This window comes from Mirounga angustirostris, unplaced genomic scaffold (assembly GCF_029215605.1).
Source record: "Mirounga angustirostris isolate CCGP_5_RB_7025 unplaced genomic scaffold, mMirAng1.0.hap1 SCAF_11, whole genome shotgun sequence".
Taxonomy (NCBI): Eukaryota; Metazoa; Chordata; class Mammalia; order Carnivora; family Phocidae; genus Mirounga; species Mirounga angustirostris.
In genome coordinates, this window is record NW_026991719.1 from 111,245,706 (window position 1) to 111,528,458 (window position 282,753).

General features: G+C 44.2%; 3 protein-coding genes, 2 long non-coding RNA genes and 1 pseudogene across 8 annotated transcripts; 2 read left to right on the top strand and 4 right to left on the bottom strand.

Moving 5' to 3' along the window:
- Positions 1-77,842: 77,842 nt before the first annotated feature.
- LOC135362038 (uncharacterized) lies at positions 77,843-79,030 on the bottom strand. Its single transcript, XR_010406326.1, has 3 exons — positions 78,918-79,030; positions 78,449-78,542; positions 77,843-78,076 (listed from the first exon to the last, which is right to left on the bottom strand). It is a non-coding gene; the product is annotated as an uncharacterized LOC135362038 (long non-coding RNA).
- A 22,665-nt stretch (positions 79,031-101,695) lies between these two features.
- On the bottom strand, positions 101,696-104,258 carry LOC135361883 (cancer/testis antigen family 45 member A8-like). The gene is made up of 4 exons (XM_064573627.1): positions 104,084-104,258; positions 102,325-102,441; positions 101,845-101,939; positions 101,696-101,710 (listed from the first exon to the last, which is right to left on the bottom strand). The coding sequence occupies exons 1-4, from the start codon at positions 104,256-104,258 to the stop codon at positions 101,696-101,698; spliced, it is 402 nt and encodes a 133-aa protein (XP_064429697.1).
- A 17,699-nt stretch (positions 104,259-121,957) lies between these two features.
- Positions 121,958-141,228, bottom strand: LOC135362039 (uncharacterized). The gene is made up of 4 exons (XR_010406327.1): positions 141,019-141,228; positions 131,933-132,072; positions 128,894-128,924; positions 121,958-124,312 (listed from the first exon to the last, which is right to left on the bottom strand). It is a non-coding gene; the product is annotated as an uncharacterized LOC135362039 (long non-coding RNA).
- Positions 124,429-125,243, top strand: LOC123842631 (alpha-1,6-mannosyl-glycoprotein 2-beta-N-acetylglucosaminyltransferase-like; annotated as a pseudogene).
- Positions 141,229-148,229: 7,001 nt separating the features above from the next.
- Positions 148,230-159,625, bottom strand: MMGT1 (membrane magnesium transporter 1). 3 transcript variants are annotated; one of them, XR_010406267.1, is made up of 5 exons: positions 159,295-159,620; positions 155,197-155,249; positions 153,093-153,196; positions 151,272-151,489; positions 148,230-150,084 (listed from the first exon to the last, which is right to left on the bottom strand). XR_010406267.1 is itself a non-coding variant. In XM_045883000.3 (4 exons), exons 1-4 carry the CDS (start codon positions 159,371-159,373, stop codon positions 151,330-151,332), a joined length of 396 nt encoding a protein of 131 aa, XP_045738956.1. In that variant the 5' UTR covers positions 159,374-159,618; the 3' UTR covers positions 148,230-151,329. The 3 variants fall into 3 exon arrangements, 2 of the variants coding, with proteins under 2 accessions (XP_045738956.1, XP_064430689.1); XM_045883000.3 differs by having other exon boundaries at positions 148,230-151,489; positions 159,295-159,618; XM_064574619.1 differs by lacking the exon at positions 155,197-155,249 and having other exon boundaries at positions 148,230-151,489; positions 153,093-153,192; positions 159,295-159,625.
- A 9,954-nt stretch (positions 159,626-169,579) lies between these two features.
- SLC9A6 (solute carrier family 9 member A6) lies at positions 169,580-221,504 on the top strand. 2 transcript variants are annotated; one of them, XM_045883061.3, is made up of 17 exons: positions 169,580-169,937; positions 179,708-179,907; positions 181,297-181,374; positions 181,885-181,961; positions 182,269-182,381; positions 185,328-185,433; positions 189,048-189,189; positions 191,097-191,202; positions 191,494-191,582; positions 194,378-194,491; positions 198,834-198,945; positions 199,848-200,001; positions 204,101-204,190; positions 205,376-205,406; positions 207,653-207,732; positions 213,840-213,945; positions 218,792-221,504. In XM_045883061.3, the coding sequence occupies exons 1-17, from the start codon at positions 169,601-169,603 to the stop codon at positions 219,062-219,064; spliced, it is 2,208 nt and encodes a 735-aa protein (XP_045739017.2). In that variant the 5' UTR covers positions 169,580-169,600; the 3' UTR covers positions 219,065-221,504. The 2 variants fall into 2 exon arrangements, with proteins under 2 accessions (XP_045739017.2, XP_045738968.1); XM_045883012.2 differs by lacking the exon at positions 204,101-204,190.
- The last annotated feature ends 61,249 nt before the right edge of the window (positions 221,505-282,753 follow it).

Below are 282,753 nucleotides of genomic sequence, written 5' to 3' on the forward strand. Positions count from 1 at the left end.
GAACCAGCTCAGTCTCCTCAGCCTGGGCTGAGAGGAGAGCTTGGTGCACTGGAGGAATCCTGGTCTCTGGAATGTGGAAAACCATTCTTTGGTTTGCAGGGGACCAGGCAGCCGACATCTGCTAGCCATGAGGCAGGTATGACATGGAAGTCTGAAGTGTCTTTTCTTGGCCCAGACCAGATGAGCTTTGCTCCATTGTGTGAATTGTCCGAAGCAGAAACATCTGTGAAATCATTCTCTCGTGCTTTGTGCAGAATAAGAGTTACTGCCAAATCCTCTTAATACCTGCAGCCGCTGGAAAGAGAAGAGTATTGCTTCCACTCCCCAATCTCAAGTCAGTTGTTTGCTGCCTTGGTTTTCTGGGAAACACAATAACCTGGAACTGCTCCCACAGGGCCCTTGCATGCCCAAGTTTATGGTGAAAAATGATCAGAAAGGCGGAAGCATCGCCATGTTCTTATAGTCCTTTTATCTGCCTTCATTTGGCAAAATGGTTCTTGGGTGCTCTCTGTGCACCAGGCTCTGCGTCACATGCCAACCAGACAGAAAGCTGCCTCCAGGCTGCTCCTCTTGCAGCACGTCTGTGGAACTTCGGAGCCCTGGGACGGTCATGGGGCTTGGGGAACCTTCGCCCTCCGTCGTGGCTCTGTTCTCTCTGCAGTGAGCAAATCAAGAAAATATATCCTACCTGGAGCCATGGCAACCAAGGTGCTGACCACATCAGATCTCAGCTTAGCCACCAGAGGTGTTCTCAGAACTGGGAAGGACTTAGAATGCATAAGTGTGCCCAGGACCCAGGGACCTGCCATCTACCAGGCCCAAGCTTGCTAGCCTGGGAACCCTGGGGGCGGGGGGGGGTGGTCAGCAATGGCAGGGCCGTTTCCTAAGTAGACAGCTAAGTACCCAAGAAGCAGACTTGCTGGGAGAGTCCAATCCAGTTGGTGGCCTTGGCCAGTCCTTTCAAAAAAAGAGGGAAGAGAAGGTGACATATAAAGAGCAGGTTTAGGTCTCTTATGGAAAAATACATGCAAGGTTTTGTAGACTCTAGGTTTCATAGGGCCCTGAGTGCTGGGCAGGGAAACTGAGTCAGAAGGGCAGTGACATGGGCCTGGACCAAAGAGTCTTTAGGGACTGCTGCAATCATAAGCCACTGTGCGTCAGGGAGCAGGTCTGGCAGCAAGACCCACCCCAGGCTGCAGATGCTGGAGAAATTGGAAGGGATCATGGGCCTCTGCCCTAGCCAGGCCTGGCTCCAGAATGGGCAGGGGGCACACTGTGGGTAGAGGCCAAACAGACAAACATACCCTTGAACCATTCAGCCAGGAAGGACTGACAAGTGCAATCACGGAAGGGGCAGTTGAGAAGGTCCGTGCACGTGTCCAACACACTCGGGACCCGCACCTCTGCCCCCATCCCTGCGCTGCAGCCCCCGCGGCCCCCTGCTTCCCGGCACACGGCAGCCCGCGCCCCTTCGGGGCCTTTGCCGCTGGACTGCCCGCTGCCTCAAGTCCCCTCCCCACGTCTCGTCACCCTTCCCCTCTCTCCTTAAATGCCGCCTCCTCAGAGAGGCGCTGTGTCACCCCATGTAAAGTAAGGCCCCCAGTAGTTCTCCGTCCGCCCCTTGCCTGGCAGAGCGCTGAGACGTGCGGACAACGGGTCCGGCCGCCGGTTCCGCGGGGGTTCTGCGTGGGGAGGCACCGCCACCTGCCGCCCGCGCTCCCTCCCCTCTCGTCCTCACTCCTGGAACCCTGACTTTGTCTTGGGTGGCCATGTGTCCTTCAATAAATATGCCCCTCCTCAGACTCCTTTCCAGTGAGGGATGGCCCTTTGACACAGTTCTGGAAAAGGAGATGTCAGCTGAGAATGTCCAAGGCAACCTTTGCATTCAGAGACTCATCTGCCTATTTCCACCGAGGAGTCTGGATGCCTGGGAGCGGAAAGCCCGAATCCCCCGCGGGCCGGTCATATTACAGCCTGAGGCTCAGAGAAAATGTGCGCCCCTATGTACATGTTTTATGAAATTATATCACAATTCTTTTTTCCCATAACATCAAAGTTGTTGAAAAGATATTGAAAGGTTGAAAATTAGATGTACATAAACTCACATTATTTTCAATTTAAATATTTTTTGTACTCGAAACAGAATTGATTATAATTTTACTTTCTGACTTTCATGTAAACACTCATTAATCATATTTTCAAAATATACTTCTTTGCCCATCTCATTTTTTAAAAGTAGGTTCCACACCCATCTCATTTTTGATGAGAGAATTGCCACGTGAGACAAGTTTTGCCAAGTGATGATCTATAATGATTTTTAAAAGATTTTATTTTTTTATTTATTTGAGAGAGAGAGCATGAGCAGGGGGGAGGGGCAGAGGGAGAGGGAGATGCAGGCTCCCTGCTCAGCAGGGAGCCTGACGCTGGACTTGATCCCAGGACCCTAAGATCATGACCTGAGCTGAAGGCAGATGCTTAGCTGACTGAGCCACCCAGGCTCCCCTCTAACAATTTTTATTAAACTTCTGCTGACTGAAAGATCTTTTGCAGGATGCTGCAGTCACTGGTATTGTTCAGTACAAATCTAAAGGTTACTTCTATATTTGCCTAAGAGTGCACAAAGGAAAATCTGTGACTCGGTTTTACAAGATCCAAACATGATTCTGATGTGTTACAAAGTATAGATCCTGTCTCTGCTTTATTTTATTTTATTTTATTTTATTTTATTTTATTCTATTCTATTCTATTTTATTTTATTTTAATGTTATGTTAGTCACCATACAATGCATCATTAGTTTTTGATGTGGTGATCCACGATCCATTGTTTGCGTTTAACACCCAGTGCTCCATGCAGTACGTGCCCTCCTTAATACACATCACCGGGCTAAACCATCCCCCTCCCCCCTCCCCTGTAAAACCCTGTTTGTTTCTCAGAGTCCATAGTCTCTCATGGTTCATCTCTCCCTCCAATTCCCCCCCCCCTTTTCCCTTCCTTCTCCTAATGTCCTCCATGCTACTCCTTATGTTCCACAAATAAATGAAACCATATGATAATTGACTTTCTCTGCTTGACTTATTTCACTTAGCATAATCTCCTCCAGTCCCATCCATGTTTGTGCAAAAGTTGGGTATTCATCCTTTCTGATGGCTGAGTAATATTTCATTGTATATATTGACCACATCTTTATCCGTTCATCTGTTGAAGGGCATCTCAGCTCTTTCCACAGTTTGGCTATTGTGGACATTGCTGCTATGAACATTGGGGTGCCTATGGCTCTTCTTTTCACTACATCTGTGTCTTTGGGGTAAATACCCAGGAGTGCGATTGCTGGGTCATAGGCTGGTTCAACTTTTAATTTTCTGAGGCACCTCCACACTGTTTTCCAAAATGGCTGTACCAACTTGCATTCCCACCAACAGTGTAAGAGGGTTCCCCTTTCTCCACAACCTCTCCAACATTTGTTGTTTCTTTCGCTGTCCATTTTTTAAATTTTATTATGTTATGTTAGTCACCATACAATATATCATTAGTTTTTGATGTGGTGATGGGTATTAAGGAGGGCACGTACTGCATGGAGCACTGGGTGTTATATGAAAACAATGGATCGTGGATCTCCCTGTCCATTTTTGCCACTTTAACTGGGGTAAGGTGGTATCTCAATGTGGTTTTGATTTGAATTTCCCTGATGGCTAATGATGATGAACATTTTTTCAAGTGTCTGTTAGCCATTTGTATGTCTTCCTCAGAGAAGTGTCTTTTCATATCTTCTGCCCACTTTTTGACTTGATTATTTGTTTTTGGGGTGTTGGGTTTGAGAAGTTCTTTATAGATCTTGGATACCAACTCTTTATCTGTAGTGTCATTTGCAAATATCTTCTCCCATTCTGTGGGTTGCCTCTTTGTTTTGTTGACTGTTTCCTTTGCTGTGCAGAAGCTTTTTATCTTGATGAAGTCCCAAAAGTTCATTTTTGCTTTTGTTTCACTAGCCTTTGGAGATGTATCTTGAAAGAAGTTGCTGTGGGCGATGTCAAAGAGGTTACTGCCTATGTTCTCCCCTAGGATTTTGATGGATTCCTGTCTCACATTGAGGTCTTTCATCCATTTTGAGTTTATCTTTGTGAATGGTGTTAGAGAATGGTCGAGTTTCATTCTTCTGCATGTGGCTGTCCAATTGTCCCAGCACCATTTATTGAAGAGACTGTCTTTTTTCCATTGCATATTTTTTCCTGCTTTGTTGAAGATTAGTTGACCATAGAGTTGAGGGTCCATATCTGGGTTCTCTATTCTGTTCCATTGGTCTATATGTCTGTTTTTGTGCCAGTACCATGCTGTCTTGGTGATCACAGCTTTGTAATACAGCTTGAAATCGGGCAACGTGATGCCCCCAGCTTCGTTTTTCTTTTTCAACATTTCCTTGGCAATTTGGGGTCTTTTCTTATTCCATACAAATTTTAGGATTGTTTGTTCCAGAACTTTGAAAAAAGTCATTGGAATTTTGATCAGGATGGCATTGAAGGTATAGATTGCTATGGGTAGCATAGACATTTTAACAATGTTTATTCTTCCGATCCATGAGCACGGAATGTTTTTCAATCTTTTTGTGTCTTCTTCAATTTCTTTCATGAGTGTTCTGTAGTTCCTAGAGTATAGATCCTTTACCTCTTTGGTTAGGTTTATTCTGAGGTATCTTATGGGTTTTGGTGCTATTGTAAATGGTATCTTTTCTCTAATTTCTCTTTCTACAGTTGTATTGTTAGTGTATAAGACAGCAACTGATTTCTGTGCATTGATTTTGTATCCTGCCACATTACTGAGTTGCTGTATGAGTTCTAGTAATTTGGGGGTGGAGTCTTTTGGATTTCCCACATAAAGTATCATGTCATCTGCGAAAAGAGAGAGTTTGCTTCTTTGCCAATTTGAATACGTTTTATTTCTTTTTGTTGTCTGATTGCTGTTGCTAGGACTTCTAGTACTATGATGAACAATAGTGGTGAGAGTGGGCATCCTTGACGTGTTCCTGATCTTAAAGGAAAGGCTCTCAGCTTTTCCCCATTGAGGATGATACTCGCTGTGGGTTTTTCATAGATGGATTTTATGAACTTGAGGAATGTTCCCTCTATCCCTATACTCTGAAGAGTTTTAATCAGGAAAGGATGTTGTATTTTGTCAAATGCTTTTTCTGCATCAATTGGGAGGAACATAAGGTTCTTCTCTCCTCTTATTAATTTGTTCTATCACACTGATTGATTTGTGAATGTTGAACCACCCTTGCATCCCGCGGATAAATCCCACTTGGTTGTGGTGGATGATCCTTTTAATGTATTGTTGGATCCTATTAGCTAGGATTTTGTTGAGGATTTTGGAAGCCATATTCATCAGGGATATCGGTCTGAAATTCTCCTTTTTGATGGGGTCTTTGCCTGGTTTGGGGATTAAGGTAATGCTGGCCTCATAGAATGAGTTTGGAAGTTTTCCTTCTGTTTCTATTTTTTGGAACAGCTTCAGGAGAATAGGTATTATTTCTTCTTTGAATGTTTGGTAGAATTCCCCAGGGAATCCATCAGGCCCTGGACTCTTGTTTTTTGGGAGGTTTTTGATCACTGCTTTAATCGCGTTACTGGTTATTGGCCTATTCAGGTTGTCAATTTCTTCCTGTTTCAGTCTTGGCAGTTTATAGGTTTCCCGGAAGGCATCATTTCATCCAGATTGCTCAGTGTATTGGCATATACTTGTTGACAATAATTTCTAATAATTGTTTCTATTTCCTTGGTGTTAGTCATGATCTCTCCCCTTTCATTCATAATTTTATTAATTTGGGTCCATCCATAATTTTATTAATTTTATTAATTTGGGTCTAAATTTGTAATTTGGGTCATTCATAATTTTATTAATTTGGTCACCTTTGTCTTTTCTTTTGGATAAGTCTGGCCAGTGGTTTATCGATCTTATTAATTCTTTCAAAGTACCAGCTTCTAGTTTCGTTGATCTGATCTACTGTGTTTCTGGTTTCTAATTAATTGATCTCTGCTCTAATCTTAATTATTTCTCTTCTAGTGCGTGGCTTAGGCATCATTTGTTGCTTTTTCTCTACTTCTTTAAGGTGTAGAGTTAGTTGGTGAATTCGGGATTTTTCTATTTTTTTGAGTGAGGCTTGGATGGCTATGTGTTTTCCCCTTAGGACAGCCTTTGCAGTATCCCATAGGTTTTGACCAATGTGTTTTCATTCTCATTGGTTGCCATGAATTGTTTAAGTTCTTCTTTCATTTCCTGGTTGATCGATTCTTGAACAGAGTGGTCTTTAGCTTCCAAGTGTTTGAATTTCTGCCAAATTTTTTCTTGTGATTGAGTTCCAGTTTTAAAGCATTATGGTCTGAGAATATGCAGGGAATAATCTCAGTCGTTTGGTATCGGTTGAGACCTGATATGTGACCCAGTATGTGGTCTATTCTGGAGAAAGTTCCATGTGTGCTCGAGAAGAATGAGTATTCTGTTGTTTTAGGGTGCAATGTTCTGTATATATCTATGAGGTCCATCTGGTCCAGTGTGTCATTCAAAGCTCTTGTTTCTTTGTTGATTTTCTGCTTAGATGATCTGTCCGTTGCTGAAAGTGGAGTATTGAGGTCTCCTACAATTAACGTATTGTTATCAATATGACTCTTTATTTTGGTTAACAGTTGGCTTATGTCGATGGCTGCTCCCATGTTGGGGGCATAGATATTTACAATTGTTAAATCTTCTTGTTAGATAGACCGTTTAAGAATGATCTAGTGTCCTTCTGTTTCTCTAACTACAGACTTTAGTTTAAAATCTAATTTGTCTGATATAAGAATTGGTACCCCAGCTTTCTTTTGAGGTCCGCTGGCATGGAAGATGGATCTCCATCCCTTCACTTTCAGTCTGGATGTATCTTTAGGTTCAAAATGAGTCTCTTGTAGGCAGCATATGGATGGGTCCTGTCTTTTTATCCAATCTGCAACCCTGTGCCGTTTTATGGGAGCATTTAGGCCGTTCACATTGAAAGTGAGTATTGAAAGATATGAATTTATTGTCATCATGTTGCTTATGAAGACCTTGTTTTTGTAGATTGTCCCTGTAAATTTCTGTTGTATATCACTCTTGGGGTCTTTCTCCTTTTATAGGACCCCCCCCTTAATATTTCTTGCAGGGCCGGCTTAATGGTCATATATTCTTTCAGTTTCTGCTGGTCTTGGAAGCTCTGCATCTCTCCATCTGTTCTAAATGACAGCCTTGCTGGATAAAGTATTCTTGGCTCCATGTTTTTCTCGTTTAGTACCCTGAATATGTCTTGCCAGGCCTTTCTGGCTTGCCAGGTCTCTGTGGACAGGTCTGATGTTATTCTGATGTTCCTCCCTCTGTACGTAAGGAATCTCTTCCCCCTAACCGCCTTTAAGATGGTTTCCTTGGTTCTAAGATTTGCAAGTTTTACTATTACATGCCGGGGTGTTGGCCTGTTTTCCTTGATCTTGGGAGGGGTCCTCTCTGCCTCTAGGATGCGAATGTTTGTTTAATTCCCCAGATTAGGGAAGTTCTCAGCTATGATTTGCTCAAATACATCTTCTAGTCCTCTCTCTCTCTCCACTCCCTCCGGGATTCCAATTATTCTGACATTGGAACGCTTCATGGTGTCACTTATTTCTCTGATTCTATTTTCATGGATTCTGAGTTGTTTTTCCCTGGCCTCCTCCTTTCCCTTTTTATCTATTATATTGTCTTCCAGGTCGCTTATTTGTTCTTCTGTCTCAGTTACCCTAGCTGTTAGATTATCTAGATTGGATTGGATCTCACTGATAGCATTTTTAAGTTCTGCCCAATTCAGCTTTCATTTCCGCCCTTAGAGACTCTATGTTGCCATTAATTGATTTCTCCATTCTAGCCATTGTCTTCACAATTGCTAGCCTGAATTCCATCTCTGACATCTTGGTATCTGCATCCATTTGTAAATCTGCTGCATAAGTCACGATCTCTGAGTCTTTTCTATTTTGGGGGCTCCTCCTCCTAGTCATTCTGTTGATGGGTGTTTGAGGGAATGTATAGAGTCTAAATTATTGACCAGACCCCAAGCAGGATGCACCTGTTTTCTTGGGACTTTAGGGTTGCTGGCCTCTTGTTTTCCCAGCCTGTCTTCTGAGGGAGGGGCCTGCCGCGCTGTTACTCAGGCAACCCTGTTTGGGCGGAGTTGCCCTGCACCCCTGTGGCAGGGGATGGGCTCAGTGGGAATCAGTCTTTGGGGCTTTTGTTCTCTGGCGCCTTTCCCTGGCGGCTTTCCACGTCTTTTCCACGAGTCAGAGCAGAAGAGACCATTTCCAACCCTCTGCCTCAGAGCAGAGAGACCTCAGTCTGTTCTTCAGTGAGCCCTCCAGGCCACACTGTCTCCGTTTCTGTCCGTGCTGCTATAAACTGCAGCGTCCTGGGTTGTGCGCCCCTCTGCGATGCCCCCAGTCCTGCCTCCAGGTCAGGGCACGTCTCTGCCCTTTGTGCTTCTAAAACCGCCAGCCACTCCCAGTTCGCATGTTCACGTGACACCGCCGGTCTGGTTTTCCACCCTGGGGGCTGCCCGAAAGTCCTTTCCTGATGCTACCTGTCTGCGAGTCTGTGCCCGTCCGCAGTGCGTGAGGCTGTCACTCACCGGCGGTGTAGGATCCCCATGGCCAGGCACCCTCCCGCCTCCATTTATCCTCCGATATCTGCCCGCAGAATCACGGCTCTCCGCTTTGTACCTCAAAACCAACCGCCTGCGATATTCTGTTTGTAGAGATCCAGATCTTCTTACGTCTCAGGCTGGTTTCGTGGGTGCTCAGAGTGGTCTGGTAGATATCCAGCTCAATTCCGGGGACCAACGGAAATAGGGTCCCCTATTCCTCTGCCATCTTTTCTCCCCTCCTGTCTCTGCTTTAAACTAATTATTTCAGATTAAATTTCTACAGAGTTTATATCGTCAGCACATTTATGAACCACATCAGTGGCTTTTTAAAATAAATCAGATGTAGCTATCAAAACTAACATTTCCCTGGTTAAAATTTTCAAATCTGGTTTTTGTTTAATTTGTTTTATCTTCATTACTAATGTAAAATTGGGGGCACTATAAGATTTTTACTTTGTATTTGAGTTGTACTTTTCACAAAATAATATTCTTATCTGGTAGTCTTTACATTTATAACTTCTATATTTTTTATTCTACACTTTCAAATTCAGGAAATATATCCAGCTCTCTTGCTAAAACTTCACATTCATCAAACATACATTCAAAGTTACATTCTTTTTTATTTTTGTAAGCAAGGAGAGTCTTGCTTTTTATATATATAATCATGGGTTTTTACTGTAAACTTTTATTTTTTCCACTTGGTACAAAATATTATCACACAAAGAGAAGTTGCATACAAATCTGTGATGTATTTGTGACAAGATGTTTTTGACTTGCCATAATACATTATGTCATTTTATATTATGTCTTTAGTATTTGATAAACATCTTTCATTTGTTGCAATGGCGTGTTGATTGCGCTTCGTCTTGATGCACAGTATGTCTCCATATATACTTTAATATAGTTTTTTGAACCGACGCAAAACTTCCCTCTACTCACTGAATTCACACACCAAAAAAATGAGCCTAATAAGGCAGAAATGTGGCATAATTATTTTTGCAGAAATTATGGCAAGTCTACACTCTTGTATACACCTACCCTAGTTACTCCATTATCATATCCCTGGCTAGAAGTATTTGTATGCCAGCATCATCTTCTTCTAATTTATTAACAATTTTATAACCTAGACTATACCCAGCTTTCTTCTTTTCCTTTCAAGGAAGTCAATAAAACTTTCCTATATTGTTGTAACATTAGTGTTAGTGCAAATATAATTAATAATCTGAAACATATGTTCATGGTTGGTCAAATCTGGCATGCAGTCAAAAACTGAGCAAACATTTTTTCTTGTTTGGTTCCCAAAAGTATGTCAGATTTTTTTTTTTAAAGATTTTTTATTTATTTATTTGAGACAGAGAGAATGAGAGAGAGAGAGCACATGAGAGGGGGAGGGTCAGAGGCAGAAGCAGGCTCCCTGCCGAGCAGGGAGCCCGATGCAGGACTTGATCCCGGGACTCCAGGATCATGACCTGAGCCGAAGGCAGTCGCTTAACCAACTGAGCCACCCAGGCGCCCAAAAGTATGTCAGATTTAACATGATTTACTAAAAGCATGAAATATTTGTTTTGAATTTTCTAAGACTGATAAGACATATAACCCTTTGTATGAGTAGTTTTATGATTAGCTACAACATTATAAAGATCTATAAATTCAAATAAATTTAGATATATTAAATCATTTGGATTTACAATCATTTCTTGTCATATTTTAAGAGGTAAATTATTTTTACACAAATGTATAAATGTCTAATATCACTCCAAAATATCTCACCATTGTTATTCTCTGACTCTATCTCCTTCTGCAAACTGTCATCAATTAAAGTATGAGTTTGAATATATACATATAGTATATATTATATACATACACTATATATACACACTCTTCCATACTGGAAAAACATCATTATGGAACATGGAGTTCTCATGGCTCAATCTTCTGTTCAGTTCTTCAGTTCTTTGAAAACTTTTTTATAGTTGTAGATATCCAGAGCTGTCTTATTACCGCTAAAAAGTATGCATGGAAAAATCAGATAAAGACAAGTGTTCCTTATAATAAGTGATGTAGTCACAATTAATCAACTCACCGATAGATTATTTGCTTATACACCAGTTTTATCTAAAATATTCAGTTATTGGAGGGGAGGAGAGAAGAAAATAAAATAAAATATTCAATTATCATGTGATGTTGATTCTCTAAAATCTGCACATTGTTCTTGGCCCACTCCATATCATAGTAAAATCATTTTTGTTTTATTGGAAATTAGCAGCCATGATGAGTTTTTATTATTTTGTTTTAAATGACACCTTCTTACTCTCTAGCTCACACTCATGTTGAGTAGTTTCTGAAATATCTAATATTTCCCTTTGTTTTTTTCTCACAATTCAAAGATTCTTTAGTTTGCTCTGGAGTTTGTTTTTTTTTTTTTTAAGTTTTTACTTAAATTCCAGTTAGTTAACATACAGTATAAAATTAATTTCAGGTGTACAATATAGTGATTCAACACTTCCATACAACACCCAGTGCTCATCACAAGTGTCCTCCTTCATCCCCATCCCCTGTTTCCCCCATCCCCCCACCCAACTCCCCTTTGGTAACCATCAATTTGTTCTCTATAGTTAAGAGTCTGTTCTTTTGTTTGTCTCTTTTATTTCCCTTGCTCTTTTGTTTTGTTTCTTAAATTCACATATGAGTGTGGGCGCCTGGGTGACTCAGTTGGTTAAGCAACTGCCTTCGGCTCAGGTCATGATCCTGGAGTCCCGGGATCGAGTCCCGCATCGGGCTCCCTGCTCGGCAGGGAGTCTGCTTCTCCCTCTGACCCTCCTCCCTCTCGTGCTCTCTGTATCTCATTCTCTCGGTCTCAAATAAATAAATAAAATCTTTAAAAAAAAATTCACATATGAGTGAAATCATACAGTATTTGACTTTCTCTGACTGATTTATTTTGCTTAGCATAATACTCTCCAGCTCCATCCACATCACTGCAAATAGCAAGATTTCATTCTTTCTTATGCCTGAGTAATATTCCATTATATATATAAATAATTATTAATTAATAGAAAATATATATTGTATATAATATATTAATTAATATATAATATAATAAATATATAATTTATATATAACATAAAAATATTTTATGTGTGTGTATATATATATGTATATATATATACATACCCCATCTTTTTCTATTCATCGATTGATGGATACTTGGGCTGTTTCCATAGTTTGGCTATTGTAGATAATGCTGCTATAAACAATGGGATGCATGTATCCCTTAGAACTACCCTACGATCCAGCAATTGCTCTACTAGGTATTTACCCAAAGAATACAGAAGTGCTCTGGATTTGATGGTAACTGTGTTCTAATAAGATCAGTGATAGGAATTCATTCATTTTCAGTAGCTGGAATTTTTTTTTCTAGTCAAATTCATAACCGACTGACTCCCGTAATTTTGATGTTTTCAAGTGCACTTTACTTCTTTCCCTGAGAATTGCACCACTTACTTTTTGATGCCTTATTTTTATAAAATAATTAGGTATAATTTACAAATATATTTTTTAAATTAATATAATCCATTTAGAGTAAATGTGGGATATAACACACACTTATGTAATTTATATTAATTACCTATAAACTTCTGAATTAAAATATTAATCATTTAGGTGTACCTAAGAATTTGTATGAAATATAAAAATACTTACAAGCAGCAGAAAATTACACACTAGGTTTCCACACAACTATGATGAAAACACTACTGAAAAATAAATTTCTAGGGGTGCTTGTGTGGCTAGGTCAGTTAAGTGTCTTCCTTTGACTCAGGTCATGATCTCAGGGTCCTGGGATAGAGTCCCCATGTTGGGCTCCCTGCTCAGTGGGGAGTCTGCTTCTCCCTCTCCCTCTGCCCCTCCCCCTGAATTGTGTCCCCGCTCTCTCTCTCAAATAAGTAAATAAAATCTTTAAAAAATAAAATTTATATGTAAAAAAACAAAGAAAAATAAATTTCTGAAACGATGAAGTGGGATTTATTCCTGGAATGCAAGGATGATAAAGCACACAAAATCAATGCCAACATGGGAGATAGGATGATGCATGCAAATGAAGCTGTTCTTCCTTCTCTTCTTGGGCAGTTATTCTCAGTTTTTTTTTATGTTCCACTGTATTGCTAAGGTTTCTTCAGTTTCTTCAGTGGACTCCTCAGCTCTCCCAGAGAAGTTTTTGTTCAGTGCTAGCTATCTAACTGTTGATCTTTGCTGGGGACATCACCAGTTTGGTGTCGTCGCCTCTCTGTCTACAATGGATATTACGCAGCCTTAAAAAGGAAAAGATGTTCTGGTACATGCCACAACATGATGAACTTCGAGGACATCATGCAGAGTGGAATAAGCTTCTCCCCAAAAAACAAATGATGTATAATTCCACTTACTTGAGGTATCTAAACTAGTCAAAATCATACAAAGTAGAAAAGTGGTTATCAAGTGCTGGGGGAAAGGGGTGAGAGAATTTGTATTTAGTGGGTATAGAGTTTCAGTGTTGCAGATGAAAAGGTTCTAGATACTGGTTGTACAACAATGTAAATACTTATCACTACTGAACTGTACACTTAAAAATGGTTACATGGTAAATTTAAAGCTATATAATTTTTGCCACATTGAGAGTATATGATAGGCTGAAGCAGGTTCAGATGACACCTAGGCCTTCCCTCTCTTAGGCACTCCTGTCATGGACGGCAAATGAGTAGAGAATGCTCTGGGTCTGGGGCCACATGATAAATAGGGACCAACATCAGACTGTGGGCCAGGGGCAGCCAGAGTCTGTGGAGTCCGGGGGCAGCGCTGGAAGAGAGGAAAGAACTTGACTTCAAGCCAGACCAGGCTCTGTGTGATTGGTCCAGGTCCGCCCTTATTTGCTCATGACCTGGGGCTATGTACCTAACCTCTTTGTGTTTCCACATCCCCTCCTGCAAACCAAGGCCCCTGACAGCATCAACCTCCCAAGCTGGTCGTGAGGATTAAAAATAACTCGTTCATTATTTGCTAGAAACCATCTAAGTGGCAGCTGCTTATCTAGGTGTGAAAGAACAGTGAACTCGACACTCTTCTCATGGCTCTTCCATTCCAGTTGGGAGAGAACAACACTAGACAAGCAGAACGACTGTCAGATGATGTAAGTGCACTAAAAAAAAGTTGAAGTCAGGTGAAGAGAAAGAACACAGGTAGATGGTGCTTTGAATTTGGTGATCGCAGAAGGCCTCTGTGAAGGGGAGACATCTAACCTAAATCAGCGGAAAGGGCCTTGTGTTGTGAGCGGTTTCTGCAGACCATCCTTTCTCTCAAGGTGAGAGCAGAAGAAAAACCATGAGTTTTACTTAAGTCTTCATGGAGGTTCCAGCTCATGCCTGTGGGTTTCGGCCTGAGTGTGATCTTTTCTTCCTGAATGTCTGAGCTGCTCTGGTGTCTGACGAGGAGACACCAACCTCACAGACTGTTCAATGAGTTCCAACTTTGCATAAGGCCATTTCCTTATGACAAATCCATGAAACACACACATATGTATACGCACACACACACACACACAAATATACTGAGAGAGTTTCTAGAAAACAGAGAACAAATATAAGGATGACTTCTGTGGAATTGTTCTGAGTTCTGGAGTTCCTTCTTTAATCTGATTAGATTTAAAGCCAGTAGGCTCTGGAAATCAGCATGGAGTTTCCTCAGAATGTTAAAAATAGACCTGCCCCACAATCCAGCGATTGCACTTTAGGTATTTACCCAAAGGTTACAAAAATACATATTCTAAGGGGTACATGCACCCTGATGTTTATAGCAGCATTATCAACAATAGCCAAACTAAGGAAAAAGTCCAAATGTCCATCAATAGATGAGTGGATAAATAGGAGGTTCTCTCTCTTTCTCTCTCTCTCTCTATATATATATACACACACACGTATGTGTACATATATACACACACATATATAATGGAATATTACTCAACCATGAAAAAGAATGAAATCTTACCATTTGCAACAATGTGGACAGATCTGGAGTGTATTATGCTAAGTGAAAAAAATACCATATGATTTCACTCATATGTACAATTTAGGAAACTAAACAGATGGACATGTGCAAAGGAGAAAAAAGAGGAGTTGGGAGGCAAACCATAAGAGACTCTTAATGATAAAGAACAAACTGAGGGTTGATGGAACTTCTTGCAATGAGCACTGGATGTTATGTGTAAGTGATGAATCACTAAGTTCTACTACTGAAACCAATATTACTCTATATGTTAGCGAAAGAGAATTTATTTTTTTATTTTTTTTGTAGTTTTTAATTTTATTATATTATGTTAGTCACCATACAATACATCATTAGTTTTTTGATGTAGTGATCCACGATCCATTGTTTGCGTATAACACCCAGTGCTCCATGCAGTACGTGCCCTCCTTAATACCCATCACCGGGCTAAACCATCCCCCCTCCCCTCTAGAACCCTGTTTGTTTCTCAAGTCTATAGTCTCTCATGGTTCATCTCTCCCTCCAATTGCCCCCCCAATTTTTCCCTTCCTTCTCCTAATGTCCTCCATGTTATTCCTTATGTTCCACAAATAAATGAAACCATATGATAATTGACGTGAAAGAGAATTTAAATAAACATTTGGAAGAAAAAACAAAACAAAACCAAAAAATTTTAAAAAGACAAGAAAGTGGCTTGTTATAAAGAGGTGGAGGTAGATAATCAGATTATAAAAGGTAACATTAGGGAAGTGAAATGCAATACTTATAGTGCTATGATTTGAGAGAAAATGAACTAATAATACTCCTACAGCATCCACTATTTGATTTCCTAAAAAATTGTAATTGTTCTTGTTTTTATTTTTTTTCTGTTTTCATTGTTGTACTTGTATTGCTTCCGATTTCTTTTTTTTAAGTTTTATTTTTTTATTTAATTATGTTATGTTAGTCACCATACAATACATCATTAGTTTTTGATGTGGTGATACACGATCCATTGTTTTCATATAACACTCAGTGCTCCATGCAGTACGTGCCCTCCTTAATACCCATCACTGGGCTAACCCATCCCCCCACCCCCCTCCCCTCTAAAACCCTGTTTATTTCTCAGAGTCCATAGTCTCTCATGGTTCATCTCTCCCTCTGATTCCCCCCTTTCATTTTTCCCTTCCTTCTCCTAATGTCCTCCATGCTATTACTTATGATCCACAAATAAGTGAAACCATAGGATAATTGACTTTCTCTGCTTGACTTATTTCACTTAGCATAATCTCCTCCAGTCCCATCCATGTTGATGGGAAAGTTGGGTATTCATCTTTTCTGATGGCTGAGTAATATTCCATTGTATAGATGGACCACATCTTCTTTATCCATTCATCTGTTGAAGGGCATCTCGGCTCTTTCCACAGTTTGGCTATTGCAGACATTGCTGCTCTGAACATTGGGGTGCATATGACCCTTCTTTTCACTACATCTGTGTCTTTGGGGTCAATACCCAGGAGTGCAATAGAGCTACCCTATGACCCAGCAATTGTTCCTGTTTTTAAATGTTATTAAAATTTAAATAACTCAAGTGAAACAAAAAAAGTATTATCTCTGAACATGTAGGAAAAAAATAAAACCTTTAGTGACATTTATTCCAGTTTTTAATGGATACTGGTAGTCCATTACAAGCAGCAAATAAGTGTCTCAAATTATCACATTTGGGTATCTATAATGAAGTCCCTATAAAAAGCAAAGGAACAAGTGAGCAAGTAGATGCTACCTGTGAATATTTTTGTCAAAATAAGGGGTATAACAGAGATCAATGATTGCTTTGAAATCTGCTGGAGAACTAAAGGATGAAGTATGTGCAGGTCCTGAAAGTCCCACCTCAAGGTCCACATAAGGATCTGAAAGCTTCAATGAACTGGGTCCAGTTATCTCTTGTAGCTTCAGGGTCAAGATGTGGGCAAACCTTAGGCAAAGTCTAATCCTGTGACTGGCTGGATTGCCACACAGTGTGAATGCTCAAATTCTCAAGATCTCTGGCCTTCAGGTTAGGGCACTGATAAGTAATGGTTGGGATCCTGAAACCCAGAGTGGGACCTAGATGCAGACTCTGATGAAACTGGGTAACTTGAACCCCTAAAAGATAATTTGCCAGGGGCGCTTGGGTGGCTCAGTCGTTAAGCGTCTGCCCTCGGCTCAGGTCATGGTCCCAGGGTCCTGGGATCGAGCCCCGCATCGGGCTCTCTGCTCCGCGGGAAGCCTGCTTCTCCCTCTCCCACTCCCCCTGCTTGTTTCCTCTCTCGCTGTGTCTCTCTGTCAAATAAATAAATAAAATCTTTAAAAAATAAAAAAAATAATAAAAAAATAAAAAAAATAAAAGATAATTTGCCAGTAGAAGCAAACCTTCCTCCTGTCTGAGGAGGTTATTTCCTCTTTGCCTGAAGAATCGGTGATGGTCTTGCCTGAAGTAGCAGCCTTGCAGGGTCCCGCTGATCTGCCCCAGAAGTTACACCCACTGTCCTCCCTTTCCTTCCAAATCCCTTAACAAGTCTCATATTCCCACAGGCCAAATAGTATAAAGCAAAGTGTGACATTTGCAGAGATACAAAAGTCACCAAAAATCTCCATCATTTTAAAATCCATATACACAAAATACTGGGGGATTTGCATGAAAGTAGTTCTTTACAGTGAGGTATGGAGGTAGAAGGAAAATAGAGTTGAATCACACACCACATTTATTGATGTAGGCTTATTAAGCCCAGACTCTGGATGAAATGTTTTTGCTTCAGGGTTAGGGAAGCTCGTTTGCTTGTTGCTGCCTTAGTTTGTTCAGGCTGCTCTAAGAAAACTAGACTGGGTGGCATAAGCAAGTCCATTGGGAAGTCCAAGATCAAAGCATCAGCAGGTTTGGTGTCTGGCGAGGGCCCGTTTCTTGGGTCACAGACTGTCATCTTTCTTGCTGTGTCCTCACATGTTGGTAGGGGCAAGGGAACTCTCTGGGTTCCCTTTCATAAGGGCACTAATGCCATTTATGAGGTCTCCACCCTGCTGACCTCATCATTTCCCAAAAGTCCCACATTCCAATACTATGGAATCAGCCATTAGGATTTCAACATGAATTTGTTGGGGGGACCCATATAAACATTTAGTCTGCTACCCTTGGTTTACTGGAAAAGTCCCGAAGGACTTAAGGAGAAATGCAAGAGCTTTCCTGATGTACTACAAAGGAAGAAATCCAAAGGCTTAAGGAGATTGGAACATTAGAGTGAATTTATCATATAAGATGGTGTTCACTCACTTCGGGAGGTCCAGAGGATACTTTCACCAAGTCTGTGGTAAATTGCTTTCTAAGGGGAGCCCAGACATCTGTGAGGAGCTCTGGGGTGGCATTTCTCTTCTCTGTTGGTCAGAAATCTGTGGGCTTGCCCCCGAGGAAAGACCATGCTACACTGTCAAGTATTTATGCTGTTAATCATTACCGCAACCTTCCCCCAATGGACCTGTGGCCAATTAGTAGGATAATAAAGCATGGTAGAAAGTCAGTAGTCCAAATTCTAAGAGATGATTTGACACTGGCTCTGAACTGACACCAATATTTGGGAACTAAAACTTCATGGGTTACAGAAATGGCTCATGGAAATCATGGAATCAGTGTGGTTTTACCTCATGCCCATCTCAGTGATTGGTCCCTGAATCCACTGTCTGGTTGTTAATTTCCTTCGATTCACAGTGTATAAATAGAATATTCAGAAGATGATAGAATTTCCATGTTGGCTCTCTGACCTGTCAAATGAAAGCTACTATGGTAGGAAAGGCCAAGTAGAAGCCACTAGAACTACCTACCTATAAAGATAGGAAACCAAACACAACACTTCATCCTGGAGGGAATGGACTGGTTGTGGCAGCATCGAGATTTGAAAGGTGCAGGTTGTGATTCTAGGACATCCCTTGCAACTTACCTATATGTCCTATACAGAAACAGACAGATCTTGGAGAATGACAGGCAATTATAATAATCCTCACCACATGACTATTCCAATTACAGCTGCTTGCCTACATGTGCTTTTGTTGTTTTAGCATTCAAACCTCTGCCAAGGCACCTGGTGTACAGTATTGACGGGGAAAATGCTTTTTCCCCTATCAGTAAATATCACCAGAGTTTGGCTTCAGTTTGAAAGGCCAGCAATAAGTCACTTCTTACCTCAGGGGCTGATTGTAACATAGAACTCATTGTCGTGTGGCACCATCAACAAGTGACCTGAAAACCTGCAATTTGGGGTGGGGCCCAGAACAAGAGAAAGTTCTCTGATCTGCATCTATGGCCTCATATACGTTCCCAGTGACCAGATGACTGGAAAAGAAAGAACATCATGCTTGATTTCCAGTTCTTACTTCCCAATATGCAGGCCCAACATATTTTAGACTTCTATTCCTGCATATCGATCAACACACATTTAGCAGCTTCGAACAAGACAAATATATTCTCAAACAGTTCTGTAGGTGAAAAGTCCAGGCAGGCTTGACTGGGTCTTCTCTTCGTGATTGGGTCACACAGAATTGAAGTCAAGGAGTTGACCATGCTGGGTCATTAACTGGAGATTCATGGAGAGAAACTACTTCCAAGCCCTTTCAGGTTATTGGAAAATCTAGTTTCTTAAGGTTGTAGGACTGAGGTCCCCATTTCCTTTCTGTCTCTCAGCCACTCTGAGCTCCGAGGACCACCCCCATACCTCCCTAGGTGCACCCCTCCATTTTCCAAGCAGTAATGATGCATCATGGTCACGGAAGCAGGGATGCAGATTATGCATGGACCGTAAACAGGAACTTCCACTCAGCAAGACTGATCCTGTTGCAGATACTGCTGACTGCTCCATGGGCCAGCAGCACAGACCAACACTGAGCACCTGATAGGGCACCACGCCCCCAAGTGGTCAGTCAGCTAACTGCCAGTTGGCAGACCGATGATTTTGGTCTCCTTCAAAAATAATTGGGGAGAGGGCAGCTCTTTGTACATGAACCCACCTTTATTCTGGGGAGGGATTTTCTTTCTCACCCATGGTACTTTTTAGAACACCATGTGTGGACTTAGAAAACGTCTTCCCAACATCATGGAATTCCACACTGCATCACTTATAAACACGGAACATCTTTCCCAGGTAATATGCTCATGACTCTCACTGCTATTATGTTTCCCATCATCCTGAACTGTGGAATGATCTTCTGATGTCTCAGTTATGGTTCTACCATGGTGTGCCAGTGCCTTGTTGGATGGGGTCAACATAAACTCTGAAGTGGAATGTTTTATTGTAGGGTCAGACAGATGGAACTGTTTCTGTAAGAGACACGACTCATGTCTTCAGCAATTAAAGGGTAACAGCATGAGGACCTTCTCTCATTACTGCTGTTTCTGTATCCAGTAGCAAAATTTTCTTTCCCTTCCCCACAATGTTAGGATCAGCAAATGGAGAAATGTTTTCAACCACACTACTTTCCTGAAATGCAAATTGAGACTGCCCAAATGACCACGTTAGATGCTCATCCTCTCAATCAGTGAGCAAAAATGCCTCTGTGGTATAGAGACATGAAATGCGACTATCCAAGGAAGCTGGATTGCCACTACACGTGGCCTAAGATGGAGTATGTGTGAAATATCTAGAGCTCTTCTTGGTATTCCCAAGTTTCTCTGATTAGTTAATGGGAAATTACAACAACACAATGCAGGCAGAACACCTAATGGTCCAGACCCTCCAGGAATTAAGGTGTGAGTCATCCCCTCAGGACAAGCACCAGAATCAGCTGAGGGGTTGCCCCAGAAAAAGGGAATAAGAAATGGGTAGACAGTGCCCGGTCATAACTGCCAGCTAGACGCAGCACCATGCCAATGAAATTAAAACTGTAATAGTATTTACTTGATGACTTAATACTATCCCCAAACTCAGTGGAAAAAGCACAAAAACACCAAATTAGCCATTCAAACAAAATGCTAAGGGCAAAAGCCCAGCTTTTACTAAGAGAAACTTATAACAGGAAAGTTGCAATGCATTTTCTTAGCCGCAAGAAGACAATTCCTAACTAACTCATGCTAGGAGGCATCAATAGTATCTGGTCGCACTCCAGGACAGCCAACTGGTTCTGCTTTCTCATTGATCATTGCGATAACGGGATTATAAGTTTGGGGAGCCACCACCTCTGTTGAGAAACTGGTCATATTCTATTTTCTCTAGTACCTTCTCAAGGTGACTTATTAAGGCTTCTCTTTTAAATCTGAAAATAAAGAGACAAGTCATTAACCAAAAGACACCCAAAGAACCTTTGATGCAGGAGGCTCTGTAGAAAATGCAAAGAGAAGCTCGATTTACAGGAGTACAGAAAACACATCTGCATGGTAAGGGACCATCCATTAATACAAAGAGTGCCAGTTCAGGGTCAAGGCCCACCTCAAACTCTGGTGTGAACAGAGGGTTCCTTGAGCTTAGAAGAAGGAGAGACTCTGATAATACCGATCTAGATAACTGGGGACGACATGAACTCTGAGTGAGGACCAGGGTTTGAGAAACGCCAGGCAGGGCCCGACCCCCCACCCCCCACCCACCCAGCAGGGCACTGGGCCCCCGCTGTGAAACATACCGGACAGTTCCTCCCACTCACCTTGCCGCTTCCTTCATGGCATATACAACAAATTTTTTCTGCACTCCTGGAGGTCCTTGCACTCCTTCAAGCAATTTTAAGATTTTCTCATATTCTGAAGATATTTAGAAAAAAACCTTCAGTATTACTAAAGTACAAAGAGGAGTTAGAACTCAGTGTTGGAGTCTCAGCGATCATTCAAGGGCTAGAATGTTAACAGAGTACCTGTGTTTTCCATGCTTACATTCAGACATCCGAACATATCCACCAGTGGAATCTGGTACACAACCACCAATGAAGAAACACAAAAGAACAATAACAACATAAAAGATTTACTGGGGCATTTCAGTCAAACTAAAGAGGAACCATTCTAATTGTGAAAACCCAATTTTGGCAAAGGAGGAGCCTCAAGAGGTCAGTTGAATCTAGTCTGGATCATAGAACGGGAAAGACTTCCCGGGGTTTCATGGACAGAAATGGTTATTCTACTTACTTCCTTCAAAATATCGAATTTCCTTCTGTAACTGCACTTTTATTCCCATATTGATTTCCACTGGTATCGGCAGTTTATCGGGCACATCTCCCGACATTGCGGTGACCTCGGGGTCATCTGCAGAGAGACAGCTGGGAATGAGTCCTCCCACCAGCGCATGATGACCAGGTTTGTGAATGAATCGGCGCCCCCTTGCTGACACTGGCTAGGTCATGACACAAAGAATCCACCTGACTGTGTGGAACACCATCTCCTGCCATATTCGTAAGGTCTGGAGGAACAGGTTTGGACCAGAAGCCATCAGGTGGGGATCGACCACTTTCCGTCCCCTCCCCGTGGATACCGTGAAGCACAGGTGCATCTGGAAACCTAATCGAATATGGACTTGCAATGACGTGCATTTCAGCAACCCCACACGTACATCCATGGACTGCGCAGTCTCTAAATTTTCATTTCCAGGCAGGAGAATGTACCAGCTAGATGTATCAGATCTGAAATTTGACCCCAGGAAAAAAGTGCAACAAAGAATCTCTTCTATTCTTGTCACTACGCACCCACACAGAAACAGACTTGGACAGTGTAACCAATTAGCAAACATTCACAGAGCCCTGGCACTCATGATTTAATGTTCCCTTGATCCCGTCTACAAGGGGAAAAGCTGACCGTGTCACTTGATGTCAGGATGCCTGATATTGGCACTCCATCACTAGAAATCCCAGTCACTAAATGATCTTCCTCATCTGGCTTTTCTCTCAGAAAATGCATTTTTTTCCTTCAAGTTTGACACGTCTACTTCATTCATCCAGGCCTGGGGATCAGGAGTGAACCAGACAGAAGAAACCCTTTCCTTTTGGAATGCATAACCTCCTGTGGACGTCAGAGAGTACATGCACAATGAGCAAAGGGAATGAAACAGTTTGTGTTGGGAAGGAAGGAAGTCAGCAGGGACGTGAGCGAGAGCAGGAGGCGAAGCGTCCATGATGCGGGGTCGGGCGGGGCCCCCTGAGGAGGTGAGCCCTGGGCAGAGCCAGGAACAGGAGACGGAGGCGGCCTGTGCACACGCAGAGGAGGAGGTCCAGCTGCCGGGAGGGCCGTGCAGGGTCCCTAGGAGGGGACGAGCCGGGGCCGAGGAGCAAAGGACAGAGGCAGAGAGAGCAAGCAGGACACGGAGAGGACGCATGTAGGAAAGGATGACAGGGTCAGGCCGTGCAGGGCGTGGGGACCAGCGTCGGGAGCTCAGACTCTGTTCTGAGTGCTCAGGGGAGTTGATGATGGGTTTCAGGATAGGCAGGTAATGATCTGATATCTGTGTGGACGTGGTCACTCTGGGTGCACGGCAACAAATGGGCTACACAGGGTCAAGTGGGAAGGCAGGATGCGAGCTCAGAAGCTAGTGGGGCAGCTTGCTGAGTGCTGAGGCAGTGTGGGATGAGGGACAGTGTAACAGTGGGACTCAGGAACGATGACAGTGTTAAGAGGAGAGAAGGAAGATCAGAAAGGAGAACGGAGGCAAATTCAATGAGGAGAAGGAAACGAGTAGAGTGCGGAGCTTGGGAAGCCAGAAATGTTTCCAGGAAGGACAGAGTGAACACCTGGTCCAGTGTGGCTGAGAAATTAGTGGCAGCCGCACCCAAAGCCGGTGACCTTGATAGGAACTGATCCCGAGGCACGGAGGAGCCAGAGGCCTGGCTGCCCTGGGTCGGGTCAGGGAGGGGAGGACAGGCATCCTCACCATCTTCCCTGGACATGGCTGAGCCCCCGGGCTGGGATACTCCGTCTCCTTCCTCTCTCACTGATGGCAGCGTCATGCTCAGCCTTTTCTTAAATGGAGGTGGAGTGATGGATTTTCCAGGACGTTTCACTTGGCCTTGGGGCCCAGCAGCGGGCTCCTCTGCGTTATCACTCATCACTTCCTGAGGAGCATCAAGAAACACGTTCCATTAATGACAAAAATGCAAGCGTTCCGAAACAGGATGGAGGTTTCTCAGAAAGTTAGAAAGAGAACTACGTTATGAAGCAGCATTTGCAGTACGAGGCATTTACCCAAAGAATACAAAACTACTGATTTGAAGGGGTACATGCACCCCGATGTTTATGGCAGCAGCATCTACAAAAGCCGAACTCTGGGAAGAGTCCAAAAGTCCACCGACTGATAAGCGGAAAAAGAAGACGCGGTGTACATACACAGTGGAATATTACTCGGCCGCCAGAGACAATGACATCTTTTTTTTTTTTTTTAGAGACAATGACATCTTGCCTCGCGCAACGACGCGGGTGCAGCTAGAGAACAGAATGCTAAGCGCGGCAAGTCAGCCAGAGGAAGGCCAACAGCGAACGATTTCCCTCATATGTGGAATTTAAGAAACAAACAGATGAGCATGGGGGGACAAAAGAAGGGCAAACCGGGAAACAGACTCCAGACTCCAGAGAACAGAGGGATACTGGAGGGGAGGTGGGCATGGGGACGGGTTCAGTGTGTGACAGGGAGGAAGGAGGGCACGTGTGTGATGAGCACCGGGTGTCGCATGGCCGTGTGCGATCGCTGAATTCTACACCCCACACTAAGAGTACACTTATGGTAACTACCTGGAGCTGAAATACAACCTTGAAAAACAATGCAACTGGATATCATTAGAACAGTGTCAAGAACATCACGGGGCCCCTGGCTGGCTCAGTCAGTGGATGGTGGGACTGTTGATCTTGGAGTTGTGAGTCTGAACCCTAGTTGAGTGTAGAGATTTCTTAAGAATAAAAAATCTTTAAAAAACAAAAAGCATCACAGCCCGTAGGGCAAAAATGACAACAGGTGGGCTGAACCAGTACACGTAAACATAAAGCTCATGGACAGAAATCAAAGGCTTCAGGAAATGGAGAGAAATACATACCTTGTGGATTGGAAGAGTCGTTATTAAGTCATTATTGTCATTTCTGCCCAGAATAAATATTTCTTCATATTTAAAGTGTAAGCAATTTTATTTAAAACTCAGAAAACCCATCCTGTGACTTTGGTGGGAAATACGCGAGCTGATAGTAAACAGTATATGGATATCAAAGGGCCCAGAAGAGCTGCGACCGTCTCTAAGCAAAAGCACCAAGTTGGAAGACGCACACTGCCGGGCGGCAGACGGACCGCACATGAGGAGCAACGACAACTCTGTGCTGGTGGAGCAGGGCTGGGCGGATACTCCAGTGGGACAAGGTAGAAAGTCGAGACATAAATCTGGGACCAGCAGGTGCTAGCTTACTGACACTGGGGCCTGCAAACCTTTGAGGTGCATTCAGTAAGTCCACCTGCTCCCTATGGGCAAATTCACCTCGGCTCTGACCCCCTTCCCGTCCATACAACATTGATCTCTGATGACTAGGAGATCTAGAAGGAAACTTAGGCTATTACCATCATGGCTTGAGAGTAGGCAAAGGTTTTGAAAAGAATAAAAGCACTGACCATGAGGAACAGATTGATTAGACTTAAACTGAGAGATTCTGTTCATCAAAAGACACTGTTAAGAGAGTGACTTGTGGGTCGCCTGGGTGGCTCAATTGGTTAAGCGGTTGCCTTCGGCTCTGGTCATGATCCCAAGGTCCTGGGATGGAGCCCAGCACTGGGCTCCCTGTTCAGTGAGGAGTCTGCTTCTCCATCTGCCCCTCTCAAATAAATTAATAAAATCTTAAAAAGAGAGGGAGAGAGAGTGACATGGGGCGCCTGGGTGGCTCAGGTGGTTAAGCATTTCACTTTTGATTTCTGCTCAGGTCATGATCTCACAGTGGTATTGTGGATTGAGCCCCCACATTGGGCTCATGCTGGGTGGGAAGCCTGCTCAGGATTCTCTCTCTCCCTCTCCCCCTCCCCCTCCCTCCCATGCTGGCGTGCCCACATTCTCTCTCCCTTAGCAAGACAAATAGAGGGACAAAACAAAACAGATCAGCAGAAGACAGAGAAAAGGATATATTTAAATATATACGTAAATGTAAATATATGTTGAACCAGAAATCAATTTTAAAAATACAAATGCCTCAGTAAAATGTGGGTAAAAGGACAGGAAAAGCTCTGCCTAAGAGACATACATGAATGGCCAATGAACCACATTAATCAGCACAAAATGCACATTTAGACATAATGAGAGGCTCCTGCAGACCCACCAGCGTGACGGAGATTAAAGACTGCCCATAGGGCACGTGTTTGGGAGTACAGGATGCTACCAAGTCTCATATATTGTCAGCCCCAGATTCCCACCTCGATGACCAAGATCACAGTTCCAAGGTTAGACGCAGGACCCCTGCAAGACTGAGATACAAAAATCATTGAAAATGACTCCACGCCAGGCCGAGACAGCATCCGGGTAAGAACAAACCACCCCAAAGTGCCTGAGAGCACCCAACTAAGACTTCACCCCAAAGGCTGAGACAGACCACACTAGGGAGAATCCACCCCTGAGGCAGAGCTCCAGAGCCCCCCAAATGCTCCCCAGCCATGGCTGAGACAGGGGAGCCAAGGACGAGTAGCCCCCTTACATAAGGGCGATGAGGTGCCCAACATCCCTCCTCCCTAGGGCTGAGAGAGAGCACTCGAGGCAGAATCCCCCTTCTGGGCAGGGAGGCACCTTCCGAGGAAGAGTCTCAGCTCCCCAGACCTCGGAGGGAGGGCCAAGAAAGAGCCCAAACCCCCAGGGCTGAGAAGGTGATGCTCTCTCCCCGCCACCACTCAGACAGAGCCCCCCAGGGACAGCTTCACAAAAGTCTTAAGGCATCCGAGGAACAGCACCCCCATCGGAGGGGACAGAGCCCCATGACTGTCTCCCCAGGACTAAGCGTCCCCACCGCGGACCAGCAGACCAGCAGGCAAGCCCGGCCCCACCAGGGCTGAGGCACAGCCCCCAAGGGAAAGTGCCCCCTCGTGCTGAGCTAAAGCCCAAGGAGAGGCTCTCACAGGCTGAGGTCGAAGCCCTCAGCGAGACGAATCCAGGGGCTGAGGGATGCACCCCAGGAAACCTCCCCCTCGCAGAGCTTGGGTGGAGCGCCGGGAAGCACTCCCTGCCCCCCACTTCGGACTGAGGTCATCACCCAAGGACGCGTCCCCCCCACCCGTGCTGACAGAATTACACAAGGAAAGCGCCTCACAGAACTCAGACACCACCGAGGACAGCCTCTTCCCCAACATGGCGGAGAGAAGCTGCCCGAAAATGCCTCCCCCTGGGCTGAGACCGGAACCCAACCAAGTGTCTCCACAGAGCTGAGCTGGGGTAGATCCCCCAGGACGACACCGCAGCCAAGGGAGAGGCAGCTCCGGGGCGCAGAGAGAGCCCCCGGGGAAAAGAACCCACACTCCCAGCGGTAAAACCCTGACCTCGCTCCAGGAGCCTCGAAGCAGCTCCCACAATGGCAGTGAAGGCGTGGTGTCTCTCAGGTGGAACTTTCTAGAAAGGTGGCCCCCCCACCCCCGCTCCCCCGGAAGCTCTGGATATACGCCCCCGAAGGATTCTGGGAGTGCTGTGCACACGGAAGTGTCCGGCCAGAAGACTCTGGTCTATGATTAGTGCCCCAGGGAGGTGCCAGGGAAGCTGCGGGACTTGGGGTGCTGCCGGCCACACCGCCCTGCGGCAGCCTGGTCCCCGAGAAGCTGTGTGCGGTGCGGAGCCTGGTGCGGGAGAAGCCTCATGCCCCCCAGGAGCCTGCGGGGTCAGCCGCCCAGAACCAGGAAGCGAGTCCTCTCCCGCCACGGCTCAGGCGCCCCCTACAGGCCGAACTCGGTCACACGAGCCGCAGGAAAACACCTTTCTAGGAACCAGAATTTTTTTACTCCTAGGTGAAAGGGTTGAGTTGGAAGCTGAGAGTGGATAAATCAAAAACTGGCCCCGTGTTTTAACAGAAACGCAGGAGGATTCTTTCATCATCATAACCCCTGGAAAACTCAAGAGCATTTGGTAAAAATTTGTCTACACAAATGTCCTTTGCAGGTTATTCTTGGAAGAGAAACATAGGAAGTGTTTCTTGCACATAAAAGGAAAGCAAGACAGGATTGCCCACCGTCATCCCTTCTATTCAACCCTCCCTACAGGGGTCCTGCCTGGCACCTTAAGATGGGGAACGGGGCTGTGCCCACAGAGCGAGCTCCAGACTGTTCGGTGATGGACGAGCCCCAGGAGTGGTGCTTTTCAGGGAGTCACCAGGCACGTCCAACGGCGCCAACTGGCTGGCAAGAGAGAGTTGTGGGGAGCTGCAATCGGTTTAGTCCCCTCCCGCGGCTGACAGGTGGCGGTGTTCGGAGCTACTGTGCCCGTGAGGTCCTTGGTTTCAGGGCCACCACGGAGCTGAGGAGAGGGCGGAGGGAACAGTGCTGGTCACAACAGCCCAAAGCTCACTGTCCCTGCTGGGATGGAGCCGTCTCTCCTGACGGAACGCCCTTCCGGTTGTTGCCAGGCTTGGGTTGTTTGCACGGTCCCGAAACCCTTTACTGGGACAGGGTTTGCCCGTGTTCTCACCGCTCGTGTGCTGGAGTGGATTTTCACAGGCCCTTCGCCCACCAACCCACAAGCGCCTCCTCCTACGGGCTACACATTAGACTAAGTGTCACTCCGGTGTATCCGACTGTAAATCATTTCGACTGTTTCCCTTCTTGTGGGGAAGGAAACGAGGATCGGCAGGGCCTGCGTATTGTGAAAACTCCCTGTAAACGAGGCCCCCATGGCCACTCAAAGTCAGGGTTCCAGGAGTGAGGACGAGAGGGGAGGGAGCGCGGGCGGCAGGTGGCGGTCCCTCCCCACGCAGAACCCCCGCGGAACCGGCGGCCGGACCCGTTGTCCGCACGTCTCAGCGCTCTGCCAGGCAAGGGGCGGAAGGAGAACTACTGGGGGCCTTACTTTACATGGGGTGACACAGCGCCTCTCTGAGGAGGCGGCATTTAAGGAGAGAGGGGAAGGGTGACGAGACGTGGGGAGGGGACTTGAGGCAGCGGGCAGTCCAGCGGCAAAGGCCCCGAAGGGGCGCGGGCTGCCGTGTGCCGGGAAGCAGGGGGCCGCGGGGGCTGCAGCGCAGGGATGGGGGCAGAGGTGCGGGTCCCGAGTGTGTTGGACACATGCACGGACCTTCTCAACTGCCCCTTCCGTGATTGCACTTGTCAGTCCTTCCTGGCTGAATGGTTAACTTGTTTAAAATTGTTTAAACTGTTTGAAACACTTTCAAGGCAAGTTTGTACAGCCCACTGGTGAGTACATAAACAACTTTTTTTTTTTTAAGATTTTATTTATTTATTCATGAGAGACAGAGAGAGAGAGAGAGGCAGAGGGAGAAGCAGGCTCCCAAGGAGCAGGGAGCCCGATGCGGGACTCGATCCCAGGACCCTGGGATCATGACCTGAGCCGAAGGCAGACGCTTAACCATCTGAGCCACCCAGGCGCCCTGCATAAACAACTTTTTCTAGAAGCCTTATGTGCTGGTCTTGAGCCATGGCGGGAATCTTGACGGACCTGGAGATGAAAGGGGGTCTTGCCATGCACTTTAAGAAACGTAGTAAAGCATAACGTCACCAAATTGGAGTCAAGGCGGCCAGTAGGGGGAGCTCTCACGCGCCACCCCCGGTTATCCATTGCGGAGCCATAGGAGGAATGAGCCTTGCAAGTCGGAACTTCCTCAGCTGCTCCTTGACTAGCCCAGCAGGAGGAGGAAGATTTCCCTCGTCCCCCAGCAGCAGCCCAGGCCATGAGGGACAGTCACAGCTCAGCCAATGAGAAGCCGCTATACTTTCAAATCCCAGTTTACTGCAGTGGACTTTTTGTGTAGAACAGCCTTCCCAATGCCCACTCTCCTCTAATAAAGGAGCCTTCTTCTCCTTTGCTCGCTAGACCTGCTGAGGGTTCTGCTGTAGCTTGTGTTTCCTGGACGGCAATTCTCTGCTATTCCCAGATAAATGCGTTTTGTTGGCAAAATAACTGACAGGTTTTTTTTTTTTTTTAGTTTATTTATTTATTTGAGAGAGAGAGAGAGAGCACGAGCAGGGAGAGGGGCAGATGGGTAGGGAGATGCAGACTCCCCAGTGAGGGTGGGGCAAACTCAGCTCAATCCCAGGACCATGAGATCATGACCTGAGGCAAAGTCATGTGCTTAACTGACTGAGCCACCTCGGTGCCCCGACAGTTTTATTTGTAAGGTTCACGATGTCTTCACTTGGGAACGCAAAGTCCTGGCACTTGTTAGTCTTTAGATCTCAGTTTGGTGAGGAATCCAGGTTCCCGTTTGTGAGGCAGGGGCGTGGCGCTGCACTGTCCTCAAGGAGCACAGGCCGTGGAGTGAGGGACACCCGGTTTCACTCTGGCTCCAGCTCCCAGCCAGCTGTCTGACCTGGAGCAAGGACAGGCTCTCTGGGGGCTCCGTGTCCTCAGGTGGTAAGGGGAAGTCGTGACCTCTGCCTCATATGGTGGCTGTGGGGTTGAGGTGAGCAGGGCGGTAAGAAGCCAAAGCCCACCCTGGCACATTTGAGGTGCTCTGGAAAGGTCTGCTCAGGCTTGGTGCTGCCTGTAGGAGACGGCCACGGCCCAGTACCTCGGGGAGGCTACAGGCTCTGGGCCAGAGGGAAGTGCATGATGGGTCATTCACTGACGGTCAGTGATCTCATTTGGGGAACACACAGAGAGCAGAGTCCCCCTCTGGGCCAGGGATTCGCGGAGGGACAGAAGCTTAGCCCTGACAGGGTAGCTCTTCCGGGGAGTCCTCAGGGCTGAGGAGCTGAGGCAGAGGCTGAGGCCGATGAGCGCTAGGCCCTCCCTCCCCTGGCAGCTCCTGTCAGGGAGGGAGAGCGAGCAGACGATGTTCCAGATCCAGGGTCAGATGCCAAATAAGGACCAAGGGCAGGCTGTGGACCGGGGGCAGCCAGAGTCTGTGGAGTCCGGGGGCAGCGCTGGAAGAGAGGAAAGAACTTGACTTCAAGCCAGACTGGCTCGGAGGGCTTGGTCCAGGTCCGCCCTTCTTTGCTCATCACCTGGGGCTATGTACCTAACCTCTTTGTGTTTCCACATCCCCTCCTGCAAACCGAGGCTCCTGAGAGCATCAACCTCCCAGACTGCTTGTGAGGATTAGAAATAATTCATTTGGTATTTGGTAGAAACTAAGTGGCAGCTGCTTGTCTAGGTGGGAAAGATCAGTGAACTGGACACTCTTCTCATGGATCTTCCATGACCCACTAGAGAAGCCAAGTAACTGTCAGATAGTGGTAAGTACTTTGCACAGAGATGAAATGGATGGAGAGATGCAAAAGGGTGGACAGTAGTTTTAATGGGGGTGGTCAGGGAAGGCCTCCCTGAGCAGGAGACATCTACCGTGAATCAGGAGAAAGGGCCTTGGCAGTCAGCCCTTTCAGAAGAGCCCTGGCCTCTACAGAACACCCTCTTCCCCAAGGTGGGAGGAAAATGAACAGGCATGGGCTTCAGTAGGTCTTTGTGGGGCATAAGGTTTATGTGTGTGGCTTCCAGCCTGCTCCTGATCTCCTGTTCCTGAATTCCTGCTCTGCTCCAGCATCAGATGAGGATGCGGTCCTACAGAGACTGCCAAATGAGCAAGGACCATTGCAGGGAATCCTTTCCCTGTAACAAATCCACACTCGCACACACATCAACACGCGTGCACATGGACACATACAGACACGTGTCCATATGTCTCCTACTGGGTCTCCTCCTGGGGCTGAGCCCTGTCTGATACAGATTTGATACTGAGAGTGGTTCCAGAAAACCAGAATCTGAAACATGAGATCTGTGAGTTGTTTCCGGGTTTCTGTAACGCTTCTCTAATCTGATTTACTGAAAGGCGTTGTTGACCCATTTTCCAGTGGTAAATGGCACTAGCTCATGGCAAGAAATGACAAAGGAATTTCTCAAATGATCACACATAGAGAAGGTGAGGATTAGAAATAATTCATTTCCGGGTTTCTGTAACGCTTCTCTAATCTGATTTACTGAAAGGCGTTGTTGACCCATTTTCCCACCTAGAAGCCCATGCCTGTTCATTGTCCTCCCACCTTGGGGAAGAGGGTGTTCTGTAGAGGCCAGGGCCCTTCTGAAAGTGAAGGTCAAGGGTCTGGGTGACCAATTGTGTGGTAGCAGTGAGCGTTGTGGTCAAAATGAGGAGTATAATGCAGATGAGTGGTTGTGTCTAAACGTGCTGAAGAACTTGGGAGACAAAATGTACATGCTCAGGTCCTTAAAGTCCCAGCTCAAGGTGCACAGAAAGGACCTGAAATAATCTGTGATTTCCTCGAAAACAAAGCATTCTCTCCCGTAGCCTAAGGGCTGAGACTTGGGGAAACCCAATAGAAAATCTCAACCTACAAGTGGCTGAAACAAAACACACATCCTATGCCAACTTCACATGGCCTTTCCGTTACTGTGACGGCACCAACTGGGAAGGAATGGGATCCTGGAACTTAATAGTGGGTCATACGTGGAGACTCTGGTGAAACTGGGTCTCCTGAACCCCAAAATTCTGTGAAATGACTTTGCAAAGAAAAACATAGTTGCCACTCCTGTCTGAAGGGGTTATTTCACCTTTGTCTGCAGACATTGATGGTCTCACCTCAGGTAAGTGCCATGGAAGGCACTGCTGAACCTGCTCCCAAACTACACGCACCTCCTCTCAGTCATTCAAAACTCTCTAGCTACACGCAAGTTCGCACATGCCCCAAAAGTGAGGTACAAAATGTGACCCATGAAGAGTGGCAATATTCACCAAAAGATCTACATGATTTTCTCAAATATGTGTGCGTAACAGCATGGAGAATTTGTGTGGAAATTTTTTTAAGAGTGGTGTGTGAAGGTAGAAGGAAAATAATTGTGAATGAGATCAGATTTATGTATATGGGATCATGTACATAAAGGGAGGATATGGATTCAAAGTTTTCATTCTCAGAGTTAGAGATGCCTCTCATAGTTTTCTTGGTTGGTTGACTGAAAGAAGTCCAAAGATGGCCTATTGAAAATTAAGGAGAAATGCCAAAAACTACCTTGGTGGACTGCAGAGGAAGATATCGTTAAGCAGACTAGAGCGTTAGAGTGAGTTCATCACACAGAAGTGCTCACCTGGTTTGGGAGGTCCAGAAGACATGACATTCATCAAGGCTGTGGTACGATATTTTTTAAGGGGAGCCCAGGCATCTGTAAAGAGTTCTGTGTGGCTCCTCTCTTCTCTGTTGGTCAGAAATTACTGTGGGCTTGCCCTTGGGGAAGGACCATGCTACACTGCCAAATATTGATGCTGTTAATTGTTATCCGAACCTTCCCCCAAGGGACCTGTGGCCAAGTACTAGCATGAGAGTTTCCGGTGGAAAGCTTCGATAGTAATCAGAATTCTTGAAGATTACTCAATACTGGATGGGGATGACACTAATTCCAGGAGACAAAAGCATCACTGTGGTCTACCAGGCACAGAGAGGAACAACGGAGGTCAGGTCATTAATGGACTTTTACCTCAGTACAGTCTCTCAGTGGTCTCAGATTTTCCCCTAATCCACCCAGTGGTGAGAGGTGGCCCCATCAAGAATTTGGAAGATGCATGGTGGCAATTCTGAACATGTCCCTTTCTTCTTAACCTATTTGAGCTGTGCAGAACTTATAGATCTTGGCGAATGACAGCCAACTATAAACTTAGTTGGTTGTTCACTTCTATTACAATGGCTGTTTCACTTGTGGCTCCACTGCGTTAGCCATCAACAAATTCCTGGGCATCTGGTGTATCTATTTGGTTGAGCAAATGCTTTTTTTCTCTTTGAGGAAATATTGCCAGAAAGAGTTTGCCTTCAGGTGGAAAGGGCACCATCACTTCCTACCTCAGGCCTATATCAACTCTCAGAGCTAATGTCAGAAACTGTTCCTCAGGGACCTTGATCACCTTTCCCTGACAACGGAAACCACACTAACCCTTTCATTGATAACATTATTCTGACTGAGATGTAGAACCTCATGGACACATTGGCAACACACTTGAAAGACAATGTAGGAAATAATTCCCACGTGAAATCAAAAGCATTGCAACTTAGTGAAATGTTTAGAGATTTAGTAGTCTGGGGCAGGACAAGATTGTGCTTCTACAGTGAACAGCAAGTCGACAAATCTCAACTTCCTTACCATGAAAAAAGAGACACAGCAAGGAGTTGGCTGGCGTGGTGCTGGTGATAACACATATGTTTATGGTTTTCTGGTATTATGACCCCCTGGCAAGTGACCTGAGAACCGGCTCGCTTGGAGTGGGGCCCAGAGGAAGACAGTTCTCTGACCCTACAACCTATGGCCTCATGGGGAGCTCCCTGTGACCACTTGACTGGAAAAGAAAAAGCATCATGCCTGGTTTTCAGTTGGGACATTCCAATACGCAGGCACTTATCCATATTAGTTTTCTAATAGCGCATAACAAGTTACCCCATATCTAGCAGTGTGAAATGACACAAATGTATGATCAAAGAGTTCCATAGGTCAGAAGTACAGGCAGGCTCGATTGGGTTCTCTGCTTAAGGTCTCACGCAATTGAACTCAAGGTGTTGGCCATGCTGGGTCATTAACTGGAGATTCAGAGACAAACCACTTCCAAGCCCTTCCATGTAATTGGCATGTCTGGTTTCGTAAGGTTGTAGGGCTGAGGTCGCCGTTTCCTTTCTGTCTCTCGGCCACTCTGAGCTCCGGGGACCACCCCCATACCTCCCTAGGTGCACCCCTCCATTTTCCAAGCAGTAATGATGCATCATGGTCACGGAAGCAGGGATGCAGATCATGCATGGACCAGAAACAGGAACTTCCACTCAGCAAGACTGATCCTGTTGCAGATACTGCCGACTGCTCCATGGGCCAGCAGCACAGACCAACACTGAGCACCTGATAGGGCACCACGCCCCCAAGTGGTCAGTGAGCTAACTGCCAGTTGGCAGACTGATCATTTTGGTCTCTTTGCGTCGGGGAAAGCTAGCTCTTTGTATTCCAATAGACACTGATTCTGGATATGGACCTTCCTCCCCACCCATAGATATTTGAGAAATATTCTCTGTTGGTCAGAAATTACCGTGGGCTTGCCCTTGGGGAAGGACCATGCTACACTGCCAAATATTTATGCTGTTAATTGTTATCCGAACCTTCCCCCAAGGGACCTGTGGCCAAGTACTAGCATGAGAGTTTCTGGTGGAAAGCTTCAATAGTAATCAGAATTCTTGAAGATTACTCAATACTGGATGGGGATGACACTAATTCCAGGAGACGAAAGCATCACTGTGGTCTACCAGGCACAGAGAGGAACAACATTCTAAATCCAACATTCATGGATTTAGACAATGCCTTATCCACTGTCATGGTATTCCACACAGCATCACTTATAAACAAGGAAATTGCTTCTCAGGGTTCATGCTTATGGAATTCAGTAGATTTATTATCTTCCTCATCATCCTGAAGTGACAGTTCCAAAAAAGTCCTGGAATGGACTTTTAAAGCCACGGTTATGGTTCTACCTTGGCAGAAGGACCTTGAGGGGCCGGGGTAATATAATTTAGAGGATGTCAGTCCTCTACCTCACTGGCCAGTATAAGGAGCTGTCTCTCCCACAGCCACGATTCACATCTTCATTAATGAAGGGGTGGCAATGTGAGGGCCGCTTCTCACTATTACTCTTATGTATCCAGCATTCAAATTTTGCTTCTCGTCCCCACAATTTCAGGCTTCCCTGCACTGGAGGTCTTTTTCCAAAGAAGAAATGCTTTCCGCAGGAGCCCTAACAATGACTCCACTGAAGTGGAAATAGACTCTGCCAAGGGTTCAGGCTGGAGTGCTCCTCTCCCTCAGTCATCAGGCCAACATGGCGCTCCTGCCCAGTGTGGGGAGATGGAACCTGACTGGTAAGGACGCACGGCTGCAATGACACAAGACCCTGAGGAGGACTATGTCCACGATGTTCGGGTTTTTCTCAGCACTCTCATGTTGGTGATTAAAGTCAAAGGAAAATTATAACAACCCAGTTCAGGCAGGACGTCTAACGGTCGGGTCCATCGGTAATTAAGCTGTGAGTCATTCCCTTAGGCCAAGCCATATGACCAGCTGAGGGGCTGTCTCAGGCAAAAGGAAAAGAAATGGAGAATGTATAGGGTGCTGGCTGGCTCATCAGTGGAGCACGTGACTCTGGATCTTGTGGTTGTGAGTTTAGGCCCCATGTTGGGTGTAGAGATTACTTAAAATATAAAATTTTTTTAAAAATGGCTAGTGTAGAGGACAGTATAAATACCAGCTACAAGTCTGTGACCTGCTGAGGAGCTGGGATATAGTGTAAACTGATGACTTAACGGCATTCCTGCTCTTCAGGGGGAAAACAAACAAACAAACAACAAATTATGCTTTTAAATGCATTGCTAAAGCAAACTTTACTAACAGAAATTTATAACATTAAAGTACCAATGCTTTTTCTTAGCCTCAAGAAGACAATTTTCTTAACTACCATGTGCTAGAAGGCATCAACAATATCCGGTGCCATTCTAGGATAGCAAACTGGTTCATGTTACACACTGATAACTTGATAACAGAATTATAAGTTTGTGGTGTGATTATCTTTCTTGAGAAAGTGGTCAGATTCTAATTTTTATAGTGCTTTCTGCCAGTGCCTTATTAAGTCTTGTTTTTTAAATCTGAAAATTAAGAGACAATTCTGAGAAACAAACAGCGTTTTAGAGGGGAGGGGGGAGGGGGGATTGGTTAGCCCGGTGATGGGTATTAAGGAGGGCACGTACTGCATGGAGCACTGGGTGTTATACGAAAACAATGGATCGTGGATCACCACCTCAAAAACTAATGATGTATTTTATGGTGACTAACATAACATAATAAAATTTTTAAAAAAGAGTAAAAAAAATAGAGAGAGAATTCATTAACCAAAAGACACCCAAAGAACCCATAATGTGGGAGACTCTGTGGGGATAGAAAAGGGAACTTACAGTCTACAAGGGAGTAGAAAATGGACCATTGGTAAGGGACAATCCAGCAAATACAAAGAGTGTCAGTTCAGGGTCAAGGCCTACCTCAAACTCTGGTGTGAACAGAAGTGTCCTTGAACTTGGAAGAGTGAGTGAGACTCAGATAATATCAATCTAAATAACAACAGAGACAACATGAAATCTGAGGAGGGCTAGGGTTTGAGAAATACCAGGCAGGGCCCGACCCCACCCCTCACCTATCACCATACTGGGCCCCACTCTGCTACAGAGTTTCTCTCTATACCCACCTTGCTGTTTCCTTGATGGATAATAAAACAAAAATTTCCCCACAATTCTACAGATCTTTCCATTCCTTTAAGCAATTTGAAGACTCTTTCATATCCTGGAGATATTTAGAAAAAAAAAGCCTTCAGTATTTCTGAAGTACAAAAAGGAAGTATAACTCAATCTTGGTGTCTCAGCAATCATGCAAGGGCTAGAATATTACAGAGTACCTGAGTTTTCCATGGTTACATTCAGATCCCAGAGCAGATCCACCAATGGAACTCTGGTACACAATAACCATTAAGAAATACAAAAGAAAAACAACAGAAAAAAGTTTACTGGAACAATTCAGTCAAAATAAAGAAGAACCATCCTAAATTATGTGAAAACACAATTCTGGCAAAAGATGAGCCTCTGAGGACCATTGAATCTAGTCTAAATAATAGTATGGGAAAGACTTCCTGTGGTTTCACTGATTAAAAATTCTTATCCTATTTACTTTGTCTAAATTGTCGAATTTCCTTCTTTAATTGGTGTTTCATTTCAGCACTGATTTCCACTGGTATCAGTAGTTTATCGGGTACATCTCCCGACACATACATTGCTGTGACCTTGGGGTCATCTGCAGAGAGACAGCTGGGAATGATTCCTCCCACCAGTGCATCACTACCTGGTTTGCGAATGAATCAGCGCCCCCTTGCTGACACTGGCTAAGTCATGACACAAAGAATCCACCTGACTGTGTGGAATACCATCTCCTGCCATATTCATAAGCTCTGGAGATCAGAATTTAACCAGAAGCCATCAGGTGGGGACCGACCACTTTCCGTCCCCTCCCCATCGGTACTGTGAAGGACAGGTGCATCTGGAAACCTAATTGAATGTGGAGCTGCAATGATGTGCATTTCAACAACCCCACATGCACATCCAGGTGCTCTATAGTCTCTAAAATTCTCATTTCATAGCCAGAAAACATACCAGCTAGATGTATCAGGCCTGAAAATTTGACCTCAGGAAAAATAATACAACAAAGAAGCCTCTTCTCTTCTTGTCACTATGCATACACACAGAAACAGACTTGGACAGTATAATTAATTAGTAAACATTCACAGAGCCCTGGCACTCATGATTTAATGTTCCCTTGATCCTGTCTACAAGGAGAAAAGCTGAACATGTCATTTGATGTCAGGATGCCTGATATTGACACTCCATCACTAGAAATCCTAGTCAGTAAATGATCTTCCTCATCTGGCTTTTCTGTCTCAGGAGATCAATTTTTTTCTACACCAAGTCTGACACCTCTACTGCATTTACTCATCCTCCTTTGGGCCAGGCACGTGCCAAAAACTGAGAGATTGGCAGGAAACCAGACAGACAGAATGGACAAAGACAATCCATAACCTTATGGAACTTACATCCTCATGGGGAAAGCAGACGGTACATGTAAAAAAGGCAAAGGTAATAAGACAGTTTGACTTTGTGTTAGGAAGGAAGGAAGTCAGCAGGGATGTAAGCAAGAGCAGGAGGGGAAGCCTCCATGATTCATGGTCGGGTGGGGCCCCATGAGGAGATGACCCCTGGGCAGAGTCAGGAGCAGGAGGCGGAGTCAGCCTGTGCACACGCAGAGGAGGAGGTCCAGCTGCTGAGAGGACCGTGCAGGACCCCTAGGATGGGACGAGCTGGGGCCATGGAGCAAAGGACAGAGGCAGAGAGAGCAAGAAGGACACAGAGAGTACACGTGATGGCACGAGAGGATGCCAAGGCCAGGTCGTGCAGGGTGTGGAGACCAGCATTGGAAGCTCAGATTGTTCTGAGTGTGGGGAGTTGATGGCAGGTTTCAGGATATATATGTAATGAACTGATTTCTGTGTGGACATGGTCACTCTGGGTGCATGGCAACAAATAGGCTACACAGGAAAAGCAGGATGGGAGCTCAGAAGCTAGTGGAGCAGCTTGTTGGGTGATGAGGCAGTGTGGAATGAGGGACAGTGTAATGATAGGACTCAGGAATGATGACAGTGTGAAGAGGATAGAAAGAAGAGTAGAAAGAAGAATGAAGGTATATCCAATAAGGCGAAGGACATGAGTAGAGTGTAGAGTTTGGGAAGCCAGGAATGTTTCCAGGAAGGACAGAGTGAACACCTGGTCCAGTGTGGCTGAGAAATTAATGACAGGATCACCCATAGCTGGTGACCTTGATAGGAACTACTGTGGCATGGAGGAGCCAGAGGCCTGGCTGCCCTGGGTCGGGTCAGGGAGGGGAGGACAGGCATCCTCACCATCTTCCCTGGACATAGCTGAGCCCCCAGGCTGGGATGCTCCGTCTCCTTCCTGTTCCACTGACAGCAGCGCCATGCTCAGCATTGTCTTAGACATTGGAGGACTCATGGGTTCTCCATCACGTTTCATTTGGTTTTCAGGCCCAATATCAGACTCTTCCACTTTATCACTCATCACTTCCTAAGGAGCATTAAGAAAGAAGTTCCATTAATGACCAATATATAACCATGCCCAAACTGCATTCCACATCTGTATATGCAACATCTCTCAGGGGCCAAGGTTTACCATGCCCCACAAACACTCTGTTCTCAGTCAACCTAGTGTAATTTTGGTAGAGTCTAATGGGAAAATGGAGGAAGCTAATATACCAGTGTAGTCCAAAGGCAAATATTCTACATGATGAATCGGATGGCTTGCAGAGGGGAGATAGTACAAGATGATGGTGGAGTAGGAGACCTTAGTTTCATGTAGTCCAAGGAATTCTGCTAAATAACTGTCATATCATTCTGAACACCTGTGAACTCAACCAGAGATCTAAGAAAAGGATAGCTGCAAGTCTATAAATAGATAAGCGACCACTTTCTGCAAAGAAGGTGGTGCTACGTGAATCCCAGGCAATCTATGGGAAGATAAACCACAGGGGGAGGGAGCCTCCATCAGTTGGCACAAGAAATTAATATAGCAACAGAGAACAAAATCAGAACTTTTAGAAGTCTGTTCCATTGGAGGATATCCCTGCCTGCATGGCACTCAGGTGGTGAAGTGGGGCAGAACCCTAGGTGGTACAATGTGGTCTCAGGATCCTCAGGGTCACAGGATGACTGCGGGAGCCTGACTGCAGCTGAGTTCCCAGGCACTGGAATGGGGAATCCAGCTGCAATCAGCGAGCCCAGGCGTGGGCATTCAGATCTGGGTTGCCATATACAGTGAACCAGCACCCTTGGGTAATTGATCCCCAAGCATAGGCCCATCGAGTGGCAAAATCAGGACAGGACTCTCCTCCATCCCGCCTGGAGGAATGGCACAGTTACACCCTGCAGGAGTCTGTAGGGTTTGGAGACTCACAATGGGGTCGTGTGCCTAAGATAGAAACACTTGGTCACAGGTTGGGTGGGCAAGGAGTGCAGATGGAAACCAGGGAGACAGGAGTGATTGACTGCTTTTCCCTGAGGGCACGCTGAGGAGTGGGGCTCCGTGCACTCAGCTCTGGGGATGGAGATTGGGTGGCTGCCATTTTCATTCCCATCCTCCAAAACTGTGAGAAAAATCTTCAGGGAACAAAAGCCACATAGAGCAAAACAGAGCCACTTACTTAGGCTGTCCCCCAGGCAAGAGTGGTGCAATTCCACTTGGGGCAAAGATACTTGAGAACCAGTGCAACAGGCCCCTCCCACAGAAGATCAGCTAGAACATCAACTAAGACCAAGTTCACCTATCATATAGAACTGCAAAACTCGAGCACTAGGGGAAAATAGGATATAGAATTCATGTTTTATTCCACAAGATCCTTTAATCTTTCAACTTTAATATTTTTTCTCTTTCCTCTTTCAACGAATTTCTTATTTTAATGACTTTTTTATATTTTATTTTAATTTTTTATAAATTTTATTTTATTATGTTAGTCACCATACAGTACATAGATGTAGTGAAAAGAAGGGCCATATGCACCCCAATGTTCCTAGCAGCAATGTCCACAATAGCCAAACTGTGGAAAGAGCCAAGATGCCCTTCAACAGATGAATGGATAAAGAAGATGTGGTTCATATATACAATGGAATATTCTTCAGCCATCAGAAATGATGAATACCCAACTTTCACATTAACAACTCTTTTTTAAAAATATTTTTTTAATTTTCATTTTTATAGTTATATTGTATCCTTTCATCATGTTTAATTTTCTTTATATATACTTTGCTTTCATTACAATTTTAGGATCTGGTTTTCTAACAAGCAGACCAAATACACACAGGATCCAACGTATAGCTCTATTCTGTTCACCTGTCTGTTTATATTCTCTCTCTCTCTCTCTTTCTTTTCTTTCTTTCTTTTTTTTTTTTTTCAGTTTCAGGACTCTTCGGATGTGTTTAGAGTATATTTCTCTGGGGTCGTTGTTCCCATTTTAGTATTTTGTTCTCTCGTTCATCTATTTTTCTCTAGACAGAGTGACAAGATGGAAAAAGTCACCTCAAAAAAGAGAACAAGAGGCAGTACTGACTGCCAAGGACCTAATCAGTATGGACATATGTAAGAGGTTGAAACTAGAGTTCAGAATAATGATTATAAAGATAGTAGCTGTGCTTGGAAAAAGCATAGAAGGCACTAGAGAATTCCTTTCTGGAGAAATAAAAGAACTAAACTTGAACTATGTCAAAATCAAAAAGACTATGAATGAGATGCTATAACAAATGGAGGCTCTAACAGCTAGGATAAATGAGACAGAAGAGAGAATTAGTGTTATAGAAGACAAAATGATGGAGAATAATGAAGCTGAGAAAAAGAGAGATAAACAGCTACTGGATCATGAGGGGAGAATTTGAGAGATAAGTGATACCATAAAGTGAAACAATATTAGAATAATTGGGATCCCAGAAGAAGACAAAAAAGAGGGGGGCTGAAGGTATACTGGAGCCAATCATAGTGGAGAACTTCCCTAATCTGAGGAAAGAAACAGGCATTCAAGTCCAGGAGACACAGAAAACCCCCCTCAAAATCAATAAAAATAAGCAAACACCCCAACATATAGTAGTGAAACTTGCAAATCTCAGAGACAAAGAGAAAATCCTGAAAGCAGCCTGGGACAAGAGGTCTGTAACCTACAAGGGTAGAAACAGTTGAACGGCATCAGACCTATCCACAAAGACCCGGTAAACCAGAAAGGAATGGCATGATATATTCAGGGTGCTAAATGAGAAAAATACGCAGCCAAGAATACTTTATCCAGCTAGGATGTCATTCAAAAGAGAAAGAGAGATAAAAAGCTTTCAGGACAAACAGCAACTAAAAGAATTTGTGATCACTAAGAGACAGAAGAGAGAATTAGTGTTATAGATCACTAAGCCAGCCCTGCAAGAAATATTAAAAGGGATCCTTTAAGCAAAGAGAGAACCGAAATGGAGCATAGACCAGAAAGGAATAGAGACAATATACAGAAAGTGTGACTTTACAGGTAATACAATGGCACTAAATTCGTATCTTTCAATAATTACTCTGAATGTAAATGGGCTAAATACTCCAATCAAAAGACACAGGGTATCAGACTGGATAAAAAAAAGCAAGACCCATTGATATGCTGTCTGCAAGAGACTCATTTTAGACCCAAAGACACCTCCAGATTGAAAGTGAAGGGGGTGGAAATGATTGATCATGCTAATGGACATCACAAGAAAGCTGGGGTGGCAATCCTTCTGTCAGACAAGTTAGATTTTAAACCAAAGACTGTAATAAATCATGAGGCAGGACACTATCATAATTAAAGGGTCTATCCAAAAAGAAGATCTCACAATTGTAAATACGTATGCTCCTAAGATGGGAGCAGCCAATTATATAAACCAATTAATAACAAAATTAGAGAAACACACTGATAATAATCCAATAATAGTGGGGGACATTGACACCCCCTCACTGCAATGGACAGATCACTAAGCAGAAGATCAACAAGGAAACAAGGGCTTTGAATGACACACTGGGCCAGATGGACTTCACAGATATATTCAGAGATATATTCAGAGCTTTCCATCTTAAAGCATCAGAATACACATTCTTCTTGAGTGCACATGGAACATTCTCCAGAATACTGGGTCCCAAATCACGTTTCCACTGGTACCAAAAGCTTGAGATCATTCCGTACATATTTTTGGAACAAAATTCTTTCAAACTGGAACTCAATCACAAGAAGAAATTTGGAAAGAACTCAAATACATGGAGGCTAAAGAGCGTCCTACTAAAGAATGGATGAGTCAACCAGGAAATTAAAATAATTCATGGAAACAAATGAATATGAAAACACAACTGTTCAAATCCTTTGGAATGTAGCAAAAGCACCTTTGAGGGAGTATATAGCATTATAATCCTTTCTCAAGAAACAAGAAAGGTCTCAAATACACAACCTAACCTTTCGCCTAATTGAGCTGGAGAAAGAACACCAAAGAAAACCTAAAGTCAGCAGGAGAAGAGAATTAATAAAGATTACAGCAGAAATCAATGAAATACAAACCAAAAGAACAGTAAAACAGAACGACAAAACTAGGAGTTTGTTCTTTGAAGGAATTAATAAAAATTGATAAAGCCCTGACCAACTTATCAAAAAGAAAAGAAAGACACCCAAATAAATAAAATCATGAATGAAAGAGGAGAGATCACAAGCAACACCGAAGAAATACAAACAATTTTAAGAACATATTATGAGCAACTGTATGCCAACAAATTAGGCAATCAGGAAGAAATGGTTGCATTTCAAGAGATGTTAAACGACCAGAACTGAAAGAGGAAGAAATAGAAAATCTGAACAGACCCATCAGCAGCAAGGAAATTGAAGCAGTAATAAAAAATCTCCCAACAAACAAAAGTCCAGGGACAGTTGGCTTCCCAGGGGAATGCTACCGAACATTTAAAGAAGAATTAACACCTATTCTTCTGAAGCTGTTTCAAAAAAATAGAAATGGAAGGAAAACTTCCAAACTCTTTCTATGAGGCCAGCATTACCTTGATCCCAAAACCAGACAAAGACCCCACCAAAAAGAATTGCTGGCCAATATCCCTGATGAACATGGATGCAAAAAGTCTCACCAAGATACTAGCCAATAGGATCGAACAGTACATTAAAAGGATTATTCACCACGACCAAGTGGGATTTATCCCTGGGGTGCAAGGGTGGTTCAACATCAGCAAATCAATCAATGTGGTACACCACATTAATAAAAGAAAGGACAAGAATCATAGGAGCCTCTCAATAGATGCAGAAAAATCATTGGACAAAGTACAGCATCCTTTCTTGATTAAAACTTCACAGTGTAGGGAGAGAAGGAACATACCTCAATATCATAAAAGCATATATGAAAAGCCCACAATGAATATCATTCTCAATGGGGAAAAACTGAGAGCTTAACCTCTGAGGTCAGGGACATGGCAGGGATGTGCACTCTCACCACAGCTGTTCAACATAGTACTAAAAGTGCTAGCCTCAGCAATCAGAAAACAAACAGAAATAAAAGACATCCATATAGGCAAAGAAGAAGCCAAACTCTCACTCTTCACAGATAACATGATACTCTATGTGGAAAACCCAAAGACTCAACCCCCAAATTGCTAGAACTCATACAGGAATCCAGCAATGTGGCAGGATATAAAATCAATGCACAGAAGTCAGTTGCATTTCTGTACACTATCAATGAGACAGAAGAAAGAGAAATTAAGGAGTCGGTCCCATTTACAATTACCCCCAATACCATAAGATACGTAGGAATACCCCTAACCAAAGAGGCAAAGGATCTGTACTCACAAAACTATAGAACACTCATGAACGATATTGAGGAAGACACAAAGAAATGGAAAAATGTTCCATGTTCATGGAGTGAAAGAACAAATATTGTTAAAAAGTCTATGCTACCTGGAGCACTGTATACATTCAATGAAATGCTTATCAAAATATCATCAACTTCTTTCACAGATCTGGAACCAATAATCCTAAAATTTGAATGGAACCAGAAAAGACCCCAAATAGCCAAAGGAATGTTGAAAAAGACAACCAAAGGTGGCAGCCTCACAATACCAGACTTCAAGCTCTATTACAAAGCTGTCATCATCAAGACAGTATGGTACTGGCACAAAAACAGACACATAGATCAACGGAACAGAATAGAGAACCTAGAAAAGGACCCTCAACTCTATGGTCAGCTAATCTTTGACAAAACAGGAAAGAACATTCAATGGAAAAAGGACAGTCTCTTCAACAAATGGTGTTGGGAAAGTTGGACAGTCACATCCAGAAGAATGATACTGGACCATTTCCTTACACCAGACACAAAAACAAACCCAAAATGGATGAAAAACCTAAATGTGAGAGAGGAATCCTTCAAAATTCTAGAGGAGAATACAGGCAGCAACCTCTGTGACCTCGGCCACACTAAGTTCTTACTAGACACTTCTCCAAAGGGAAGGAAACAAAGGCAAAAATGAACTATTGGGACTTCATCAAGATAAAAAGCTTTTGCACAGCAAACGAAACAGTCAACAAAACCAAAAGACAACTGACAGGGTGGGAGAAGATATTAGCAAATGTCCTATCATATAAAGCGTTAGTATCCAAAGTCTATAAAGAACTTACCAACTCAGCACCCAAAGAACAAATAATTCAATCAAGAAGTGAGCAGAAGACATGAACAGACACTTCTCCAAAGAACAGATACAGATGGCCAACAGACACATGAAAAAATGCTCCACATCACCTGGCATCATGGAACTACAGATCAAAACCTCAATGAGATACCACCTCACACCAGTCAGAATGGCTAAATTTAACAAGACAGGAAAGGACAGGTGTTGGTAAGGATGCACAGAAAGGGGAACCCTCTTACAGTGTTGAGGGGAATGCAAGCTGGTGCAGCCACTATGGAAAACAGTATGAAGGTTCCTCAAAATTCAAAATAGAGCTACCCTATGACCCAGCCATTGCACTACTGGGTATTTAAAATGTAGTGATCTGAATGGGCACCTGCACCCCTATGTTTATAGCAGCAATGTCCACAACAGCCAAACTATGGAAAGAGCCCAGATGTCCATCAACAGATGAATGGATAAAGAAGATGTGATACACACACACACACACACACACACAATGGAATACTACTCAGCCATCAAAAAAAATGAAATCTTCCATTTGCAATGGAATTAGAGGGTATTATGCTAAGCAAAATAAGTAAATCAGAGAAAGACAATTATCATATTATCTCACTCATATGTGGAATTTAAGTAACAAAACAGAGGATCATAGGGTAAGAGAAGAAAAATAAAACAAGACAAAATCAGAGAGGGAGACAAATTATAAGAGACTTAATCATAGGAAACAAACTGAGGGTTGCTGGAGGGGAGGGCATAACTGAATGATGGACATTAAGGAGGGCACTTGATGCAATAAGCACTGGGTATTATATAAAACTGATGAATCATTGACCTCTACCTCTGAAATTAATAATACATTATACATTAATTCATTGAATTTAAATTTTTAAAAAAGATTGCTTGCAGAATGTGAACCCCTCAGCCAGAACTGAATAAACACATGATTAGATCTATGAAGAAGAATAAACCATTATGTCAACACTTTGGGGGAAATACTCTGTTTCCTTTCCTGATTTGATTTAAATGCAACATTTTCAGTACCTACCTAGTCTTCACAGAAGGCCCCCTGTAGAGTGTGGGGGGAGAGGAATTGGAAATCTTTCATCTATTCGCTTCCAATGGCAAGGAGTTCAAATATGTCAGTCTAGGAGTCATGTGATGGGCACTTTTCAATGTTGCTCATAGATCAAATGGGACGTATTTTTATGACAGACTAGCTGAAAGGTCTTCTCCTCCAAGGATAACCCCCACATTTGCCCCACCATATTGGAATCACCTGGAATACCTATAAATACATTTTCTGAACCATGGACAGTTCCCATTAAGTAGGAGTGCAAAACAGGGAAATGATTTTCATGGAGCATTTCCTAACAGCCAGGTTCTCTCTTAAATGCTTTCCCTGTATTGACTTAATTAGTATTTCACAGAGGTATAATAGTGGCAAAAACTCACTGAGAAGATGTGGGGTCCAAAGGGATCCACAAGCCCAAAGATTCCCAGGATCAGTGGGAGGGTTTGGCTGGACAAGTGCTTCTCCCGGGTCACTCACAGGCACCCTTCAATATCTGTTCATGAAAATCCCTTTGGTGGGAACAGACCATCTCATGAAAGTGTCGAGATGAGGAGGGGGTGGTCAGCATCGAGGGTGGCCAGAACAAGAACTGAAGGTCACTGAAATTCCTGACATGAGGCCTCATGTGCTATGGTCAACTATGTTCCAAAGGAACCTAAGAAACAGGAATGACTCGGGAAGAAGCATTTCAGTCTGCTCAGTTCTACTTCTCTCACCCTGCAATTGATATGTTTGTCTATCAATGGATCTCTTCTAAGGCGGTGAGTGTGAATCCTTTCTTCTGAGAACTACCATTTCCCAAAAACTACTTTGGACATTCTAACTACAAAATGTTCATTACATTTAACTTTAAATACAAAATTTTAATTGCATTTGGGTTTTTTTTGTTGTTGTTTTTAAAAAAATTTTATTATGGTATGTTAGTCACCATACAATACATCATTAGTTTTTGATGTGGTGATCCACGATCCATTGTTTTCATATGACACCCAGTGCTCCATGCAGTACGTGCCCTCCTTAATACCCATCACCGGGCTAACCACTCCCCCCTCCCCCCTCCTCTCTAAAACCCTGTTTGTTTTAATTGCATTTGAACCAAAAATGTTGACAATCAGGGCCTGGACTAAAGTGGCCATGTTGAGGGTTGAGCAGCCCGGGAGGCTGATCTGTGCTCAACCTGACTCCAGCCCAACCCAGGAACCACCCCTCCTTGGTTTTCCCAGCACTCCTGCCTGGCATCTTCTATTGTGTTAGCTGAGATAAAATAGAGACACTGATAGAAAAAGAAAGCTTACCAAAATTTAACTAGACAAGAAAGAGAAAATCTGAGAAGTCCTATATCTGGTAAAACTGTGAACAAAAAATTAAAAACCTACTCTCCAGAAGGCTTCCCTGGTGAGTTCTCCAAATATTTAGGGGGAAATAACATTAGTGTGACACAAACTCTAGGACTAGTTCCCGACTCATTTTACAATGCCAGTATAAACCTGACATCATCTCACAAGGACATGAGAAGAAAGGAAATTACAGGCCCGGATTTCTTTCCTAAAAATAGAAACAAAAATTCTAAACAGAAGACTAAAAAACAAAAAACGCAAATAGACAAAAAAGAGAGAATTCATGTCATGATGTCATGTATTCCATGAAGGCAACATTGGGTTCACATTTGAAAATCAGTTCATGTGAAGCATATTTAGAAAAAAAAACCCAAAAAATTCCATTATTTATTTTATAGGTGGGTCCAAGTTCAAGAGCTACTCATGATTACAAATTATTAGCAGGTTAGGGGCTCCTGGGTGCCTCAGTCTGTTAAGTGTCTGCCTTTTGGCTTAGGTCAGGATCCCAGGGTCCTGGGATGGAGCCCCACATCAAACTCTCTGCTCACTGGGGAGTTCTGCTTCTCCCTCTCCCTCTGCCCCTCCCCTCACTCCTGTTCTCTCTCCTTCTCTCTCTCTCTCTCACTCTCTCTCTTTCTCACAAATAAATAAATAAAATCTTTTTTTTAATTGTCAGCAGGTTAGAATAGAAGTCAGTTTCCTTAACTAATAGAGAGTATCCATCCCAAAAAATCCTATAACAAACATTACACTGAATGGTGATATACCAAACACTTTCTACCTACATTGGCAGCCAAGACAAGATGTCCACTATCTATTCAAGAATATATGGAAGTCATAAAAAGTGCAACAGTGCCAGGAAAATATATTAAGTATAAATTTTGGAAAGGAGGAAGCAAAAATGTTATTCGCAGGTGGCATTTTTTGTACACAGAATATCCAAAAGGATATAAAACAATTAGAGTTAATAAGTGAACAATAGCCAAGTTACTGGATGTAGGAGCAAGAACCAAAAACCACATCTATTTCTGTGGAATAATGAAAATACTTAGAAAAAGAAATTCAAAATACCATTGAAAAGAGTGTTAAGAACATCAAAACCCAGAGAGTAAACCTAAAGCAATGTGTGCTGGAGCATGACACATAAAAAAGAAAACCTCGGGCGCCTGGGTGGCTCAGTTGGTTAAGCGACTGCCTTCGGCTCAGGTCATGATCCTGGAGTCCCAGGATCGAGTCCCGCATCGGGCTTCCTGCTCGGCAGGGAGTCTGCTTCTCCCTCTGACCCTCCCCCCTCTCGTGCTCTCTCTATCTCATTCTCTCTCAAATAAATGAATAAAATCTTAAAAAAAAAAAAACTCAAAAAAAAAAAAAAAAAGAAAAGCTCGCTGAGAGAGGCTAAAGGCCTCAGTAATGGGCAGACAGAAATTTTGCATGGATTGCAAGACTCATTATTAAGTCATTATTGTCATTTCTGCCCAGAATAATTATTGCATCATACTTAAATGTAAGTAATTTTTTAATTTAAAATTTAAAAATCTCCCCATGTTAATATTGGGGGAAATTCATGAGCTGATACTAAAGAGTATGCTGATATCAAAGGGCCTAGGATAGCTGAGACCACCTTTAAGCAAAAGCACCAAGTTGGAAGACACAAACTGCCAGGCGTACTGCAAAGAAGGAGCAATGACAACTCTGCGGTGTTGGAGCAAGTGTGGGCAGATACTCCAGTGCACCAGGACAGAAAGTCTAGACATAAATCTGGGAACAGCAGGTGCTAGATTTGCTGACACCGGGGCCTGCAAACCTTTGTGGTCCATTCAGTAAGTCCACCTGCTCCATACAAGGGAATACATTTCAGCTCTGACCTCCTTCCTGTTCATACAACATTGATCTCCAATGACTAGGAGATCTAGAAGGAAACATAGGATATTACCTTCATGGTTTTAAAAGGTAAAGCTTTTCAAAAGTATAAAAGCACTGACCATGAAGAATAGATTGATTAACTAGACTTAATTAAACTGAGAATTTCAGTGCATCAAAAAGATACTATTAAGGGACATAGGGTGCCTGGGTGACTCCTTCAGTTAAGCACCTGACTCTTGATTTTGGCTCAAGTCATGATCTCAGGGTGGTGAGATCGAGCCCCACACTGGGCTCCAAGCTGGGCTCTAAGCTGGGCAGGAAACCTGCTTATGATTTTCTCTCTCCCTCTCCCTCTGCCCCTGCATGCTGCTTCAGTGCATTCCTTCTCTCTCTCTCTTTCTCAAAAAAAAAAAAAAAAGAGAGAGAGAGAGTGACAAAACAAAACAGATCAGCAGAAGACACACAAAATTATATATATATATTTGCTTCTGTTTCACTAGCCTTTGGAGATGTATCTTGAAAGAAGTTGCTGTGGGTGATGTCAAAGAGGTTACTGCCTATGTTCTCCTCTAGGATTTTGATGGATTCCTGTCTCACATTGAGGTCTTTCATCCGTTTTGAGTTTATCTTTGTGTATGGTGTTAGAGAATGGTCAAGTTTCATTCTTCTGCATGTGGCTGTCCCCTTTTCCCAGCACCATTTATTGAAGAGACTTTCTTTTTTCCATTGCATATTTTTTCCTGCTTTGTCGAAGATTATTTGACCATAAAGTTGAGGGTCCATATCTAGGTTCTCTATTCTGTTCCATTGGTCTATATGTCTGTTTTTGTGCCAGTACCATACTGTCTTGGTGATCACTGCTTTGTAATATAGCTTGAAATCGGGCAACGTGATGCCCCAAGCTTTGTTTTTCTTTTTCAATATTTCCTTGGTGATTTGGGGTCTTTTCTGATTCCATACAAATTTTAGGATTGTTTGTTCCAGCACTTTGAAAAATGTCATTGGAATTTTGATCGGGATGGCATTGAAGGTATAGATTGCTGTGCATAGCATAGACATTTTAGCAATGTTAATTCTTCTGATCCATGAGCATAGAATGTTTTTCCATCTTTTTGTGTCTTCTTCAATTTCTTTCATGAATGTTCTGTAGACTTTTGCGACTTATTCAAGATAAAAATCTGCACAGCAAAGGAAAGAATCAACAAAATGCTAAAAACACTTCTGTGTCATCTTTCTCTTATAAAATTAAAAAAAAACAAATGTTACATGCTTCTAGGAAAACATGTTAAATCTGCCTTATTGTTGAAAATAAAGGAAGCAAAATGTGTATGTTCTTGTCTCTTGATTGTACACCAGATGTGACTCTTCTGACCAAATTTCTGATTATTATGTATGTTCACACTAACAATAATATCACATCAGTAAATAGTTTTATTGACTTTGTTGAAATGAATAGAAAAAGCTGAATATAGCCTAGTGGATAAAAATTTTCATACATTGTAAGACAATGACATTGACATTAAAATGCACAAGCCAGGGACACGATAATGGACTGAGTATGACAGGACATAAAAGTGTACATAGAGGCCATTACGTCTGCAAAAATGATTGTGCCAAATTTGTATCTTGATAGGTTCATTTTTGATGACAACAACTGGCTGAGGAATATTCTCTGTTAGAAAACTATATTTAAGCACAAATGGAGACATAATAAGGCATCAGACAAAATGCAATCAAGATACTATTGCACACAAATTAGAGACTTCCACATAAATTTTGTAACATTTATTTATTTATTTGAGAGTGAGAGAGGAAGAGAGTGCATGCATGCTAGCAGGCATGGGGAGGCACAGAAAGAGAGAGAGAGACAAAATCTCAAGCAGACTCCCTTCTGAGTCCAGAGCCCATCACGGGGCTCCATCTCATGACCCTGAGATCGTAACCTGAGTCAAAATCAGGAGTCGGGCTCTCAACCAACTGAGCTGCCCAAGTACCCTGAGACTTGTACAAATTTTTAAAAGGTATGATATCAAATAACATAAAGACATTATATCAAAGCAAAAGCATATCGTGAAATGGACTGCAATTTCCTATGTAACTCTATAGGTGGGATGATATTATGAACAAAGCAGAGGAAGTTAATAAAGCTCTAAACCATAAACCATAACTGTATATAAAACCATTTGCTTAAAAGAAGGTCTATTCCCTTGCTTACATGAATGAATGAAAGTAACTTTGAAAGTGTTTTTAATGACTGTGTAGCCATAGCAAAGATGGGAATATATTTCTTGAGTATCCAGTGAAGGGAAGAGAAGTATAGAACTTAGAAATGCACAAATCACCACATGAGAGATTCAATTTTTAAGGGGGGAGTACATATCAAATAGAAATTAGGGAGTTACAAATGTACTAATTTCACATTTGAAATGGAGATATTTCAGATTAAATTAAGTGTCTTCAAGTCTTGGAATTTTTAATGAGAAAAATGTTACTCTGTATGACTACATCCGATTTACAAAAAGAATCCACTGATGTGATTCATAAATGTGCTAACAATATAAATTCTGTAGAAATTTAATTGATAGAAATTAGTTTAAAGCAGAGACAATATTTAGACTTTGTAATACATAAGAATTTTGTTTGGATCTTATAAATCTGAGTCACACATTTTCTTTTGTCTACTCTTGTCCAAATGTAGGAGTAGCTTTGAGATTTTAATTGAACAACACCAACCAGAGCAGCATCCTGCAAAAGCACTCTCAGTAAGCTGAAGTTAAACACAAGTCATTAAAGACCATCAATCGGCAAGAGAGGTTGGCACATATGGCAATCTGCTCATCAAAAAGGACATTGGCAAAGAAGTATAGTTTGAAAATATGATTGATGAGTTTGCTACCACAAAAGCCAGGAAATCGAATTATAATAAATTCTATTTGGGAACAAACATATTCAAATTGAAAATAATATTGTGGAGGGAAGAAAAAGATGGTGGAGGAGTACAGGACTCTATTCCAACTGGCCCCTGGAATTGAGCTGGATATCTACCAGACCACTCTGAGCACCCATGAAATCAACCTGAGATGTAAGAAGATCTGGATCTCTACAAACAGAATATCACAGGTGGTTGGTTTTGAGGTACGAAGTGGGGAGCCGTGATTCCGTGGGCAGATATCAGAGGATAGGCAGCGGGAGGGTGCCTGGACGTGGGGAACCTACACCATGGGTGAGCGATAGCGTCCCATGCTGGGGACGGGGCACAGACTCGCAGACAGGTAGAAGCAGGGAAAGAACTTTAGGGTAGCCCCCAGAACGGAAACCCAGAGCAGCGGGGTCATGCGTGGGAACTGGGAGCGGCTGGCAGTATTAGAAGCACAAAGCGCAGAAATGTGCCCCGACCTGGAGGCAGGACTGGGAACACTGCAGAGGGGCGCACAACCCAGGATGCTGCAGTTATAGCAGCACGGACAGAAACGGAGACAGTGTGGCCTGCAGAGCTCACTGAAGAACAGACTGCGGTCTCTCTGCTCTGAGGCAGAGGGTTGGAAATGGTCTCTTCTGCTCTGACTCACGGAAGAGATGCGGAAAGCCGCCAGGGAAAGCCGCCAGAGAACAAAAGCCCCCCAAAACTGGTTTCACTGAGCCCATCCCCTGCCCCAGGGGGGCAGGGCAACTCTGCCCAAACAGGTTTGCCTGAGTAACAACGTGGCAGGTCCCTCCCCCAGAAGACAGGCTGGGAAAACAAGAGGCCAGCAACCCTAAGGTACCTAGAAAACAGGTGCATCTTGCTTGGGTTCTGGTCAATAATTTGGACTCTATACAATCCCTCAACCACCCATCAACAGAATGACTAGGAGGAGGAACCCCCAAAATAGGAAAGACTCAGAGATTATGATTTATGCTGCAGATTTACAAATGGATGCAGATATAACCAAGATGTCAGAGATGGAATTCAGGCTAGCTATTGTGAAGACAATAGCCAGAATGGAGAAATCAATTAATGGCAACATAGAGTCTCTAAGGGCAGAAATGAAAGCTGAATTGGGCAGAACTTAAAAATGCTATTGATGAGATCCAATCTAATCTAGATAATCTAACATCTAGGGTAAGTGAGGCAGAAGAACGAATTAGTGACCTGGAAGACACTTTCATAGATAAAAAGGGAAAAGAGGAGGCCAGGGAAAAACAACTTAGAATCCATGAAAATAGAATCAGAGAAATAAGTGACACCATGAAACGTTCCAATGTCAGGATAATTGGAATCCCGGAGGGAGTGGAGAGAGAGAGAGGACTAGGAGATATATTTGAGCAAATCGTAGCTGAGAACTTCCCTAATCTGGGGAATGAAACAAACCCTTGTGTCCTAGAAGCAGAAAGGACCCCTCCCAAAATCAAGGAAAACAGGCCAACACCTTGGCATGTAATAGTAAAACTTGCAAATCTTAGAACCAAGGAAACCATCTTAAGGGCATTTAGGGGGAAGAGATTCCTTACATACAGAGGGAGGAACATCAGAATAACGTCAGACCTATCCACAGAGACCTGGCAAGCCAGAAAGGTCTGGCAAGACATATTCAGGGTACTAAATGAGAAGAACATGCAGCCAAGAATACTTTATCCGGCAAGGCTGTCATTTAGAATGGGTGGAGAGATGCAGAGCTTTCAAGACTGGCAGACACTGAAAGAATCTGTGACCACTAAGCTGGCCCTATAAGAAATATTAAGGGGGGTTCCATAAAAGGAGAAAGACCCCAAGAGTGATATACAACAGAAGTTTACAGGGACTATCTATAAAAACAATGTCTTCAGAGACAACATGATGGCAATTAATTCATATCTTTCAATAATCACTCTCAACGTGAATGGCCTAAATGCTCCCATAAAACGGCACAGGGTTGCAGATTGGATAAAAAGTCAGAACCCATCCATATGCTGTCTACAAGAGACTCATTTTGAACCTAAAGATGCATCCAGACTGAAAGTGAAGGGATGGAGATCTATCTTCCATGCCAGCGGACCTCAAAAGAAAGCTGGGTACCAATTCTTATATCAGACAAATTAGATTTTAAACTGAAGTCTGTAATTAGAGACACAGAAGGACACTATATCATTCTTAAACGGTCTATCCAACAAGAAGATTTAACAATTGTAAATATCTATGCCGCCAACATGGGAGCAGCCATTGACATAAGCCAACTGTTAACCAAAATAAAGAGTCATATTGATAACAATACGTTAATTGTAGGAGACCTCAATATTCCACTCTCAGCAACGGACAGATCATCTAAGCAGAAAATCAACAAAGAAACAAGAGCTTTGAATGATACACTGGACCAGATGGACCTCATAGATATTTACAGAACATTCCACCCTAAAACAACAGAATACTCATTCTTCTCGAGCACACATGGAACTTTCCCAAGAATAGACCACATACTGGGTCACAAATCAGGTCTCAACCGATACCAAAAGATTGAGATTATTCCCTGCATATTCTTAGACCATAATGCTTTAAAACTGGAACTCAATCACAAGAAAAAAATTGGCAGAAATTCAAACACTTGGAAGCTAAAGACCACTCTGCTCAAGAATGTTTGGGTCAACCAGGAAATGAAAGAAGAACTTAAACAATTCATGGCAACCAATGAGAATGAAAACACATTGGTCCAAAACCTATGGGATACTGCAAAGGCAGTCCTAAGGGGGAAATACATAACCATCCAAGCCTCACTCAAAAAAATAGAAAAATCCTGAATTCACCAACTAACTCCACACTTTAAAGAAGTAGAGAAAAAGCAACAAACGATGCCTAAGCCATGCATTAGAAGAGAAATAATTAAGACTAGAGCAGAGATCAATGAATTAGAAACCAGAAACACAGTAGATCAGATTAACAAAACTAGAAGTTGGTTCTTTGAAAGAATTAATAAGATCGATAAACCACTGGCCAGACTTATCCAAAAGAAAAGACAAAGGACCCAAATTAATAAAGTTATGAATGAAAGGGGAGAGATCACGACTAACACCAAGGAAATAGAAACAATTATTAGAAATCATTATCAACAACTATATGCCAATACACTGAGCAATCTGGATGAAATGGAGGCCTTCCTGGAAACCTATAAACTGCCAAGACTGAAACAGGAAGAAATTGACAACTTGAATAGGCCAGTAACAAGATCAAAGCAGTGATCAAAAACCTCCCAAAAAACAAGAGTCCAGGGCCTGATGGATTCCCTGGGGAATTCTACCAAACATTCAAAGAAGAAATAAAACCTATTCTGCTGAAGCTGTTTCAAAAAATAGGAACAGAAGGAAAACTTCCAAACTTATTCTATGAGGCCAGCATTACTTTAATCCCCAAACCAGGCAATGACCCCATCAAAAAGAAGAATTTCAGACCAATATTCCTGATGAATATGGATTCCAAAATCCTCAACAAATCCTAGCTAATAGGATCCAACAATACATTAAAAGGATCATCCACCACGACCAAGTGGGATTTATCCGCGGGATGCAAGGGTGGTTCAACATTCGCAAATCAATGTGATAGAACACATTAATAGGAGGAGGGAGAAGAACCATATGGTCCTCTCAATTGATGCAGAACAAGCATTTGACAAAATACAGCATCCTTTCCTGATTAAAACTCTTCAGAGTATAGGGATAGAGGGAACATTTCTCATGTTCATAAAATTCATCTATGAAAAACCCACAGCAAATATCATCCTCAATGGGGAAAAGCTGAGAGCCTTTCCCTTAAGATCAGGAACACATCAAGGATGCCCACTCTCATCACTATTGTTCAACATAGTACTAGAAGTCCTAGCAACAGCAATCAGACAACAAAAAGAAATAAAACGTATTCAAATTGGCAAAGAAGAAATCAAACTCTCTCTCTTCACTGATGACATGATACTTTATGTGGAAAACCCAAAAGACTCCACCCCCAAATTACTAGAACTCATCCAGCAATTCAGTAATGTGGCAGGATACAAAGTCAATGCACAGAAATCAGTTTCTTTCTTATACACTAACAATGCCAGTGTAGAAAGAGAAATTAGAGTTTCCATTCCACATACAATAGCACCAAAAACCATAAGATACCTCAGAATAAACCTAACCAAAGAGGTAAAGGATCTATACTCTAGGAACTACAGAACACTCATGAAAGAAATTGAAGAATACACAAAATATGGAAAAACATTCCATGCTCATGGATCGGAAGAATAAACATTGTTAAAATGTCTATGCTACCCAGAGCAATCTATACCTTCAATGCCATCCCGATCAAAATTCCAGTGACATTTTTCAAAGTGCTGGAATAAACAATCCTAAAATTTGTATGGAATCAGAAAAGACCCCGAATCACCAAGGAAATGTTGAAAAAGAAAAACGAAGCTGGGGGCATCACGTTGCCCGATTTCAAGCTGTATTACAAAGCTGTGATCACCAAGACAGCATGGTACTGGCACAAAAACAGACACATAGACCAATGGAACAGAATAGAGAACCCAGATATGGACCCTCAACTCTATGGTCAACTAATCTTTGACAAAGCAGGAAAAAATATACAATGGAATAAAGAAAGTCTCTTCAATAAATGGTGCTGGGAAAAGGGGACAGCCACATGCAGAAGAATGAAACTCGACCATTCTCTAACACCATACACAAAGATAAACTCAAAATGGATGAAAGACCTCAATGTGAGACAGGAATCCATCAAAATCCTAGAGAAGAACATAGGCAGTAACCTCTTCAACATCACCCACAGCGACTTCTTTCAAGATTCATCTCCAAAGGCTAGTGAAACAAAAGCAAAAATGAACTTTTGGGACTTCATCAAGATAAAAAGCTTCTGCACAGCAAAGGAAACAGTCAACAAAACAAAGAGACAACCCACAGAATGGGAGAAGATATTTGCAAATGACACTACAGATAAAGGGCTGGTATCCAGGATCTATAAAGAACTTCTCAAACTCAACACCCAAAAAACAAATAATCACATCAAAAAGTGGGCAGGAGACATGAAAAGACACTTCTCTGAAGAAGACATACAAATGGCTATCAGACACATGAAAAGATGTTCATCATCATTAGCCATCAGGGAAATTCAAATCAAAACCACATTGAGACACCACCTTACACCAGTTAGAATGGCAAAAATGGACAGGGCAAGAAACAACAAATGTTGGAGAGGTTGTGAAGAAAGGGGAACCCTCTTACACTGTTGGTGGGAATGCAAGTTGGTACAGCCACTTTGGAAAACAGTGTGGAGGTGCCTCAGAAATTTAAAAATAGAGCTACCCTATGACCCAGCAATTGCACTCCTGGGTATTTACCCTACAGACACAGATGTAGTGAAAAGAAGGGCCATATGCACCCCAATGTTCAGAGCAGCAATGTCCGCAATAGCCAAACTGTGGAAAGAGCCGAGATGCCTTTCAACAGATGAATGGATAAAGAAGATGTGGTCCATATCTACAATGGAATATTACTCAGCCATCAGAAAGGAGGAATACCCAACTTTGACATCAACATGGATGGGACTGGAGGAGATTATGCTAAGTGAAATAAGTCAAGCAGAGAGTCAATTATCATATGGTTTCACTTACTTGTGGAACATAAGGAATAGCATGGAGGACATTAGGAGAAAGAAGGGTAAAATGAAGGGGGGGAAATCGGATGGAGAGATGAACCATGAGAGACTATGGGCTCTGAGAAACAAACAGGGTTTTAGAGGGGAGGGGGGATGGGGGATGGGTTAGCCCGGTGATGGGTATTAAGGAGGGCACATACTGCATGGAGCACTGGGTGTTATACGAAAACAGTGGATCATGGATCACCACATCAAAAACTAATTATGTAATGTATGGTGACTAACATAACATAATAAACTTAGAAAAAAAATTTTTTTTTAAATAATATTGTGAGTTAAGGTACACCTACTTTTCAATTTTACAATATCTTTTTGATGACTTTTGAAAATATATTTTTATTTACTTATTTTAATTCCAATATAATTAACATAGTGTTATATTACTTCCATGTGTACAATATAGTGATTCAACGATTCTGTACATTACTCAGTGCTCAACATGATAACAGGACTCTTAATCCCCTTCACCTATTTCACGCCCCCTTCCCTTTTGGTAACCACCAGGTTGTTCTCTACCCTTAAGAGTCTGTTTTTGGTTTGTCTCTTTTTTCTTTGTTCATTTGTTTTGTGTCTTAAATTGTACATATGAGGGAAATCATGTTATTTGTCTTTTTTTGACAAATGGATAGAGAAGATGTGGTTTATACAACCGAGGGTCTTACTTTATTTTTTTTTTAAGATTTTATTTATTTATTTGAGAGAGAGAATGAGAGAGAAAGAGAGAGCATGAGAAGGGGGAGGGTCAGAGGGAGAAGCAGACTCCCTGCTGAGCAGGGAGTCCGATGCGGGACTCGATCCGGGGACTCCAGGATCATGACCTGAGCCAAAGGCAGTGCCTTAACCAACTGAGCCACCCAGACACCCACCGAGGGTCTTACTTTAGATGGAGTGACAGAACGCCTCTCTGACGAGGTGGCATTTAAGGAGAGAGAGGAAGGGTGACAAGACTTCAGAAGGGCAGTTGAGGCAACTGGAAGTCCAGCTGCAAAGGTCCCTGAATGGGCACAGGCTGCCATGTGTAGGGAAGCAGGAGTCCAGGGTGGCTGCAGAGGCAGGGATGGAGGCAGAGGTGGGGGTCCGGAGTGTGCTTGGACACATGCAGGTCTCTTCTCAACTGCCCCTCCTGTGATTGCACTTGTCAGTCCTTCCTGGCTGAATGGTTCAAGGGCATGGTTAAAACAGTTTAAACATGGGTCTGTGCAGCCCACTGCTGCCCACATAAAGGACTTTTGCTAGGAGGTGATAACTCTATTCCTCTTTTTATGTTTCCTGACCATCACTTTCAGTGATTACATGAAATGGATAATGAATTCGTGGGAAGTCGACTTGAAGCCGATCATCAGGTATAAGTGGAGGCCTGTTGCACATCCAAGGGCACAATAATGTGGGACCCTGATTTTTTTATCTTTGTAGATGATCTATTTGTTATGTGAAAGCTCTTTCCTGAACCATCAAGGTAAGTTGTCATGGAAGCAGGGTGGGGAGATTAGCATCCCAGGGTTAATCTCACCACCCCCTCATCAAGGCTCCTAAAAACATTCTCTGGCTCCAGAGGCCCTGCTGCTGTCTGTCCCCAATCAGTGAGAGTTGGCTTTACCACTTACTGAGAGGGCTACCTTGCCTGTGCCTACACCTGCCTTGGTTTGAATCTCCTCACAAGAGAAGGGCTGAATCATCTCTACTCCACAGATCTTAAGCAGGAGTGGAAGAGGTTGGACATTCTGAGTATGTTCAGGGTCTGGACTCAGTGGCACCCAGAAATTTGTGGGTTCACGCTGAAGGTGATGAGGAATGATTGCTGGGCTCCTCAATGCTGTGTGACTACTACATGGAGAGGAACTCTGGGGAACCCGGAGTACAAGGGAGACACTCTTAATGCATAGAGAGCTACACTGACATACTCTTTGGGCGGGGGGGTGGGGGGGTGGGGGTGGAACACCATCCCAAAGGTGATGTTGGCTTTAACTTTCATCAGACTCTCTACTGTTAATGTGAACTGGTTTTTGGTCAGTTCCTTTGAGGGGAGACTTTGTTGTTCTAGGAGCAGGCTGTCAGAAATAAGGCCATCCTTTCTTCCTTGATCCACTCCATGTTGCAGAAATTGTCTGCCTAGGAGCACTCAGCCTTCTGTGCTGGTCTCTTGAACATGGGAGGCCTCATGCTGTCCTGGAGATTATAGGCAGTCTTGTCATGCATGTGATGAAAATTAATATAGGGAAATTTCACTAAGTTGGGTTCAAGAGTCTGGAAGGTGTGCTCTCACGTCCAACTATCTGTGGCCAACTATGAATCCAAAAGGAAGAGAAGAAGCTTGAAAGGCCATACTAATTGAGCTACTGCTTTACTACCCTAGCAGGAGGAAGACAGATTTTCCTCCTCGCCCCAACAGCAACCCAGCCAATGAGGGACAGGCACAGCCCTTCGATTAAAGGATAGTCAGAGCTCAGCCAATGAAAGACAGTCATAGCTCAGGCAATGAGGGACAGACAGGCAAGCTCAGCCAGTAGGGAAAGTCAAACTCAGGACATGAGGGACAGTCACAGCTCAGCCAATGAGGGACAGTCACAATTCAGCCAATGATGGACAGTCAGAGTCCAGGCAATGAGGGACATTCACAGCTTATACAATGAGAGAGAGTCATAGTTCAGCCAATGAGAGACCATCACAGCTCAGCCAATGACATAGAGTCACTGCTCAGTCAATGAGGGACAGTCATAGCTTAGCCATTGAGAGAGAGTCACAGGTCAGTGTATGAGGGATAGTCACAGCCCATCCAGAAACAGTCAAGCTAGCCAAAAATAGTCACAACTCAAGGAATGAGGGAGAGTCTCAGCCCAGACAATGAGGGACAGCCACACCCAAGCCAATGAAGAACTGTCAACTCAGCCAATGAGGGACAGCCACAGCTCAGCCAATGACAAATAGTCATAATCCTGCCAATGATGGACAGTCACAGCTCAGCCAATTAGGGACAGTTACAGTTTAGCCACTGAGGGACAGTCATAGCTTAGGCATTGAGGGACAGTCACAGTTCAGCCAATGAGGGAAACTCAAAGCTTAGCCATTTAGGGATAATCACAGCTCAGCCAATGAGGGCGAGTCACAGCAGAGCCAATGAGAGACAGTCATAGTCAAGCTAATGAGAGACAGGCACAGCCCATCATTAAGGGATAGTCACATCTCAGCCAATGACGTACAGTCACAGCTCAGTCAATGAAGAAAAGTTACAGTTTACCAATGATGGACAGTCACAACTCAGCCAATGAGGGACAGTCACACTCAGCCAACTGAGGGACACTCAGAATTCAGCCAATAAGGCACAGTGAGAGCATAGCCAATGAAGGACATTCAGAGCTTACACAGTGAGAGAGTGTCATAGCCCAGCCAATGAGAGGCTGTCACAGCTCAGCCAATAATGGACAGTTACAGTGCAGCCAAAGAGGGACTGTCAAGCTCAGTCAATGAGCTACAGTCACACCTCAGCCAATGAGGAACAGTAATAATTAAGACAATGACAGACAGTCAGAGTCCAAACAATGAGGGACATTCAGCTCAGCAATGATAAAGAGTCATAGCCCAGCCAATGAGAGACTGTCACATCTCAGGAAATGATGGAAAGTCACACCACAGGCAATGCTGGACAGTCAAAGCTTGGGCATGGAGGGACAGTCACAGCTCAGCCAATGAGGGAAAGTTAGAGCTTAAACAATGGAAGAAAGTCATAGCCCAGACAACGAGAGGCTATCACAGCTCAGCCAATGATGGACAGTCACAGCTCAGCCAATGATGGACAGTCAGAGCTCAGCCAATGAGAGACTGTCACATCTCAGACAATGATGGACAGTTACAGCTCAGCCAACAAGGGAAAGTCACAAATTAGCCAATGAGGGAAAGTCACAGCTCAGCCAATGAGGGACAGTCAAGCTCACCAATGATGGACAGTCACAGCTCAGCCAATGAGGTACAGTTACAATTCAGCCAAGGAAGGACAGTCACAGCACAGCCAATGAGATATAATCACAGTGCAGTCAATGAGGGAAAGCCAGACCTAACCAACGAGGGACAATCTGCTTAGCCAATGAGGGACAGTCACAGCTCAGCCAATGAGGTACAGTCATAGCCAGCTAATGAGGGAGAGTGAGAGCCAAGACAATGAAGAACAGGCACAGCCTATCCATTAAGGGATTGTCATGCTCAGCAAATTAGGGACAGTCACAGTCCAGCCAATGAGGGACATTCACAGCTTAGCCAATGAGCGATAGTCACAGGCCAGCCAATGACAGACAGTCAAGCCCAGCCAATGAGGGACAGTCACAATTCAGACAATGACAGACAGTCAGAGCACAGCCAGTGGAGGAAATTCACAGCTCAGCCACTGAGGGATAGTCATAGCTCAACCAATATGGACCATCACAATCCAGCTAATGAGGGACAGTCACAGATCAGCCAATAAGGTACAGTCACTATTCAGCCAATGAGGGACAGTCACAGCCCAGCCAATGAGGGACATTCACAGATTAGACAATGAAAGACAATCAGAACCCAGCTTTTGAGAGACTCTTCAGATCAGCCAATGTCCAGTCCCAGTTCAGCCAATGAGGGACAGTCAAAGATTTCCAATGATGGACAGTCACAGTCCAGACAATGAGGGAAAGTCAATCTCAGACAATGAGGGACAGTCACAGTTCAGCCAATGAGGGACACTCACAGCCCAACCTATGAAGGATATTCACAGCTTCGCCAATGAGAGAGTCATAGCCCAGACAATGAGAGACTGTCACAGCTCAGCAAATAATGGACAGTCACAGTTCAATTAGGGACAGTCACAGCTCAGCAATGATGGACAGTCACAGCCCAGCCAATGAGGAGAGTCAAGCTCAGCCAATGATGGACATTCACAGTTCAACCAATGAGGGATTGTCATAACTTAGCCATTGAGGGACAATCTTACCTCAGATATTTAGGGAAGGTCAAAGCTTAGCCAATGAGGGAGAGTCAGAGCCAAGCCAATCAGAGACAGGCAGGGTCAATCCGTTAAGAAATAGTCACAGTTCAGCCAATGAAGGACAGTCACAGCCCAGCCAATGAGCAGTACTCAAGCTCAGCCATAGAGGGACAGTTACAGCCCAGCCAAACAGGGACAGTCACAGCCCAGCCAAAGAGAGACAGTCACAGCTCAGCCAAATGGGACAGTCACAGACCAGTCAATGAGGGACACTCATAATCAGACAAAGAGGAACAGTTATATCTCAGCCAATGAGTGACAGTCACAGCCTAGACATGTGGGTCATTCACAGCTTAGACAATGGCCATTAGTCACAGCCCAGCCAATGAGGGACAGTCACAGCCAAACCAATGAGGGAGACACACAGCCCAGCAAATGACGGACAGTCAAGTTCAGGCAAAGAGAGACAGTCACAACTCAGCCAATGAGGGGCAGTTACAATTCAACAAAGGATGGGCAGAGACCAACCAATGAGGGAAATTCACGGGTTAGCCAATGAGAGAGAGTCATAACCCCGACAATGAGAGACTGTCACAGCTCAGCCAATTAGGGAGAGTCACAGCCAAGCCATCAGGGAAAGGCACAGGCCTTCCATTAAAGAATAGTCATTCTCAGTCAATGAGGGATAGTCACTGCTCAGCAATGAGGGACAGTCACAGCCCAGTCAATCAGGGACAGTCAAGCTCAGCCAATGAGGGACAGTCACAGCTCAGTCAATGAGGGACACTCACAATTCAGCCAATGAAGGACAGTCAAGCCCAGCTATGAAGATCATTCAGAGCTTAGAAAATGGGAGATTCATAGTTCAGCCAATGAGAAACTGTCACTGCTCAACCAATTATGAACAACCACAGGTCAGCCAATGAGGTAAAGCCACAGTTTACCAATGAGGGATACTCCCATCTCAGCCAATTAGGGACAGTCAATCTTGGCCAATGAGGGACAGTAACAATTCAGGTAATGACAGACAGTGAGAGCCCAGCAAATGGGGAACATTCATGGTTTAGACAATGAGAGAGAGTCATAGCCCAGGATCTGAAAGACCATCACAGCTAAGCCAACGATGGACAGTGACATCTCAGCCAGTGAGGGATAGTCAAGCTTAGCCAATGAGGGATAGTCAAAGCTCAGATAATGAGCTCAGCCAAAGAGGGACAGTCACAATTCCAGCCAATGAGGGAAAGTCAAGCACAGGCAATGAGGGACAGTCACACCTCAGACAATGAGGGACAGTCACAGATTAATCAATGAGGGACAGTCACAGTCCAACCAATGATGGACAGTCACAATAGAGCCAATGATGGACAGTCAGAGCCCTGCCAATGTGGGACATTCACAGATTAGACAATGAGAGAGTTATAACCCAGCCAAGGAGAGAGTGTCACAGCTAGTCCATGATGGACAGTCACAGCTCAGACAATGAGGGACAGTTATAACTTACCCAATGTGGGACAATCAAGATCAGACAATGAGGTACAGTCACAGCTCAGCCAATGAGGGACAGCCACAATACAGCCAATGATGGATGGTCAGAGTCCTACCAATGAGGGACATTCACAGTTAGACAAAGAGAGAGAGTCATAGCCCAGGCAATGAGAGAATGTCACAGCTCAACCAATGAGGGACAGTCACAGCTCAGCCATGAAGGACAGTCACAATTCAGGCAATGACGGACAGTGAGAGCCCAGCAAATGAGGGACATTCACAGTTTCAATAATGAGCGAGAGTCATAGACCAGGCAATGAGGCACAGTCACACCCAAACCAATGAGGGACAGTCACAAATTAGCCAATGAGGGACATTCACAGTCAAACCAATGAGATACAGTCACAGCCAGGCCAATGAGGGACAGCCATACTCATGCCAATGGGTGACATTCATGCTCAACCAATGAGACAGTCACATCTCAACCAATGAGGGAGAGTAACAGTTTTGCCAATAAGGGAGAGTCACAACCAAGCCATTAGGGAAAGCACAGGCCTTCCATTAAAGAATAGTCATTCTCAGTCAATGAGGGATAGTCACTGCTCAGCAATGAGTGATAGTCACAGCCCAGTCAATCAGGGACAGTCAAGCTCAGCCAATGAGGGACAGTCACAGCTCAGACAATGAGGGACACTCACAATTCAGCCAATGACGGACAGTAAGGCCAGCCAATGAGGGTCAATCAGAGCTTACACAATGGGAGAGTCATAGTTCAGCCAATGAGAGACTGCATCAGCTCAACTAATGATGAACAGTCACAGGTCAGCCAATGAGGTAAAGTCAGAGATTACCAATGAGGGACACTCCCATCTCAGCCAATGAGAGACAGACAAGTTCGGCAAAAGAGGTACAGTCACAGCTCAGCCAATGAGGGAGTGTCGCAATTCAGCTAGTGATAAACAGTGAGAGTCCAGCAAATGAGGGACATTCATGGCTTAGACAATGAGAGAGAGTCATAACCCAACCAATGAGATAACATCACAGCTAAGCCAATGATGGACAATCACATCTCAGACAGTGAGAGATAGTCACAACTCAGCCAGTGAGGGACTGTCACTGCTCATCCAATGAGGAGGGACAGTCACATCCCAGCCAATGAGGGACAGTCATGCTCAGCCAATGAAGGAGAGTCACAGCTCAGCCAAAGAGGGACAGTCACAATTCAGCCAATGACAGACAGTCAAGCACAGCCAATGAGGGGCATTCATAGCTCAGCAATGAGGGAAAGGTACAACCCAGCCAATGAGGGACAGTCACAGCTTACACAATTAAAGAGAGTCATTGCCCAGCCAAAGAGACTGTCACAGCTCTGCCAATTATGGTCAGTCACAGCTTAGCAAATGAGGGACAGTCACAGCCAAGCCAATAAGGGACAGTCAAACTCTGCCAATAAGGGACAGTCACAGTTCAGCCATTGGGGGACAGTCACAGCCTTGCCAATAAGGGAGAGTCACAGCCAAGCCATAAGGGAAAGGCACAGGCCTTCCATTAAAGAATAGTCATGCTCATCCAATGAGGGACAGTCAAGCTCAGACAATGAGGGACACTCACAGTTCAGCCAATGACGGACAGTGAGAGCTCAGCCAATGAGGGACATGCACAGGTTACACAATGAGAGAGAGTCACAGCCAAGTGAATGAGAGACTGTCACAGCTCAGTCAATGATGTAGTCACAGCTTAGCCAATGAGGGACAGCACAGCTTAGCCAATGAGGAAGAGTCATAGCCCAGCCAATGAAAGACAGTTACAGCTCAATGAGAGACAGTCATAGCCAAGCCTTTGAGAGACTGTCACAGATCAGCCAATGACGGCCAGTCACAGCTGCGCCAATGAGGGAGAGGAAGAGATTTCTAGTGGGGGAGTCACTGTACAGACAATGAGGGAAGGTCAAGCTCTGACAGTGAGGGACAGTCACAGCTCAGCCAATGGGGGACAGTCACAGCTCAACCAATGATGAACACTCACAATTCAGCAAAGGACAGACAGTCAAGTCCAGCCAATAAGGGACATTCAAGCTTAGACAATGGGAGAGTGTCATAGCCCAGCCAATGAGATTGTGACAGCTCAAACAATGATGGACAGTCACAGCTGAGCTGATGAGATAAAGTCACAAATTATCAATTAAGGACAGTCACATCTCAGCCAATGAGGGACAGTCAAACTCGGCCAGTGAGGTATAGACACAGCTGAGCCAATAAAGGACAGTCACAATTCAGCTAATGGCGGACAGTTAGAGCCCAGCAAATGAGGGACATTCACGGCTTACACAATGAGTTAGAGTCATAGCCCAGGCAATGAGAGACCATCATAGTTAAGCCAATGTTAGACAATCACATTTCAGGCTGTGAGGGATAGTTACCGTTCAGCCGATGATGGACTGTCACAGCTCAGCCAATGAGGGACAATGAAACTCAGCCAATGACGGACCGTCGCATCTCAGCCAATGAGTACAGTTGCAAATTTGTAATTGAGGGACAGTTACAGCTCAGCCAATGAGACAGTCAAAGCTCAGGCAATGATGGAAATTAACATCTCAGCCATTGAGGGATAGTCAAAGCTCAGCCAATGAGGGACTGTCACAATTCAGCAAATGAAGGACAGTCAAGCTCAGCCAATGAGGGACAGTCACAGATTAACCAATGAGGGACAGTCACAGTCGAGCCAAAGAGGGAAAGTCACAGCCCAACAAATGAGGTACAGTGAAGTTCAGGCAAAGAGGGACAATCACAATTCACCAAGGAGGGACAGTCATGATACAGCCAATTAAGGGCAGTTGGAGCACTTTCAATGAGGGACATTCATAGCTTAGATGATGACAGAGAGTCATACCCCAGCCAGGGAGAGACTGTCACAGTTCAATGGTGAAAAGTCACAGCTCAACCAATGAGGGACATTCAAAACCCAGCATATGAGGGACATTCACAGCTCTGCCAATCAGAGAGAGTGATAGAGAAGCCAAGGAAAGACTGTCACAGTTCAGCCAATGTTGGACAGTCACAACTCAGCCAATGAAGGACAGTGACAGCTCTACCAATGATGGACAGTCACAGCCTGTCAATGAGAGATAGATACAAACCAGCCAATGAGGGACAGCCACACCCAAGCTAATGAGGGACAATGAGAGACTGTCACAGCTCAGCCAATGAGGGACAGTCATAGCTCAGCCAATGAGGGACTGTACAGCTCAGCTAATGAGGAACACTCATGGATTACTTTTGAGGGACAGTCACAGCACAAGCAATGAGGGACAGTCACAGAGAAACCAATGAAGGAGAGGGCACAGCCCAGCTATTAAGGGATAGTCACAGCTCACCAAATGAGGGACACTCACAGCCCAGCCAATGAGGGATATTGCAACTCAATCATTGAGGGACCATCCCAGCCCAGCCATAGGGACAGGCACATCCAAGTCAATAAGGGACTGTACAGAGCAGTCAATGAGGGCAAGTCCTGCTCAGCCTCTGAGGGACAGTCACAGCTCAGCCAATCAAGGACAGTCACAATTCGCCAAATAATGCAATAAAGGATAATCATAACACAGCCAAGGAAAGAGAGTCACAGTCAAGCCAATGAGGGGCAGGCACAGCCCATTTGTTAAGGGATAGTCACAGCCCAGCCAATGAGAGATAGTCACAACCCAGACAATGAAGAACACTCAAGCTCAGCCTAAAAGTTACAGGTGCAGCTCACCAAGTGATAAACAGTCACAGCTCAGCCAATGAGGGACACTCGCAGCTTAGCCAATGAGATTGAGTCAGAGCCCAGCCAATGAGAGACTGACATGACTCACAATGATGGACAGTCATAGCTCAGCCAATAAGGGACACTCACAGTGCAGCCAATGAGGGACAGCCAAGGCTAACCACTGAGGGACAGTCAAGTCAGCCACTGAGGGAAAGTCATAGTCAAGCCAATCACATCTTACACAATGAGAGAGTGTCGTAGCCCAGGCAATGAGAGAATGTCACAGCTCAGCCAATGAGAGGCAGTCACAGCTAACCAATGAGGTACAGTCACAATTCAGCCAATGACAGTGAGAAACCAGCCAATGAGGGATGGTCACAGCTTCGACAATGAGAGAGAATCATAGCCCAGCCATTGAGAGACCGTCACTCTCAATCAATGATGGACATTCACATCTCAGCCAGTGGTGGATAGTCAGAGCTCAGCCAATGAAGGATAGCCAACCATAGCCAATGAGGGACAGTCACAGCCCAGCCACTGAGGGTCAGTCTTGTTCAGCCAAGGACGCACAGTCAGAGCCCAGGCAATAATGGAGAGTCACCTCCAAGGCAATGAAGGACAGGCACAGCTCATCAGTTAAGGGATAATCACAGCTTAGCCTATGAGGGACAGTCACACTGCAGCCAATGGTGGAGAGTTAGAGCCCAGCCAAGGAGGGACATTCCCAGCTGAGTCAATGAGAGAGAGTCATAGACCAGTAAGCAGAGACTGTCACAGCTCAGCCAATCATGGAGAATCAAGATCGGCCAGTGAGGGACAACCATAGCTTGGCCATTGACAGACAGTTACTGTGCAGCCAAGAGGCACAGTGACAGCTCAGACAATATGGGACAATCATAGCTTAGCCATTGAGAGGCAGTCACAGCTCAGCATAGGAGGGCCAGACAAGCCCATCAGGGAATACTGAAGCTCCAACAAAGAGGGACAGTTACAGCTCGGCCAATGAGGGATGGTCACAGCCCAGCCAATGAGGGACGCTCACACTTCAACCAATGAGGGATAGTCATAGTTTAGCCATTGGCGGACAGTGAGAGCTGAGACAATGAGGGCTAGTCACAGCTCAGCCAATGAGATTGAGTCACAGCCCAGCCAATGAGAGACGACTAGGCTCACGCAATGATGCACAGTCATAGCTCAGCCAATGAGGGACAGTCACAGTTCAGCCAATGAGCGACACTCATGGCTAACCAGTGAGGGACAGTCAACTCAGCCAATGAGGAACAGTCACAGCCCAGCAAATGAGGTATAGTCACAGCCCAGCAAATGAGGGACAGTCAAGTTCAGGCACAGAGGGACAGTCACAGCTCAGCCAATGAAGGGCAGTCACAACTCATCCAAGGATGGACAGTCAGAGCCCAGCAAATGAGGGACATTCACAGCTTGGGCTATGAGGGACAGTCCTAGCTTAGCCAATGAGGGACAGTCACGGCCAAACCAATGAGGGAGTGGCACAGCTCGGCAAATGAGGGACCGTCCTGTTCAGGCAAGGAGGGAAAATGACACCTCAGCCAATGCGGACAGTTACAATTTAGGGAAAGACCGACAGTCAGCGCCGAGCCAACGAGGGACATTCCCAGGTTAGGCAATGAGAGTTGTTCAGAGCCCAGAAAGAGAGACTGTCACATCTCAGGCTTGATGGTCAGTCACAGCTCAGGCAATGAGGGACAGTCATAGCTTAGCTAACGAGATAGAGACACAGCCTGGACAATGAGAACCAGTGCCAGCTTAGCCAATGATGGACAGTCACGGGCTACCAAAGAGGGAAAGTGACAGCTCAGCCAATGAGGGACAGTCACAGCTCAAACAATGATGGAGGGTCACGATTCAGCCAATGACGGAGAGTCAAGCTCAGCCAATGAGGGACACTTACAGATTAGCCAAAGAGGGGCAGTCACATTCCAGCCAGTGAGGGACAGTCATGGCTAAGTATGGAAGGACAGTCAACTCAGCCAATGAGGGACATTCACAGCCCAGCCAATGAGGGACAGTGAATTTCAGTCAATGACAGACTGTCACAGCTCAGCCAACGAGGGACAGTTGCAATTCAGCCAATGAGGGACAGTCATAGCCAAGCCGATGAGGGACACTCACAGCTTACAAAATGATTGAGTTCATAGCCCAGGCAATGAGATACTCTCACAGCTCAGCCAATGACATACAGTCACAGCACTTCAAATGATGGACACTCACAGATTCGCCAATGAGGGACAGTCATGTCCAGCCAATGAGGCACAGTCAAACTCAGCCAATGAGGGACAGCCACTGTGCAGCCAGTGAGGGACAGTCATGGCTAACCATTGAGGGACACTCACAGCCCAACAAATGAGGGACAGTCAAGTTCAGCCAATGAGAGACTGTCACAGCTCAGCCAACAAGGGACAGTTGCCACTTGGGAACACAAAGTCCTGGCACCTGTTAGTCTTTAGATCTCAATTTGGTAAGGAATCCAGGTTCCCGTTTGTGAAACAGGGACGTGGTGCTGCACTGTTCTCAAGAGCACAGGCCATGCCAACAGACACATGAAAAAGTGCTCAACATTGCTCGGCAGCAAGGAAATCCAAATCAAAACCTCAATGAGATACCACCGCACACCAGTCAGAATGGCTAAAATTAACAAGTCAAGAAACGACAGATGTTGGTGGGGATGCGGAGAAAGGGGAACCCTCCTACACTGTCGGTGGGAATGGAAGCTGGTGCAGCCACTCTGGAAAACAGTGTGGAGGGTCCTCAAAAAGTTGAAAATAGAGCTACTCTATGACCCAGCAATTGCACTACTGGGTATTTACCCCAAAGATACAAATGTAGTGATCTGAAGGGGCACGTGCACCCCGATGTTTATAGCAGCAATGTCCACAATAGCCAAACTATGGAAAGAGCCAAGATGTCCATCGACAGATGAATGGATAAAGAAGACGTGGTATATATATACAATGGAATATTATGCAGCCATCAAAAAGAATGAAATCTTGCCATTTGCAACGATGTGGATGGAACTGGAGGGTGTTATGCTGAGGGAAATAAGTCAATCAGAGAAAGACATGTATCATATGACCTCACTGATATGAGGAATTCTTAATCTCAGGAAACAAACTGAGGGTTGCTGGAGTGGGGGGTGGGGTGGGAGGGATGGGGTGACTGGGCGATAGACACTGGGGAGGGTATGTGCTCTGGTAAGCGCTGTGAATTGTGCAAGACTGTTGAATCTCAGATCTGTACCTCTGAAACAAATAATGCAATATATGTTAAGAAAAAAAAAAAGAAGATAGCAGGAGGGGAAGAATGAAGGGGGGGAAATCGGAGGGGTAGACGAACCATGAGAGATGATGGACTCTGAAAAACAAACTGAGGGTTCTAGAGGGGAGGGGGGTGGGAGGATGGGTTAGCCTGGTGATGGGTATTAAAGAGGGCACGTTCTGCATGGAACACTGGGTGTTATGCACAAACAACGAATCATGGCACACTACATCAAAAACTAATGATGTAATGTATGGTGATTAACATAACAATAAAAAATGGGAAAAAAAACAAAAAGCACAGGCCATGGAGTGAGGGACACCCAGTTTCACTCTGGCTCCAGCTCCCAGCCAGCTGTCTGACCTGGAGCAAGGACAGGCTCTCTGGGGGCTCCGTGTCCTCAGGTGGTAAGGGGAAGTCGTGACCTCTGCCTCATATGGTGGCTGTGGGGTTGAGGTGAGCAGGGCGGTAAGAAGCCAAAGCCCACCCTGGCACATTTGAGGTGCTCTGGAAAGTTCTGCTCAGGCTTGGTGCTGCCTGTAGGAGACGGCCACGGCCCAGTACCTCGGGGAGGCTACAGGCTCTGGGCCAGAGGGAAGTGCATGATGGGTCATTCACTGACGGTCAGTGATCTCATTTGGGGAACACACAGAGAGCAGAGTCCCCTCTGGGCCAGGGATTCGCGGAGGGACAGAAGCTTAGCCCTGACAGGGTAGCTTTTCCTGGGAGTCCTCAGGGCTGAGGAGCTGAGGCAGAGGCTGAGGCCGATGAGCGCTAGGCCCTCCCTCCCCTGGCAGCTCCTGTCAGGGAGGGAGAGCGAGCAGACAATGTTCCAGATCCAGGGTCAGATGCCAAATAAGGACCAAGGGCAGGCTGTGGACCGGGGGCAGCCAGAGTCTGTGGAGTCCGGGGGCAGCGCTGGAAGAGAGGAAAGAACTTGACTTCAAGCCAGACCAGGCTCTGTGTGATTGGTCCAGGTCCGCCCTTATTTGCTCATGACCTGGGGCTATGTACCTAACCTCTTTGTGTTTCCACATCCCCTCCTGCAAACCAAGGCTCCTGAGAGCATCAACCTCCCAGACTGCTTGTGAGGATTAGAAATAATTCTTTCAGTATTTGCTAGAAACCATCTAAGTGGCAGCTGCTTATCTAGCTGTGAAAGATCAGTGAACTGGACACACTTCTCATGGATCTTCCATGAGACACTAGACAAGCAGAGCAATTGTCAGGTAGTGGTAAGTACTCTGCAGAAAGTAGCAATGGGATGGAGAGATGCGAAGGGGTGGACAATAGTTTTAATGGGGTGGTCAGGGAAGGCCTCCCCGAGAAGGAGACATCTAACATAAATCAGAGTAAAGGGCCGTGGAAGTTAGCCCTTTCAGAAGGGCCCTGACCTCTACAGCACACCCCCTTCCCCAAGGTGGGAGGAAAATGAACAGGCATGGGCTTCATTAAGTCTTTCTAGGGCATGAGGCTCATGTCTGTGGCTTCCAGCCTGCTCCTGATTGCTTGTTGGTCAGTGATCTCATTTGGGGAACACACAGAGAGCAGACTCCCCTATGTGCTAGGGATTCCTGTTGCAGATACTTCTGACTTCTCCATCTATCAACAACACACACCAACACTGAACACCTGATATGGCACCATACTCCCAAGTGGTCAGTCAACTAACTACCAGTTGGCAGACTGATTATTGTGTTCACCATTCATTAGGGAAAGGTAGCTCTTCGCACTCCAATAGATATTGATTCTGGATATGGATCTTCCTTCCCACCCATAGATAGTTGATAAAACCCACATTCATGGATTTAGAAAATGCCTTATCCACTGTCATGGTATTCCACACAACATCACTTACAAACAAGGAAATTGCTTCTCAGGGCACATGCGTATGAAATTCAGTAGGTTTATTATCTCCTCATCCTGAAGTGACAGTTCCAAAAAAGTCCTGGAATGGTCTTTTAAAGCCACAATTATTGTTCTAACTTGGCAGCTCCTGCCCAGTGTGGGGAGATGGAACCTGACTGGTAAGGACACAGGGTTGCAATGACACAAGACCCTGAGGAGGACTATGTCCACGATGTTCGGGTTCTTCTCAGCACTCTCATGTTGGTGATTAAAGTCAAAGGAAAATTATAACAACCCAGTTCAGGCAGGATGTCTAACGGTCGGTCCATCGGTAATTAAGCTGTGAGTCATCCCCTCAGGCCAAGCCATACGACCAGCTGACGGGCTGTCTCAGGCAAAAGGAAAAGAAATGGAGAATGTATAGGGTGCTGGCTGGCTCAGTCAGGGGAGCACGTGACTCTTAATCTCTGGGATGTGAATTCCAGCCCCATGTTGGGTGTAGAGATTATTTAAAATATAAAATTTTTTAAAAAGAAATGGCTAGTGTAGAAGACACTATAAATACCAGCTACAGGCCTGTGACCTGCTGAGGAGCTAGGATATATTGTAAACCGATGGCTTAAGGGCATTTCCCCACCTTGGGGGGAAAACAAACAAACAAAAATTATCCCTATAAATGCATAGATAAAGCAAATTTTACTAAAAGACATTTATAACATTAAAGTTCCAATGCTTTTTCTTAGCCTCAAGAAGACAATTTTCTTAACTAACATGTGCTAGAAGGCATCAACAATATCTGGTGCCATTCTAGGATTAAACTGGTTCAGGTTACACATTGGTAACTTGATGACGGAATTATAAGTTTGGGGTGTGATTATCTTTCTTGACAAGGTGGTAAGATTCTAATTTTTATACTGCTTTCTGTAGGTGCCTTATTAAGTCTTGTCTTTTAAATCTGAAAATAAAGAGAGAAGTCACCAACCAAAAGACACCCAAAGAGCCCATAATGTGGGAGGCTCTGTGGGGGATAGAAAAGGGAGCTTACAATCTACAAGAGAGTAGAAAATGGACTATTGTGGTAAGGGACAATCCAGCAAATACAAAGAGTGTCAGTTCAGGGTCAAGGCCTACCTCAAACTCCAGCGTGAACAGAAGTCTCCTTGAATTTGGAAGAGTGACTGAGACTCAGATAATATCAATCTAAACAACAAGAGAGACAACATGAAATCTGAGGAGGACCAGGGTTTGAGAAATGCCAGGCAGGGCCCAACACCACCTCTCACCCAGCTCCACACTGGGCCCCACTGTGCTACAGAGTTTCTCTCTATACCCACCTTGCTGTTTCCTAGACAGAAAATAAAACAAAAGTTTTCCCAAAATCTAGAGATCCTTCCACTCCTTCAAGCAATTTGAAGACTCTTTCATATTCTGGAGATATTTAGTAAAAAAAACTTCAGTATTTCTAAAGTACAAAGAGGAGGTAGAACTCAATCTTGGTGTCGCAGCAATCATGCAAGGGCTAGAATGTTACAGAGTACCTGTGTTTTCCATGGTTACATTCAGATACCTGAGCAGATCCACCAATGGAACTCTGGTACACAATAACCAATTAAGAAATACAAAAGAAAACAACAGAAAAAGGTTTACTGGGATATTTTAGTCAAAATAAAAAGGAACCCAGAACAATCTATACTTTCAATGCCATCCCGATCGAAATATCAATGGCAGTTTTCAATGTGCTGGAACAAACAATACTAAAGTTTATATGGAATCAGAAAAGACCCCAAATTGCCAAGGAAATGTTGAAAAAGAAAAACAAAGCTTGGGGCATCACATTGCCTGATTTCAAGCTATATTACAAACCAGTGATCACCAAGAAAGCATGGTACTGGCACAAAAACAGACACACAGATCAATGGAACAGAATAGAGAACCCAGATATGGACCCTCAACTCTATGGTCAACTAATCTTCGACAAAGCAGGAAAAAATATGCAATGGAAAAAAGAAAGTCTCTTTAATAAATGGTGCTGGGAAAATTGGACAGCTATATACAGAAGAATGAAACTCGACTATTGTTTTACACCATACACAAAGATAAACTCAAAATGAATGAAAGACCTCAATTTGAGACAAGAATCCATCAAAATCCTAGAGAACATAAGCAGTAACCTCTTCGACATCACCCACAGCAACTTCTTTCAAGATACATCTCCAAAGGCTAGTAAAGCAAAAGCAAAAATGAACTTTTGGGACTTCATCAAGATAAAAAGCTTCTGCACAGCAAAGGAAACAGTCAAAACAAAGAGGCAACCCACAGAATGGGAGAAGATATTTACAAATGACACTACAGACAAAGCACTGATATCCAAGGTCTATAAAGAGCTTCTCAAACTCAACACCCAAAAAGCAAATAATCAAGTCAAAAAATGGGCGGAAGACATGAACAGACACTTCTCCAAAGAAGATATACAAATGGTTAACAGACACATGAAAAAATGTTCATCATCATTAGCCATCAGGGAAACTCAAATCAAAACCATGTTGAGATACCACCTTACACCAGTTAGAATGGCAAAAATTGACAAGACAAGAAACAACAAATGTTGGAGAGGTTGTGGAGAAAGGGGAACCCTCTTACACTGTTGGTGGGAATGCAAGGTGGTACAGCCACTTTGGAAAACAGTGTGGAGGTGCCTCAAAAAATTAAAAGTAGAGCTACCCTATGACCCAGCAATTGCACTACTGGGTATTGACCCCAAAGACACAGATGTAGTGAAAAGAAGGGCCATATGCACCCCAATGTTCATAGCAGCAATGTCCGCAATAGCCAAACTGTGGAAAGAGCCGAGATGCCCTTCAATAGATGAATGGATAAAGAATATGTGGTCTATATATACAATGGAATATTACTCAGCCATCAGAAAAGATACCCAACTTTTGCACAAACATGGATGGGACTGGAGGAGATTATGCTAAGTGAAATAAGTCAAGCAGAGAAAGTCAATTATCATATGGTTTCACTTATTTGTGGAACATAAGGAATAGCATGGAGGACATTAGGAGAAGGAAGGGAAAAATGAAGGGGGGGAATCGAAGCGGAAGACGAACCATGAGAGACTATGGACTCTGGGAAACAAACAGGGTTTTAGAGGGGAGGGGGGTGAGGGGATGGGTTAGAACAGTCATGGGTGGGGCGCCTGGGTGGCTCAGTTGGTTAAGCGACTGCCTTCGGCTCAAGTCATGATCCTGGAGTCTCAGGATCGAGTCCCGCATTGGGCTCCCTGCTCAGCAGGGAGTCTGCTTCTCCCTCTGACCTCCCCCCTTCATGTGCTCTCTCTCTCTCATTCTCGCTCTCTCAAATAAATAAATAAATAAAATCTTCCAAAAAAAAAAGAACACTGATGGGTATTAAGGAGGGCACGTACTGCATGGAGCACTGGGTGTTATACGCAAACAATGAATCATGGAACACTATATCAAAAACTAATGATGTGATGTATGGTGACTAACATAACATAATAAAAAAATGAAAACAAACAAAAAGAAGAGGAACCATGCTAAATAAATAAATAAATGAATAAATAAATAAATAAATAAAGATGTATAATTAAAAAAATAAAGCTCTTCTAGGAACTCCCATGTTTCTGAATAGTTAATGGGAAATTACAACAACACAATGCAGGCAGAACACCTAATGGTCCAGACCCTCCAGGAATTAAGGTGTGAGTCATCCCATCAGGACAAGCACCAGAATCAGCTGAGGGGTTGCCCTAGAAAAAGGGAATAAGAACTGGGTAGACAGTGCTGGGTCATAATAGCCAATGAGACACAGAATACACAAAAGAAACAAAAACTGTAATAGTATTTACTTGATGACTTAATAATATCCCCAAACTCAGTGGTGAACACACACAAAAACACCAAATTAGTCATTCAAACAAAATGCGTATGGCAAAAGCCCAGCTTTTACTAAGAGAAACTTATAACAGGAAAGTTGCAATGCATTTTCTTAGCTGCAAGAAGACAATTCCTAACTAACTCATGCTGGGAGGCATCAATAGTATCTGGTCGCACTCCAGGACAGCCAACTGGTTCTGCTTTCTCGTTGATCATTGCGATACCAGGATTATAATTTGGGGGAGCCATCATCTTTGTTGAGAAACTGGTCACGTTCTAGTTTACCTCGTACCTTCCCAAGGTGACTTATTAAGTCTTGTCTTTTAAATCTGAAAATAAAGAGACAAGTCATTAACCAAAAGATACCGAAAGAACTTATGATGCAGGAGGCTCTGTAGAAAATGCAAAGAGAAGCTCAATTTACAGAACAGAAAACACATCTGTGTGGTAAGGGACAATCCATTAATACAAAGAGTGCCAGTTCAGGGTCAAGGCCCACCTCAAACTCTGGTGTGAACAGAGGGTTCCTTGAGCTGGGAAGGAGAGACTCAGATATATTGATCTAAATAACTGGGGACGACATGAATTCTGAGTGAGGACCAGGGTTTAAGAAACGCCAGGCAGGGTCTGACCCCCACCCCCCCACCCAGCAGCGCACTGGGCCCCGCTGTGAAACATACTGGACAGTTCCTCCCACTCACCTTGCCGCTTCCTTCATGGCATATGCAACAAATTTTTTCTGCACTTCTGGAGGTCCTTGCACTCCTTCAAGCAATTTTAAGATTTTCTCATATTCTGAAGATATTTAGGGAAAAAAAACCTTCAGTATTTCTAAAATACAAAGAGGGGTTTGAACTCAATCTTGGAGTCTCAGCGATCATTCAGTGGCTAGAACGTTACAAAGTACCTGTGCTTTCCATGCTTACATTCAGATATCAGAACATATCCACCAGTGGAATCTGGTACACAATAACCAATTAAGAAATACAAAAGAACAAGAAAAAAAGGTTCACTGATACATTTCAGTCAAATTAAAGAGGAACCATTCGAACTCTGAAAACCCAATTCTGGCAAAGGATAAGCCTCAAGAGGTCAGTTGAATCTAATCGGATTCATAGAATGGGAAGGACTTCCTGTGGTTTTGTGGACAGATATTCTTATTCTACTTACTTCCAAACTGTCGAATTTCTTTCTTCAATTGCTCTTTTATTTCCATATTGATTTCCACTGGTATCGGCAGTTTATCGGGCACATCTCCCGACATTGCGGTGACCTTGGGGTCATCTGCAGAGAGACAGCTGGGAATGAGTCCTCCCACCAGTGCATGATGACCAGGTTTGTGAATGAATCGGCGCCCCCTTGCTGACGCTGGCTAAGTCATGACACAAAGAATCCACCTGACTGTGTGGAACACCATCTCCTGCCATATTCATAAGGTCTGGAGGAACAGGTTTGGACCAGAAGCCATCAGGTGGGGATCGACCACTTTCTGTCCCCTCCCGGTGGATACCGTGAAGCACAGGTGCATCTGGAAACCTAATTGAACCTGGACTTGCAATGACGTGCATTTCAACAACCCCACACGTACATCCATGGACTGCGCAGTCTCTAAATTTTCATTTCGTAGCAGGAGAATGTACCAGCTAGATGTATCAGATCTGAAATTTGACCCCAGGAAAAAAGTGCAAGAAAGAATCTCTTCTATTCTTGTCACTACGCACCCACACAGAAACAGACTTGGACAGTGTAACCAATTAGCAAACATTCACAGAGCCCTGGCACTCATGATTTAATGTTCCCTTGATCCCGTCTACAAGGGGAAAAGGTGAACGTGTCACTTGATGTCAGGATGCCTGATATTGGCACTCCATCACTAGAAATCCCAGTCACTAAATGATCTTCCTCATCTGGCTTTTCTCTCAGAAAATGCATATTTTTCCTTCAAGTTTGACACGTCTACTTCATTCATCCAGGCCTGGGGATCAGGAGTGAACCAGACAGAAGAAACCCTTTCCTTTTGGAATGCATAACCTCCTGTGGACGTCAGAGAGTACATGCACAATGAGCAAAGGGAATGAAACAGTTTGTGTTGGGAAGGAAGGAAGTCAGCAGGGACGTGAGCGAGAGCAGGAGGCGAAGCGTCCATGATGCGGGGTCGGGCGGGGCCCCCCTGAGGAGGTGAGCCATGGGCAGAGCCAGGAACAGGAGATGGAGGCGGCCTGTGCACACGCAGAGGAGGAGGTCCAGCTGCCGGGAGGGCCGTGCAGGGTCCCTAGGAGGGGACGAGCCGGGGCCGAGGAGCAAAGGACAGAGGCAGAGAGAGCAAGCAGGACACGGAGAGGACGCATGTAGGAAAGGATGACAGGGTCAGGCCGTGCAGGGCGTGGGGACCAGCGTCGGGAGCTCAGACTCTGTTCTGAGTGCTCAGGGGAGTTGATGATGGGTTTCAGGATAGGCAGGTAATGATCTGATATCTGTGTGGACGTGGTCACTCTGGGTGCACGGCAACAAATGGGCTACACAGGGTCAAGTGGGAAGGCAGGATGCGAGCTCAGAAGCTAGTGGGGCAGCTTGCTGAGTGCTGAGGCAGTGTGGGATGAGGGACAGTGTAACAGTGGGACTCAGGAACGATGACAGTGTTAAGAGGAGAGAAGGAAGATCAGAAAGGAGAACGGAGGCAAATTCAATGAGGAGAAGGAAACGAGTAGAGTGCAGAGCTTGGGAAGCCAGAAATGTTTCCAGGAAGGACAGAGTGAACACCTGGTCCAGTGTGGCTGAGAAATTAATGGCAGCCTCACCCAAAGCTGGTGACCTTGATAGGAACTGATTCCGAGGTGTGGAGGAGCCAGAGGCCTGGCTGCCCTGGGTCGGGTCAGGGAGGGGAGGACAGGCATCCTCACCATCTTCCCTGGACATGGCTGAGCCCCCGGGCTGGGATACTCCGTCTCCTTCCTCTCTCACTGGTGGCAGCAGCATGCTCAGCCTTTTCTTAAACGGAAGCAGAATGATGGATTTTCCAGGACGTTTCACTTGGCCTTCGGGCCCAGCAGCGGGCTCCTCTGCGTTATCACTCATCACTTCCTGAGGAGCATCAAGAAACACGTTCCATTAATGACAAAAATGCAAGCGTTCCGGAACAAGATGGAGGTTTCTCAGAAAGTTAGAAAGAGAACTACGTTATGAAGCAGCATTTGCAGTACGAGGCATTTACCCAAAGAATACAAAACTACTGATTTGAAGGGGTACATGCACCCCGATGTTTATGGCAGCAGCATCTACAAAAGCCGAACTCTGGGAAGAGTCCAAAAGTCCACCGACTGATAAGCGGAAAAAGAAGACGCGGTGTACATACACAGTGGAATATTACTCGGCCGCCAGAGACAATGACATCTTTTTTTTTTTTTTTTAGAGACAATGACATCTTGCCTCGCGCAACGACGCGGGTGCAGCTAGAGAACAGAATGCTAAGCGCGGCAAGTCAGCCAGAGGAAGGCCAACAGCGAACGATTTCCCTCATATGTGGAATTTAAGAAACAAACAGATGAGCATGGGGGGACAAAAGAAGGGCAAACCGGGAAACAGACTCCAGACTCCAGAGAACAGAGGGATACTGGAGGGGAGGTGGGCATGGGGACGGGTTCAGTGTGTGACAGGGAGGAAGGAGGGCACGTGTGTGATGAGCACCGGGTGTCGCATGGCCGTGTGCGATCGCTGAATTCTACACCCCACACTAAGAGTACACTTATGGTAACTACCTGGAGCTGAAATACAACCTTGAAAAACAATGCAAGCATCCCACCCGTCGGGCCTGGCGCTCGCAGCCTTGTACAGGGCCCTCTTCCACAACGGGTCCGGGGCGCTCCGCCAGGCGCGTCCTCGGCGTGCAGGCGGCTCGTTGGCGAGCTCCCTGGCTACGCCCACAGCTGGAGCGCTTCCTCTGCCGGTTAGGAGAGGCCACGCTGTAGAAAGGCCTTTGCATCTGGGGCCCATTCTGTCACCGGACACCAGAGGAGCTGCAGAAGCCCAAGGCGGGAAAGACACATAAAGACAGTGCTTGTACGGGAAGGGACTCCCCTTGTGCAAGAATCGCACTCGTGGCCTGACCTGTTCACGCTAATGTGGCCACAGCGCCGGGGAACTTGACCTGGTTGTGCATCCCGAACAGGCTGGTCAGGGAAGGCAGCACTGTCAGGGGAGAGGAGATGGGCTGGGAGCGGGACCCCCGGAGCAGGACCCCACCTTCTCCCTTCTAACGATGGTGCGTGCTCCCGTCCAGGTACGGTGGGTGCTCCTGTCTGAGTACGGTGCGTGCTCCCGTCCGGGTACGGTGCCTTCTCCAGTCCAGGTACGGTGCATCTCAGCAGGACAGTGGGGTCCCAGAGGGCATGGAGCTGTTTCCCCTCCCTCAACAGCTAGGAAGAAACACACCCATCCTAGTGACACATCCCTTGGCAAATTCCGGAAGATCACGCCTCTCCAGCCCCCATGGGGCTTGGTGTCCTGAGCAGCAAAGCACAGTGATCCACCTGGAGAGTCAGGACAATGGCTGTGTCCTGAGACTTCCATAGCTTTATGATGCTGGGTGTCTCGGCAGGGGTCCCCAGTTGCGGGATGAGCTAACAGACAGGCCCTACTTCGCGGTCCTCCAAATGTATTAACCTAAAGCTAGGACAGTTCTGAAGTCCACCAGACCAAGGTGGTTTCACTGTTGGCAATTTCATCTGCTGCTTTCATCTCCCAATCTCCTGTTCTACCTTCCTGCTGCCCACAGGTCTCCAGGGGTTGGGAACCTCCACTCCTGTCATGTTCCTTTGCCCAGTTCCTAGACGGTGACCCCGATCACTGTCTATCTGACGAGGGTATGGGTACGCGGTACTCGGCTTCTCCGAGCCCCTCATGACGGCGGTCTCGGTTTGCCCAGTGCGGGAGAGCTGGGATCAGGAGGCATGTGCTGTCTGCACAAACCGGGCCACATGGAGAACCCTCCGTGGGAGCCAGCGGGTCCGTGCAACCACTTGCCCCCGCCTCACCCGTCGGGAACTCGGGCAGATGGACCCAGATCCCACTGGCAGCTGCCTGGGGCACGGTTTGGGACGCACAGGGCAGGCTGTTGCCGCATTAACCAAGTCGCTGATTGTCCGGTCCCGTCGTGCCCGGTGCTGCGCTGTGGTCAGCCTGCCCACGCTCGCCACCTGCTGGATGTGCGGGAGGGGCGGGGGCTAGGGCTCCGCGAGGGCATCGCTTCCTCACGGCCGGGAGTCTCAGCGCCTCGGGAGCCAGAGTGTGGGAAACGGCACAGCCTGGCTGGCGGGCGGTCCCCAATGTCTCCCCACATGTCCTGACCTCACGAGGGCTTATTCGGGATCACCCACCTCAGCTTCCCAGTGTCCCCGCCCTAGCGTCCATCGCTGCGGATCAGGCCAACTGTCACTGCCTAGGGCTCTGGGCCCCTTGCCAAGCAGCCTTCAGCCCGGATCCCACCGCCACGGGATCCCCAGGTGCAGGCGATGCCCTGGCCCGAGGCTGGGATGGGCCCCTATGTCAGTGAGCTCAGGAGCATAGGAGCAATCATCCAGCACTTTCCCCAGCTGGGGGTCCCCCGGCCTGGGGCCGTGCTATTAGGATTTACTTTGTTTCAGGGGTCAGAGGGCACGGGGCGCAGTCCCTGTCCTCATCCATCACCAGCGCCTCCTCCTCTTGACTCCCGAGTCCTCCCTCTTAGCGGCTGTCAGGCTCCGTCCCAGCACGTAGACCAGAATCCGAGGGCAGCCAGTGGCCCGTAACCTTGCAAACAGGCACCTAAAGTCTCCAAGGTGCCATCTTGCTGGCCCGCCTTCTCCCCCCCCCCCCCAGGCCCGAGCAGCGGTGCACCCCACATGCCCTTCTCTCCCCGCAGCTCTTCTTCCACCCTGCTTTCCGAGCCGCGGCCTGTCGTCGGGCACCGGTGGCGGCCCATCTGTCCCCAGCAGAGGCCAGCCTGCCCCGCAGCCACGGGCTTCCCGTCTCTGTCGGGGGGACCCGCCGCAGCTCCCCCCACGAGCGCATCAGACCACCTGGGGCTGTCGGGGTGTCCCCGAGCATCTGGCGGACGTCCGCACTTCCCCACACACAGCCTTGGGGCCAAGCCTGGGACGCACCAAGGATGCCTCCTTCTCCAGCCCCACATCTCTGCTCTCCTGGCCTCTGGCGCCTGCGAGCTCCCTGCAGAGCATCTCCGTGAAATCAGCCCCTGGCCCCTTACAGGGTAGACAAGGACAGACCACGAAAGAGGCAGGCCACTCCACGTGGGTCCTGGCAGGTTTAAGAAGCAAGGAACATACATACCAGGCTGGTCTTGGGCGGCCCCACGAGGAGGTCTGTGCACAACCGGCCAGGACCCTAGAAGTTTATATAGTCGCCTACATGGGCTTCGTCCCAGGCACCGCCCAGATGGGCCCAACAGCACTCCCTCTGAAGCTGGGATCTTGTAACAGCTCCTAGGACGGAGAGGAACTTACATTCAAGGACAGGGGAAGGGAGGAGGGGATTCCGATGGCCCGAGCCACCGTGGGGTCAACAGGAGGTCACATTCTCTTAAGAACTCCTCCAACAAAAGCAGAATTCTGACAAAAACTAGGGACAAGGTAAAGAAGGGTCGATGTGGGGCTCAGGAGCAATCGGGAGGCACAAAGATTCCCATGATGGGTGGCTGGCCTGGCGTCGGGTGCCTTCTCCCGGCTCACTAGCCCTCAGCCGGCGGTATCATCCGTCATCAAAATGCCTTTACTTGGCAGAGGAACATCTCACCAAAGCAATGAGACGAGGAAGGGGCAGGTGACGTTAAGAGTGGCCAGAAGGAGCTCGGATGGGCACTGAAATCCGTGGCCTGAGCCCCCAACTGAGCCCCCAACTGCTGTGTTCCCCACATTCGCAAGCAACCATGAAGCAGGAGTGACTAGTAGAAAAGCAGTACGGTCGGCTTGCGGGTACTTCCTTCACCCCACGACTGACATGCTTCTTTATCTGTCTCTGTCTTGTGACCTTACTGGGTGTGAATCCACTTTTTCTGAGAACTATCATCCCCTGCAAACTCCCTTAGTAACGTTTTAGCTGCAAAAGTTTAATGCATTTCACTTTACACGCAAAATTTTCATTGCATTAGAACCAGAACTGTTGAAGATCGGGGCCTGGACTGATGTGAGCACATGAGGGTTGACCAGCACGGGAGGCTGATCGGTCCTCAAAGCCGAGTCCAGTCCAGCCCAGGGGCCGCCCCTCCTGTAGTTTCTCAGGCTTCCCGCCGGGCACCCTCCATGGTACCTGCCTGCAGAGGTGCAGAAAGAGCCCTTCTCCCGCTCACAGCTGCTCCGCAGCCTCTCAAGTGTTAAACGTGGAGTCTGGGCACTCTGGGGAGCATTGGCAAACGGACGTTTTTCACACTAAGATCCAAATCCAATAAGAACGTTGCCTTTTTCCGAGGAGACGCCAGGCTTTGGGCATACTGAATGGGAAGAGTGGTTGGTGCCGGCTGGTACAATTTCTGCTGATTTCCAAATGTATCCTGTGTTTGCTCCTTTCCTTGCCACAGTGAACGCTGTTTTGCATAAGGCGCTTTCAATCACAGGAGCAGAAACCTCTCCTGTCTTGGCTAAAATGATACAAGAAGCCAACACCTAAGTGCAGATTAGCATCAAATGAGCTGAATCCTGTATCAATAACATGACGGAGGGTCTGGTGCCTTCCCCAGGTTCCTTTCCGCTTTTTTAAAGCCACTTCATCCCAGTTCTGGCTCCTCCTCATGATTGCCAAGTGGCTGCCAGGGCTCCTCAGTTACGTGCTACTCAAGTCCTGTGTAGCAGGAGAATGCGGTTACATCTTTGCCTAGGGCTCCCCCAAGAAGTCCTAAGCTTTGCTGGGGCGCAATCCTTTCGTGCGCATGTCCACCTCCACCAATCAGTTTGCTCGACGGGGCATCAATCAGAATGTGCCAGTTGCTCGGCTCAGGCCCCAGATAGCAGATGCGTAGATTGAAAGATTCCACCCTCAACAGACTTGATCATGGCCTCACATAGAATCCTGTACTCAAGAATCAGAATATAATTTCTTCTCAAGCAGGCAAACACTGGCAACCCTGTCAATAAAACCCCAATCCTTAGTTTCCTGCAGACGAAGTTCTCTGAACACACGAAATTAAAGAAGTACTTCTTCGCAACACAACCAAAGGTCCTCCAAACTTTGATAACATACTTCTAAGTCAATACTTACTACCGAACTCTAGGAAAACTCGCAGGACCGAATCTGTGTGCCGCACGTAATGGTGAACAAAGAGGAGAACTTACGGGTTTATATTCTGTTAGAAAAGAAACATTGCTGCAAATGAATGAGGTCCGTCCCTGGAAGAACGTGCAAAAAGACCACAATAAATCCCAGGAAAGCAGAGTGAGACCTATGCCGTGTTCTGACACTCATGTTTCCCCACAAGCATGTGTTGAAATCCAACCCCCCCGGGAAGCTGGTATTGGGAGGCATCCGGGTCCTTTGGCAGGTGCTGAGGTCCAGACGGTGGGCCACTCCCGAACTGGATTAGTGCTCCGGAAAGGAGGCTGCAGAGAGACCCCGAGCCCTCCCCCAGGGCAGAATGAGGGCACCTGACTCTGAACTAGGCCTCGGACCTTCTCTAGATCGTCCTGGTGCCGGCAGCCTGGTCCTGGTTTCCCGGCCTCCACAGCCCAGGGCAACACATTTCTGTCCCTGTCACCTTCCCACTTGCGGACATGTTGCTATGGCAGCCTGAACAGACTAAGGAGGCTCCCTGGCACGATTATCGAGGACAATTTAGCCACAGATAAACAATACCAGCAACCAAGCAGGAGACCGAGCCCTGCATCCGGAAGGGAGTTCTGTGAAAGACAGCGGGAACACCCAGAATAACTTTATAGCAAATTTGGAAACTGCATGAAATAGACACTTTTCTAGAACAATGCAACATTCCAAAACTCATCAAGAAGAAACAGAAAATCTGAATGCTCCTGATTGTGGTAAAACGTTTTTCGTACCGAATGAGAAGCCTTCTAAGCCTGAGGGCTTTCCTGAGGAGTCCCTTAAACATTCAGGAGGGAAACATTACCAGTCTTTCACAAACTCTTTCAGAACAGAGGAGAAAAGGTGTGAGTTCCCTACTCATTTTTTGAGTCCAATATAAACATGTTACCAGCACCTACCAAAAACACTGGAAGAAAGGACAACCAAAGACCCGGATTTCTCTCCTGCATATAGACACACAACTCCTAAAAATAATTGGTTCGCAAACGAATTTGAACAGGACACAAAAATCCAAAGGGCATGTGGTTGTTGGGTGTATTGCTGGAAGGAAGACTGGCTTCACCCTGGAAAATCCATCAGTGTAATGTGCTACATGAACAGCAAAAACCAAGGGAAAGTCACAGGGCCATTGTAATCAACGGGCTGAAGTTGGATACCTGTTCACAGTAAAAAGCATCAGCAACGTCGGATGAAAGGCAACTTCTTTAACCTAAGAAAGGCTATCTCCCCCCTCCCAAAAAAATGTACACAAGTGCTATATTTAATGGTGACATTGCCAACCCTTTTTTCTTGAGTTTTAAATAAGACAAGGGTGTCCACTGTGTTTTCAAGAACAGACTGGAGGAACTGCAAACGGACAGTAAAATATAATAAGTCTTCGTTTTGAAAAGGAAGAAGTGAGGTTACATTGTTCACAGTTGCATGTTTTTGTACATAGATATTCAAAAAGATGTAAAATACTGAGCATTAGTAAGTGTACAATAGTCAAGCAACTGGATATCATTAGAACAGTGTCAAGAACATCACGGGGCCCCTGACTGGCTCAGTCAGTGGATGGTGGGACTGTTGATCTTGGAGTTGTGAGTCTGAACCCTAGTTGGGTGTAGAGATTACTTAAGAATAAAAAATCTTTAAAAAACGAAAAGCATCACAGCCCGTAGAGCAAACCTGACAACAGGTGGGCTGAACCAGTACACGTAAACATAAAGCTCATGGACAGAAATCAAAGGCTTCAGGAAATGGAGAGAAATACATACCTTGTGGATTGGAAGAGTCGTTATTTAGTCATTATTGTCATTTCTGCCCAGAATAAATATTTCTTCATATTTAAAGTGTAAGCAATTTTATTTAAAACTCAGAAAACCCATCCTGTGACTTTGGTGGGAAATACGCGAGCTGATAGTAAACAGTATATGGATATCAAAGGGCCCAGAAGAGCTGCGACCGTCTCTAAGCAAAAGCACCAAGTTGGAAGACGCACACTGCCGGGCGGCAGACGGACCGCACATGAGGAGCAACGACAACTCTGTGCTGGTGGAGCAGGGCTGGGCGGATACTCCAGTGGGACAAGATAGAAAGTCGAGACATAAATCTGGGAACAGCAGGTGCTAGCTTACTGACACTGGGGCCTGCAAACCTTTGAGGTGCATTCAGTAAGTCCACCTGCTCCCTATGGGCAAATTCACCTCGGCTCTGACCCCCTTCCCGTCCATACAACATTGATCTCTGATGACTAGGAGATCTAGAAGGAAACTTAGGCTATTACCATCATGGCTTGAGAGTAGGCAAAGGTTTTGAAAAGAATAAAAGCACTGACCATGAGGAACAGATTGATTAGACTTAAACTGAGAGATTCTGTTCATCAAAAGACACTGTTAAGAGAGTGACTTGTGGGTCGCCTGGGTGGCTCAATTGGTTAAGCGGTTGCCTTCGGCTCTGGTCATGATCCCAAGGTCCTGGGATGGAGCCCAGCACTGGGCTCCCTGTTCAGTGAGGAGTCTGCTTCTCCATCTGCCCCTCTCAAATAAATTAATAAAATCTTAAAAAGAGAGGGAGAGAGAGTGACATGGGGCGCCTGGGTGGCTCAGGTGGTTAAGCATTTCACTTTTGATTTCTGCTCAGGTCATGATCTCACAGTGGTATTGTGGATTGAGCCCCCACATTGGGCTCATGCTGGGTGGGAAGCCTGCTCAGGATTCTCTCTCTCCCTCTCCCCCTCCCCCTCCCTCCCATGCTGGCGTGCCCACATTCTCTCTCCCTTAGCAAGAGAAATAGAGGGACAAAACAAAACATCAGCAGAAGACAGAGAAAAGGATATATTTAAATATATACGTAAATGTAAATATATGTTGAACCAGAAATCAATTTTAAAAATACAAATGCCTCAGTAAAATGTGGGTAAAAGGACAGGAAAAGCTCTGCCTAAAACACATACATGAATGGCCAATGAACCACATTAATCAGCACAAAATGCACATTTAGACATAATGAGAGGCTCCTGCAGACCCACCAGCGTGACGGAGATTAAAGACTGCCGATAGGGCACGTGTTTGGGAGTACAGGATGCTACCAAGTCTCATATATTGTCAGCCCCAGATTCCCACCTCGATGACCAAGATCACAGTTCCAAGGTTAGACGCAGGACCCCTGCAAGACTGAGATACAAAAATCATTGAAAATGACTCCACGCCAGGCCGAGACAGAGCATCCGGGTAAGAACAAACCACCCCAAAGTGCCTGAGAGCACCCAACTAAGACTTCACCCCAAAGGCTGAGACAGACCACACTAGGGAGAATCCACCCCTGAGGCAGAGCTCCAGAGCCCCCCAAATGCTCCCCAGCCATGGCTGAGACAGGGGAGCCAAGGACGAGTAGCCCCCTTACATAAGGGCGATGAGGTGCCCAACATCCCTCCTCCCTAGGGCTGAGAGAGAGCACTCGAGGCAGAATCCCCCTTCTGGGCAGGGAGGCACCTTCCGAGGAAGAGTCTCAGCTCCCCAGACCTCGGAGGGAGGGCCAAGAAAGAGCCCAAACCCCCAGGGCTGAGAAGGTGATGCTCTCTCCCCGCCACCACTCAGACAGAGCCCCCCAGGGACAGCTTCACAAAAGTCTTAAGGCATCCGAGGAACAGCACCCCCATCGGAGGGGACAGAGCCCCATGACTGTCTCCCCAGGACTAAGCGTCCCCACCGCGGACCAGCAGACCAGCAGGCAAGCCCGGCCCCACCAGGGCTGAGGCACAGCCCCCAAGGGAAAGTGCCCCCTCGTGCTGAGCTAAAGCCCAAGGAGAGGCTCTCACAGGCTGAGGTCGAAGCCCTCAGCGAGACGAATCCAGGGGCTGAGGGATGCACCCCAGGAAACCTCCCCCTCGCAGAGCTTGGGTGGAGCGCCGGGAAGCACTCCCTGCCCCCCACGGCCCCCAAAACCCTGAACCCTCGCTGCCCCCAAACCTCCCACCCCCGCCTTAGGACTCAGGTAGCATCCAAAGGCGGGTCCATTCGCCAGCGCTGTGAGAATTACACAAGGAAAGCGCCTCACAGAACTCAGACACCACCGAGGACAGCCTCTTCCCCAACATGGCGGAGAGAAGCTGCCCGAAAATGCCTCCCCCTGGGCTGAGACCGGAACCCAACCAAGTGTCTCCACAGAGCTGAGCTGGGGTAGATCCCCCAGGACGACACCGCAGCCAAGGGAGAGGCAGCTCCGGGGCGCAGAGAGAGCCCCCGGGGAAAAGAACCCACACTCCCAGCGGTAAAACCCTGACCTCGCTCCAGGAGCCTCGAAGCAGCTCCCACAATGGCAGTGAAGGCGTGGTGTCTCTCAGGTGGAACTTTCTAGAAAGGTGGCCCCCCCACCCCCGCTCCCCCGGAAGCTCTGGATATACGCCCCCGAAGGATTCTGGGAGTGCTGTGCACACGGAAGTGTCCGGCCAGAAGACTCTGGTCTATGATTAGTGCCCCAGGGAGGTGCCAGGGAAGCTGCGGGACTTGGGGTGCTGCCGGCCACACCGCCCTGCGGCAGCCTGGTCCCCGAGAAGCTGTGTGCGGTGCGGAGCCTGGTGCGGGAGAAGCCTCATGCCCCCCAGGAGCCTGCGGGGTCAGCCGCCCAGAACCAGGAAGCGAGTCCTCTCCCGCCACGGCTCAGGCGCCCCCTACAGGCCGAACTCGGTCACACACACCACAGGAAAAAACATTTCTAAGAGACAGATTATTTTTTTAAATACCAACAAAAGGGTTGAGTTTAAGCTGAGAGTTGATGAATCAAAAACTGACCCACTGTTTTAACAGAAAAAGAGGAGGAATATTTGATGATCATAATTCTGAGGAAAAATTAAAAGCATTTGGTAAAAATTTGTCTACCCAAATCTACTTTGCAGGTTATTCTTGGGGGAGAAACATAGGAAGTGTTTCTTGCACATAAAATGAAAGCAAGACAGGATTGCCCACCGTCATCCCTTCTATTCAACCCTCCCTACAGGGGTCCTTCCTGGCACCTTAAGATGGGGAACGGGGCTGTGCCCACAGAGCGAGCTCCAGACTGTTCGGTGATGGACGAGCCCCAGGAGTGGTGCTTTTCAGGGAGTCACCAGGCACGTCCAACGGCGCCAACTGGCTGGCAAGAGAGAGTTGTGGGGAGCTGCAATCGGTTTAGTCCCCTCCCGCGGCTGACAGGTGGCGGTGTTCGGAGCTACTGTGCCCGTGAGGTCCTTGGTTTCAGGGCCACCACGGAGCTGAGGAGAGGGCGGAGGGAACAGTGCTGGTCACAACAGCCCAAAGCTCACTGTCCCTGCTGGGATGGAGCCGTCTCTCCTGACGGAACGCCCTTCCGGTTGTTGCCAGGCTTGGGTTGTTTGCACGGTCCCGAAACCCTTTACTGGGACAGGGTTTGCCCGTGTTCTCACCGCTCGTGTGCTGGAGTGGATTTTCACAGGCCCTTCGCCCACCAACCCACAAGCGCCTCCTCCTACGGGCTACACATTAGACTAAGTGTCACTCCGGTGTATCCGACTGTAAATCATTTCGACTGTTTCCCTTCTTGTTGGGGAAGGAAACGAGGATCGGCAGGGCCTGCGTATTGTGAAAACTCCCTGTAAACCAAGCCTCCTGAATTGATTCTCTAGCCAACTGGTTCTGTGAAATGCACTTGAAGACATGGGTACAGATTCAGAGTGTACTGGTTTTTAGTTTTGTGTAACATATTACCCAAACCCAGTGTTTTCAAAAGTTCCCCCAAACATGGTGGCTGAAACAATACCCATTTCTTCCTTCTTCTCTCACAGTTCTGAAATCCTGAATTCTGGATAGTCTTGACTGGGTCTCTGCTTCAGGACTTAAAAAGCTGACATCACAATTGTGAAGCCAAGTTGTCCTGTGGAAGGTTTGGGGTGACACTGGCCTCCACACTCGGTCAGGATTGTCGGCAAAACCCAGTTTCCTGCCACGTGGGAGTATCGTCCTTGGTTTTTTGACAGCTGTGAGTTGCACGCCACTCTCACCTCTCAGATCCTGCCATCAGGTCCACCTTGTGTGGTCCTGTCATCTTCAAGGAGATACACAGACCACATTGTCCCCATGCAAAACTATTCGTTCTTGCAAATATTTAGTTTCATACAGGACGGTTGGCAAAAGGTGATTAAAGTAGAGAACAAAGCAGTTGAATATTTTGGAATGAATTTGGTGGTTGATGTGTTTGTGCACAAAATAATTGACCTCTTAAAAGATCCCAGGAGAGGGCGCCTGGGTGGCTCAGTCGTTAAGCGTCTGCCTTCAGCTCAGGTCATGATCTCAAGGTCCTGGGATCAAGCCCTGCATCGGGCATCAAATATTCCTCCTCTTTTTCTGTTAAAACAGTGGGTCAGTTTGTTCCCTCTCTCGCTGTCTCTCTCTCTGTCAAATAAATAAATAAAATCTTCAAAAATAAAAAAGATCCCAGGAGATGATTGAAAGTCCAAATGCTTTCATATTTTACAATTGAATTGAAATCATAGGTCATTATAACATTGAGGGTCATATTTCTATTGTATACTGTTGATATATCTGCTAAATTACCTGATTATAAAAACACTTGTGTCATCTTTCTCTTTTAAATTAGAAACAAATATTTCATGCTTCTAGGAAAATATGTTAAATGTGGCATATTGTTGAGAATGAAAGAAGAAAATGTGTGTTCTTGCCTCTTGATTGTACACCAGATGTGACTCATCCCGATCAAAATTTCTGATTATTATGTATTTTCACACTAAAGATAATGTCACAACAGTAAAGAGTTTTATTGACTTGGTTAAAATGAAAAGAAGCTGACCACAGGAGCGCCTGGGTGGCTCAGTCAGTTGGGCATCTGCCTTCGGCTCAGGTCATGATCCTAGGGTCTTGGGATCCAGCCCCAAAGACAGGTTCCCTGCTCAGCGGGGAGTCTGCTTCTCCCTCTTCCTCTGCTGCTCCCCCTGTTTGTGTTCGCTCTTTCTGTCTCTCTCTCTGTCAAATAAATAAATAAAATCTTTAAAAAAAAAAAAAAGCTGACCACAGCCTAGTGGATAAAATTTTCATACATTGTAAGACAATGACATTGACATTAAAATGCACAGGCCAGGGACACAATAAGGGACCGAGTATGACAGGTACATACAAGTGTACATGGAGGCCATTATGCCTGCAGAAATGATTGTGCCAAATTTGTATCTTGATGGGCTCCTTTTTTGACGACAACAGCTGGACGAGGAATATTCTTTATGTCTTTTAGAAAACTATATTTAAGTATAAATGGAGACGTGATAAAGCATCAGACCGAATGCACTCAAGATACTATTGCACACAAATTAGAGACTTCCACAAAAATTTTGTAACATTTATTTATTTATTTATTTGAGAGAGAGAGTGCGTGCACACTAGCAGGGCATGGGGAGGCACAGAGAGAGAGAGACAAAATATAAAGCAGACCCCTTACTCAGTGCAGAGCCCACCACGGGGCTCCATCTCATGACCCTGAGATCATAACCTGAACCAAAACCAGGAGTTGGGCACTCAACAAACTGAGCCACCCAGGCGCCCTGAGACTTGCACAAAATTTTAAAAGGCATGATATCAAATGACATAAAGACATTGCAAGTTGGTACAACCACTTTGGAAAACAGTGTGGAGGTGCCTCAAAAATTTAAAAATAGAGCTACCCTATGACCCAGCAATTGCGCTCCTGGGTATTTACCCCAAAGACACAGATGTAGTGAAAAGAAGGGCCATATGCACCCCAATGTTCATAGCAGCAATGTCCGCAATAGCCAAACTGTGGAAAGAGCCGAGATGCCCTTCAACCGATGAATGGATAAAGAAGATGTGGTCCATATATACAATGGAATATTACTAAGCCATCAGAAAGGACGAATACCCAACTTTTGTACCCAACATGGATGGGACTGGAGGAGATTATGCTAAGTGAAATAAGTCAAGCAGAGAAAGTCAATTATCATATGGTTTCACTTATTTATGGAACATAAGGAACAGTATGGAGGACATTAGGAGAAGGAAGGGAAAAATGGGGGGGGGGAACTGGAGGGAGAGCTGAACCATGAGAGACTATGGACTCTGAGAAACAAACTGAGGGTTTTAGAGGGGAGGGGGGATGGGTTAGCCTGGTGATGGGTATTAAGGAGGGCACGTACTGCATGGAGCACTGGGTGGTATACGAAAACAATGGATCGTGGATCAGTACATCAAAAACCAATGATGTATTGTATGGTGACTAACATAACATAATAAAACTTTTTTAAAAAAGACATTATACCAAAGCAGAAGCATTTCGTGAAATGGACTACAATTTCTTATAACTTATATAAGTGGGATGATATTAAGAACAAAGCAGAGGAAGGTAATAAAGCTCTACAACCATAAACCACGAATGTCTATAAAGCCATTTGCTTAAACACCTTGCTTACACAAATGAAAGAAAGTAACTTTGCAAGTGTCGTTGATGACTGTGCATTCCCATAGCAAAGATGGGAATATATTTCTTGAGTATCCAGTGAAGAAGGGAAGAAAAGCATAGAACTTAGAAATGCACAGATCACTAGACGAGAGTGTCAATTATTAAGGGGGAGAGTACATACCAAGTAGAAATTAGGGAGTTACAAATATACTGATTTCACATTTGAAATGGAGATATTTCAAATTAAATGAAGTGTCTTCAAGGCTTGGAATTTTTAATGAGAAAAATGTTACTCTGTATGACTATATCCGATTTACAAAAAGAATCTACTGATGTGATTTATAAATGTGCTGACAATATAAGTTCTGTAGAAATTTCATTGATAGCAATTAGTTTAAAGCAGAGACAATATCTAGACTTTGTAACACATCAGAATCGTGTATGGATCTTATAAATCTGATTCATGAATTTTCCTTTCCCCACTGTTGTCAAAATGTAGAAGTAGCCTTGAGATTTTTATTGAACAACACCAATTACAGCAGCATCCTGCAAAAACGCTCTCAGTAAGCGGAAGCTAAATACAAATCATTAGAGATCATCAATTGGCAAGAGAGGTTGGCACACAAGGCAGTTTGCTCATCAAAAAGGACATTGGCACAGAAGTATAGTTTGAAAATATGATTGATGAGTTTGCTACCGGGAAAACCAGAAAGTCAAATTATAATAAATATTATTTGGGTACAAAAATATTCAAATTAAAAATAATATTGTGGGTTAAGGTACACCTACTTTTCAATTTTACAGTATCTTTTTGATGACTTTTGAAAATATATTTTTACTCATTTTAATTCCAATGTAATTACCATAGTGTTATATTAGTTCCAGGTATACAGTATAGTGATTCAACGATTCTGTACATTACTCAGTGCTCAACATGGTTAAGTGTGCTCTTCATCCCCTTCACCTATTTCACCCCCCCCCTTTTGGTAACCACCAAATTGTTCTCTACCCTTAAGAGTCTGTTTTGGTTTGTCTCTTTTTTCTTTGTTCATTTGTTTTGTGTCTTAAATTGTACATATGAGGGAAATCATATGTTATTTCTCTTTCTCTGCCAAATGAACAAAGAAGAGGTGGTACATACTACTGAGGGTCTTACTTTACATGGGGTGACACAGCGCCTCTCTGAGGAGGCGGCATTTAAGGAGAGAGGGGAAGGGTGACGAGACGTGGGGAGGGGACTTGAGGCAGCGGGCAGTCCAGCGGCAAAGGCCCCGAAGGGGCGCGGGCTGCCGTGTGCCGGGAAGCAGGGGGCCGCGGGGGCTGCAGCGCAGGGATGGGGGCAGAGGTGCGGGTCCCGAGTGTGTCGGACACGTGCACGGACCTTCTCAACTGCCCCTTCCGTGATTGCACTTGTCAGTCCTTCCTGGCTGAATGGTTTAAGGTCATGGTTAAAACAGTTTGAACACGGGTCTGTGCAGCCCACTGCTGCCCACATAAAGGACTTTTGCTAGAAGGGGATAACTCTATTTCCCTTTTTATGCTCCCTGACCATCACTTTTAGCGATTACGTGAATTGGATAAAGAACTTGTGGAAAGTCGACCGAAGCAGATCATCAGGTATAAGTCCAGACCTGCTGCACATCCAAGGGCACAATAATGTGGGACCCTGATTTTTGATCTTCGGAGATGATCTACTTGTTATGTGAAAGCTCCTTCCTGAACCAGCAGGGTAAGTTGTCATGGAGGCAGGGCCGGGAGATTAGCACCTGGGGTTAATTTCATCCCCCTCATCAAGGCTCCTAAAATCATTCTCTGGCTCCAGAGGCCCTGCTGCTTGTCTGTCCCTAATCAGTAAGAGTTGGCTTTACCACTTACTGAGAGGGCCACCTTGCCTGTGCCCTCCCCCGCCTTGGCCTGAATCTCCTCACAACAGAAGCGCTGAATTATCTCTACTCCACGGATCCTGTGGAGGAGTGGAAGAGGTCGGACATTCCCAGTGTGTTCAGGGCCTGGACACAGCGGCACCCAGAAATTTGTGGGTTCATGCTGAGGGTGATGAGGAGTGATCGCTGGGCTCCTTAAGGCCATGTGACTGCTACATGCGGACGGACTCTGGGGAACCCGGAGCACAAGGGAGACCCTCTCAATGCACAGAGAGCTACGACACAGGCTGACATGCACTTGGGGGGCAAGAACACCATCCCTAGCTTTTAGCAGACTTTCTTCCTTGATCTACTCCATGTTGCAGAAATTTTCTGCAGCCCCTGGGAGCTCCTGTCAGGGAGGGAGAGTGAGCAGACAATGTTCCAGATCCAGGGTCAGATGACAAATAGGGACCAACATCAGACTGTGGGCCAGGGGCAGCCAGAGTCTGTGGAGTCCGGGGACAGCACTGGAAGAGAGGAAAGAACTTGACTTCAAGCCAGACCAGGCTCTGTGTGATTGGTCCAGGTCCGCCCTTATTTGCTCATGACCTGGGGCTATGTACCCAACCTCTTTGTGTTTCCACATCCCCTCCTGCAAACTGAGGCTCCTGACAGCTTCAACCTCCCAGGCTGGTTGTGAGGATTAGAAATAATTTATTCGGGCGCCTGGGTGGCTCAGTTGGTTAAGCGACTGCCTTCGGCTCAGGTCATGATCCTGGAGTCCCGGGATCGAGCCCTGCATCGGGCTCCCTGCTCGGTGGGGAGTCTGCTTCTCCCTCTCCTGCTCCCCCCTCTTGTGCTCTTTCTCTCTCTCACAAATAAATAAATAAAATCTTAAAAAAAAAAGAAAAGAAATAATTTATTCAGTATTTGGTGGAAACTAAGTGGCAGCTGCTTATCTAGATGTGAAAGAACAGTGAACTGGACACACTTCTCTCATGGATCTTCCATGAGACATTAGACAAGCCAAGTAACTGTCAGATAGTGGTAAGTACTTTGCACAGAGATGAAATGGATGGAGAGATGCAAAAGGGTGGACAGTAGTTTTAACGGAGTGGTCAGGGAAGGCCTCCCTGAGGAGGAGACATCTTACATGAATCAGAGTGAAGGGCCTTGGCAGTTAGTCCTTTCAGGAGGGCCCTGGCCTCTACAGAATGCTCTCTTCCCCAAGGTGGGAGGACAATGAACAAGCATGGGCTTCGGTAGGTCTTTGTGGGGCATAAGGTTTATGTCTGTGGCTTCCAGCCTGCTCCTGATCTCTCTTGTTCCTGAATTCCTGCCCTGCTCCAGCACCAAATGTGGATGTGGTCCGACAGAGACTGCCGAATGAGCAAGGACCATTGCATGAAATCCTTTCCCTGTAACAAATCCAGAATACATGACATTCACCAAGACTCTGGTAACTATTTTCTAGGGGGAGCCCAGGGATCTATCAAGAGCTCTGTGTGGCTCTTCTCTTCTGTCAGTCAGAAATTACTGTGGGCTTGCCCTTGAGGAAGGACCATGCTACACTGCCAAATATTTATTGTTATCCCACCCTTCCTCTGACAGACCTGTGGCCAAGTACCTGCATGACAGTGCACAGTGGAAAGGTTAGATAGGAATCAGAATCCTTGATGATTACTCAATACTGGATCAGAACGACACTAATTCCAGGAGACCCAAAGCATCACTGTGGTCCACCAGGCACAGAGAGGGACAATGGAAGTCAGGTCATTAATGGAATTTTACCTCAGTACAGTCTCTCAGTGGTCTCAGGTTTTCCCCTAATCCACCCAGTGGTGAGAGGTGGCCCCATCAAGAATTTGGAAGATGGGGGGCGCCTGGGTGGCTCAGTTGTTAAGCGTCTGCCTTCAGCTCAGGTCATGATCCCAGGGTCCTGGGATCCAGCCCCGCATCGGGCTCCCTGCTCTGCGGGAAGCCTGCTTCTCCCTCCTCCACTCGCCCTGCTTGTGTTCCCTCTCTCACTCTCTCTCTCTCCGTCAAATAAATAAATAAAATCTTAAAAAAAAAAAGAATTTGGAAGATGCATGGTGGTAATTCTGAACATGTCCCTTTCATCTTACCTGTTTGAGCTGTGCAGAACTTATAGATCTTGGCGAATGACAGCCAACTATAAACTTAGTTGGTTGTTCACTCTATTACAATGGCTGTTTCACTTGTGGCTCCATTGCGTTAGCCATCAACAAATTCCTGGGCATCTGGTGTATCTATTTGGTTGAGCAAATGCTTTTTTTCTCCTTGAGGAAATATCGCCAGAAAGAGTTTGCCTTCAGGTGGAAAGGGCACCATCACTTCCTACCTCAGGCCTATATCAACTCTCTGAGCTAATGTCAGAAACTGTTCCTCAGGGACCTTGATCACCTTTCCCTGACAACGGAAACCACACTAACCCTTTCATTGATAACATTATTCTGACTGAGATGTAGAACCTCATGGACACATTGGCAACACACTTGAAAGACAATGTAGGAAATAATTCCCACGTGAAATCAAAAGCATTGCAACTTAGTGAAATGTTTAGAGATTTAGTAGTCTGGGGCAGGACAAGATTGTGCTTCTACAGTGAACAGCAAGTCGACAAATCTCAACTTCCTTACCATGAAAAAAGAGACACAGCAAGGAGTTGGCTGGCGTGGTGCTGGTGATAACACATATATTTATGGTTTTCTGGTATTATGACCCCCTGGCAAGTGACCTGAGAACCGGCTCGCTTGGAGTGGGGCCCAGAGGAAGACAGTTCTCTGACCCTACAACCTATGGCCTCATGGGGAGCTCCCTGTGACCACTTGACTGGAAAAGAAAAAGCATCATGCCTGGTTTTCAGTTGGGACATTCCAATATGCAGGCACTTATCCATATTAGTTTTCTAATAGTGCATAACAAGGTACCCCATATCTAGCAGTGTGAAATGACACAAATGTATGATCAAAGAGTTCCATAGGTCAGAAGTACAGGCAGGCTCGATTGGGTTCTCTGCTTAAGGTCTCACGCAATTGAACTCAAGGTGTTGGCCATGCTGGGTCATTAACTGGAGATTCAGAGACAAACCACTTCCAAGCCCTTCCATGTAATTGGCATGTCTGGTTTCGTAAGGTTGTAGGACTGAGGTCGCCGTTTCCTTGCTGTATCTCGGCTGAGGCACTCTGAGCTCCTAGGACCACCCCCATACCTCCCTAGGTGCACCCCTCCATTTTCCAAGCAGTAATGATGCATCATGGTCACGGAAGCAGGGATGCAGATCATGCATGGACCAGAAACAGGAACTTCCACTCAGCAAGACTGATCCTGTTGCAGATACTGCCGACTGCTCCATGGGCCAGCAGCACAGACCAACACTGAGCACCTGATAGGGCACCACGCCCCCAAGTGGTCAGTCAGCTAACTGCCAGTTGGCAGACGGATCATTTTGGTCTCTGCATCGGGGAAAGCTAGCTCTTTGTATTCCAATAGACACTGATTCTGGATATGGACCTTCCTCCCCACCCATAGATATTTGAGAAAACCAACATTCATGGATTTAGACAATGCCTTATCCACTGTCATTCCACACAGCATCACTTATAAACAAGGAAATTGCTTCTCAGGGTTCTCAGGGTTCATGCTTATGGAATTCAGTAGATTTATTATCTTCCTCATCATCCTGAAGTGACAGTTCCAAAAAAGTCCTGGAATGGACTTTTAAAGCCACGGTTATGGTTCTACCTTGGCAGAAGGACCTTGAGGGGCCGGGGTAATATAATTTAGAGGATGTCAGTCCTCTACCTCATTGGCCAGTATAAGGAGCTGTCTCTCCCATAGCCACGATTCACATCTTCATTAATGAAGGGGTGGCAATGTGAGGGCCGCTTCTCACTATTACTCTTATGTAGCCAGCATTCAATTTTTGCTTCTCGTCCCCACAATTTCAGGCTTCCCTGCACTGGAGGTCTTTTTCCAAAGAAGAAATGCTTTCCGCAGGAGCCCTAACAATGACTCCACTGAAGTGGAAATAGACTCTGTCAAGGGTACAGGCTGGAGTGCTCCTCTCCCTCAGTCATCAGGCCAACATGGCGCTCCTGCCCAGTGTGGGGAGATGGAACCTGACTGGTAAGGACGCATGGCTGCAATGACGCAAGACCCTGAGGAGGACTATGTTCACGATGTTCGGGTTTTTCTCAGCACTCTCATGCTGGTGATTAAAGTCAAAGGAAAATTATAACAACCCAGTTCAGGCAGGACGTCTAACGGTCGGGTCCATCGGTAATTAAGCTGTGAGTCATTCCCTCAGGCCAAGCCATATGACCAGCTGAGGGGCTGTCTCAGGCAAAAGGAAAAGAAATGGAGAATGTATAGGATGCTGGCTCGCTCAGTCAGGGGAGCACGTGACCCTTGATCTCGGGGTTGTGAGTATGAACTCCACATTGGGTGTAGAGATTACAAAAAATATAAAATTTTAAAAAAGAAATTGCTAATGTAGAAGATGCTAGAAATACCAGCTACAGGCCTGTGACCTGCTGAGGAGCTAGGATATAGTGTAAACCGATGATTTAATGGCATTCCCACACTCCAGGGGGAAAACAAACAAACAACAAATTATCCTTTTCAATGCACTGATAAAGCAAACTTAGTAACATAAATTTATAACAATAAAGTTCCAATGCATTTTCTTAGCCTCAAGAAGACAATTTTTAACTAACATGGGCTATGAGGCATCAACAATATCCACTTCCATTATAGGACAGCAAACTGGTTCTGGTTACATATTGATAACTTGATGACAGAATTATAAGTTTGTGGTGTGATTATCTTTGTTGAGAAGGTGGTCAGATTCTAATTTTTCTACTGCCTTCTCCAGGTGCCTTATTAAGTCTTATCTTTTATATCTGAAAATAAAGAGAGAAGTCATTAACCAAAAGACACCCAAAGAACCCATAATGTGGGGGTTTCTGTGGGGAATAGAAAGGGAGCTTACAACCTACATGGGAATAGAAAATGGACCATTGTGGTCAGGAACAATCCAGCAAATACAAAGAGTGTCAGTTCAGGGTCAACACCTACCTCCAACTATGGTGTGAACAGAAGTCTCCTTGAGGGCGCCTGGGTGGCTCAGTCGTTGAGCGTCTGCCTTCGGCTCAGGTCATGATCCCAGGGTCCTGGGATCGAGCCCCGCGTCGGGCTCCCTGCTCCGCGGGAAGCCTGCTTCTCCCACTCCCCCTGCTTGTGTTCCCTCTCTCGCTGTGTCTCTCTCTGTCAAATAAATGAATAAAATCTTTAAAAAAAAAAAAAAAGAAGTCTCCTTGAACTTGGAAAAGTGAGTGAGACTCAGATAATATCAATCTAAATAACAACAGAGACAACATGAAATCTGACCGACGACCAGGGTTTGAGAAATGCTAGGCAGGGCCCGACCCCACCCCTCACCCAGCACCACCCTGGCCCTGCTGTGCTACTGAGTTTCTCTCTATACCCACCTTGCTGTTTTCTTGACGGACAATAACACAAACTTTTTCCCACAATTCTCGAGGTCCTTGCACTCCTTCAAGCAATTTGAAGATTCTTTCATATTCTGGAGATATTTAGAGAAAAAACCTTCAGTATTTCTAAAGTATAAAGAGGAGGTAGAACTCAATCTTGGTGTCTCAGCAATCATTCAAGAGCTAGAACGTTATAGAGTACCTCTGTTTTTCATGGTTACATTCAGATACTGGAGCAGATCCACCAATGGAACTCTGGTACACAAGAACCAGTTAAGAAATACAAAAGAAAAACAACAACAACAAAAAAGGTTTACTGGGACATTTCAGTCAAAATAAAGAGGAACCATCCTAAATTATGTGAAAACCCAATTCTAGCAAAGGGTGAGCCTCAAGAAGTCAGTTGAATCTAATCTGATTCATAGAATGGGAAAGACTTCCTGTGGTTTCACTGATAAAAATTCTTATCCTACTTACTTTGTGCATATCGTCGAATTTCCCTCCTTAATTGATGTTTCATTTCAGCACTGATTTCCACTGGTATTGGCAGTTTATCGGGCACATCTCCCGACATCGCGGTGACCTTGGGGTCATCTGCAGAGAGACAGCTGGGAATGATTCCTCCCACCAGTGCATGACGACCAGGTTTGTGAATGAATCGGCCCCCCCTTGCTGACACTGGCTAAGTCATGACACAAAGAATCCACCTGACTGTGTGGAACACCATCTCCTGCCATATTCATAAGGTCTGGAGGAACAGATTTTGACCAGAAGCCATCAGGTGGGGATCAACCAATTTCCCTTTTCTCCCTGTGGATACTGTGAAGCACATTGAATGTGGAGCTGCAATGACGTGCATTTCAACAACCCCACACTCACATCCATGTGTTCCACAGTCTCTAATATTTCATTTCATAGCAGGAAAATATACCAGATAGATGTATAAGACCTGAAAATTTGATCTCAGAAAAATCATGTAAGAGGCCTCTTCTATTCTTGTCAGTATGCATACACACAGAAACAGACTTGGACAGTATAATTAATTAGCAAACATTCACAGAGCCCTGGCACTCATGATTTAATGTTCCCTTGATCCCGTCTACAAGGGGAAAAGCTGAACGTGTCACTTGATGTCAGGATGCCTGATATTGGCACTCCATCATTAGAAATCCCAGTCACTAAATGATCTTCCTCATCTGGCTTTTCTGTCTCAGGAGATCAATTTTTTTCTACACCAAGTCTGACACCTCTACTGCATTTACTCATCCTCCTTTGGGCCAGGCATGTGCCAAAAACTGAGAGATTGGCAGGAAACCAGATAGACAGAACATACAAAAACAATCCCTAACCTTATGGAACTTATATCCTCATGGGGGAGGCAGATGGTACATGTAAAAAAACAAAGGGATCAACACAGTTGACTTTGTGTTAGGAAGGAAGGAAGTCAGCAGGGATATGAACAAGAGCAGGAGGGGAAGCCTCCATGCTGCATGGTCGGGCAGGGAGTTCTGAGGAGGTGAGCCCTGGGCAGAGCCAGGAGCAGGAGACAGAGGTGGCCTGTGCACATGCAGAGGAGGAGGTCCAGCTGCCGGGAGGACTATGCAGGGCCCCTAGGAGGGGACGAGCCGGGGCCGAGGAGCAAAGGACAGAGGCAGAGAGAGCAAGCAGGACACGGAGAGGACACATGTAGGAAAGGATGACAGGGTCAGGCCGTGCAGGGCGTGGAGACCAGCATCGGGAGCTCAGATTGTTCTGAGTGCTCGGGGGACTTGATGACGGGTTTTAGGATATGCACATAATGATCTGATATCTGTGTGGACGTGGTCACTCTGGGTGCACGGGAACAAATGGGCTACACAGGGTCAAGTGGGAAAGCAGGATGTGAGCTCAGAAGCTAGTGGGGCAGCTTGCTGAGTGCTGAGGCAGTGTGGGATGAGGGACAGTGTAACAGTGGGACTCAGGAACGATGACAGTGTTAAGAGGAGAGAAGGAAGATCAGAAAGGAGAACGGAGGCAAATTCAATGAGGAGAAGGAAACGAGTAGAGTGCAGAGCTTGGGAAGCCAGAAATGTTTCCAGGAAGGACAGAGTGAACACCTGGTCCAGTGTGGCTGAGAAATTAATGGCAGCCTCACCCAAAGCCAGTGCCCTTGATAGGAACTGATCCCGAGGCATGGAGGAGCCAGAGGCCTGGCTGCCCTGGGTCGGGTCAGGGAGGGGAGGACAGGCATCCTCACCATCTTCCAAGGACATATCTGAGCCCCCGGGCTGGGATGCTCCGTCTCCTTCCTGTTCCACTGACAGCAGCGCCATGCTCAGCTTTCTCTTAGGTGGAGGAAGACTCATGGGTTGTCCATGACGTTTCATTTGGTTTTCAGGCCCAACAGCGGACTCCTCTGCTTTATCACTCATCACTTCCTAAGAGCATCAAGAAACAAGTTCCATTAATGACAAAAATGCAATCATGACCAAACTGCATTCCACATTTGTATATGCAACATGCACCTGCATCATTAATATGAGTTTTCTCTGGGGTGAAGGTTTACCATGCCCCACAAACACTCTGTTCTCAGTCAACCCAGCCCAATTTCTGTGCTGTCTATGGGGAAAATGGAGGAAGCTAATATTCCAATGCGGTCCAAAGGCAAATACTGTACATGATGAGTCAGATTGCTTGCAGAGGGGAGATAGTCCAAGATAGTGGGAGAGTAGACCTTAGTTTCATGTAGTCCATGGAATTCAGCTAGATAGCTGTCATATCATTCTGAACACCTGTGAACTCAACCAGAGATCTAAGAAAAGGATAGCTGCAACTCTACAAATAGAAAAGTGACCACTTTCTGCAAGGTAGGAGGTGCTAAGTGAATCCTAGGCAATCTATGGGAAGATAGTCCATGGGAGGAGGGAGCCTCCATCAGCTGGAACAGGAACGTAATACAGCAGAGGAGAACAAATCAGAACTTTTAGAAGTCTGCTTCAGTGGGGGACATCCCTGCCTGCAAGGCACACAGGTGGTGAAGCGGGGCAGAACACTAGTTGGGAAAGTGTGGTCTCAGGGTCCTCAGGGTCACAGGAAGACCAGGGCTGCCTGACGGCAGCAGAGTTCCCAGGCATCGGAGTGGGGAATCCGGCTGCAATCAGCAAGCCCAGGAGTGAGCTCTCAGCTCAGGGTTGCTATATACCATGAACTGGGGCACAGTCAGGCAAGTGCTCCCAGAGTAGGGGCCCAGTGAGTGGCAGAACCACGACAGTAACCCCCATCATTCCCCAGGGGAGGAACAGCCCAGGTACACCATGCAGGAGTCTGCAGGGTTTGGAGACTCAAAATGGGGTCACGTGCCTGAGATAGAAACAATCGGTCATAGGCTGGTGAGCACAGAGTTCGGCCAGAGACCAGAGAGAGAGGAGTGATTGACTGCTTTTCCCTGAGGGCACACTGAGGAGTGGGGCCCCGTGCTCTCGGCTCGGGGGGATGGAGATTGGGAGGCCTCCATTTTCATTCTCATCCTCTAAAGCTGTGCGGAAAGCCTTCAAGGAACAAAAGCCTCATAGATCAATCCGGAGCAGCTTACGTAGCCTGGACCCCCTGCATGGGTGGTGCAATTCTACCCAGAGCAAAGACACCTGAGAATCAGCGCAACAGGCCCCTTCCCCAGAACATCAGCAAGAACATCAGCAAGAACATCAGCTAAGACTGAGTTTACCCATCACAAGGTACTAGTGGAAAATAGGATATAGAATTCATGATTTTTTTTCCCCAGGATTCTTTAGTCTTTCAATTTTCATTTTTTTCTCCTTCCATTTTCCAACAATTTCTTATTTTATCAACTCTTTTTGTAAAATCTTTTTTAATTTTCATTTTTACAGTTACATTCTATTCTTTCGTTGTATTTAATTTTATTTGTGTATGTATATGTACATATAGGTTTTTCTTTCTTTACAGTATTGGGAATGCAGTTTTTTCTTTTTTTTTTAAGATTTATTTATTTATTTGAGAGAGCAAGAATGAGAGAGAGTACATGAGGGGGGGGGGGTCAGAGGGAGAAGCAGGCTCCTCGCTGAGCAGGGAGCCCGATGCAGGACTCGATCCCGGGACTCCAGGATCATGATCTGAGCCGAAGGCAGTTGCTTAACCAACTGAGCCACCCAGGCGCCCAGGAATGCAGTTTTTTCTAACAGACCGAAATATATCCAGAATCTAGTGTATGGCTCTGTTCTCTTCACCTGTCTGATCATATTCTCTTTGTGTTTTCTTTTTCGTCCTTTTTTTTTTGTTACTGTCTTTTTTAGTTTTCATCTTCATAGCTACATTATATCCTTTAAATGCATTTTATTTTTGTATGTATATATTTTTCTTTCTTTACAATTTTGAGATGTAGTTTCTTCTAACAAACCAACCAAAATACACTCAGGATATAGTTCTGTTCACCTGTCTGTTTATATTCCTTCATTTTTATTGTCTTTTAATGTTCACTTGTATAGTTACATTCTATCTTTTCCTTGTATTAAATTTTATACTTGTACATATATAAGTTTTTCTATCTTTATAATATTGAGATTTAGTTTTCTAACAAACAGACCAAAACACACACAGGATCCAGTGTATTGCTCTGTTCTGTTCACCTTTCTGATTATATTCTCTCTCTTTTTTTATCTTTGTTTTTGGTTTCAGGTCTCTTCTGATATGTGTAGTGTATATTTCACTGGGGTCATTGTTGCCATTTTAGTATTTTGTTGTCTGTTCATCTATTCTTCTCTGGACAGAATGACAAGACAGAAAAACTCACCTCAAAAGAGAGACCAAGGAGGGGAGAAAAGATGGCAGAGGAGTAGGGGACCCTAGTTCAACTGGTCCCCAGAATTGAGCTGGATATCTACCAGACCACTCTGAGCACCCACGAAACCAGCCTGAGATGTAAGAAGATCTGGATCTCTACAAACAGAATATCGCGGACGGTTGGTTTTGAGGTACTAAGCGGAGAGCCGTGATCCTGCAGGCAGATAATCGGAGGATAAATGGAGGCGGGAGGGTGCCTGGCCGTGGGGATCCTACACCGCCGGTGAGTGACAGCCTCGCGCGCTGCGGACGGGGCGCAGACTCGCAGACCGGTAGCGTCGGGAAAGGACTTTAGGGCAGCCCCCGGGGTGGAAACCTGGAGCTGCGGGACGTGCACGCAACTGGGAGCGGCTGGTGGTTTTAGAAGCACAAAGGGCAGAGACGAGCCCCGACCTGGAGGCAGGACTGGGGGCGCTGCGGAGGGGCGCACAACCCAGGCTGCTGCAATTTATAGCAGCACGGACAGAAACGGAGACAGTGTGGCCTGGAGGGCTCACTGAAGAACAGACTGCGGTCTCTCTGCTCTGAGGCAGAGGGGTCGAAATGGTCTCTTCTGCTCTGACTCATGGAAGAGACGCAGAAAGCCACCAGGGAAAGCCGTCAGAGAACAAAAGCCCCAAAAACTGATTCCCGCTGAGCCTATCCCCCGCTACAGGGGGGCAGGGCAACTCCGCCCAAACAGGGTTGCCTGAGTAACAGCGCGGCAGGCCCCTCCCGCAGAAGACAGGCTGGGAAAACAAGAGGCCAGCAACCCTAAGGTCCCAAGAAAACAGGCACATCTTGCTTGGGGTCTGGTCAATAATTTAGACTCTATACATTCCCTCAAACACCCATCAACAGAATAACTAGGAGGAGGAGCCCCCAAAACAGAAAAGACTCAGAGATTATGACTTATGCTGCAGATTTACAAATGGACGCAGATATAACCAAGATGTCAGAGATGGAATTCAGGCTAGCAATTGTGAAGACAACGGCTAGAATGGAGAAATCAATTAATGGCAACATAGAGTCTCTAAGGGCAGAAATGAAAGCTGAATTGGCAGAACATAAAAATGCTATCAATGAGATCCAATCCAATCTAGATAATCTAACAGCTAGGGTAACTGAGGCAGAAGAACAAATAAGCGGCCTGGAAGACAATATAATAGATAAAAAGGGAAAGGAGGAGGCCAGGGAAAAACAACTCAGAATCCATGAAAATAGAATCAGAGAAATAAGTGACACCATGAAGCGTTCCAATGTCAGGATAATTGGAATCCCAGAGGGAGTGGAGAGAGAGAGAGGACTAGAAGACGTATTTGAGCAAATCGTAGCTGAGAACTTCCCTAATCTGGGGAATGAAACAAACATTCACGTCCTAGAGGCAGAGAGGACCCCTCCTAAGATCAAGGAAAACAGGCCAACACCCTGGCATGTAATAGTAAAACTTGCAAATCTTAGAACCAAGGACACCATCTTAAGGGCATTTAGGGGGAAGAGATTCCTTACGTACAGAGGGAGGAACATCAGAATACGTCAGACCTGTCCACAGAGACCTGGCAAGCCAGAAAGGTCTGGCAAGACATATTCAGGGTACTAAATGAGAAGAACATGCAGCCAAGAATACTTTATCTGGCAAGGCTGTCATTTAGAATGGATGGAGAGATGCAGAGCTTCCACGACTGGCAGACACTGAAAGAATATGTGACCACGAAGCCGGCCCTGCATGAAATATTAAGGGGGGTTCTATAAAAGGAGAAAGACCCCAAGAGTGACATACAACAGAAATTTACAGGGACAATCTATAAAAACAATGTCTTCACAGGCAACATGATGACAAGTAATTCATATCTTTTGATAATCACTCTCAGCGTGAATGGCCTAAATGCTCCCATAAAACGGCACAGGGTTGCAGATTGGATAAAAAGACAGGACCCATCCATATGCTGTCTACAAGAGACTCATTTTGAACCTAAAGATACATCCAGACTGAAAGTGAAGGGATGGAGATTCATCTTCCATGCCAGTGGACCTCAAAAGAAACCTGCAGTAGCAATTTTTTTTTTTTAAGATTTTATTTATTTATTTGACAGAGAGACAGCGAGAGAGGGAACACAAGCGGGGGGTAGAGGCAGAGGGAGAAGCAGGCTTCCCGCAGAGCAGGGAGCCCGATGCAGGACTCGATCCCAGGACCCTGGGATCATGACCTGAGCCGAAGGCAGACGCTTAACAACTGAGCCACCCAGGCGCCCCTGTAGTAGCAATTCTTATATCAGACAAATTAGATTTTAAACTAAAGTCTGTAATTAGAGACACAGAAGGACACTATATCATTCTTAAAGGGTCTATCCAACAAGAAGATCTAACAATTGTAAATATCTATGCCCACAACATGGGAGCAGCCATCTACATAAGCCAACTGTTAACCAAAATAAAGAGTCATATTGATAACAATACATTAATTGTAGGAGACCTCAATACTCCACTCTCTGCAATGGACAGATCATCTAAGCAGAAAATCAACAAGGAAACAAGAGCTTTGAATGATACACTGGACCAGATAGACCTCACAGATATTTACAGAACATTCCACCCTAAAACAACAGAATACTCATTCTTCTCGAGCGCACATGGAACTTTCTCCAGAATAGACCACATACTGGGTCACAAATCAGGTCTCAACCAATACCAAATGACTGAGATTATTCCTTGCATATTCTCAGACCATAATGCTTTAAAACTGGAACTCAATCACAAGAAAAAATTTGGCAGAAATTCAAACACTTGGAAGCTAAAGACCACTCTGCTCAAGAATGTTTGGGTCAACCAGGAAATCAAAGAAGAACTTAAACAATTCATGGAAATCAATGAGAATGAAAACACATCGGTCCAAAACCTATGGGATACTACAAAGGCTGTCCTAAGGGGGAAATACATAGCCATCCAAGCCTCACTCAAAAAAATAGAAAAATCCCAAATTCACCACCTAACTCTACACCTTAAAGAAGTAGAGAAAAAGCAACAAACGATGCCTAAGCCATGCATTAGAAGAGAAATAATTAAAATTAGAGCAGAAATCGATGAATTAGAAACCAGAAACACAGTAGATCAGATCAACGAAACTAGCAGTTGGTTCTTTGAAAGAATTAATAAGATCGATAAACCACTGGCCAGACTTACCCAAAAGAAAAGACAAAGGACCCGAATTAATAAAATTATGAATGAAAGGGGAGAGATCACGACTAACACCAAGGAAATAGAAACAATTATTAGAAATCATTATCAACAACTATATGCCAATACACTGAGCAATCTGGATGAAATGGAGGCCTTCCTGGAAACCTACAAGTTGCCAGGACTGAAACAGGAAGAAATTGACAACTTGAATAGGCCAATAACCAGTAACGTGATTAAAGCAGTGATCAAAAACCTCCCAAAAAACAAGAGTCCAGGGCCTGATGGATTCCCTGGGGAATTCTACCAAACATTCAAAGAAGAAATAATACCTATTCTCCTGAAGCTGTTCCAAAAAATAGAAACAGAAGGAAAACTTCCAAACTCATTCTATGAGGCCAGCATTACCTTAATCCCCAAACCAGGCAAAGACCCCATCAAAAAGGAGAATTTCAGACCGATATCCCTGATGAATATGGCTTCCAAAATCCTCAACAAAATCCTAGCTAATAGGATCCAACAATACATTAAAAGGATCATCCACCACAACCAAGTGGGATTTATCCGCGGGATGCAAGGGTGGTTCAACATTCGCAAATCAATCAGTGTGATAGAACACATTAATAGGAGGAGAGAGAAGAACCATATGGTCCTCTCAATTGATGCAGAAAAAGCATTTGACAAAATACAACATCCTTTCCTGAATAAAACTCTTCAGAGTATAGGGATAGAGGGAACATTCCTCAAGTTCATAAAATCCATCTATGAAAAACCCACAGCGAATATCATCCTCAGTGGGGAAAAGCTGAGAGCCTTTCCCTTAAGATCAGGAACACGTCAAGGATACCCACTCTCGCCACTGTTGTTCAACATAGTACTAGAAGTCCTAGCAACAGCAATCGGACAACAAAAAGAAATAAAAGGTATTCAAATTGGCAAAGGAGAAGTCAAACTCTCACTTTTTGCAGATGACATGATACTTTATGTGGAAAACCCAAAAGACTCCACCCCCAAATTACTAGAACTCATCCAGCAATTCAGTAATGTGGCAGGATACAAAATTAATACACAGAAATCAGTTGCTTTCTTATACACTAACAATGCAACTGTAGAAAGAGAAATTAGAGAAACGATTCCATTTACAATAGCACCAAAAACCATAAGATACCTCGGAATAAACCTAATCAAAGAGGTAAAGGATCTATACTCTAGGAACTGCAGAACACTCATGAAAGAAATTGAAGAAGACACAAAAAGATGGAAAAATATTCCATGCTCATGGATCGGAAGAATAAACATTGTTAAACTGTCTATGCTACCCAGAGCAATCTATACCTTCAATGCCATCCTGATCAAAATTCCAATGACATTTTTCAAAGTGCTGGAACAAACAATCCTAAAATTTGCATGGAATCAGAAAAGACCCCGAATCGCCAAGGAGATGTTGAAAAAGAAAAACAAAGCTGGGGGCATCACGTTGCCCGATTTCAAGCTATATTACAAAGCTGTGATCACCAAGACAGCATGGTACTGGCACAAAAACAGACATATAGACCAATGGAACAGAATAGAGAACCCAGATATGGACCCTCAACTCTATGGTCAACTAATCTTCGACAAAGCAGGAAAAAATATGCAATGGAAAAAAGACAGTCTCTTCAATAAATGGTGCTGGGACAATTGGACAGCCACATGCAGAAGAATGAAACTCGACCATTCTCTAACACCATTCACAAAGATAAACTCAAAGTGAATGAAAGACCTCAATGTGAGACAGGAATCCATCAAAATCCTAGGGGAGAACATAGGCAGTAACCTCTTGGACATCGCCCACAGCAACTTCTTTCAAGATACATCTCCAAAAGCTAGTAAAACAAAAGCAAAAATGAACTTTTGGGACTTCATCAAGATAAAAAGCTTCTGCCCAGCAAAGGAAACAGTCAACAAAACAAAGAGGCAACCCACAGAATGGGAGAAGATATTTGGAAATGATACTACAGATAAAGGGCTGGTATCCAGGATCTATGAAGAACTTCTCAAACTCAACACACAAAAAACAAATAATCAAGTCAAAAAGTGGGCAGAAGATATGAAAAGACACTTCTCTGAAGATGACATACAAATGGCTATCAGACACATGAAAAAGTATTCATCATCATTAGCCATCAGGGAAATTCAATCAAAACCACATTGAGATACCACCTTACACCAGTTAGAATGGCAAAACTTGACAAGGCAAGAAACAACAAATGTTGAAGAGGTTGTGGAGAAAGGGGAACCCTCTTACACTGTTGGTGGGAATGCAAGTTGGTACAGCCACTTTGGAAAACAGTGTGGAGGTTCCTCAAACAGTTAAAAATAGAGCTACCCTATGACCCAGCAATCGCACTTCTGGGTATTTACCCCAAAGACACAGATGTAGTGAAAAGAAGGGCCACATGCACCCCAATGTTCAGAGCAGCAATGTCCACAACAGCCAAACTGTGGAAAGAGCTGAGATGCCCTTCAACAGATGAATGGATAAAGAAGATGTGGTCCATATATACAATGGAATATTACTCAGCCATCAGAAAGGATGAATACCCAACTTTTGCACAAACATGGATGGGACTGGAGGAGATTATGCTAAGTGAAATAAGTCAAGCAGAGAAAGTCAATTATCATATGGTTTCACTTATTTGTGGAACATAAGGAATAGCATGGAGGACATTAGGAGAAGGAAGGGAAAAATGAGGGGGCGGGCAATTGGAGGGAGAGATGAACAATGAGAGACTATGGACTCTGAGAGACAAACAGGGTTCTAGAGGGGAGAGGGGAGGGGAATTGGTTAGCCCGGTGATGGGTATTAAGGAGGGCACGTACTGCATGGAGCACTGGGTGTTATATGAAAACAATGGATCGTGGATCACCACATCAAAAACTGATGACGTATTGTATGGTGACTAACATAACATAATAAAATTTTTTAAAAAGTGAACAATAGCCAAGTTACTGGATGTAGGAGCAAGAACCAAATACCACATCTATTTCTATGGAATAACAATAATTAGAAAAAGAAATTTAAAATACCATTGAAAAGAGTGTTAAGAACATCAAAACCCGGGGCGCCTGGGTGGCTCAGTCGTTAAGCGTCTGCCTTCGGCTCAGGTCATGATCCCGGGGTCCTGGGATCGAGCCCCGCATCGGGCTCCCTGCTCGGCAGGAAGCCTGCTTCTCCCTCTCCCACTCCCCCTGCTTGTGTTCCCTCTCTCGCTGTGCCTCTCTCTGTCAAATAAATACATAAAATCTTAAAAAAAAAAAAAAAAAGAACATCAAAACCCAGGGAGTAAACCTAACAACAGGTGCGCTGGAGCACGACACGTAAAAAAGAAAACCTCACCGAGAGATGCTAAAGGCCTCAGTAATGGGCAGATAGAAATTCTGCGTGGATTGCCAGACTCATTATTAAGTCATTATTGTCTTTTCTGCTCAGAATAATTATTGCATCATACTTAAATGTAAGTAATTTTTTTATTTAAAATTTTAAAATCCCACCCTGTTAATACTGGGGGAAATTCATGAGCTGATAATAAACAGTATATGGATATCAAAGGGCATAGAATAGCTGAGACCAACTTTAAGCAAAAGCACCAAGTTGGAAGACGCACACTGCCGGACTGCAGACGGACCGCACATGAGGAGCAACGACAACTCTGTGCTGGTGGAGCAAGGGTGGGCGGACACACCAGTGCGACAGGAAGAGTCTAGACATAAATCTGGAAATATCACGGGCGCCTGGGTGGCTCAGTCGTTAGGCATCTGCCTTCAGCTAAGGTCATGATCCTGGGGTCCTGGGATCGAGCCCCGCATCAGGCTCCCTGCCCCGAGGGAAGCCTGCTTCTCCCTCTCCCCCTCCCTCTGCTTGTGTTCCCTCTCTCGCTGTGTCTCTCCCTGTCAAATAAATAAATAAAATCTTAAAAAAAATCTGGAACAGTTAGATTGCTGACACCGGGGCCTGCAAACCTTTGTGGTCCATTGAGAAAGTCCACCTGCTCCCTATGGGCAAATTCACCTCTGCTCTGATCCCCTTCCCATCCATACAACATTGATCTCTGATGAATAGTAGATCTAGAAGGAAACTTAGGATATTACCTTTGTGGTTTTAGAGGGGGAAAGATTTTGAAAAGAATAAAAGCACTGACTATGCAGAATAGATTGATTAATTGCACTTAATTAAGCTAAGAATTCCTTTTCATCAAAAAGACACTATTAAGGGAGTGACATAGGGTGCCTGGGTGGCTCAGTCAGTTAAGCATCTGACTCTTGATATTAGCTCAGGTCATGATCTCAGGGTGGTGAGATCGAGCCCCAAGTTGGGTTCCAGGCTGAGCTCCTTGCTGGGCTTGGAGCCTGGTTAAGATTCTCTCTCTCTCCCTCTCCATCTGCCCCACCCCCCTGCTCGTGTGCTCTCTCTCTCCCAAAAAAGAGAGTTACAAAGCAAAACACAACCACAGAAGACACGCAAAATTATATATTTAAATATATATAAATATATGTTGAACTACAAATGCATTTTTTTTTTTAGATTTTTTTAATTTATTTATTCGACAGAGAGAGCACAAGCAGGCGGAGCGGCAGGCAGAAGGAGAGGAAGAAGCAGGCCTCCCGCCGAGCAGGGAGCCCGACGAGGGGCTCAATCCCAGGACCCTGGGATCATGACCTGAGCCGAAAGCAGACGCTTAATGACTGAGCCACTCAGGCGCCTCTACAAATGCATTTTAAAAATACAAATATCTCAATAAAATTGAGGTAAAAGTCCTGGAAAGGCTCTTCATAAAAGATATACATGAATGGCCAATAAGCCGTATTAATCAGCACGAAATGCACATTTAGACATAATGAGAGGCTCCTGCAGACCCACCAGCGTGACGGAGATTAAAGACTGCCCATAGGGCACGTGTTTGGGAGTACAGGATGCTACCAAGTCTCATATATTGTCAGCCCCAGATTCCCACCTCGATGACCAAGATCACAGTTCCAAGGTTAGACGCAGGACCCCTGCAAGACTGAGATACAAAAATCATTGAAAATGACTCCACGCCAGGCCGAGACAGAGCATCCGGGTAAGAACAAACCACCCCAAAGTGCCTGAGAGCACCCAACTAAGACTTCACCCCAAAGGCTGAGACAGACCACACTAGGGAGAATCCACCCCTGAGGCAGAGCTCCAGAGCCCCCCAAATGCTCCCCAGCCATGGCTGAGACAGGGGAGCCAAGGACGAGTAGCCCCCTTACATAAGGGCGATGAGGTGCCCAACATCCCTCCTCCCTAGGGCTGAGAGAGAGCACTCGAGGCAGAATCCCCCTTCTGGGCAGGGAGGCACCTTCCGAGGAAGAGTCTCAGCTCCCCAGACCTCGGAGGGAGGGCCAAGAAAGAGCCCAAACCCCCAGGGCTGAGAAGGTGATGCTCTCTCCCCGCCACCACTCAGACAGAGCCCCCCAGGGACAGCTTCACAAAAGTCTTAAGGCATCCGAGGAACAGCACCCCCATCGGAGGGGACAGAGCCCCATGACTGTCTCCCCAGGACTAAGCGTCCCCACCGCGGACCAGCAGACCAGCAGGCAAGCCCGGCCCCACCAGGGCTGAGGCACAGCCCCCAAGGGAAAGTGCCCCCTCGTGCTGAGCTAAAGCCCAAGGAGAGGCTCTCACAGGCTGAGGTCGAAGCCCTCAGCGAGACGAATCCAGGGGCTGAGGGATGCACCCCAGGAAACCTCCCCCTCGCAGAGCTTGGGTGGAGCGCCGGGAAGCACTCCCTGCCCCCCACGGCCCCCAAAACCCTGAACCCTCGCTGCCCCCAAACCTCCCACCCCCGCCTTAGGACTCAGGTAGCATCCAAAGGCGGGTCCATTCGCCAGCGCTGTGAGAATTACACAAGGAAAGCGCCTCACAGAACTCAGACACCACCGAGGACAGCCTCTTCCCCAACATGGCGGAGAGAAGCTGCCCGAAAATGCCTCCCCCTGGGCTGAGACCGGAACCCAACCAAGTGTCTCCACAGAGCTGAGCTGGGGTAGATCCCCCAGGACGACACCGCAGCCAAGGGAGAGGCAGCTCCGGGGCGCAGAGAGAGCCCCCGGGGAAAAGAACCCACACTCCCAGCGGTAAAACCCTGACCTCGCTCCAGGAGCCTCGAAGCAGCTCCCACAATGGCAGTGAAGGCGTGGTGTCTCTCAGGTGGAACTTTCTAGAAAGGTGGCCCCCCCACCCCCGCTCCCCCGGAAGCTCTGGATATACGCCCCCGAAGGATTCTGGGAGTGCTGTGCACACGGAAGTGTCCGGCCAGAAGACTCTGGTCTATGATTAGTGCCCCAGGGAGGTGCCAGGGAAGCTGCGGGACTTGGGGTGCTGCCGGCCACACCGCCCTGCGGCAGCCTGGTCCCCGAGAAGCTGTGTGCGGTGCGGAGCCTGGTGCGGGAGAAGCCTCATGCCCCCCAGGAGCCTGCGGGGTCAGCCGCCCAGAACCAGGAAGCGAGTCCTCTCCCGCCACGGCTCAGGCGCCCCCTACAGGCCGAACTCGGTCACACGAGCCGCAGGAAAACACCTTTCTAGGAACCAGAATTTTTTTACTCCTAGGTGAAAGGGTTGAGTTGGAAGCTGAGAGTGGATAAATCAAAAACTGGCCCCGTGTTTTAACAGAAACGCAGGAGGATTCTTTCATCATCATAACCCCTGGAAAACTCAAGAGCATTTGGTAAAAATTTGTCTACACAAATGTCCTTTGCAGGTTATTCTTGGAAGAGAAACATAGGAAGTGTTTCTTGCACATAAAAGGAAAGCAAGACAGGATTGCCCACCGTCATCCCTTCTATTCAACCCTCCCTACAGGGGTCCTGCCTGGCACCTTAAGATGGGGAACGGGGCTGTGCCCACAGAGCGAGCTCCAGACTGTTCGGTGATGGACGAGCCCCAGGAGTGGTGCTTTTCAGGGAGTCACCAGGCACGTCCAACGGCGCCAACTGGCTGGCAAGAGAGAGTTGTGGGGAGCTGCAATCGGTTTAGTCCCCTCCCGCGGCTGACAGGTGGCGGTGTTCGGAGCTACTGTGCCCGTGAGGTCCTTGGTTTCAGGGCCACCACGGAGCTGAGGAGAGGGCGGAGGGAACAGTGCTGGTCACAACAGCCCAAAGCTCACTGTCCCTGCTGGGATGGAGCCGTCTCTCCTGACGGAACGCCCTTCCGGTTGTTGCCAGGCTTGGGTTGTTTGCACGGTCCCGAAACCCTTTACTGGGACAGGGTTTGCCCGTGTTCTCACCGCTCGTGTGCTGGAGTGGATTTTCACAGGCCCTTCGCCCACCAACCCACAAGCGCCTCCTCCTACGGGCTACACATTAGACTAAGTGTCACTCCGGTGTATCCGACTGTAAATCATTTCGACTGTTTCCCTTCTTGTGGGGAAGGAAACGAGGATCGGCAGGGCCTGCCTATGAGGAAGAACTATCTATAATCCAGGCTTCATGTATCGCTTCTCTAGCCAGCTGGTTTTAGCGAAATCCACACGAGCGTATGTGGATCCCCATTCAGAGAGGGTGTTTATTCATTTTTTATTTTGCGTGACAAATTACCCCCAACTTAGCAGCTTCCACAATTTTACCAGACTTAGAGGCTTGGAACAGTCTTTGTTCTTTCTTCTCTCACAGTCCTGTAGCTCAGAAGTCTGGGTGGTTTCCACTCGGTTCTCTGCTTCAGGGCCTAAAAGGCCGGAGTCAAGATGTTAGCCAAGCTGGGTTCTCACCTGGAAGCTCTGGGGTGGGATGCGCGTCCAGATTCATGGGGATGGGTGGCCGGGTTCAGGTCCTTTGTGCTATGAGACAGATAGATGCTGCCTTTCCCACAGGCCGTTGGCTAGGGCTCAGTGTCACCTCTAGAGGCCACGCTCAGGCCCTTGTCCTGTGGCTCTGTTCATCTCCAAGTCAGCGATGACACATCCAATTCTTCTCGGGCTTCCTTACCACCTCGGCCTGGGCGCTCCCGCTCATCCCACTATAAAGGTCAAATGATTAGCAACCTTAGTTCCATCTGCAGAGTCCTTTCTGTCCTGTCACGTCATGATGGGAGAACACCAGAGGGCAAAGAGCATGGAGAACATCTTGGAATTCTTCCAAGCCAGAGAAAGAAGTTAGGCGGCAGGAGTCGGAGCCGTGGGTTTGGGGCCGCTTCCTCATGCAGAGCCCTTGCGTCTTCGGGACCTGCATGGGTTGATCTTGCACACACTGCTTCCATTTGAAAAGGGGTGCCTGTGTGCACCCCCCCCCCGGCTGTGACTTGGTGGGTCGGAAAGCACCCAGGTTAGGACGGACGGCTCAGGCGGCACGGGGACTCGGTGTCCCCTGGTCAAGCATTCAATCCTGCCAAGGCCCAGTAGTAAGCCCACTGTTGTTCCAAAGGACAGAATGACGTTTCGTGGGTCCAGGACATTAGTGCCCGTTCGGAGCCGGGGTCCTGTGCCGGGGTCCTGTAATCATGGACAAATCTGAATATTTCTCGTCCCCAGTGGACAGTCACACTAGTAAAGGGTTGCAGGCCCCTTTGGGTACGCATGGGAGAAAGATAATAACGGAAACGTTTTTAGAAGCTTCCTTCCTTAAGAAGCGTCCCCTTCATACACGAGGTTTTGGATCTTTAACCAAGTCAAGTGTGGGGTTTGATTAATTCAGGGACCCTTGGTCAGAAGGGGAGTAAGCAGGTGTATGTGTGAATGCAAGAGATACTCCCACGTCCACTTACTACGGTCAATGGAAACTACACCAGGCTAATCGACTCAGGACTGCTAATGGCCATGAGAGAAAGTTTGGGAGAGAAAGTTGGGAGAGAAAGAGAGAGAAAGTTTGAGTCACCCCATCAGGAAAAGGAGCATCCCCAGAAAAAGTGCCTGTAAGGGTAAGAGAAGGTGGAATGTGGAAGAAGTAATCACATAATTATATGCAGAAAAAAAGGACTGTAATGAGTATTTACTTCTTTATTTTCATAGGAATTTACTCACATATATATTAAGCAAATAATTTTGGTTTTGACACCCTCTCATCCCCTTATCTTATAACACAAGATGTGTTATTAGTTAACCTTTTTTCAGTATTTAAGGTACAAGATATTAAATTGGGGGGGTGAACAGGTAGCGGAAGAATGAACAAGACAAGAAAATATAGGACTTAATGCCCTCTTATTTAGGGAAGGGTTAGGAATGTCTCAGTTGTAGGTGGGAGAGATTTGTGTCAGGTTAGGCAGAAGTATGACTTTGTCATTGTCTGTAGAGATCAAGCATGGTTTAAGGAGATGGGCATGTGTACCAAGGTGACAAGGGTATCACTTGTAATGTGTCAATTTGGCTAGGCCAAATTACATCACCTGCAATCCCCTTTCCGATATGTATGTGGTTAGAGTGTGCCACAGGCAGATTCTTTGAAAATTGGGGATGGTATATGAGGGGAAGCAGCAACCACTTTGTAACTCCCATGCGCTGCTGCTACTTGGCTGATTCACCTTACTGGGGTGAAGTAGGAGCTGGCCCTGCAATTTCTCTTCTTTCCCCTGGATCCTCCTTCAGCTGCTCTATCTTCTGGGCCAGGTGTGTGCACTTAGCTCCATGCAGAGGGACCTCCTGGCTTCGGCAGGTTAACATCATCCCCAAAGTCAGAGGCAACAAGGATGAGTATGTACTTCAATCTGTCCTTATGTGTTCCAGATCATGTTTGTGGGTTCTGGCCTGTTTGTTACCTCCCTACCCTTAGTTTAGGTGACAACAACCTTATAGAGCCTGCTTAACTGCTTTCCACAGTTGTGTAAGGCCAATTTTCTTTAACAAATCTATCTATCTATCTATCTATCTATCTATCTATCTATCTATCTATCTATCTATCCATCCACCCATCCATCCATCCATCCATATATCTATTCATCTATCCCCCCTACTCTTTCTGCAGCTGGCTGAATGCTAAGGGAGGGAGATGACCAAACCTTTATTAATCCCATTATACCACCTGCTTCTAGACTTGTGAGGTTTCCCTCTGTGCTGATATCTTAAACATTGCCCTGTTTTGAAATCCATCTTTTAAAATCACTCTGCTGTTGGGGCGCCTGGGTGGCTCAGTTGTTAAGCGTCTGCCTTCAGCTCAGGTCATGATCTCAGGGTCCTGGGATCGAGCCCCGCATCGGGCTCCCTGCTCAGCGGAAAGCCTGCTTCTCCCTCTCCCACTCCCCCTGCTTATGTTACCTCTCTCGCTGTGTCTCTCCCTGTCAAAAAAATAAATAAAATCTTTAAAAAAATAATAATAAAATAAAATCACTCTGCTGTTAAGTTCAACATTTTGAGACCAAACGTGAACAAATACCATTGATGACAATGAGGGATGTTTTGAAGTCAAAATTCTTATGATCTCTTCTGAATTTTTTAGAAGAAAATGGTACAATTTATTTTTCCATGAAGGAATGACAAATCATAAGAAAGATATAACTAGAAATTTCTCCAGCATTAATGAACTTGTGAAAAACCAATAAGATGTATTATTTTTATATATGCATAGTCAAAGTTTCTTTTTATGTAAAATACCGGCAAAGTAATGAGAACATAACACTGCCAAATATAGATTTGTGTATAAGCGTGAAAGGAAAACCTCACAATATCTTGTTTTTCTTTTGGTGTTTCTTAAAATTACTTATTTATTTATTTTAAATTAAAAAAATTGTACACACTTGGGTTTTACAACACAATGATGTATACACGTATACATAGTGAAATGGCTATTACAGTCAAGCTAATTAACATCTCCATCTCCTCGCATAATTACTTTGGGGGGGTGAGAGCACCGAAAATCTACTCTCTCAGCAAATTGCCAGGACTTGATAGGGTATTAACTGTCGCCACCACGCTGCACATCAGAATCTCTAGACTGATTCATCCCATGTAACCACAACCGTATCCTTTGACCAACAGCGCCCTCTTTCGGTGTTTTTAAAGCATAGAATGTGCAAGTCAACCCGCACATGGTCTTCCCTTCCTACCTGCCTGACTGGTTCCAACATCATACCTGGAGACAATGTCCTTAAGGGACTGCTTGAGCCAGTTCTAAGTAGCAGCCAAGTTCATTATATATATATATACACACACACATACCCGTATATGTAATATACATACATTAAAATCTCCCATTAGTTCTGCTTTTCGGGTTGAAGGCTGACTGATACAGATTGTGAGAGTGGTTCCAAAGGAACAGAATCTTAACAGTGTGTTCTCTGAATTTGTACTGGGTTTCCTGGACTACATCTCCAATTAGACTGGAAGGCTTTAATACCCTGTTTCCAATGGTAAAGTGGGCACTGTTAGTCCACAGCAGCAAGTGGCAAAAGCGGTAGTCAAAAGTTCACCTTTAGTTACCTATGATTAAGTGCCTATAAAAGACAAGTCTCTTTTTCCAAAGAAGACATCCAAATGGCCAACAGACACATGAAAAAGTGCTCAACATCGCTCGGCATCAGGGAAATCCAAATCAAAACCTCCATGAGATACCACCTCACACCAGTTAGAATGGCTAAAATTAACAAGTCAGGAAACGACAGATGTTGGCAGGGATGTGGAGAAAGGGGAACCCTCCTACACTGTGGGTGGGAATGCAAGCTGGTGCAGCCACTCTGGAAAACTGTATGGAGGTTCCTCAAAAAGTTGAAAATAGAGCTACCATATGATCCAGCAATTGCACTACTGGGTATTTACCCCAAAGATACAAAAGTAGGGATCCGAAGGGGTACGTGCACCCCGATGTTTATAGCAGCAATGTCCACAATAGCCAAACTGTGGAAAGAGCCAAGATGTCCATCGACAGATGAATGGATAAAGAAGATGTGGTATATATATATACAATGGAATATTATGCAGCCATCAAAAGGAATGAGATCTTGCCATTTGCAACAACGTGGATGGAACTGGAGGGTGTTATGCTGAGTGAAATAAGTCAAACAGAGAAAGACATGTATCATATGATCTCACTGATATGAGGAATTCTTAATCGCAGGAAACAAACTGGGTGTTGTTGGAGTGGGGGGTGGGGTGGGAGGGATGGGGTGACTGGGTGATAGACACTGGGGAGGGTATGTGCTCTGGTAAGCGCTGTGAATTGTGCAAGACTGTTGAATCTCAGATCTGTACCTGTGAAACAAATAATGCAATATATGTTAAGAAAAAAAAAAAGAAGAAGAAGGTAGCGGGAGGGGAAGAATGAAGCGGGGGAAATCGGAGGGGTAGACAAACCATGAGAGACGATGGACTCTGAAAAACAAACTGGGGGTTCTAGATGGGAGGGGGGTGGGAGGATGGGTTAGCCTGGTGGTGGGTATTGAGGAGGGCACGTTCTGCATGGAGCACTGGGTGTTATGCACAAACAATGAATCATGGAACACTTCATCTAAAACTAATGATGTAATGTATGGGGATTAACATAAGAATAAAAAAAAAAGACAAGTCTCTGGGTCACCAAGTATATGATATGTTAGAATATTTTCATCAAAATAAGGAAGATTATGAAGGAAAAAAATAGGAGTATTATGGAGTTGATTTGTTGTTTCTAAATGAGCTTCAGAACTTGAGGAGAGAAAAGACTGAGCTCGGAACCTTACAGTCCCAGATCAAGGTCCAAATGAAGGACCTGAAAAGTCCTGATACAGGCCTGAAAGAAATCATTCTCTTGTAGCCATGGGTGCAATATTTGGGGATTCCAGTTCCAAAGTTTAATCTTCGAGTGGCTGAATTACAGCACAAATTAAATTCACAACCTCACCAGGGCTCTTCTGTTAATATTAGGGCACTGATTGGGAGAAACAGGATACTGGAAATTGGAATGGGAATATATGGGTGCATGTCAATGAGTCCAGGTCCCCGAACCTCTAAATTATGTGTCTTTGCCAGCAGAGGCAGCCCTTCCACTCCTACCTGAAGAGGTTATTTCCCCTTTGCCTGAAGAACCTCTAAGGGTCTCACCTGAGATGGTGGCCTGGCAGGGCCCTGTTTATCCTCCTCTGTAGCTCCTACCATCACCTCTCACTGCTCCTTAACCTGTACCTAGACTCGAGGGCCCACAGGCCAAGACAGTGAGTGAAAAACTGAGACCCATGGCAAGATGTGATATTCACCAAAACAACAGCACGTCTTTTCCAATAGATATACAGTAGCCTGGGGTAAATGTGTGAGAATGGTTCTAAAGGTTGGGGTAAGGAGGTGGAAGCAGTATAATGTTGGATCCTGTTCATGTACAAGTTCTTGTGTGGACACATGTGTCTATGTCTCTTGAGTATGTACCTAGAAGTGAAATTGCTGGGTCATTTGGTAACTTTATGTGTAGTTTTTTCTTTTAAAGATTTTTTATTTATTTTTTGACAGAAAGAGAGACAGGGAGAGAGGGAACACAAGCAGGGGGAGTAGGAGAGGAAGAAGCAGGCTTCCCGTGGAGCAGGGAGCCCGATGTGGGGCTTGATCCCAGGACCCCGGGATCGTGACCTGAGCCAAAGGCAGACGCTTAACAACTGAGCCACCCAGGCGCCCCTATGTGTAGTTTTTTGATGACATGCCACCCTGTTGTGCCAGGATGCCCCATCATTTTGCATTCCCACCAGCAATGTGGGAGGGTTCCAGTCTCCTCAGGACACTTGTTAAACACCTGTTAACAGCTATCCCTGTGGGTGTGACGTGATAGCTCATTGTGGTTTTCATTCCCAGCTCCCTCCTGACTGATATGTTGAGGCTCTATTCCCGTGTTTAAGACTGTAAACATGAGGTCCCCCTCGCCTTGCTGGGTGTCAGCCAGGGGCCACTGTCAGGTCCTAGGTCCTCCTGCACACCTTCCCACGTGGACCCCTACACCTTCAAAGCGGCAACGCGTGGCAAATCCTTCTTGACTTCCTCTTCTCCCTGATCGAGATAGCTGCCTGCCTTTAAAGGACTCACCTGCGTGCGTCAGGCCCAGCCACAGGACATCTCAGGGACAGTGGAAATAGAGAGCTTCTGCCAGCTGCAAAAGCCCATCACAGGAGGTCACCGCCGGGGTGGGAGGAGGCTGCGGGGCCGTGGCAGCAGCGAGGACTAGGACGCGAGGGCGCTGGAGGACCAGGTCACGGAGCTGGGGTGCGGTAGGACGGCGGCGGTGGGACGCCTTCCCGGAGGACCAGGACCGGGCAGACCCCGAGCCCTGGCTCCCAGTGGCGGGGGCGATGGCCACGCTGCAGCTGCCGGGCGGGGACGTGCGGGGAGGGGGGGGTCCGGGGGCGCGGGCGAGCTGAGAGCCTTCAGGGCGCCCCCCCCCCCCCCACCATCCGGGGCCGAGGTGAGTCAGCGAGGGCAGCTGCGGGGTCTGGCGACGGCCCCGTAGGTTTCTGTCGGGTCCCGCAGGTGTCTGTCCTGGCACCATCCAGTCGTTCCTCAACGAGTCTCCAGGCAGTCGAGCAATCCCTTCCAAACAACTGTGTCAAGAGTGAAACAGTATGTTCCATTAATACCCTAACAATTTCATTGTAATACTTTTTACTGCTATGACAATTTTATATAAATTTTGCTATACTTAAAATAGGCTTTGAAAATGGAAAAGTGTACAAAATTCCAGATAAAATGATTAAGGGATGCAATTTAATAAGGTGACCCAAGAGACTGCCGCAGAGACCCGCGTAATGCAGCTTTGAAGATGGGGTGCGTTCACGCCCAATATCCCGACTCCTTCGGCCGCTAGGGAGGGGCCGAGTTCTCCCAAACCAAACATCGGTGGGGGAAGCGGCATTTTGTATGGGAAATTAGGACAACTGCTGGACTTGTGCTTATGCTGCTGGACTTGTGCTTATGCTAGACAAGGATCACTACTTAGCCTCAGGCTTTTACCGCGTCTTCAAAAGGATGGGAGAGTTAGAACAGCAAGAACGTCCTGAGTGCGATGTTCTCTCTCTAGGGACCCAGACTGCCGGGCGCAGTTTCTCCGGCACTGCAGACAAGCTGAAGACACTTGGCAAGCCACCGAGCATAGTATGGGGCTGGCCTTGACCCAGGATGTTGTATCAGAAGCTGAGTGAATGCAGACACTTTCTGTACTGATGATGATTATCTCTGGGACAGGATTCTTCAATATTTGACAGGACCCTGGCTGCCAACATTCTGGAAAGTGCGGTTCCTCAAGTTCCTAGCATTTTTCATGCTGGAGACTGGTATGCAGCACAAGAAAACCGGTAGGCCATCTGCCCAGAATGCCCAAATTGAGTCCCTCTTAAATAATAACAAAGGGCACATGTTTCCAGAAACTCTATCAGTGAGAAGTTCATTATGGCAGCCATTTCTCCACCCAGGAAACAGGGGTGGGGGGATATTAGGGACCATGAGCTCTGTAAAAGCTATAGAAGAGCACAGTGAAAAATCACAATTACAAAAGCAAAAATGACAGTCTTCTATCAGATGTTAGTCCAATCAGGATATATAATTGAATAAGAGGTTTGGGGAACTGGTTTCTGCTTTAATACAAAAAAGAAAAGGTTTTAGAAAAGGCATCCAAATATAAGTAAACTTTTCCAGTTATATCTGATTAAGATTTAAAACTTAGGTGTTCAGGGAAACAAGCCATAAGTGACTCTTAATGACAGAGAACAAACTGAGGGTTGATGGAGGGAGGTGAGTGGGGGATGGGCTAGATGAGGGATGGGCATTAAGGAGGGCACTTGTTGTGATGAGCACTGGGTGTTGTATGTAAGTGATGAATCGCTGAATTCTACTCCAGAAACTAATATTGCTCTGTATGTTAACTACCTAAAATTTAAATTTAAAAAATGATAAAAGGAAATACAATGAAAAAAATAAAACTTAGGTTTTCATTTGAGGGGTTGTATTTTATTTTGTTTTTTAAAGACTTTATTTATTTGAGGGGGGTGGGGGCAGAGGGAGAGGGAGAAGCAGAGACCTCACTGAGCAGGGAGCCCAATGTGGGCCTCGATCCCAGGACCCTGAGATTATGACCTGAGCTGAAGGCAGACGCTTAACCAACAGCCACCCAGGCACCCCAGAGGGTGCAATATTTTAAAGTTTAACTCCTAGCTGCTAAAGGTAATCATCGATGATGAGGGAAGGGGAAACCTTATTAAATTGCATCCCTTAATCATTTTATCTGGAATTTTGTACACTTTTCCATTTTCAAAGCCTATTTTAAGTATAGCAAAATTTATATAAAATTGTCATAGCAGTAAAAAGTATTACAATGAAATTGTTAGGGTATTAATGGAACATACTGTTTCACTCTTGACACAGTTGTTTGGAAGGGATTGCTTGACTGCTTTCAGAATTCAACAAATATGTTTTTAAACTCCCTGTCAGAGCGAGCTTTTTCCAGTATTATAGATTCCTGTACCATTGTGTTAAGATTTGCCTGTGCTTTGGGACCTTCATAAAACATACTCTCATTTGGAAAATATTTGATTGATAATGAAGTTTAAACATTGTTTTCACCTCACTGTAGAAATACCATTTTGTTTTTCTTTTAATGCTATCAAAATAAAACACTCACTTTTTCAGTAAAAACATCCCACCACAGCAGTATTCATACTAGTGTTTGAATAACCAGAAGCCTGGAATATGGTGGCGGGGGGGGGGGGCATAATTAGAATCCTGCCTCCTACAAAGGCCAAAGGACAGCTGCTACACTACAGTCCCACCTGGGACAGCTCTGAAGGACACTGGTGAAGGGTAAACCTCCCAGAGGGAAAATTTTGAGCAGTGCGCCTGCTTGTTCACTCTGCCTGGAGGAGAGATGGCCAGAAGTATGAGTGTATAACCATGCATGGGCCATGTCTGAGTCATTAGCTGAATGGTCAGGGACTTTGAAAATACATGATTGAAAGTTTGTGACAAGGAGGCCTAGGGAAGAGGTATATGGATACACCCATCCGAACAGACATATGATATGAAGTGTGTCCCATGGGTGATCAGCAAAGAATAAGCTTACCAGCGCAGAAGTTTAATAATCTGCTGGCTAGGGGACCCATTATGCAAATACCCATCAGGCCCTTCCTCAGCCGTCATGTCAGAACCCAGCGGCGCCCAGAACTAAGTGGCCAAGTGGCAGGGATGGAGGTTATACTCAGCAACATGGGCCTCCACTCACCAAGGCTGATCTCACTACAGCCGTTGCTGAGTGCCCAGTCTGCCAGAAGCAGAGGCCAACATGGAGCCTCTGATACGGAAGTCTCCAGAGTGATCAGATGACTACCAGGTGGCAGGGGGTTCATGGTGGAACACTTCTATTAAGGGAGGAGACATGCTTTGTTCTTACTCAGATAGACACTTACCTCTGGATATGGATTTTCCTTCCCACATTTAGTGTTTTTGAGAAACCAATATTTGTAGATTTGAAAACTGCCTTATTCACCATCACAGTATTCTAAAGAGCATCGTTTCTAAACAAGGAACCCATTTCATAGGAAATGAGTGCAGCAATTGAGCAATATTCATGTAATTCACTAGTCTTAGGTTTCTCCTCATCCTGAAGTGGAATGACTTTTGGAAGACCTCACTTGTTTCTAGCTAAGTGGCAGTAACTTGAGGATCTGGGACAACAGCCTCTAAGAGATGGTCATGATCTATCTAAGCATTTATATTCATAGGTATAAGGTGCTGTTCCTCTTATCACATGGATTTATGGATCCTGCAATCAAGGTATGGAAATGGGAGCGCCTCTCCTCACTATTACCCCAGCAAGACAATAGAAAATTTTTGCTTCCTGTCCCCACAACAACAGCTCTAGCTCTTCTGGACTAGAGGTCTTCGTTCTAAAGAAAGACATGCTTTCACCGGGGGATAAAACAATGACTCCATTGAATGGGAAGTTGAGACTTCCAGCTGGCCACTTTGGACTCCCCAGACCTTTCAATCAACAGGCAAAGAAGGGCTGTACTGTACTAGCTGGGGTGACTGAACCTGACTCTCAAAGGAAATTGAGTTCCTACTACAAAAGAGCTATGGAGGAGTAGGTCGGATACGTTTAGAAAGCTTCTTGATACTCCTGTGTTTCGTGATTAAAATTAATGGACAGCATATGTATATCACATCATCACGACGTACACTTTAAATATCTTACACTTTTATTTGTCAGTGAAGCTTGGAAAAAAGTCAATGGATAATTATAATAACCTAGCGGAGACAGAACATATAATGGCCCAACCATTCAAGAATGAAGGTTTGCAGGGCTCCTGGGTGGCTCAGTCAGTCAAGCGTCTGGCTCTTGGTTTCAGCTCAGGTCGTGATCTCAGGGTCATGAGATCGAGCCCCGCACCAGGCTCTGCACTCAGCTCGGAGTCTGCTTCAGATTCTCTCCCACTCCCTCTGCCCCTCCCTACCCTCCCCCCGCCCTCTGCTGTCTCGTGCATGCCCACGCACGTTCTCTCAGATAAAAAAGAGAAAGAAAGAAAAGAAAGAAAAGAAAGAAGAAAGAAAGAAAGAAAGAAAGAAAGAAAGAAAGAAAGAAAGAAAGAAGAAAGAAAAGAAAAGAAAGAAGAAAGAAAGAAAGAAAGAAAGAAAGAAAGAAAGAAAGAAAGAAAAGAAAAGAAAAGAAAAGAAAAGAAAGAAGGTTCGAGTCATCTCCCCAGGCAAAGAATCATGAGGCGCTGAGGTGCAGCCGAGGACAGCAGTAGTGAAAGAAGGCAGGGGTCAGTGCAGCAACATGACTTGCTGCAGACACCAGGACTGTAGTAGGATTTTGCCTCAAGAGTTAATACCGTACCCTTCCTCTAGTGGGAAAACAAAGAAGAAAGCAAACTATATTTTCAGTGGATATTCTTAAGGCCAAAGCCAAATTTTACTGATGGAGAATCACAACATTAAAAGGCTCCACTGCTTTGCCGTAACCTCTTGACGGCAATTCCCTTGAGTGTCACAGTCTAGGAAGCCAGCAATATCCAGCACCATTCTACAGCACAGCAAACTTGTCCCTGTTTCTCACAGATAGATGTGGTAACAGGCTATGTTTGTGATGTAATTAACTTTGTTGTGAAGATGGTGAAAATTACTTTTTCTAGTACCTTCTCAAGGTCGTGAATCCTTTTTTTAAACCTGAAAATGAACAGAAATGTCATTAACCAAGAGATGCTTAAAACACCATTCCGTGTAAGACATTGTGGGCGATACAAAAAGGAGCTTACAGTGTACATGGGACTATAAAATGAATCTTCATGGAAAGTTGCAGGATACTAAACACACAAAAATCAATTGTGTTTCTGTACACTAACAATGAAAAATCTGAAATGGAAATGAAGAAAACAATTCCATTTATAATAGCATCAAAAAGAATAAAACACTTAGAAGGGCACCTGGTGGCTCAGTCAGTTAAGCGTCTGACTCTTGGATTCAGCTCGGGTCATGATCTCAGGGTCCTGGGATCGAGCCCTGCGTTGGGCTCCATGCTCAGTGGAGAAACTGCTGGAGATTTTCTCTCCCTTTCCATCTCCCTATGTCCCTCCCCGCCTTGTGTACTTGCACGCTCTCTCTCTCTCTCTCTAAAATAAATAATTCTTGAAAAAAAGAAGAAAATACTTAGAAACAAACCTAACAAAGCAAGTGAAAGATTTGTACATTGAAAACTATAAAACATTGCTGAAATGGGGCTCGGTCAGTAGAGCATGTGACTCTTGATCTCAGGGTCATGAGTTCAAGCCCCATGATGGGTGTAGAGTTTACTTTAAAAAATTGCTGAAAAAAAATGAAGATGACACAAATAAATGGAAACACATCCCATGTCCATGGGTTGGAAGATTTAATATCGGTAAGATGTTTATACTACCCAAAGCAATCTACAATGTAATCCCTATCAAAACTGCAATGGTGGGGCACCTGGGTGGCTCAGTCATTGGGTGTCTGCCTTCAGCTCGGGTCATGATCCCGGGGTCCTGGGATCGAGCCCCACATCGGGCTCCCTGCTCAGCAGGGGGCCTGCTTCTCCCCCTCCCGCTCCCCCTGCTTGTGTTCCCTCTCTCGCTGTGTCTCTCTCTGTCAAATAAATAAATAAAATCTTTTTAAAAAAGAAGAATAAGAAAAATCTTTAAAAAAAAAAGAAATCAACTACTACAACATTCAAAAAAAAAAAAAACTGCAATGGTGTTTTGTGCAGAAATAGAAAAATTCATCCTAAAAATTCATATGGAATCTCAGGAGACACTGAATAGCCAAAACTATTTTGAAAAGGAAGAATAAAATTGGAAGACTCACATTCCTGATTCTAAAATGTATTATAAAGCTTCAGTAATTAAAACAGAGTGGTAATGGCATAAAGATACACAAATAGACCAATAGAATAGAGATCCTAGAAATAAATCCTTGCATATATGGTCAAATGTGCGTCTATGAGAGTGTCAAGACCATTCAATGAGGAAAGGAGTCTCTTCAAAAAAAATGTTACACGGGGGGGCATGTGGCTTGTTCAGTCACTAGAGCATGTGACTCTTGATCTCAGGGTTATGAGTTCAAGTTCTACATTGGGTGTAGAGCTTACTTTTAAAAAAAATTTAAATGGTATTGGGATGGAACATTACTCAGACATCAGAAAGGATGAGTACCCACCACTTGCACTGACATGGATGGAACTGGAAGGGATTATGCTAAGTGAAATATGTCAAACAGAGAGAGACAATTATCATATCGTTTCACTCATATGTGGAACATAAGGAATAGCATGGAGGACCACAGGGAAAGGGAGGGAAAACTGAACAGGAAGAAATCAGAGAAGGAGACAAACCGTGAGAGACTCTGGGAACCAAACTGAGGGTTACAGAAGGGAGGGGGTTGGAGGGATGGGGTAACCAGGTGATGGGTATTAAGGAGAACACATGTGATGAGCACTGGGTATTATACACAACTAATGATTCATTGGACACTGCATCAAAAACTATATGCTGGCTAACTGAACATAATAATAAAAAAATAATACACATAAATAAACAAACTGGGAAAACTGGATACCCACATAAAAAAGAATAAAGTTGGGCCCTTATCTAACACCATAAATAAAAATTAACTCAGAATGGATTAAAGACCTAAATGTAAGACCTAAAACTATAAAACTCCTGAAAGAAAACATAGGGGGAAAGCTTCATGACATTGGACTTGGCAATAATTTCCTTTTTCAAAAGATTTATTTATTCATTTTGGGGGGGAGGGGCGGAGGGAGAGAAGCAGCAAGCAGACTCCCCGCTGAGCATGGAACCTGACCCAGGGCTCAATCCATGACCCATGAGACCATGACCTGAGCCGAAACCAAGAACTGGACACTCAACCGACGGAGCCACCCAGGCGCCCCAGTGATTTCCTAGCTATAACACCAAAAGCCAAAATAGACAGTGCTGTATGTAGAGAAGGTATGTACAAGGGAGGAAGTTCAGGAGTTCAGTTTAAACACATGGAATGGGTTGAGTTTTAAATGTCTCTTAGACATGCAAGTGGAGATACCATGTATGCATTTGAATTTGAGTCTGGAGTTCAGGAGTAAGTTGTAATCTAGAGGTATCAATTTGGGAGTTGTTGAAATACACATCATCATATTTAAAGTTCCAAGACTACATGGGATCATCTAGGGAGAGGGTATATTCAAGGGAAGAAGGCCCAAGATCAGGATTAGTGGCCCTACAATATTTAGTGGTGGGAATGAAAAGAAACAACTAGAAAAGGGGAATGAAAAAGAGTCCCAGTAAGAGGGGAAGAAATCAGGAAAATGTGGTTTCTAGAAACCCAAGAAGGTTTTCATGAAGGACTGAGTGAATGACTGTGTCAAATACTGCTGAGAAGTTAAAGACAACATGCAGCAGACACTGGGGACTTGACAAGGACAGTTTCAGTGGGGCAGTGGAGGCAGAAGCCAGACCACACTGGGTTAGAGGATGAACAGGAGGTGAGAACATGCAGAGAGCGAGTGCAGGCCCATCGTCCTGTGAAGCCCATCATCTCCTACTGCCCCAGAGACCTGCTTCATCCTACTAACCCTTGCAGCAACTCCAATGGTTACAGCTTATTAGATTCTTTCCCTTCTACTTACAAACATTCTCATATCTGTTTCTCAAAGACATAATTACCATCTTCCTTCCTATTTCATTCACAGCAAGGCCATCCTCTACCTTCTCTTAGAGGACAAAGGACTGTCGGGTTCTCCAGGATTTTTCATTTTGTTTTCAAGCCCTGCAGCAAACTCATCTGCTTCATCCGTTATCAGTCACTGAAAAAAATCAATCAACATTTTCCATTAGTGACAAAAATGCAACTGTTGCAAAGTTGGAAAGTGCATATGTGTCTAAAATCATGTATTTGCATCATTAATGTAGGTTTTAATCATGCAGCAAAAATTTACCATCCACCAAGAAATGCTCTGTTCTCAGAAATGCAACTTAATTTTAATCCAGTCTAAGTGGAATGAGGAGGAAGTGAAAATACAAAGTGTTGTCTAAAGCCAAACATGATACAACCATGATTCATCAAAATGTTTGGGGAATGAGTGGCTCTCATCAACCAAAAGAAGCCATACACATGGTCACCCATTAAAGAAGTATAACCCATTCTGTGTTAACCCTCTTTAGGGGAAATCATTCGTGCGTGTGCGTGTCTTTTTATGCTTTAAACTCATCATTAACAAAATTGATTACCACTTAACTTAATGCTATACATAGATGGTGAAGGGTAGGGTACTTTGAAAATATAAGTCCCCAAACACAGGGAGATTCAAATATGTACACCTAGGTGCCAGGTAGAGAGGGGTGCTTTTCGATGTTGGGGGATATGGACCAGAAGTATAGAAGGTTATCTTTAAAAAAAAAAAAAAAAAAAAAAAGCTTATCTTTAAGCTGTTATCATCCAAGAATAACCAAAACTATGCCCGTTATTTGAATAAAATCACAAGAAACAATTTTTCATGCAATTTGCATTTCCCACAATAGAAGAGTACAAAGAGGGTGAAAACATTTCATTGAGCATTTACTACCTGCCAGGTACTATTCTAAATGCTTTACCTGTAACTCACTTAATCCTCTGCAGAGCCCTGTGAACTAGGTGTGACTATCATCCTCATTGTTATAAATTTCATGAAAGAAATTGAGGAAGACACAAAGAAATGGAAAAACGTTCCATGCTCATGGATTGGAAGAACAAATATTGTGAAGATGTCAATGCTACCTAGAGCAATCTACACATTCAATGCAATCCCCATCAAAATACCATCCACTTTTTTCAAAGAAATGGAACAAGTAATCCTAAAATTTGTATGGAACCAGAAAAGACCCCGCATAGCCAGAGGAATGTTGAAAAAGAAAAGCAAAGCTGGTGGCATCACAATTCCGGACTTCCAGCTCTATGACAAAGCTGTCATCATCAAGACAGTACGGTACTGGCACAAAAACAGACACATCAATCAGTGGAACAGAATAGAGAGCCCAGAAATGGACCCTCAACTCTATGGCCAACTAATCTTCAACAAAGCAGGAAAGAATGTCCAATGGAAAAAAGACAGTCTCTTCAACAAACGGTGTTGGGAAAATTGGACAGCCACATGCAGAAGACTGAAACTGGACCATTTCCTTACACCACACACAAAAATAGACTCAAAATGGATGAAAGACCTCAATGTGAGACAGGAGTCCATCAAAATCCTTAAGGAGAACACAGGCAGCAACCTCTTCGACCTCAGCCACAGCAACTTCTTCCTAGAAACATCGCCAAAGGCAAGGGAAGCAAGGGCAAAAATGAACTATTGGGACTTCATCAAGATAAAAAGCTTTTGCATGGCAAAGGAAACAGTCAACAAAACCAAAAGACAACCGACAGAATGGGAGAAGATATTTGCAAATGACATATCAGATAAAGGGCTAGTATCCAAAATCTATAAAGAACTTTTCAAACTCAACACCCAAGGAACAAATAATCCAATCAAGAAATGGGCAGAAGACATGAACAGACATTTTTCCAAAGAAGACATCCAAATGGCCAACAGACACATGAAAAAGTGCTCAACATCACTCGGCATCAGGGAAATCCAAATCAAAACCTCAATGAGATACCACCTCACACCAGTCAGAATGGCTAAAATTAACAAGTCAGGAAATGACAGATGTTGGCGGGGATGCGGAGAAAGGGGAACCCTCCTACACTGTTGGTGGGAATGCAAGCTGGTGCAACCACTCTGGAAAACAGTATGGAGGTGCCTCAAAAAGTTGAAAATAGAGCTACCCTAGGACTCAGCAATTGCACTACTGGGTATTTACCCCAAAGATACAAATGCAGTGATCCGAAGGGGTACGTGCACCCCAATGTTTATAGCAGCGATGTCCACAATAGCCAAACTATGGAAAGAGCCAAGATGTCCATCGACAGATGAATGGATAAAGAAGATGTGGTATATATATATACAATGGAATATTATGCAGCCATCAAAAGGAATGAGATCTTGCCATTTGCAACAATGTGGATGGAACTGGAGGGTATTATGCTGAGCGAAATAAGTCAATCGGAGAAAGACATGTATCATATGATCTCACTGATATGAGGAATTCTATTTTTAAATATTTTGTTATGTTAATCACCATACATTACATCATTAGTTTTTGATGTAGTGTTCCATGATTCACTGTTTGTGCATAACACCCAGCGCCCCATGCAGAACGTGCCCTCTTTAATACCCATCACCAGGCTAACCCATCCTCCCACCCCCCTCCCCTCTAGAACCCTCAGTTTGTTTTCAGAGTCCATCATCTCTCATGGTTCGTCTACCCCTCCGATTTCCCCCCCCTTCATTCTTCCCCTCCTGCTATCTTCTTCTTTTTTTTTTCTTAACATATATTGCATTATTTGTTTCAGAAGTACAGATCTGTGATTCAACAGTCTTGCACAATTCACAGCGTTCACCATAGCACATACCCTCCCCAATGTCTATCACCCAGCCACCCCATCCCTCCCACCCCAACCCCCACTCCAGCAACCCTCAGTTTGTTTCCTGAGATTAAGAATTCCTCATATCAGTGAGGTCATATGATACATGTCTTTCTCTGATTGACTTATTTCGCTCAGCATAACACTCTCCAGTTCCATCCACGTTGTTGCAAATGGCAAGATCTCATTCCTTTTGATGGCTGCATAATATTCCATTGTATATATATATACCACATCTTCTTTATCCATTCATCTGTCGATGGACATCTTGGCTCTTTCCATAGTTTGGCTATTGTGGACATCGCTGCTATAAACATTGGGGTGCACGTACCCCTTCGGATCACTGCATTTGTATCTTTGGGGTAAATACCCAGTAGTGCAATTGCTGAGTCCTAGGGTAGCTCTATTTTCAACTTTTTGAGGCACCTCCATACTGTTTTCCAGAGTGGTTGCACCAGCTTGCATTCCCACCAACAGTGTAGGAGGGTTCCCCTTTCTCCGCATCCCCGCCAACATCTGTCATTTCCTGACTTGTTAATTTTAGCCATTCTGACTGGTGTGAGGTGGTATCTCATTGAGGTTTTGATTTGGATTTCCCTGATGCCGAGTGATGTTGAGCACTTTTTCATGTGTCTGTTGGCCATTTGGATGTCTTCTTTGGAAAAATGTCTGTTCATGTCTTCTGCCCATTTCTTGATTGGATTATTTGTTCCTTGGGTGTTGAGTTTGAAAAGTTCTTTATAGATTTTGGATACTAGCCCTTTATCTGATATGTCATTTGCAAATATCTTCTCCCATTCTGTCGGTTGTCTTTTGGTTTTGTTGACTGTTTCCTTTGCCATGCAAAAGCTTTTTATCTTGATGAAGTCCCAATAGTTCATTTTTGCCCTTGCTTCCCTTGCCTTTGGCGATGTTTCTAGGAAGAAGTTGCTGTGGCTGAGGTCGAAGAGGTTGCTGCCTGTGTTCTCCTTAAGGATTTTGATGGACTCCTGTCTCACATTGAGGTCTTTCATCCATTTTGAGTCTATTTTTGTGTGTGGTGTAAGGAAATGGTCCAGTTTCAGTCTTCTGCATGTGGCTGTCCAATTTTCCCAACACCGTTTGTTGAAGAGACTGTCTTTTTTCCATTGGACATTCTTTCCTGCTTTGTTGAAGATTAGTTGGCCATAGAGTTGAGGGTCCATTTCTGGGCTCTCTATTCTGTTCCACTGATTGATGTGTCTGTTTTTGTGCCAGTACCGTACTGTCTTGATGATGACAGCTTTGTCATAGAGCTGGAAGTCCGGAATTGTGATGCCACCAGCTTTGCTTTTCTTTTTCAACATTCCTCTGGCTATGCGGGGTCTTTTCTGGTTCCATACAAATTTTAGGATTACTTGTTCCATTTCTTTGAAAAAAGTGGATGGTATTTTGATGGGGATTGCATTGAATGTGTAGATTGCTCTAGGTAGCATTGACATCTTCACAATATTTGTTCTTCCAATCCATGAGCATGGAACGTTTTTCCATTTCTTTGTGTCTTCCTCAATTTCTTTCATGAGTATTTTATAGTTTTCTGAGTACAGATCCTTTGCCTCTTTGGTTAGATTTATTCCTAGGTATCTTATGGTTTTGGGTGCAATTGTAAATGGGATTGACTCCTTAATTTCTCTTTCTTCTGTCTTGTTGTTGGTGTATAGGAATGCCACTGATTTCTGTGCATTGATTTTATATCCTGCCACTTTACTGAATTCCTGTATGAGTTCTAGCAGTTTTGGGGTGGAGTCTTTTGCGTTTTCCACATAAAGGATCATATCATCTGCAAAGAGTGAGAGTTTGACTTCTTCTTTGCCGATTTGGATGTTTTTTATTTCTTTTTGTTGTCTGATTGCTGTGGCTAGGACTTCTAATACTGTGTTGAATAGCAGTGGTGATAGTGGACATCCCTGCTGCGTTCCTGACCTTAGGGGGAAAGCTCTCAGTTTTTCCCCATTGAGAATGATATTCACTGTAGGTTTTTCATAGATGGCTTTTATGATATTGAGGTATGTACCCTCTATCCCCATACTCTGAAGAGTTTTGAACAAGAAAGGATGCTGTACTTTGTCAAATGCTTTTTCTGCATCTATTGAGAGGATCATATGGTTCTTGTTCTTTCTTTTGTTAAGGTATTGTATCACGTTGATTGATTTGCAGATGTTGAACCAACCTTGCAGCCCAGGTATAAATCCCACTTGGTCGTGGTGAATAATCCTTTTAATGTACTGTTGGGTCCTATTAGCTAGTATTTTGGTGAGAATTTTTGCATCCATGCTCATCAAGGATATTGGTCTGTAATTCTCCTTTTTGATTGGGTCTTTGTCTGGTTTGGGGATCAAGGTAATGGTGGCCTCAGAAAACGAGTTTGGAAGTTTTCCTTCCATTTCTATTTTTTGGAACAGTTTCAGAAGAATAGGTATTAATTCTTCTTGAAATGTTTGGTAGAATTCCCCTGGGAAGCCATCTGGCCCTGGGATTTTGTTTGTTGGGACATTTTTGATGACTGCTTCAATTTCCTTAGTGGTTATAGGTCTGTTCAGGTTTTCTATTTCTTCCTGGTTCAGTTTTGGTAGTTGATACATCTCTAGGAATGCATCTGTTTCTTCCAAGTTATCTAATTTGCTGGCATATAGTTGCTCATAATATGTTCTTATAATTGTTTGTATTTCTTTGGTGTTGGTTGTGATCTCTCCTCTTTCATTCATGATTTTGTTGATTTGGGTCATTTCTCTTTTCTTTTTGGTAAGTCTGGCCAGGGGTTTATCAATCTTGTTAATTCTTTCAAAGAACCAGCTCCTAGGTTTGTTGATCTGTTCTACTGTTCTTACGGTTTCTATTTCATTGCTTTCTGCTCTGATCTTTATTATTTCTCTTCTCCTGCTGGGTTTAGGCTTTATTTGCTGTTCTTTCTCCAGCTACTTTAGGTGTAGGGTTAGGTTGTGTATTTGAGAACTGTCTTGTTTCTTGAGAAAGCCTTGTATTGCTATATACTTTCCTCTTAGGACTGCCTTTGCTGCATCCCAAAGGTTTTGAACCATTGTGTTTTCATTTTCATTGGTTTCCATGAATTTTTTTAATTCTTCTTTAATTTCCTGGTTGACCCATTCATTCTTTAGTAGGATGCTCTTTAGCCTCCATGTATTTGAGTTCTTTCCGACTTTCCTCTTGTGATTGACTTCTAGTTTCAAAGCATTGTGGTCTGAAAATAGGCAGGGAATGATCTCAATCTTTTGGTACCAGTTGAGACCTGATTTTTGACCTAGGGTGTGATCTATTCTGGAGAATGTTCCATGGGCACTAGAGAAGAATGTGTATTCCATTGCTTTGGGATGAAATGTTCTGAATATGTCTGTGAAGTCCATTTGGTCCAGTGTGTCATTTAAAGTCTTTATTTCCTTGTTGATCTTTTGCTTAGATGATCTGTCCATTTCAGTGAGGGGGGTGTTAAAGTCCCCCACTATTATTGTATTGTTGTTGATGTGTTTCTTTACTTTTGTTATTAATTGCCTTATATAATTGGCTGCTCCCATGTTAGGGGCATAGATATTTACAATTGTTAGATCTTCTTGTTGGATAGACCCTTTAAGTAGGATATAGTGTCCTTCTCCATCTCTTATTACAGTCTTTGGTTTAAAATCTAATTTGTCTGATAGAAGGATTGCCACCCCAGCTTTCTTTTGGTGTCCATTAGCATGGTAAATGGTTTTCCACCTCCTCACTTTCAATCTGGAGGTGTCTTTGGGTCTAAAATGAGTCTCTTGCAGACAGCATATCGATGGGTCTTGTTTTTTAATCAATCTGGTAGCCTGTGTCTTTTGATTGGGGCATTTAGCCCATTCACATTCAGGGTAACTATTGAAAGATATGAATTTAGTGCCATTGTATTGCCTATAAGGTGACTGTTACTGTATATTGTCTGTGTTCCTTTCTGGTCTATGTTGCTTTTAGGCTCTCTCTTTGCTTAGAGGACCCCTTTCAATATTTCTTGTAGGGTTGGTTTCGTGTTTGCAAATTCCTTTAGTTTTTGTTTGTCCTGGAAGCTTTTTATCTCTCCTTTCTATTTTCAATGACAGCCTAGCTGGATATAGTATTCTTGGCTGCATATTTTTCTCATTTAGTGCTCTAAATATATCATGCCAGTCCTTTCTGGCCTGCCAGGTCTCTGTGGATAGGTCTGTTGCCAATCTAATGTTTCTACCATCATAGGTTACATATCTCTTCTCCCGAGCTGCTTTCAGGATTTTCTCTTTGTCTCTGAGACTCGTAAGTTTTACTATTAGATGTCGAGGTGTTGACCTATTTTTATTGATTTTGAGAGGGGTTCTTTGTGCCTCCTGGATTTTGATGCCTATTTCCTTCCCCAAATTAGGGAAGTTCTCTGCTATAATTTGCTCCAATATACCTTCTGCCCCTCTCTCTCTTTCTTCTTCTGGGATCCCAATTATTCTAATGTTGTTTCATCTTATGATATCACTTATCTCTTGAATTCTGCCCTCGTGATCCAGTAGTTGTTTATCTCTCTTTTTCTCAGCTTCTTTATTTTCCATCATTCGGTCTTCTATATCACTGATTCTCTCTTCTGCCTCATTTATCCTAGCAGTTAGCACCCCCATTTTTGATTGCACCTCATTAATAGCCTTTTTTATTTCAACTTGGTTAGATTTTCGTCCTTTTATTTCTCCAGAAAGGGTTTCTCTAGTATCTTCCATGCTTTTTTTCAAGCCCAGCTAGTATCTTTAAAGTTATGACTCTGAACTCTAGATCCGACATCGTACTAATGTCCGTACTGAGTAGGTCCCTGGCAGTCGGTACTACCTCTTGTTCTTTTTGTTGAGGTGATTTTTTTCTGTCTTGTCATTTTGTCCAGAGGAGAATAGGTGAATGAGAGAACAAAATGCTAACATGGTAACAACATCCCCAGAAAATATACTCTAAACAAATCAGAAAAGACCTGAACCCGGGGGGAAAAGAAAGGGAAAGAAAGAAAAAAGAAAAAGATAAAAACAAACAAAAACAGAACAAAACAAAACAAAATAAAACAGAATATGATCAAATATGATCAGGCTGGTGCATAGATCAGTGTCACACACTAGATTTTGGGTATATTTTGGTCTGTTAGAAGAAAGTGCCTCCCAAAATTTTAAAGAAAGAAAAACTTATATATGTACAAAAATAAGGGTTGATATGATGAAGGGATAGAATATGACTCTAAGAATGAAAAATAAAAATATTTTTTAAAAAAGGGATTGATAAGATGTTGGTTGAAAAAGGAAAAAAGAAAAATTCAAAAAAAAAAGTTAAAAAAAATTTAACTTTGAAAGACTAAAGAATCATGGTAAAAAAAGCCATGGTTTCTATGTGCAGTATTCCCCTAGCGCTGGAGTTCTGCCATTCTCATTAATCAGTAAACTTGGTCTTGGCTGGCTGTTCTCACTGATCTTCTGGGGGAGGGGCCTGTTGCCGTGGTTCCCAAATGTCTTTGCCGGTGGCGGAATTGCCCCGCCCTTGCCCGGTCCGGGCTAAGTAATCTGCTTGGGTTTGCTCTCGGGAGCTTTTGTTCCCTGCAAGCTTTCCGTACAGCTTTGGAGGCAGAGAGTGAAAATGGCGGCCTCCCAATCTCTGCCCCGGAGGAGCCGAGAACTTGGGGCCCCGCTCCTCAATGCACCCCCAGAGAAAAGCAGTCAGTCACTCCCATTTCCTGGTCTCCAGCCACACTCCGTGCTCACCCGGCCTGTGACCGAGCGTTTCTATCTCTGGCACCCGACCCCGTGTGGTCTCCAGACCCAGCAGATCCCTGTGGTGCGCTCCTGCGCCGCTCCTCCCAGGGGAGGAAGGGGAGTCTCCCCGGATCTGCCGCTTCTGGGTCCCTGCTGGAGGAGCAGTGGCCCGACTGTGCCGTGGATCACGGTTTATGGCAATCCCGAGCTGAGAGCCCGTGCCTGGGCTCCGTCTCTGCAGCCGGCTTCCCCGCTCCGATCCCTGGGTGCTGCACTCAGGCACCCTCAGTCTTTCTGTGACCCCAAAGGTCCTGAGACCACACTGTCCCACGAGGGTTCCCCCCCGCCGCTTAGCCACCGGAGTGACGTCCCTCAGCGGAGGCGACTTCTAAAAGTTCCGATTTTGTGCTCCGCAGCTCTATCACTTGCCAGAAGCGGCCAACGGAGGCCCCCTCCCCCCCCCGGCTATCCTCCCGAATATCACCTCGGATTCACTTCTCCGCACGTCCTACCTTCCAGAAAGTGGTCGCTTTTCTGTTCAGAGAGTTGTTGCTATTCTTTTCTTCGATCTCCTGTTGAGTTTGTAGGTGTTCAGAATGGTTTGATCCCTATCCAGCTGAATTCCTGGGACCAGATGAAATTTAGGTCTCCTACTCCTCCGCCATCTTGCTCCCGATATGAGGAATTCTTAATCTCAGTTAACAAACTGAGGGTTGCTGGAATGGTGGGGGGGGGGAGGGATGGGGTGGCTGGGTGATGGACATTGGGGAGGGTATGTGCTATGGTGAGCACTGTGAACTGTGTAAGACTGATGAATCACAGACCTGTACCTCTGAAACAAATAATACATTATATGTTAAAAAAAAAAAAAAAAAAGGAGATAGTAGGAAGGGAAAAATGAAGGGGGGGGAATCAGAGGGGGAGACGAACCATGAGATACTATGGACGCTGAGAAACAAACTGAGGGTTCCAAAGGGGAGGGGGGTGGGGGGATGGGTATTAAAGAGGGCACGTATTGAATGGAGCACTGGGTGTTATATGCAAACAATGAATCAGGGAACACTACATCAAAAAGATAAATAAATAGAGAAAAAAATAAAAAATAAAAATAATGATAACAAAGAGTAAGATATAAGGTTAGCATACAAAACTCAATTGCTTTCCTAAATACCAACAATTAAAACTGGAATTTGAAATTTAAAAAACAATACCATTTGCAACAACAGTATTGTGTTGGCTATTCAGGGTCTTTCATCTTTCCCTATAATCTTTACAGCCAGTTTGTCAATAACTACAAAATAACTTGCTGAGATTTTGATTGGAATTACTTTGAATCCATAGATCATGTTAGACAGAATTGATATCTTATTGATACCGAATCTTCCAATTTGTGAACATGGAGTATCTCTTTATTATATAGATTTTGTGGTTTTCCACATAGAGATCCTGTACATATTTTGTTTGATTTCAAACAAGATTCAGTATTAATAAGATATCAGTTCTGTCTAACATGATTTACAGATTCAAAGTAATTCCAATCAAAATCTCAGCAAGTTATTTTGTAGTTATTGACAAACTGGCTGTAAAGATTATAGGGAAAGATGAAAGACCCTGAATAGCCAACATAATACTGAAAAATAAGAACAAAGATGGAGGACTCACACTACCCAATTTCAAGACTTAGTATAAAGCTACAGTAGTCAAGAGTATGGTATTGATGAAAGAGTAGACATATAGAAGAATGGAACAGAGTAGACAAACCAGAAATAAAGCCACACATACAGTCAACTGATTTTTGACAAAGGAGCAAAGGCAATTCAATGAGGAAAGCGTAGTGTTTTCAACAAATGGTGTTGGAACAATTGGATGTTCATATGGAAAAAAAGGAACCTAGACACAGATCTTATATCTTTCACAAAAATTAACACAAAATGGATCATAGGTCTAAATATAAAGTGAAAAACAATGAAACTTCTATAAGAAAACATAGGAGAAAACCTAGAAGACCGTGGGTTTGGAAATGAGCTTTTATTTTTTTAATTTTTTTAATTTAAATTTTACTTAGTGAACATACAATGCAATATTGGTTTCTGGAGTAGAATTCAGTGATTCACCACTTATATACAACACCCAGTGCTCATCGTAAGTGCCCTCCTTAATCCTCATCCCCTATCTAGCATATCCCCCACCTACCTCCCTCCATCAACCCTCCGTTTGTTCTCTATCGTTAAGAGTCTCTTATGGTAGGGTGCCTGGGTGGCTCAGCTGCTTGAACATCCGATCTTTGATTTCAGCTCAGGTCATGATCTCAGGGTCCTGAGACTGAGCCCCATATCAGGCTCCATGCTCAGTGGGGAGTCTGCTCAAAGATTCTCTCTCCCTCTGCCCCTCCCCCTGCTCTTTCTCTTTCTATAATAAATCAATCAATCTTTGGAAAAAAGAGGCTCTTATGGTTTGTTTCCCTCTCTCCCTTTGGAAATGAGCTTTTAAATTCAAAACCAAAAGCATGATTCATAAAAGAAATTTGATAAGTTGGACTTCACTAAAATGAAAAACTTTACTGTGATAGACACTGTCAAGAGAATGAAAAGACAAACTACAGACTGGGAGAAAATATTTTAAAAACACACGTCTCTAAAAGACTTGCATTCAAAATATACAAAAAATTCTTAAAACTCAGTAAGAAAACAAACAACACAATTTGAAATTGGGAAAAAGATCCAAATAGATACTTCACCAAAAGACAAATACAGCTGACAAATAAGCGTATGAAAAGAGGCTCAACATCATTTGTCATTAGGGAACTGCAAATTAAAACAAGATATCATGCGGCGCCTGGGTGGCTGACCCAGTTAAGCGACTGACTCTTGGTTTTGGCTCAGGTTGTGATCTCAGGGTCATGAGATCAAGCCTGGTGTCAGGCTCTGCACTTAGCAAGGAGTCTGCTTGTGACTCTCTCCCTCTCCCTCTGCCCCTCCCCCTACTCTCTCCTTCTCTCAAATAAATAAATCTTTTTTAAAATAAATAAGCAAATAAAACAGGATACCTATTAGAATAGCTAAGACCTGACCATGCCAGCAGCTGATGAGGATGCAGAGCAACAGGAACTCTCATTCACTGTTGATGGGAATGCCAAATGGTACAGCCACTTTGGAAGACAGCATGGCAATTTCTTATAAAGCCGAACATAATCTTACCATATGATCCAGCAATCATGGACCTTGGTATTTACCAACTAATAGGAATAATTATGTTCACACAAAAACATGCATGCAAGTGTTTAGGGCAGCTTTATTCACAATCGTCAAAAACTGGAGATGTCCTTCAATGGGTGATGGGTAAACAACCTGTGGAACATTCATTCAATGGACTAGTATTCAGAGATTTTAAAAAATGAGCTAAGCCACAGACAGACATGGAGGAATCTTGAATGTATACTGCTAAGTAAAAGAAGCCAGTCTAAAAAGGCCACATACTGCATGATTCCAGCTATACGACATTCTGGAAAAGGCAAAACTATAGAGACAGTAAAAAGACCAGTGGTAAACTGGGGCTCCAGGGAGAGGGACAGGGTTGAATAGGTGAAGCACAAGGGATTTTTAGAGCTATGAAATTATTCTATATGATAATGCAATTGTGGATACATAACATTATGGATTTGTCAAAATCTGTTGAACTTCAGGGCACAAAAAGTGAACCCTGGTGTATACAAATTTTTAGAAATCATTGAGGTCAGGGGAATTCCAGGGCAGAAGGCAGAATGTGACAAAGCAATCTAACTGTATTAGACTTGTGAAACAAACATACTGAAGGAGAGGGGGTGCTGACTTAAGTAACTTTGGAAATGAGTGGGGTCTGTAAAATAACGGCAAACACACACACAATCGCTGCTGTAGTTGGAAATGTTGTCTTCCATGGGAGTACAGGGTAATGTTTCTGAAATTGTGTATATACTGGATTTAACAATTCAAGTAAACGGGTAGCAGATGGTGGGAACCAGGTTTCTTAGTGTGGGTGTGGAAGTCTGCAGATCAGCAGGAGAGGTGGTTAGAAAGATTTATGTGGTGATGGATGGAATATCAGTATGAATTCGTGTTTCACGTAATAGAAATACAGAGGTTACATCCAGAAATATTTATATATGTATATATGCACAGGTTAGCGCACACACATATTTTCTTGCTCTGTCAGCTGAAAGGGCCTCGAAGCAACAAAACGCCAGCAGCACTGGGTACAACTAGGGCCCAGATCCTGGTTTCTAATACCATTCTTCTGTAAAAGGAACCAGGTTCCCTGGAGAAAAGACTGATTCTAGGACTGGGGAAGGAAGTATACACGATGAGCCTGGGACATCTTGTAGTGCCAGAAAGTATGGAAGTGCTCAAAACAAAACAAAAAAGTCCAAAAAATTTTTTACGAGTATGTCAAAGGGAACAGGAGCCCAATGAAAAGCTCTCAATGTCCAAAACTGGAATAATTTCAACCTCAAAATAAAGCAGTGTTACAGGATAACCCAAAGTATAAAAAAAAAAAATCCAAGAGCCCAAACTCCTATAAATAAATGACTGAATAAATTAATAAGTGGCAAAGAAGAAATATACCTCCTGTGCAGAAGAATGCCAAATAATTGATGTAGATTCTCCATCCTTGAGGAGGTGGAGCATAATTCCCCACTCCCTAAGTATGGGCTATGCATAGTGACTTCCTTCCGAAGAGTACAGTATGGAAATGGGGAAAAAAGGGTAGCTTCACAGTGGAGAAACCTGACAAACACTAACTTAGGTGATCAAGAATAATATCAAGTGATAAGTCATGTTAATAAATATGCACCCTTGATATGGTAACAATAGCACACATAATCCTAGTATAATAATGGTAAAAACGTCAGACAAATCCCAACAAAGGAATATTTTACCAAATACCTGACCAGTATTCTTCAAAGTTGTCAAGGTCGGGGTGCCTGGGTGGCTCAGTCGGTTAAGCATCTGCCTTCAGTTCAGGTCATGATTCCAGGGTCCTGGGATCGAGCCCCGTGTTGGGCTCCCTGTTCAGCACGGAGTCTGTTTCTCCCTCTCCCTCTGCCCCTCCCTCCAACTTGTGCTCTCTCTCTCAAAGAAAATCTTAAAAAAAAAAAAAAGCTGTCATCAGAAACAAGGACAGTATAAGAAACTGTCACAGCCAAGAAAAACCTAAGAAGACTCACAATTAAATGTAATGCAGTATCCTGGATGGAGGCCTGGAACACAAAAAGGACATTAAGTAAAATCTGCAGAAACTTGAATAATAACTGTAGTTTACAATAATGTATCAATATTGGTTCCTTGCTTGTACCAAATGTCTCATGGTAACCTAAGATGTTAGCAGTAGGGGAAACTGAGTATGGGGTATGCGGGAACTCTGCACCATCTTCCCAATTTTTCTATAACTCTAAAACAGTTCTGAAAAATAAAGTTTATTTAGAAAATATCATTTTAAAAAAAGAAGTAGGGGGACTGTTTAAAATAAGAAACTGGAGAGACACACTGAACAATATAGTTTGCGAACATTGGTGGGGGCAGCTATGAAAGTCATTCTGGGGATACATGGGGAAATTTGAATATAATATTGGATGATTCACCATTTTCTTCAGGGTGAGAGTGGTATGTGGTTAAATGGGAAATGTCCTCATCCTTATAGGAACAGACCACTGACGTATTTAGGGATGTCATGGTGTTGTGAAGTGTGATTATGAAGTCCACACTTAACCATAAACTATTCAGGAGGGGACAAAAGCACGTTTGGAGACAACAAAAGCAAAAGTGGCAAAATGTTAGGAATGGTGACCAAATGAAAAATGTATTGGCATTCCTCATAGTATTCTTTCATGATTTCTGTAAGTTTGAAATTTTTCAAAGTAAAATTTTAGAAAAATATCAGTAGGATTCTAGAAATGGACAAAATGATACTAAAGGCCCTCTGGAAATATAAACATGCATGAATAACTAGGAAAAAGTCCTGAAAATAGTAATAATGCAGTGTGGACTAGCAATGTGAAATATGAAAGTGTATAGCAACTTAAAATAATTAAAAGACTGGTAATTTTTGAAACAGACTTCAGAGCTCAGAAACAGATCTAAATATACACGGAAATTCAATGTATGGATGAAGATGGCTTTTCAAATCAGTGTGGGGAAAAAAGCAAAAAAGTGGGGCTGCGATAACCAGATAGCCATTTGGGGAGAAAAGTGTTGAATCCTTACCTCATTCCTTCTACCTAAATAAAGTCCAAATGAATCAAAGATTTAAAGGTTAAAAAAAAAACTTAAAAGTACTGGAAAAATACATTAAATTTATTCTTAAATGTAAAGAAGGCCTTTTTAAGCAAGGCATGAATCCCTGAAGCCATAAAGACTGATAAGTTTAACTACATAAGTAAGTAAATAAATAAATCAATCTCAGGAAAATATTCTTAAACATATGACAATGGACCAATTTTCTTAGCTTACAAAGAGCTCATACAAATCAGTAAAAAACAAATCATCTAATAGAAAACAGAACATGACCACACAGTTCACAGAAAATGAAATATAAGTAACCAATAAGCATGAAAATGTGTTCCATATCCTTCATTAACATGCAATATAGCTAACGCAAGATGTAAGATATCATTTATTCCATTTCAGATGATCAAATGTTCAAAAGTTTAGTACCCAGTATCAGCGTGGGCCTCGGAAATAATTGTTCTTACAAATTATACGTGGGAGAATAACTGGGCCAAGATTCCTGGAGAACAATTTGGCAATAACTACTTAATTGAAAATGAAAAATACCCTTTGATCCAGCAATTCTATTGCTAAGAATTAACTCTGGGTATAATCTCATTATATGTATAACTATGTTCACTGCAATATGGTTTAGCTATAGTAAAATATTGAAAACAACCTGAGATCCTCTCAGTGTTTGAACATTTGTAACACATTCCTACATTGGAAAACCACACGGTCATTAAAAATACTGAGGTATTTCTGTATATTCTGATACAGAAAGATCTTTTAAGACACAGGTAGCAAAAAACAGCAACGTACAGAAAAATGTCTGATTCCATTAAGGTAAAGTTTTTAAAATATATATTGGCTGGCAAATAATTTTTCCCCAAACGAATATACAGGATACTCTAAGCTGATTCCCTTTGGAGAGAGGCATTAGGCACAGGAGGGAAGGGGACAAGTTTTAATGACATGCCTTTCTGTACCATCTGATTTTTTTGTTTTTGCCACATGCATATATCATCTCTATTTTTCCCTTTTTAAAGAATACTTGATTTGGATAAGTGCCAAGTTTTACAAACCAGAACTGCCCCTTGGGTTTTCATCAGACTCTGGATTTGCCCTCTGATGCTTTTAATCATAATGATTTCCCGTTAAGTCTAAAGTTATAACAAATTTGTGATGGAATGATGGGACACTGCTACTCAAGGACTGAAATTCTTATACCCCAAAGGTCCTTTGATAATTTAGAAATATAAATGAGATTACACATTCTATTTAGACTCTAAAAAAAACATAAAATTGCAATTCGACTTCACATGTACAATAAAAAGTAAAGTATCCATTGAATTTAGTAGAACAGCATCGCACTTGGAAAAAAAAAATACAGTCATAAAATTCTCTCTTACATTTTTCTGGGGACAGAGAAGAGAATGAGATTTAAAAAACAAAAACAAAAACAAAAACCACTACCAAAAACAGGGTGAGACAATCATTTATTTATTGGACAGGGCAAGGCCATTTAAAGAGAGGAAACATATCCAAAAGGAGGTGTTTAGCTTGGTGTTACAGGCATCGATGTTCACAACAAACAACACTACTCAATACATCATGGAAACAGGCCACATACAACCAGGAAGCTGCTGTCATGCCACTCAAAAATAAGCCACAGTGCTTTGGAAACAATCATTAGGGAGTTACAGAGCATCATGGTCTCCAATCCGCCGATCTGCATTTTCTGTGGCTGGGCCATTAGCCCATAGCATTTGGCTGGTTCCCTAGTTATTAAGAAGTCTCTTCCTATATTCTAGAGAGCCTTCGATAGTGCACACTTCTGAATGTCACTAAAATCGCAATCAACTGCAGGCTTAACTAGCTTACATCACTACATTTTTTTTGGACTACCCTAGGTAGTCATGGACTGTCTCAAAGTATTATAAATAAAATTCTGAATTTAATCCATTTAGCACTGTTACGATGCACCCAAATCACCTCTATTCCTATGGTACACACTGGAAGAAGAAAACAGAAATTCATTGGAGGAAATTGAAGAAGAAATTTGGGAAGCTCACCTGGCCCGAGGTACACAAGCTGCTAGCAAAGTTAGATGCACCTGAAAACTATGTCAATTCTCTGCCAAACTATGGGGCATCATTTTTACTGGGACTTTCCTGACTGGGCAGGCAAAGATTTCAATATCCATTCTAGAGACTAGCCAAAATATTATAAATAGTCATATATCACGAGTGCTTGGTTATGAGGAAAAGCCATTCAGCCTAAGATTGACGAAGAAACGTGGTAAGTGCCTGGCCCTCCCTACTCCACATCTACTGATTTGACCAACCACTTCCTTTCACAGCGATCACAGTTCTCAAGGGGAGAAGTTCTCACTCCACATAGAACAAAACTATACTTGGGAAGCCAGTCACTAAAGACCAGACATTGTGAGAATCCATTCATATTAAAGGACCAGAATAGGCGAATCTAGAGAGGCAGAAAGTACATTAGTGGTTGCCCGGAGCTGGGAGGCACTGGGGCAGGGGGATATGAGAGGCACCCGCTAAAGGGTACAGGGTTTCTTCTGGGGGTGATAGAAATGTCCTAAAATGCATTGTGGTAGTGGTTGTACAACTTTGCGAATATATGATAAAACCATTGAACTGTACCCTTTAAATGGCTGCATTGAAGGTATGTAAATAATAAAAAAGGAAGGCAGCCCCCAAAGAGAAAAGGCCCTTTCGAATCAAGTCACACCTGAGGAAATGGCAGGCCAGCCTGACGGAAGGAGCTTGTTTCTCATACAATATATATATATATATTTTTTAAGATTTTATTTATTTATTCATGAGAGACAGAGACAGAGAGAGAGAGGCAGAGGGAGAAGCAGGCTCCCAAGGAGCAGGGAGCCCGATGCGGGACTCGATCCCAGGACCCTGAGATCATGACCTGAGCCGAAGGCAGACGCTTAACCATCTGAGCCACCCAGGCGCCCCTCTCATACAATATTTTGATTTAATTATCACATTAACCCCTGAATTCCATTTTTAACTCATTTCTAAATTATCTTGGGCTATCAGCAGATTTCTAACTTTGTTCTCCTTAGAGAGCAGAGTCAGTGTTCCATTGATATATTGGGTTGGCAAAACAAAACTAAACAACAGTAAAAGCTCAATGACAAAAGAGTCTCGTGCTTTGGGGCTGTGTGTTACCAGGCAGAATAGAAGAGCTGAAGTCCATTTCTAATGGGAAAAATGCCATCCAGCAGAAGGGCCTCTTATGACTCTTGCCGAAAGCGTGTTGCTTTTCAAGTCTGCATAGTTATTCCCTTTGCACCTATACAATTCAAAGAAAGCAATGTTTTCATACCTGTACAGTTCAACAAAAGCAACCTCCTTTACAAAGAAATATTAAGCTCCCTGCAGATCAAAGGGCTAGCCAAATCCCCTAAACCCAAAATTACTGTTTCTAAAAAAAGTCTACTCTGTCCCCTCATCCTCAACTTCGGCAGCATCCAACAAAGATGGAAAAACTCTAAGCCTGCTAACGAATCCGAAGCTATAAAACAGTTTCTTAAATGACTTTGTTTTTCATTGAAGATATTAGTTCCAAATATTTAAAACATATTTGTCCCAATGCCTTTGAAGCCTACCTTTGATGAGAAGTTTCCTTTAGTTTTACTAATTTGCTAGTTTAGTAAGCAATAAAATAACAGAGACTTTGAATAAGTTAAACTGGCTGATGACAAGTAATCAGTTTTCTTCAGTGATTACTATTTTTCTACACAGGCAGGATAATCCATGAAATCATGAATGGTCTTTTGGTCTGTCTTCAACTATTCTTTAACTACATAACCAACTGGGGAAATTTCTGACAGAGAAATGAAGAGAACACAAGTAGCTTTACAGCAAGTTGAATTTGTTAAATATATTTATGACAAAGAATTTCTGACACAAGAATTGCTCACTGCACACAGAACCCCAGAGAAGTGATGAAACAAGACAGTCGATGTTAGGAGGTATATGGGAGTGGGGTGGGGCAAGAAGTCATGAGAAATTAAAAACTGGCAAGCATCTGCTGAAGCAGAGCCACTTTTTAGGGGTCGTAAGAAAAACTGATAAGCCACCATTTTGGTCTCTTTAGAGAAGTCCGTTTGTTGTTAAGAACCGAAGACTTTTTAACTTTCATTCATGCTGCAAAATGCAGTAGTCACATTATTTCCAAAAGGATCCTAAAAACTCAAGTGCAAAAGAAAAGAAATCTAAGAAAATAAATAATTACAAAATCATCAACATTTTTCAAAGTAATGTGTTCAAAACAGTGACTTTTACAAATGATATGAATTTGTTTTAAATGGAAAAAAGAATTCTCTCTATGAAAGATCAAAGACTCATTTCACAGATAACTTATGCTCCATTAACGATTTGATTAACAGTGTACAAACAAGAGCCACAGACTTTTTTTAATTAGGTCTGAAAGATCAATATAATATAAATACTGATGATGGGGGGAGTGTTTTATACCCCAAACTCCAATATTCCAGCTCTGTGTCCTGTCCTGTTATTATAATTTGTAAAAATCTTAACGACGCAGTGATTCAAGTTTTCGTAACTTCAATGATGTGTTCGAGGACAATGCATCTTGATTTGAAGAGTTTGTTGTATCCGAAGGCCGGAACAGTACTCGACCACGATGGTTAAATACATAAAATGATGGGTGATTCCTTAATGTGTCAAATGTCCTTAAAAGAAAAAAACAAAGTATCCACTTTAGATACACCTGTACAAAAGCCTATTTGAAAACAAGCAGGCTTCTAATGAATTATGAATTTGCTATGGGTTATACTCTTAACTAAGTTTAAATCCATGAGATCAGGCTATACATGGCAATCATATTGGGTCTCGTGATTTTTTTTTTCCTGTACAAGGAAAATAAGAAACCTGGAAAAGCAACATAAAGCTCTCAAATCTTTCTTTCAGCCACTCCTTCCAAGATGCCTATGACTATAGCACAAATAATCGCTCAGCTTTAATCACTTCTATAAATCTTAAAACTAGCTAGCCCATGCCAAATAGTCTTTTAAAAAACCAGTACATAGATTGTACCTTTGATTATTCTCATTTGGCCCTCACTATTCAAGCAATATGATCATTTCATAGATCTGTTTCCAAGAATCTTTCAAATACAACAAAAAAACTCCTTTGGCCCTTCTGTACCTACTGTTGTCCAAACTCATATATTTTGCTACCACCTACTAAATTTATATATTTTGCTACCACCTACTTAATGCCATTCTGTTTTACTTCTTTCTTTCCTGGCCCTTTGCCTGTGATTCTTGGTAGACTCTTTGTAAGAACTATAGTGGGTGGTAATAGTAGAGTATCCTTTCTTCTTTCCCAATGAGATATGTGTAGTCGAAAAAAGTTCACAAACACCTAAGTGTACGGTTTTTAGTACTGGTTTGTTTAAACATTATTTTCCTGAACAAAGACAACTCTGCCTTGATAAAAACTCAAATCTCAAAGTCAGCCCACCTAAAATTCCAAGCATACTCCTACATAAAACAGGAAGCCTGACATGTGACTATTTAAAATGTAAATTGAAAAGTAAAAGTAACAAGGGGGTGAGTTTCTTCTAACAAATAAATGTTTATTGTGAACCCTTCTGAGGACACATTGTAAAGGGTTAAAATTTCCAGGCTCAAGAAGGTAGGTAAAGTCCAGAGATGGAATTGAACAAAGCTAAAGGATAACTTTATGAAAGTAAGCAATATGGAAAAGAAAAGCAAGCCAAGCTCAAGAAAATAGCTTAGAAGCAGCACAGGAGAAAAGAGAAAGCAGAATAACAAATATACTGTAATCCAAGAATAGGAAAAGGCCAAAGAGCAGTTTAGGTCACAGTCTAGGCTCAAGTGATAGAGGAAACGGACCAAAAACCCCTATTCTTCCAAAGACTAAGCTGGGACATGAGGATAAAAAGAGGAAAAAATGGAAGGGAGGGGGGTGGGAGGGGAGGGAAGGAAAAAAGAAAAGATGAAAGGAAAACATTTCTGAGGGAATATCTTCCTATTTGTCTATCCCCTTCCACCCATCGAACCAATAAATAATTTTAAGCAAATATAACATGACATCTGAGTCTAATGTCAATAATCTGTCATTCAACTTCCATTTTTCTATCATATCAAACACTGCCTCAATATTTTGACCTCATTATTCACACAAACTGCATCATCAAAATGTAAAAACAAAATCAACTTTTATGTACCAGAAAACATACATTTTAAATTATGTAAATGAAGCAAAACCCCTATGAAACGAAGTGCCTATGAAAAGGGAAGGACTTACTTATTTTTTAGTTCTGAAGTGGCATCCATGTCTTTAAACTCTCCTGCAATATGAACTATACCATAACAGGTAACTGCAAAGGCCAGAAGTGTCTGAAGAACTATCTGTGAGTATAAAGATTGAGATTATCAAATAACATACAAATGTTATCATAAAAATTTGTAATTTTCCCTCCATCTCTTTTTAGCCTCTGACACGTATTTCTCCCAGATCCTATCGAGTCAATTCTCACTTTAAATAATTTGAACTCAGACACAATAAAATCTTCTACAAATTCTGTGGAGCAGCTGCAAAAATACTTCTAGGTTTTGCTCAAATAGCAAACAGGTACTGAGCCATTCAGAACTCAGTTACCAACTATTACCTGCTTCCAAGAGCAACTAAGACTTTGTTAATGTATTATTGTTAAATATCATAGAGTATAAAGAAGAATACCCCTGGACCCACCACCCAGCTTAAGAAATAAAACTACCAGGCCCTTTCTAGTCCCACGTGTCCCTCTCCAATTATTTCCTTCACCAACCCCCTCAAAGTTAACAATAGTTAACTATAGTTAACTATTGTACTGAATTGTATATTAATCAATTCTCTAAGGCTTTTCTTTATAATTTTACCAGATATGTATGTACCTCTAAAAAGTATATTGCTTACTTTTTCCCATCTTTGAACTTTGTGAGATTCATCCCTGTTGTAGTATATCCTTAGAGCCATTCATTTTCTTTGTATTCTATATTTCATTATATGAAAATACCACAATTTATTCATTCCACTGCTGATGGCTATGTGGGCTGTTTCCTGTGTGTTACTTTCACAATGCCTATAGAGATATCCTGCAGTAGGTCTCCTGGCACATGCGAGTAGAATCACTGGGGGAGAGTATACACACATTCAACTTCACTAGGTAATACCAAAACGTTTTCCAAAGAGGTTGTGCAAGCAAAAACTTGCAGTGTTTGATATTAACCAACCTGGGATTACAGGCACATTTGATTTTCTTGACTGTGATTTTTCTGCATTTTTCAGATTTCCCAGTTTGTAAACAGAAGCAAGCCATTTTAAGTAGATATAAATGAATATGTGTGTGGTATTAGGGGAGGGGTAATCTACCACAAAGCAAAGCAAAGGTGATAGGAGAGTGGCTTAGTAGTCCCATCTATCATAACTTTCATTACAGACAACTAAAGTCAAAATTAGCCACAAGCTATTACTCTAACTTTCTGAATTAAAACTAATGTCACATGTTATACCAGCTTACACATTCCTGCCACCAGTGAACCAAGACCTATTTCATACAATGCAATCATAGGCACCATTAACAAGAATGTGGCAAATCTATGAGTTATCATGAAGTTACGTCAAGATAAATAATGTTAAGTAATAAAAGGCTGATTATAAAACTATACATATATACACATAGACAATAACTTTTTAAAAGAAAAACTGTTTTGATTAGGTAAAACTATACATAATGTAAATAAAGAATGCTGTTTATGCACAGGAGGAGAGCTGAACTACTGACATACTCCAAACTGGTGGGAGTAGCAGCAGAACTGCTGAGCAGTGAGGTCACTTCTCTTTTTTATTGTATGGGGTCAGTTTTACTTTTTATGCTTACTGCTTGATTCTGTTACAAAGAAGTTACTATCTTGTCATTTAAAATCCATTAAAGATAAAAAAAAAAATGGTGAGTGAAGTTCACATATCATTTCAGCTTAAAAAAAAAAAACACTTCCTTGTTTTTCCTTACTTTTGCCACCTACATATATGTCCCTAAACAATGTTTAGTTTTGCTTGTTCTTAGACTTTACATAAAAAGGAACTTTGCTAAGAAATAAAGTCAAGTAATCAACTTAAGTCCATCTCAGACTATGAACAGAGCAACTTCTAGAACGACTACTTAAACTACCGTTCTAGAAACCAAACAGAGAAATCTTTTGTTTCCAAATCTTCGGGTTTCACAATGAGTGACAAAGAGTAAAGTAGTGAACAGATGTTACTTCATGTCTGGAAAAATTTAAGAGAACAAGAACCAGTAAAAAATTATTATAAGCTATGTGGCTAATTTTTAAAATATATTTTAACGGAATATAAATGACCAACTTACATCTATTGGCAGTGATTCATCTTCCTTTTCTGTTAATCGCATATAAGAACGATCTATAAACCAGAAGCATACCATTAAGGAAATTGTAGCCCATTTTTCTTTCTTAAAATGCAAGCAAATCAATATACCAAAGAAGCGGCTGACTTATATGCTACATAAAGTAATGCTAATCCCGGATTCCTCAAAAACCTCTATCTTCTAAGGCAGTCAGCCTGATCTTGAACTATTTTACTTTCATCATGACCTGCTTTGTCACCTTACAAAACACGGTAAGAGTGAAAGGTGAGCAAGTATGAGGAAGAAATACCTAAACATGTTGGGTTTTTGGTTTTTTTTTTTCCTTTCGGTACTATGGGAAAACTAGAATCCTCTGAAACTAACAAGTTTCTTTCACTAACTGGTCAAAGAAATCACAATTATTTAAAAACGGATAATCCTACAGAAAACCTCAACTCTGAAATAGCACCGCCATCACAAGGTATGGATAAAGTAATACTGGCATGGACATGTTTTTTTCCTGAGAGACTATGTTGGGGCAGCGGTGGGATAGGAGAAATTCCAGAACGTCAATTTCTTTTTTTTTTTTTTTTAAGATTTTATTTATTTATTTGACAGAGAGAGACACAGCGAGAGAGGGAACACAAGCAGGGGGAATGGGAGAGGGAGAAGCAGGCTTCCCGCTGAGCAGGGAGCCCGATGTGGGGCTCGATCCCAGGACCCTGGGATCCTGACCCAAGCCGAAGGCAGACGCCTAACGACTGAGCCACCCAGGTGCCCCCAGAACGTCAATTTCTGCCTCTCTGATTAAGTCCTAATTCTGCTGCTGCCTTAGCCTCAGGAAGCAGCAAGGTATGAAAGAAAAGGACCAGGATTTGGAAGCTGATAAGCCTGGATCATAAAACCAGCTCCTCCACTTACTGTCGCTGACTTTATCTCATCAAACCTTAAGACATCTTCATGCACTGTAACATGCATCTCAATTTCAGAGTGTTAAAATGTAGGAGTGGGAGGGGGAGTGTGTCTCAGAATCAAAGAAATACAGTATCTTTCTGCTAAGTGTCTGCAACAGTAAAATGGGGATAGTGGGAAGATTACACTAGATACATGGTAGCCATTCCGCCATAACAAAGTTCATCCCAGCAAAGGTGAGCTTGCCATAGCACAACAGTGTGCTTGCTATCTGCTACTACAGTCTGACACGACACAATTCGCTTCAAAGGTAAATATCAGTCCTTTTGCAACATGAGCATTATAAAGAGGTCCCACTGCAGTGACGAATGCCACAAGGCATTCTCATCCCACCGGAGACACAAAAACACAAAATCCTAATTCTAGAAAAACCTGGCACGATCCCTACTTAACAATGTGCTGTGGACTTAAAAACCCAAATTGCTGTGAGTGAACATGCAGTGACTCTTAAAAGAAAATGTGTTTAGAGACATTTCTGAAGTTTTATCTTACAGGTTTAAAGAAACATCAATCCAATACCAAAAATAGGTTTGGCTAACTTCCTACTTGTCCGTTCAATTCCTAGCCAGCTTTCTTCTTTGCATGCAGCCTAATCGGACTCTAACACTACCTCTAACCAGGCATTTCCTCATCTGTAAAACGAAGGGGTTGGACTTTAGAGATCTCCTTGCTCGAGTACTGTAAAATTTTACAGCTGAAGCCAACTGTAGAAAATGACGCAGTACTCCACAGTATCCTGATCTCTAGGGTAGTGCTTCTCAAACGAATGTGCAGACAGATCACCTGGGGATCTTATTAAAATGCAGATTAGGATTCAATAAACTCTGGGGCGGGGCCTGAGTTTCTGCATTTCTAACAAGCTCCCAGGCGATTCCCTGGAGGCTGGTCCGTTGAACACCCTTGAGCCTCAAGGCTCTAAGATATTCCCTTAACCCTCTCGTCTCCCACCTCCCATCCCCGGCCTGTCTCCACGCATCCTGACATACTCTTAGCATAGCATCTGTATCACTTTATTGTGGTTCTTTACTGATTCCACTTGACTTTGAACTCCCTTGGGGCATCACTGTACCTCTGGCACCTAAGCACAGCGCAATTTCAACCACTTACACAAAACTGAATTTCATAAAGCAGTGTAGCACATAGGCTCTAGAGTCAAACTGCTTATCTTTGAATCCTGGCCCCACCATCATTGCTGTCAGTTTATGCAAGTTTCCCAGCTTGCACAAACTGCGTGTCTCAACTTCATCTTTCAAGAGCAGTAACAACAATAGCTACCTCACAGGGCTTTTGGTAGGACTGAATTAGATGATAGATGTAAAGCGCTTAGTTCAGTGCCTGGCACATAGTAAGCACTTAATAAACGTTAGCTATTATTATTGTTGTCATTTAAGACTGGAGCTTTGGAGAAACTGTCACAGAATAGAGAAGACCGGGGAAACATGACAACCAAATGTAATGTGATACCCTGCTTGATTCCTGGAATAGAAGACCTTATTGGAAAAACTGGTAAAACCCAAATAAAAGTTAGACTTTAGTTAGTAGTATTATACCAACGTCAGTTTCTTAGTTGTGACAATATACCGTGGTAATAGAAAGTGTTATCAATGCAGGAAACTGGGTGGGGGTATACAGTAACTCTACTATCTTTGCAACTTTTCTGTAAAATTTCAAAAAAAATGTATTTAAAAAATAAAGCTGAGTTTCCATCAGACAAATGTCAATACATGTTTGTAAAAAGTAGTTAAAATAACTGGATCATTTTAATTCTATATAACAAACAAAAGGTTTTATCTTGAAAAAAAAATTAAAGCTTTGGAGGAATTCACATTTCATTTTCTACTTTATTCCTGAAGATGGAAAGTAATCTAGCAAATGAATAAAGTTCAACTTTGAATTCACTTCCTTCATTCAACAAATTTACTGAGTACCTACTGTGGGGAACATTGTGCTAGGCACAAGGATCGCAGCAATGAACAAAATGGGCTGCCCTCGTGGGCTCTATAGGCTGGGGCAAAGGTTAGCAAACTTTTCCCGTAAAAAGTCAGATAACAAATATTTTGGGCTTTGCAGGCCATACTGTCTCTGTGTCAACTACTCAACTCCCTACTTGGAAAGCAGCCAGACAATACCTAAACGAATGGGTGTGACTATCTGCCAGGAAAACTTCATTGATGGACACTGAAACTTGGATTTTATGTAATTGTCATGGATCATAAAATGATATTCTTTTGCTTTTTTTCCCCCAACAAATTAAAATGTGAAAACATTCTTAGCTCACTACAAAAACAGAAGAGAGTCTGCATTTGGCCCACAGGCCAGTTTGCTGACCCCTGGTCTAGTAGAGAAGGAAGACCACAAAACAGATCAGCTGTCTCAAGACCGCACCACCTCCTCTGCTAGACTCCAAGTTTCTTCTTGATGATACAATTGTATGTGTATGCTAAAGTACTTTTACTTTTTTCTTTTAAACTTCCCAGTGACTCTGTGACACAGAAAAAGCAAGAATTAAAATCCACCTCAATGAAGGCTCAGAGAAGGGACATGACTTGCCCAAGGTCACACAGATTTAGCGGTAAAGCAAGTTTTTCAGAACCAGCCCTCCAGACTCCCAGTCCAGTGCTCTTTCTCCTGTACCACAATGCCCCCATGAGGCAAACGGTCACTTAACTTCTCAGTCTCTGCCTGGACAGCCCAGAAGTGCCCAAGATGTTGTCCACCTAGTTGTCATGGGACCATGAGCATCGAGGTCCTCAATCTGACACTTTGCCTGCTCAGTCCCACGCTGGATCTGACATCACCTGTCCCGGATTCCCGGACCTACTCCCTCTCTGGCCACCCTGCAGCCTGACACAGACTCCCTCTTTGCCCACCCTGCAGCCAGCTCAGAGCCCTCTCCCAGACACCCTCTTCCCCTTCCACCCCTGCTGCAATCTCAGGTGCCCATCTCCTCAAACTCAGACTCCGAGCCTTCCACCGGGAAGCCCCGCGCCGCTTCTCGGAGTCACCACCCAACTCTAAGGGCTCAAATGACCATTCCTGGGACACTCGGTCCGACACTCCCTCGGGGTGCTCCCACACACCACCCCCGGAGTCCCACACAGGAGCGGTCGCGGTTCCCCCAGCACTTACGCTGCGCAGCGGAAAAGGCCGCGTGGGCTAGGGCAAAGAGGCCGACGCCCACCAGCCCCTTCCACAGTGACGGCGCCATGATTCCGGAGAAGCAGCAGCCCAACAAAAGAGGCGAAGGGCGGCGAGCGGTTCCTTCTTCCACTGGCGGGTGTCCGCGCAGCGCAGAGAGATGACGTCACCGAACCCCTGGGCGCGAAGTGCCTCGGAGGTGGAAAAACCAAAGAGCCGTGAGAAAGCGGAAGCAGGAATGCCGGGAAGAAGGGGAAAGCGACACGGAATAAGGTCCGCGAGTGACCATGAGCCGAGCCTGCGTGCACCGTCTCTCCGTGAGGGGCGGAGCTAAGCGGAGAGCGTACCGAAGGAGGCGAAAGCGGATCAACGGGGAAGCGGAGCGGAAGGGCGCCAGCGAATGAGCGCGGGCCGCGGAGCAAGGGGCAGGGCCCGCGAGGGGCCCGGGCGGGGCCGAGGGGCGGGGCACCGGGAGGGCTGGAGGCGGAGGTTCAAGGCCGGCGGCGCTGGGTCTCTACTCCTCGCAGGGGGGTTTGTTTGTTTGCTTTGCTTTTCCGTCCCGCTGGGTCCTTTGTTTTCTGCTGGCGGGTACAGTGCTTCAGCCCTCTGGGAGCCAACACTGCCGAAGGAGGCAAGGGTGTGAAAGCGAAGAGACGGGTGGGGTGCAGAGGAGAACAACCCGGTATTTGGAACCCCAAACACGTGGCACGCGTGGGATGCTCCGTAAAAGTTAGTTCCCTTCTCCTTACCTTCAAAAGGTCTTGAAGAAAGACTCGCGCCCCAAGGGGTTGTGGTGCCGCGCGGGAGGGTTTTTGTCCTGAAGAGAGGCAGTTTACGTTAGGGAGAAATGAAAGGGGAGGAATAAAAGGACGCGCACAACGCCAGCCCACCTCTATCTCTGATCAGGAAAAAAGTGTACTCTCCTTTCTCGATTTGTCTTTGTCTCCATCCCCTAAAATGTACACATTCATTAGTGAGAGTCTCCCCTTCTTTCCACTCTGCTCTCCTATGGCGAGCTCACCTCTTCATTCCCACCGCAAGCGGTAACACAGTAATTCCAAAGTGACATCTCAATCTCAAACGTCTCTCTTTGGCTCCAGACCTGCATTTCCAGACCTGCTAATCGCTTATTTCTATCCTGCGGCACTTCAAACTGAATATGGCTAAGACGCAATTCATCCATTTTTCCAAACTCTGCACCAACTCCTCCAGTGCCCCTTGTCTGATTGGCACAGCGTTGTAAGCTGCATATCACAAGGTAAATGCCCTCGGCCCTGTCAGGATTCTACTTTTTAGCTGCATCAATTTTGCTAACTCTCATTTGCTCAAAGATGCCTATCCTGGACACCCCCTTTTAAACTTGCAGTCTTCCCATTCCTGGTCCCCTTAGCCTGCTCTATTTCTTTCTTTCTTTCTTTTTTTAATATCACCTTCTGAAATATTCTATAATTTACCTGTTTATTATGTTTGTTGTGTTATTATTGTTCACTGTCTCTCTTCCCCCATTGGAAGGTAAGTTCCAAGAGAACAAAGATTTCTGTCCATGCCTAGAATATTGCCTGTCACATATGGTAGGCATTCAAAGACTGTTTGCTGAATGAATTATGGGAAAGAAGTGGGGAGTGATGTAGCCTTGTTTGAAAGGATCTCTATAGAGAGTCCTTCCATTTTTTTGAATTGGGTTCAGAAATCCCTGGGACTTGCATATACTCTTAAATTTTGATGACCCCTCGATTGATGATAAACATTTTCTGATGTACTTGAGCTTCCTCAAAGCTGAAAAAAAATTAGAATATAAAGAAGGCATCCAAGAGCCTTCAGATTACCTTTATACAATTTTTGTCCTCCATCTCATTTTCCAAACTTTTAATTATGGTCATTATTTTCGTCTGGGCCCACTCCAATTCTTTCACTTCTAAGCCAAGATTTGACACAGTACTCAATCAATGTCAAGTACAGTGTAATGTATTTCTTACAAATGTAGGCATATTTATAAACCACACAATCAGGAAGAACCAGGAAATAATCTTTCTGTACTTGACAGGAAAGTGCTTCCTTCGCCCCTGGGAGGTGGCTAGATAGAAAAGATAATTGACCGGGAAAAAAAGTCTTAACCCTTGGTTTTAGCTTTGATAATGGTCAAATTGAAAATAGCCTTTTCAGGCATCCTACTAAATTATCTCTGCTAATATTAATTTATCCGAAGCAGAAAAATGATTAGGTTTCTTAAGGGAGCTGAGATCTGGTTCCTTTCCTTTGAAAAGATGAGGTTACGGGGGAAAAAAGAGCCGGTAAGAAATCTGGTATTTGTATAAGCCACCAGTACATTATCCTAGTCTTCAGGGAAGTGGCCAGGCATCGAATTTAGTTTTCTCCACTACACCTTTAAGACGCATGCCCCCCATTCTCTTCTTTTGAATATCTTACCCATGTACGGATGCAAAAGAAACTACACTAGATTCACATTTTCTAGAAATAAATGGTTAACTCCTATTCAGGGAGTGGGATTTTAATGGTCTCATCTGTAAATTTTAACATGAAGGGAAGCCAAGGTATTCATAGTCATAGTTAACCAAGGATTGTATCATTGTATCATTCAAATAAGTACCTTGGGTCCATTCCTACATTGTTTTCTGGGTTGGAGTTCATTCCAAAAGTGCAAGGTACAGCTAGGAGCAGCAATGTTTTCGTGAGCTCTTAGAACAGAAGTCAAACTTCATGCGAAAGAGCATTTAAATTCCTAGGTGACCCCAGAAGTGCCTTTAGTTTTCCTAAAGAAACAGCTATTTTCCATATGCACAGAGGATCCATGATGTGAAATTGTTAAAGGTGGGGATAATGATCTCTAAAGCGTTTCCTACCCAGATGTTATTTACGAAGGCTCATCACGTCTTCCCAGGATAGTCTGTTGAATGAGAAAGCACTGCAATCCCAAATTGTTTTCAAGTTAATTAACTTGGTTACATGCCACCCAACTAGGCGAGTGACTTCATGCACCACTCAGATGTGCCTCCATTTCCCACGCAGATTCTCCCTCTTTCCTGAACACTCTGTCCTTTCCTACCTAGTTCAAAAATCCACTTTCCCTAGGAATATGTTGCTATTATAGGTATCTATAAGAGGAATATATCTATTGTAGGTACTAAACCTTTCTTCAAACTATTTATATTTATTCCAACCTCCCTGGGTAACTAATTCTAGAATTTTACTACCTGCTTGATTAACTAGTATTTTCAACATTTATATTGAAATCGCATCATCTTTTTTATTTCTTTGCAAAAATGGTGTATGTTCGGTGTAAGAAATTCAAACAATGAAACGATGTATCCCTCTTAATGCATTAAGTGGCACCTTGGCATTTACTGAGTTTTGAATCTCAGTAAACAAGACTGTGGTTACTTGATTCATATCTTTAAGACCTGTTTACTGAAAGGTTTATACCCCTGTGGTTAAAAGCATATGCTCTAGAATCAGATTGGGTTTGAATCCTGGCTTCTCCTTTACTATCCGGGAGATTGGGCAAGTTACTTAATTTCACTGTGCCTCAGTTTCCTCATCTGTAAAGTGGAGATAATAACAGTACTTACCTGGTAAAATTGTTGTTAGGATTGAGTGAGACAACACAATCCTATTATTTAGAATAATCCCACTCTTGATCTCTGGGTTGCAAGTTCGAGCCCCATGTTGGGTGTGGAGATTACTTTAGAAAAATAAAATCTTGAATAAAAGAATAACCTCGCATGGTGAGTACTCAGTAAATGTTAGCCATTATTATTGCTGCTGCTGCATCTGTAGATTCTTGTAGCTATTTTTCCAGACTAAAGGGGTTCTTTACCCCTTTAGTCTTTCTAAAAACATCAGTTGCTTCTCCCCTTTGGTTATTTTAATTGCTCTTCTCTGGACCATTTCTAGATCTGCTAATATCTCTCTTGGGGTTTCATTACCACATCTGCACAAAGTATCCTAGGTTACTTGTCTGGGGTTAATATGATTATTTATTTCAAGTAGCCTTGACATTGAAAATGACACCAAAAGTCTTATTCGCTTTTGTAGCACACTAAGCTGGTATGTTCAGGAAATAAATGTAAAACTCTAGCACTATCCTGGGTCCTAACTGATATTTGGGTTTTTGTTGTTGTTGTTGTTTGTTTTTTTAGAGAGCAAGGGAGAATGGGCAAGCATGCATCTGGTGAGGGGGAGGGACGCAGAGGGAGAGGGAGAGAGAACCCCAAGCAGACGATGTGCTGATCAGGGAGCCCAACGCAGGGCTTGATCTCATGAACCTGAGATCATGACCTGAGCCAAAATCAAGAGTGGGGCATTTAACTGACTGAGCCACCCAGAGGACCCCCCCCCCAACTGATATTTGTGACCTATTCTTCCTCCCACTTCTTCTTTTTTTTTTTTTTTTTAAGTAGGCTCCACATCCAGCATGGAGCCCAATGCAGGGCCTGAACCCACAACCCTGAGATCAAGACCTGAGCTGAGATCAAGAGTCCGACGCTTAACTGACACTTAACCGACTGAGCCACCCGGGTGCCCCTCTCCCACTTCTTGAATATGCACATTCCCTATACCACTGCCCTAAAACTGGGTCTCTTTCTACCCTCTGTTCTTCGGAGAACACACGAACTCCTATAACTTCAATATTGTGTGTGTAGCTCCCACATCTTTCACTGGTCCTGACTTCACTCCTGAATTGCAGACCCTCCACTTGGATATCCCGCCAGTCCCTTAAATCCAGCCTGTTCACAGCCAAGCTGTACCTCCTGACTCCCATTTTAATGCTATTAACAGCCCTAGGTTTTCAGGTTATGTGGGTTCAGAACCTTGGAGTAGTCTTCCAATCATTCTTCCTCAAGCATTCCCTATCTACCCACCCAATCAGTTGCCATGATGGGTTAGTCCTACCTCTGCATCAGCTGCTGTACCCAGCCTCCCTCCTCTCTTTTCCATTCCTACTGCATCCAGTAAGTTAAGGCCATCTGACTTTTCAGCAAGACTATGTTTCTAGCCCCCCCTTTTTTTTTCTTTTACTTTTCTAACCTCTGAACCGGCCTCCCCTACTGCCCATCTCTCTACATTTCATTCTTCCCCCTTTCTGCTGCCAATAACATTGAGGAAGCTTTGACCAGGGAAATGAATGAGTTAAAAATGTCTGCGGCATAAAGATCTTCCACAGTATGGCCTCAACTTTGCTTTCCAGCCTTCCCCTTTCCCCCAGTGTGGGAATGAGTCAATTCAGTGTTTATCAAGCACCTCAAGTGAGCCAAGGACTGTGCTAACCACTGGGCTAAACTTACCTACACTTTTCAGTGATCAGGTATTTACTGAGCACTTACTATGTACCCAGTACTGTAAAGTCCTCTTTCAGTTTAATCCTTGAACTGAGTCTATGTCCCTAAGAGAATTTAATGTCATCTGCAAACACGGAGATTTCCTTGGTCCTCAGTTAAATTTGAGAGATATTCATTGATGCTCAGGTGTGTTTTATTTTTTAAAAAAGATTTTATTTATTTGACAGAAAGAGAGAGAGAGAGCACACAAGCAGAGGGAGTGGCAGGCTCCCCACTGAGCAGAGAGCCTGACATGGGGCTCGATCCCAGGACCCCGGGATCATGACCTAAGCCAAAGGCAGACGCTTAACCCACTGAGCTACCCAGGCGCCCCTCAGATGTGTTTTACTGAGTACCTATTTTGGTTAGACCTTATGCTAGATGTTGTCAGTAAAGAAATAAGTAATGCCTGGTTCCTACCCTCAGAGTACCCATGACCTATGGAGTAACAAACATGTAACTCAAGCATGACAATATTTCAGGAGGGCTAAGAGAGAGAGTTGCCCAGTGGCCTGTGGGAGCTCATACAAGGGGCCCCAAACTCAGCCTCAGGACATCCCAGAAAGCTTAGTGACCTTTATTCTGAGTTTTGTCAGAGGAGAGAGGTTAGGTGAGGAAAGGGCTGAAGGACATTTAAGCAGAGGGAACACAATGAAAGGCACATACGTGTGTGGAAACCACGTGAAGCATTCAGGAGACTGCAGAGTTCCGAATGGCTGAAGCAAAAGATATTTGGGGGAGAAGGGTGGGCTATGAGGTGAAGAAGTGGTCGGGAGTCGGGGCTTATGGAGCATCATGGGCCAGGCTAAGGAGCCACAGCTGACGACAGTGGGGTCACTGGAGGGTTTGGAGCAGGGCTGTGCTATATATAATCAGATGCGTGCTTCAGAAGGATCCCTCTAGTGGAAGCATGGAATGACAGTTGGTGGAGACCAAGGCCGAGGTCAGCAAACCTTGCCCATAAAGGACCAGACAGTAAATAGTTGAGGCTATCTGCAGACTCTACAGTCTCTTTGGCAACTACTTAACTCTGCCTTGCAGTGCAAAAGCCGCCACAGACCATAGGTAAACAAACGGGCACGGCCATGTCCAATAAACCTTTACTGATGGACACTGAAATGTGAATTTCACATCATTTTCATGTGTCACGAAATGTTCTTCTTTTGATTTTTGTTCAGCCATTTAAAAAAATGTATAAAGCATTCCTAGGTTCAGCCCATACCAAAACAGGTGGCAGACCGGATTCCATTGGCTGTACATTGCTAATCTCTGGACTAGCAGATGAGAGTGTGGAGAATGTAGCCAACTCTTTGGAGAAGCTCATCTCTGAGGGGGAGAGAAAACTAATGTGGTAGTGGAGGCAGGTGTAGACAAAGGCCTGTTTCTCAGGAGAGATCTGGAAGTGGTTTTGGAGAACAGGAAGAGGTAGTGAGCCAGTTTTGTAAGAAATGAGTCACGGGGATGAAAGGCACAGCATAGGGAGTATAGTCAGTGGTATTGTAATGGCGTTGCATGGGAACAGATGGCAGCTACACTGTGGTGAGCCCAGCAGAACATATAGACTTGTGGAATCACCATGTGGTACACCTGAAACTGATAATGTAACACTTAGTGTCCACTAGACTTCAATAAAAAGAAAGCTAGTGGGGCACCTGGGTGGCTCAGTCGTTAAGCGTCTGCCTTCAGCTCAGGTCATGATCCCAGGGTCCTGGGATCGAGCCCCAAGTCGGGCTCCCTGTTCAGCAAAGAGTCTGCTTCTCCCTCTCCCTCAGCCCTTCCCCCTGTCTCTCCCCCTGCTTGTGTTCTCTCTCTCTCTCTCTCTCTAATAAATAAATAAAATCTTTAAAAAAAATAAAGAGAAAAAAAAAGAAAGCTAGTGGACAAGGAGCCATTGAAGATGGTGGAGGGAGATGATGGTTGGAGTAGATCCTGGAAGAGGCAGGGAGGAGGTGATGGAATGCAGAGTACAGATTGCAGTGTATGTTTCGTAAGGGAGGAGGAAACATCTCTTTGACTGAGGCTAGAGGGGAGGAAGAAAGAAGGGGCATTAATAGGATATCTAAGTAGGTGGCAGGGTAAGGAAGATGAGGACTATTTTCTTGAGGATCTTGATTTTCGCAGTGAAAAAGGAGGCAAGGCTCAAATTCCAGGTGATTTATCGGTATGGGCATCGAATCAGCCAGGATGAAAGCAGGGCTGGGACGGGGCGGGGTGGGAGGAGGGTTGCTGTGACCCAGATGCCCACATCCTCCATGAATATACAGGAGTGACCAGGAAGTCATTAGGTGACAAGGAATGGAGAGTGTTAGAGCTTAAAATGAAGGCTGGAGGAGTGAGGAGCTTGGAACAACAATGGGGAAGTGAGCTGAGTGGCAACTCCTTCAGGCCACATGATACAGGGCGCGAGTTGCACATACTGTATGTGTGCATGTGTAAGACAGTGGGGTGGTGAGGAGATAGCACCCCCTGAAACAGCCTCAGAGCACGTGATGTCCTGGGTGAGATCCAAGTACCCGTTAAAGGAGGAGACAGAGGGGACCAAGCAACTGGCTTGGGTTGAGAGAGGGGTACATTCTCAGGGGAGCCAAAACTCATGGGGATTGGCCCACTTGGTAGAATCATTGCCATGTCAAGATTCCTCCTGGAACTGTGATATAAAGAGGTGGCTGGATGAGGGGGCATACTAAGTCGCTGGGGCCTGTAAACAGAGGTAGAGTCTGGCGCTTGAAGACATTTGCTTACTGGTCAGGCAAGCAATCTCTGACTTTGGTTTTTTCTTTTTTTTCCAAGTTCCAAACACTAATAAGAGACTGAAAAATGATTCTGTGCTGAGGCAAAACAGCCTTGGATTAGGTGGTCAGTCCTGAAGAAACAGGTAAACTAATTTGCTAGGTCTTCTGGGGTAATCAAGCTAGGTCTGGGGAAGGGACAGTGGGGAGACTGAGAAGGATCCTCACCTGGGTTTCGTAAAGGCCAGCCCTGTGTGCACAGGGCAGTGTGGTTAGGCTGGAACCAGGGTGTAGGGGACAGGCAGCCATGAGATTTCTTGGGAAGGTACAGACAGACCCAAGTACTAACAGGAGAAAATGGGCTCACAGTCCCTGGGACAGTTCCTGACCTGACAGGGACAGAATTTGGAGTTGAACACCTGTTCTGGGTCTTTTTTTTTTTTTTTTTTTTTTTTAAGCTCACTATCCTCACGGAACTTAAAGAGCTGGTTAGTGGGAGTGAATCCAGAATGGGGTAGCTTGGAGTTGCCTGGATGTTATTTGTCTTAGCAAGGAGGTGATATAGCCATGAGATGAAAGCGTTTAAGAATCAGGACTTCTAGCGGGGGCGCCTGGGTGGCTCAGTCGTTAAGCGTCTGCCTTCAGCTCAGGTCATGGTCCCAGGGTCCTGGGATTGAGCCCCGCATCAGGCTCCACGCTCAGCCGGAAGCCTGCTTCTCTCTCTCCCTCTCCCACTCTCCTTGCTTGTGTTCCTGCTCTTGCTGTCTCTCTGTCAAATAAATAAATGAAATCTTAAAAAAAAATCAGGAGTTCTAGACAGAATGATAGGAATTGGATTGATAGTACCACTGATGGTATGCAAAATTTGAGAAAGAATTCGTGTTTGTAAGGGGGAGATGAGCTCACTTCAAAGCAGTTCTAGGTTTTTGAGCTTGGTAGGTCCCTCAACAGGATGTGCTATCCCACTGGTAGAGGCCTGAAGGGAGAGTGGCAGGTCAGGGCTGGGGATTTGTAGTGCATACATGTAGAGGTAGAAATGAAAGTCCAGAGAAGGCAAAAAGCCCACAGAGACTAAGGTGTGATTTGATAAATATGGAGAAAACAGGAAGCCACTGTTCTCCAAGAGGTGAGAACTGTGAATCTTCTGGGGTGCCAGGTGGAGAGGCTGAGAGTAGAGAAAATACTCTTGGAGGAAGAGAGATGAGAGATGGTGTCAAAGGTGACTTCCAAGCTGGGGAAATTTGTGTTAGAACAGCAGGGAAAAGGAGCAAGAAGAGAAAGAGAAACGCACCACACCTCAAAAGATTTCCTCTTTGGGAAGGGAGAGGAGTGTTTGGAGCTTGGGTAAATTTGGGCACACACCGATTGAATCTTCTTTGCGAGATGAACGAGTGTCTCTGTACGGGTTCCTGACGTGAGAGATGACTCGCATCTCGGGTGGTTGACGTGTAAGGAAAACTGAACGTACAGACACACGCATATTCCTTGCCTTTGAGTCCATTTTTTTAAAAAATATTTTATTTATTTGACAGAGAGAGACAACGAGAGCAGGAACCCAAGCAGGGGGAGTGGGAGAGGGAGAAGCAGGCTTCCTGCCGAGCAGGGAGCCTGATGTGGGGCTCGATCCCGGGACCCCGGGACCACGACCCGAGCCGAAGGCAGACGCTCAACGACTGAGCCACCCAGGTGCCCCTGAGTCCATTTTTTATGAACTACTACAGTGTTGTTGGTTTTTTCCCAGTGAGGACAGAACAAGGAGAATCCGATTTAAATGACAGAGATGGAGTTCTGGGCGTCCCCCGAGGGGACAGCTTCTTATCCAGTTAAGAGACACTGGGGGACAATATTGAGATGTGTTATGAAAGCTCGATTCCCCTGAGAGCTCTAAGAATAGGACCAAAGTAGACCTAGCTCGATCCGCCTCTGCTTGATTACGCCGAGCTGAGGTTTCTTTTCCGGAAGGCCGTGGGCTAGATGCGACAGCCTTTCGTTCCCTGGCAGCACCTGAGTGTGCGGCTGGGGGGAGCCGGTGCGGTGGAGGCCCGAAGGGCAAAGGGATGGGGCCGAGCGAGCCGGGAGTGCCGCGTCCCCTTTAAGAGCGGCGACGGTGGCGGCGGCCGCGCGCACTCCGACGGCTACCCTGGGGCCCCGCCCCTTTCCCGTGAGCCCTCGGGGAGTGGTCCGACCGCGGGCGGCTGCGGGTGAGGAGCGGGGCGGGGGGCGGGGGGAGTCATGGCTCGGCGCGGCTGGCTGCGGGCGCCCCTCAGCCGCGGCGGCGGTGGCGGCGGCGGCGGTGGCCCCGGGGCCCGCCGGCTCATGCGGCCGCTCTGGTTGCTCCTCGCAGTGGGCGTCTTTGGCTGGGCCGGGGCTTCGGACGGCGCCGGCGGAGCGGCGAGAGCCATGGACGAGGAGATCGTGTCCGAGAAGCAAGCCGAGGAGAGCCACCGGCAGGACAGCGCCAACCTGCTCATCTTCATCCTGCTGCTCACCCTCACCATCCTCACGATCTGGCTCTTCAAGCACCGCCGGGCCCGCTTCCTGCATGAAACCGGCCTGGCTATGATTTATGGCAAGTGCCTCAACCCTTGTCCGCCCCCTGGCGCTCCCCCTTTCTCTGCCCGCCGGCTGCTTCGCCTCCTCTCCTGGCCCTGCTCGGCCTGCGTTCGGCTCACCTTCTGATTCCTTTCATTTTCTGCCTCGCCTTCTCCCCCACCCCCGTTTCTCAGCCTCATCTCCCCTTTTTCTGTTTTGCCCCCCGTTTTTCTGCCTCACTCCATTTCCTCCTCCGCCTCGCCCCCCGTTTTCTCTGCTTCGCACCCCCTTTCCTTTGCCTGTCCACACCTTTTTTTCCTCCGACCCCACCCCCTTTTTCTTCCGCGCATCACCCCCCCTCCGCCTCTGCCTACCAAGCTCGGGACCCGGGACTGAGGATGGGAAGGGAGTGGGTGCGGTGTCTCGGATTGGGCTGGGGACTGGGGGAGGGGAAGACAGCATAGCGATCTATTTCTCTGGGGTGTCAGTTTGTTTAAGGTCCACTGAAGCTGCAGTAGTATCTCTGCTGCTCAGGATCTGGCTTCCTTTTGGAACCGGAGTCCACCTTTACCCATCACCCAGCTCTTGCTACGTACGCCCTGTCCTTTCGAGGTTGAGAATGAAAACCTTACCTCCCGTGTAGCCCAAGTGAAAACCCGAACGTAAAAGAAGCTACAAGGAAGGCTTGGGGTATTTTGAATGACATCCTGATTTACTGTACTATGCTCGTAATATCTGATTAGGATCCGTATGGTCTACGTTCCTAATCCAGGCGTATCGAGGTGAGGACAGGAAAGAGTTAAAGATCTCCCAGCAGTGTGTTGTACTATACGGTGATCAGGACAGTTCAGCCAAACAGTGATTAGGAACACCACGCATATGCAGTATGGGTGACTTGCTGGTGGCATAAGGTTATTGACAGACCACTGAGTAAATGGCTTCAGTTCTGGTGTCTTAGTGTGCTTTCTTTTTGAGGTTTCTTATTTATGTATTTTTATATTTTGGTCTTAAAGCGAGAAGGGCAAATCGAACCATGGGCTCATAGGCATTTTGGCCTGCTCCGAGGCCTCATGAGAGGTAAAGATGTATATTGCTGACTGTCTTAACGTGACTATGAGGGTGTAGGTGGCTGAAGACATGAGGGTGGACAGACAATCCTTTCTGTGCAGTCCGTGAGTGAAGATTATCTTCATATGGAACAGGCTTAAACTGATGAGCTTGTTGAGCTTTGTTTCTCAGACTTGCAAATAGGTAGAAGAAGCCTTGGCACAAAAGAGACATTTCTCCACGACCCTCCCCCCCAGCCCTTTCCAGTAAATACGGACTTCTGGAATGTGCATATGTGCATCTCAAGGGTGACAAAACAAGGCAGTTGTGTGCATCAGGAAAATGCATGAACTCAGGTTTATTTTTCATCCGTAAGGTAATGTGATTCTAAGCCTGTGTGCAAATATCTCTGCTCCCTAGGATTCTTAGTTTTTAGACATATTAGATGGTTTTCATACTTCATATTTTTTTGCATTTTACTTGCAGCGCCCCTTAAGCTACACATCTCTATATAATTTCTCTGTATAACAATGTATGATTTATATTTACTATATTGAACAAACATTTGCTAGTCAGCCAACTATGTGTTAGGCACAGAAAATACAAAGAAATAGAAGATCCCCACCTTCAAGGCACTTAGCTTTCTTGGGTAGACAGATCACATAAAGAAAATAACAGCATCTTAAATTCAGTTAAATGCCAAATGAGTATTATGGTGTTAAAACAAGGAACTGATCACAGAAGCCTCTTTCCTCCCTATGGAGAGAGTATGATGTAGTGGTTAAAGGTGCAGGGCTTCAGACCAGAGGTCCACAATTTTTTTCTGTAAAGGGCCAGATAGTAAATATTGTTGACTTTGTGGGTCACATGGGTCTCTGTTGCATTTTCTTCTTTTTGTTTTTTTCTTTTTACAAAGCTAAAAACCATAAAAAACTGTTCTTAGCTCATGGGCCATACACAAACAAAGCATCACTGTGGTTTGCCAACTCCTGCTTTAGAGTCAGACCAGGATTCCTGTCCCACTGTGCTAATTGTTCTGTGTGATCTTAAGCGAGTCCCTTACCCTCTTACACTGTGATCTATAAATTGGGGGAAATGATAGGAGGGTTATTGTGAGGAAGAAATGTTTTTAGCTTAGTACCTGACCCCTAAGTAAATGTTCAATAAATGATAGCTGTGATACTATTATTATTGTTTTATAACTGCATTTTCTCAGGTTAGGCTTAAAATAGTTCTTTTAATTCCTTAGTCTTATAAGAGGCAAACACAGTATTTTTTTAGTATCAAATAAGTACTTAGAATTGCCCTGAAAATACTTGCTCCGTGGTCGTTGATATCATTAACTTCTTCTAACTCTTGAACTAAATAGAAAAGTGGTATTACTGACTGCATTTCCTGATGTTTCTGGTAGTAAAAGGTAATGGAGTACCTTAGTGTTAGTATTTTGTAAAGGAAAAACAAGGGTATCTCTTGCCGAATATCAAGTGGAAGGGTGTTATCTGGGAGTCAAATCTGGGCTTGCTTTGTCACAACTTGGCATTCTTTAGCCTGTTCCATTTTCTCAGTATGGCAATGGGGGCTATGGATAAACAGCCTCCTAACTAACTCCCAAGTCCAGTTTGAGAATAGATGGGATTGGGTCAAAGTATTTTCAGTGCCATGGGAATCAATGTTTTCTAATCCTAATTACTGTCTGCCATTTACCTTTTCTTTGACTCTTATACCATCATAGCTGTTATGTCAATATATTATTTTAAGACCTTTATTTTTCAGCTTGACTTCTGGATGAAAAGCCTCCTTACTCTGGGAATATCCACCCCTCCAAGATTCAGCCCACCAATGATTTTATTTCTGTCATGTCAGTTTAGCTACCTAAATCCTGGAAAATGCTATTTAAAATAAGCCTCTCCTTTATCTTTTCGAGAATCAAGAGTAAAAAAAGAAAAGATTAAATTGTGATCAGTTTCTAGATTGTAATATAGCCTAATTGCTCCAATTACAAACACAATATGAAAGCACCCAAGTGTTCTGTTCACTGGGCTAACTTGCTTAAGAAGCTTAAAAGTGAGTCACCATTAGTAAAAATTGTCAGGGTAGTTAATTAAGTCTGAAAAGTGATCACTCACTGTAGTGTGTTTACAGATGGTATAGAAAGCAAGGGACAGGGAAGAAATATTTTGCCTGAAATTTCCAGCATCCAGAGTCCTACGCTTAACTGACGTGATTCATCAATAAATATTAAGTGTCTTTGACGTATGAGATATGATGGAAAATACAGATATTAGTCATCTTCCCTGCCCACAAAGCACTTACGATCTAGTGCCTTAATAGGTAATGTTGATTGAGCATTCTAATGTGTTCATTTAAACCCCCTAACAACCTTGTAAGATGGGTACTATTATCTCTCCCATTTTACATAGAAGGAAATTGGGGCAGAGAGAGGTTAAATGACCTGCCTGAAGTCACATAATTTGTAAGTATTGAGCCAGGATTCGGACCCAGTCAGTCTGGCTCAGCAGCCCCATTCTCTTAGCCCCTAACCTTATTGTCTTATACTGAAGAGATAAAACTTAACTATAAAGATAAACCAGTTAGTATTATCATCACTATGCATAAGGAAACTGAGGTTCAAGGAGAGGTTATCGACCCTAAAGTCACAGACTAGAACTTGATGGAGCCAGAATTCATACATCTATCTGACTTTCAAACTTGTGCTTTTTCTCCTACATCATGCTATAGTAAATTTCGTAAGATCATACATGTAGAGAGATAATACTTGTGTTGTAGAGGTTTTGGAGATAGATTGTGAGGGAAGGCTGTGAGGGAGTAGAGACCTTAACCACTGGAGCAGTTCATTGTGACGTGAGAGCAAGAAGATGATCAGAAAGTTAAGAGAGGCTTGGGGGACTCAGTCGGTTAAGCGTCCAACTCTTGATCTCAGCTCAGGTCTAGATCTCAAGAGTTCAAGCCCCGCACTGGGCTCCACGCCAGCATGGAGCCTACTTAAAAAAAAAAAAGGTGGGGGGCGCCTGGGTGGCTCAGTCATTAAGCATCTGCCTTCAGCTCAAGTCTTGATCCCAGGGTCCTGGGATTGAGCCCCACATTGGGCTCCCTGCTCCGCGGGAAGCCTGCTTCTCCATCTCCCACTCCCCCTGCTTCTGTTCTCTCTCTCGCTGTCTCTCTCTCTGTGTCAAATAAATAAATAAAATCTTTTTAAAAAATTAAAGAAGAAGAAGAAGATGAGAGAGGCTTTGGAAATAGAAAAACCAGACTTCAGTGCTGGTTTTATCACTTAATAACAAAAATACTGTTGGCTAAGTCATTTATCCCCATTTTAGAGATGAAGAAACAATGATTGAGAGATTTATAATAATATCTACTACATAAGGTTATGAGGATCACATAATATATGAAAGAATTAGGATGGGGATTGATTGATTCAGGTGCTAAGTGAAAGAATTCCCTTGGAAAAGAGGTTGATCTTTCTCCCAGAGAGGGGCTAAAGAGAAATGAGCTAATGTTGACACGGGGAGGCTTGGAATTGAGGCAGCTTACATCAGATGGCCTGTGGCTTCTCCGAAAAGGAGGCAGTGAGATTGAAGATTTGAGAAGGAGGGTAAAGGTTGGAGGAGCTGCTGTAGAAAATGTTCTAGGAGACAAAAAGATGAATAAACACATATAAAACTAACCAGAGGTCGGCAAAGGCCTTGCCTTTTTTTGGCCATCTTGAAGTTGAATTAGCTTTTAAAACAAATTCTAACAGCATTCTTCAAGAAGTAGATAAATGTTATATAATACACACACATACGTGTATATAAATCTCTTTGTACATACATACACTTGTTAATCTGTAGAAATTTTATCAATTTTGACCACAGTTGATATCCCAGCAATATTCCTTCCATATTTTTGACTATCAGAGGCTTTTAGTGTCATAGACTGGGAGAATGGGCCGAGATCCCTTAGAAGACCAATTTCCATTGACCATGAGCCCCATACAGTGTTGGAGCCCTGGGTGATACACTGAGTTCTTTATCTCTGGGAGGGGATCCAGCTCAAGAGGGTCAGGAATGTGTAGGAGAGGTGGGACCTTTCTGTTTTGTGAAAGATACCTCTTTGAGGTTGTATTCTTTGTTGCCTGTTAGTGGTAATTTTAAATTTCATGCTGTCAGTGTTTTTTTGTGGGTCTAAGTAGGAGGCTGGAAGTTTCCTCCTTATCCCCTTAACAAAGCACTCTTTTTGTGTACTTCTCTTCACTGAGAATTGCTTTAACTCTATGATTACGATTTGAGCTTTCACAGAACCCAAATTAACTTGAACGGTCAACTTTATTCAGAGAAATTCCAATTTTTCAGATGTCTGATGCTGTAATAAAAGGATCTCAGTTTTTTCCAACCTAAGTAATTATTCTCCTTGCTGAAGTTTTAACTGCCCAAGTGTGTGTTTTAAATTTGTCCAAGTGCTGAGTCCTCCTCAGGGCACCCAGTGACATTTCAGCATTGAGTCGGAGGGCAAAACGGGTAGATACCATTCCTTACACAGTCGGCCTTAAGGACATGGAAAGAATTTGTGCTGCTGTTATTATTTGTAGTAGCTTAGCTATGCTTTTGGCACATAAATATAAAGCGGGGGCGGCTTTTACTGAGCCCCTTAATTAGGGGGTCTTATGGGATAGTAGAGAAAGAGCTCTTTCTGTATCATATAGCGGGATGACTGTGGATCTATAGCCTTTGCTCACCCAGGTTATGTTTGTCAGACCCAGCTAATACCCAACCGTCCCTTTTTTATTTTTGTTTTTTTAGAGGTTAGATATTTTCACAGTGTATCTTTCATTTTTTTAATTTTTAAATAAACATATACGTCTTCACTAATTTCTTCCACCTCCCACACCCTGCCTCTGGCAACCACCAGTCCATTCTCTGTTATCTATGAGCTTGGTGTTTTGTTTTGTTTTAGATTCCACATATAAGAGGGATCATATGGTATTTGTCTTTCTCTGTATGACTTATTTCACATAGCATAATGCCTTCAAGGTCCAGCCATATTGTTGCAAATGGCAAGATTTTATTCTTTGTATGACAACAATATTCCGTCATGTATATATGCCACATTTTCTTTATTCGTTCATTGATGGGCACTAGGTTGTTTTCATGTCTTGGATATTGTAGATGATGCTGCAGTGAATATGCGGGTACATATATCTTTTTGAATTAGTGTTTCTGTTTACTTCAGATAAATACCCAAAAATGGAATTGCTAGATCATATGGTAGGTTTTTTTTTTTTTTTAATATTTTGAGGAACCTCCATACTGTTTTTCATAATGGCTGCACCAGTTTGCATTCCCACCAACAGTGCACAAGGGTTCCCTTTTCTCCACAGCCTCGCCGACACTTATTTCTTGTCTTTTTGATCTTAGCCGTTCTGACAGGTGTGAGGTGATCTCATCATGGTTTTAATTTGTATTTCCCTGATGCTTAATGATGTTGAGCATCTTTTCATGTACCTATTGTCTATCTCTGTGTCTTCTTTGGAAAAATGTCAGTTCAGGTCTTCTGGCCATTTTTTTATGAAAAAATGTTCAGATCTTCTGGCCATTTTTTAATCAGATTTTTTTTTTTTGCTATTATGTGTATTTTGGATATTTTGTATCCTTATCAGATATATGTATTTTAGATATTAGTCCCTTAGCAGATATATGATTTGCAAATATTTTCTCTGTCATTTATTTTCAATCTGGGACTTTGTTAAAAACTTTTTAAAAATTTCAGGTCATCGTACTGTTCAGCAGTTACTCATTGCTGCTCGCTTTAAAAAACGTGTGACTGTAAGTTGCCTGGAGAATCCCTCATCTCTGCACCCTCCCCACTTCCCACATTTGTCCCCTCTCCTGCATTTATCACTTCCCACTTTGGCCTGGCTTCTGCCCCCACTGCTCCACTGGAACTGCCCTTACCAAGGTCACCTGTGAGCTCCTCGTTCCCACACCCGATGGACCCTTCTTAACACCTGTATTCCTTGAGTTGGCTGCAGCATTGGCTAGTTTTCATCACTTCCTCCTCTTCCTTCCTATTCCTGGTAATTTTCTTCCTTCCACTCCTTCATCAGCTCCTCCTCCTCTACCAGCTCCTTTACATTGGCTATTAAATGTTGGGATAAAATTCTGGGCGTATATCCATAGTCCTCTTCCCATTTTATTTGCTCCCCAGGTAATCTCAAAGGCACCTGACTTCAGCCATCTCCACTTGAGACCCCCTACTTCCTTGAGCTCCAGATCCCACACACTGAACTGTACATGTTGTCACAGGTACATCAAACTCAACAGGTCTGAAACAGAACTGTACGTTTTCCCCTGTGAACCTGTTCCCTTTCTCACTGAATGGCCCTGCTACCTATCTGGTTGCTCAGGCCAGCTTACCCACATAGTTGCCAAGTCAGTTTGGCTCCTCTTAGTCTTTCTCCCAGTCTCCCTTCCTCCTGGTCTACTCAGTCACTGAATTCTTCTAAAAGATAATACCATCTAAAAATCTCTCTCCATCCCTTTCTCTGCCCTCTTAGATGAAGCCCTAAGCTCTTAGTGCCTGAAGGACTGCAGTGGCCTTCTATCTGGCCCCTTCAAACCACTGTGGTCTAGAACAACCAGTCTTTCTAAAATAGAAATCTGATGTCAAGCCACTGTTTATTTATAATCCTATGACTTCCTTTTGCTTTCAAGATAAAGTCTAAACTCCCTTCCCCAACTTGCAAGGTCTTTTATGACTCAGCTCCTGCCAATCTTTCACACTCAACTCTGTCACTTATAACCCAGCCATACTGAACTACATGTGATTCCCTGAATGGCCTGTGTTCTCCCACTCTTCCATGACTGGATGTGGCCTACTGTACCTCCTACCTGGAAAACCTCTTCTTTTACTTTGTTTCCTTGCTTAGGTGACACCTCTGGAAAGACTTCCCTACTATCCCACTACCCCTTCCCACTTTCCCCGGCTGGGTTAGGTAACTCTTTTCTGTTTTTATAGCACCTTGTATCCATATATACCATACTATAATTGTTTATTTGGTCTGTTTTCTCTAATTGGGCTGAGAAGGAGGGACCTTGTTTTCATCTCTGAACCCCGGGGGCCTACTCAGCATAGTACTCTAGTCACATATATTAAAAGAGTGGCTGGCGGGTTAGTGTGAAAGGAAACAGGGAGGTCAAGTGTAACTGATAGTGGTGTGCGGTACATCTTGGAGTTAAGGGAAGTTCCAGAAGTTTGAGTTCAGTTTGCACTTGAGCTATATCTATACCATGGAATATTATTTGACCATGAAAAGGAATGAAGTTCTAATACATGCTACAACAGGGATAAACCTTAAAAATATGATGCTGAGTGAAAAAAAAGCCAGACATGAAAATTCAAATATTGTAGGATTCTGTTTAAATGAAATGTCCAGAATAGACAAATCTATATATAGAGAAAAAAGATTAGTGGTTGCCAGGGGCTGGGAGTTGGGGGGTGTGGTAGAAAGTGACTGCTAATAGGTATGGGGTTTCTTTTCGGAACATTGAAAATGTTTTGGAATTAGATAGTAGTAATCAGTATATGACTTTGTCAATATACTAAAAGCCACTTAATGGTTTAAAAGGGTAAACTTTATGGTATGTGAATTACATCTCAATAAAGCCATTATCAAACAGTTTGATCAATACAGGTGTTAGTGCCTAGAACATTGTGCACATTTGAATATCAATATGATGATCCAAGTACAATTCTAGCAATATGTTGATGTCATAGTGCTGGACTGAGGACTTCGATTCCATGTTTTGATTTTGAAGCACATATTTTTATATTTTTTAAATTTTTTTAAGATTGTATTTATTTATTTGCCAGAGAGAGAGAGAAAGAGAGCACAAGCAGGGAGAGGGAGAAGCAGGCTCCCCACTGAGCAAGGAGCCCGATGCGAGACTCGGGGATCATGACCTGAGCTGAAGCAGACGCCCAACCGACTGAGCCACACAGGTGGCCCAAAGCACATATTTTTAAATTAAAATATGACCTTTTAGTGGTAGAAGAACTCAGTCGATCTACAAATGCTATTGATGTTCTGATTTGTTAAACGTGTATTATTTGGCCAGCCAGGTGCTGGGAAGTGTTGCGTGTTTAACAGTCTTATGAATTGATGGATGGAGGTGGAGGTGGTAAACACATTTGGTTGGGACACCTTGGAGCATATTCTGTGTACACATCATTTGAAGGTATTTTTTATTTTGTTACATTACTAATCACCTACTTATTATCTTGATCTAGAAATGCAGTGATATATGCTGTAACCTAGGGAATGTTTTTTCCTCTTGTCGCACTGGATTAGATAACTATTAGACTCTTAGATTTTCAAATTTAATAATACTTTAAAATGGGGGCACCTGGGTGGCTCAGTCGTTAAGCGTCTGCCTTCGGCTCAGGTCATGATCCCAGGGTCCTGGGATCGAGCCCCGCATCGGGCTCCCTGCTCTGCGGGAAGCCTGCTTCTCCCTCTCCCACTCCCCCTGCTTGTGTTCCCTCTCTCGCTGTGTCTCTCTCTGTCAAATAAATAAAATCTTTAAAAATAATGATAATAATACTTTAAAATGTAACTGCATTTGGTCTAGAAATTGGTTCTGAACCACAGGGGACTATCATCAGAGTTTTTCTGTTAGCAATCCAAAGGTATGTGTGGGGTACAAAAGAAGCAGTCTTTGTCCAAAAGAAGAGCTTATATGGTTCTTTTATTATTTCCAGGTCTTTTGGTGGGCCTTGTGCTTCGATATGGCATTCATGTTCCAAGTGATGTAAATAATGTGACCCTGAGCTGTGAAGTGCAGTCAAGCCCAACTACCTTATTGGTAAATGTTAGTGGAAAATTTTATGAATATACACTTAAAGGAGAGATTAGTTCACACGAACTCAATAACGTTCAAGATAATGAAATGCTTAGAAAGGTAAGTTCTTCGTTAAAGGGAATATTTGGATTTTTTTTTAAAGTGTGTAACCAGCAGCAAAGCGATTCAAGAGAAGAATTAATAAATAATGAATTTTTAATGGTGTTTAAAATCAGTCTCTTGAAATGGAGAAAATCTCAATTAACAAGTGTAATATAATGCTAAGGAAATGGACATCTGTACATTTCATTTTCTGATTGAGGCTAAGTACTATAATCCTTTTTGTTTCATTCTCTGATGTTTGTAATTGTAATAAATGGTGACTGCTTAGTATTGACTTAAGCAGAATTTATAAGCATTTCTTTCAATTTGCAGATGGTCCATTGAGTTTATTTGATAATACCTAAAATATTCCATTAATATTTCTTTGAATATTATTATTTCTTTCTTGTTTTGACTGTGTCCTATATGGAGGACAATTTAATCTTTCTTTGATTCATAATCTGGCACAACTTTAGGGGCCTCATTCTGAGGATCAGTTACTGTACCATGCAGTGCATAAAGCTTTATGTAGGAGGCTGTGCCGCAGTCTTACTGGCCCCCAGACGTTCCTGGAACTGCTTTCTCCTGTCCCCGCCATAGTCCCCCATGAAGCTTCTCGGGGCCTCTTTGCTCGGGTCTCTTGTTGCCGCCCACCCTTGGCCATGTGCCTCCACTTCTGTCTTCTGCACGGGCAGGACTTGGCTTTCATAGCTATTTGGATTGTGGTACTGACCATCTTTAATGCCTTTTACAATTTTATACGAGCTTAATTTACTTTGCAGCAAGAGTCCTTTCCACCTGTGGAAAATTCCAGTTCCTTAAAAGTTCTAGTAAACGAAATTTTAACATGGGTGTGTGTGTAGCTGCTTTGTGTTCATTTCAGATCCTGCTGCAGTCTTATGAACAGAAAGGGGCATCTATGTTATTATAGGGAATAGATATTAAAAGAAATAGGCTGTCAGGACTAGAAATCTTAGTCATTCAGAAATTTCTTACTGTAATATTATGCTGTATACCTTTAGAGGTGTGACCTGTGTAAGAAGTCTGTTTCTTGCCAGCAATAATGGCATACCCCCAAATTTTGTTACCAGTTTGGGGGGGGGTCTCTTGTATTTAAAGCAAAGATATGTTCATGCTTTTTCCCATTTTTAAGATTTTTAATGTCATAGTATTTTACCACCCTTTCCACAGATATGACTTAACTGATTGCTCCAACACTGTCTCCTTGTCATTTGGTTGAGAAATAGAACAGCAGCTATCCTATATGAAATATTTTTCAGTGACCACAGTAATATTCTTGCCTTTCACCAGTTTATAACATTCAATCTTTTTTCTTTTTCATAATTTGATAATGTAATACGAGGTCTTCTATGGGAATTCATCTAAAAGAACTCTTTATTTTAACAGGTTACCTTTGATCCGGAAGTATTTTTCAACATATTACTTCCTCCTATCATATTTTATGCAGGATATAGTCTGAAAAGAGTAAGTGCTTATGTATTTCATATACTTTGAACAACTTTAAACTCCATGGACTTTGTCACGTCTGACACTTTAGAAACAGGCAGTTCTTTCCAGCTTTCCCTCCTTTCTCCTCTCCTTGCTGAAATTTATGCCTGCACAAAAATTCTTTCTGTTATTTCCTTTTAACGAATAATGCATTTAATATTAGCAGAACACACTAGAATAGAAAACCTTTTCTTGGGGCGCCTGGGTGGCTCAGTCGTTAAGCGTCTGCCTTCGGCTCAGGTCATGATCCCGGGGTCCTGGGATGGAGCCCCGCATCGGGCTCCCTGCTCGGCGGGAAGCCTGCTTCTCGCTCTCCCACTCCCTCTGCTTGTGTTCCCTCTCTCGCTGTGTCTCTGTCAAATAAATAAATAAAATCTTTTAAAAATAAAAAAAATTAAAAAAAAAAAAAAGAAAACCTTTTCTTTTTCAAATAATCGGTAAGTATTCTAACACACTGTAACTTTTTTCTTTCTTCTTTTTTGTTAGAGACATTTCTTTCGAAACCTTGGGTCTATCCTAGCATATGCTTTTCTTGGAACAGCAATTTCTTGTTTTGTAATTGGGTAAGTACTTGAAGGTTAAAACACTTTTTATCCTTCAAATTATACTTTTTAAATAATGCATATTTTATTTATGCAGTATTGTATTCTTGAGTGTGTCTAAGGACCTTTTTCAGTGAAATGCGCTCACATAGATAATAAGTTGTTTGAATTCTCCTTAAGGCCAAGGTATTACCATATTTAAATGACACGAGTTAAATTTGGGATTAGTCACAAAGTACTACAGTAGACCCATCTTATTCTTACTGTATTCTGACTTCTTTAACAGTTGCTGTTTTTTTTCTAAAGTAGAAATGTGTTTATTGACCAGGTCAATAATGTATGGCTGTGTCACACTGATGAAAGTAACTGGACAGCTTGCAGGAGATTTTTACTTTACAGACTGTCTGCTGTTTGGTGCCATTGTATCAGCAACTGACCCAGGTATGTGTCCATGAGAATGGAGCTTCAGTGCTTAAAGTTACACTGTTTTGCTAGCAAAAGCACATGTGTGCTGTCCTTCCTTTAGGTGTAGAAGTCATAAATTCCCATCGTACTGTACTTCCGATTGTAGAGGAAAAAACAAAATTCATAGGTCCTTTTGGCTTAAGCACACATTTTTTAAAATTTCATTTTATTTATTACATTTGCCCATTACTGGTCCTTAGCTTGATGCTGTTTAGACAATGGCTGTAAGGCCTTTTCTTTAGAAATTCAGGTTGGTGTCTATCTTTAGTAATTGGGTATTTGGAGAATATGAACTAGATTGGTTAAAATGCGTAATAATGGTACACTTCCTTTCATGCTTCTGGAAAACCAGTCCCCTAAAAATCTTTTGTTTATATTCAGCTATCCACATATAAGAATAACAGTTTTTCGATGATTGTCAGAAGGCAGTTGTGCTACTGTTAGTGTGATTTGGCATCACTGGTGGGCCTTACTATACATTAAAGAATTGTTTTTATAAAATCAGCTAGGGATGCCTGGGTGGCTCAGTCGGTTAAGTGGCTGCCTTCAGCTCAGGTCATGATCCCAGGGTCCTGGGACTGAGTCCCGCATCGGGCTCCCTGCTCAGCAGGGAGCCTGCTTCTCCCTCTGCCTGCAGTTCCCCCTGCTTGTACTCTCACTCACTCTCTCTCACCTATGCTCTCTCTAGCAAATAAATAAAATCTAAAATAAAATAAAATCAGCTATATGGTTATGAAATAGTTTTTTAAGGTTTTATTTATTTGTTTTAGAGAGAGAGAGCTGGGGCACCTAGGTGGCTCAGTGGGTAAAGTAAGCATCTGCCTTCGGCTCAGGTCATGATCCCAGGGTCCTGGGATCGAGCCCCACCCCGCCACCCCCGTCAGACTCCCTGCTCGGCAGGGGAGTCTGCTTCTCCCTCTCCATTTTCCTCTGCCCCTGCTTGTGCTCTCTCTCACTCACTCGCTCGCTCGCTCTCTCAAATAAATAAAATCTTAAAAAAAAAAAAATGCTTTAGAGAGAGAGTGCACACACGCAAGCAACCCCGGGGGGGGTGGGGGGGGGCGTAGAGAGAGAGACTCTCAAGCAGTCTCCGCACTGAGCGCAGAGCCCCATGAGGGGCTTGATTTCACAACCCTGAGGCCATGACCTGAGCCAAAACCAAGAGTTGGATGCTTAACCGACTGAGCCACCCAGGCACCCCTGAAATAGTTCTGATATGAGCACAGCTGGAGAATGAATACAATGCTATGGAGTTAGGTGGTAGTTTTCCTAATATAGTATTGGTGAGCCTCACAGCTATGTTCACTGTAGGAACTTAGAGAAGATGCGGGCTGAAGACCTAGCGTTGGGACTGGGGTTTTTGAACTAAGGAGGCAAGGTTTCTTTCACTGGACTTGAGGACCTTGGCATAGGTTTGTTTTGTGTTACTTTTTGCTCTTGTAAGTTAATCATCTTCTTTAATTGTCATGCAGCACAATTAAAGATGGGATCCTAAGGTTATCTCTGAATTCCTGTGTTGACTCTGATAACACAGGGCATTATATATAGGGAGTAGGAAAATATGTTCTCTACTTTATACGAGATGATTTTACAAAGCTGAGAGGGCATTTTACAGAGCGATTTGTATACTTCAGCATTTTTAAAACTGAAAATCAAATTGCTCCTTTCAAGACCATCAGGGCTGCCCCCTTACTGTTTAGAGCTGCTCCCATTATCTGTATGAAGATAAGATGGTTTTTGCAAGGAGCCAATGGTCCTTTTGCTTAGAAGCAAAGTCCTTGACTTTTCAACATCTATGAGAAATCTAAGTCAATCGGACTGGCTGTGTTACTTCAACCTTCTGATTTTGTGTTGGTAGAAGTATTGCCGGGATGCTCAAGCAAAACTGTTCTGCTCATATTAAGTTGGACGGTTACATTTCTTCTGAGTTATATAGGCATTTTCCCCTATAATAATTCTGTTATTTTGCAACAGTTTACTTGCTAGAAGGGTGAGCCATAGGTTTTCTTTGCAAAATTCTTCAGCACCACTTTTGCCCTCCTTTTCTCGGTAAGCTTTTGTATCAGTATATTCCAGATGAAATGCTTTGCAGTAGAAACTACATCTTTTAAAATGCAAGTATCGTGTTTTGTTGGTTGGCATTTGAAGGGGCTTTCCCATCTCTGGTTATAATAATCTTTCATGTCTGCTTGGGCTTATTTAGTGAGTGATCTGTATGTGACTCAGCAATTAAAGTTATATTACAACTTCAATCTCATCTGATTTTTCTAAGAATTCTCATGGAATTGTTGCCTAGAAGGAGGGTTTTTTTTGTTTTTTGTTTTTTGTTTTTTAAATCTTCTCAGGCTGTGATAGCCTGATCATTGGCTTCTTATTAAGTTAAATATAGCAGCTGTAATTCTGGTCATAAATTTTATCTCAGCCAAAAACCAAACTTGTGCTTTCATTTCCTACTGTCTTTGCTAAACTAAACCAGTGTGCTTGAAATTTGCAAGTCAGATAGAAATGAGTTGTAAGGCTCCAGGGAGAAAATGAAGTTTGCAGCAGGAGATGCTTTTCGTAATACCCTTCTTCATCAGATTAATGATCACTTGGTCTGTAAGAAGTTCTGTATATATTCTTTATGGAAAAGAAATGTGCAAGACAAGCTGATTAGCATTTGCATGAAACATATAGGTCAGCTCAATCCTCCAGGGTTAATTTCAGCTGTTTGTAAGATAAAGGAAATATTGCGGGTACACAATTAGGGAAAAGAGAAGTATCAACGGGAACATACTGAATCTTTAATATGGTAAGAGAATGTTTATTGGGATCGGATCCTAAGAGGAAGAGATCAGTTTCTAAGTGGCCATCATAATCATCTATGAAGGGGACTGTGTTACATTCGTGATGTCTAAATACTCCCCTCTTTCTACTTGCTAGTGACTGTCCTTGCCATATTCCATGAGCTTCAAGTGGATGTTGAACTCTATGCACTTCTTTTTGGGGAGAGTGTCCTCAACGATGCTGTTGCCATAGTGCTGTCTTCGTAAGTGTTTGTTTTCTTGTTTTTTTCTGTATTTAGAATGTTGGGGTACTAGGAACCAAAAGTCGCTTATTGAATGAAGTGCATTACGAATGCAGATGTTTGAAAGACTGAGGCATTGTTTTTTTCCTCTTAAAGAAATACATACTTACAGCCAACATGGAAAATGTGGGGAAGAAAAAATGGTATATCCTTCTCACACCTAAAGGCAATTACTCTAAAGATTCGAGGCACTGACTTTTATTCTTGTTTTCTGTGCATGCTGTTTTTACACGGTTGTGATTGTGGTGTGTATATGATTTTTTATTCTGTTTTAACATTATAACATGAACATGTTTTCTTTTTTAATTAAATTAAATTTTTGGAACAGATAATATATTTACATGGTTCAAAAATCAAAAATGTACAGAGAGGTAACATAGAAAAGTCATGTTCTTACTCCTCTTTTCATCCACCTGTCCCCCCAGCCCCTTATATGTAACCATTTTGATTAGCTTCTTGTGTATCCTCCTATTTCTATATCCAAATGCAGCCACACATATGAATAAATATTCTCATTTGCCTCTTATTTCTTATTTTAAAAGTAGCATGCTAAATATATTCTATGCCTAGCTTTCTCTCACATAACTATATTCTGGAGATCTTTCCATATCGAAGCAGAGAGTTTCTCATTCTTTGTTTGCAGCTACAGAGTATCCTATGTGCTGTACTATGAACTCTTAAAGTTGATTTAATCAGTCTCCTATTGCTGGAAGCATAAAAGAGTTTTCAGTCCTTTGCTATCCCAAACAATGCTGCAGTGATTAACTTGACCTCACCTGTTTTATACATTAGTAGGATAATTTTCCAGAAGAAGTGAGATTAGTTATGTTAAAGGATAAATACATTTGTAATTTGGTAGACATTGCTACATTGCCCGTCAAAGAGATTATGCCATTTTGCACTTTAAGCACTGAATTATGGGAGTGCCTGTTTCCTCATAGCTTTCCCAACAGAATATTTGTCAGGCTTTTACATTTTTGCCAGTTTGATGATTGAGCAATATCTCATCATAGTTTAATTTGTATTTCTCACATTTAACATAAGCATTACAGAAATGTTTGTTAATTTTTAGAAGTGTTAAGACAATTATTGAAATGAGCAATACTTTAATCTACTTATATGTAGTAGCGTTTGCAGGTGAAAGAATGAGTCTGAACCTCTGAGGGACTCAATCCTGCCAACCCACTCCTACTAAGCAAATATCTAGCCCCGTAGACAGTTGCCTTTACTCCATACCATCTAGTGGCTGGAGGCCAGGGACGCTGCTCAATATCCTTCAGTACACAGGCAACATCCACCACCCAACAAATAACTACCTGGCCCCAAATACCAACAGTGCCGGAACTGAGACACCCTGGTGTTTTAACCAAGATCACTTGTACGTTGTTCTCAACATTGCAGTTGGTAACATCTACTCCTTGTATGGTACCTTTTTGTCATTATTTATGATAATAAAATTAATACATGTTTGTAACAATCTAAAGTATTTGACTTAGTAGAAAATTCCTGAAATTTCAGTTCTCAAATAACCACTATTAAGGTTTTCATCTAGGCTTTTCTATTAGGATATTAACATACATATAAATATATTGATAATTTTTATTTTATTTTTTAAATTTAATTTTGTTTTATTTAAGTTCAATTAATTAACATATATGTATTATTAGTTTCAAAGGTAGAGTTCAGTGATTCATCAGTTGCATATAACACTCGGGGGCACCTGGGTGGCTCAGTCATTAAGCATATAACACTCAGTGTTCATTCCATCAAGTGCCCTTCTTAATGCCTATCACCCAGTTACCCCATCCCCCCCACCCCCTATATTCATAATTTTTAAACAAAAAAGGCATAGTACTAAACATACTCTTCTGTAACTTGCTTTTCTCACTTGGACATTTTACTGTGTTAATACTTCTATTATCCCATTGTATGGTACACCACAAATTTACCTCTCCTACCCCTTACTGGTTAATGTTTGATGTTTTCTAATATTTTTTATTGTGACTGGCACTGCAGTGAACATATTTATGTGCAAATCTCTGTGAATCCTTGTGAGTTTTTCTGTATGATGATTTTTAGAAGCCGAATTTCTAGGCCAGTGGATATGGGCAGTAAACAATTGAGAGATACAGTCCTATTGCCCTCCAAAAATGTAATGTAGGTCTATTTGAAAGCAGTTGCACTGCATGTAAAAGGAGCCGTAGGTATAGTAATACCCAGCTTCCAGGAATGTAGCACAGGGAAATAGTCCAAAATTCGGAAAAAGTGCAAATATGCTCTTTCACCTGTTTATTATAGTAGCAAAAATATTAGAAGCAACTTTTACATGTCTAAGAGTAGGGAAATGATTAAACAAATGGTTATATCCATTTGGACTATTTTTGGTCCTAAAAACCATAAATGGTGGTGGGACCCTTTATGTATAGATAAGATAGCATGACATTAGAAGCCATTTCATATTTATGAAAATAATATTTTTTTAACTTAACTATGGAGGTATGAAAAGAACTTGGTGTACATGGTATAGCAAGCCCATTTTTCAGCCTTGAACCTTAAAAAACATTGTGGTAACCACAGGGAGAATTCATTATATTCCTGGGAATGTGTTTTTTCTCCTTCTTTTCTTTGACATGACTTGCATGATGTCTTTGAGTCCAGACTTTTTATAAAAACACTGGTACGTCAATTAACTGAGATGAGAACTGATTTACTAATGGTAGACACTCTCTCCAGACACCTGCTGACGGTGATTTTCTCAGCCACTTCTATTTCCCAGGGTGACCATTTTAAAAAGAAGCATTTTTAGACCAGGTTTGGACTTGTAAGTTCAAGGCAGAGAGTGTCTCCTGTAATTGTGTGTCTTGGCCTCTTGCAGAGTGACTTTCTTTTCAAAAGTTTGAGGTAGAGATTCAGCTGGGTAAGCTAAGTGGATTCTAATTCCTTGGATGGACTTTCAAGCCCTTTTCCCTATAAAAGTCTATTTCAGTGAGTGAATAGATGTTAGGCATTGGGCCCATTCTGGTATTCTAAAAGTTGAAAGGGTATTTCAGTCATCTTTTTTTTTCCCATAGGAAAAACAAAATGTGACCAGGTTGAGTATTGAGCAGTGTTCTTTATATTCTTATGCCTCTGCTGAAAACAAGTGGAATTTTTCATTAGTTTGTTCACATTAGTATGTTAGGGCTTGTAGGCACTCAGTGGTAGGAAGTCTTGAACAGAGTCATAAAAGAATAGTACGGCACAGTATCTTGACGCTGGAGAAAAAGGCTCGGTACAACTTCACATAGAAGACCTTGGAATATTCTATCTCCTGAAATTGTCATTTAAAGTAAAAGCTGAATTTTCTTGCCAGCTGGATCCACCACAGGGTGTTTAGTAACCTTTTGTCCTTATTTTGGCAATTCAAATCAAAAGTTTATGTCCCCTCTCCCCCCCGCCCCTCCCCCGGCCCTGATTTCATCTTTCAAGCTCTACTACCCTAGAGAATGTATTTATTTATTTATTTCATTATTTTTTAGATATAGCTCTTAACGTAAAAGTTGCTTCTAGAAGTGAAAACAATCTCTCTCTTGTAGCTCAATAGTGGCATACCAGCCAGCTGGGGACAACAGCCACACCTTTGATGTCACAGCCATGTTCAAGTCTATTGGGATTTTCCTTGGGATCTTCAGTGGATCTTTCGCAATGGGTGCCGCAACGGGTGTGGTGACAGCTTTAATATCCTTTTGTTAATCTTTCCTCGTTAACCTAAAAAGTGCTTGAATCCTGTATTCCATGGTCTCTCCTGTTCCAGAATTGACGTTGTGTTACAATTATGTGTTTAAGATTTATTTTTTTAAAGATTTTATTGATTCATTTGACAGAGAGATAGGGAGCATGAAAGAGAGAGAGAGCACAAGCGGGGGCAGCGGCAGGCAGAGGGAGAGGGAGACGCAGGTTCCCCGCAGAGCAGGAAGCCCAACGCGGGACTCGATTCCAGGGCCCTGGGACCATGACCTGACCTGAAGGCAGATGCTTAACTGACTGAGCCACCCAGGGGCCCCCATTGTGTTATAATTATTAACCTTATAACCAGGGACTTGGTTGGAAAACATTATGTAATCATCTTTACCGATAAGTAAATAAAGGAATTTCCTTGTTTTGCATTAGGCTCCGTGCTCTCCAACTTTCACTACACAAGTCTGATTAGATGCAGTGACCCTCTGGGAGTGAATTTTAAGGTTGTAGACAAAATTGATATCAAGGTAAATACATTCCAGTGAGCCTCTGGGTATTCTGTGCTGATGTTCATTTGCTCTTCGTTGAATAGGACAAATAGGAAGTGTACGACCATGATGTCAGTTGAACAAAATCAGCTTCCTGGGTTTGGACAGATGGGAGTTCATCTCAACTCTCAACAGTTTTAACCTTCTGTTCTAGAGTCCTTGGCACGGCCACTAGTTTGCTATTAGAAGTGTTGGGCAAGTCATTCTTGTGCTCATTCAGAAAACACTTGATTGCCTGCTGCATGCCAGATGCAATGCTCTGGGCATCAAAGATGGACAAGACAGACATGGCCTCTGCCTTCCTAGAGCTTCCAGTATAGGTGCACTGACATTTCACGTGGGCCCTCAGTGTAGGAAGGTGGCAGGTGGGGACAGCAGGCAAGATGAGTGGGACTTGATAATCTCTAAAGAGCTTCCGGCTCTAAAGCTTCTAAGATATTTTCGTATAAAACAAATACTTTTGGGAGCACCTGACTGGCTCAGTCAGTAGAGCGTGTGACTCTTGACCTCGGGGTTGTGAGTTCGAGCCCCACATGGGGTATAAAGAGGACTTAAAAGTAAGATCTTTCAAGAAAATTAAAAAAATACTTTTTTTCAAGGATCTGTAAGTTTGCTCTCCTTAAGCCTTGTGCTGGAAGAGACTTGTCTCATGGCTTTTTACAGGTGAACTGAGGCACGAAGAGACAGTAAAAGGTTCTGAAGGAGGAGCCAGGACAAATCATATCGCTGTCCCATTACAATCTCCTTGAGGGGAGGGAGTCTGTCTTGTTCATCTTTCTGCTGTGGTACACATTTGTGGAAGCAGATGTAGATTCCAGCCTGAGATTTGTCACTGGTCTGCACAGGCCCTTCCCCGGTTGACTAACAAATACTTTTTAGATTCGTATAAGTGAGTGACATGCCCCGGTTTCTTCATCGTGGAATGCTCTACATCACGGAGGTGCTAGGGGATCAAATAAACATGAAATCTCATGGAAATGTCATGTTCTTAGTAATTGTAAATTGCTATAATTAGGGAAGCTGTCTTGCTTTGGGTTGCAGATTAATAGAGGTGGCCTGTTGTGTGTCTGATCTGTTGCTCGCGTCTCTGTCCTTTATGATGTGGTTTCTGGCAAGGCATGCGATACCCATAAAACAATTGACAAAACTGTGTGACTTCCTCATGGAAGCAAAGACTGCTGACTCCTCAGTACAGTGCTCACTTTAAGAGGTCCTTCACTTTGGCGCTTCCTTATTCTGTGACTTGTGTTAGATTGGAGCATGCTTCTTGCCCTTTCATGGTTGCCTTGCCTCGACTATTATTCTTTGTAGTCTTACTTGTGTATTACAAGATCTTGTTACCAACCTTGACGGTCTTACGTGACAAAGTTCACCAAATTACGGGAGTTCCAGCTGTTGGAGACAGGCTTGTTCTTCCTGATGTCCTGGAGTACCTTCCTCTTGGCTGAAGCCTGGGGCTTCACAGGTAGGGTCCTTTCTCCTTTTGATCATAAGCCTTCACAGGGAGTGACTTTGCCAGTCATTGTTTCTACATGGGGGCACATCCTCTAGCATTTGAACGTACTTGTTAGCATTGGGATTTACGCTGTCACTTTAGAATATAAGAAAGATGTTTAATGCAAGTGGTTCCTCTGAACAAAGTAAGTCACAACTGGAAATTTCAACACTAAGCATATACTCTTCTGTAAAACACAAGCCTCAGTATGAAACTCAGGAAGTCTCCTTGACGTGAACTTGGAACTTGCTCTCTTTGTAGGTGTGGTTGCAGTGTTGTTTTGTGGCATCACGCAGGCGCATTATACATACAATAATCTGTCCACAGAGTCTCAGCATAGAACTAAACAGGTAAGAGAAGCTTTATAGTTTGTGAATAAATGTTTCCTCCTTGGCAACAAAACCGAAGTCTGTCTTTACTGAAAAATCATCTTTAGTTGGTTCCAAACGATGTCTACTCATTTCAGCTCCTCTTCCTTGGACTCCAGAGAGAGATGGGATTGGCAGGTCGAAGGGTGGCTGCACTGAGGGTAGAGAGAGTTCAGCAGAATAGCTAGGGGCCATTATTATTGTGGTTCCAGTGATCGATTGGCTTCCCTTCCTTGTTTTCCTAATCACATCACTTTTAAGAGCACTGTTTTGGAAGGTCTGACTAGAAGGACTGCTGGGTGATAGAAACAAGATTAGTTTCTGATCTGACTGGCTCTACTGCTGGGTGACACAGAGAAGACTGACCTCCTTCGGGTGCTTCGCAGCTGCTCTGTCTCCATGAATGTCAACTACACCAGTGGTTGGGTTTTATATGGTGCCGAACAATCAGGTGTGCAGAGTACCTGAAGGGAATTATAAAGGAAAGAGGCATAGCATTTCCTAGTCTCATGAGGCGTTTGGGACAAATGAATGAATAATATGTAATGTCTGGAATAGAAACAAATGCGTACTTGATTATGATTAGATGCTTTCAGTTTTGCCAAAGGACTAGAACAGTGAGATTAGCCTGGAAAGGACTCCTGATAAAGCAGGAGCAAATGTCCTTATTCTTTTCTTCTTTCTTCTGGAGCCACAAATTTAGTATATGACCTGTGCTTTTTCCTAACTCCTCAAAAGAGATTAGACTTTTCTTCCCCCATGCATATACGCTGAGGCTACAAATCCCTTTTACGAATTAATTTACTGCGCTAAGTGTAGAGAAGAAAATTAGCTGGGGTGTTTGGTATTCTTCTAGACAATGGAGTGGGGAATTAAAAAAAACAAACAAGGTAGGCGTTTCCAGTCTTGTTGGTGATATGAAGCTTGAATAATATTAAAAAAAAAAAAAAAAACCCAGACTAATGGAACTTCTAGATTGTATGTTTCAAATGATATGTCATACAAGAGGTCAGAGAAGTGGGGAAATGGTTTGAGGCTTGAGGAGGCTGGAAAACTGTCATTGAAGAAATGGTGTACCTAGAAAGATTGGAAGGATTCAGAAAAGCATAGAAAAAGGATAAGAAAAGAAGCCATAGGGGAAACAGTACTGGTAAAGGCAGGAACAAAAAGGTAGCTAGCATTAATGAATGGAAGGCCGCAAAGTGTGGCTCAGGGGTAGGGCAGACAACGGCCAGACCTCCCTGTAAGGTCTGTGAGCTAGGGATGATGTTGACATTTCTAAATGGTTGGAAACAAAAGAAGATTTTTTGACACGGGAAAATTATATGAAATTCAGACTACAGTGTCCATTAGTAGTTTTATTGGCACACTGCCACACCCATTTTTTTAACATGTAGTCTCTGGCTGCTTTTGTGCTACATTGGTAGAACTGAGTGACTGTGACAGGGACCATGTGGCCCACAGAGCCTCAAATATTTACTTTCTGTCTCTGATCCTTCCCAGGAAAAGTTTGCCAACCCTTGGTGTTGTGTATTAAAGCAGAGAGTCTGTGTTGTTCCAAATCCTGGTTCCACTACTTGCTGGCTGTGTGACCAGGGGCAAGTTACATAACTTCTCTGTGCTTCAGTGTTGTCATCTTTAAAATGAGGATAATGATAGTACCTACCTCATGGAGTTGGGAGATTAAAACGAGATAATGCTTGTAAAGTCCTTAGCATAGTATCAGGCACACAATAAAAACCAGATAAAGCTTAGCTATTATCGTTAAACAAATAAGTATAATTATAGTATATTAAGTCATTTAAAGTAAATTAAATATATACTTATTTCCATTTTTAATTCCCATTTTTCAAGAATGAGGCAAGCCCAGTTGAGAAAGGTTAACTTGCTCAAAGCCATGCAGCCAGCAAGTGGGAAAAGCAGGCTTGAAGCCAAAGCATTTTGACCCCTGGGCACATGTTATTTAACCACTACCCTGTTTAGTGGGGCAGAAGGCGCATGTGCAAGAGCAGTGGTAGATAACCACGACAGACAGGGGGATGCTGGATTACAGAGGGCTCATGGGACTCATGCATTCGGCAAGTCAAGTCGCAAGTCTCGGGTCCCTGCCGTGCCAGTAATCCTTGCGGGGCAGTGGTGTGAACAGGCGGGGCACGCAGGCAGACGGGGCGGGGAGGAGCATGCACAGGGCTATAACCCGCAAGCCCGTGCTCCCCGAACAAGGGCTAAGACCCACGTAAAAAGGGAAATCACACGACAAGGCGGTGATACGAAAGTTGTCATGAAGCATTTGATGCCAAGAGAAAAGAATCTGTACTGGACCTTCCAGCCTAGAAGAGGGAGGTGTCTTCGAACTGCCGCATCCAGAGAGACTCACTGGGTGAGGGTGTAGGATGGGGGCAGCAGGGTAGAGTGAGGGGCCCTTTGCAGTATTAGGGGTGGGGTGTGATGATAGCTTTAGACTAAGGTGGTGGCAGGGACAAGGGACATCCCCAAAGAAAACTTGACAAGATTTGGAGGAGGAGGACAATGACTGAACATGGGGATTGACAAAGGAAGTGATGGGGGGACGTGCGGGGGCAACATCTCTGGCTTTATCTGTGGGACTAGAAATGTCATCACTACATTTGCTCCCCTCTGAAGCACCTGTTTTGGGGATATACATGAGCTTTACATATGTGAAGTGTCTGCTTCGTTATCTTAGTGATGATACTCGTGTTTTCAAATTATGTAACTTAATGTATTTACTGGACTAACCTTTTAAAATTTCGTTTCAGTTGTTTGAGCTTCTCAATTTCTTGGCAGAGAATTTCATCTTCTCCTACATGGGACTGACACTGTTCACCTTCCAGAACCATGTCTTTAACCCAACATTTGTAGTAGGCGCATTTGTATCCTTTATTATGTGTTCTATTTTGAAAACTTTTTCTCAGTTGGGATTCGCACGTGTCTTCTGGAGAGGTGGGTGATAAAAATACATTTAAATATATAAAATTTTCCTCTGCGTAAAACAAAGGAGGATTGCAACTCTTTTTTCCTATTCCATTTATTCTGTTCTCTCTTCATTTTTGTATACTGCACAAGTAACACAGGTTGAGATGACCGAAAAAGGTCCCCGGCCATTCCATCCATCCCCCAAAATAAAACTGTCTGTCCTCTGTCACTGAAGGGAAGAGAGAGAGAGTAGACCCTGGGAAAGAGCTTGCAGTCTGCACCACGGGGCAGTAGTTGTAGGATGGTGAAGGGCTGAAGGAGGCTGCTTTCCTCTGGCTCTGGCTCTGGCTTTAAAAATCAGTCAAAATGGAGAAGCTGAGCACATGAAAGAGCACACTCAGTAGTTCCAGCCGCGGGAGAAGACGGGAGAAAATGGAATCTAACACATGTGGGGAGCGGCGGGCCTCCAGAGGGAGGAGGCCCAGCTCCACCATTGTTCCAGGAGAGGACAGGGAATGGAAAGATGCAGGTACACACCTGTAAGATGGAGTTCCTGTCTGATGGCTTCTAGTTTTATCTGTAAAGTAGGAGGTGAGAACATCTGCTGAGAGGGCGGGAGGAGCAGGTGGCCTATCAGTTATCTTTGTATAACAAAGTATCCTAAAATGTAGCAGCTTAAAAAAACAAACACAATCACTTCACACAGTCTCTGAGGATCAGGAATCCAGGGACAGCTTAGCTGGCTTCTGGCACCTCTCCTGAGGTTGCCGTCAGGCTCTGGACTGGGGCTATGCTCTTTCAGGACTTGACCAAGGCTTGGAGGATCCTCCCCAAGCTCGCTCACTCACATGGCTGCTAGCCAGAGGCCTTTCTTCAGGGGACCTCTCCGTGGGCAGCTCACAGCACAACTTCCCCCAGAGGGAGTGGGCTGAGAGAGCAGAGCACTAAGATGGAAGCTGAAGTACCTTTTATGACCTAATCTTGGAAGTGACCATCATCCCTTCCACCACATTGTACTGGTCACACTGTTGGCCCCTGGTACAGTGTGAGCAGGGACTACATGAAGGTGTGAATACTAGGAGGCAGGGATCGTTGGGGACCATCTTGGGGACTGGCTTCCACAGGCGATAGGAGTTTTGAGGAGAAGGTTGGGAAACAGACGTAGAGAGTGTGGGCGAGCGAGTGAGTGAGTTGACCAAAGAAATGCAGTCGGATTGCTGAGCAGTATTAAGGATGTGTGTGAGTTTGAGAAATAGGTACAAACAGTAGAATCGGTCTGCCCTGTTGTACTATTTTGTCCAGGAGTACTTGGCTGGAAGCATGGAGAAGAGAGAGAGATGGGTCCTTCAAGGTTTGGGGTTTAGTCAAGTGAGTGCAGTGAAAACCCAGAGAGGGGCAAATGAGTATAGGGTACCAGGAAGAGTGTTACTAAGATGTGGCTGAGAAAGGAAGTGAAAAAGGGAGCAGACTGGTTGTTTGAGGAAAGAGTTGAGGGCTCTTTGGATGGGAGGTCCCAGGGAGGGGAAGGTGGGGGAGCCATCCAAGGGAGATAGATAAACGTTGAGACACGGAAGCAGAGAGTGTGGTTAGAGGGGGGGGGGGGGGGGTCTGAGTTAGTGCTTTCAAAAAGAAATATTTTTAAAAACTACTTCAGAATGAAGTTTCTGCCAAAGAGATTACCAGGAATATTTTTAAAATTAAAACTCTAAATAGAATCTCTGTTAGAAAATAGGGTATTACTGAAATGCCATTCTGCTGTGTTTTAGTCTTCTGGGAATGAACTTCAGGCAAAAAAGAGAAAACCCTTTTAATAAGAGAAGAACTCTAGCTGGAAGACTCCCATGAGATCAGTCCCTTCATATCCTGCTGGTCTTTGAGAAACTTGAGCAGTCAACTGGCTTGATCTGCTATACTTATCCAGAAAGGAGGCCAAATATTCTCTATACATTTCTGGGTCTGTGAGGAATTCAGGTTCCTCAATGCAAAAGCCTACCATGAAAACTGACTTACCAGGAGAGAGTTGTCCTCTTGCTGGCTATATTAGTTAGGATATAGGCTTGACGTTATGTGACAATGACCCAGATTAACCAAGGTTTAACCAAGGCAGAAGTTTCTTTCTTTCTCATGTCGAAGTCTGAACTATTGTGGCAGCTCTGCTCCACAATCATCAGGGACCCAAGCAGCTTTCTTGCACCCATCCCTCAGGAGTTTGCCCTTATTCTTAGGGGCCAGCAAGGCTCACCCCTGTGTCTGCCACTTCCCTTTAAGGACATGACCCAGAATAGGCACACATGAAGTGATGTTAACATCCATTGGGTTACACATGCAAGAGAAGCTGGAAATTCTGTTTTTTATCTAGGTGACTGTGCATGCAGTTGAAAATTGGAGGTGAGAATGAGGGAGGGTCTACCACTAGAGAGGAAGGGAAGGATAGATATTGGGGATATAACTAGCAGTCACTGCCACATTGGCCCACGTGTTTTGTTGTTATTTTCTCATTTTTTTAGGGAAGCACTATTTTTAATAACTTTTGTATTCTAGAGTAGTTTTAGATTTACAAAAAAATTATGAAAATAATACAGAAAGTTCTCCTGTACCCCACACCCAGGTTCCCCTGTTGTTAACATCTCACATGAGCATGGTACACTTGCCACAAGTAATGAATCAGTATTGACACATTATCATTACCTGAAGCTCATACTTCATGCAGATTCTCAGAGTTTTTCCCTAAAGGCCTTTTTCTAGCCTAAAATCCCATCCAGGATGCCACATTTTATTTAGTTGTCATGCCTCTTTAAGTTCCAGTTGACTGTGACAATTTCATAGACTTCTTTTTGATGACCCTTGATAGTTTTGAGGGGCTCCTGGTCAGGTACTTTGCAGAATGTATCACAACTAGAATTCCTGATGTGTTCCCCATGGTTAGACTTGGGCTTGTGCATTATTCCCAAATAAGACACAGAAGTAAGGTGCCATTCTCATCATATTATGTCAAGGGTACATACTTACTAACATGTGGATAATGTTGATATTAGCCTTAATCACTTGACTGAGATAGTGTTTGTCAGGTTGCTCCACTGTAAAGTCAGTGATTTTTTTTTTCCCTTTCTATATTGTACCACTTGGAAGGGAGTCACCATACGCAGCAGGGAGTTAGGTTCCACCTTCTCAAGGACAGAGTATCTACAAAATTATTTGGAATTCTTTGCATGGGGGATTAATCTGTTCTCCATTTTTATTGTCATTTATATCAGTATGGACTCATTGATATTTATTTTATACTTTGGGTTATAACACATTACTACTTTTTAAAAATCTTGTTGCCCAGGGGCACCTGGGTGGCTCAGTCGTTAGGCGTCTGCCTTCGGCTCAGGTCGTGATCCCAGGGTCCTGGGATCGAGCCCCGCATCCGGCTCCCAGCTCCACGGGAAGCCTGCTTCTCCCTCTCCCATTCCCCATGCTTGTGTTCCCTCTCTCACTGTGTCTCTCTCTGTCACATAAATAAATAAAATCTAAAAAATAAATAAAATAAAATAAAATAAAATCTTGTTGCCCAAACTGTTCCAGCTTTGGCCATCAGGAGCTCTTTCAGTGGGTACTTTGTCCCTTTAGCACACTCCCATCATTGTGTGTTTTGAATTTTTTTTAAGCACTTCCTTACTCTCTATGGAAGATGCTTCACGCTCATCTTGTGTATTTTCTGCTCCAGCCTCAGATCAGCCATTTGTCCAAGGATCCCAGGTTCTTTTTATGGGGGAACGGTATTAGAAACCAAGATCTGGGCTGTAAGTGTGATCAGCGTTATTGGGTTGTCCTGGTTTCTAGGCACTCTCAGCTGACACAGGGAGGAAGTATGTATGTATATACTAGCTCCTATATGTACATATACATATATGTGTAATCATCCGTATCTCTATTAAGCTAAGCATAAGTTCATACTGATGTCTCTACCGCTAATCCATTACCACATGCATCATTCTGGCCTCCTCTTCTTGATGACCTGTGAACTCCCATTCCAGTAGTGAGAAACGTGCCTCCCACTGTCCACCATCCCACTCCCTTAATTGTTCCATTCCAGCATACAGGAGCATCAGAATCGTTAACCAGTACTCCCATGGGAAACAACTTGACCAACAAGCCCATGATACTTATGTGCAGTTCCTTGTGCCTTTAGTCTTACAGACTCTGTCCACTTCCAAAGTTACTGAAGCTTCTGAAGATAGTCTTTCCCCGTCTTGAGTGTGTAGTCTAGATAATATTAATAGTAAAATGAAATTAACCTTAACCTATTAATTTTAGATTGCTATTTTCTTGGGAAGAGCTGCTAATATTTACCCCTTGTCCCTCTTACTTAATTTGGGTAGAAGAAGTAAGATTGGATCAAATTTTCAGCACATGATGATGTTTGCTGGTAAGTTGTAACTTTCCCTCTCTTGGCCCACTCCACGAAACCACTCACAACACATATGCTAGCTTGATTTTAAACAGAAATGATGTGCTAGTAATATAAGAGTCCCTTAAACATTGAAGTTGCAACCTCCAATAGAAAATTCTTTTTATAGTGTCCCATTCCCTTCTGTGAAAATTTTCTGGTTTCAAATTCCTGGTTCAGAAATCTGTCACATGTAGTAAAGAAGGCAAAGATGTATATGTTTTCACCCAGAAACCTGTATGCGACTGTTTATGGCAGTTGTAGTTATAATTGCCGAAACCTGGAAACAGCCCAGTGGGTGAACAAATAGGCAAACTGTGGGATGTCCATGAGGCCGTGGGTGCTCCTTAGCACTGAAATGCACAACTGGGGATACACTCAACAACATGGATGCACCTCAGAGGCATTGCACTAAGTGAAAGAAGCCAGTCTCAGAGGGTTACATTCTCAAGACAAAAGCACAGTGACGGAGAACAGCTCAGGGGTTTGGCAGAGTGACAGAGAGGTGGGGCTAGAAAGATGTAGTACCAAGGAATTTGGTGAGGGGGTTGGCGGGGGTGGTGACACTGTTCTATGTTTTGGTTGTGCTAGTGGGCCTACGCCTCTATGCATTGTCACAACTCGTGGGACTGTACGCCCAAAAAGAGTGGATGTTACTGGGTGTAAGTTTAAAAATAAAATTTAAAATATTGTTAAAAGGTCAGCGCATGTCAGGATCCTCTACGAATTCTCTGTATCTGTATATACTTTTGTACGTTAATGCATAGTATGTGTTTGTTCACATGCTTCTAAGTTCTTAGAATGTGCCTTATTTCTCTGAATTTCTGAAGCTGGCATTGGTGAGGAGTTGCTGAAGAAATGCCTCTTTCATTCCCTCGCAGGCCTCCGTGGCGCAATGGCATTCGCCTTGGCCATCCGAGATACTGCCACTTACGCCCGGCAAATGATGTTCAGCACCACCCTTCTGATTGTGTTTTTTACCGTGTGGGTATTTGGTGGTGGCACCACTGCCATGCTCTCATGCTTGCATATAAGGTAGGTAGTGCCTGGGAACCTCATTTCAATACTAAGTTCTAATTTAGGGTTGTTTTTTTTTCCAATTATGAGAAAAGTTTAAGCTTTGACCAATGTATAATGTTTTATTTTTTCCTTTTAAAAATTATGTAACCTGTAGTACAGAGAAAATGGGAAATGTGCAAAGGAAAGTTAAAAACCATCATTTATACTTTGAGGGATTTCCTTCCAGATCTCTTGCTGTGCGTCATATGTATTTTTAACAAAAAGGGGCAGCACTGCAGGTATTCTTGTAAAGCAATTTGTAAATGTACTATCGCATGGACATTTATGTTAGGAAATATATTTACGTCAGAACTTCATGGCTGCATACACCATAATTTACTTAACCAAATCCCTCTTTGGACTTTTGCACCGTTTCTAGGATTTTTCTGTTACCATTACCATTTGAGGATTTTGCTACTAAGTGTTACCATTAACAGTGTGAACATTCATAAACGCACACACCACTGTGCACTTGTTTGATTATTTCCTTAGGATCCATTCCTAGGAGTGGCATTGCTTGGTCAGAGGATATGCATATATTTAAGGCTTTTGATCTGTATCACCCAATCAGACCAAAAATGTTTCTTCTCATCTGCAGCATATGAAACAGTCCAGTTTATCTCAACCCTAATCAGTACTAGACGTTATCTTTCTTTCTCAACTTTATAATCAGCACTGTCTGTAACCTGACAGTCCGAGGCCAAGATTGCAGGGTCTTAGTGTTAAATGCATACTAGTTAATGTATTCAATTGGAAAGCTCCCTGTCCTCAGGAGTGCTGCATTGTTTCCATGGATACAGCAGCCTGTGTCGCTAAAGCTTTTGTAGATTTTCGTTCTGTGTTTGGCTGAAACTTCATAGACCTTCTGCTGAGCCTCTAGAATGTGTAGGGTTCATTAGAGAAAACAGCATTTCACATTTTATAGAATCTGTTCTCCATTTTTTCCATTCTATTATGCCTTTCTCTTAAACATTCTAGAGACCAGCCGGCCCTAAATCACACTTTGAATGTTGTTATTATTGTCTTGATTTCTTTTTACTTTTCAAACTCCTTTCTTACCATTTCTGTGCTATTATTGTGTATAATTGACAATAATGTTCTTCTAATCCTGATCATGACTTCAGGGAGGACCTGGCATTTGTTGAGCACCTACTATGTGCTGGGCATTGTGCTAAGTACATTTCACGTATTTATCTAATCTCAATAGCTCCATTTTACAAGTGAGGAAATAGTGGCTTCAGAAGTTTCTAAGTTGTTCAAGGTCATACAGAGAATTAAGTCTCACACAGAGGAGCCTCCAGTCTCACCTCATTTCTTGTAGACCATGCTACATCAAGAAATGAGGGTGTTCACTTTGGGAAGGATTAAACTCCTTTCTTGCCTTAAGAGCTTGTAAAGGACGATTCTTCCTTATTCTACTGAGAAGAACAAAATTAAATGTAAGATAATTTATGAAAAATAATGCTCTTCAGTAGAGTCTCAGCTTTTCCATGGACTCAGTTCTCTTTCCTGATGACCCTCCACACAAAATACCCATGCCTCCCCCCCCCAAAAAAAAACCCCCACCTAGAGTTGAATCCACCTCACCAGATTTGCAAGCCCTTTGGCCCCATCTTGCCTGTCCTGGAGCATAATTTGGCACTTAATTATATGCATTGCCTTACAATCTGAGGTTAGTTCTTATTGTGGTTGTTTGGGGGGGGGTTTTGGCCTCTTTGTGAGCAGAGGATGGATTTTAAGTTTCCTTTCCCTCCCCCCGGATTTGTCTAGTACAGTTTTGAAGATGCTGAGAAGTCCTTAAAGTTTAAGACTCAGGCAGACTGAGATTTGACTTTGAGTTCTTGCTCCTTCATTCTCCAATTCTGTGGGCTTCAGCAAGTTCTTAACTCTTTTTACGCCTCAGGTTCCTCATTTGTAACGTGTGTGATAATACCTGCCTCCTTGAGGGTTGCTGTAAGGATTCAGTGAGCTAATGTCTGTAGAGCTCTTAGCACAGCATTTCCAGTGTGCCTTTTATTCGTTCATTTGATTAATACCAATTGATCGCCAACCATGTGCCAGGCACTGTTTTAGGCTCTAACTTAGTGGTTCTCAATGGAGGGGTGCAATTTGGCAACGTCTGGAGACATTTTTGATTGTCAGTAAGAGAGGAGGCTACTCCTGGCATCTAGTTGGCAGAGGCCAAGGACGCCTCTAAACATCCTGTGGGGCATAGAGCAGCACTCCCACAACAAAGAATTGTCTGGACCAAAATATCAGTAATGCAAAGGTTAAAAGACCCTGCTGTGGAGGGATACAGTGCTAGCAGTAAGATAGAAAAGGTCCCTGGTCTCATGAAGTCTACACTTCAGTGGGAGAACACAGACAATAAGCTAGTAAACAAATAGATGAAGGAAACAATTTAGATGATATTAAGTGCTGTGATGACAAACCCAGTATGTGATGTGACTGGGCATAGAGTGAATTTTATACGCAGAGGTCAGGTGAGGTCTCTCTGAGGTTCCTTTGGAGCTCAGTCTACCTGAATGACAAGAGATTGTGAGTTAAACAGTGAGCAGGAAGAAGAGTGGCCCAGCAGTAGGGAAAAGAAGTGCAAAGGCCCTGAGGCAAGAGCAAACTTTGCCTGTTTAATGAACAGAAATAAAGCCCACATAGCTGGAATATTAGTGATTGAAGGGTAGGTAGGAGCTGAGGTGGGCAAGATCCTACAGGGGTAGGGGCTGGCAAATGTGTCCTGTAAAGGGCCAGATAGTAAATATTCTAGGCTTTGCCGGCCATATGGTCTCTGTCTCAGCTACTCAACTCTAGCGTGAAAGCAGCCATAGACAGTGCGTAAATCAGTTGGTCTGGCTGTGTTCCAGCAAAACAGGAGGCGTACGGGATGGGGCCCTGCCATCCAGTTTGGGGAGCCCTGCTCTCTGGCCTTGTAGGACGTGGTGAGGAGTTTGGATTTTAAAATCTTGTAGGATTTTAAAGCAAGGGGCCGACACGATCTGTTTGACCGTGTGACAGGATGGCTGCAGCTGTTGTGCAGACAAAGGATCCTCAGTGAGCGAGAGCCAGCCAGCGAGCTCTTCCTGCGTCCTTTCACGTAGTTTGTGACAGTGACACTTGGCTCCCTGTCATTTCCCGCATAGACTTGGCACTTCACGGTCTCCGAGCCTTTGCTCATGCTGTTTCGTCTGCCGGGGCTTCTCCTTCACCCCCCAGGAACTAGCACAGCTCAGAGGCCTCCTCCCTTTGCCCTGTTCTGTGGGACCCCCTCTTCCCTTGGCTGAACGTGGGCATGCCTGTTACAGCGCCCCTCTCGGCCCGCCTCGGAGGGATAGCAGCGTCAGAAGAGCTACTGGGTAGTGAGAGTGCGATGAGGCATCAGGCACTTGAAAAATCTTTAGGTACATTTTCTCATTTAATCCTTGCATCAACTCAGTGTGGTGGAGATGGTGCCCATTTCCCAGGTGTAAAATTCGGGTTCATCGGGCTGCATAGCCTAATGTCACCCAGCTAGAAAGGAGCTTTGGCCAGACGGAAGCCCAGCCCTCCCCAGTTGCAAAGCCCTTGGGGATTGCGCTCTAGTTGTGTCTGTGCCCCCCACTAGTCTGTGAGCTCCTTGAGGACGGGCGCTGTGTCTCAGTCATGTCTATGCCCTGTGCCTAGCACAGTGTCTGGCAGATAATAAATGCTCTGTAAATGTTGATTACACTGAACTGGCTTCCAATAACGTTCCATCCGAGTAGTACAAATGTGCTATCCCCAAGACCACTAGATGTCACTTTAGATGCACAAATGTGTCTAGAGTTTAATATGGCTAAGAAGGTATTAAACAGCTTCTGGCCATTTAACAAAGATGAGGCGAGCCTTTCTTTGAATTATGGATCTGGTCATGGCCATCTGTTTTCAAGTACTTGACCAGGATTCGCTCGCCTTCCAGATGAGGTCTTGCATCATTTTCCTCCCTTTCGTGTATTCATATTCTGGGATGCTACTGCTACAGCTTCTCACGCTGCTATTTTTTCTGTGTTGTCTGTAGTAGTGACCTTAATCGATAAACATTTGAGCACCTATTGTGTATCAGGTACTGTGCTAGACTCTGGGGCTACAGAGATGAATTGAGACATGGCCTTTACCCTCAAGGAGCTCACAGTCTATTTGGGGAGACTGACAGGTAAATAATTATACTCTCCTGTGCTAAGTATTATAATAGAGTAATCTAGAAAGTGCCGTAGGACAGAGGAAAGAATGGTTCCACCTGCAGGGGTCATAGAATGGTTCCTTTGGAACTTGCCGAAAGAGTAGGAAAAACATGAGGGACAGTGCATTTCAGATAGAGCGCAAAGGCATGGAGGCTCGGGAGAGGACGGGTCTGGTGAGAGGAGTAGGCGGGGATGGCTAATATAGGGTGTATAGAAGAGAACGAGGGGAAATGCGGGTGGAAAGGTAGGTTGGAGTGGCAGGGGCCACTAGTCTGTAGAGAGTCTTCAGTGCTGCCCAAAGGGCTTTAGACTTGACCCTCTGGGTTATAAGCCACTCTCAGAGTCTTCTGCCGAGGGAACGACCCTGTGAGTTCTGTGCTTTAGACAGCGAACTCTAGGGGACAGCCTGGCAGCCGGACAACCTTACAGCCAATTGCGACAGACCTCCTGAGTCACAGTGAGGCCTGAGCTTGAGCTGTTGGAATGGAAAGGAGAGAAGATGGGAGAAACTGTGTAGGGAAAGAACGGACAGAGTTGGAGGGTGCCGGTGTTGAGAGAGAGGAGGCAAAGAGAGCTTCCTAATGAAGCTGTTCCCTGGGCTACGGAAAGCAGGAATTTTAAGCAGATAAAAGATGATTATGAAGAAGCCAGGCTAGTATCTGTCCATTATCCTGTGAAAACCACAGTAACTGGGCCCTCTCTTCAGTCGTCATAACAGAACGTTGCCATGAGAGCCGAGAGGCCTGCAGACACGCAGCTCCCTCCTGGAACTGCGCCGTGCCGGCCTTGTGTTCGACACTACCCGGTGTTCCTATTCCACAACTAGGGCAGCTCTCCTCCTTCCCTCCCCCCCCCCCCCCCCGCTCTGCTTCTAGTGCCCTGCCATTCAGGGAAGAGAATGTTATTTTTCTGAAACTGGTAAGTGGGATTGCAGGAAGAGAATCCTTAGTAGACCCTGCCTGCCTCAGGATCCAAGCTGTTGCTAAGGAAAGTGGCAGGAGCCAAAAATCGACATCAACAACCAGAGAGAAGCAAGAAAAATATTCACCATTCCATAGCTTGCGTGTCGGGGAAAGTAGCAGCCTGACAAGGCACATATGGGAATAGACCTCGTTTTGGCCTCAAGATCTCATTTGCCTTTTGTGTTTCTCCTTTAGGGTTGGTGTTGATTCGGACCAAGAACACTTGGTAAATATGCGTTTGTGTTGTCTAGCATTCCTGTTGAACGTGCAGCCGTTCGGAAAGAAAATGGCCTACCGTAGACTTCATGCCGCTATTATTTAGATCCTGTCCTGTTTGTACCAGCTTTTAACTGACACCGTTCCTGGCTTTTCTCACTGCTTGATAGAGACAAAACCAAATTTTAGACAACATGTGGTTATCAGGGGTGACAGCTCTCCTATCTGTGGGCCAAGCCGGGCTTTGGCCAGGGAGGGGAACAGTCCTGTAAGCGCTCCTGGGTTTTCAAGTGACGGCTCTGGCACACGGAGCCTTTTTCCACTCTGGTTTGCGCATGAAGGCTTGTCTCTGATGTCAGCCCCACTCCAGCTGCTCTTCCTGTGTAACTTTCAAATTGGATGACCAGCAGCTGCCCTTGAGAACCGCCTAGAAGCTTTGCAGTCCTCAACCAGTCTTCCCTGGCTGTTCAGGAGAATGTACTTTCTTGTCCCATGCCTCTACCTTGCCCGCGTCTCCTTGCTTAATTCCAGGTGTCCTTTTCTCATTGGTTCCTCTGAACCTGAGCCTGGTAGGTGCCTTCTCTAAACTGGCCACCCTTTTCTGGTGTTTTTCCATCTGCTTTTTAATGGTTTCTGAGTACCACTGAATACATGACTCCGTCCTAGACATTAGATGAGAAATCACAGAAATTATGTCTTTAAAGATGGAAAGCCTCTCTTCCAAAACGCATTCTTTTTCTTGTCTGAAACAAGCCACAGTCTATTTGTCTTCAGGGTGTGGTTCAAAAAAAAAAAAAAAATTTCTCAGATTCATTTCCTAAATGCTGATTTCGTTAGCCGTTGAGTGATGAGTGTGTATGTAATATAGTCAGTACTCGCCTCTTTTGTGGTCAGAACTGGACTAGTATAGTTTCATGGGCTTGAAATACTTGTGCAAACCAGGCTGGATAAATCCCCAGGATGCCGAGCTGCTGGGGTAGTTTCTAAGTTTCTAAGTAGTTCCTCAAGGCTCCACCCGTGTCCAAATAAGAATCGAGTATCATACGATTCACCAGACAAATGCTTGGTCATGAGCCACATAAGTCTCCACCTGCTATGTCACCTCTGTCACCACAGAGGAGAAATGGGAATGGAGAAGGAAAGCCAGGTAGGTGAGTACCAGCAGTGAGATACAGGAAAAAAATGCCATTTTTCCCTTGCCCTCGAAACCGTATGGGTGTCTTGCTTTGTTACATCATGTAGTCGGTATTTCGAGCGTCCACTGGGAAGCAGAGAGGAACATGATAGTAAGTATAGGTGTTTATGTGGTGACGGGATCGTGAGATTTATAGACCCATTGCTCTTCAAAACGCAGAGACGTACAAACCTTTGTGTACCAGTGTGAAAGGAAGTACAGGTGTTTTTCAGCTCTCATAAGCCAGTACAGTGTTCTCAAGCATTCTTATTTTGTGTATGTTTTGATACATGTTGAGAGGAAGATTTATTTATTTATTTTGAAGATCAGGAAGGACAGGAAAGAACCAAAACCCAGAATCTAAACTCCTACAGAAAGCCTGGGACTGTGGAACATCCACGCTAGAAAGGGCCTTTGAGATTCTTTACCCCTCGCCCTGTGTACACGAAGAAATCCAGGCTCAGAGAGGGGAAGGGACTTGTCCAACTAGTTCATGTCAGAGCTGAGATGAACCAGATCACCGAACTGCCCCACTGCTGACTGTACCACATTACAAATAAGGACCCAGTTTGGTTTTGGAAGCTATTTTAGAAGGGACCTGCTTGCTATGTTAGTTTTCCCTTCTAGCCTCTCAGGCTTACCATGGAATTTTTCTACTTGCTTTCGTTTTGCTAGTGGTCTAAGAATGTAGTAACATCTTTGCAAAAGCCAGTTACTTTTGGGACCCATAGCAACTCCCAAAGATAGGGATGTCGATGTGATGTTTTCTACTTAAGATGCAGTTCACATTGTGGGTGTAAGTCTTGCAGATTTAAGGGCGAATTATCCCACATTGATTTGTTTTCAATGACAGTAGACCCATAAATCAGCAGGCAGCCTGAGTAATAGAGGTGTTCAGAAAAACATTTCAATTTCGTATTCCAGAGCTGCAAAATACAAGCTATTAAATTTTTAATGTTACCCATGATAGAGGGTATCTTGTATGAAGTAGGCTATATTTCCAAGTCTACAAAGAAATGATTCTAAATAAATGTGTTTTTTATCTTGGTGTATGTATTGATTTCTTTATTATCTGTTTGCAGGGTATTCCTGAAAATGAGAGAAGAACCACCAAAGCAGAGAGTGCCTGGCTTTTCCGGATATGGTACAACTTTGACCATAAGTATCCTTAACCGAGGGGGAAAAATGGTCGTGTGAACATGGTCAGTTACAATTTAATGGAATGGCTGTTTTGATTTTTCCCTTCCTGAAGTGGAATACAAAGCCTACCTTTGGTCTTCCCTTTCCCCTTCAGTGTGGTGGATGGAGAAGGTTATTAAAGACAATCCACACAAATGAATTCCCCTGAAAACCCAGGACGCCAGCCGGGAGCGGTTCGTATAGAAGGTGGCTGTGTGATGGGCCTCTGGAGCCCTCATGGTAGAACTTTCTTCCCTCTCTTGGCCTATTTATTGAGCAGTCGTTGTCTTTTACCTGATTTAGTGAATCTTGCAAAAGGTATTTGCCGGTCCTTGTCAGTGCACCTGCTAGGATAAAAGAGGAAATGCTGCCTCAGGGAAAAGCGTGAGTGTGAGGTGAAAATGGAGTCATGTTAGATCCCGCAGTAGCCAGTGGCAGGCCTGCTTTTCCTGACCTGTCAGGAGACTGGAAGATTCGCCTCTCCACTCATGGTGCCAGTGTTTCCTTGATTACCAAATCTCTGTCTTCTCCTATAGTAACTCTTCTACTTTGGGTTGTGTTATGTTGTATGACCTGTTTAAGTCATGCCTTTCAGAAAACATTTTATCCCTTACTATTTACTAAAATCAGTTTCTTGGGGGAACCTGGGTGGCTCAGTCAGTTAAGCGTCGGCCTTCGACTCAGGTCATGGTCCCAGGGTCCTGGGATCGAGCCCCACATCGGGCTCCCTGCTCTGCTGAAGCCTGCTTCTCCCTCTCCCTCTGCCCCTGCTTGTGTGTGCTCTCTTGTGCGCTCTCTCTCTGTCAAATAAATAAATAAAATCAGTTTCTTATTTGAAAATTGAACTGGGAAAAGGGACCATGCAGTTCTTTCAGGCTGAGGCTTATTAGTAAATGAATCAAAACCCGGTTTGTGTTCCACCAAAGCCAATTTGGGACAACCATGTAAAACATGTTTCCCTTGCTTTTGACTTGCTGATGAAAGCCTTGTATATTTAAGAAAAATGCACTTGGCACTTATCATTAGAAGCTACTACTTACTATATTCCATTTGCTAGATTTTTACAATCACTTTTTGCAAGTACTCAAAATTAAATTACTGTATGGAAACAAGAATGCAAGCGTATCTGTGGTATTAAGACTCCCAGTAGTGAGAGAGATCCTGGCTCTTTAAAATTGTTTAATGATTATGTCATTACTTCTGGCTCCATTATCAGCATTTTGGGTATAAGCCATTCCCATATCTCTTGGGGCTTTTTCTTCCCTCTGATTTAACAAAAATTGTGTAATGTTTCCTGCATAAAATGTACATTTTCTGCATAATATATGTACAAAACAACTAAATAATCCTGATGTAGAGAAAGAGCAGAATAATAGCTTATTTTTCTGTATATTTTTATAGAAGTGAACTCAAGATTTGACTCAGTACTACTAGACTAAGACCCAGTAATTTTTTTTTTTTTTTTTTTTTTTGAGAGAGAGAGAGAGCTGGGGCAGGGCAGGCCAGGAGGAGAGGGAGAGAGAGAGACACTTAAGCAGGCTCCACGCCCAGCACAGAGCCTGACATGGGGCTCAATCCCACGACCCTGATACCATGACCTGAGCTGAAACCAAGAGTCGGACACTTAACCGACTGTGCCACCCAGGCGCCCTAAGACCCAGTAATTTTAATACCTAGTGCCCCTAGTAGAATTAATCATTCATCCTTCTAGATTTCAGGTCCTTTGTGTAGCCAGATTGTTATAATTGAGATATAACTGAAATAACAGACCCAAATCTTAAGCTGGCGTCCTATGTATATACCTGTGTGCTTGCTACCCTTGTAAAGATATTTAGAACATTTCCAGCATCCCCGAAGCTGCCCTGTGTTCCCTTATAGTCCGTGCCTTCCCTGCCCCTCCTCCCTGCAAAGGGCAACCACCATTCTGATTTCTAGCAACATGGATTAGTTTTACCTGGTTTTGATCTTCATAAAGACGGAATCATGTATCACATATTATTTTATGTCTTGCTTTTTTCACTTAGCAACGTGTACCAGTAATTCATTCTTTTTCGTTGCTCTGTGGTGTTCCAGAGTGTGAATATACTACAGGTTTGTGTGTGTGTTTGTTTTTCCAACCGTCCTACTGTTGATAAACATTTGGGTTGTTTCCACCTTTTGGCTGTTACGAACAAAGTTAAACATCCACGTATGCATCTCTTGGTGCCCATCAGCATTCATTTCTCTCCTGGGTATATATACCTAGGAGAAAAATTTAGGGCAAGTGTATTGTTCAGCTTGCATAGATATTGCCAACCAGTTCTCCAGAGTGCTCATAACCAATTTACATTTCCCACCAGCAGCTTAAGGGAGTCCCACTTGTTCCACATCTCCACCAAAACTTGATATTTAATCAGCCGTTTAAATTTTAGCCATTTCCATGGGTGCGTAGCGATACCACATGTGCAATTTGCATTCCTCTGATCGCCGGTGAGATCGAGCATCCCTTCATATGTTTATTGGCTATTTGGACTTCATTTTTATGAAGTATGTCTGTTTAGTTCTTTTGCCCATTATTTAATTGATTTGTCTTATCTTTTTCTTACTGACTTGTAGTTCTTTCTATGTTCCTGAATTGGGTTCTCTGTTGGTTATATGTACTATGAATATCTTCCCCCAGTCTGTGGCTCACCTTTTCATTTTCTTTTTTTTTTTAAAGATTTTATTTATTTATTTGAGAGAATGAGATAGAGAGAGAGCATGAGAGGGGGGAGGGTCAGAGGGAGAAAAATTTAGGCCGAGCAGGGAGCCCGATGCGGGACTCGATCCCGGGACTCCAGGATCATGACCTGAGACGAAGGCAGTCGCTTAACCAACTGAGCCACCCAGGCGCCCCACCTTTTCATTTTCTTAATCCTGTCTTGTAAGGAACAGAAATTCTTCATTTTAATGAGGTTTACTTTATTACTCTTTTCTTTTTTTTTTCTTTTTTAAAGATTATTTATTTGTTATTGAGAGAGAGAGAATGAGAGCGAGAGCATGAGGGGGGGAGGGTCAGAGGGAGAAGCAGGCTCCCCGCCGAGCAGGGAGCCTGATGCGGGACTCGATCCCGGGACTCCAGGATCACGACCTGAGCCGAAGGCAGTCGCTTAACCAACTGAGCCACCCAGGCACCCCTATTACTCTTTTCTTTTGGTGCTTTTGTGTCTTGATAAATCTTTTATATCCCAAGATCCTATGTTTCCTTCTAGAAGTGTGATTGTCTTGGCTATCACATTTAAGTTTTTGACCTACCACAAATTAATTTTTGTGTATGGTGTGAGGTATGGGTCAAGACCTACTTTTTTCCCATATGAGTAGGCAGTTAACCCAGCACCATTTATTGAAAATGCCATCCTTAACCCACTGAAGTGCAGTGGGGCCTTTGTTGTAAATCACGTGGCCATGTAAGTGGAAGTCTGTTTCTGGACTTTCTTTTCTCTTTGTCTTTTTTTTTTTTTTTTTCCCACATCAATACCACGCTCTATTAATGATTGTACTTTTTAATAAATCTTGCTATCCAGTTGGGGAAGTTCTATAGGTTTGTTATTCCTTAGTATTGCCCTGTCTATTTTAGGTTCATTGCGTTTTCATCTAAATTTTAGGAACAGCCTGCCACTTTCCATACACACACTCACACACACACACACACACACTCACACTCACACTCACCCACTCACCAAAAAAAAACCTGCTGGCAATTCTCTCGGGTTTGTATTAAATCAATAGATGAATTTGGAGAGAACTGACATCTTAACAATATTGAGTCTTCCAATCTATGAACACAGTATATCCTTTAATTTCTCTCATTAATGTTTTATAGTTTTCAGTGACGAGTCTTACACATCTTTTATTATATTTATTATCCCTAAGTATTTGATGCTATTGCAAATATTTCGACCTTGTATCCAGCAATCTTGTTAGTAAGTTCACTTATTATTATAAAATGGTTTATAGATTTTTTTTATTTACTGTTCATAAAATCAGGTGAAAAATATTGTGTCTTTTTTTCTTTTCTAACACCTTTTTTTTTAAGATTTTATTTATTTATTTGAGACAGAATGAGAGAGAGAGCACATGAGAGCGGGGAGGGTCAGAGGGAGAAGCAGGCTCCCCGCTGAGCAGAGAGCCCGATGCGGGACTCGATCCCGGGACTCCAGGATCGTGACCTGAGCCGAAGGCAGTCGCTTAACCGACTGAGCCACCCAGGCACCCACCTTACTTCTTTTTAATGTCTTATTACACTGGCTGGACCTCTCCAGTACAATGTTGAATGTAAGTGATGATAGTGGACATTTTTGTCTTGTTCCTGACCTCAGGAGGAAAGTTTTCAATACTTCACCATTAAGTATGATGTTAGCTGTAAGTTTTTTTTAGGATTTCATTTATTTATTTGAGGGAGAAAGAGCACAAGCAGGGTGGGAAAGGACAGAGGGAGAGGGAGAAGCAGACTCCCTGCTGAGCTGGGAGCCCAATGCGGGACTCGATCCCAGGACCCTGGGATCATGACCTAAGCCACCCAGGCACCCCAGCTGTAGGTTTTGAGATAGCCTTTGTCAAGGATATCCCCTTCTATTTCTAGTCTGCTGAGAGTTTTTATATCATGAACAGGCATTGAATATTGTCAGATGTTCTTTCTGCATCAATTGAGATGATCATGTATTTGTTCTCCTCTAATCTGTCGTTGTGCTATTTTCATTGATTGACTGTTAAACCAGTCCTGCATGGCTGGAACGAATCCCATTTGGTTGTGATACACCATCCCTTGTGTGTGTCACTGGACTTAGTTTACTGATATTTTGTGTCTGATTTTTGTGTCTGTTTTCATGAGTGATATTGGCTTGTGGGTTTTGGTTTTGCTTCGCCTGCGTTTCAGGTATAAAATCCATGACAGGGAATATAAGCCCATTTTGCCCAGCCAGAAAATACATATACAAGATGTAACAAGATAATGCTGGTTTGATGACATGAATGGGAGCAATTTTTCTCTTTTTCTATTTTCTGGAGGATTAGTATTTTTTCTTCCTTAAGTGCTGGGAAGAATGTACCAGTGAAGTCACCTGGGCCTGGAGTGTTTTGTCTGAGAGACAGGACTAGTCCTCATTTTTTAAAAAGGTTTTATTTATTTGAGAAAGAGAGAGAGTGCAAGTTGGGGGAGGGGCAGAAGGAAAGGCAGAGAATCTCAAGCAGACTCTGCGCTGAGCGTGAAGCCCAGCACAGGACTCAGTCCCATAACCCTGAGATCACGACTTGAGCTGAAACCAAGAGTCAGACACTTAACTGACTGAGTCACCCAGGCGCCCCAGGACTATTCCTCATTTTTAACTGACAACAACCTTAGGTTGTGACTTTAGAAAGTGGGGAATGTGTATATGTGTCTTTCTCCCATTGTCTCTCCTTTTTCTTATGATTCCCTCTTGTTTTCTTCTGAGTATTACATATATTATCATGTCTGTTTTTATTTTTTAGAGAATAAATGAACACTGAAATGAGGGTCTATGATAGAGGAACTCGTGATACATATTTTTTTTATTTTTTTGACGTTTTTAGAATTGAATTTCCTTTGATACGAAGTTTCAACTCATTCAAGATGCCAGCTGAATTCACAATAGATGATTAAAACCATTTTTGTTACTCAATTCTGTGGCTGGAAAATTTCATCTTTTTTCTGACTCTTACCCACTCTTTACTTTCGACCGCATCTCCTTCAGCACGAAACTGAGAGTGATTCTGTCTTCCCTTTGGTTCTAGTAAAAGCAGAAAGGCAATGTGACGCCGTGGACCGTGGCACAGGGCTTGGAATCCAACCAATCTGAGTTCATGTATGGGTCCTTCACTTGCTTCATTGTGTGACTTTTCGGCGGGTCATTCCTTTCCCTGAGCCTCAGTTTCCATTTCTGTGAAACAGAGATCGTAACAAAATCTCCCTTTGCTGTCTCACTGGCATAAGGTGAAAGCCCTCTGCTGCCCTCTGAAGTGGCGGGTACACCGGGAGGGTGGTGGTGAGCACACGACTTGTTCTTTTGCATTTGGGAAGAAAGGGGCATGGCTCTTCCTTAACCTGCGGCACAGCTATCTGAAGCCCCTGCTGACACACAGCGGACCTCCGCTCACTACAACGCTCCCTGCCTGCTGCGGGCCCATCGCCAGATGCCTGACCAGCCCCCAAGCTTACGAAGTAAGTTGCTTTTATCCAAAACCTAAGTTCTTCATGAAGTTAAATTGCTCTGCTCTGTGGATGCGTCACTGGTTTGGTTTTGCTTCGCTTGCCTTTCAGGTGTAAAATCCATGACAGGGAATATAAGCCCACTTTGCCCAGCCAGAAAATACATAGAGATACATACAGAAATCTAGAGATACAATTTCACGGTCTTTGAAACATCATTTGAAGAGAGATCTAGTGTTATTACCTCACTTACTGTCAGTGATTTTAGTAAATAATTCTATTTCCACGCTGGTTTTGATTTATTTCCACTATGTGGCCCGAGCTCGGTACGGAATGTGTTACATTTTCATCTAGGAATTAGAGTGGTCACAGTCATGTTGAGGGGATTAATAAGACAATTCTTGATACCCCTAAAGTGCAACAGATGGTCTTTTGCTTCAAGCCTGCCAACTTTTGGCTGTCAGGGAGAGTTTATGTACCGGTGTTCCGCATTGCTAGGCTACACAAGCACATCTAGATAGTATCTAGGGTCCCTATTTTTTTTTCCTTAGCTGCCAACATGAGATTGGTGATTTGGCAAGCGTCGCAACACAGAAAGAAATGACAAATGCTAACCAGCCTTCATTTTAAAACATGAACATCTTATTTTTCAAGTTCTTTTTTAAAAACCTTTGCTTCCTTAGGGCACCGGGGTGGCTCAGTCGTTAAGCGTCTGCCTTCGGCTCAGGTCATGATCCCAGGGTCCTGGGATCGAGCCCCGCATCGGGCTCCCTGCTCCGCGGGAAGCCCGCTTCTCCCTCTCCCGCTCCCCCTGCTTGGGTTCCCTCTCTCGCTGGGTCTCTCTCTGTCAAATAAGTAAATAAAATCTTTAACAAAACAAAAAGCAAAACCTTTGCTCCCAACCCAGGCCTTCAGAAATCGTCTGTGGCATCAGATACAGGGCCCACATTAACAAAGCCCACCACCGCAGCAGCTCGGGTAGAGCGACAAGGCAGCGACGACGCATGTAGACAGGCCCTGGGCAGTTCCCTGTGCCCTCCTCTGTGGTGTGGTAGAGCAGAGCCCCCAGAGGACGGACGGACGGACGGGAAGAGGAGTCTTAGTAGAGGCCGCACCCACAGGGCGGGGCGCCCTGTTGAGTCCATGCACCTTTTTGAAGATTGTGCCCCGGGGGCGGGGGAGCAGCCAGGTTGTCTTGTCTCTCCCTTCCACATTGCCCAGGCTCCCCTCTCGAGCAGCCTCCATCTCCTCTGTGCCCTGTCAGCCCACGAGGCTCTGTGCAGAGGGGCAGCCAGCTTCGTCAGTTCAGTCAGTGAGGCTTGGCTCTGGGATTCCAGAGACCCGCTCACCGTCACCAAAAGCCGAGAGTTCCACAACTGTGCGTCCTGTGGAATATAGCAAAATACAACATGGTTGTATTTGTCCCCTAGGGCTGCCATAACAGTACCACAGACCGAATGGCTCAACAGAAATGTGTTGTCTTGTAGTTCTGGAGGCTCGAAGTCTGAGGTCAAAGCGTGGGCAGGGTTGGTTCCTTCTGAGGGCTGTGAGGGAGAACCTGCTCCGGGCCTCTCCCCGGCTTCTGGTGCTTTGCTGCCAGTCTTTGGTGTTGCTTGGCTTGTAGATACATTACGTAGACCTCTGTCTTCATCTTCACGTGACACTCTGTGTGTGTGTGTGTGTGTGTGTCACCAAATTTCCCCTTTTGTAAGGACACGCACCAGTCATACTGGATCAGGGCCCACACTAATGACCTCATCTTAACTGGATCATCGGCAAAGACCCTATTTCCATATAAGGTCACATTCACAGGTACCGATGGTTGGGATTTCAGCATCTTTTGGGGGGGATATCATGTAATCCCTAACAACCAAAAAACTTAATTTTTAATGTTATTTTTCATTTGTTAATTACCTACTTTTTTAGTTATAAAAGTTAACGCCCTTGTGGCCAGATATTCAAACAGTATGGAATGTACATAGTGAAAGATCAGTTTGCTCCTTCTCCCACCTACATCCCCCCAGAGACAGTCTTTATTAAGGATTTATTGTGTATACTTCCTAATGCACAGGAAGTACATGTTACTTACATGTGTATATATAGCTTTGCACAGACTTACATATATAGCTTTGTTACTGTTTTATACAAATGAGATCACAATTGCATTGTCCGGCTACTTGCATTTTTCACTTTAACGATAGATCGTGGCTACCTTTCTATGAGTACATGAGAACCCGTTATCTTCTCCTTATTCATGGCTTCATAGTGCGGCTGGAGCAGCGTTGATTTAATCAGTCTCCTACGGATAGACTTTTAAGTTGTTTCCTTTCCTTTTTTGTCATTACAAACCATGTTTATAGTAAATATTCTTGTACCTATGAATTTATCCAAGCATATAAAGGTATATAAGATAGATTTTAAGGGGTAAATTGCTGAGTCAAAAGGCATTATGTGCATTTTAAAATTTGATAGATATTGCCCCAAACCTCAAACTTAATAAAGTCCTTGGAAGGTGCTGAAGAGCCTCTGCTGGTGTGTGAAGGAGCCCCCAGCTTTGTTGGCGAGTATCACTCAGTGAGGGGACAGACCCTGGTGGGCCTTCACGTTATACTATACAGGGCAGGAGGGCATTATGGTTGGTTGGTGGAATGGGTTTGTTTGGTTTTTAATTCACCTGGCTTTGAGTACTGAGGCAAATTTCTAGCAACAGCAAATTAAAACTGTTGTGAATTGATGTCTAACAGTCTCCTCAATCTGACTATCTTAGACGAATTTAAGACTTTCAAACACACACAGCTCAGGAGAGCCGATGTATGCTGTTTGTGTCAGCTCTTCTTCCCTCAAGGAGTATTAGTCACAGACTTTTTTGCCAGATCCATAGGAGTGTTTAGAATGATTCTTATGCATTATATTAGAAAAAGGTGACTTTCTGATTCTTAAAAGGAATATATATTCAATATAATAAAATTTCAGTACAGAAACGTAAGAAAATAAAAATCACTAGCAATTTTATCACGCAGAGCTAACGATCATCCCTAACATCCCTTTTGTTGACTACCCTTCCAAACTTTTCTATGCACATATAACATTCTTTTATTTACCAAAATGGCATTATATATATGCTTGATTTTTTCCCCCCTTTTGTAGAACTTTATTTAATTCTACTTTTTTGGCCACAAAATCTCCATGAGAACCAAAAGCTTATTGAGCTGGGAGACAAGTATACGGTGAAGGTTCAACATAATTGGGGGATATTATAACTCTAGGCATTGTTCATACTGAAGTAAAAGCTTCACTTGTATACATCCACTCGGTGAGCCATTGAACTCACATTTGGAGAATACTTTCTGTGTGCCCCAAGCTGTCCGGTGGCCGGACTAGAGCATAGAAGGGGCTCAGAGGCTAGTGTGGGCTGGGAGAGCAGACCAGTGTGCATGCAGCTGTGGTACAAGGGTGAAGGGCACCGTAGGGCCAGGGCTAAATAGGGGACGCCGGGAGAGAGCACAGGAGGCACACCTAAGCCAGCTTTGCAAGATCAAGGAAGACTTCCAGCAGGAGGGGACTTTCTTTGAAGACAAGACCTCAGTGATAAGCAGGCCCTAGTCACAGGAAGGAGGGTGGGGGAGACAGGAGGAAGGGAAAGCGTGAGTGATTTGAGCACCTGTCAGCAGTTCAAATGGCAGGCACACAATGGGCGGCTGGAGTGGGTGAAGCAGATGCGGGGGCAGGGCTGGGGGTGAAGGGCCCGAGTCACCACGCAGTGCCTTTATTTTTATTTTTTTAATTTAATTTTATTATGTTATGTTAGTCACCATACAATACATCATTGGTTTTTGATGTAGTGATCCACGATTCATTGTTTTCATATAACACCCAGTGCTCCATGCAGTACGTGCCCTCCTTAATACCCATCACCAGGCTAACCCATCCCCCCACCCCCCTCTAAAACCCTCAGTTTGTTTCTCAGAGTCCATAGTCTCTCATGGTTCATCTCTCCCTCCGATCTCCCCCCCTTCATTTTTCCCTTCCTTCTCCTAATGTCCTCCATGCTGTTCCTTATGTTCCACAAATAAGTGAAACCATATGATAATTGACTTTCTCTGCTTGACTTATTTCACTTAGCATAATCTCCTCCAGTCCCTTCCATGTTGATGGGAAAGTTGGCTATTCATCTTTTCTGATGGCTGAGTAATATTCCATTGTAGATATGGACCACATCTTCTTTATCCATTCATCTGTTGAAGGGCATCTCGGCTCTTTCCACAGTTTGGCTATTGTGGACATTGCTGCTATGAACATTGGGGTGCATGTGGCCCTTCTTTTCACTACATCTGTGTCTTTGGGGTCAATACCCAGGAGTGCAATTGCTGGGTCATAGGGTAGCTCTATTTTTAACTTTTTGAGGCACCTCCACACTGTTTTCCAAAGTGGCTTTACCAACTTGCATTCCCACCAACAGTGTAAGAGGGTTCCCCTTTCTCCACAACCTCTCCAGCATTTGTTGTTTCTTGCCTTGTCCATTTTTGCCATTCTAACTGATGTAAGGTGGTATCTCAGTGTGGTTTTGATTTGAATTTCCCTGATGGCTAATGATGATGAACATTTTTTCATGTGTCTGTTAGCCATTTGTATGTCTTCTTTGGAGAAGTGTCTGTTCATGTCTTCTGCCCATTTTTTGACTTTATTTGTTTTTTGGGTGTTGAGTGCCTTTAAGCCAAGGTGAGGACTGTGGGCTTTATCCTGAGGGCAGCAGGCTAGCCCTGAAGGGTTTTAAATAGGGAATCCTTGAAAAGTCTTCTATTGGAAATGTTTCTTGAGTCACATAGCAATTCTTAAGACTTATTTTATTTGCATTTAGAACCAGGAGCAACTGAAAGACGATGACTCCGATCTTATTCTCAATGATGGCGATATTAGTTTGACATATGGGGATTCTACTGTGAACACCGAATCAGGAGCATCCGGTGCCCCTAGGAGGTTTATGGGAAACAGTTCTGAAGATGCCTTGGATCGGGAGCTCGCATTTGGGGACCACGAACTGGTCATTCGGGGAACACGCCTGGTTCTTCCTATGGATGATTCTGAACCCCCATTAAATTTGTTAGATAATACGAGACACAGTCCAGCCTAAGCTTACTAATGCTCACTTAGTGATTTGTAAAATTTGCACATGTGATTGTGAAGAAATTTGTACTACCTAAAAAGTCCCAGTGCATGTCTCTGAATGTTTAAGCTATATAAATGCTCTTTATATGGCATCGAGAGAATATAAATATCCTGTACAAGGCAGATTGTGAACAAACTATTCTTTTACGTTTCATTGGCTGCACTGTGTAGATTGGATCTGTTTTAGAAAAAAGTTATTTTCACAGTGATGTTGTGTGTTCCGTTAGCTTTATGTCTCAGTTAAAGTATACAAAGTGACAGATTTACTCTTTCTTACACTTACCTGATACTTAACCAGAGTACCAAGTTCTTGTGCCGTGAATTAATTTTGTTTCGTGGGAGGGGAGGGAGAGGAAAGAGGGAGTGTTATCTCTGGGGAAGCCCATGGAGGGAGAGGTTCCTTTGTTGGGAAACTTGCGTTCATTGCTACTGCCTTGGTCATGACCTTTGTCTCTCCTTTTTCTCCGGATGGTGTTCGGATCTTGTCCCGTTGGAGTTGGGAATGAAGTGGGGGGGGGGGCTCTCCCCCCCCCCTTGCTATGAAGGAACAGATTCACTGACTTATAGGACACTGGTGTTCAGAAAAGAAGGGCTACAAATGACGTCCAAGACTGTGTTGCTTTTCTCCCAGACCAAGACCATAGGAAGGAGTCGCATCATCCTGCCAGGTTAGCTGAAGTACAGGTTTAGATGGCGCAGGGCACGTGGTCTGCATTGGCGGGGGGCCGGGGCAAAGCGCAGGAGCGGAGGAAAGAGAAGGGGGCGGTGCTTCAGAGATCTCTCTTCCCAAATGTGTAAATATTCCATATCGGATAAGTTTAAATAAGAAACTCAGTTGCTGCTTACTTTTGAATTATATACTTTATCTGTATAGCAAGCTTTGTGGTCAGGTGTTTTTTATATCGATTTAAATCGCTGCTCTTTAGCAGCCAAACAGGAGCAAAATGTAAAATTTTTGAACTTTACTGTGTCTCATTGTCATGCGTTAGTCTGTAGTTGATGTTTAAAGTTAATTTATGACTCCATGATCGTTCACACTACATCAAGGTCAGTCGGAAAGAAGCGCACCGCTCTGGAGCTTATCGTAAGGGCAGTGTTCCTTTATGCGCACCGGCTAGACTTGTCTTCGTTTCCATGTTACTTTTTAATATGAAATACCGAAGCTGCCGTGTGGGTGTGTGTGGGTGTGGGTGTGGGTGTGGGGTTTTTTTTCTTTTACAGTTTTCAAGGAAGAGTACATAGCAACTTCCCATTTCCTATTCAGAGAATGAAAGTAGATTCTATTTTGTAATGCTGAAAAAACCTGCAGGTGCACTGAACGCTTAGAAGGGGGATACGTTCTGATGTTGATCCTGACCTGTTAATGTTTCGGAAGACAAATGGGAACTTTTGTGGGTCTTTCGCCCCTTCGGTCTGAGTAGCATTGCCTTAAATCTTAACCCAGTTCGCAAACTGATGTGTTTACATGATGTTCACATTGCCCAGCAAAAGAGGTCTTTCCGTACAAGAGATGTACTTATTCTCCCCAAGGTGTCGGAACTGTTGCGAACACTCCTTGAGATTTTAAGGGAACTCTACCGTCGTACCCTCGAGCGGCAGCTCTGACTGTTGGCACAGTCATGTGTTACGTAGTGGTAGCGACTTTCCTGCTATGCAGGAGCCCCGTGACGTGTGCATTCGACAGGACGTGTGCCTCCTCAGGCAGCCTCTCATTTCTTGTTAATGTGTGTTCCAGGGGCTTTGAGCTTCAGCGTCATTCACCCACGAAGTTATTCAAGTTGTAAGAGGTTATACAAGAACTTAACAACTACCTTTTTTATTCTGTCAGGTTACTGAGCTCACTTTATGGAAAATGGCTGTAAATACTTAGCATGACCCGTTCAGTAACTCGTCTCTTTCAGCATGCATAAGACTTTTTCTTAGGGAGATACAGCTTGAGTCAACTAAATCTGCCTTCGTACTTTATCAAAGGGGATCCAAGGCTGCTGTGCTCATGTCAGCGTCTGGAAACTTCTCCTCTCCTCTAATCTGTGTGCACGTCTCCAAGCAAAGAAGAAACAACAAACTGTGCTCATATACCCGTTGGTTTTCAACACCTGAGTGAACTCAAATGAAGGACAGTCTGAGGTTACCATCAGGCACAAAGTAGAGCTGCTCTCGGACTCAACTGTTCTGTTCTTTGTGAACCCTACATGTTTGAATGACTCAAACATTGCATCTTTTAAAGTTATTTTGTAAGGTTCCTTGGCATTTTATCCTCGTCGTCCGTGTTTGGCAATGTGCTGTTAAAGAAATAGACTTAATCTGTATGTATTTTTTGTTTTCCCTTGGAGTACTTGGACAGATGTTATAGTGGTTTCTTTTAGGAAAATCTGTCATTAAAAAAATTATAGCCTTGCAAATAACCACTCACCGTATTTGAGTCACAGTTTATTCTAGTGAGAATTAAAGAATGCTGACTTCATTTATTTTTCTACCGATACACCTACTGGGAAAGCGGGGAAGACCAATGCTTAAAAAAAGAACAGACAGAAACCTACCAGAACGTAATGTACGGGGTTGCCAATTTGGGGGGCTTATGTGGAAGGCTGGACATATTTGCTTGTGGTCACAATTGGACCATTTAAGAAATAAGACTCAAAGCAGTCAAATTCTGTCACATTGATTTGTAGCCTGTTAGTTTGGTAACGGATAATGTCATGAAAATGTCAGTCCCATTATATAGTGAGAGTAGATTCTGTGTCTGGTTAGGTAGAAAGGCTGTTCCAAGTTCAGTTGAAAGCATGCTCGTCAAATAGCCCCCTTTTCCAAGTTAAAGATAGGTCTGTCTTTCTGTACATGAGCAGTTTTATAGGTTAGGGTTTGCTCACAGCAACTTTGTCTAGTAAAGGCACCAGCCACACTAGTACTCTGTTTTGTTGCCAGCTTGCTTATTCATGGTCCAGTGAGACACACAGGTAGTGGGCCTACACACATTTCTTTTCTGGAACAAACCATGTTTTGTTTTGTTTTTAAGATTTATTTATTTGACAGAGAGACAGCGAGAGAGGGAACACAAGCAGGGGGAGTGGGAGAGGGAGAGGGAGAAGCAGGCTTCCCGCCGAGCAGGGAGCCCGATGTGGGGCTCGATCCCAGGACCCTGGGATCATGACCTGAGCCGAAGGCAGACGCTTAACGACTGAGACACCCAGGCGCCCCAAAACAAACCATGTTTTCTGATTCACAAATAAAACCTGACATTCAATTTGAGCAAGTACATTCGTTAACCTGACTCAATGCAGGAGTGTAAAGAGATGAAGGGTAGGGACGCCTGGCTGGCTCAGTCAGTGGAGCGTGCGACCCTTGATCTCAGGGTCGTGAGTTTGAGCCCCATGTTGGGGGGTTGTTTTCTTAAGTTTACTTGAGTTACTTAAGTTTAGCTACTTAAACTTAAGTTTACTTAACAAAAAAAGATGAAAGTGTAGATGTTTTAACTCCATCAGGCAGTCCTTGATGGGAAGCACCCCACACAGATGATGCGGTGTAAGGTATGAGGCTTGAAATAAATTGGAAATGATAACAATACCAATTCCCATTTTTTGAGCCCCTCTTGGATACAGGCTGTGTGTATACACGGTCTTCTTGAAAATCTACATTTTAATTTAATCCAAATCATGCTGTGAAAGTACATTCTGTTCTTCTCATTTCACAGATGTGAAAGGTAAGGTGCAGGGAGGTCGTCACACTGCTAGTAAGTGACAGAGCCAGGACTCAAATCCAGTCTTGATCCAAAGTCTAGATCGTTAACCACTCCTCTAGTGGCCCCAGTGGCGGGCTGCGGGCTAATCCATCTTGAGAACTGGAAGGAGGGTGCAGAGAATTGCAGACTTCCATCCTGCTGCCCACCACCTGCTTGACATCAGGCCAGGAAAGGGCATGAAGTCTCAGCTCTGTCCCTCCATTCGCTGCCCTGTTGGCTGCCAGACACGAGTTTGCCCGGTTGGGAAGTTTCTCGAATTCTTAGTGAAGTGCCCTCCTGTGTCTCTTTGAGCCCATAAGCAAGGCAACCTGGCTAGCACCATGCCTTCCCACTCTACCTCCCGCCATTTTCACCAAGGGGGTCCATCCTTTGTGGCAGAGTGTGTGGTCCTGAACAGTGGCTCTGTGTCCACATAGTTGGGTGTAGTAGAAAAATCCCAGGCTGTGGAGTTACACAGATCTGGTTTCAAATCCAGCCTCCGCTGTTACACAGTGTCAGCTAGTTACTTGACTTTGCTGAGCCTTTCCGCTTCCTTAGCTATAAAGTGAATTCATTCAAGGAATATTTGAGCGCTTACTTCGTGCCACACACAGTGGCTATAGTAGCAAACGATCCTGCAACGATCCCTGCTCTCACAGAGCATATTCTACAGAAAGACTGATTGCCTTCCAGTAGGGGAATATCTGTCTTAAATAATTGGCAAATAACCTAAAATACAATAGCCATAAAGGCTGTGATGGCAGAGTACCGGAGGCTGGGAGAGAGGACTGTTGCCTGGCGGTAAGGGAATAGGGCAGATCTTCTAATGAAGTGGTATTGAAGCTGAGACCTCGAAGCTAAGCAAGGGGTCACCCAGATGAAGGGGGGTGAGGACGAGGAGCATTCTGGGCAGAGTGAACAGTGACAACTCGCCACCTGTAATCGACCTTCCACCCAACCTTCATCCAATCAAATAGTTACTGACAAGACATACCACGTGCTGTGCTATATACACAGAGCGAGGAATAAGGTCGACGCAGGCTACCCTCCTAGCACTTATGTGTCCGTGTGGAAGACAGTGCCCACCGATTGTAACAAGGGGCACCTCAAAGCCAAACCTGCCCCTGTGACTTCCTCCCCTTCAGCCCCTTCTAGCCACACGCGCAAGGCAAGTCCATGCCCTCTGTTCGCTCACAGCCTGTAGACATTTAAAAAGAGGAGCTGGTAGTATGACTTCTGGGTCTTTCTGCCCCCAAGCTAACAGCCCCAATCTCTTCCTGTCTTCTGGACATGCACCAGGAGTCTTGTTCTAGACTTTTTTATGAATGCACCTGAGACCATGTTGGCTTTTTGTTTCAGTGGCCACATCTCCCTCATCTTGCCATGGGCTGACTGTCCCCAGAAAGTCTGGGCGGGCCCCCTGCCCTCACAGAGCTTATATTCCCGTCGGAGCAGGCCAACCATAAATAAATGCGCACACAAAATAATTAGAGATTGGGATAAGGGACAAGTAGCGAATGTGGTAGAGGGTGATGGGCATGAGGAGGCAGCAGGGGGGGTGTGGGAGGGCTCAGGAGGTAATGTTAAAACCAAGGCTTGAAGGAACCAGCCAGACAGACCGCAAACAGGGAAAGAGCGGCGGAAAGGTCTGGTTTAGGGTAGATGCTCAACAAATGTGTGTCGAAAAGGAGCAAAATGTCCTCCTGACGTTTACTGAGTTGGATCTGGAAGGCCTTCGTGGTGGAATAGGAGAAGCAATAGGCCAGAGGCCCCGCCCTGCCTCCCACTGGGCGCTCTTGGGAAGCCCCCTAAACCCCTCTGGGCCTGTTTCTTCCCTTATAAAATGACGCCAGCTGACTGACTGAGTAAACATTTATTGAGGTACTGTCAGGAACAGCACTGTGGTAGGTACTGGATTCTGATTCCAGCCCCGTGTGGCTGCCAGCCCTGTTTGGGGGAGAAGATGAAGTGATGTACATCGAGACCATTTTGACCAGGATTCCGAAGGCTCTTGAAACTGAGGTTGAGTACTCTGTAAGGTTTTGCTGATGAGGTGCTATCTGAGTAAAATATGGAAAACACTTTAGAGACCATGATTCGACTCTGGGCTGCTTTCTTTTGAAATCTCCAGTTCAGCAAGTTGGAGGCGTCCCAAGCCGTTGCCATGGTGAAGACTGAACTCTGAGAACTGGCTTAGCTGGGGCTGTCCTGGCTGGAGCCGGAACTCCATGAAACCCGACAGTTTCTGGACAATTCTGTCTGCCTAGTGAAAGAGCTTCTCTCCTTCTTCCATGCACCATACTGTAGCTGTAGCCGGGGAGTCCTGCCCTTGGCGTCCGCCTGGACCCCAGATCTACTCATTTTCCACTTGGTGCTGGCTGATGGGCGCTGGGTCCCACTAAAGAGACACAGTAGTTGTGCAAGTTATTTCTTTTGCAGTGATGAAAAAAATGCATCGAAGGCTCAGTGAGCCCTTCTTGGAAACAAGGTTTAATTTCTCCAGATTTGTTGGAACTGAGGTGGCTCGCTGTGTGTTTAAATACTAATCTTACAAAAATTGCTTGAGAAGTATTCAATTCTTGGTTGCTCTGGGAGTCACGAGGCTTTATTGCATGCTTTTTTTTCTTTTGTTCATTTGAATTTCCTATACAGCTGTGTTCCCGTGTAGACTGGGCAAAAAAGCACGTGAGCTGTTTTGTTGGGGGGTTTTTTGTCTGAAAAAAATCTGGAAGACTTCTGTCAAATAATGGAAGATGCCTGTTTTCTGGGTTTGTTTTTTGTTTTTGTTTTTTTTTTTAACTGTAGAGCTGGTTTAGTGTGAGAAAGCAAGACAATGGCAATCAGACCCCTGATTGTGCTACAAAATTGATTTTTTTTAACACTTTCTTGAAACCTCGACCACCGAAGCTCCATTTTCTCAGGGGAGCCAAGAGGTTGATATTTAAAGATTTTATTTTATTTTATTTATTTGAGACAGAGAGAATGAGAGAGACAGAGAGCACATGAGAGGGGGGAGGGTCAGAGGGAGAAGCAGGCTCCCCGCCGAGCAGGGAGCCCGATGTGGGACTCGATCCAGGGACTCCAGGATCACGACCTGAGCCGAAGGCAGTCGCTTAACCAACTGAGCCACCCAGGCGCCCAAGAGGTTGATATTTAAACATTCCAGCCAACCAACACTTCACTCCCTAACTTCCAGTCGGCAAACACTGAACATGTCAAATGGGCTGAGCCCTGGGCCAGGCGCTGGGGACACGGAGGGGACTCAGTCACAGTTTTGATCTCCAGGCAACTATGGCCCATTAGGTAAAAGCATTGCAGTTGTGTGAAAAGCATTAGCAAGGAACTTCAGATGGAATTCCCTCACCCGTTGCTGCTTCCGGTGGGCAGACCAATGGTCCCTGAAGATGTCCGCGGGACATCCCGGGAACCTGTGACTATGTTAGGTTTCATGGCAAAGAGAATTATGGCAAAGGCTGTAGGTGGAACCAGAGTTGCTAACCAGCTCATCTCGAGACGGGGAGATTATCCTGGGCCCGTCTAATCGCACAGGCTCACAAAACTAGAGACCCTTTCCGGGCCACGTTCGGAGAAAGAGCTGAGACAACAGAAGCAGGGTCAGAGAGATGCTACATTGCTGGACTGGAAGAGCAAGGAAGGCCGTCTCTGGAAGCTGGAGAAGGCAAGGAAATAGATTCTCCCGTACAACCTCCAGAGGGAATGCAGCCTGCTGACACCTTGACTTCAGCCCAGTAAAACCAGTCAGACTTCCGACCTCCAGAACCATAAGAGGACAAGCGGGTGTTGTTCGAAGCCACTAAGTCTGCGGTAATTTGTTAGGGCAGCAATAGGTCGCTAACATGCTGCCTTCGAGGGAGAGGATGTGGTCTCTGTTACTATTTAGTTCTGAATGTCTGCTCTGTGCCAGGCACTTTTCCCAGTGCTGCAGACACACCACTGAGGAAGATCCACAGTCCACAGCCCAGTGGGGAAGACTAGCAACACGGCACCATGATGGAGGGGAGTCCAGATGATAAGTGCACGGCCAGGGAAAAGATCGGGAGGCGGGGAAGGCCCTGCCGTGCCTATGACTTGAGCACTTAGACGTTACTCACTGGTGTCAGGAATTTTCCCAGGGCACCATGCCCACTCCATTTCCGGAGAGTGGCAGTGTATGGAAGACATGATCATATTTGGGTTCTAGAAAGGTCGCTCTCCTTGCAGCTGCAGTAGGAAGGATGGATTATCCAGACAAGGGCAAAAGTGGACGCAGGGGTAGTGGTTAGAACACTTGGCTAGGTGAGAGAGCTGGCCCGGACGGGAGAAGAGTCATTTGGTGGGTAGACTCGGCAGGACTCAGCAACTAACTGTAGAGAATGACCAGGGGCTGGGGGGCGGGGGTGGCAGTTACAGTGACACCCCATCATCTGGGGTTGGGCAAATGAGGGGGGCGGAATGACAGTAAGTGCAGTTCTAGAAAATACTTTCATGACAAAGAAGTTAAGAGATGGAGCCGTCAAGGTACAAATCTAAGTTTGCCCCTGGATCCCTGCGGTAAGGAAAGACAGAGCCCAGTTGGGAAGGGGGTGGGAGAAGGGGACTGAGGGCCCCCAGCGAGAAAGTTGAGGGAGGATGCCAAGTTTGAGAAACGCCAGGACTTGTAATCCATTCTCCCGTTATAACCTAAGAACATCTGGAGCTTTCTGCTGTGGGTGGCGTCTAGGGAAAATAATTGCTCTAACCCAAGTACAATAGATGGAGGAAAAAATAAATTATTTTCCCTCCTTACAAAAAGCAGAAAGCTTCCGAAGTTCTCAGGGAACGATGGGTGGTGTGATTAGGAAATTAAAAAGTGCGTCACTCTGGATTTCGGTGTATCCTCCACGGGTCTGGCCAGAAGAATGAAAATATGTGTTGCGGGCTCTCTAAAATGCAGTTCTTAGCATTTTCCAGGAGGGTCAAGGGCCAAGGAATGAATACTGGATCTGGAGAGGAAGCCACGGCTAGTTGGCGAGACCCTTGCTGGTTCCGTGGAGGTTGACGTGCGAGCACGGAGACAGCTTCACCCTGCTTCTCCCCAAGGGCTGTCGCCAGCGTTCTCTAGCAAATCCCAAGCTCTCCGGTCTGCTGTTCTCAAGCCCTCTGTGCCACTGGCTTGCTGAGACGGTCGCTGCTGGGGCTGCAGCCTCTGTGGAAGTTTGAGCCAAATAGCAACGGTGGGGGCAGAGTTCATCAGATACGCGGGGACTCAAACTCTTTTAAAAATTGATTTTTGCCTCAATAGAAGGAAATCGGCAACGGACAGTGTAACTGACAAAAGAAAGCATAGAGGCCTATAGCAAAGTGAAGGAAACATCTGGTTTTTGTTTTCTTAACTTTTATTAATTCATCTGAGGTGTGAGTCACCAGCTCACCCAGCCAATGTTTCCAAAATGGAGTCTTCGTTGCCTCTGGAGTCGTTGGGGAAAGTCATTTCAGAACTACCTTGAGAGAAAGATGACCTGCAGGGAGGTGTCAGGTTTTTTTGTTTGTTTGTTTTCAATGTAATGTTGGTCCTGATAGGTATTTCCTAAAAATGCTTTTCTGTTAACTCACGATTACAGTACTTCCTCAGCAGGATTTTAGTCCTCTGCCCAGAAATTGTAGGACTAATGTGCTGACCTAAAAATGTGCATTAAACTCAGAATCTCACGAAGTATGCCCTTCACACTATAAAGAAAACTTTCTTGGCTCACCTTAGACTTTCCCGGGAGAGGTTGGGGTGAGATGCATAGCCCCTGGAGACACTGTAGAAGGAGAAAAGTCTCTCTCTCTCTTTCTCTCTCTCCAAGGTTTTCTTGAACCAACACCAACCCCACCCCACAAAGGGAGCTCAGGTGGAGACACCAAGAGGAGAGGAAGATGATGTGCTGGGGCCAGACCCTACCGCCCTTGGGGCTAGTGATTCTCTGTTCTCCTCCACAGCTCTTGGTGACCAACATTACATTTTCAAGATGGCTGCTCAGAGTTCAAAGTTGGCCTATGGCTACCGTCCCGGACAAGCTGGCTGGTCTGTGGAATGATGGAGCCAGCAGCTTTGCTCTCATTACTCTGTACTCTATCCAGCTGAGCTGTACTTTTTCTGACCCGTTGGTAGTGATGTAAGTAGTGGGGGTCAAACCTCTACCTTTCATAGGTGGCTAATTACTTGATTCTACTAACCATTTATTTACTGAACAAACTTTGTCTGACTGCCTACTCTGGCTACTGGGAATTCAAAGGTGAATAAGGCAAGGTTTGTGCCCTCGAGGAGCTCACAGATGAGTGGTAGAGACAGGGCTGCAGCGAGGGGGCAGTGAGTTGAGCTTTAAAGGATGTGTTAGATCTCTGAGCCTGAAGCACAGGAGAGAGATCTTGGCTTTGGGTGTGGATGAGATCACCAAGAGATCTTGGTCTACAATAGAAAGAGCCCTAGAAATAAAATATGAAATAAACCAAAACCAAACCAGAGCAAACAAAACCAGTGACATTTAAAGGGCAAGTAGAGGGACGCCTGGGTGGCTCAGTTGGTTAAGCATCTGTCTTCGGCTCAGGTCATGATCCCAGGGTCCTGGGATCGAGCCCTACATCAGGCTCCCTGCTCCGCGGGAAGCCTGCTTCTTCCTCTGCCTGCCGCTCCCCCTGCCCTCGCGCTCTCTCACAAATAAATAAATGAAATCTTTTTTAAAAAAAATAAAGGGAAAGTAGAATAAAAGGAGACTGGGAGGGAAGAACTTGAGGGGTTGGTGGGAAACAAGAAGAGAGTGGTGTTAGAGATACCAAGAGAGAAAAAGAATTTTCATAAAGAAGGGATGGTCAGTAATGTCAAAATCAGTCAAGAGATCAAGTCAAGATGCCCATCAAGTGCGAAGGGCATCCACTGGGTCCAGGAATATGGAGCCATCACTGCCCAACAGTGATGGTAAGAGAACGGCCAAAGCAGGTTAGGAGAGACCTCCTGACTGCTTGGAGGTGGGAGACGAGGGAGAGTGGAACGTTCGGGATAACTACCAGGTTTTTGGCCCGAGTGAGTGATGAGTGGTGGCTCCATTCAGGAAGAGCAGGTCGGGGGAGAGGGAGAGGGAAGGAGTTCAGGTTTGGACCCACTGAGCATGAGGTACCTGTGGGTCTCCGAGTGAGGATGACCAGTGGGCCATTAGCTAGATGGGCCTAGAGCTCCAAAATCCTAGTTTGTAAATCAAGCAGACTCACACGGCCAGTTTTTGGGTTTTTTTTCCTCTGGGGAACTCCATGCCCCCTTTTCATTATGCCCTTTTCCAGGATCAATCACTTAGAAATTTCCTGATTCTCAGTATTTTTCTGTGAGTTCTCAACTGATTTTATTTGAACCAGAAACATCTGTACATGTAGTTTCTGTACCACGCATTTGGAACCACTTGTAAGGGGAACAGAAGAATTTACAGGCAAATTAAAAAGGAGCTGGGACAGCTCTCCTCTCTGTACTGAGCCAGTTACCCACCGCCTCTCTTTAGCATTGATGGATTATGGCAGAACTCTCTCTTGTTGCTGACCTTAGGAAGAAGCCAAAGGGTAGCTTTAGATTCTATCTCAGTTTTTTTAAAGATTTTATTTATTCATCTGAGAGAGAGAGAGAGCACGAGCAGGGAGGAAAGGCAGAGGGAGAAGCAGATTCCCTGCTGAACCGGGAGCCCAACCTGGGGCTCGATCTCAGGACCTGGAGATCACGACCTGAACCGAAGGCAGACGCTCAACCATCTGAGCCACCCAGGCGCCCTGGATTCTATCTCAGTTATACAGCAGCTAATGTCATAATGATGGACAATGATCTGATTCTCTATTAAATAAAGCACAAAGCAATTGCAAACATTTAAATGACATGACTGAACTGGACAGGGCCTACCCTGGTCATTCGGGACAGGAATCACAGTGCCTGTCCCTATGCCGTACATAGAGTAAGCTCTCAGGTCCTTATGTATGAGGGAAGGTCTGTGTCTAGGTATTCCCTCTTGCCTTCTATTTTTTTTTTTTTAAGATTTTTTTTTTTTTTTTTTATTCATGAGAGACAGAGCGAGAGAGAAAGGCAGAGGGAGAAGCAGGCTCCCAAGGAGCAGGGAGCCCGATGCGGGACTCGATCCCAGGACCCTGGGATCATGACCTGAGCCGAAGGCAGACGCTTAACCATCTGAGCCACCCAGGCGCCCTCCCTCTTGCCTTCTATGGATAATCGTCATTTCTTGCCAGCTTCGGGCTCTTATAGGTTCCTACTCTAAGAGAGTCCTTATGTTGTGTCCCTTGCAGTAAAGGAAAACTGCAAGCTTCATAAAGAAAATGATGTCCTTGGCTTGTCCTATTCTCGATTCCCCATCTGATTGAATGTAGATATAAGACTGACAACAGCAACAGTGATCATTTTCTGATGCGTCTGGTCCAAGGGGGATTACTTTGACAGTCTGCTCTAACTATACAAGCAGTGTTTCCAATAAAAAGTTTTATTAGGTGTTGTCACAGATGTAAATGTTTCATAAAGATACCACTCCAGTTGTAAATCATATACTTGAATTCATACTAAAGTCACCTCATTAAATACCAAGAAAAACTATGTCTTTCACATAAATCCTGGTCTCAAGTGACTTTTTAAAAAAAGGGAGCAAAGAACGAAAAACAAAACTCAAGCCCCAGCCACCTAAGGCTGAACTTGGGGAGACTGACAGGCGTAGGAAAATCGTCTATGTTTCTGTGGTCTTCCTTTCGAAATTGTATACTCCAAAATACTCATTATCTTCCTATGTTTATCGGATTCTCCCAAGATAATAGAACTGGAGAAATGATCCGCACTCTAACTTAAAAAAAACAAAACAAAACAAACAAAAAAAAAACTCTGATTTATTAAGGAACAATTTATATACAGTAAAACTTATCCTTTTTCATGTGTAGTTCCATGGGTTTTGAAAAACACACAGTCACATAATCACCACAAGAAGGACACAGAACATTTTTAATCACTCCAAAAAATTCTCTTGTGTCCCCACCCCAGGTTCCTGGCAACCACTGACCTGTTTTCTGTCCCTCTAGTTTTGCCTTTTCCAGAATGTCACATAAACAGAGTCCTACAGCATGAGCCTTTTGCTGGCCCTCTGCTTTTGAAATTAACAGTATTTTTCAGACAATAAAGATGAATACATGTTCAGTGTGGGAAAACGTAAATGTTTAAGAAGCAGGAAGATACAAAAATGCTTCCCAAAGACAGCCCTCATTAACATTTTGATGTGTTTCCTTCCAGTCCTTTTGCTGGATATGCACCTGCACTCCCGCATACAGAAACAAAGTGTCCTATAAAATTGGAATCCCACCATCTACAGGATTTTGTCTTTTTACTTTGTATTTTGTAACTTCAAATCGTGAGCATTTTCTTAAGGATGAACTCTTGCTGGAGGGTTGGAGGCGAGAGCCTAATCGGCAGGCTCAGGGATGGTGGACAGGAAAGAAAACCAGAATCACCAGGACCCAGAGGAACGGGCTCTGCACCAGCTGCATTTGGTTTCCTGAGCTGCTGAGTTCCACTTGTTTTCATCAAAGCCTATTTTTTGTTGCTGCTGCTGGCTTTTTCTCCGACTAAAACAGACACGCTCCCAGGATGAGCTCGGGGCCCATTCCTCTGGGGCCCGCTGCCCCCCCTTCTCCCCCTCTCCCCCGCCGTGCTCCTCTCCTGCAGAGAACTTTGCAGGGCACATTGGAAGGGCTCATTTATTTCGTCCAGCTCCCCTGCTAGACGGTGCGCCCCTCAGGCACAGTCACCTCATCCTTCCCCGCCCGCCTGTGGCATGTTACGCAGCAAAGGGTAGATACTTACCAAGAACGAAATGAATGAGCAGGACGACGCACCAAGATGAAACGCTCCCTTCACTGGTCCAGTTGCTGCCCCTCATTTTTGTTCCCTCTTCTGCTTTACCCTCAGAAATACCTCTGGGGGCATTATTTTGGGTGGGCCATCACAGAAGGGGTGGGTTTTCCTTTGGGATGCCTTGGCATTTCTGATTCACAGCTACACAGCCCGGCAAGATGGCCCACCAGCAGCTTTTCACCGGGGAGGCGGGCCACAGTCGCGTTATCCAGGGAGAGGTAGAAGGTGGACCTGGCCGGAAGGAAGGAAGAGGCAGGCTGCTCAGAGTCGCCGCTCATGGGCACACAGAGCCACCAGGGATGGCTTCGTGCTTCCCGCCCGGCCGGCTCAGCCCTTGCCCTGCCTGCCCTCTTGGGGGGTCAGGAGAGAATTGAAAGGGTCTATTCTCGTTTCCCCCTTCGATCCTAATCATTGCATATTTTTCACGTGGACTAGTTGCCACTTACGTACAGAGCACCCAACGGGGGCCAGGGACACGGTTAAGCCCTTCACACACATCGCCCCGCTGAGTCCTTACGGCAGCCCTCTGAGCGAAGCACTGCTGTTATCCCTCTTTTACAGATAAGCTACAAACTGAGGCTCAGAGAGGGTCAGGGAATGTCCGAGGTCACACAGCTACTTAGGACGGCGTCTGGGCTACTGGGAACACTCTGTCAATGGTAGCTGTCATGGATGTTATCACTATTATTCATCATAAGCAGTGGCTGATTGATGCCTTGGGCTCACAGAGGCCTGCCCAGGGGGCCACGAGACCCCCTGCCCCACTTTCTGCCTCTTCAAGACTTGGGAAGGTGGCTCCTTGGGTGGTGGGAAAAATGATACTATGTTTGTGTTTGGCTCCTTCTTGGTTCCCACAAATGCCCTGAACATTTTCCATTTTCTGAGCGCTTTTGTGAAACAGCTATGATGTGGTTGACAGTATTTGTAGTCGGAGCCAAGTCAAGCCTTCCTCTGGAGGAGAGCTGGAAACCTCTAAGGGTCTTGTCAGTTTTCACGTAGCCCACAGGCCCCTTCCCGGGGTCCCCCGAGGCTGAGGCTTTCCGGGCAGGCAGCAGCCGAGACAGTGCGCCCATTGATCCCCACGCCGTGTCTCCGGGTGGGGAAACCGGCACCGTATCAGCCTGGCAGGGCCTTGCTGGGGCCTTTCTCCAGCAAGTCCTCTGCTGGAGCTTCTGATCTGCTCGTGATGCTCTTCGTGGTTTCGGAACTGCTACGGATGGCTCAAGATGATTTCCCCTCCTGTGTTTTCTGCAGTTTTGTTTTGTTTTTTCCAGGATCCAGGAGAAACTTTGAAACTTAAAAATTACCCCCGTGCCAGGAATCCCCACAGCCTCCAGCTGAGGGGTAGATGAGCACCATATGCTGTTTACATAAAAATAAATGGCTTCCCCCCATGAAGCACATGGGTCTGAATCACTGGCTAACCCCTCTTTTACCTTAGCAGCTGGAGCAATGGCCCTCTGGATGAAGATGCGTCTGCAGAGAGCAGTTTGGCTCCCAAAAGCCCCAGTTTGTTTGTGCGAGAGCTGTCTCCTAGGGAGGCAGGTGGTGGGCAGGCCAGCAGCCCCGGTGGGACCAGCAGGAGTCAGGACCCAAAGGCCGACAGGTAGTGCTGGGGGATGACCTTCTGCCCCCCCAGGTGGACTTTCAGAGGGGTCCCCTCATCTAATGCCCCCCAACATCATGAGCTCTAGAGATGAGGGAGAAGGGGTCTCTTTTCTTGGACTTCAAACACCAAAGGACTTGACTTGGGCAATAGCTGTTCGTTTATTCATTCATTGGTTCATTCATTCGTTCGTTCACTTGTCAAGGAATTATTGAGCACCTCCTGCATGCACATCCGGATGTTGCACGAAGTCTAGCCTCAGCCTCCAGTCCCCAGTGATGACCCAACCAGGCCACTGGGCCCGAACTGAGAGTTTGGAAGTGAGGCAGGTGGAAACTCGCCAGCCTAGGCATAGTAAGTGAAGGCATCGGGTGCTGCATTTCAGTGGGGTGCCTTTCATTCACTCAACAAACAATCTGTGAGCGCCGACTGCCAGGCACTGTGCTAGACGCGTGGCTCATCAGAAGGGAGAATCCCAGCTCGAATCAAAGGGAATTTCAGATAACAGTAGCTGACTTTTTTTTGAGTGCTTGCTGTGTGTGCCAGAAACTATGCTGAGTGCTGTGCATGCCTTGTCTTTTTGAGTCCTTATTCCAGAGCCGGCAAGATGGGGAAACTAAGGCTCAGAGATCTTACCGACTTGCTCGAGGCCACCTAGCCAAAAAGTGGCAGAAGGAAGCTTGAAAAATCCAAGTGAGTCCAAAGGCCTGGGGCTGTTTTGTGTGCATTCCTGCCTACTGTAGAGGTCAGTCCACGGCAGCCCAGAGTCCAGATCTGGCCCACTGCCTGTGTTTATGCTGCCGAGAGCTAAGCATGGCTTTTACGTTTTTAAATGGTTAAAAGAATCAAAAGAATAAGCTTCTCTGAAGTGAAAATTACATGAGATTCAAATTTCGATGTCGATCAATAAAGTTCTATTGAGACACGGCCACACCCGTTCGGTTACACATGGTGGAAGGCTTTTCCTCGGCAACAGTGGAGTCGAGGAGTCATGACAGAGACCTTATGGCCCACAGAGTCGAAAATGCTCTCTAGCTCTTCACAGGAAGAGTTTGCCAAACCGCCTTCCCCATCACCTTGCAGGTCACTGGCAGAAGAAAAAAAAAAAAAAGCAGGTCTCAGCCCATGTCTGAGCTCAGGTGGTTTCCAGAGCCCTGTCCTCTCCCAGCCTCTTCCTCAGCCACTCGCAGAGAGCTCCAGGGAGCCTCCAGCAAGCATCTCCATGATGGCTGCCTTTGGGATATTTTCAGCACTTCTTTCAAGAATCTTTGAGGCCTGAGATGTGTAGGGTGGTATTAGGTTTTTCCTCAAATGTTTAGATGAAAACATAGACAGCCACAGCGAGGAGTATTTGTGAACAAAGCTCCGAAAGCAATCCTGTTGGTCTTTGCCGAGAGGTGCCAAATTATCTCAGGCTCCACTGGGAGCTGCCTGCAGGACCTTATATGGGCATAATCTCCCAACCCGGGCTTGTCTCGCTCTGCAGCATGGTCAGATCCACTTTTAAGGTTATGTGTGACCATTTCTGGTCTTTCCATTTGCTCGGGCTGTGGGGGAATTCGCTTCTGCCACACTTGAAGGAAACACGAATGCTATCGCCTCCGCGCCCGTCTTATTTGGACACAAAAGATGACAACTGACCTTTTTTTGGGCAGTCATCTCCCTTTATGTTTGTGGGTGAAGGGAAGCATCTTTGGAAGCACTGGAGTGGGGGAAATGCGGCTTCATGATCCTAGTTGTTTCCTGGGCTGCAAGGGACTGAAGAGATGTTGGTAAAGAGAACATTCACAGTATGCCCACAGGCAGTGGGTACTGCGTGAGGCCTTCCAGGTGGGTTATACTCAGACCTCACTGCATTCATTCATGCATCCCACAGCCAGCTACTGAATGCCACCTGACGCGCCAGGCGCTGTGCTAGGCCAAGGCCGACACAGTGAGTAAGGTGGACGGCCCCTATCCTCATGGAGCTAACCCACCAGTAGGAGAAGCAAATCACAAACAAGTCAAGACACATTACCAATCATTACAGATGGTGTTGAGGGGGACAAAGCAAAAGAACCGTGGGCCAGGACAGAGCCATGGGGAGACCTACCCGTGACTGGGGAGTCAGGGACAGCCTCTCGCAAGAGGAGGCCCTGAAGATGAGTCCCTGGAGCATAATAAGGAGCTGGCTGAGAGACTCCCAGGAGTAGGACTGAAAGTCTTGGTGTATAGGAGTTCAGTTAAGAAAGTTAACGAAAGGGATGCCTGGGTGGCACGGTCTGGTCCGTTGAGTGTCCAACTCTTGGTTTCAGCTCAGGTCAGGATCTCATGGTTGCGAGATCAAGGCCCATGCCGGGCTCCGAGCTCAGCACAGAATCTGCTTGAGACTCTCTCTCTCCTTCTGCCCGCCCCCCATGCTCTCTCTCTCTTTCTGAGATAAATAAATAAATCTTAAAAAAAAAAAAAAAGAAAGTTACTGGAAGAACTATGCCGGTGACTCCGTTGACGGGAGCTTCGTGCTGAGGAACCCAGGGTTGTGTTCTAGAAACCTTAACCTGGAGCCCTAACTCAGGCTAGCCCTGGAAAACACAGCTTTGGTTCAAAAGAGAACAGCTGGGCAAGTAAGGTGTCTCCACGATTGGGCATCCACGTCCACAGAGGTTTCTGGAGTTCTTCCCGAGCGCTAGCGCGCTCCCTGCCCTGGGGATCCAGAGACGAATCGGACCGCAAGGAGCTCACGCTTTACTGGAAGAAATCAGCCAGATGAGCAAATAAATGACCGGAGAGTGTGGTAAATACAACAGGAGAACCATGTGTAAGAGCCCAGAGTAGCCCAGAAGAGGGGGTGCTGAACACATTTGGGAGGGGCAGGGAACAGCTAAAGGAGGCTGTGTTTTGGAGCTTGGAGTACAAGGCAGAGAGCGGTGGGCACCGAGGTTTCCGCAGGGGCAGGTCGCAGGAAGGCTTTGCGGAGAAATGTTCCGGATTTGAGCTGCACTAAAGGTATGTAAACAGCAGAAACGGATCTCCCCGTTGATCTGCCTCGATTAATGCCGCTCTTGTTACCTAATCCCGCTGGTTTAGACTCTGTTTTCTAGGAAGCTATGGCATTTCAAAGAAACTGCCTGATCCTTTTCTAGACAAATGTCATGCTTTGGGATGTAGCTTTTCCCCCCTAAGTACTTTATACTTTTCTTACAACTTCTCAAAGCATCTACCATATGGTGTCTCTCCCAAGTGAGAGATGATTACCCCTTTATTTGGGGGGAGCTGAAATGAAGTCATCTGTCCACTAGAGTGACAGTGGCAGAGAGGTGCTCTCCTGCCATCTGAGCCTGGCCCGGCGCGCCTCCTCCGCGGAAGTGACTGTCCCCCAGCGCAGCCACCCCTTGCTGCCTTCCCTTTGTCCTGGCTTCCCATTATGTAAGAGCGTTTTTGCAGAGATGAGCTCTGGGCTTGTTCTGAATATTTTAGGTGTCAAACATCCTGTTTTTCTGAGTAATGTGACCCTGTCGATGACCCACTGCATTGCAGAATGACATCATGGGATTGAACTGAGAACGGTTGAAGAGAAGTGATTATGGGAGCCTTGGGACCAAGCCTGTCCCTTTACCTTTCAGCAAGTTGTTTGGAGACGTTCAACAAGAAGTCTGCAAATGAATGTTCGCTTTGCAGAGAGCAGAGGTCGCCAGCTACGGCTTGCGGACCAAATGCAGCCCGCAGAGCAAAGCCAGTCCCGCTGTTTTTGCAAATAAAGTTTTATTGGCACACAGCCATGCTCGTTGGTTTGCACACCGTGGCTGCCAAGTTTGCCAAGCCCCCCCAGCCCCGGAAGAGAGCTTGTGAATTTAGTGGTATCCCCCCCATTCCCTTCCCCTCCTCCCAAAACACACGGCACGCAAAAAAAGAGAGATTGATTTTTAACAAGCGTATCAAAGCTTTCATATTTATTCAATGACATCAGAACTTTTACATTTAGCAAATGAGCGTTGTCCTTCCAAGAAGTTCCCCTGGGGGATTGCACACTTATTCCAATGCTGCCGCCAGTGCCCTGGACATCTGGGGGGCAGGGGGCAGGGGGGGGCTACTCCTCAGAGCCCAGTTCTGTGACACCTGAGAAAATCCCCTTCACCTTTTTTGGACCCAAAGTAGTGCGGCCTTGTTGGAACATCGGCCTCGTGGCCGTGGATCAAATGCTGGCCAATGAAAAAAAAACCAACAAACCAATCAATGTAGCCCTCAGGCTAGCTCAAGGAATTGGCCGCAGGTTCTGAATGGAGTTCCCTCAAAAGCATTCCGCAGATTTCTTCAGGAAAAGAAAAAAAAAAAAGAGGTCAGCCTTACCCAAGGGATTGGGAGTCAGAGTTCTATTCCAGAAACACCTTTTGGGATTTGGGTGTGTGTTTTCGGCATTTGGGCCATGTGATTTCTCACCGGGGGCTTTCTGTCCCTCTTCAGGGACTGCTGTGGGCAGGCCAGGGTTGCTGGGGAAGGTGTCAGCATTTGGGGGTCACTCCAGTCTCCTGGACCGGACCGCCTGCTGTGTGCTCTGGATTGTAGAGGGGTGGGGGGCTCTGGAGTTGGATGGTTTCTGAAAACCACGACATGCCTGCTTTCTGCTCCCCATTTCTGCTTTCTCCTCTTCCCGAAGCTCGTTCCGCGATGGGGATAGCGCGCGGCCAGCCCTTGAAGCAAAAAGATAGCCAGCTCAGCAAGTTGCGTTTCGGTGTGTTCTTTCTTTTTCTTTCTTTCTTCTTTTTTTCCCCCAAGAGCCACTGCCTCCCACACAAAACGTCTGCATTTCCTGAGCTCACAGTGGCGTCGCTGATTTCTGCTCAGCTACATCTCAGACGCAGGCCCGGGGTGGGGTGGGGGAGGTACTCAGATCCGCGTTCGTGCTTATACTTGCCATGAGCTGGCGTGGAGAAGTACGATCGAGTGGGTTACTGAGAGGCGAGGAGGATTAGGACTGGAGCCCTGAGTGTAAATTCCTCCCCAGGGCTCCTGGGTTCGCGCCCCACCCTGGCTCTGAGGGGGTGAGGCCGGCGCTCTCCAACCCACTCTCAGTTCCCGAGGAATGGAGATCTAACAGGGAGAGATTTCGGATGGGAGGCTCTGGTGCTCTTCTGAGATTTTCTTGCTCCAGGGAGCCGAATTTAAACTTGAGCTGTTATCTCTAGCCCTGGGTGAGGGGTGGGGCCTGGGCCTTGGTTCGGGAGCCCCAAGGACACTGGGAGCCTCTGACCACTCACCAGAGGCCGCGCAGGGGGTAATGCTGGCCACACCGTCCGGGCGCCCGCACCGCGAGATTCTGCATTAACATGTGCGTCTTTCCCAAGTATGTCGATCTGGCCCTCCTAGACTCTTTCGGGGGTAGGAATGATGTCTTCTGCTGTTCGGGCAGCACCCCACAGGGTCTCTTGAATGAGGGGCACATGAAGCGCCGAACTGTCCACAGTGGTATGGGAAATAGCGAGCAAGTGGGACTCTGGGCGTTGGCTTTTACCCCTGGAGTGGAGTGTCCACTCTGCTGGTACTTAATAATCAAGAGGCCTTTGGTGTGAATCCTCTGAGTGTTGAATCCCACAGGATTTCCATCCATCAGGCAGCATTTGAGGGAACGTGTGCTTTGTTCATAAAAAGCCTGGCATAAAAGTCTGGTCCTTGGGAGATGTCCAAACTGGCATGGCTCTCCAGCTAAGGAAAAGGTGGAGGAGAGGCTTCTTGCAAGAGAGCTCTTTACTTTGCAGTTTCGACAAAAGAAAGGGGGTGGCTTCAGAAATGTTTGCTGGAAAGCTCAGAACCTCAATTTTGATGCCGAGCAAGGGAGAAGTGATGTTGGCCACGGGCCTCGTTTGGGCTCCCTTCTTAGTATTCACAGGAGTGAAGAGCTCCATTTAGGAGGTTGGACACGTTCCTGTGGGCAGAATTTCTGGAGGTGGAATGATGACTTTCTCTTCCTGCTGGTAGGGGTGGGGGGTGGGGGCGGGGAGGTGGGAGCGCTGAAGATGGGGGGCAGCAATGGAATGCGGGGACCATTGGCCAGAATTCCTCTCCACTGCTCTCCAGGAAAGCTGGGACTGTTCAAAAGGGCCACCAGACATCCGGGCCACTCGGTCCTGCCCTGGGTCTTATCGCTAGCCAATGGCATGCTGGTTTCCATGAGTGTTCATGGGACATCTGTGTCCCAGGCCTTACCTGTCACTGATTAACCAGTCTCCAGCAGCCACTAGAAGTTTTGAGAAGCCACTCCCCGCTAGCCCCTTTTTTCCCAGCCAGCCATGGGGGGCTGTTTTTTCTTCTTTCTATATCAAGGGTCTGTCCTATCTGGAAATTTTTAAAAAGCACCTTTCATGAGTGCCAGAGGCAATTCATGCTAGGAGAGGGTAGGCCCTGGCCCTAGGGAACTACTGGGGACCCATCTTAAGCCCCAATTCAGGCTTCATGGGCTCCCCACTTAGTTTACCGCTTCTGCCTGGGGACTGCTGCTCTACTCTGAGGGTTACATCTGATTCATTCATTCATTGGTTCATTCATTCAATTCATCCATCATGTATTCATCCAATATTCATCCTACCATGTACCAAGCTTTAACCCAGGCGCCATGTTACAGTGTGGAGCAAAACCAGACAAGGTCCCTGTTCCCATGGAGTATATATTCCTGCCAGAAAAGATGGGCAATAAACAGACAAACACACACACACACACACACACACGGAAAAGATTCAAGAGTGGCAGCTGCCACGCAGCAAATAAAAGCAGGGTAATGTGGGGGTGCCTGGGTGGCTCAGTCAGTTAAGCATCCAACTGTTGGTTTAGGCTTGGGTCGTGATCTCAGGGTCCTGGGATGGAGCCCCACACCGGGCTCTGCACTCAGCGGAGAGTCTGCTTGAGATTTTCTCTCTCCCTCTGCCCCTCCTGCTCATGCTGTCTGTCTCTCTCTCTCTCTCAAATAAATGGATAAATCTTTAAAAAAAGAAAGAGAGAGAGAGAGAGAAAGAAAGAAAGAAAGAAAGAAAGAAAGAAAGAAAGAAAGAAAGAAAGAAAGAAAGAGAAAGAAAGAAGAAAGAAAGAAAGGAAAGAAAGAAAGAAAGAAAGAAAGAAAGAAAGAAAGAAAGAAAGAAAGAAAGAAAGAAAGAAAGAAAGAAAGAAAGAAAGAAAGAAAGAAAGAAAGGTAATGTGGTAAAGTGACTGGGTGGGCAGGGACAGCATCCATGAGGAGATGACCATGAGCCTGAGATGCGAAGGATGAGTAGCCAGACTTTCAAAAATGAGGGTTAAGGCTGAGCTGGAGCAAAGAGCTGACTATGAGTTGGAACATACAGAGAGGAACATACAGAGAGGAACAAGAGAGAAGAGGTCTCTGCCCTCCAGAGTTTCTAATCTAGATGGAGAGACAGAAAAGAGGCAGTTACAATTCAGCTAGATCAATAGTATGACAGGAAGAATATGTAGAGAGCTCTGGGAACACAGAGCAAGGGCCCCGAAGGCTGAGTGTGAGGGCCAAAGTAAGCCTTCTGGAGCAAGTGACATTTAAGCTGTGACGTGAAGGATGAAAAGTCAGCCAGCTCAACAGGGTGAAGGCGAGGTGAAGAGAAGAGAGGACATTCTTGAAGGGCCAGTGCTCCCAGTGCATAGGCATGTCTGGGGGACCAAGGAAAGTTCCCAGAGCTTGAGGAAGGAAGGGGAGGGAGTCCTGGGACGGGAGCCTGGAGAAGTAGACACAGTCATGTCATGGATTTGGGATTCATATTTTGATGACAGTGGAGGACCCATCAAACAGTGTTAAGTGGGGGAGAGACATAATCCGATCTATGTTTTGAAAAGACCATTGTTCTGGCTGCTATGGGGAAACTGGGCTGTAGGGGAGTGAGAGTGGAGGCAGGAAGATCAGTTAGGAGTGAGTCCAGTTATCCAGGTGAGAGAGGATGTTGGCTTAGATCAGGGTGGTGGATGGAGACGAGATCCACGAGATATTTAACATGCTCCTGTGGGGTGCCTGGGTGGCTCAGTCGGTTAAGCGTCTGCCTTCAGCTCAGGTCATGATCCCAGAGTCCTGGGATCAAGTCCCTTGTTGGGCTCCCTGCTCAGCGGGGAGTCTGTTCCTCCCTCTCCCTCTGCCCCTCCCACCTGCTCGTGCTCTCTTTCGCTCTCTCTCTCAAACAAATAAAATCTTTAATAAAAACATGCTCCTGTGTCTCCTATATTTTTTGTATACTGGTGGTTGAATCTAAAGGATTAATCAGATTTGGGTTTATTTATTTATTTATTTATTTAGCCAGACCACTTCATTGGTGGTGGTGTGTGCTTTCATTGGGAGGTACAAAAATGTGATAATGCTTCTTTGTGTGATGTTAGCAGCTATTGCTAATATGGCTAATCTCATGCATAGATTTCCACTGAGGATTGCAACATGGTGGTATTAGAATTCTACCATCCCATCTTCACTTATTAGCTGGAAATACTTCAATAAATAGAAATGTCCCCTCATGTACTATATGGTGTTATAGTGGTACCATTTCTATAGAAAGGCAGGAGGGATGCTTGATTCTCTCCCTCTATTTACCAGTTCCTAAAATAATGAGTTGGATCCTTAGCACCCTCCAAAAGTGACCAATAATTTCTTCCCCATCTCACGCCAGTCAAGCTTTCACCCCCATCATCCCACCTAAATGGCTCTAGTCAAGGTCATCAATGATCTTCATGATACTAAATCCAGTGATATAGCCTCCACCTAGGTTAAGTCTCAGCAGCATTTGACACACTCTTATTGAAACATTTTTTCGCTCTTTTCTTCCAGAACAATCCACTCTCCTGGTTTTCTTCCCACCTCAATGACTGCTCCTCAGTCTCCTTTGTTGATTCCTCCTCTTCTGACTTCTTTTTTTAAAATTAATTTTTAAGTAAACTCTACGTACAATGTGGAGCTTGAACTCATGACCCCGAGATCAAGAGTCACATGCTCTACCAACTGAGCCAGCCAGGCGCCCCCTCTGACTTCTTTTTTTTAAAATTGAGATATAATTCACATACCATAAAATTTATCCTTTTATAGTGTACAATTAAGTGGGTTTTAGTGTACTCACAGAGTTGGTAATCATCACAATGATCTAATTCCAGAACATTCTCATCACTGTAAAAAGTAACCCTTATTTATGAACACTCTCCATCCCCACCCACAGCCAACCATGAATCTACTTTCCATCTCTTTGGATTGACCCATTCTTTTTTCTGACTTCCTAGCATTGGAGTGCTCTAGAGTTCAGTTCCTCTTCCTCTTTAGCTATCCTTACCCCTTGGTGATCTCATCCAGTTCCATGGATTTATTTTTTTTTAAAGATTTTTTTATTTATTTGACAGAGAGAGACACAGCGAGAGAGGGAACACAAGCAGGGGGAGTGGGAGAGGGAGAAGCAGGCTTCCCGCCCAGCAAGGAGCCCAACGCGGGGCTCAATCCCAGGACCCTGGGATCATGACCCGAGCCGAAGGCAGACGCTTAACCGACTGAGCCACCCAGGCGCCCTCCCCCCAACCCCCATTCCATGGATTTAAATACAATCCACATACTGATAACACCATCATGGGCCTCTCCCTTCCCAATTCTCCACTTGGATAATCCACCTCCCTACTTAACTTGTCCACATGGATGTCTAATAGACCTCACAAAACAAGCTGCTGAGCACCTAGAATCTGTTCCCCCTATATAATCATCATCTCAGATTATGACAATCCCATCTTTCAGGTTGCTCAGGCACCAAAACCTTGAAGTCATCTTTGACTCCTCCCTTCTACTCACACCCGACATTTACTAAATCAGGAAATCCTGTTGGCTCTAACTTCAAGATATATCCAGAATTTGACCATGTCTCCCAACCTCCACTGCTATTACTCTTGTCCAAGCTGCCATCATTTCTCATCTGATTATGTCAAGAATCTTCCTGCTGCCACCCTTGTGCCTTCTATAGCTTTCAACCCAGAAAAGGATGATTCTTTAAATATTTAAGTTTGATGATAATGATGGCATTGTATAATAAGACCTATGACGTGCCGGGCACTGCAAGGCCTTACATGATCTGGCCCCATTACTTCTCTGACCTCATTTCCTACTACTCTGCCCATCATTCATACCACTCTACACCGGTTTTCAGTAGACTAAAGATCTATTAGAGAAGGGATTTGGGTTTCTTTTTAAAAAAAAAATATTTATTTATTTCAGTCATCTCTACACCCAACATGGAGCTCGAACTCATGACCCCGAGATCAAGAGTCATACGCTCCACCAACTGAGCCAGCCAGGCGCCCCAAGGTTTTGGTTTCTTTATTAACTGCTGTATTCTCAGCACCTAGAACAGTGCTTGGAAAATAGGTACTCAATAAATATTCGTTAAATGACTGAATGATTATACCAGTTAATGCCAATTAACAGACACAAACTGTGCCACCGAACACCCGACATTTATGACATCACCTGATTTTCCTAAGAACCCTACAAAGTTGTATTACATCCATATTTTGCAGATGTGGAAACTGGAGAGTTAACTGCAACTCACACATCTGGTAAGTGCTAGATTTCCCAATCAAGCTTCCAGAGGGTCACGGTGTGGCTGCTCTTGCCTCCTCTCAAGCCACCTTGTCTCGAGAGAGTATTCTTCTATGGGTATCTATGGGACTCTCAATGCGAACATGTAAATGGGGCCCAAATAATGCCATTTACGTTTTAGAAGTTGTCCAGGCTGTGCTTTGTGGGTTTATTTTTCTTTCATGGTTTCGCATCTGTGGAGCTACAGCCACAAAGGACAGACATGGTCCTGCTCAGACACCCGAGATGACGGAACTGACACACGCATGAGTGGGAAAGAACAATGTGACGGGACAGAAGATGAATTATTTTCTGGAGTGAAAATTGTGTACAGTGGAGGCAATTTATCATGTCATATCATCACTGAAATTATCTCCCTGCTGCCTGCCAGCCCATCAGCAGCTTTGCTTCAGTGGCTTCCTTAGTGTTATTTAAGCAAATGAAATATGCTTGCTTCTAGCTTTGCTTATGCAATTTTTTTGTACTGTTTTGGTAAGAGAATGTGTTTTAATAACTTTATGTACTTTATAGATAGTCATAGATAGTTGTGACAATATTTTTGCAGCCGGATAATAAAATAAGCACTGCATTCTGGACAGGGTCAGATTGACCAACACTTGCTGGCAGAATCCTTTATATTTGATGCCAACTCTGCTAAATTAAATACAGTTAAAGCAAAATCACTTTATTATGAGCATAAAGATCTGGTGGGTTTTCCACATGGCTGGACTTTAGTTTTGGAGGGGCAATGGAAGTGTGGTTGATGGGGATGTTTTCTTAAAGGGTTCAAAACAAGGTGTTCTCTGTGCCGCTTGACAGAGGCAAGATTTTGAAATGGGTGGCCCCCATATATAGCGGTAGATTGTTCTTTTCCATTGCTAAGTAGTAGTCCTTTGTGTGGATATGCCACAATTTATTTATCCATTCTCCTGTGGATGGAAATTTGGGTTGTTTCCAATTTCTGGCTAACACATATAATGTTGTTATGAACACTCTTGTACATGACTTTTGGTGGATACATGGATTTATTTTAGGTATAAACCTGGAAGGATACTTGCTGGGTCATAGAGTACATGTATGCTTAACTTTAGTATATGCTGTCAAACAGTTTTAGAAGGTGATTGTGGCAATTTAAAGCCTGTGATGACCAGTTTTATGTGTCCTACAGTCCCCAGTTATTCAGTCAAATACTTATCTACGAGTTGCTTGCTCTGAAAGTATTTTGTAGATGTGATGAAAATGCATAAGCAGTTGACTTCAAGTAAGGGACATGATCCCAGATAATTTGGGTGGGCCTGATTAAATCAGGAAAAAGACCTTAAGAGCAGAGCTGAGGTTTCCCTGAAGAAGACATTCTGCCTGTGGACAGCATCTTCAGCTCATGACCAAGAATTCCAGACTGCCCTTCCTGTTGGTCTATTCTGTGGATATCAGACTTGCCTAGCCAGCTTCCACAATTGCATAAGCCAATTTCTTCCCATAAATCTCAATACATATTTCATATTGGTTTTATTTCTCTGGTTGAACATTGACTGATACAGATTTTGTATCAGGAGAGTGCTGCTACAACAAATTCGGGAATTGAGCAATGGGTAGATGCTGGAAGAATTTTGAAAAGCATGATAAAAAAATCCTACATTGGTTTGGACAGACTGTTGATAGAAATATAGGTGTTAAAGATTCTGCCAGGGGCGCCTGGGTGGCTCAGTTGGTTGAACGACTGCCTTCGGCTCAGGTCATGATCCCGGAGTCTCGGGATCGAGTCCCGCATCGGGCTCCCTGCTCGGCGAGGAGCCTGCTTCTCCCTCTGACCCTCCCCCCTCTCATGTGCTCTCTCTCTCTCATTCTCGCTCTCTCAAATAAATAAATCTTAAAAAAAAAAAAAAAAAAAAAAGATTCTGCCAGGGAGGGCTCAGGAAGAAGTTGGGAGCATGGTAAAGAAAGCCTAAATCACCTAGAGAATTCATATGTCATCATAAAAAGAATGTTGGTAGGATTCTTTATACTCTTCATTTTTCAAATATAGATAAATCAAAGTGTAATTTAAAAAAAAATGTTCAAGGGGCGCCTGGGTGGCTCAGTCGTTAAGCGTCTGCCTTCGGCCCAGGTCATGATCCCGAGGTCCTGGGATCGAGTCCCACATCGGGCTCCCTGCTCCGCGGGAGGCCTGCTTCTCCCTCTTCCACTCCCCTTGCTTGTATTCCCTCTCTCACTGTGTCTCTCTGTCAAATAAATAAAATCTTTAAAAGAAAAAAAAAATGTTCAAGTGATCCACAGGAAGGCAGGAAAAAGGAAACAAAGAACAAAGAGAAAAAAAATAATAAAATTGTGGACTTAAATCCTAACATATCAATAACTATATTAAATGTAAATGGTCTAAATATATCAAAAAAGATGAAAAAAGAAGAATGGCAGAGGGAATTAAAAAGCATAACCCAACTCTACAAGAAATCCACTTCAAACATAATGATATTAAGAGGTTAAAAAAAAAAGTATAGGAAAAGATACATTGTACAAACATGAATTTTTTAAAAGTAGGAGTGGCTATGTTAATATCATATCCAGTAGACCTTAGACAAAAACAAAAACTACCAGGTGAAAGGGGGAAATTACATAATAATCCACCAATAAGACACAGTGATCCTAAATGTATTCATCAAACAATAGAGCTTCAACATACATGAAGCAAAAACTGATAGAACTGGAAGGAGGAATAGAAAATCCACAATTATAGTTGGAGACTTCAACAGCTTACTCTCAGCAATGGGTAGAACAATTAGACAGAAAATCAGCAATGATATTGGAGACCTCAACAACACCATTAACCAACAGTATCTAATCAACATCTATTGAACACTCCACCCAATAAAAGTAGAATACACATTATTTTCAAGTGCCCATGGAACATTCACAAAGAACATTCACAAATTTAAAAGAATTCAAATCATATAGAATGTGTTCTCCAGCCACAATGGAATCAAACCAGAAACCAAGCAGAAACTAAGAGCACAAACAGAAAAATCTCCAATGCTTGGAAGTTAAGTAACACTCTTCTAACTAATCCACGGGTTAAAAAAAGGAGGCTCAATGGAAACCAAATAATACATTCCCAAAAATGACAATGAAAGTACAACATATCAAAGTTTGTGGGTCACAACTACAGCAGTGCCGAAGGGAAATTTGTAGCCCTAAATTCACACGTTAGAAAAAATGTCCCAAATCAATAATAAAAGTGTCCACTCAAATTGAAATGGAAAGGCAAGAACTTAGAATAGCTTAAAGCAATTTTGAAAAAGGAGTATAAAGTGGGAGGGATCATTCTACCCAATGTAAGATGCGTTACATAACTATGGTATAATCAGGACAGTGTGGTATTGGTGGAGAGACACACAGACGTGTTTAGCTGGAGTAGGGCAGGTATTGTCAAAAAGGTTTTCTATTCTTATAGGCCACCCTTTTTCTAGTCCTTTGGGTAGAGAGAGCAGACCCTTCTTGGAGATTTTTTCATCTCTGCCTGTTGGTTGTTCCAGGTTGCAGGCTTCTCCAGTGCCCATTCCAGATATATGGGAGGCAAAGGAAAACCCAGAGAACTCACTGCCATGTCATTCCTGAAGTCTCAAGGTCCCTAGCCAAGTCTGCCTTCTTCTTGACACCTTTTAGAGTCTTCATATGTTTGTTTGTTCTGTTGTGTACAGGGTTTTTTAGTTGTAATAACCATCTTACTAGACCAGGAAGTCAGATTTCTTTACAGGTGTTTTTTTTTTTTTTTTTTAAGATTTTATTTTTAAGTAATCTCTACACCCAACGTGGGGCTCAAACTTACAACCCCGAGATCAAGAGTCACATGCTCTACCGACTGAGCCAACCAGGCACCCCTCGAGTCTTTTTGAAACCTCATTCTGTCATGCAAGGTGTTTAAATCCCTTCCAAGCTGTATGCCACTTCCAAATTCAATTAATTTTCCCTCTAGTCTTTATTCCAGTTACCAATAAGAGATGTTGAACAGAACGAGAGGGTAAGGAGTCTGCCCCCTGTTTTCTTTCACTGTGGTTTATTCCCAGTCATCTCTGGCCTCTTCCAGTTTCCTGGCTGACACCCCCAATTCTCCATATTGGCTCCAATTTGTCTATTCCATGATTATTCCATTTCTATAAATTTATTCCTGGTGCACCAAAGGAATTCCTGTCTTTTCTACAAATTTATTCCTGGTGCACCAAGCCCTGTCAAGTAACCCCTATTTACAGGTAAAGTATATGAAAGAGCTCTTCTTTACATAAAAATAATTTGGCTATACACGTTCACATATGGGAACACACTTGATCTAGAAGATTTTTTCTCCTTTCTCACCCCTTTCTTCTCTGAACTCCAGTCAGACCTGGAACACAGAAACAGTCCAGACTGCCAAGGAATACTCAAAATGGGACGTAATTTTTTGTTGTTGATTTTTTTCCCCAAAAATCTGTCACTTGTGATGAATTACCATATGCCAGACACTGTGCTAAGAACTTCGCATGTACTCTCTCTAATCCTCACTGTAGTGCTATGAAGTAGGAACTAGTAACTGAAACAATTTTGCAGAGAATAAAACTAAGGCATAGAGAAGATAAGTAACTTTTCCAAAGTAACACAGTCAACATTCGAACCCAGGCCTCTATAACCGGAGCTCCTGAACTGTTAGCCATGATGTTATATGGCCTTCCCTAATGACTTTGCTATAAAGGGATTTATCCTTGACTTGGTGTAACCAGTTGACCTAACTGGTTGCGCTGATTCACACTAAGGCATTGCCCCGCATTGCTACCTCAGCGTGAATTCTTCTTTCAGGTTGGGCCAAACATGGAGCAAGGCCATAGGGAACAGGGAGAAGGTTTGGGGAATTGATTGTGAGGGCCAAGGGAGTTTGGTGCCACAGGGATAGTCAAAGGCTGGATTATGAGCCATGGTCCTGGGGTGGTAGGCTTCTCAGGGCACTCTAGGGGCAAGTGCAGCCTGGGGATAAGGACGGGAAGAGGAACGAGGGGGAGCGGAGCTCAGTTTTCATCTCAGCTGTCAGTAACAAGCTGTTTGACTTTGGGTGATCTGCTTGGGCTCTCTGAATCTCAAGTTTGTCATCTGTTGTTGAGATGGTTGGAGTATCACAGAGTACAGGTGTGTTGGGATAGCTCGGTGTTATAAAAAAAATTTATTCTAAACACCTTTAGGGAAGATACGTGCTTTCCAGATCAATGCAGGCTCCATCATGCTCTCTGTCTCACGCCCAGCCCTCCGGCAGTTGCCTCTTAGTTCACCTGCTGGCTCCTGGAGGCATTTTGGGTTTTGACCACTGGCCTGGCTCCTCCATTTACCTTCCTGAAGAGATGTTCAGCCCTAATCTTCTATGGATGTCATGTTCATTACAAAGTAAACTAAGTCAACCATAGCAGACCAAGCATGGTAATGTGGAACGAATACTGGACTAGGAATCAGAAGGTTTGGTGGCGCCTGGGTGGCTCAGTGGGTTAAGCGTCTGCCTTCGGCTCAGGTCATGATCCCAGGGTCCTGGGATCAAGGCCCGCATTGGGTTCCCTGCTCAGTGGGGAGCCTGCTTCTCCCCTTGCCTGCTGCTCTCCATGCTTGTGCTCTCTCTCTCTCTCTGTCAAATAAATAAAATCTTTCTTTCCTTTTTTTAAAGAAGGGTTCAAGGCCCACATCTGACACACACAACTGAGTGATCTCAAGAAGGTCAGCTAACTTCTCTAATTCTGTTTGCTCATCTGTAAGATACCATGCTCTGCTATGCTCACAGGGTCATTGTAGAAACCAAATAGTTGGGCGCCTGGGTGGCTCAGTCGGTTAAGCGACTGCCTTCGGCTCAGGTCATGATCCTGGAGTCCCAGGATCAAGTCCCGCATCGGGCTCCCTGTTCGGCAGGGGGTCTGCTTCTCCCTCTGCCCTCTTCCCTCTCGTGCTCTCTATCTCTCATTCTCTCTCTCTCAAATTTAAAAAAAAAAAAAAATCTTTAAAAAAAAAAAAGAAACCAAATAGTATAAATAATAGGAAAAACACACGAGACTTCCCAAATGTGAGGGATTAGTAATTAGTTGCTACTGCTCTTCCAGCATAGCCACCAGCATAAGACATGCCCACTGACTTTGGTGGGCACCATCCTGATGGACTGCAGTGCCCATTCTGATGGATTGGTACCTGCGTCAGATCAGCTGTTAAATACCATCGAACCTTTAGAAACTGTGAATGTGCCCTTATTTGGAAAAAGGGTCTTTGCAGATGTAATTAAGTCAAGGGTCCCAAGATGAGATCATCCTGGATTATCCAGGTGGGCCCTAAATCTAGTGACAAGTATAGAAGACAGATGAGAGGACACAGATGCAGGGAGAAGAGGAGAAGGCCGTGTGAAGACAGAGGCAGACACTGGAGGGATGCTGCCACAAGCCAAGGAACGCGGGAGGCCAACAGAAGCCAGAGGAAGCTAGGAAGGACTCTCCCCCAGAGACTTTGGTCCCGCCTGACACCTTGGTATTCGACTTCCGGCCTCCAGAACAGAAGAAATTTCAGTTCTCTTAAACCACCAAGTCATCTGTTAAAGCAGCCATAGAGAACTAATGCACCGCCCATCCCTTCTCACTTGCAACATCTGTGTCCTACTTAGAACGTTTCATTTCACTCCCCCAATCAGGCTTTGGCATTATTCAATACTGCTTGTTAGGTATAGGGCTACATCATGCAGTTAGACGGGCCCAAGTGTGACTCCCTCCTGTTCTACCTATTAGCTTAGTGATCTTTGGCAAATCACTTAGCCTCAGTTGCTTCATGTGTCCAATTGGGTTAACACCCCCTCCCTGGCAGGGTTATTGTGAGCATTAAAGATAATGAGCTTTGGCAGGGGCAAACTAAACAACAGCTCTCGATACTCACGAAATGTTATTCTGTGTTGGGTGCTGAACATAAGTGAGGCTCCCTGTCTTCCCCAGTCCACGATCTTCTTTCTTTATTTTTTTTAAGATTTTATTTATTTATTTGACAGAGAGAGACACAGCTAGAGAGGGAACACAAGCGGGGGAGTGGGAGAGCGAGAAGCAGGCTTCCCGCGGAGCAGGGAGCCCGATGAGGGGCTCGATCCCAGGACCCTGGGATCATGACCTGAGCCAAAGGCAGATGCTTAACAAATGAGCCACCCAGGCGCCCCGATCTTTATTTTTGAAGGTTGTCCTACTCAAAGGCTCAGCCATGCCTCCCACCACTCTCCTTACCCATACTGGGCCAGCCACTCTGGCTTCTGTGCTGTTCCTCAAAATGTCCAGTACATTCCATTCTCATGGCCTCTGTGCTTGCTCTTCCCTCTCTCTAGAACACTCCCAGATATCTGCATGGCTTGCTTCCTTACATCCTTCAGTTCTCTGCCCAAACATACCATATTACCCAAGAGGCCTTTCCCCACCGCCCTAAATAGCACACTTCCCCATCCCTCCCTATCGTCCTGGGCCTGATTTATTTTTATTTAAAATCTTTATCATCACCTGACATAGGTATTTGTCTATTATATGTCTCCCTCCACTAGAATGTAAGCTCCAAGGAGCAGGAGCTGAGAGTTAGTCTTTTATGTAAGCTGCTGTATCCCCAGTGCCTAGAACAGTGGTGCTCAATAAATATTTGAATAAATGAATAAATATATGAATAAATGAATGAATAAGCACATAGTCTAGCTGAGTAGAGAAGTAAACATTCAGTTACAGTACAGTATAATCCATGCTATGGGGCTGCCCGGGTGGCTCAGTCGATTAAGCATCTGCCTTCGGCTCAGGTCATGATCCCGGGGTCCTGGGATCGAGCCCCTCATCGGGCTCCCTGCTGCAGGGAGCCTGCTTCTCCCTCTCCCTCTGCTCCCCTGCTCCTGCTCTCTCTCTCTATCTCAAATAAATAGATAAAATCTTTAATAAAAATCCATGCTATGATTTCACGGAGTGTTGTGGGGGCCCCTCATCAGGCTGGAGGGTGGACTGGAGGTAAGAATTATTAATGGAAGCTCCTTGGAGTATGTGCCATCTAAACTGAATCCTGCAGAATGAATAGGAGTTTCCGGGTCTAGAAGGCGGGGAAAGGATATTCCAAGAAGATAAAATAGTGTTGCAAAGTCCCATAGACCAGAGATTTTAGAAATTTCAGATAGTTCAGTGTGCCAGAAAGAAAGAAATGAGGAAGAGGGGCACCGGGGTGGCTCAGTCAGCTGGGTGTCCGTCTCTTGATTTCGGCTCAGGTCATGGTCTCAGGGTTGTGGGATCAAGCCCCACATTGGGCTCCACGATCAGCACAGAGTCTGCTTGAGATTCTCTCTCTCCCTCTGCCCCTCCCTGCACTTGTGCTCTCTCTCTGAAATAAATAAATAAATCTTAAAAAAAAAAGAAATGAGAGAAGAAGAAAGGATGGCGGGAGTGAGGGAAGGAGAAGGAAAGGGGAAAGAAGAAAGGAGGGAGAGAAAGAAGGAAGTCTATGCTTTTAAGGAGCTCATAATTTAGTACTAGGGAAAAATCATATAAACAAAATGCAGTTTGATAAAATCGGTGGTACAGATATTTGCGGGGTACCATGGGAACACATAGGAAGAAGTCCTCCCTCTGTGAAGGAGGCAGGAGCTGTGGAAAGAAGGAAAAGACTTACCAAACTATCACTCACCAGGCAGAGGGGAGTAGGCCCAACTGAAGAAGTATAAACAAGACCTGCAAAGACATAGAGTTGCGAGAGAGCACAGCATTGTGGGACAGCTGGAGTGCAGGGTGCACTTAGAAAAGACTGGTGTTTGGAAGTTCATAGGCATAGAGACCTTCGGTGTGGCAGTAAGGGGTCTAGATTGTATTGTAAGAACATTAGGCACTATTGGGGAAATTTAAGTGGAGAGAGGCAAAGACAATGTAACAGATCCAGGATTAGCTTCTAAATCAGTTATTTCAGGGCGCCTGGGTGGCTCAGTCGGTGAAGCGTCTGACTCTTGATTTCAGCTCAGGTCATGATCTCAGGGTTGTGAGATTGAGCCCCGCAGTGGGTTCCACGCCTAGCACAGCGTCTGCATGGGATTCTCTCTCTCCCTCTCCCTCTGCCCTTCCCCCTGCTCACTTGCTTTCTCTCTCACTCTCTCTCCCTCTAATAAAATTTAAAAAAATAAATCAATTATTTCTATCTTCTCTGTGAAGAATGAATTGAAAATAAGAGCAAACCTGGAGGCAGGAGACCAGCCAGAAAGATGCTGTAAATATCCAGGCATGTTATGGCATGTTATGGCAGCCTAGATCCTGGCTACTCAGTGTGGTCCAAGACCAGTAGGACGGACATCACTTGGGAGCTTGTCACACATGCGGGATCTCGGGCCCCACCACACACCTGCCGAATCTGATCTGCATTACAAGATCCCCAGGTGATTGGGGCCTGTATTAAAACTGGAGAAGCATTGGCCAAGACTAAACAAGGATGGACAGGAGGGTATAGATAGGAGACAGCTATTTAGGTGGAACACACAGAATTTAGCCTCAGATGTAGCGATTCTTTTTAAATTAGTTCATTTCTCCATCTGCTGACATTTCCCCTTTTCCATCAGCTAGGGCTCCAACTGACCGCACACTCTCCTGGACTGGGTTCCCACCACAGCTGAGGGGCTGGCCTTCATTTCGGGTTTGGAGTCATGTGTGGACAGAAAGTTGGTTTCTTTTCAAGAGTCCCAGCAGATGGCCTCTTACGCAGCTCAAAATCAATAAAATGTAAGACAGAACAGTGAAGGATAATTCCACATTTTTTTTTTGTTTTTGCCAAAGCAGATTTAGACTCCAGCTGTTTCAATAATGTCTTTAAATCTCCTTAAAGACAACAGTTGACTTTCATTTAAAAGCATTGGAGGGGAGGGAGGAATTGAATTACCTTGAGAAGTTTGGGAAAGGAAAATGTGATCTCTTGATTCTAGTTGCAAAGCACCAAAGGCATCCTTGCTTTCATTATGGATACCTATCTTAAAATTGGGAGGTCATGGGTTTCTATAGCTGCTGCTAGAAATATGGGGGGGCGCCTGGGTGGCTCAGTCGGTTAAGCGACTGCCTTCGGCTCAGGTCATGATCCTGGAGTCCCGGGATCAAGTCCCGCATCGGGCTCCCTGCTCGGCAGGGAGTCTGCTTCTCCCTCTGACCCTCCTCCCTCTCGTGCTCTCTGTCTCTCATTCTCTCTCTCGCAAATAAATAAATAAAATCTTTTAAAAAAAAAAAAAGAAATATGGAGAATGGTGAGTGGGTTCATCATTAAGAGAGGATCCAGAGAAGGTTCTTCCCCATGAATAATAATTCCCACGTGTTATTTTTAGAAGGAAACGGACTTCACCCATGAGTCAATATGTTTATTCCTGTTAGACTAGGACGACAGTTACTTCCGCTGCTGACCTCTTGTTTCCCAGTCCTTCAAAGACTCCAAGGAAAGATGTCGATTAACCAAAACAAAACAAAACAAAACAAAAAGAGTACTCGCCATTAGACCACGGCAGCCATGGTGGAAAAGCAGGGGACTCCTCACTGAGTAATTTTTAGTTAGGGGGAACTTATTCAGACACTTAATCAGCAAATACTTATTGAATGCCGACCAAGTTCAAGGCATTGTGCTAACGGGGTTCTTAGTTGCAATCAACAGAAACCCACTCTTGTTAACCGAAGGAGAAAAGGAATTCACTGGCAGGAAATCAGGTAGCAAACAGAACTGACAGGAAAACCAGCGAACCGGGCTTGGAAACAATCTGAGACTGAGGGAAGCTCAGGGGCCAGAGTCCCAGCCAAGCTCACCCCACAAAAACAGACTTGGTTAGGTGCTCCTGCCAACCACACTGTCACCACCAACCACTGCCCGTGACCACTTCGATGGCACAGCGGCTGCCATCAGAACAAATTCAAAACTGTCCCTTGTTCCTTTGCAACACTGGCCCCAGGTTCAAAGTCCTGGACAGGAGTCCTAGGTCACATGTCCGTGCCCTGGCTGCCAGGGGTCAGGGAAAGGGAGTGTCCGGCATTTTCAGGTTCCCTAGGGGAAGGCCAGCTCTGCCTCCCATCACGACTCATGCAATGGGGATTCCCCAACTCGCTCCCTCCCCAAATGATCTCATCCTGCCCCTTGGCTTTAAAATACTACAACACACTGATGGCCCCAAATTTCTGTTTCTTTCTCCTTTTTTTTTTTTTTTCCAAATTTCTAGTTCCAGCCAACATCTGTACTGAGCCCCAGATTCGTATGTCTGCACACCTATGTGACATTTCCATTTGACTGTCTCATCAACAATTCAAATTAATCATGGCAAACAAGAAATTCTTGCTTCTCCCTACAAGCCTGCATCTGCTTCAGACTTTCGTGCCCCAGTAAAGAACACCACCAATCACTCAAGCCCAAATCTTAGGAACTTCCCTCCATCCCTCTCTTTCTCAGCCTCCACATCCCACACGTACGGACGCCCTGTGGTTTCTACCTCAAATCGGCCTTCTGGTCACCCCATCCAGCACGACTACTGCAGTCCACAGCAGCGTCTTTCTGCCTGCAACTGCCACCGGGAGGAAAGAGATGGCACACTCAAAAGGCATGACCAGAGAGAGTCTATAACTAATTAACTATTAACTGTAAACCATTATATATTACCACGATATATTATTATTACTATATATATTATGTATTCTTACTTAACCAGTATATATAAACCATTAACTACTGACCATTAGCCAAGGTGTGGGCAGGTTTAAGAAAACAACCAAAAGGTCGTGGGGGCGCCTCAGTCGGTTGAGCGGGTGTCTGACTCTGGATTTCGGCTCAGGTCATGATCTCAGGGGCCTGGGATCGAGCCCCACTTCCGGCTCCATGCTCAGTGCAGAGTCGGCTTGGGATTCTCTCTCTCTCTCTCTCTCCCTCTGCCTTTCCCCACTGTCACTCTCTCACTATCTCTCTCTAAAATAAATAAATAAAAATCTTAAAAAAAAAAAAAAGACAAAGGAAAGAACCAAAAGGTCGTGAAGCACCAGGAACAAGCACCAGGAGCTTCAGGAACAGCTGCAGCCTGGACCTGGTTGAGAAAGAAAGGAAATGGGGCAGAGAGAGTGGTAGGGAGGGCCCTGATCTCTCTTCTCCCACCTTCTGATCTCCTGTCAGCGCTTGCCATTGGCTAAACTCAATAAGAAACCAGCCAGCAGAGGAGCCCTAAAGATTCTCTCTACAGGATTCAGCCTTCAGGGTCAGAGGAGGCAGAGAATGTAATGGGGTAAGAGGTAAAGAGGTTAAGGAGAATAACCAACATGGCTTCTAACTGGTCACTTTGATTCCACTCTTCCCAAATCTATTCTCCACAGAGCAGCCAGAGTGATCCTTTACCACACAAGTCACACCGCAGGCCTGTCTAAACCCTTCCAATGGCTTCTCATCCCACACAAAAGAAAATCCAAGCTCCCCACCATGGCCTATATGGCCCTACATGTTCTAGCCCTACCTCTTTGATGTCCCCCCCCCCCCATTTTCCCTTGCTCACAAAGTTCAGGCACATGCCAAGCTCATTCCTGTCTTAGTCTTTGCATTTGCTTTCCCTCTGTCTGGAACATTCTTCCCTCAGCTCACTGCATGGCCTCCTAATTACCCAAACTAAAATACTCCCTTGTCCAATCACTCTCTAACACATGACCTTATTTTATTTTCTTCATGGTGTCAAAGGATTTTGAGACTACCATTCAGTATCTGAGTTCCACTTGAGATGCCTACATAATCATTCACGTAGCGATGTCAATTAAGTAGTTGAATATATGAGGTCCTTTTGTGGCTGTTTCAGGCTTCAGGGCTTTATTTTTAATTTTAATTGAATTTTAATTTATACTTTTAATTAAATTTTAATTATAAACTTGTAAAAATTCATTAATCTGAAGTTCAATGAGTTTAGACAATTATATACCCCAATCAAGCCATAAAACACCTCCATCACGAGCACTGAGTAATGTATAGAATTATTAAATCATGATATTGTACACCTGGAACTAATATAACACTGTACGTTAACTATACTGGAATTAAAATTTAAAACTTAATAAAGAAATAAAATAAAACCTGTCCATCACTCCAGAAACCTCTTTCATGCTCCTTCCCCCCACTTATAGATCAGTTTTTTCTGTTCCTGAATTTCATAGAAATGAACTCATATGATATATACTCTATGTCTGGCTTCTTTTTTTTTTTTTTAAGATTTTATTTATTTGACAGAGAGAGAGACAGCGAGAGCAGGAACACAAGCAGGGGGAGTGGGAGAGGGAGAAGCAGGCCCCCCGGCGAGCAGGGAACCCAGTCCCAGGATCCCGGGATCATGACCCGAGCTGAAGGCAGACGCTTAACGATTGAGCCACCCAGGCGCCCCTATGTCTGGCTTCTTTTGTTCAACATTTTATTTTTGAGTTTCATCTATGCTGTTGCATGTATTAGTAGTTTGTTCCTTTTACTGGTGACTAATATTCCAGTATATTCCACAGTTTGCCCCTTCTCCTCTTGATGTATGTATGTTTTGGTCCTCTCCCCCTAGTTTTTGACTATGTGAATAAGGCTGCTATGAGTCTTCTTATAGGAGTCTTTTTGTGGACACAAGCTTATATTTATTTTGGATAACTACCCAGCAGTGGAAGTGTTAGGTCATAGGCAAGATCTGTGTTTAACTTTATAAGGATCTGCTAAACAGTTTTCCAATATTTTACCATTTTATATTCCCAGCAGCAACGTGTGAGGTTTCCTCTTGCTCCACATTTTTGCTAACATTCTATGCAGTCAGTCTTTATCATTTTAGCCATTCTAAAGAGTGTGAAGTGGTATTTCACTGCAGCTGTAGTGTGCGTTGCCCTGATGACCAAGTGTTGAGAACCTTTTCATGTGTCTGTTGTGTTTATTTTCATGGGTTTACATCACCTATCTTCTTTTGTAAAGTGTCTATTCAAGTCTTTTGCCCATTTTTCTATTGGGTTTTTTGTCTTTGGTTCTTTGTCAGTGATATGTATTGTGAATATTTTTTCCCAATCTGTGACTTGATTGTTCATTTTCTTACTGGTGCTTTTTGATGAAGAGAAATTTTTAATTTTGATGAAGTTTTGTTTATTTTTGTTTTTCTTTTACATCAGTGCTTTCTTTTTTTAACTTTCTTGTAACTTTTTTCTTTTTGTTTCTTTTTTTCTTTTTGAAATAATCTCTCCACCTAACATAGGGCTTGAACTCACAACTCTGAATTCAAGAGTTGCACACTCCACCGGCTGCACCAGCCAGGTGCCAGTCTTGAAAAGAATACTCTGGCTGCTGTGTGACAAAAGGGCTCAGTGGATAAGAAAGGCTAGAGTTGGAAATTTGTGATTCATAACTAGATGGAGGGTATTTAAAGCATGAGTCCTGAAGAATAACAAAATTCAGAGGTTGGATAATAACTTAAAATAAGAATAAATCAGGGGTGCCTGGGTGGCTGAGTCGTTAAGCGTCTGCCTTCAGCTCAGGTCATGATCCCAGGGTCCTGGGATCGAGCCCCACGTCGGGCTCCCTGCTCAGCGGGGAGTCTGCTTCTCCCTCTCCCACTCCCCCTGCTTGTGTTCCCTCTCTCGCTGTCAAATAAATAAATAAAATCTTTAATAAAAAAAGAATAAATCGATAGCAGAACTGGAAAAATGAAAAAGATGCCACAGGAACACTAGAAGTAATCATATGTACCATTTATTGAGGGCTTACTATTTACCATGAACTATTCTAAGCACTTTTCATGCATTACTTTATTCACTCTTTGCAAGAATAGAGGAAGAGGGGAGATCTAGCAAAAGGCACTGAAGGAGCAGCTTGAAGAAAGCCAAGGTGCGGGATGGTACCAAAACCAAGAAATGAGATTGTCCTGTGAAAGGACTGACTTCTGGTTATTGCTGAGAGGCTAAATAATAGGATAGAAGAATGTTCCTTTGCTTTGCCAGCATGGAAGCCAGCTGCCTTGACAAGAATGCTTTCAGTCAAGTAGAGAGAGAGGAAGACAGATTGGAGTGGGTTGAGGAGTGGATGGGGGCTGGGTAAGGAAAAATTCTTTGGAAAACTTGCTCTGTGAGGGAGGCAGGAAAGAAGAGTATCAGATAGAGAGGGCTGTGGGGTCAACGGAGAAATTTTTCTGCCCCGTGTTCCTGCCACAATGTCCTTCCCATAGTTCTCCCAAACTTGGCTCTGTCCCTACTGTTCTTTTCACATGCAAAATTCTGTCTCCACCCTTCTCAACCCAAGAAGCTCTTGCTTTAAAGATCCAACTCAAATGTCCCCTCCTCTCTGAGGACTTCAGTAAGTCAAGGTAAAGTGAGCTCCTTTCTCCACCATGTCTCTAGGTACCATGTACACACTTCTATTGGAGCACTCAGCACATGGATGATAATGGCACCATTTTGCTTGTCATCAGTCTCCTGTATCAGACTATGACTTCCAGTGCAGAGGGCAGGTCTTACCCATTTTTTGCTCATTTCTTGTTAAAAATCCTCCACTGGAAATGGGTAACAGGTTATGCAGGTGTGGTCAGCTTGTGAAAATTCCACCAAGCTCTACACTTATACTCAACAAAAAAGTTGGTTTTTAATGCACAAATAAAAAATAAAAATTTTTTAAAACTCCCCATCTCAGTGTCTTCGGGATAAAATCCAATTACTGAGCACCTACTATGTTCTCAGCACTGTGCTAGGTTCTTAGATGATCCCAGCAAGCAACTCTTGGCCTCTCTGTCCCTCTCCAGCTCTTAATCTATGCTGGCTAGAGTCTGGAGAGATGATAAACATGTTCCGTTCGAGAACTGTGGACTCCAGAATGGTCAAATCCTTGCTTGGCTCCGTAGAATACTTTACAAGGAGTTCAAAAAATGCTAGATAAACAAAGAGGATGAATTTACAAATGTTTGGGGCTGCATGTTATACTTCTGTTAATATAATCTGGAAAATAGCGAGGTCTTTTGCAATAATATGTTCATATTTCACACTGTGCTAGTGAGTGATTATCTATACATTCCTGTTGGGCCACATGTCATTAACCAAGAGCAAAGTTCCAAGAAACTAATTTCTGGACCAATGTGACGGAATTTTCTACCTACTTTTTTAAAGTTTGAAATAAAATTTTCATATGTTTCTCCAAAAATAAAGCAGCAAACATCTTCTTTCTTCATTTATAGCATTGGAGTGTATTACTCACAGTTAATCTGTGTTTAGCAATCTGAAATGGGGCCTTAAGGGGATTTAAATTCCTGGAGCCCTTTCACATTTCCGGACTTCAATTGAGTGAGAGGTACATACTACAAGAGTAGCCATCTGTAAACAGGGAATATCAACCCATATTAAGCAATTAGAATCAGAATATGGCTTGTGTAACAGTCCAGTTTTGAAATTTAGCCCTGACTAAATGTCTGACTTCAGCTAAATTGTTCAATTTCCTTGCTCCTTAGGCCCTCCATCTTATAAAATGGAATGAATACTGTAAGTCTTAAGATTAGTAATTAGAAGGCATATATATGCTAACAATTACGGAGCTGTTTGCTAAAAGAAAGTATGATTACTCACGTGAATCACTTTATCTGAAGGAAAGATAATTCTGTGCCCCGATTATAAAACCTCTTTAAGTGTCATATGTAGAAGCCCTGAAGAAGACATAGGGACATTGGGAATTGTACACTTAAAACAGGCGAATTTGGGGGGTGCCTGGGTGGTGCAGTCAGTTAAGCATCCAACTTTTTGTTTCGGCTCAGGTCATGAGCTCAGGGTCCTGAGATTGAGCTCCACATGGGCTCCACGCTCAGCAAAGAATCTGCTTGAGAGTCTTTCCCCCTTCCTCTCCCTCCCCTTCTGTTCCCCCCCACCACCACCCCCAAATAAATAAATAAATAAATAAAACCTTAAAAAAATAGGTGAATTTCGGGGCACCTGGCTGACTCAGTTGGTAGAACGTGAGACTCTTGATCTTGGGGTTGTGAGTTTAAGCTCCACGCTGAGTGCAGAGATTACTTAAAAAAATAAAATCTTTAAAAAAAAAACAGGTGACTTTATGGTATGTAAATGATACCTCGATAAAGCTGCTTTAAAAAAACAAAAACAAAAAACATAGGTCCACCTGAGCACAATGTCCCCAGTCTAGAAGGACCCGTGAGTGACATTTTTCTCAGGCTTCCAAACCAGGAAAAACTGCAGTTATCTGGAGCAAAACTATGGTTTATCTTATAGACATTATGAATTTGGTCTTGCTTCCTTCTTTTCTTTGCCTACCAGACAGCCCGTATCTAGGTTTGTGAACCACTTGTAGAATTTCAGCATACTGTTTTAGCTTTCCACTGTCATGTTTTTTTCCTACCCATTGTTTCCCTTGGTCATGAACTTTATCTGTTGATTATTTTTGATCCTGTTATATGACATGGATTTATGTGACCCACTTCACGTCCCCTTATGTTACTGACCAAACTACTACCTTAGTCACCTCTTAACAGAGGAAAACAGTACGAACATAACAAATATGACTCCTTGTTGAAAAGCCATCCTGGGGCGCCGGGGTGGCTCAGTCGTTAAGCGTCTGCCTTCGGCTCAGGTCATGATCCCAGGGTCCTGGGATTGAGCCCCGCATCGGGCTCCCTGCTCAGCGGGAGGCCTGCTTCTCCCTCTCCCACTCCCCCTGCTTGTGTTCCCTCTCTCGCTGTGTCTCTCTCTGTTAAATAAATAAATAAAATCTTAAAAAAAAAAAGAAAGAAAGAAAATGCCATCCTCGCTAGCTATTTCAAAGAAAGTGAAGGGGCAACGGACTCAAGCTTCACTTGACTGACCAGGTTGCTTGGCCATAATGATCTACAAGGATAGGTCTGCATATAACCACTGTCTTCAAATATTCAGTTGGATGTCTATGACATGTTGAAGGCCAAGGCCAACTTATTTTCTCACTGACAACCTGTACCCATGTGCCCCATGACAGTTTACAGAGAAAGAGCCAGTCTGGAACAGAAGGCCAAGGAACAGTAGACTATAAGCAACATTTACATTTTCTCAGTGCACTTAGATAGAACAAGAACCCCACTCCTCACCGTGCGCTGGAGCTGGTCCTTGTCTAACGCTTCCACCTGTTTCCTTCCAATCCGCCTTTTGTTCACTAGGCCACACTGGTCTCCTTTCTGGAAATGACCAGCTTCTCCCCATCTTGGAAACTTTCAATTTTCTGTTCCCGCTGCTTGGAATGTTCTTTCCCCAGCTCTGGGCTCCTTGGTTTCTTCTCCCCTATGAGGCCTCTGCTGAATTAGCACACCCCCTCCCCGCCCCCCCAGAGAGACCTCTGACCATCCTTTGTTGCTTTGTTTGTTTATTTTATCATAACCCACAATTAGGTTCATTTTTTTTTTTTTGTCTACTTGTTTTTAGTCTGTCTCCCTCACTAGACTGAAAAGTTCTCAGGGCAAGGCTGTCATATTCAAATGAAAAATGTTGAACCTCCATAGTAGTCCCCCCATGCCCCAGGTGACTCTTACCATCTCTCCATGTTTATGTCTGCCATAGCTCTGCTCACAACCTGAAATGCTCTTCCTTTGTTTTCTTGTGTATGGTCTGGTTCTCCTTACTAGACTGTGAGCATCATGAGGGCAGGAAACAGGTCTATCTTGTTGGCTTCCATACACCCAGTACCCAGCACAGGCCCCAACACGGGACAAATGAAAGAGCCTTAGCATTTGTGTTTAGGACAAAACACCATGCTCACCTCTTCTTGAGTTAACACTTTCAGCTTTGAACTGTCTAGTCTAGAATCACGATGGTGTTGGCTCCTGATTCCCAAGATACTTCGGCCCATTTGGGCTACTTGAAAAAAAGACCACAGAGTGAGTGGCTCTATGAACAGTAGAAATGTATTACTCACAGTTCTGGAGGCTGGAAGTCCAAGATCAAGGATCCAACAGATTCGGTGTTTGGTGAGAGCCCACTTCCTGGTTCACAGACTGAATGTTGCTATAGACTGAATATTTTTTTTAAGATTTTATTTATTTATTTGACAGAGAGAGAGAGAGAACACAAGCCAGAGGGGAGAGGCAGAGGGAGAAGCAGACTCCTGGCTGAGCAGAGAGCCCGATATGTAGCCATCTTCTTGCTATGTCCTTCCATAGCAGAAGGGGCGAGGAAGCTCTCTGGGGTCTCTTTTTTAAGGACATGAAACCCATCATGGGGGCTCCACCTCATGACCTCTTCACCTCCCAAAGACCCGCCTTATAATACATCAGATTGGGGGTTAGGTTTAAACATATGAATGAAGATGGTGGGGGGGGCACAAATATTCAGTCTATAGGGCTCCTGGGGGCTTAGTGGGTTAAATGTCTGCCTTCAGTTCAGGTCATGATCCCAGGGTCTTGGGATCAAGCCCCACATCGGGCTCTGTGCTCAGCCAGGAGTCTGCTTCTCCCTCTGCCTCTCCCCTCTGGCTTGTGTTCTCTCTCTCTCTCTCTGTCAAATAAATAAATAAAATCTTAAAAAAAATATTCAGTCTATAGCAAAAGGAATAAGAATAAATGAGAAATGGTTTTCCCTATTGTGCACCTAAATCATGGAGGCCTTCAGCACAACGTTTGAATTGTATCGTAGGAATGCAGAAGTGCATAAGCAAATGTTTAAGAGACTGGAAAGCTGTGTTACTTAACAGCTGCAATGTTGAGAAACATATTTTATGCCTTGTGTGCACTGTGAAAATACAAACAGTCTCTCATTCTTGAGCATTCTCCCAACTCCTAATTCAAAAAATATTTTTCATATTATAAAAGTAGCAATGAAACCAAACCATATAATACAAGCTACATTGACTAGCTTAGAAATTCCAGAGGTTAACAGGAATTAGCCGGGTTAACTGCTACAAGTTGGAGCGAGCTGGGAGGATCCCAAGTTTCAAGGGAGATATTCTCTGGGGTGGGGCAGCCACTCAGAGTTGTGGCAGAGAGGACCTGGCTGGGAAATTGAGAAATCAATGGTGGCAAGTGGGGAGGGAGGGATGGAAACCAAGCCCGGTCCCCACCCAGCACCCCTCTGCCACTGCCATGATTCTTGTCTTCCTCCCCTGTAGCTGGCGGCTTGCCTCGGTAGCTTGTCTTCATGCACTTAACAGATATTTTTTAGTTTGTAGATACAATGTCATGTCACACTCAAATAATCAGGCCCTAGGGGCGCCTGGGTGGCTCAGTCGGTTAAGTGTCTGCCTTCGGCTCAGGTCATGATCCCGGGGTCCTGGGATCAAGCCTGATCGAGCCCGACATCGGGCTCCCTGCTCAGCGGGGAGCCTGCTTCTCCTTTTGCCTGCCACTCCCCCTGCTTATGTGCTCTCTCTCTCTCTCTGACAAATACATAAAATCCTTATTTTAAAAAATCAGACCCTAAACTTAACTGTCTAGGGATTTGCAGCCATGACACATGCATGAATTCATTTAGCCTGTAACCTGCCCGGCGGTTGCTCAAATGGTGTGGTTTATATACAATCTAGCCATGCTTGTGTCCTTTACCATGGAAACTTCTGCTTAAAAGTTAAATCTTCAGGGGCCTCTGGGTGGCGCAGTCGGTCAAGCGGCCAACTTGGTTTCAGCTCAGGTCATGATCCCAGGGTCGTGAGATCGAGCACCGCATGGGGCTCTGTGTCCGGTATGGAGTCTGCCTGAGACTCTCTCTCCCTCTCACTCTGCCCCTCCCCCCTGCTCGCTCTCTCTCTAAAATTAAAACACATAATTAAAAAAAAAAAAAAAAGTTAAATCTTCAGAGTTCCAAGGGGATTCCGGAAGTGGGCTTGCAGACCAAATATACGCTCAGTTGTTTTCAGCCACGGGGTAACCAACATCTTTCTTATTTTGTAATACTTTGATATCATACTTCTCAAGCACCTAGCCTCTTGAACTCAAATTCCAGTTAAGCCTGTGGGGATTCTCTACACAATTCTATTAAAACACCTTGTTTGAAAATATGCAGATCTTGGTTTTTCAACCCTGCATTTGATCGCGGTCTATTTGCTCAAGATAAAAGAATGGGATCTTGGAAAGCCTCAGGCTCTTGGGGGCATATTGAACAAGCCCTGTGATCCCTGCCCTCTAACCCTCTACCTGGGAACACACACGGCAACGTTACAGAGCTCCTCTGTGCTCCTGAAGCCGCTGGGTCCTGCTTTCCATCCGATTCAGTGGTTCCACTCTATTCTGTCTTTTCTTTTTTAAAAAAAATTTTTTATTGTTATGTTAATCAAGAAAGGAGCGACAAGGGCTTGGTGCTATCATTCTGTTGCTATCTGAGAAAGCTATTCGTTTTCTAAAATAAGCATCACCTGAGGAATCCGAAAGAACGCAATCTGGCCTTGCAAAAGTGTGTCAAGATTTATTCATTCCTTCACTCAGCAAACACGTTATCAAGCTTCGACGGGTGCCAGGCACTCTGCTAGTTGCTGGGGAGACAGCAGTGAACAAAATAGACAAGGTCCCCACTCTGAAGGAGATAACATTGCAACGAGACTCCTCACAGTAAAAGGTCTTCCCGAATATGGGTTGAACAAATCTGGCTGAACATTTGTTTGCCTAGCCAGCCTAGTTCAGACCCTTGCTATCTCTTGTCAGGACTGTCACACGATCCTTCTAATTGGGTTTCAACCCTCTGCAGGTCCACCATCAAAGAACATCCAGAGTTCGATTTTTTTTTATAATCACATCATTTAAAATATGTGTTAATATATGAATATTATAAAAAAACAAATACTTCAGAATCCAATATCACATAATGAAAAGCCACAGCCCCTCTACTCACCTTTTCTCACACCCTAGTTGTACTCCACAGAAGCAACTACTTAATACTTTTTGCTCTTTCTGCTAATAGTTACGATCACACTTCTTTACAGTATGATTTTATTGGTATTTCTGGATTCATCAGTCTCAGACATTATCTATTGACTTCTTCTTATGCTGGAAGAGCACTAACTAGATGAAATCTAACCATCTTAGAATTCATAGTTGTAAGTAATTATATTTTAAAATAAAACAAGTGTTTACACCATTACAATGATGTTAATATCATTTACTGTGGAGTCAAGTGATAAAGTATGATTTTTTTCTTTCTTCTAATATATTTTTTTCCTGGAACTTCTACTTAACGTTTTGCCTGGTTTTCTTTGACCTTATATATCATCCACATACCCTAAATTCTTTGTAACTTCTCCATAATATTAGATATTCCCTCAAGTTCTCCTCCTGCATATCTTCCGGTAGCTTCAGAGACAGATGCGCGAGAGACAGAATACGCCTATTGTTCTGACGTTTCAGCTTCAGCCTCTCTAGTTCCCTTGCTCGGGTCTCTCGCTGGAGGACAAGATGTGTATTTGGCACTGAGTGATTCAGGGTGAGGGTGAGGGTCGGGGTGGAGGTGGGGTGAGGGGACGAGGGTGTCTGTCTAAAGCACAGTTCTGATCATGTCACTCTCCTGCTCAAAAGCCTTCGTGTTTCCCTCTTGCCCGGTAAGCCAAGTCCAGACTCTTTAGCATGGCATTCAGTGCTCCCCAGGGTATGACCTAACCTGCCTGTCCTGTCTTAGGGTACCTAGGGTACCTTAGGGTACTTGACATTTCCTCAACACAATAGGTGCTTCTCACATCCACTGTTCCTGCTGTGCTTTGCTACCCTCCATCCCCCCTTACCCCTCCTCCCCACACACAGCTGTAATGCCTTTCTCACTGAATATACCTGTTAAAATCCCACTAACCTTCATTACCCCAGGCGGTACCTCCTCCATGAAGAATTTCTCTTACCCTCATCATAACTTTTGGTACCTCTTTGGGTTCAGTCTCCACTTTCTTTCATGCTTTAGAGTGCACATGTCCTGCACTGAAAGCTCTTTGAGACGGTCCTGATGTCAAACGTAGTCTTTTGGCTCGCCGGGCAGCTAGCCCAATGCGTGGCCTGTAGTAGGTACTCCATCGATGCTTGGGAAATCAATAAATCTGTGATTTCTGTAAATGTGGAAGAATATTATCACAGTTTCATAGCTTTATTGAGATATAATTCACATACCAAGCAATTTGCCCACTTAAAGTGTACAGTTCGGTGGTTTGTAGTATATCCAGAGAATTGTGTGGTCATCACCACGATCAGTCTTAGAACATTTTCATCACCCCAAAAAGGGAACCCTGTAGCCATTTGTAGATGCTCCCTATTTCCTCCCCAAAGCCCCCACCCTAGGCAAACAGTTATCTACTGTCTGTCTCTATAGATCAACCTATTCTGGACATTTCATATGAATGGAACCATAAATATGTATGTGGAAGGGGTTGTGAATAGTTATCAAGACGCATCCATATTTATAGCACGTATCAGTACTTCGTTAGTTTTTATTGACAAATAATATTCCATTGTATGAAAATACCACATTTTATTTACCCATTCAGCAGTTGAATAACATTTAATTTGTTTCTGCTTCTGACTACTAGGAATAATGTTGCTCTGAACATTTTTTGAGAAACATCTCTTTTCGTTTCTCTTGCCTAGGTACCTAGGGTGGAATCGCTGGGACACATGATAACTCCACGTTTAATTTTTTGAGGAGCCACCAAACTGTCTTCCAAAGTGGCTGCACATTTTTCATTCCATCAGTAATATAGGAAAGTTCCCATTTCTCCACATCCTCGTGAATACTAGCTATTGTCTGTCTTTTTTGTTATAGCCATCGTAGTAGGTGTGATGTGGCATGTCATTATGGTTTTTTTTTTTTTAAGATTTTATTTATTTATTTGACAGAGAGAGAGACAGCGAGAGAGGGAACACAAGCAGGGGGAGTGGGAGAGGGAGAAGCAGGCTCCCCGCCATGCAGGGAGCCCGATGCGGGGCTCGATCCCAGGACCCCGGGATCATGACCTGAGCCGAAGGCAGACATTTAACCATCTGAGCCACCCAGGCGCCCCTGGTTTTCTTTTTTTAAGTAAGTAAGCCCTACGCCCAATGTGGGGCCCAAACTCACAACCCCGAGATTAAGAGTCACATGCTCTACTGACGGAGCCAGCCAGGTGCCATGTCATTATGGCTTTGATCCCCATTTCCCTGGCAGCCAATGATGTTGAGCATCTTTTCACATGATTATTGGCCATTTGTACATCTCCCTTGGAGAAATATCTGTTCAGACCCTTTGCCAATTCTTTATTTATTTATTTGAGAGCGAGCTAGCGAGAGAGAGACAGACAGAGATCATGAGCAGGGGGGAGGGGTAGAGGGAGAAGCAGGCTCCTCACTGAGCAGGGAGCCCGATGAGGGACTCGATCCCAGGACCCTGGGATCATGACCTGAGCCGAAGGCAGACGCTTCACCAACTGAGCCACCCAGGCGCCCCCTTTGCCAATTTTTAAAAAATTATTTCAAAAAAATTATTTCTAATTGTGTAAAATACACATAACAGAAAATTGACCATGTTAACCATTTTTAAGTGTACAGCTCAGGGGCATTAAGTACACTCACATTGTTGTGTGACCATCACCCCCATCCACCTCCAGAACTTTTTTCATTTTGCAAAACTGAAACGCTGTCCCCATTAAACAACAACTCCCCATTCTCCCCTCCCCCCAGCCCCGGGAGGTCACCATTCTACTTTCTGTCTCTGTGAATTCAACTACTCTTGGTACCTCATGTAAGTGGAATCGTACAGTATTAGTCTTTTTGTGACTGGCTTACATCACTTAGCATAATTCCTCAAGGTTCATCCTGGTTGTACATGCATCACAGTTTTCTTTTTAAGGCTGAATAATATTCCATTGTATGTCTACACTGCATTTCGTTTACCCATTCATCCATCAATGGACACTTGGTTATTGTGAATAATGCTGCTATGAACAGACATGTACAAATATCTCTTCAACAACCTGCTTTAAATTATTTTGGGTACATACCCAGAAGTGGAAGTGCTGGATCATATGGTAATTTTTTATGTCATTTTTTGAGAAACTGTCATACTGTTTTCCATACTGGTTGCATCATTTTTGCATTCCCACCAACAGTGTACAAGGGTTCTAATGTCTCCATATCCTTCTTTTTATTTTTTTTAAAGATTTTATTTATTTACTTGAGAGAGAACAAAAGAGAGCACAGAGGGAGAGGGAGAAGCAGACTCCCCGCTGAGCAGAGAGCCGGAGATGGGGCTCGATCCCAGGACCCCTGAGCCGCAGGCAGGCGCTTAACCGACTGAGCCACCCAGGTGCCCCTTATCCTTCTTTTTAAAATGCTTTTTCATTCTATTTTTTCCAGTTATATTGAGATATAACTGACATATAACATTGTATTACTTTAAGGTATAAGACATAATGACATAATGTACATTGCAAAATGATTAGCACGGTAAGTTTAGTTGACATCCATTACCTAACATAGTTACAATTTGTTTTTCCTTGTGAGGGGGATTTTTTAAAGTCTATTTGTTTAAGTAATCTCTGCACCCAACATGGGGCTTGAATTCATGACCCTGAGATCAAGAGCTGCATGCTCTACCGACTGAGCCAGCCAGGCGCCCCGGGAGATGGGAATTTTTTTTTTTTTTTTTAAGATTTTATTTATTTGACACAGAGAGAGCAACAGCGAGAGAGGGAACACAAGCAGGGGGAGTGGGAGAGGGAGAAGCAGGCTTCCTGCGGAGCAGGGAGCCCAATGCAGGACTCGATCCCAGGACCCTGGGACCATGACCTGCACCGAAGGCAGACGCTTAACGACTGAGCCACCCAGGCACCCCAGAGATGGGAATTTTTAAGATCTACTCTCTCCTTGTGGTTTTGATTTGCATTTCCCTAATAATTAGTGATTTTGAGCATCTTTTCATGTGCTTATTGGCGATTTGTAGGTCTTATTTGGAGAAATGTCTATTCTAGTTCTTTGTCCATATTTTATTTGGGTTGTCTTTTTATTATTGAGTTTTAAGTGTTCTTTATATGTTCTGTATACAAGTATCTTCCAAGGTATATGATTTGCAAATGGGTTCTCACATTTTGTTGGCTGTTTTTTCACTTCCTTGATGGTGCCCTTTTGAAGCACAAAAGTTGTTAGTTGTTTTTTTTTTTTAAAGATTTTATTTATTTATTTGAGACAGAGAGAATGAGAGATAGAGAGCATGAGAGGGAGGAGGGTCAGAGGGAGAAGCAGACCCCCAGCTGAGCAGGGAGCCCGATGCGGGACTCGATCCCGGGACTCCAGGATCATGACCTGAGCCGAAGGCAGTCGCTTAACCAACTGAGCCACCCAGGCGCCCCCAAAAGTTGTTAGTTTTAATGACGTCCAATTTATCTATTATTTTTTGTCACTTGTGCCTTTGGTGTCATATTTAACAAGGTTTTGCCTAACCCAAAGTCACCAAGATTTACTCCTATATTTTCTTTCAAAAGTTTTATAGTTTAGCTCTTACTTTTAGGTCTTTAATCCATTCTGAGTTAATATTTGTATATGGTGTGAGGTAGGGGTCCAACTTCATCCTTTTGCATGTGAATATTCAGTTGTCCCACCACCATTTGTTGAAGACACTACTCTTTCTCCATTGAATAATCTTGGCACCCTTGTTGACAATCAGTTGATCATAGGGGCGCCTGGGTGAGCATCTGACTCTTGATTTCAGCTCAGGTCATGATCTCAGGGTCGTGAGGTTGAGCCCCCAGTGTGGAGCCTGCTTAAGATTCTCTCTCTCCAGGACACCTGGGTGGTGCCATCAGTTAAGTGTCCAACTCTTGGTTTCAGCTCAGGTCCTGATCTCAGGGTCGTGAGATTGAGCCCTGTGTCAGGCTCTGTGCTGAGCAGAGTTTGCTAAAGTTTCTCTCTCCCTCTCCCTCTGCCTCTGCCCCTCCTTACCTTGCTCTCTCTCTCTCTCTTTGGGTTGTCTCTCTCGCTCAAAAATATAAAAATAAATAAAAAAGAAAATCAATTGATCATAGATGTATGGGTTAATTTCTTAACTCTTGATTTCATTCCATTGTTCTATATGTCTACCCTTATGCCAGTACCACAGTTTCCATTGCTATAGCTTTGTAGTAAATTTTTTAAAAATTTTTATTGTTATGTCAATCACCATACATTACATCATTAGTTTTAGATGTAGTGTTCCATGATTCATTGTTTGTGCATAACACCCAGTGCTCCATGCAGAACGTGCCCTCTTTAATACCCATCACCAGGCTAACCCATCCTCCCACCGCCCCCAGAACCCTCAGTCTGTTTCTCAGAGTCCATCGTCTCTCATGGTTCGTCTCCCCCTCCGATTCCCCCCCTTCATTCTTCCCCTCCTGCTATCTTCTTCTTCTTTTTTTTTTTCTTAACATATATTGCATTATTTGTTTCAGAGGTACAGAGTAAATTTTGATATTGGGAAGTGTTAGTATTCCAACTGTATTCTTTCTCAGTATTGTTTTGACTATTCAGGGCCCCTAGTGATTGCATATGGATTTGAGAATGGGCTTTGCCATTTCTGCAAAAGAAAAAAAAGACTGTTGGAATTTTGATAAGGACTGCATTGAATTTGTAGATCAGTTGGGGAGTATTGCTATTTTAACAATATGAAATCTTTTGCTTCCATGAATGTGGAATGTCTTTCACTTATTTAGGTCTTCTTTAATTCATACAGTGCTTTGTACTTTTCAGAGTACAAGTTTTATACGTTTTTTGTTAAATTTATTCCTTAGTAATTTATTCTTTTTGATGCTATTGTAAATGTAATTTTTCATAATTTTATTTTCAAATTGTTGGTGTAACTTATTTTAAGTTTCTTTTTAATTTTAATTCTGGTATAGTTAACATATGTGTAATATTAGTTTTAGGCGTACAATATAGTGATTCAACACTTCCTTACATCACCCATTGCTCATCACAACAAGTGCCCTCCTTAATCCCTGTCACCTGTTTCACCCAGCCCCCCACCCCACTCCCCTCTGGTGACCATTAGTTTGTTCTCTAGAGTTAAGAGTCTGTTTCTTGGTTTGTCTCTCTCTCTTTTTCTTTGCTCATTTGTTTTGTTTCTTAAGTTCCACATATGAATGAAATCATGGTATTTGTCTTTCTCTGACTGACTTATTTTGCTTAGCAGAATACTCTTTAGCTCCATACATGTTGCAAATGGCAAGCTTTCATTATTTTTTATGGCTGAATAATATTCCATCAGATAGATACACACACATACATACCACCTCTTCTTTATCCATTCATCAATCGATGGACACTTGGGCTGCTTCTATATTCTTGGCTATTGTAAGTAATACTGCTATAGATATAGGGGTGCACAGGGGCGCCTGAGTGGCTCAGTCGTTAAGTGTCTGCCTTCGGCTCAGGTCATGATCCCAGGGTCCCGGGATCGAGCCCCACATCAGGCTCCCTGCTCCGCGGGAAGCCTGCTTCTCCCTCTCCCACTCCCCCTGCTTGTGTTCCCTCTCTCGCTGTCTCTCTCTCTGTCAATAAATAAAATCTTAAAAATAAAATATAGGGGTGCACATATCCCTTTGATTTATTGTTTTTTTGGGGGGGGGGCTAAATACCCTGTAGTGGGATTACTGAATCATAGGGTAGTTCTATTTTTAACTTTCTGAGGCACCTCCGTACTGTTTTCCACAGTGGCTGCACCAGTTTGTGTTCCCACCCACAGTGCAAGAGGTACGGTTCCTTTTTCTCCACAGCCTCGCCAACACTTGTTTCTGTTGCTGTAACATTTTGAATAAGACGTTAAAAAAATCACCATAGTCGGGCGCCTGGGTGGCTCAGTTGGTTAAGTGACTGCCTTCGGCTCAGGTCATGATCCTGGAGTCCCTGGATCGAGTCCCGCATCGGGCTCCCTGCTCGGCAGGGAGTCTGCTTCATCCTCTGACCCTATCCCCTCTCATGTGTTCTCTCTCATTCTCTCTCTCAAATAAATAAATAAAATCTTTAAAAAAAAAAAATCACCATAGTCAACCTCTAGGTTTAAAATCAAAGGTTGGTAATATTTTTAGGTTGTTGTTTTCAGGAGTCCCAATGTTTTACGATGGCCTGCGCAGTAATAAAACTGAAAAAAATTATCCTATTAGTATGTTTTGGTAATATGGAAACAACTGACTTCACTAATGGAGTTAATATTATCATAAAAATTCCAAACCAACCCCATCCTATCTGAGAAAAGTTAATGTGAAACTGCTCACTTTGGTTCTTCTAGAAAGTTGTATGGTCATTGTAATAAAGTATTCAGTATGCTTCCTGGATGAGTGGGTATTTCTATATCATTCTTCTAGAGGGCATGGAAAATTCCTGGGCGCTGGTATCAATTTCCTCCTTTCTTAAATGAACTTAGAGTCTGAGTGCCTGGGTGGCTCAGTCGTTAAGCGCCTGCCTTTGGCTCAGGTCACGATCCCAGGGTCCTGGGATCGAGCCCCACGTCGGGCTCCCTGCTCCGCGGGAAGCCTGCTTCTCCCTCTGCCTCTGCCCCTCCTCCCACTTGTGCTCTCTCTCTCTCTCTCAAATAAATAAATAAAAAATTTTTAAAAAAATGAACTGATAGTCTGTTCCAATGTGATTAAAATTTTCTCAAAGACCAAGATGAGAACTCTGCTGTTAAAGTTTTGGATGAATTTGGGGTTTTGCACGAAACATAAATTCACACCAACCCTTCACATAGAGAGACTGGTCTCTCCATTTCTTCCTCATCTTGGCTTTAATTTAAGACACCCCGACCAGCATACTCCTTCTGTCTTCAGACTGCTGGCTCCCCTTGCTCTGTGCTTACTTAAATAGCCAACAACTTTATCAAAACATCTAGTATATTGGTCAGAACTCAAGTACACAGTGAACATTAATTTATTTGACTTGAAACAATGTCTTCTTTCCATCTTAAAAAAAAAAAAAGCTTTCTCTGCTAATCAGCGTTCTAAAATGTTTACCCAGATTATGTGTCAACTTTAAAAAAGAAATTTCATGGACTGGAGGCATTTGAGAAGTTGGAAGGAACTTTAGAAAGCCAGGGCAGGACACTGTGAGCCAAGTTCAGCCCGTAGACATGTTTTATTTAGCCCCTGTGGTATTTTAAAACTATTTAGATTAGTTGCCAGCATTGAAAAATCAAGCAGTTTCACATAAAAGTCTGGATTTCTGGCCTCTCTTGGAAGAAAAGCGGCAGACCTGGCCATGTTAGGCCCACACTGCCACATGGCCTATACGGGGGCATGCACGCCCCGGGTTGTCGAGGCCCTCCCTGCAGGAGCGCCCTGGTGCCCCCCCGACCCCCGACCAGGCCTCTGAGCCTGAGACTCCTGAGCACATTCAGTCCTCGCCAGAGATGTGGAGAAATCATTACCGCTCAAAATTCGTCAACAACTGACTAGTTATCAATTTCTCAATTTGTTTCGACTCAAACACCAAAAGCATTACTTATCAAACAGGGCTAATTATTCTAAAATTTCAGAAGCTTTTCTTGTTTGATGGCATCCTCATGATGTACTTAGGCTTTTTAAATATGATTAACCGACAGAAGAGCTAGACAAGCCACAGCGAAACAAAGATCAGTCACATCTAAAAACAAGAAAATGTGCTCTGAATCATCGTTTCTTATTTTTTTTACTTTTTAAAGATTTATTTATTTATTTATTTTTAGAGAGCGCGAGAACAAGCAGGGAGGGGCAGAGGGAGGGGGTGAGAGAGAATCTCAAGCAGGCTCCACAGCCAGCACCAAGCCCGACGCAGGGCCCCATCTCATGATCCTGAGATCGTGACCTGAGCTGAAACCAAGAGTCAGAAGCTCAACCAACTGCGCCACCCAGGAGCCCCTGAATCATCATTTTTTAAAACCTATCTCCCAGTTGAGGGGCGTCTGAGTGGCTCAGTCAGTTAAGCATCCAACTCTTGGTTTTGACTCAGGTCATGATCTCAGGGTCCTGGGATCCAGCCCTGCATCAGGCTCCATGCTCAGCTGGGAGTCTCCTTGAGGATTCTCTCTCCCCCTCTCTCTCTACCCCTTCCCCAGCTTGCACGTGCTCTCTCTCTCTCCTCTCTCTCTCTCTCAAATAAATAAACCTTAAAAAAAAAAAAAAAACTATCTTCCAGTTGAACTCTGACCTCCTCTTTAAATTTTTCTTTCACTTTCCTCCTTTTCTTTGGAACCCCTATGATTTACTTACATATCTGGGTAACAAGTAAGTTAGCACTTAATCATTCATTCATTCAATCAATATTTATTTGAGCACTTGCTAGATGCCTGGTGCTGTTCTAGGCACTTGGGATAGCACAGAAAACAAGAGACAAAAATCCCTTGTGCAGTTCACATTCTCATGGGAGACAGAGACAATAAGCAAATGAACAAAACTAGGTCCAATAGTTACAGGCACTATGAAGATATAAAAGAAGATCTGTGATAGTGACCTGGGGCTGGGTACTACTGAGATAGGGTACTTAGAGAAGACTTGATGGCAAGGAACCAGCCATATGAGTTGTAGAGGAAGGTTGTTCTGGGCAGAGAGAAAGGCAAGTGCAAAGGCCCTGAGGTAGAACTAAGCTTAGTGTGTTTCACGAAGGAAAAGCCAGTATAGCTGGAGCACAGGGAGAGGGGGAAGCTGGTAGGAGCTGTGTTGGGGAAGGGAGGCAGGGGCCAGACATGCAAGGCCCTGTAGGTCATGGCAAGAGGTTCAGATTTTATTCCGCTTTAGAAGCCATTGGAAGGCTTTCCATTACATCGGTCATGCCTTAAATTTTTTCCGAGTCTTCTGCAGCAGATACGGTAGTAGTAAGTGAATAAATACTTACTGATTCGACTAATTAATTATAATAATATTATAATAACATTGTATGGTGACTACACTTATCGTGGTGAGCATTGAGTGATGCGTAGAATTGTCGTATCACTGTGTTGTACACCTGAAACATTATATGTCAACTATACTTCAACAATAAATAAAATAAATAAATACGGGGCGCCTGGGTGGCTCAGTCGGTTAAGCGACTGCCTTCGGCTCAGGTCATGATCCTGGAGTCCCGGGATCGAGTCCCGCATCGGGCTCCCTGCTCGGCAGGGGGTCTGCTTCTCCCTCTGACCCTCTCCCCTCTCGTGCTCTCATTCTCTCTCTCAAATAAATAATAAATAAAATAAAAAAATAAAAAATAAAATAAAATAAATAAATACAATTTAAAATGAACAAAAAACCAAAAAACAAAAAAAACTAAAGTGGTTCCACTGACAACTCTTGGCTGCCTTCGCAGAGTTCTGAAATTTCCACTCACTTGATTTACTGAAAGTGACAGGGAGAAGGAAATCGTGCCAATTTTTGATCAAACATTCCCCCAAACGATGACCTAAGCCAATGGTAAATCATGATCCAGCACCTCTAAACAGCATTATATGACGGGCGCCTGGGTTGCTCAGTCGGTGGATCATCCAACTCTCCATTTCGGCTCAGGTCACAACCTCAGGGTGGTCTCTGCGCTCAGCATGGAGTCTGCTTGTCCCTCTCCCTGCCCCTATTTGTTCTCTCCCTCCCTCTCTCTCTCTCTCAAATAAATAAATAAATAAAATCTTTTTTTAAAGATTATTTATTTGACACAGAGAGAACGAGCACAAGTAGGGGGAGCAGCAAGCAGAGGGAGAGGGAGAAGCAGGCTCCCCGCCGAGCGGGGAGCCCGATGCGGGGCTCAATCCCAGGACTCTGGGATCATGACCCGAGCTGAAGGCAGATGCTTAACAACTGAGCCACCCAGGCGCCCCTCAAATAAATAAATAAGATCGTTAAAAAAAAAAAAAAACCATTATATGCAATGGCAAGGAACACGGAAATGAAAAGAAGTCTATCTATGTCAGCTTAGTGATTCAAAGTGCCCGGGGCTTGAATACTCACAACCTCTCTTAACAACTGTGTGACCCTTGGCAAGTTGCTTAACTTCTCTGAGCCTTCAGTTTCATCATCTATGAAACAGGATAATAGAGCACCTCCTTCATAGGGTTACTGTAAAGTTTCAATGAGACTATACATGTGAAGTTCTTAAAACAATGCCAGGCACAGAGCAGTCAACAAGCATGAACTAGTTTTCCTTCTTTCTTTATTCCTGCCTTGCTTACCAAAAAACCCCATAGAATTAAGGCAGTTTATATCTGTACTGAATTCATAGCCATTCATGACATGCTATCTGAGCTGAGATATGGGGGGGTGGGGGACCCAGAAAAGAAAAAGTGACTCCAACTAACGGTATCTTCAGTCACTGTCCTCCCCACCCTCTTCATGGCTGTCTCGAGGGTGAGCTTTACAAAGAATCACTTCATACCCAGTTCCCAAATATAGGCCTGATCTCCACCGACACTGGCTCTCACTCCTAAATTATTCCAGTCTAGAAAACAAATCAAGACTTAATTTGCCTCCATTTTTGTTCAGTATTGCCAAACCCCTTCATCAATACACAACAGAAATTACCCAGCTCTTCAGAGTTCACCTGCTGTTAGGATTCAGCTGACTCCAAGCTCGGGGTGCCCAGGCCGAGAGGAGCTGCGCCTATTTGTACATAAGCATACGTGGTAGAGTCTGGACTAAGAAAACAATTACACTGACATGATTTAAGCCCAGCCAGAACAACACTCCCAAGCCTAAGCTGGCTCTTCCTCGGTGGGTCTGGCTTCCCTGAGCCCTCAGAATTCGAAAACAGGAACATTAGCCTCCGATGTGTGGGAGACCGCGTTTTGGGGGAAAAAAATGGTTTGCACTTATCAGTGGCTTTCAGTTCTGAAGTCGCAGAAAAATGGTTGACTATGACATTTAAGTATTCCGAGGATGCATGTGTTGTTGCTGAATTGCTTTTTCTACAATGAAATATTAATGGCTGAAGAGTAATGTTTAATTAACTTGCTTTTATCAGACACCATGTCCACTGCTATATTTAGCAACTGAACTAATACAGAAAGCTGTTGCAGAATTAGGCAGAACATCAGCCTGCTAAATATCAAAGAGCAGAAGAGGCCTTTTGTCTCAGCATTGAACCAGAGACTGAAAATACATCCAATTTTAGCATTTCCAGAGGATAAGAAGACGTAAAACACCATAATCAGGAAAAATGTCACGCAAGGCCTAAGTACATATCCGTCAGAGGAGAAATGCTGGGAGGGTGGCCACATAAGTAAGAGGTCTGCCCGGAAGCCAGGATTCACCATCACAGGTGGATTCCTTAAGCTAATTTACCATAAAAAAAAAAGCCAAGACTCCGTCTACATAAGAGGTCTTAGGGTGTAATACAGAATACTGAGCAGGTGGCAGGGTTGTTATTTATTTATTTATTTATTTTACCAGAAGCAGTCTCCTGTGGTCTACTTTAGCATTTAAAGGCTCCTGGGCATCCAAAGGAAGGATTAAAGGAATAAAGGAAAAGCTTTTCTTCTCAGGGTGCGTTTTTATTTTCTGTAGGAAAGTTTCTTTTATTTTGAGAGTGTATATTCAAGTAGAGGTGAGGAAGGAGGAAATGGGTGAGGTGAGCACTCCTTCAAGAGACCCTAGCAATCCCAATGTGTTTGAAAGGTTTTATTGGATTATGAAGGCAAAGTGCACATTTTTAATAAACAAAGCATAAAGCAAAAGAAAAGTGAGCTTTGACTACCTATGATCATTTCTTGAATTTGTTTTGGTGTCCCAAGACCCTGGACCAGTGCTTGGCACATAGTAGGTCTCAATAAATATTCACTGAACAAATGAATGTATGGTTTCATGTCAAGATGGTGAAGCAAACACATGCAAAATTCTCCCCCACGCTATTTCAAACACGTAAGAATGATCCATAAGGTCTTTAAAGATGTATTTAAAAGTACATAACAATCAATTGTGAGAGGAAAACTGGCACGGACCAAAACAGAGAAGCAAACTACAGTGGGAAGCCATGTGGTACAGGATTGGAACCAGGATCCCAGTGTGAAGCCAGGGCCTAAAACCATGCTTTCTCCCTGACAGCAATGGCTGAAAGAGCTCTGTCCACCCACCAGGATTGGGCCAGGATCTCCTGCCTGCTTTAGGCAAAGCTGTGTCAGAAAACTCTAGCCAACATGGCACCTACATCTGGGTTTGTGCCCTGTGAGTATGGGCGTTAGAACTGTGAAATCTTGGGCGCCTGGGTGGCTCAGTCGTTAAGCGTCTGCCTTCGGCTCAGGTCATGATCCCAGGGTCCTGGGATTGAGTCCCACATCGGGCTCCCTGCTCAGCGGGAAGCCTGCTTCTCCCTCTCCCACTCCCCCTGCTTGTGTTCCTGCTCTCGCTATGTCTCTCTCTGTTAAATACATAAAAAATCTTAAAAAAAAAAAAATTAAAAAAAAAGAACTGTGAAATCTTATAGAAAGAATCCTTGAGCTGAGCTGCTGCTAACTTGAGAGGCCAGACCTGAGGCAACAGAGAAACCCCCCTCACGGGGACGGGCATGCAAGGAAATCCCCATAGACAATTAGCTCCAAAACCAAATCTCTGACATTTATGGGAAGTTGGGTACCAGGACAAGTGATCAAACAGACCCAATATCTGAAAAATGGAGACAACAGAACAATCAAAAAAGGACTTTCAAGTAACCGTGTATTATATCTTCATAGACTGTAGTGTTTGCAAGATGCAAAATATTATATACAGTATGTTACCTTTTGTGTGTAAAAAGGTATCTTTTTATGTATCTGCTAATATCTGCAAAATATATTTTGTGGGAAGGATAAACCAGAAATTAAGAAAATTGATTACGTAGGGGCACCTGGGTGGCTCAGTCGTTACGCATCTCCCTTCGGCTTAGGTCATGATCCCAGGGTCCTGGGATCAAGCCCCACAGCAGGCTCCCTGCTCAGCAGGAAGCCTGCTTCTCCCTCTCCCACTCCCCCTGCTTGTGTTCCCTCTCTCGCTGTGTCTCTCTGTCAAATAAATAAATAAAATCTTAAAAAAAAAAAAAGAAAATTGTTTACCTAAAGGGACTAGATGCAAATAGAATACAAGAAAGGGCAATGGGACTCTTCTGAGTATATTTTTGTATACTTTGTCTGTTAGTTACATTTATATATTTTTTTAATTTTTTTATTCTTATATTATCCCCATACATTACATCATTAGTTTTAGATGTAGTGTTCCATGATTCATTGTTTGTGCATAACACCCAGTGCTCCATGCAGAATGTGCCCTCCTCAATACCCACCACCAGGCTAACCCATCCTCCCACCCCCCGCCCTCTAGAACCCTCAGTTTGTTTTTCAGAGTCCATCGTCTCTCATGGTTCGTCTACCCCTCCGATTTCCCCCCCTTCATTCTTCCCCTCCTGCTACCTTCTTTTTTTTTTTTTCTTAACATATATTGCATTATTTGTTTCAGAGGTACAGATCTGAGATTCAACAGTCTTGCACAATTCACAGCGCTTACCAGAGCACATACCCTCCCCAGTGTCTATCACTTAGTCACTCCATCCCTCCCACCCCACTCCAGCAACCCTCAGTTTGTTTCCTGCGATTAAGAATTATTCCTCATATCAGTGAGGTCATATGATACATGTCTTTCTCTATTTGACTTATTTCGCTCAACATAATACCCTCCAGTTCCATCCACGTCATTGCAAATGGCAAGATCTCATTCCTTTTGATGGCTGCATAATATTCCATTGTATATATATACCACTTCTTCTTTATCCATTCATCTGTCGATGGACATCTTGGCTCTTTCCACAGTTTGGCTATTGTGGACATTGCTGCTATAAACATCGGGGTGCACGTACCCTTTCGGATCCCTACTTTTGTATCTTTGGGGTAAATACCCAGTAGTGCAATTGCTGGATCATATGGTAGCTCTATTTTCAACTTTTTGAGGAACCTCCATACAGTTTTCCAGAGTGGCTGCACCAGCTTGCATTCCCACCAACAGTGTAGGAGGGTTCCCCTTTCTCCGCATCCCCGCCAACATCTGTCGTTTCCTGGCTTGTTAATTTTAGCCATTCTGACTGGCGTGAGGTGGTATCTCATTGAGGTTTTGATTTGGATTTCCCTGATGCCGAGCGATATTGAGCACTTTTTCATGTGTCTGTTGGCCATTTGGATGTCTTCTTTGGGAAAATGTCTGTTCATGTCTTCTGCCCATTTCTTGATTGGATTCTTTGTTCTTTGGGTGTTGAGTTTGATGAGTTCTTTATAGATTTTGGATACCAGTCCTTTATCTGATATGTCATTTGCAAATATCTTCTCCCATTCTGTCGGTTGTCTTTTGGTTTTGTTGACTGTTTCCTTTGCTTTGCAAAAGCTTTTTATCTTGATGAAGTCCCAATAGTTCATTTTTGCCCTTGCTTCCCTTGCCTTTGGCGATGTTTCTAGGAAGAAGTTGCTGTGGCTGAGGTCGAAGAGGTTGCTGCCTGTGTTCTCCTTTAGGATTTTGATGGACTCCTGTCTCACATTGAGGTCTTTCAACCATTTGGAGTCTATTTTTGTGTGTGGTGTAAGGAAATTAGTTACATTTATATTTTATATATTCAAAAAATTGAATTGAATCAGTGTGAGAAAAAAATGCTAAAATTCAATATAAACAAATAAATTAACCTAATTGCACAACACACTGAAGATATAACTACACAGTGGAATTTATTCCATATATTGGACATTTAGTCCAGTAACTTTTGATATAGTACTCTCACTGCATGCCTTCAGTGGGATACATTATATAGATTTTTAAAATAGCTGTAAAGCAATCTTGAAGATTTTTAGTAGGTTTATTATTGGTAATATATTGCTGTAACAATTCTGAAGCTATTTTGTGGGTATCATTAGATACAGCAAATAATTCAATACATTGCAAATGAGTATATACATTGGGAGTCAGGATTCTCACCATGAGTAAAGGGAAATACAAACTATATAATGGGGAAAGGAGAGGAAGAACCATGTGATGTTGGATTGAAC

Bases quoted from the DNA above. Each gene is read 5' to 3' on its own strand.
- LOC135361883 (XM_064573627.1), bottom strand. From the start codon at position 104,258: ATGAGTGATAAAGCAGAGGAGTCCGCTGTTGGGCCTGAAAACCAAATG. The intron at 102,442-104,083 runs GTGAGGATGCCT...GTCTCTCTGCAG, and splicing joins AGATATGTCCTTGGAAGATG to ATGACCCCAAGGTCACCGCG. The intron at 101,940-102,324 runs GTAAGTAGGATA...AAATATCTCCAG, and splicing joins AATTCGACGATATGCACAAA to AATATGAAAGAATCTTCAAA.
- SLC9A6 (XM_045883061.3), top strand. From the start codon at position 169,601: ATGGCTCGGCGCGGCTGGCTGCGGGCGCCCCTCAGCCGCGGCGGCGGT. The intron at 198,946-199,847 runs GTAAGTTGTAAC...ATTCCCTCGCAG, and splicing joins GCACATGATGATGTTTGCTG to GCCTCCGTGGCGCAATGGCA. The intron at 205,407-207,652 runs GTAAATATGCGT...ATCTGTTTGCAG, and splicing joins ATTCGGACCAAGAACACTTG to GGTATTCCTGAAAATGAGAG.
- MMGT1 (XM_045883000.3), bottom strand. From the start codon at position 159,373: ATGGCGCCGTCACTGTGGAAGGGGCTGGTGGGCGTCGGCCTCTTTGCC. The intron at 155,250-159,294 runs GTAAGTGCTGGG...TCTGGTTTATAG, and splicing joins GGCCTTTTCCGCTGCGCAGC to ATCGTTCTTATATGCGATTA. The intron at 151,490-153,092 runs GTAAGTCCTTCC...TTTTCTTTTAAG, and splicing joins ACTTCAGAACTAAAAAATAA to GACATTTGACACATTAAGGA.